This window comes from Muntiacus reevesi, chromosome 10 (assembly GCF_963930625.1).
Source record: "Muntiacus reevesi chromosome 10, mMunRee1.1, whole genome shotgun sequence".
Classification (NCBI taxonomy): Eukaryota; Metazoa; Chordata; class Mammalia; order Artiodactyla; family Cervidae; genus Muntiacus; species Muntiacus reevesi.
The window spans coordinates 20,767,388-21,055,745 of NC_089258.1; the positions used below are offsets into that span (position 1 = coordinate 20,767,388).

The window sequence follows — 288,358 nt, forward strand, 5'->3', positions numbered from 1 at the left end:
CTGGCAGGCAGATTCCTATCCACTGGCCCACCAGGGAAGTCCTATGGTAGTCCAGTTTTCATATTCTGAGGAACCTCCATAGTACTTTTTATAGGGGCTGAACCAATTTACATTCCAACCAACAGTGGACAGCTGTTCCTTTTCTCCACATCCTCACCAACACTTGTTGTTAGTTTTCTTTTTTCTGATAACAGCCATCCTAAAAAGTCTGAGGTAATATCTCATCATGAACATGATTTGCATTTCCCTGATGGTTTGTGTTAGAAGTACAATGTTTTTCATGTATCTGTTGGTCATCCAGTCATATTCATTAAGCCCATTGGGAGGATTTAACTTTTTCCTGAGATTGTTAATGAGACAGGATGGATTAAGGGTTAAAAGCATTAGGTTTGGAGTTGGACCCGTATGCATTAGAATCAATCCAGTCACCCACTAGAGCTGTGTGGCCTTAGGTACATTTTCAACCTTTTCTGAGTTTATTTCTTCATCTGTAAAATGGGGTAACAGTTCCTACAGCACTGCTCTGAGAATTCCAGGAGAACTTTGTAAACCTTTAGCTCAACCTGATAAGCTAGTAATACGTTTTTGAATGAATTTACTCAGAGCAAACAGCTATCAACTTTACCTGCCCCCAAAAGGAATCATTATTGAGTCATCCTACTCTGTTAGCCTTTGCTAACCTGGATTTCCAGCAATTAGATATTTAGGAAAATACTAAATGATGTTTTTACTTTATTATCTTCTATATCTTCCACCTGAGGCACCTGGAGTAAGAGCTGCCTGCATGGTTTTTTCAAAGGGAGTCCTTTCCTCAGACAGTGCATTAAAGTTTTGTAGAGGAGGGTTGAGTTGGCAGACTCCAGAGGATGAGGAGCTAGAGGTGGTGGTTTTAGAAGAGCAACCTAGAGCTTGACCCTCAGTGGGGTTGGTGTCCAGGGAGGAGAGACCCCTAGAGGAAGAGGTAGTAGTCATAGTTTAGTTGCTAAGTCATTCCCGACCCTTGTGACCCCATAGACTGCAGCCCACCAGGCTCCTCTGTCCATGGGATTCTCCAGCAAGAATACTGGAGGGGGTTGCCATTTCCTTCTCCAAGAGTAAGAGGAGGCATAAGCTTTGGGGTTTAGTGAGAGTGAGTGAGTGTGTGTGTGTACTATGTGTGTGGTGTCTGGGAGTGAGAGTGTTGGAGAAGACTGTGAATGTGTCTGTGTGTGTAGACATCGACAGGCCCTCTGCCCCTTGGGGGCTCAGTGTGGACTGCTGATGGAAGGACCCCTGGAGACACTGGTAGTAATGCTCAGCGGCTTCAAGAGTCTGAGGAGACGACAGCAATCTCCAAGGGGCTGCTCCAAGTCTGCCTGGAGCCAAGCCTGCAGCCACCCAGGGCAGCCAGGAATGCGAGCAAGGATGCAGATGAGGAGTGCCAAAGGCCCACTTCACCGCATCACCAGTTACCTGGTACTCACAGGTGACAAGGAGGGCTCTTCCTACTGACTCAGGTAGCCAGGAGCTCAGTAAGAGGTTAAGAGGAATAGAGAAATGTGTCATTTAAAAAATAGAAATGGAAATATACAAAAATTAAGTGGAATGAGTTCAAGAAACATTGCAGATGTGTCAGGTGGCGCTAGTGGCAGAGAACCCACCTGCCAATGCAGGAGACATAAGAGACTCGGGTTCGATCCTTGGGTCGGGAAGCTCCCCTGGAGGAGGCATGGTAACCCACTCCAGTACTCCTGCCTAGAGAATCCCATGGACAGAGGAGCCTGACGGGCTACAATCCCTAGGGTTGTGAAGAGTCGGACTGAAGTGACTTAGACGACACACAGCCTCAGCCCAGCTCAGCATCTGCCTGAGAGTGGGAAAGATTCTGAATCAGGATCTGGGTAAAGCGCTTCAGGTGAGCACCTGGTCCTCAGCCAGACACGCAAGTGCTGCAGGAGTCCCATGTGGCTCTGGGTGCTGCCTCAGTCACAGGCCAACGCCAGAGAAATTCAGGGAATTGTTCAAGCCCATGAAGGTCATGAGATAACAGTGCTTTTGGGGAGGCTTCTGATCCTGGGTTGAAGTCTGTTGGGATTTGCACAACATCACTGTGATGACAGAGTGATGTTGCAGCTGTCAACATTCACAGAGGTTGCTGAGGATGGGGTTATCTGCCTTGCCAGGCTCTCTAGGGATGCATTTCTTGTTCTGGAAAATAAGAGGGTAGTTCATGGTTAAGAAATGAGAACAAGAACTTAACACTTTTGAGGGACCACTCCCTTTGGTGGAAATAATCTGATTGGGAGCAACTCTGCACTTGTGAACAAGTAGAGATCTTACCTCTTGAGAGCAACATGGGGACGGTCACATGGGGCAAATTTGGTAGCTTGGTGGCCGTGGATCCCACTTCACAGAGTGGATTCAGGCTTGCCCCACCACTCTGGCCTTAAGGTCAGAGGATCTAGTTCTACTTAGTGACTTCTAGTGGGCGCTCAGCTCATGTCCCAGGAAAGAACCCGGGAAATGGAAAGAGGGCTTTAGACTCTCCTGTGCTTTTTTATGTGTCTTCCCTGGTGGCTCAGACTGTAAAGAATCCACCTATAATGCAGGAGATCTGGGTTCAATCCCTGGGCCTGGAAGAACATAGCTTGCCCTGAATTTTTTCGTGAAAGAATGGGCACAAATTTGACAATCTTCAATTTAAATTTAAAACCAAGGGTATGAACACTAAAGAGAGAGAAAGAAAGGAAGGAAGGAAATTGAAATGAAATTTCTGGCACCACAAGGCATGGGAAGGCAGGGATATTCTTGCATATATTAAGGACTAGGGTGTGAGGGCATAAAGAATACAGATATTTGTCCATTGTCATGTAATTTCTTTTGTGCCTGCTTAGTCGTGTCTGACTCTTTTGCAACCCCATGGACTGTAGCCCACCAGGCTCCTCTATCCATGGGATTCCTTGGGCAAGAATACTGGAATGGGTTGCCATTCCCTTCTCCAAGAGGTCTTCCTGACCCAGGCATTGAACCCAGGTGTCAGGGATTGAACCCAGGTGTCCTGCATGGCAGGTGGATTTTTTACCATCTGAGCCAACAGGGAAGCCACTTTCTCATTCATTGTTCTCACTTAGAAAAAATGACTTTTTGGGTATGGATTATGATTCCTATTTTGTGAATAGAGGACAAATAATATTTGGAATGGTGAAGAAACTGACAAACCCACCTGGGAAGTAGCAGATGGGCATCAGGATGGGGCTCAATGTTTAACAATCAGCTTTCTGGAACACAACAAACAAATCTTGATCAATGTTTGTCGATTTCTATGGTGTCAGTGCTCCACCACGGTAAATTTTATGTTACTAAAGATTTCACATCAGGCTCACAAAATCAGGCCCTGGTGGTCAGATGGCAAAGAATCTGCCTGCAATGCAGGAGACCTGGGTTCGATCCCTGGGTTGGAAAGATCCCCTGGAGATGGAAATGGCAACTCACTCCAGTATTCTTGCCTAGAAAATCCAAGGGACAGAGGAGCCTGGCAGGCTACAGTCCCTGGGGTCACAAAGAGTCCGACATGACTGAGTGACTAACCCTTTCTTTCTAACAAGCTCTTGTGAGCTGGTACCAGCTGGCTCTAGCACAGCACTGCTTGGTAAAGAAACTGAGTGCATTTTTTTTTTTAACTGATCCTGAGTACTTCCTTGCTGCCAGGGGATATTTAGGAATAATAATTTGCCTCTGCAGGAAGCAATAGAACAGGAAATTTTGTATTCAACATAATACTACATGGATGAGTATGTCTTGAGGCTAGACACACTAGACCCTACTTCTTACTGACATCCTTAAAAGGTCATTTCCTTGAGTTGTGTTTTTCCTCCCAATAATACTTCTACTAGCTTTTGTGGTAGACACTGGCAGTCTAACTAGCTGTCTCAAATTTCTGTAAGTCCCCCTGCAGTCCTGGGAGTTGAAGGAAAATGGCTGGACCTCTTAGAGGAGCCTTCGGGCACTGAGCTGAGCTGCCGTCTGTCCCTGTTTGTGGTTTGTGGGCTGAGTGGGGAGCATGTTACTAGGGAGACAGGGCCAACCTGAGGGGAGGCAGTGGGAGGCCTTTTGCAGAGCCTTGGAGCTGGAGTTGATTGCCCTTCCTCTGACTGGAAGGTCTTCTGCCCACAGTGTTGCATTGGGAGCTGCCAGGCCACCTGACGGATGAGTGACTGCCATGATTTTGTCAACCCTGCTGCGCTGATGACATAAGACTTGCCCTGAATGCTCTGTCAGGGCACCAGTGTGGGAAATACAGTGTGGCATCTCTCAGGATTTGGCCTCCATCACTTACTTTAAAGCCATTTTCAACCCTGCCTCTGCCATCTTTATTTTACTTTTCGCTATAGCACCTGGCTTGTGGGGATCTTAGTTCCTTGATCAGAGATGAAACCTGAGGCCCCTGCAGTGGAAGCCTGGAGTCTTTACAGCTGGATCGTCAGTGAAGTCCCCCATCTCTTCCATTTTAGGAAGAACATACAGGGGCTTCGTTGCTGTGCATCATTGACATTTCCAGTTAACCTGCATGTAGAATTTGGCTTCCTGACTCATTACACATCAGCAGAGTTTCTTTAGAAAAAAGAAAGTGTTGTCTCAGGCTTTCTCTCTGACACCACAGAACAGGACTGAGCCCCAGAGTCAGCACTGCAGGAATGCAGTGGTCCTGAGTTTCCTCGCCCCCCTCAGCTCCCCATTCCATCATTGCTTCCGGCTTGCCTAATTTCTCTCTTTTCGTTTCTGCATTTCCCAGGTGGCACTAGCGATAAAGAACCCGTTTGCCAATTCAGACTTAAGAGACATGGGTCTGATCCCTGGGTTGGGAAGATCCCCTAGAGAAGGGCATACAAAGAGAAAAGTGCAGACAATACTTCTAATCTTGTAGCGCTTTGGTGTAAAAATTAATGAATTACTCCAAAGAAAATGTTTCTCATGGTTCCTGTCTTCTAGAAGCATTGTGTAAATGCTGGTGCAGCCTCCCAACCAAATTGCCAGTAGCTGTCAGCTTGTGTAGATGCACTGTTAAGGATCCAGTCCCCATACACTCATCCTCATCTTTTGTCAAATTGATCCATCCCACATATGTCTGTCTCTCCTGCCTCTCTACCCTAGGGATTCCAGCCCAACCTTTCTGCAATGTTTCAATTGATAAAATCCATTGTTCGTCTACATGATGATGCATTTTAAAAAACTGAAGTGAAAACTTCCAGTTATAAAATAAATAAGTCGTGGGAATGCAATGTTCATCATGATGATTATAGTTAACAAAACTATATTGTATATTTCAAAGCTGCTAAGACAGTAGATCTTCAAAGTTCTCATTCAAGAAAAAAGAATTGTGACTGTATGTGGTGATGGATGTTAACAAGACTTATTGTGATGATTATTTCACAATGCAGACATATGTCAAATCACTACATTGTACACCTGAAACTAATGTGCTATATGTCAATCATACCTCAAAAATTAAAAAAACTCAAGTTATTTAAATTGATTTCATTTGAGAATTTGACAATTTTTGAAGCATCGTTGGAAAAACTTAGAGGCATGTCAAACTATGCAAATACAATTGTCAGTGCAACTTGAAGAACAGTGTTACCTCGGACAAAACATAGACTAACTATATCAGAGCAATTGCTAATGCACAACTGTACTGTCATCTGAGGAAGAGAAAGATGAGGGGCCCATCTCTGGGACATGAAGAACCTCTCGTTGGCCTTTGGATTGAGTCTGGAAGACAATGTTTTAAGGACCAGTTGCCAGTGCAGTGGCACTGTTTTGATAAATTCACGTGGCAAGCTAGTATTCTAGGTCACCAAGAATATTGTCGCTTGGAAGAGATGGTATTTCTAGGACAAAATTTGCTCTACTTGGCAGTATCCTGCAGGTTTGCCCAAGTAATCATCAATTATTAGAGGTATAAAACAAGTTTCAAGTGTGTCTCTGTTCTTGGCCTGGGACACAGAGAGGGGTCAGTTCATGCTGGCATATGAGCGGGGTGTGGAGACTGCCAACTGCATGGGTGTAGGGAGGCATGCTTTTGCTCTTTATCTGCTCACAAAAGTGGGCCTGAGGCAGGAGGTAGATGGGTTCCCCCCCATCTACCAGGGTAAAGCAATTGCAGATTCATTTCCTGTGAACCAAAACTGCAAATTATCAATTGAAAGGACAATCAATTGAGCAGGACAATTGAGAGAGGAGGCTGGGCCCTGTCCAGAAAGAAGATAAGAGATCACATGTTCTCCTTCTTGAAGTCAGGAGACCTCCAGACTGCACATGTGCACAAAGGTTCCATGGAGGTCAAAGGGGAGTGATGCTAACTGACACTAAATACCCATAAGCCTTTGCAGTAGAATTCATCTAGGCTAAGAGATCCTAAGGAGAACCTCTTGGGAGATCACACACTTGGGAGGATCCTGAGGTATACTAAGTATGGACTCTGAACCAGACAGATCAAAATGATTGGCCAAAAGAAAGCCAGAAGAAATGTCCCATGAAAGTAATTCAAGCTACCACAAGTCGCAACTCAGCAGTTCCCTTCCTGAGTTTGCTTGTGTATCTATCCACATGTACTGTACTTGTTTTTCCTCCTAATAAATGCTTGTTTCACTGCTTTTTATCTTTGTGGCAGTTCTTTTTCTGCAAAACCAAAGGGCCAACGCCTTGTCACTGACCACTGGTCTACTGGCTAGGATTTCATGCTCTCACTGCCGTGACCTGGCCTTAATCTGGGCAGGGAACACTGGCCCTGCTTCAAACCACTGCAGGCTGAAGCTACCCGAGATCAGGCCCCACAGAGGGGCCCAAAGACAAGCTGAGCATCCATATGGGAAAGCACAGAACTCAGGGCAGGTTCGAGGGTGTCACAGCAGGTTTTTGTGACGTTCATTCTGAGCTCTTTATTTAGCTGGCTGGTTTCCTGACTCAGCCACTCTCCTTGGTTCAGATTTTTGAGAGAGCATCTGATTGGCGATAGGGCATTGGGTTGCCTGTGGATTGGTTCCCTCTGGCCTAGTCATCTGTTGCCGGGTGGGATGGTAGTGTGGGGAATGAGGAATGAACATCTTGCTGGTATGGCTCTGTCCTCCCAGAACTGCTCATTGCAGATACCTCAGCTGCTCTGGTTTCCCTTGAGATGAGGTCAAGCTCTTTCACCTGCTTTGCAAGGTCTTTCTAGACCTATTCACTCCCCACTCACTGGTTTCATCACACACATTCTCCCTCCAGGGTTGGCTGCAAAATGTGTGAATCCAGATCACAGTGAAAATATGGGATCCCTTGTTAAGGAAGCAGGGAAAAATATGTTTTAAAGATATTTTAAAAGCCTTTATTTTCCTCGTGCAAGTTCCTTCTTCACGTCTAATGGTGTTTTTTTCTTTTATATTTAATGATCTAAGGAAAAAGAATTAAGTTATCATGAAGTCTATTGTTCATCTTTATACTGTGCACTGTCAATTTTAAGTGCAAACAGTAGAGCATTTGACTTGCATGCGGTCACTGAAATGACACAGTTCATGTTTCCTGACTGGTCCCGAGAGGCTTCTTCAAGTTGGCTGGCAGAGTCAGGCTCAGAGTCTTACTCAAGAAGGGAAGGAGGGGGACAGGACCCCAGGCACAAACCTGGCTCGGGGAGTGCTCCTAGCCGAGGACTGTCAGGACTGTCCAGGACTGTTCAGGACCTGGGGGTCCTGACTGTGACCTGGGGTACCCTGGCTTCGGCTCGACCATGGTGCTGCTGGGTTCCCCCTTGCCAGTGTCAGAGCAGACATGCTGTGCTCCAGGTTAGGGAAGATTCAGGGAAGCAGAGCCTCCCCCATTCTCATGGGACCATTCTGTGTGGGCTGACACCCCGTTGCCTGGATCAGGAATGGGCCAGAGGCTCGCTCCCAGTTAAGAGGGGACCTTCCACTGGCTATCTCCAGGTGTGCACTGGTGCAGCCAGCCTGAAGCTGGGGAGTTGGATGGGTCCAGGTCATCCCACCTTAGATGCTTCAGGCATGCCCCCCGGAGCCTGGGCCTCTGATGGGGAAGGAGGACAGTAGAGGTCACAGCATGGGGACAGGGAGACATGAGTCAGACCCTGGCAAACGGAAGTCAGAAGCAAGCAGCTGATAACTCCTTCTGGGAGAAGGATGAGAGAAGGAAATGGGACCACATGAGCCAGCCTCCTGGGACATGCTCCACCATTCCACTATCTCTGCTTACAAAATGCAAATCAAAGATAAAATCACAGTATTAAGAATTTTGAGATGATGATGGTGGACCACAGCTTTGGTCTCTATCAGAAGGTGGGCCCTGCCTCCTTCCTTTTGAAAAATTTTTATTGAAATATTAAGTACATATAACTTATATCTTAAAAAAATTATTTTTTTATTTGGCTGCTCTGAGTCTTAGTTGCTGCACAAAGGATCTTCGCTCTTTGTTATAGCATGTGAAATCTTTTAATTGCAACATATGGGATCCAGTTCTCTGACCAGGGATTGAACCTGGGCCTCCTGCATTGAAATCATGGAGTCTTAGCCGCTGCACCACAAAGGAAGTCCCCCCACCTCCTTGTTGCGCCTTCTGTGGACAGGCCTCACCTCAGCTCCCAGCTGTCACACATGCCTACACTCTACTTGGGGAAAACCTCCTGCAGCCCCTTTGCCACCTTCTGGACCTTGCTAAAATGTCACTTTGTGCAGGAGTCTCTCCCTGCCCCACCCAGGCTGAAGCAGGGGCTCCTCAGACCCCTAGGTCCCTGAGACATGGATGATGTAATTGCTCGTTTCCCAAGCTGTGTACAGGGTCTGTTTCTGGCTTTCTGATTACTGTGTGCCAGTAAGTCACAGGCACACACAGACACCCAAAAGATACTGGGTGAATGAATAAATGAGTGAATGAATGAAGGAACTATCAGAGGATGAAATATGCCCTCTATGTCTGCATTTCTTTTTTATTTTTTAAAAAAGTATTTTTTTTTGACTGCAATGGGTCTTAGTTGCTTGTTTATGGACTTAGTAATTGCGGTATGTGGGCTTAATTGCCTGGTGGCCTGTGGGATCTTACTTCCTGAACCAGGGATAGAACCCACATCCCCTGCATTGGAAGGCAGAGTCTTAACCACTGGACTACCAGGGAAATCCCCTGCCCCTATAGCTGGAATGGTCTGAAAGTGGATATAGGAAAGTGAATCTTAAGAAATGGTTCACTGTCCTTGACATTCCAGGAATGTGGGGTCCATGCCCCTCTGATTGACCCTTATATAACCCATTGGAACAAATTATCAAAAGATTTTCTTTTCTGCATGGGGTGATGAAGTCCTCTATGGTATTAATGAATAAGGATATTGTATCTTTATCTTTGGGAAACCACTGATATCTAAACACTTTAAATTATTAGGAAACATCAAGAGCTTGGACAGACTGTATTTATGTCAAAACAGTAACAAAAAGTCCATGAAGTTGGATTCTGTGGTGTTGTTTTGTTGTTGTTCTGTACATCCTTTAAATCTTTACTTATTAACTTTTTATTATGGAAAATTTCAAACCACAAAAACACAGAAAGAATCATATAATGACCCCTTTGCCTTCTCATGGCACATTCCTGCTTATCAGCATTTGGCCAGTCTTGTTTCCTGTATCCCTCAGCTTTTTTTTTTCTTGGAGCATTTTAAAGTAAATCTCAGATATATCTGCAAGACCATCGTTCTCTGCCCCTGCACCTGGAATATTGAGTGCCATTCTGGTGATGGCACTTTAGGGATGTCACAGAAGCACAGATGAAGCCATAAGGAGGAGGGGAGGCTGGGTTGCTAGCAGCAGCATTGAAAAGCCTCTGTTTAGTCTGAAAGAGACAAAGGCAGGAGAGAAGGGCTCTTGCTCCAGGAAACAGTGAATGGCATGAAAAGGAACACCACCAGCTGCTGCCACGCCTAGGACTGGAAAAACTGCTTAAAACTTGGGGGGTGAGAGATAACTGGGTAGCTAGCTGGCAGAGAGAATTTCAACTTGCATGTCCTCCAGTGTGGAGCTCCCTGACCCAACAACTCCTCTTCTTGTAGGAAAGCAGCACAGTCATCCACATGGTGAGAAGAACATGATGGGTGAACTGGGCAGTGAGGCGAGCCACGTGGCCCATGGCAGAGGCTCTGGAAACAGACATCCCCAGGAAGACAGCTCAGGGTCCTGGGTCTAGGGTTTCCAGATAAAATACAGGACACCAAGGTAAACTTGAGTCTCAGATAAACAACAAATGATTTGGGGGTGTAATTGTGACTCTAATATTACATGGGATAAACTTATGCTAAAAAATTTAAAAAATGACTTATACAAGGTTCAGGTTTAAGCGGGTGTCCTGAATTTTTTTTCTTTTTCTCCTGAATATGGTCCCTCTACTTTGCTGGTGTTTAGTTGCTAAGTCATGTCTGACTGTTTGGGACCCCATGAACTGTAGCCCACCAGGCTCCTCTATCTATGGTACTTCCCAGGCAAGAAACTGGAAATGGGTGGCCATTTCCTTCTCCAGGGGATCTTCCGCTCCCAGGGATCAAACTGGCGTCTCCTGCATGGGCAGGAGGATTCTTTACCACTGAGCCACCTGGGCCACTTTACACCTAACTCCTTTTTCTGTTCTTCTATAAAGGCTCCTTGTTTTAGTGGGCATATAATTTAAAAAAATTTTTTTTTAATTTTTAAAAGTTTATTTTTGGAGCAGGTTTAGGTTTATAGCAAAAAACTGAAAGAAAAGTACAGAGATTTCCCATATGCCCCTTGCCCTCACATACACATAGCCTCTCCTATTATCAATATGCCCCCTCACAGTTGTGAATTTGTAGCAACTGAGGTCATATAGCTTTTTTCTTTTAATATTTATTTGTTAAACACGGTGATAAAATACACATAACATAAAATTTACCCTTTTAATAATTTTTTAGTGTACAGTTCGGTAATGTTAGTTATATTCAAATTGTTGGACACTCACTCTCCAGAGTTTCTTTCATCTTATAAGGTCAAAACTTAATACCCATTAAGCAAAAATGCCCCATTTCTCCCTCCCCTGGCCCCTGGCAACCTCCAATCTCTTTTCTGTCTCTATGAATCTAACTACTCTAGCTACTTCACATGAGCAAAATCACACAGTGCTTATCCTCTTGTTACTGGTTTATTTCACTTAGTAGAATGGCCTCAAGATTCATGCTGTTTTAGAACATGTTAGAATTTATTTCCTTTAATGGGGGGACGGGAGAATTAGGGAGTTTGCGATGGATATGTACACACTGTTATATTTTAATTGGATAACTAACAAGGACCTACTATATAGCACATGGAACTTCACTTGCTGCTATGTGGCAGCCTGGATGGGAAAGTTGTTCACTACTCATTTCTCCACTCTCTCCAGGAAGACTGAATGGCATCACACGTACAACTCAGGCATGGCCACGTGACTTGCCCTGGCCAGTGAAATGTAAGCAGAGTTACGGTGTCACTTCCTGAGAGAAACTTGAAATGTGATCATTGCCGCAGTGTTCTGTCTGCACAGGACCGTGGGCACAAGAGGCTGCTCTGCTGGTGAAGTCCCCAAGAGAAGACAACAGGGAGAAAAGAACAGCTGACCCAGGGTTGATGTGGAGATAAAGTAATAAATGTGCCACAAGATGCTGGGTCTTTTGTTACCACAGTATAGTCGAATCTATCCTGACAGTACCGCACCAATCATGCAGATCTATATAACAGAGGCAAATCTAGTAACAGATCTAGTAACAGAGGCAAAATCTCCGAGTCTTCTGGAACTAAAAATTTCATTTATTTTCTTGTTCTTGACCTGACTTTCTGATGGAACTGGCCTGAGGTGCCTAAATACACAAACTCCTTTTATTAAGGTATAACTATCATTCAGATGTCTAATTCAAAACATTATAGTGTTTTGAATTTTATATATTCTATGCTCCAGTTGGTTAACATTACTGTTATAGGAGGTGTGAATGCTTAGCATCAAATAATGGTTACTCTAAACTCTTATTTGGAAAATTTAAATTTGAAAAGCTATTTCCTCTTGACCACACCTCTAAGTAAGTAATTCAATAGAGAAATACAGGGAAAAGCTAACCTATAATCACAACTAAATAGTACTGAATGGCACCTGGTAGACTCAGGGTAAGGAAATATTCACATATAGTATTATAAATTATTATACATTATTCACATGTTATTATTCATTTATAGTGGTATAGATTATATAACATTAAAGATTATTATCAGCCAGCCCTCCATTATTCTCTATCCTTGAAAGGGAGGTCTTAGGCCAGGCTAGAGGTAGTCACATTCCTTCTAAGTCCATGCTAACTTAAAGAGTTATTAGTTATTAGTATGCTTTGATGGTTTGATAAAAACTGCACATTTTACTGTATACATTTGTGAGTATCATTTCCGATTTACATCAACATTATCTCTAGATGGGACTCAGTATCGTCACCCTTGTGGTGGTGGTAGTTTAGTCATTCAGTCGTGTCAACTCTTGCGACCCCATGGACTATAGCCCACCAGGCTCCTCTGTCCATGGGATTTCCCAGGCAAGAATACTGGAGTGGGTTGCCAGTTCCTTCTCCAGAGGATCTTCCTGACCCAGGAGTTAAGGCTGGATCTTCTGCATTGCAGGCAGATTCTTTACCAACTGAGCCAGCATTTAATGTTGAAAAGTGTCCTAAGAGAAGATCATCTACTTCAAAATGTAATGTCATAGGCATATAACTCCTCAGAGAAAATTCAAATATAGTACACCCCCATTTTAAAAGCTGAAAAATATTCCCTCACTTCCACTATAACTGAAGATCCTTTCTTTGGCTAGATATGTCTTTCTTCATCTTACCCCATCCTGCCCCAAGCATCTTTGCTGTTGGTGAGGTGCAGAGCAGTTGACTTCATGTAACATTGTGTATGAGAAATACAGGATCTGAAGGAAGGCTTAACCCATAATATCACTGGGAGAATCAGAATGGAAATGGTTTTACACAAAATACTTAGTTTCCATTTTTTAAAATAAAGAAGTATTTCCAAACATTTTTCTTAAACAAAAATTTTTTTTCATACCATAAAATCCACCCATTCAAAAATTAATTTTTAGTATATTATCTTTATGATTTAGTAATTTTTAGTAAATTTACAGGATTTTATAAGCATCACTTCGATAAGGAAATGGCAACCCACTCTAGTATTCATGCCTGGAGAATCCCATGGACTGAGGAGCCTGGTAGGCTACAGTCCACGGGGTCGCAAAGAGTCGGACAAAACTGAGTGACTTCACTTTCACTTTCACTATAAGCATCACTACAGTGTAGTTCTAAAATGTTTCTAGCACCTTAGAAAACTTCAAACTTCCTTGTGAGACTTCCTTGGTGAGCCAGTGGCTAAGACTCCAAGCTCCCAAACTAGGGGGTCCAGATTTGATCCCTGGTCAGGGAACTGGATCCCACATGCTGCAACTAACATTTTGCATGCTGCAATTAAAGATCTTGCATGCCACAGTGAAGGTTGGAGATCCCACGTGCCACAACTAAGAATCATCACAGTCCAACAAATAAATAAATGTTTTAAAAAATCATTAAAAGACAAATAAAAATATTCCTTGTGCCTGTTTGTAGTTAATTCCCAGTCCTTGTTGCTCTCCACCTCATCTTCCCCACAGCATCAACTGATCTGCTTTCTGTCTCAATAGATTTGCTTTGTCTGAATATTTCATATAAATAGGACCATGCCACCAGAGAAGACCCAAAATAGAATCGTACTGGTGGTCTACTGTATCTGGCTTCTTTCTCACAGCATAACAATTTAGGGTTCATCTATGCTGTAGTGTGTATCAATAATTTGTTCCTTCAGAGTAGTCTTTCATTCACCAGTTGATGGACATCTCTGTTGTTTTCACTCTCTGGCTATGATGAATAATGATGTTATGGACATTTATGTATAAGTCTTTTGTGGATGTATATTTTCCTTTCTCTTGGGTAGATTCTAAGGAGTAGAATTGCTGGGTGGATGAGTAAGTCTATGTCTAAACTTTTAAGAATCTGTTTTCCAAAGTGGTGGCACCGTTTTGCATCCCCAATAGATTAGATTTTTATATGAGTTCACTTCATGCCCTCTTAGCAAATGGTGACACCTTGCCCAGAGGATAGATGAACCTTTGAGGCCACCAGCAGGAGTGGCCCAAAGATCAGCCAAACTGTAGGTCACGTGACTGGGAGAACCACTTAGTATGAATTTCTATAAAACAAGCCATCAGTCTTGGCAGTCTCTCACCATGCAGCCTGACAACCATAAGAACCTTCCCCCAGTGCATCAATTCACTTAGACATGTGGAAATACATTTTACAGCCAGTTCCTCCTGGCAAGACCACTAAGACACAAAACTGCCAAAATCAGAGGCTTAAGGGAGAACACTTTTTTTTCCTGGTTGGGTAACGGATCATAGTACTTGATCTACAAACCTTCGGTCTAAAGTTGTGTATGCACGTCATCTGCATGGTCCATCTGCTGCGTAAGACATGTCGGGAGAAATGGCAGCCCTCATCCATTCTTTTCCCAGCAGTAATGAGTTTCCATTATTTCTTGGAATCAATTGGTTCTTCAAAATTTATAAAACATTCACACCATAATTGCACTTCCCAGACCCCATTTCTCCCTGTACAAATACAGTGCATTTGACTGGATTAACATTCAGTGTTTACATTATTTTAATCCTGCAAATATTGCTGAGAACTGAGCCATGTATTACATGGCAATTATTTTTCCTTTTCTGCACCAATTTCTTACATTCCTTGGAGTTGAAAGGTTGTCTTTTTAATTTGTTTCAGATTCTTTGTACTTATCATGAGTAGTACCCCAAGTCCCACCAGGAGTCTGAACTGTCTCTTTCTTTGCTCAGTTTTGCATTCATGACCCATGTTCTGTCACCTTCTGTCTGCTCTTGCAGGGCCATCTTGGAAGTCTCCTCATTATCACCCCAGAATTTCCCTTCCCCTCTGTCTGGGATTGGGTCCCATTTCCTGCAGCTTATGGCTTCCTTTTTAAAATATTTGCCCTGAGGGGTGAGGGGAAGTATATCTCATAGTAGCTGCCTGAGGAAAAATGCAGAATTTTTTTTTTTAATACATAGTGAAAACTTTTATATTTGGAATTAGCCAGCTGGACTCAGTTTAGATAATCCCAGTTTTGTTGGTAATGTCCGAAGCATCATAGTCAGGAGCCAGTCGTACATATGTCTTCTTCTCTCCATTAAGCCTGATCAAGGTATTCACCTTAGCCATATCAGAGGCATAGAGCTTCTTCACAGCCTGTTTAATTTGGTGCTTTCTGGCCTTGACACCAACAATGAATAACAGTGTGTTCTTGTCTTCTATTTTCTTCATGGCTGACTCGGTGGTGAGGGGGAATTTCATGATGGCGTTACTGGTCAAGCTTGTTTCTCCTTGGAGTGCTCTTCTGAGGATATTTGGGCCACCAGAAAGTGGGTGACGTCCAGATCTTTTTTTTTTTTGTGGGTGTGGGTACCTTTCAACACTACTTTCTTGGCCTTCAAAGCCTTTGCTTTGACTTTGGCTTCAGGTGGGTCAGGGGCTTCCTTCTTCATCTTCAGTGCCATGTTCATGAAAAGGCTTTTTTGAGACTTTGAATATCTAAAACTGTCTTTGTTCTACCTTCACCTTTGTTGATTATTTGGCTGGGTATAAAAGTCTAATCAGAAATAATTACCCCACACTATTTTGAGGGCATGGCTCTAGGGAAGTCTACTTTCTGGTGTTTCTGATCCTGATTCTTTATATGTGACCTGCTTCTCTTTCTCTGACTCTCTCTGTGTGTCTCCCGCTGAGGCTTTTCAATATAGAAAGGTCTCATTGTATCCCAATCTTGGTCATATCTCAGTATCTGTGTTCAAGGAAATTTTGCTATTACTTTATTATTTCCTCCTCTCATTGTCCCTCCCTTCCATGTCTCCTTTCCTTTCTCCCTCCTTCCCCTCTATCTCTACCTCTTTCTTTTTTCTTCCTGCAACTCCTATAATTTGCTGATGCATCTTCTGATGTGGTGGTCTAATTTCTTATCTTTTCTTCTTTCCATCTTTTTGTAATTTTGTTCAGCTTTCTAGATGTCCTCAAAAATTTCTGTTTGGTTTTAATTATCATAAAGGAAGAACAGGGGCCCTTTGTAGTGGACATACTGTGGGAACATTTGCCAGCCCAGCCTCTCCCTGGCTGTCCTTACTCTTGTCTGCATGGGGTGTGTTGGGACAGATGCCTCCATCCCACCTTCTCAAAAGCAAAAATAACTTATCTTCAGCAGAGATCTTATCTATAGCCTGGATGTGGATGGTTGGGGAAAGACCTTGGAAACTACCTCTAAACAGACTTTCAAGTAAGCCTGCTTACTTCAGCTCATACTCTTTACAGGCTAGTCTCCAGGTACCTGGTGTTGCTAACTCCTAAGGCTATAGGTCAGTCAACAGGACCAGAGCTGCCAAAGTCAAGGCCTGGCTCTAGCCTGTGACTGTGAACCATTACTTAAGCTCTCCCTGCCTCGGTTTCTCCATCTATAAAACAAAGACAATGACAGTGTATATGTAATTTGGGAATTTGCAAAAATGAAAGATCATTTGAAGTACTTAGAAAAGTATTTGGCACATCTTTTTCACTATTATTATTTTGGAGGTTCTTGGTTTAAATTTATGGTTTCTTTGATAAGGAAGTTCTCAAAATTTCCAATGTGCAGCCAACACTGGGAACTCTGTTGCAGAGGAATTTCACATTGTGAAGTTCTCCAAGAGTTCTACCGAACTCCCTGAAGATGCTGTGTCAGGAATTTGCCAAGATTTTGTCTCATCAGACTTCTCAAGGTTGACCACCTTGATGTCCTGAGATGTTGGCAAGTGGAGCCATTTCAGTCTGTTGGGCACTGTGGCTGGAACATATCCAGGGGGTTGGCTTTCAGTTTGGGATCACTGACCTGATGTGCACAGTTACTGTGTGGTCAGTGGACATTGTTCATGTGGGAAGTAATTGGGTGGCATACCTGGGAACCATCAGCATCTACTAAATCAGGAATGCCAGGTGGGGCCAGCCATCCTCATGGTGACACATCCACCAGGGAATCCTTGTCTGAGAGCCATGACAACACAGAGGGGCTGCTGGTGGCTGCAGTTGGGAAACATACAGAATTTTTATTCTCAGTCTTACTAAGTGCATCAAAGACAGTGAAGTCCTTTCTAGGGTACCAGTGTCAGCATACTGACGCCTCAGCATTGTTGCTTCTGACTCCACACACGAAGAATAAATAATATGTATAATTAATACATATAAATATTATGTTGACAAAGATTGTATAAGTAGGTTAGTATGTATGCATGCATGCTTAGTCACTCAGTTGTGTCCAACTCTTTGTGAACCCATGGATTGCAGCTTGCTAGGTACCTCCGTCCATGGAATTTTCCAGGCAAGAATATTGGAGGGGGTTTTCATTTCCTTCTCCAGGGGATCTTCCTGACCCAGGAATTGAACCTGTGACTTCTCTATTGGCAGGTGGATTCTTTATCACTGAGCTACCTGGGAAGCTCCTACATTAGTATGTATAATTATGTGTAAATCATAAGACATAATACATCCATATGAAAGAGCAATAATACATATAATTAATATACATAAACATGTATAAATATAAGCTATATAAGTATATTAATATATATGGCTGTGTATTATATAAATCATAGCACATATTCATATGAAAGAGAAATAGTACTTTAATATTAATATATATCAAATTTTACCAATATAGCTTATATATGTATATTAGTATACAAAATTATGTGTAAATAATAATGCATAATATATAATATGTAAACAATTATATAACAATGTAACTATACTGTACATAATTATATATATAATAAAATATTTTTTGAAAAAGCTAAAAGTGATAAACATTTGACTATAGTGAGAACCCACACAGAGCCTAGAAGAAATAATCTAAATTAGAAACAGCCAAAACAATGCTGTGAATTCAGAAAGATAAATGTGAGATTCAAAACAGACCCCCTGTTTGATGGAAAGATGTAGGTGAGGGTCTGTATGAGTTCAAATCCACAGGTAGACTGGTTCCCCCCATCCCACTTCCCTATCCAAATCTGGGCAAATCTTGTCACTTTTGGTTTGGAGCCAACCAATCTCTATGAAGGCAGAGTTATGGCATCCCCTCCACCAGTCAAGAGCCCGGACTCTTGAATAACCATCCTGAAAACTATTAAATAAGAAAAATCATTTGTTACTATGAAAACCACAAAAACAACGAAAACCCAAAACTGGTGAGGTTGCAGAAACACAGGTCTACTGATTGCTGTGAAAAGTGAAAACATAAAGAATTTCAGGAAAGGCACTTAGCAATGGTAATCGAGAGGTATGAAAGTTTGCGTTTCCCTGTGATTTATACTGAGAGATCATCCAATGATACAAGGCAAGCTGGGTATGCAAAGTTTCTCATTATGTCAATGTTTATGGCATTGATAAATTAGAGACAACCAGTGTCCAGTGATGGGAAAGTCTAAAGGAATATGCTTTCTCAATTCCATGAAACATGAAATGTATTTGTGGAGATTATATTACAAACTAAAACATCCCTGAAAATAGATTCTTTAGAGGAGAATGAGGAAGATGAAATTGTTTCTACATAAAACTAAACATGCGTATGATCAAGGAATTGATGGGAATACAGAATTCACTAAATTTTTTCTAAATAAATTAATTCTTCAGTAAAAGCTATAATTTATTTTACAAAGGAATATAAGGAAAATTATGACACTGATGAAAGAAACTGAAGATGACACAACAGATGGGAAGATACACAGTCTTTACAGATTGGCAGAATTTATATTGTGAAAATGGCCACACTACCCAAGACAATCTAGACCCAGTGCAATCCCTATCAAAACACCAGTGGCATTTTTCACAGAACTAGAACAAATAATTCTAAAATTTGTATAGAAATATTAATACAAAAGGCCCCAAATAGCCAAACAATTTTGAGAAAGAAGAAAGCTGGAGGTATGAGGCTACCTGATTTCAAACTATATTGCAAAGCTACAATGGTCAAAATAATACGGTACGGCACAAAAACGGACACATAGATTAAATGCACAGAATAGAGGGCCCAGAAATTAACCCACATATAGATGAACAATTAATACATATATATCTGTGTGTGTTTGTGTGTGTGTGTGTATAGGAATATTACTCAGCCATGAAAACAAATAAAATTTTGCCATTTGCAACAACATGGATAGATCTGGAGGGTATTATGTTAAGTGACATAAGAAAGAGAGAAAGACAAATACTGTATGTTATCACTTATATGTAGAATCTAAAAAGTAAAACAAACCAGCAAACATAACAAAAATGAAACAGACTCACAGATATGCAGAACAAACTTGTGGTTCCAAGCTGGGAGAGGAAAGGGAGTGGTGGAGGAAGATAAGAACAGGGGATTAAGAGAATCAAACTCCTATGTATAAAATAAATAAGATACAAAGAGATATTGTATAGCACAGGGAACATAAGCCAAGATTTTATAATAACTATACATGGAGTATAATTCTAAAAATTGTGGATCACTTGTTTGTACACCTGAAACTTTTATAATACTAATGGATGAAACTGGAGCCCATTATACAGAGTGAAGTAAGCCAGAAAGATAAAGAACATTACAGTATACCTCAATTTTAAAAACATAAATTAAAAATTAAAAAAAACAAAACACAAAACTGTTGGGGCTTTCCTGGTGCTCTAGTGCTGAAGAATCTGCCTGTCAGTGCAGGGGGCACAGGTTCAATCCCTGGTCTGGGAAGATTCCACATGCCACAGGGCAACTAAGCCCCAAGCACTGAAACTCCTGAGCTTGCACTCTAGAGCCTGTGCTTTGCAACAAGAGAAGCCACTGCAATGAGAAGTCCCCACACCTCAACGGAGAGTAGTGCTGGCTCAGTATGACTAGGGAAAGTCCTGGTGTGGCCATGAAGACCCAGGGTAGCTAAAAATGAGTAAATCTTAAAAAAAAATAGAAAAGATAAAAAGGATGTCCTTGATGCTGAACCGTTGGGCACACCCAGTTTTCAGCATCCAAGTTTCTCGCACTCAGGCGACTTGTTACAGAGGATTCCTATACCACAGACATTCCTACCTCCAGGCACCTGAGGGGTCCCTGCGGAGAAGACATCTGCCCACCTCAGTCTGGGAACCTTTCTCCATGGTCAGATCTAGGTTTGACTCACATTTCTTCCTGTTTAAACATCCTGTATTTTCATTCTGTCTTCCCTGGTGTCCATCCCTTCCCACCTTGTTTTGGGAAATGAGTTTTCTTTCATTCCCCAGCCTGCCCCCAGGATGACTCCAACCTCTGGTTTTAGTGAAACTGAGTCACCCCTGACCCCTGCGTTGCGCTCCTGTGAGGCAGCTCCTATGTCTCAGGGGCACAATGAGGGACTTTCTGCTCCCTCCTACTTCCCTTGGATGTGCATCCCAAAGGATCCAAGCAGCCACCTCCCCAGTGCTTCTCCTGAATACCACTGCACTTTCCACTGCTTCCGTAGCCACTTCCACCTCTGTGCTTCTTCTCTCCACTGCCCATCTCCCACTCCTGCTAGCCTGCCTTCTCCTCTCCTCCCCGCTCCTACCTGCATCCTCGAATGAACCTTCAACCTAATGATGTGCTACCTTCCAGCGCATATGTCAGCAGATGAACCTTTAGAAAATCACACCTCTGCCCTCATATAGTCATGGTGGATTCATAACGCAGAACAGAGACACCTTTGCTTTTCCTGTTTGTCAGCAGCATCATCTCTTTTCCTCAGCAGGCACTGTAAGTGCTCATCCTCAGCTTAGCTTTCTTACTTAAATGGGCTACTTCAACTTTTTAAGAACAGTCTTGCTTTTTGTGTTACAGAGGTCAGGTATAACTCCACATTAGGCATCAAAATCTTTTGGCTTCTTACCATGAGCCCAGATAGATTTATCTGCAGACACACTCACGGTGACAGCTGTGGTCCACCTCCCTTTATTCTGCCTTGCCTGCTACGTTCCTGGGAGGCTGGCCCCTCACTCCCCACCACCAAGTTCCCTGGACCTCTGGCTTCTTGTGAGTTTGGCTAATGGAAGGCGCTAACAAGAGGTCAGAGACTGGGAAGAGAGAAGCTGGGGTATTTATTCTGTTTGCTCCCCATCATTGGTTCTACTTCTCCATCAGTAACTTTATTCCTTCAAAACTACAGCTCCTCCCGGTGGCCCTACCTCTAAAATTCCCTCTGAAATTCCACTGGTTCTAGAAATTCAGTTGTCTTCCCATTCCTTCAGCCCTAAGGGTGGGAATGACTTTTGGCGCTTAGGAATCCCTGGTGTGTCATATAGACTGCAGAAAAATGTACAACCTAAATTTGCAAGTTAAGATTTATTTGGGAATCTTTTTGAGGACTATACTGGGCTTAGCAGGAGATGCTAACAGTAAAGAACCTGCCTGCCAATGCAGGAGACATAAGACACACAAGTTTGATCTCTGGGTTGGGAAGATCCCCTGGAGAAGGGTATGGCAACCCACTCCAGTATTCTTGCCTGGAAAATCTCCACGGATAGAGGAGCCTGGTGGGCTACAGTCCATAGGGCACATAAAGTTGGACATGACTGAAGCAACTTAGTATGCATGCACTGAGGACTATATTCAGGAGACAGCCTCTCAGGTTGCTCTGAACAAACTATTCTGAAGAAGTAAGGGAGGAGCCAGGATATATACGAGTTTCTTTTGCTGGGGGAAAAAAAAAATATGTAGTTGAACGTCATAAGATTATTGCTAATCACAAAAATCCAGACATCTCAATTTAATGATTTCAGTGCTTTTCTATGTATAAGAAGATGCAAGAATCTGAGTCCATTGAAATTGTTCCTTGATATATGTGTCTTACGGGCTTCCCTGGTAACTCAGTTGGTAAAGAATCTGCCTGCAATGCAGGAGACCCTGGTTTGATTCCTAGGTCGGTAAGTTCCCCTACCCACTCCAGTATTCTTGAGCTTCCCGGGTGACTCAGATGGTAAAGAATCCACCTGCAATGCAAGAGACCTTGTTTGATCCCTGGGTGGAGAAGATTCCCCTAGGGGAGGGTGTGGCAATCCATTCCAGTTCTTGCCTGAAAAATCCGCATGGACAGAGGAGCCTGGTGGGCTATGGCCCATGGGGTCGCAAAGAGTGGGACATGACTGAGCAACTAAGCATACATATGTCTTACCTATTTAGGGCCAATATCTAAAGCACAGAATATTTTCTGTTTTTTCTCCATCCCTTCAGGGTGCATTGTTGGGCAGTTACGGTGGCTAATGGCTTGATGCTAGTAGAACTGGTACATTCCTTGTTTATAGTCACCATCCTTTGGAATTTCTTAACCTCTTCCCTGAAAACGGGTCTCCTCCTTGGAACCACCTATTTCCTACTCAACCCCAAATGATCTGCTCCCCAGTTCCTCCATCTCTCCCACTGTCCTTTCTAGGGTGATAGCTCCACCTGTCCTCTTGACCCCCACCTCTTTCCTGGATCTCCATTTCTTCCATTCTGTTCTAATCTAAAGCCCTCACCTGTATTCTTTTTGTTGTTGTTGCCCAAGGTAGGATGTAGGATCTTAGTTCCCTGACCAGGGATCAAAACCCCAACCCCATGCACTGGAAGGCAGAGTCTTAACCACTGAACTGTCAGGGAAGTCCTGCCCTCACCTTTCTTCTAAACATACCCCCAACTCTTCTATCATCTGTTCTATACTCCCTGCTGTACCTCCAGCCATGGCCCTATATCCTTCCTTTCATGGCAATTAATCTTCTGGAAAGTATGACTGCTTTCATCCATTTCATCATCTCTCATTCAGCTGGCATCACCCCGTGACCTCAGTGGCAGCCCCTCTGTTACACTGCAAGGGTGTTGTCTTGGGGAACCACCACCTCCACAGTTGATTCTCAGCAGGTCCTTACTCAAGCTCCCTGAAGCTGTGGTCATGAACATGGATTTGGAGTCAGATAGAACGGCCAGTTCCTAACCCTGTGTCTCCTGGGCACATCTCATAACCCCTCTGATCCTCTGTTTCTTTCTGTGCAGAATGGAGCCTCTGCTGTTTGGCTGGAGGCCATCACTCCTGGGGCAGGTGAGGGAGTGAGGAGCAAAGGACAAAGAAAGGCCCACCAGGCCCCAGCGGGACCCTCAGTGGGGTATGTGTGGCTTCACAAAGCCCCGCTTCTCACTCTGCCCATTCCTCTAGCCTCCTCCTGCCTCCCATGGAGTTTGGTCCTTAACAAGCGTCTTGCACCCCAAGCCCCATCTCAGCTTTGCCTCCAGACAAGCCAGCCTGGCCCACTTTTTCTCACCCATCGTTGTCATCCAGGTCATTTTATTTTCTCTTGTTCAGCCCACTGCTTTGGTCTTCCTTCAAGACTCCATCATTTTTCGTTTGTTCTGTCAACAACTCTGCAAGGCCACCCTCCCTCACTGTTAAGGTGCCCACATAAAATGTAGATCTGACTGTGTCACCTCTCTCAAGCCACTGCAAACCTGCTCAAGCATCTCAAGGAAGTTATTGGTTATTCCTAGATCCTCCAGGTCAGGCCATCTTAGTGGCTTGGCTTCCCAATACTATGCATCAGCCCAACCAATCTACATGGGATTCTGGAAATGATGAGCTCCCTCAAGACTTGATCTGTTCTCTAGCCAGCATCTCCTCTCGAGGTACCTTCTTTTCTCAGCCTACCTGGAAGATCCCAGTAGTGCCTCAGATCTTTTCTTGGGGGTCATCTCCCTGCTGAAGTCAACCCTGAAATCCTTAGGCCACGCTCAGTATGGTACCCTATGGTTAAGCTTTGTATATCACATATATTACAACATTCACATAGCATACTGCATTGTAATATTAATTTTCAATTTTCTGCCTCTTTAGTTGGAATGAAATCTTCTATGGGCAAAGCCATGCTCCCCAGGGTCCAGCTTATGGCCCATTCTCAGGAATGCAGGTTCGGACAGCCTCTGGAAGCAGGAGAAGGCACAGAGAAGGCAATTCTTCTCTAGAAACCCCAGAGGAATGAGCCCTGCTCACATCTTCACTTTATCCGCTTGTGAGCCATTTTGGACTTCTGATCTACAGCACTGGGAGATAAATTTGCATTGCTTTAAACCACTGATTTTGTGGTTACGGTAGCAGTAGAAAATCAATACACATTTAAATTAACAGATTTAAAAAGAAAAACAAATATTCTGGAAAGGCCCTAGGCTGCCTGGCTTTCTTGAGGCTGACTTAATAATGGTTTCATTTTCTTTCTGTTTGTTGTTGTTGTTGTCTGTGTTACCAGACTGAAAATTTCATCCATCATCCATCTTTATATTGTCATAGGCTGATAAATCTGATACTTGGGCTTCTGGGATAATGTTTAAAATAAGCAATAGCAGCCCCCCGTGAGGGTCCTCAGGGCTGCCCGGGGGCTTCTTGACTGGGTTGCAGCTTCTATTTTGGTGCTGAGAAACCTTTGGGATCCTCTTTTTGCTTTTCTCCTAAGTCCCAAAATGCTGATACCATCTCCCTGATAAGTGAGGTTTTACTGTCCTATTGTATTCTTAAAATATTAATCTCTCTCTTAGATTATGTATCTTCTTTACATGTGGTACATTTATATTGCTATTTACTTTTTAAAGTGGTCAATTTCCCTTTACTTGCCTCATCATAACAAAAGGAACGAAAGTCTCCTGTTGGCTAAAGGGTTAACGGTGTGGCTTCGGGTTTTTTTCCCCTCTCCTTGGGGACTCAGAACGTGCATGCCTGTTTTATATTCCTTTCACAAAAAGGATCAAGGGCGAGGAGCCTGGGTATTGAATGTGCATTCACTGTACATTCATAATAAATGCTGAACAGAATGGCACATTCATGATTGCTCTTGATGTAAATGAATGGCTGAATGAAAGTTTTAGGGCACAGCTCACCTCCAAGAGGGCAGTCCTGTTCGCACTCATACCTGTCCAATGGATCTTGAATTTCCTTGGAAAAACTAGTTTTTCCTCTCATCATAACAGCCGTCTGCTTCCTCCCTACATCTTTGTAATCAGGCTGGCTTTTTTTTTTTTTTCCCACACTGCCGTTGGATGAAAGATCCCGCCTTTGATTGAAATGGAATCTTCCACTATTGAGCAAGCTTTTGTTGAATGAGTCATCGGGGCGGCTGCTCATTGGCTGAGGCCGCTGGAACCAGGGGATTGCCTGGCGCCGGCTGCAAGGCCCGGCTTCATTCACAGAAACGCTGGCTCGCTCGCTAGCCCTTTCATTCACACAAACAGCATTTCATTCACATTTTGCTGTTTTTGTCTGCTTCTAATGAAGATTACGGTTTGGGAATGATAGGGAAGTTTTGCTTTAGATTTGGGGGGACTTGGATAACCATCACCACCATCTCTGGGGTGTGCATTTGCTGTTGCTATGCCAGCAAGGGGAAGAAAAAAAATGAGTGCCACGCGGCTGCTCGGCTAGGCCTGCGGCCCTGGGAGGGGAGCTGCCGCTCCTCCACGCTCCTGTGTGCCCGCAGCGGGCCTCACCTGGCCCACCTTGAGTGGCACTCGTCACTCCCTGTTCCATAAAGCTTTTCAAGGCTGGTGCCTCAAGTGTCACATGTCTAGCCGTGGGTGTGAGAAGACTAAGGCTAATCTGATAACGTGCTAGAGGTAAATTCATTTTTTGCATAGAAGTAGACGGGAAACTTGGACAGGGAGCGAAAGCGTTTCACTGTGAAGGGCGGCTTCTCTCAATAGACGGATGAAGACCGATGAAGACCGTCAAGAGCCCATGGTGACAGGGGTCAGTGGGTTTGCAGACCTTCTGGGGTGGGGTGGAGGGGCTCAATGCTCTGTTCCGCGGACAGCGAGGAGGCCTGTGCATTTCACTTGCAGCCGGTGTCTGACTCCTGAAAACAAGGCATCTTTCGGCGGGCTTGATGTGTACTGACAGCTGCTGCATTTTTCCCCTTTCTTTCTGCAGGGTTGCAAGCAGCAACCAAAGGGATATTGAAATGTATTTGTAGCGTTTCTTAGGCATTTCTCCAGAGCTTGAGCACATTCAGTTGGAATAAAGCTTCAAGCACAGCCCCCCTTTTGGAATGGATTTCTGGAGCTTGTTGCCATTCATCAAAGAAACACTCTTCTTTTTCAGAAGTAGGTTTTCAGCTTAACCCTGGCTGAGAAAGACTGCTGTAAATGATGAGGGAAGAGACCCTCAGTGGCTCTGGGCAGAAGTTCATACGCAGATTTTTTTTTCTTTTTTGGGAGGAGGAGGAACTGCATTGCCACAAAGACTTGTCATGGCTGCTCTGTTGACTTGAAAAAAAACCTTGGAGATTGATATTTTATGTTCACCTGGGAATGAATATTTTCTTTTTGGCTATTTAAGAATTCCTGCTGCTTTCCAAATCAAAATTCATGAAGATCCGCTGAAGATCTTATTCTTAAAAATCCTTCGTCACATTTTAACGCTGCACCGTCAGACACTTTTCCAGGCTCACAGATGGGCTGAACAGGGAAGAAAAAAACCCTAGCATAGAATAATGGGTTTCAGAAAGTTCATTTGAAAGAACAGAATTTACCTCTGGCATAGATGTTGAGGGGGGCAGGGGAAGGGGAGGTGAAAAACCAAAGGTTGGAAGGAAATGTCTGGGAAGGTAGAGAAAGGAAATTTGAGAATTGATTGGCTCTAGAGTGCTGTCAGTGGGTGTATGTGGTTTTTTTTCTTCTTCTTCTTTTTTTTTTTTTTTTGCTACAGGAAGTGATTTGCAGTGCTCACCGAGCCTTTGTTGAGAAGGGTCTCCTCTCGGAGTGAGTCATGCTTTTGCTGTGAGCAGCCCCAAGCAGCTGGGCGCGCAGCAGAGGAAACTATGACTTTTGCAAAGCGAACGTACCGCCCTCAGCAGCCGAGTCCGGGGCCGGGGCTGCGCGGCCGCGGCCGTGCGGGGTGTTAGCGGTGGGAGGCCGGCGCCGCTGCTCGCGCCCCCCAGCCTGCTGTCCCGGCCGCTCCGTCCCGCCCCGGGGACCGCGGCTCGCCTGCTATGCGCGGCAGCCTGCGCCGGGGCCGGCACCTGCAGCGCCCGGGCGGATGCGGCGAGCCCACGGAGGGGCATGCTTCCACGCACCAAGTACAACCGCTTCAGGAATGACTCGGTGACATCGGTCGATGACCTTCTGCACAACCTGTCGGTGAGCGGCGGTGGCAAGGTGTCGGCGGCGCGCGCGGCCCCGGCGGCGGCCCCCTACCTGGTGTCCGGAGAAGCGCTGCGCAGGGCGCCCGACGATGGGCCGGGCAGCCTGGGCCATCTGCTCCACAAGGTGTCCCACCTGAAACTCTCCAGCTCGGGCCTCCGCGGCCTGTCGGCGGCCAGGGAGCGGGCGGGCGCGCGGCTCTCGGGCAGCTGCAGCGCGCCCAGCCTGGCCGCCCCGGACGGCAGCGCGCCCCCCGGCCCCCGCGCCCCGGCCATGCGCGCCGCCAGGAAGGGCCGACCCGGCGACGAGCCGCCGCCCCGCGCCCCGCACGCCAGCGACCAGGTGCTGGGGGCCGGAGTCACCTACGTCGTCAAGGTGGGTGCGGGCGCGGGCCGCCGGGTGGGAAAGCCCGGGCGCAGAGGCGTCCGGCACAGTGGGTCGCCGTGGAGGCCAGGGGGTGCGCACTTTTTCGCAGCCAGCTCGTTTGGCAGCGGGGACCCAGCTCAGCAAACGCGCCCATTGCGCATCCAGTGGGAGAAGGTTTGAAATCGGTGACCTCACTGCCCTGGTTTCCCCTGGCTGCGCTCCTTTGGCATGCCTTTGCCACCGAGCTTTGCCCTGTGTCTGGCCAGTACCCCTCTCGGCACGGACCACTCTCCCTGGGAACTGTGCATCACGTCTGCCTGGGGTTCACACTTGGAAGAACTGGGCAGCCCCTGCGATGAAAAAGGCAGGTGGTGTCACTACTTCTCCTGTGTTTGCCCCCGGCGGCGGAGTAGGTGGTTTTATTTCTCCCTCAGCAAGAATTTCCAGCTCCTTGCAGTGCAGCCCAAGTACTGTCCTGTATACCAAATAGATAGCAGTTTCTTAGCCAGTAAGGTTTTCTTTGGTTTCTGCCTTTCCTTCCATACCTGCTTTGGTTTACAGCAGCAGAAGGAAATTTGGGACTGTTTTTCCCCGGGGACTCGGGCCTTCCCTTTAAATAGGCTAAAGGAAGCTGAGCCACAGGCTGGAAAGTAGATTTTTTTTTTTCCTCCAACACAGAGAATTATACAATCATGCCTGATGTAGTCCACAAAATTCTTCTCTTATGCAAGTATTCTATGATATTTAAAGAACAAATACTTAGCAGTCTTCCACTGGCCTGCCACATGCTTATCACATCCTTCTGGTCGTTGGGCAGCAGAGAATCACCACAGCGCTCTTCCAGCTGGGCAGACAGCCTCCAGACAGTGGAAAGGGGCCAAAATGACATTATTTCAGACTGGTCACTCCAAGGCATGACTTTTCATTTTAAGAGAAATGAGATGCACACTCTCTCTACAGTGTTGTCAATTGCACTGAGAAATCTGCAGGCTCTTAGTGGATATTAACACTTACTGCCTACAGATCCAGTTTCAAAATTCTACAGACCACATCCCCTGGCAAAATATATCTTGATAATTTTGAACCAAATATTAAAGGAAACAGTTGACTTTGTGGATTATCTTTAACTATCTCAAAAGTACCAACAGAGGAATGCGATCATCAGTATTAAAAATGGACCTGTTCTCCTTTTGGGTCTCCTTTTTAATTTAATCTTCATTCTTAGCTTCTGAGAGTGAATTAATCATATATTTTACAAAAGGGAGGAAGACCAACATAAAGTATGCACAGCTGGTTGAGTTTATTGTGAAAGAAAAAGGATATTCCTCTTGTATGCCTTCTTTAAGTTACATAACCAGGAGCCGAAAACAAAAGGGAAAAAGAAGAAACAAAACCAAACAACAAAACCCCTGACAACGTTGAGGTTAAGAAGTGATGCCAGAGTATATTACTTGTGGCATGTGTAATATAGTATAATTGCTATCTGAAGAAAAAAAAGAACCATGTTAGACAGATGTTGGCAAAGGTTTTTATACCTGTCATGTTGAACATAGAGGGTAGTTTCCAAATGGAGGGAGAATTTTCAAACTTATGTCTTTAAAGTTTTCTTTAAAAAAACAACTTGCTTTGCTTAAGGCTTTACTCTTGCTTTTTGAAGGATGAAGGCTGACATCCAGTTCTAAATGTCAGTTGTGGCTGAAGCAATCTAGTCTACTGTGCTGGAGTATTAGGTTGTGACACCCTCTTCCCCCAACCCCGAAGCAAGAACAGCACTCAGATAACTGAAAGGCTGGGTCTGCTTAGAGCCTTCTGGATTTGGGGTCATTTTTCTGTGCCAGAGGATCGTAGTGACCGGGGGGATCATAGCATGACCTGTTAGTGCTCCTTGCTGTCGCCTGGTCCATCTTCAGTGGGGAATGGTGGCGTCACAGGAATATAAGCTCAGGCTTCCCTGGAGAAGTTTGAAATCACCCAGCAAAGGAGTCCAGACACTAAAGGACAATTTCTTCTGCGCACATTTGATTCACAGTATCACGTGGCCTTCTGTCAGTGCACATTTCTGAATTGCCCTTGTTGAGTTTAGAACCATGAGTTTATTTTCTTGAAAGATCACAAAACTAAAAAAAAAAAAAAAGAAAGAAGAAAGAAACCTGGTATTATTGGCTGACTTGCAAATAGTTTCATTGGTGTCCTTACTTTGAAAGATCTCTGGTAGATAGAAAAGGGGCAGTCTTTATAACTTGCTTGTACATCAACAGCAAAATCTAAAGGCTTAGAGTTTGGGAGAGAACTTGTTATTATTCTCTTTGATTTAAATGTATGTCTAAATTAAGGAAAACCCCAAATGTTTTCTAGTTTCCTGGAAGACTCATCTGCTGTATAATTATAGATTTCCTGTCTCACAGATATATCTACCTACAGACAATATTAAGATATTGCACACAGATTTATTCTTTAAAAATATTTCAATGTAATCTACTTACATGAAAATGGACATTGTAAAATATAGAAGTCTGGTGTATCAATTAGGAAACACCAAATTGTTTGAATAGCAGGTTGTAATATTAATTGATGAAGGATTTGAAAATTTAAAAATAGTAATACCTGAGCCGCAGTAGAATTCCAAGCTCAGAGCATGTTTAATTTGTCCTTCGTGCCTTCTCTTGAATCTGATGTTAGTAACAGCATGAGATTATGCGAATGAGCAAGGGTCCAGGTTTGTGTTTGTTTACGTCGGGACACCCATTGGTGGCACCTTTGTACCTGCCTCAGTATGCCTGACACTGGATTTTTTTGTGTTTTTTTCTTCTTTTTTGGTGACACAAAAGGAACAGAACAAGAAAGTCTGTCCTTGAGATAAAGGAAAATCGTAACAACAAAGAGCAATGGATATTTTCATTATAATTCTATTTTAAAACTATTTACATTTGGGCTTGAAAGACCTAGAGACACACAGACAAGTATTGATGACACTGCTGCGCATTTTCAAATTCTGTTGCCTAGAAATCCAAGCTGGTGGGGAGCCTGAGTGCCCATGGGGGCTGCTACTGATTTTTAGCAGGTCCCAAAGGCAATACTGGGATGCTCTACCCACAGATCTGCAGGGCGAACAGTTTAGGAAGGAAAGATAGCCAAGAACAGTTGGGGGTCAGTTCTTTAAAATAGCCACTAGCTGTTGCGGAAGAGTCATTTGAAGCAAGCTTATCTTGAGGTTCAGCCTTGACCACCCCTGATGGAAGGCAGTACTGTGTGGGCTACACCTGAGTTAGCTGTGGCCTCGGTGGGAGGGTTCTCTAGAAGAAGAGTTCGCTTTACAGCACACGACACCACAGGCTCAAAACAGGATCAGGATAAGAAGTGACCACATTCAGAGCTGACCCGAGTGCCCACAGCAAGAATCAGGAGGTCCAGATGCTTGCTGATCACCAGGAACCCAGGGAGAATGTAGGTTGTACTTCCCCGCTCAGTCGTGTCTGACTCTTTGCAACCCCATGGACTGTAGCCCACCAGGCTGTTTTGTCCATGGGATTCTCCAGGCAAGAATACTGGAGTGGGTTGCTATGCCCTCCACCAAGGGATCTTCCCAACCCAGGGATCGAACCCAAGTCTCCTGTATTGCAAGCAGATTCTTTACCGACTGAGCCAATAGGAAAGCCACCAGAGAAAGTAAGTTATTCATCCTTAAATCCTGTTGACAGCCCCCTCAGACAGCCAAGGTTTTGGTCTGCAAAGAGTGGTGCTATGTCTTTACTGACAATAGCTTCACATTATGAGCTGTTTATAGGAGATTTTAGTAATCAGAGAACTACTGAATTATTTCTTGAAGTGCTGGATTGTTTTTCTTTTGGGATGAAGCCTTGTTTTTACAAGAGCTCTTTAAAAATTATTTTGTTTCTCCCATTTGTGACTCTGATGATATTTAGGGTGTATGAATTATTCATTTTATTCATAAATGTTCTATTGCTTTTTATAGGTGGTCTTTATTAACTGCTCTTACTCTAAAATTTATTCTTAATTGGTATTTTTTTTCACTTGCCTCACTGTCTTTAAAAGTATTTTAAATTTATTCTTAGAAAAAATATCTAAAATCTTTTTTCTTTTCTTAGCACTGTATTCTTTTGATAACTGTGAGCTAAGTAAGGCCATATTAAACAGTCACCAACAAAGTTATTTCATGTATAGTCATGATATATTATTGTGGTGGGATTGATTGAATTTTATTTTAATTCTAGATTAGTAAGTTGTTCCTTGATGTACAACACAATTTTAAAAGTTGATTTTTTTCTTAAAATTGTTGAAGAATCTCATAAATGCATGGCTTATATGTAAGCTGTCGAAATGATTTGAAAAACAGTTTAAGAAATTCTTGTAAGATTAGTAGACAAAATTATTTATTTGATCTGGAAAGCATGACAGCTTTTTTTTTTTTTTAATGTGACAAGTATAGCAGATGTGTGAAAAGTGTGTATGCACACACACACCACATCACACACACACACACACACATATCCCACACCACACACACACACGTACACACACACAGAGTGGGCGACTTGTAATGACTTTGGACAGGGTCATTAGAAAATAGTAAATGCTGTATTTCCAGAAATGCCTGATTATTTCATTCATTACTTTTGCATTCACATTTAAGAGAAAATAATTCTGAAAGACAAGCTTTTGATGAAACTTAAATCTTGCAAAGAGTGGACTTCTTGCTCCTTTACGTTCCCACTTGGGTTTATCTTGGAATATATGTCATATTTTCATATTTGTCATATATGATGAATATCATTTGTGCAAAGTTGTGATAATGGGACACTTGGGCAACAGACATGTAAAACGTGTAAGAGGCTGGCTTTCCAGCCAACTGGCTTGTTCTGAAGGGTGTGTGAAGCCTGCTGCCTCTTGCTTGGCTGTGGTATCTCCAAGCAGGAACATGGCCTGGGTGTGTAGAATCTGCAGGGCTCCTGGACCCCAGGACCCCAGATCCATTTGGCCACCTCAGAGTGCGGGCTCAAGAGGTCAGCCTGTCACGGCTGGGGCAGGTCTTTGCTCCTGAACCTTGTGCATCTGGAAGAAAGGGGCCTCCGGCTTGCACCATGGTGTCAAGGTGTGCTTCCCTGGGTCACGTGCCTGCTGGGTGGCTGCGGCCAAGACCAGACCCCATGGTGCTACTGCCCAGAAAGTTGCATAGGGTTCGGAGGAAAGCACAGTGAGGATTCAACACTTCAAATGAAAATACCCAAGGACAAATGAAGTTACATGGAATTAATTCAGAGAACGATAGTTTCAGATGAAATGCAAAAAATGATCAATTTCCTGGATAAAAGACAAGAAAAAAATTGAATTTTAGCATAAAAAATTTACAATATGTAGTGGATGAAGAATGTTTTTATGGTGGGAGGAATTAAGTGTAAGAATGTCCTGCTGAGTGGGTGGATGTTGACTCTGTGTGTGTGTGTGTGTGTGTGTGTGTGTGTGTGCACGCACGCGTGCACCCATGCAACTGCACAATAATCTTACAAGTTGCTTTTGGTCCTGCAAATTCATAAGCATTGATTTTCAGTTGAGGTTAAAAAAAAAACCACAAAAAAACCAACAAATCATTCTGTCCCCATGTGGTTTAGCTTTTTCCCTCCCCACCACCAGAGTGGAGACAATAACCTGCTGATGTGTGTCAGTCTGGGCTTCCCACAGGGCTTAGCAGTAAAGGCTCAGCAATAAAGAATCTGCCTGCCAATGCAGGAGACGCAGGAGACACGGGTTCAATCCCTGGATTGGGAAGATCCCTTGGAGGAGGAAATGGCAACCCAATCCATTATTCTTGCCGGGAAAATCCCATGGACAGAGGAGTCTGGTGGGCTCTGGTCCATGGAGTTGCAAAGAGTCAGACATGACTGAGCAACTAATCACACACACACAGAGACACAGACACAGACACACACACACACACACAGAGACACAGACACACATACAGACACACGCATCAGTCTGTGCCTCCCAGTGCTGGGAGTGGTGCTGCTTTCCTAAAATAAACAGAAAGACACTAGTTAAACTTGGAGGGCGAGGGTCAGGAATCTCCACGAGAACCACTGAATTCCAACAAGATGCCGGGTCAAAGGCTGAGTTTCCATGGTTCACGAAGTGCTGTTCTCTTCACCTTGGTGGGGAGACGGTGCTATGGGTACCTGTGATGCACCTGGGAGGAGAGGACCAGTTGCTGCTCTCCTTGGGGAACTGGTTTCCTCTAGCATCTTTTTGACTCTGCAGTGACTCAGGCTGGGATCAGTCTCTGCCCTTGCTCTGGTAGATGATAGCAGCTCAGGACATCCTTGGTCTTTGGCTCTCAGTTTCCGGGCTCAGACTTGCCTTGCTTCTTGACAAGAGAGGTCTGGCAAGTTCCACCACCTTCCAGCTGAGATCTCCATTCCTAGCCATGGTCTCATCTCCTGCAGGGGCTGTAGGGAAACCCAGGTGCCGGAGGAGAAGCTACAGAAATGGGAGAGTCAAGGGGCAGGAGCCTCACCTTATCACTGGTGTTTGTGATGCTCAACAGCTTCAGAGCTACCTGAAACCCCTCTAAGCCGAGACTTTCTGAGGAAGAATGTTCAAAGAGCTTGTTGTTATGATGCTCCTTGCTTTCTATATTTATTTATTTATTGGCCACACCACCTGGCATGAGGGATCTTACTTCCCTGACCAGGGATTGAAGCATTGTCCCCAGCAGTGGAAGTGTAGAATCTTACTCAGGGAGGTCCCAGCTGCTTACTTGCAAGCTGACTTGAAGCCATCCTCGTTTTTCTGAAGCGTGTTGTTTTTCTAAAGCAAAGGCCCCTTTCCTCACTTCTGTCTATTGAATGGGCAGAAAAAAGCAGCAAAGATTTCATTCCAAATTTTAAGAAATTTAAATTTGTACCAACTCCACACTCAGTGGGACTTGGCCTTCACCCAGCCTCTCTGCTGGGACCCTTCTGACAAACTTTATTTTATCAAATTCCATTAAACATAATTGTTTGGCAGTCTAAAGGGACTCACAGACCAGGTTCAATCCTATTGCTTTTGCAAATATTCAGCATTTCTAATGCCACTTGCCCATATAAAAATCTTCTGTTTAAAAATTTTTTGAAAATCCACAGCACAGCTCTAGCTCTGTTGAGGGAAAACTAGCCCCTAACCTGGTTTTCAGCAGAAACACTATAAAATCAGGGTCTCTTATGCTTACCCCCAAAGAGGGAGAAACAATATTTTCATCTCTGGTGATGAAACCATGAAAATGTGTCTGTTTTTTGAGTGTTCTTCATGGTGAAGAACCAGCCCTTTCATTGGCCCTCCTGGAGGTAGATTCAGTGTGTGTGCGCTGTTCGGTTCTGCTGGGACCGCTGTGCTGCCCGGGTCAGATCCTGAAGACCCCTTTCCCTCCTAGGACTTGGCACATGCTTCTTACTTCCTTTCCATCTGGTCCTCGGTTTGGACGCTGATTACGGAGCAGAGGCCTGTTTAAGCAGAAGTCCCCACAGCCTGCTCAGCAGAGAGGACCCTTGCCCTCCCCCAACCCCGGGGAGGAGGGTGTTTGGGGGAACAGACGGTTGTCCCCTAATGCTGAATGGTTTCTATAAGGCAGGAATGATAAGGAAGGCAGTCTCTGGGGCCTGGGACCCATTATGCGATGGGTCCCAGGGCCCGCAGAGAAACACGGTCATGGACTCTAAGCCCAGACATTGACGGGCCACCTTCTGTTGCTGGCAGTCCTGCCGCTTTGTGATGTCTCTCACCTGATTCTTTTGTACACCTTTCTTTTTTTTTTTTTCTAAATGTATGCATTACTGTTTGGCTGCTCCCAGGTCTTATTTGCAGCATGCAGGATCTTTAGCTGTGGCATTCGGACTTTTAGTTGTCATAGTGGAACCTAATTTCCTGACCAGGGACTGAACCCAGCCCCCCTGCGTTGGGAGGGTACAGTCTTAGAAGTCCCATAAACCGTTTGTTATAAAACTTAAACATGTACTATGGAGATTTTCAAAGACACACAGAGCATACAAAGAATCAACATAAAAAAAGAGAGGATGGTCTGATGAGCCCTTAGGTACCCAAGAGTCAGCTTCTCCAGCTGCAAGCTCATGGCCTCCCCCACTTCCTGAATCGTGCAGGGCTGGGGCGCTCAGACAGAACTCGAGGTTCTGATGAAGAAGTTGCAGGATTGGGTTTCATAGTGCTTCCACATCTGGCAGAGCATGTTCGGGGTCACAGGCACTGGGACACCCTTGCACTAGATGCTGTGGTCCTCAGCGCAGAGACGGTAGGGCAGCCCTTGTGGTTTTTTCTTTGAAGGTGATGATGTTGGGCTCCAGGAGGCACCGCTGGTGGGCATCCCCAGGGGATGGGGTGGGAGCTATACCCCACCACCCACCTTGCTCAGGCTCCTCTGGACCACCCCACCTCTGACACTCTAGCAACCAGATGACTCTTTGAGGAACAGGTTTTCTCCCAAACTGTTTTTATAGCAGTGTATTAGTCCAGGGTCTCCAGAGATAGAGAACCAATAGGATGTACGTATAGGAGGAGATTCGTGACAAGGCATTGGCACATGTGATTACTGAGAAGTCCGCAGAATGAGTCAGCAGGCTTAAGACCCAGGAAGAGACAACATTTCAGTGTGAGTCCAAAGGCAGGAGAAAGCCATTATCCCAGCTTGAAGGCCGTCAGGTAGGAGGAATTCCCTCTTATCCCAGGGGAGTCTCAGTCTTTTGTTCTATTCAGGCCTTCAGTTGATTGGTTGAGACCTGCCCACATTAGGAAAGGCAGTCTGCTTTACTCTGTCTATCCATTTAAATGTTGAAGTCATCAATAAACACCTTCACAGAAACATCCAAAATCACTGTTTGTCTGGGCACCGGGTGGCCTAGCCAAGTTAACACATAAATTTTCCATCAGAGGCATAGCCACAAACTTTTGGAGTCTCATCTAGGATGGCCGCCAGTTCTCCCCAACAGTTAGGGAGATTCATGTACCCTGAAAGAATGGAGATGGAAGATAAGAAACGACGAAGTCAATCTCCTGGAAGTATCTCAGGTTTTCTTACCATTTCTCTGGGCACCAAATGGAGACACCTTTAAAAATTCCTCAAGCAGGATCTCAAACCAAAGCCCTGGAGTTTGAGACAGATGAGCTCTGACCCCTGCACAGCAGGAGAGCTGTGGAACAGGTCTTTATGGGACCAGTGGCAAGAGCGTGTCTGTGGTTTGACACTTGCTCAGAGTGGAGGCCTGATACATGAGGTGTCACACCTCACATTATCACCGAGGCCAGAACAAGTTCACTGGTGGAAATACAGCCCCTTAAGTGTCTGTGTACAGGCTGTCAACCAGGGACAGAGGCTCTAGGAGGGAAACAGATGTTTCTAGATCCATGTGTTATTGTTGTTGTATAGTCACTAAGTCATGTCCACTTCCTTTTCTGACCCCATGGTCTGTAGTCTGCCAGGCTCCTCTGTCCATTGGATTCTCCAGGCAAGACTACTGGAGTGGGTTGCCGTTTCCTTCTGCAGGGCATCTTTCTGACTCAGGGATCAAACTCATGTCTCCTGTGTCTCCCACCTTGGCAGGTGGATTCTTCACTGGGGAGCCACTTGGGAAGCCACACTGGGAGTCATTACTAACATGGAAAACCGTGTATTTTTTTTTTTCTGACTTGCAAATAATAATAATAATTTATAGGCCTAGTTTTATCAATTTAAGAGTTGCTCTCATAGATTTTTTTTTCCTCATAGATTTTTAAAAAGTGGTTTTATGTGAGCTTCTGTTTGTGACCTTGAGCAAATTACAGAATGAAGAGTATATATTGCCAGAGCGTGGAAGTAGCTAGGGCTGGTCCCTTTCAGAAACTGGGCTTTGTGTGAAAGGCTGATCATCACGTGGGCAAGCTGGCCTGAGTCCTGGGCCAGAGGAAGCACTGTTAGACACTCGAGACTTTCCTGAGCTCACATTCTGAGAAGCTTCTATCTTTTGTCCATGTTCTGTAACTGATGGAAGCTGGGGCCAGTCTAGAAATCCTGATTCTCGCATGTGTCAGCCTTGGTTGTCCCTGTCTGGTTCTGCTGGCTTCACTCCTTCAGGAGCCCCCCTTCCGACTCTCCTCCTGGTCTCTGGGCTAGAGACATTGCTTTTAAAATTTTAAATTATTATTTTGGGGACCTCACAGTGTGGCATGCAGGATCTTTCCTGACCACGGATAGAACCTGTGTCCCAGCACTGGAAGTCTGGAGTCTTAACCACTGGATCACCAGGGGAGTCCAAACACTGCTTTTAAAAAAATTATCTTATTTATTTATTTGGCTGCACCCAGTCATAGTTGCAGCACTCAGCATCTTGAATTTTTTTTTTTTTTTTTTAATATTTCTTTATTTATTTGGCTGTGTCAAGTCTTAGGTGAGGCATGCAGGATCTTCACTTATGGCATATGGGATCTAGTTCCCTGACCAGGGGTTGAACCCAGGCCCCCTGTCTTGGGAGCTCGGAGCCTTAGCCATTGGGCCACCAGGGAAGCCCAACATCTTGAATCTTCATACAGCATGAGAACTCTTATTTGCAACATGTGAGATCTAGTTCCCTGACCAGGGATTGAACCAGGACCCCCTGCATTGGGAACATGGAGTCTTAGGCGCTGGACCACAGGGAAGTCCCCAAACACTGCTTTCTTTTTTTTTTTTTTTTAAGGATGGTTATTTGTGAGGTGATGGTGGCTGCTCTCTCTAAAGGACTGAGCTGTGAATTTGTTCACTGGAAGTAGCAACTCTTGTAATAGATAATAACCTTGTTTGCAGAGTGACTTAGTACTTATCACTAACATGGGAGAAGAAAATAAAAATCATCACATGATGGCTAGGAGGAGGGGAGGTCCTGATGTTCCTGTGTGATCCACAAACTCCTGTCCTTTAATTGCATTCCCCACTTCTGTCGCGCCCTACCCCCGCCCCACCCTCTCTCACTCATGCACTATCTGTTGGTTAAGACTCCCAGGGCTGAGAAAAGTTTTTTTGCTGAGAAAAGTTAACACCTGGCTTTCTGGGCAAAAACATGACTTATGTGCTGTGTATGTGCGTGTGTGCTCTGTTGTGTCAAACTTTTTGAGATCCCATGAACTGTATCCCACTAGGCTCCTCTGTCAATGAAGTTTTCAGTTAAGAATACTGGAGTGGCTTGCCATTTCCTGCTCCGGGGGATCTTCCCGGGGTCTGCCAATTCTTGTGGTGTAAATAGTTTTGGGAGGTGGGAAAAGATGTGTAGTAACACAGCTTTGCAGAGTCTTAACTTCAAGGGTGTGGATGATACTGCCATGTCACACAATACTTAGAAGTGCTGAGTTTTGAGTATTACTTTTTATAAAATATAACTGATGGTTTGGACTTCCTCCTTAGGCTGTGCCACGCTCAGTCGCTCAGTCGTATCTAACTCTTTGCGACTCCAGGGACTGTAGCTCTCGGGGCTCCTCTGTCCATGGGATTCTCCAGGCAAGAATATTGAAGTGGGTCACCATGCCCTTCTCCCTCCTTACGCTGCTTGCACCTGAAACAAATCCCCCTCCAAATATCTCTTCTTCCCTCTCTTCTCCACCTTCCTCATTTCACTTTCTTTCACGTAAGTCATGCCAACATGAGTCAGTTGACTTCTGACCTGTGGACAGAGTCTGGAAAAGGTTCCTCGGTGACCCCCTATTTATAAAATCGAAAACCCACTTCATCTGGTGCTGTCACCTCACAGCCTTTCTCCCAGACTCCTGGCATCTGCCATGAAGGTTCTTCTTTGCTTTTTCTCCTCATTTCTATTCCTGGATTATTTATGAACAGTCTTACCCTCTCTGTTCCTCTTCTTTCATTAACTCCTCCGTCAATCTACTAACCAATTATTTTATTCAATTAGTGTTTATTGAGCTCCCATCCTGGGGTTATGTGTTGGGGATAAAGAGGTGATTAAATAAGCATAATTCCTTCTCTTTTGGAGCCAGTGGTGGAGACAGAGGAGAGAAAGTACCAGGAGATCACATTGGTGGTGAGGATGTGGAAATCAAGGATGGCTTTTCAGAGGAGGTGATATGGAAGTGGAGCCCTAGATATCCAGGAAGATGGATGGAATTGGTATGCAGATGTGTTTGAGCATGAGTGAGTGTGTGTGTGTGCGTGTGTGTGTGTGTGTGTGTGCATGCATGTCCCATTCTAGGAGGAGATGGAAACTGACAGTAGCCAATGTAATTAGTGTATTGAGTCAGGGGAGGGTCCCCAGGGGCTGGCCAGCACCAGGCAAGTACAGTAGGAAACCACTGAAGATTTTCTGAAAGATTATTCTATCTTCTGTGTGGAGAACAGATTGGAAGGGCAGGAATAAAAATAGAGACAGTTGGGAGGAAATAAGAAGGACTGATGGTGGCTTGGACCAGTGCCATAGGTCAAAGGCCAGTGGCGTATGTTGGGCGCAGGACTGTATTGCTCACTGTCCATGTAACTTGCCCACTCTCTCTTTCAGGGCCCCTTAAATGAAACAAATCTCAAACTGAATTCATGACCTTTCCCACCTCAGTTAATGGTGTCATTGCTCACCTACTTCTCAAATTCAAGACCTCAAAGCCATCCTTGAATGCCTCCTTTTCCTAAACTCATTGTATCTGTTCAATCACTGAGCTATCATTTCTACTCCACAGGGTTTCAAATCTTCTTTTGCTTTTCCTTTTGCCCTAATTCATACCTTCACCATCTCTTGCTGTGATTATTACAGTGAACTAACCAGTCTTCGATGATTGCTTTGGGAAAGACTCTTCTTTTATAAATTAAATAAAAAAGATGATATAGTCTTACTTAGATATTTCAGAGTGTCCCCTCAACTGCCTTCCCTTCAAATTTTCTTCCTTTCATAGATAATCACCATCACCTGTTTGCTATTTGTATTTCCAGACACACATATGCACACTTTTCCCCCTTCTTTTCTTTTATCTTTTCTTTTCCCTTTTTGTTTCACAAAGCAAAGTATTCTACATACATTGTTCTGTGACTTGCTTTTTTTTAAAATTTACTATGCCTTGGAAATCTTTCAGTATTACTATTTATAATTCTGCTCCATTCTTTTTGGCATTTGCTTAATATTCATGCACAATGTTACATGCACAATATACATGCATGTACATATATGTGCATGTGTGTGTGCTAAGTCGCTTCATTTGTTTCTGACTCTTCGAGACCCCATGGACTGTAGCCCACCAGGCTTCTCTGTCCATGGGATACTCCAAGCAAGAGTACTGGAGTAGGTTGCCATATTCTCCTCCAGGGGATTTTCTCTACCCAGGGATTGAACCCATGTTTCTTATGTCTCATGCATTAGCAGGCAGTTCTTTACCACCAAGCCACCTGGGAAGCCCAATATTCATGTATCTGGAAGTGCTAATACTTATTTAGTCAGTTCTCTATTGTTAGACATGTAGATAGTTTCCAATTTATCACAGTAAAATAATGAATATTCTTCTACACACATATTTCCATTTGGGCAAATACTTTTGCCTGTGCATACAGTAAGTTTTAGCTAATATTAATCTTTTCCTATGATACTTGTGGGATATAGAGAACAGTGATCAATTCTATTGATGAAGGTGACTTTTTCACTCCTGGCTACAAAGTGAATCCTCTTACTTAACTATAAAGGAGGACATTTACTGTCATATACCCTTTTACAAGTTAAGAAACATTTCCTATAACCTTAGTTTTCAAAAACTTTCAAATTAGTTTCCAGCATCTAGTGAGTAAATATGTTTTTTTGCATTCTTCTGTTAATGTGGTGAATCATTTATCTTTGTAAAATGCATATCTCATCTTCTTAATTAAAATCTCTCTGTTGCTTGCTTTTGCTTATGGAATTCAATCCAAATGAATTTCATATGACACCCAGATGTTCACGATTTGGCTTCAGTTTAGCTCTTGAACTTCAACTCTTGCCCCGCCAGTATTCCAGCCTCATAAAACAACTTGTTTTCCCCAAACCAGTTGCAATTCTGGCCTTAGTTCAAAGCCCATTTTTCCTCTCTGGGCCTCTTCTGTCCACTCCATCTTGGCCGGGAATAACGCTGTTGTGGTTTTTCTGTAGCTCAGTTGTGCCTGACTCTTTGTGACTCCATGGACTGCAACACGCCAGGCTCCTCTGTCCTTCACTGTCTCCTAGAGTTTTCTCAAAATCCTGTCCCTTGAGATGGAGAGTCTATTAACTGTTAGCTTTCAAGAACTTGGGGCCGCTGTTCCCTCCTGTCTCTCTGGTGAGGTAGAGTTCATGTTACTGCTCAGGGTCTCCACAGCCCTGTAGGCCTGTTTTTGTGTTCACCAGTTCAATCCATGCTGAGTGAGAGCCTGCCAGATGCATGTTGCTGGAGTTCCTGCAAACCTAACATGAATTCAGTGGTCCCTGCTTTCAAGAAATCGTTCTCCAGAGAAGGGTTACTTGGCCATACATTGTGGAAAAGGAGGTCAGCTGGCTCTCCCCAGAACGTCCCTGGGTAAAGAGCCTGTGACAAACATTTACTACGTGAAAATGGAGGCGTCGAGGTGGCTGGAGGACACTGGGGTGTATGACAGAGCGAAAGAGACTGTTTAGGAGGGTGACCTGTGGGCCTGTCATATCTGGTTGGTGATTAAGAATGTGACTTCAGAGAGGCACATTTTGACCTCTGTTCTGTTTACAAATCCCTTGATGATTGCTCTTTCTGTGAACTGGCATGTATGACATAGCCCACCCAAAGTCTTCACAGGCTGTTCCCTAGATCAGAGGCCTTATTAGCGGACCCATGAATTCTGTTTTATATTGCCTTTTCTCTAACGCTAATTGCAGAAGGATTTCAATAAGAGAATCAACTTAATGAGAGCCATGAATAATCATTATTAAGTTAAAATGTTGTATGACCAAATGTCACCAGGACATTTCCAAACAGAAAGCTAAACTGAACACTTCCACATGCTCCCACCTCTAATTAAAGCACGTGGATTTATGAAAAAGAATGAGGGAAAATGGAATGTATCAACAAGTATTTTCTGAGGACTCAATTACTTGCCTTGTCCTGTGGAAGGTATTGTGGATTGTGAAAAAGGTACAGGGTGATTTTACAAAAGGAATTTGTGATCCAGTTGAGAAGGAAAAGCTGCTCCATTTTAAAAAGAAAGAAAAAAAATTCATGTTCAATAAGGCACTAATGGCATAGTGAGAGATTGGTGGTGGCTGGAGTTATCAAGAAAGGCTTCACAGAAGGTGTGGAATTTTTTTCTGGGTCCTGAAAGACTGTCCAGATCTGGGTAGGTGGAAGGGTGGAGGGTGTTCAAAGCAAGAGAGCCAGAGTGAGAAACACTGTGGAGGTGGGAGTGGGCATGGCATTTGACTAGGGCTTGGCCACAGTCAGAGGGATGGTGAGAGGTCAGCTGCCATTTCCAGCCTCTTAGAGTCGGGATGCTATTTAATGGAGGGACCAGTCTAATGCTGGTCCTTGTTGGATTACACTTGATGGCTGGAGGAATGTTTCCCTTGCTTTCTTCTCTCCAAGTTAAACATTTCTCACTCAATCAACAGTCCCAATCTCATGATATCCTGGATTCTATTTGTTTATGTCTTAGTTCGTTAATTACTTTTAAGAGACATTGCTCATGTGAAAAATTTGGTGGGATTGCTTGGATTAGTGTATATTTTATTTTTAGAGTTTTGTCCTGTCCTAAGGATAATTTAGAACTGGACATTTAGAACTGGATAAGTTAGAACTAGAGATGGAACAACAGACTGGTTCCAAATCAGGAAAGGAGTACATCAAAGCTGTATATTGTCACCCTGCTTATTTAACTTATATGCAGAGTACATCATGATAAATGCTGGACTGGATGAAGCACAAGCTGGAATCAAGATTGCCGGGAGAAATATCAATAACCTCAGATATGCAGATGACACCACCCTTATGGCAGAAAGTGAAGAACTAAAGAGCCTCTTGATGAAAGTGAAAGAGAAGAGTGAAAAAGTAGGCTTAAAACTCAACATTCAGAAAACTAATATCATGGCATCCAGTCCCATGGCTTCATGGCAAATAGATGAGGAAACCATGGAAACAGTGTCAGACTTTATTTTTCTGGGCTCCAAAATCACTGCAGATGGTGACTGCAGCCATGAAATTAAAAGACGTTTGCTCCTTGGAAGAAAAGTTATGACCAACCTAGATAGCATATTAAAAAGCAGAGACATTACTTTGTCATCAAAGGTCTGTCTAGTCAAGGCTATGGTTTTTCCAGTAGTCATGTATGGATGTGAGAGGTGGACTATAAAGAAAGCTGATCGCCAAAGAATGGATGCTTTTGAACTGTGGTGTTGGAGAAGACTCTTGAGAGTCCCTTGGACTGCAAGGAGATCCAACCGGTCCATCCTAAAAGAGATCAGTCCCAAATATTCATTGGAAGGACTGATGCTGAAGCTGAAAGTCGAATACTTTGGCCACCTGATGTGAAGAACTTACTTGTTGGAAAAGACCCTGATGCTGGGAAAGATTGAAGGTGGGAGGATAAGGGCACGACAGAGGATGAGATGGTTGGATGGCATCACCAACTCGATGGACATGAGTTTGAGTAAACTCTGGGAGTTGGTGATGGACAGGGAGGCCTAGTATGCTGCAGTCCATGGGGTCGCAAAGAGTTGGACATGACTGAGTGACTGAACTGAACTGAAGGATAATTTGTTCATGTGCCTCCATGACAGAGGTAAATTCACATTTATCTAAGATACAGGTGCTCTGTTCTCCAAGAAAGGATGATAGGGCTTACTTTGTGGATTATTCACTATAATCTAGAAACAGATGATTTTCAGCATCACAATTCCTTTTATCAAAAGACTCAGTGCAGACTCATCTCTGCCCTCCTACCCTCGTACTATAGGCCATACAACTATTGTGAACTTCCAACCATCAACCTTGATCATCAAAACTCAGAATCACAATTAAGAAGGACAGTGGAATCGTCACCCATAAAATAAAGCGAATGCCCCCCCAGTAGAATGATGGAATTAGTTGTGGTGTATTAACACCACACAGTAACGTGCAGACATTTAAAACAGTGAGTTAGAGTTTTATCATAGTTGACTGGATTTCACAAGGCATTGTTGGATGAGAAGAGCATAGTGTAACTACATGTGTATTATGAACTAATTCTTGTCATAGAAACAAGTCAGAAATGCTTGTATATACCCACAGTTATAGATGGAGACTTCTACAGCCCACTCCAAGCAATGAATAGGTTACTGTGCTGAAAATCAGATGCTGCTGCTAAGTCGCTTCGTTTGTGTCCGACTCTGCGAGACCCCATAGATGGCAGCCCACCAGGCTCCGCCGTCCCTGAGATTCTCCAGGCAAGAACACTGGAGTGGGTTGCCATTTCCTTCTCCAATGCATGAAAGTGAAAAGTGAAAGTGAAGTCGCTCAGTCATGTCCGACTCTTAGCGACCCCATGGACTGCAGTCTACCAGGCTCCTCCATCCATGGGATTTACCAACCAAGAGTACTGGAGTGGGTTGCCATTTCCTTCTCCAGAAAATCATCAAGGATATACAAAACTGAGCAACATAATCAACCTTAGAGTCTGATAGACGTCTGTAGAGTCCTCTATGAAACCACAACAGAATAAACATTCTTATCAAGTACTCATGGAATATCTACTAAGATAGACCACAGCTCAAGCCATAAAGCAAACAAACCTAACCAAGTTTAAAATAATTGAAATCATACAAAGTATGTTCTCTGATGACAATGAATTCAAATTAGAAATCGATAAGGAAAGACAACAGGAAAATATACAAACACTTGAAAATTAAGCAAAATGCCTATAAATAATCCCTGGGACAAAGGACAGATTGCAAAGGAAATTCAAAAATACGTAGAATTGAATGCAAATGAAACTACGTCATATCAAAATATGTGAGACACAGCTAGAATAGTACCAAGAGGGAAATTTATAGCAACAAATGCTTACTTTGGAAAAGAGAAAATTTCTCCAACCAGTGACCCAAGTATCTAGCTCAAGACACTAAAAAAGAACAGAAATAAAGCCAAATCAAGTAGCAGGAAGGAGATAACAAAGATAAAAAAGCAGAAACTGATGTAATGAAAAACAAAATCAATAGGAAAAAAAAAATCATGAAACAAAAATCTGATTCTGTGGAAAAAATAATCAGTAAGATGGATAAGCCTAACAAGACTGACAAGTATCAAAAGGAAGAAGATACAAGTCACCATCCCTAGGAATGTGAAGGGGCTGTTTCAAGAGATCCGGTTGCCGTGACAAGCCTTCTAAGATAGCTTGGCCAGGTTCTCGGTTGTCAGCATCCAGATGCTGGGCTGGCAGCTGCTAACAGCCAGGACAGTGAGGCAGGCTCTAGGCAAAAGGGAGAGTGGTAAGGAGTGGAAGACACAGCCAGGCATCCAGATGCAGTCTGATTCAGTAATACAGAGGCCCAGTGCTGAGATTAGAGCTCAAGGCCCAGTGGGTCCACAGAAGAAGCCTGGCTGGGCTGAGGATGTGGCTGTTGGCACTGGGCCTATAAATGTTCAACTACTCAGAAAGGAGCTAAGGAGACTTCAGGGGCCATCTTGTCCAATAATCTTTTTATTTATTTTTTTCAGGTAGGGCTGGGAAGTAAAGAAAACCAGTGCTCCAGGCAAGAGAATGTATCTTCTGAGACCAAACAGCTAGTTCAGTGTCAGAGTGAATGGAGCCTTTGTAGGCTAAAGAGAGCCGGTCAGCTTCGCCTCCTTCATACATTAGCTATAACGTGGCTTTAGCTGTCATACCCATAGGTATTTTGGGAATATTTCTTCCCTCTTTTCCTTTGGCTTTGAATAGCAGATGTGGCCTCTTGCGTTGCTGTGATTTTCAGATGAAATGAAGCACAGTGGTTTACTTTTAACCAAACCCCAGTCATACTTCCTCTGTCTGACTCAGCTTCCTCGTCGTAAATGAGATGGATGACACACGCCACCAGCTAACATTTACAAAGACATCCTGGCTTTTTTTTTTTTGATGAAAGCCTATACGGCATTTGTATTAATATAATTTTCTCTGTTAGATGAAAGATTAAACGAGAATTGTCACACTAGTTAAGGAAACATAGACGCAGGATGCCTATGGAACCAAATGGCTAATTTCTTCCCTGTGTGGGAGCTGAAAAAAATCTAATAAAGGAAACAGGGAAACTGAAAGTGGGTCGTCACCTCTCTCAACACTCAACCCTTTTATTCCCACCAGACCGTCCTGCCGCATGCTCCTCTTCATGTGCGTTTCTTTTTTCTTTCTTTTTTTTTTTTTTAACTGCACCAGAAACATATTTCTGGCTTTATTCTTAACAACAGATACCCTGAGTTCCCTGGACTTAACAACAGGTACCCCTGTTGGCTCAGATGGTGAAGAATCTGCCTGCAATGCAGGAGACCTGGGTTTAATCCCTGGGTTGGAAAGATCCCCTAAAGAAGGGAATGGCAACCCGTTCCAGTATTCTTGCCTAGAGAATTCCATAGACAGAGAAGCCTGGTGGGCTACAGTTCATGGGGTCGCAAAGAGTCAGACACGACTGAGTGACTAAACTAACATTTTCACTTCCACTTTATTACTCCAAGTTCTCTGAACAGGTGACAACTTTACTTAACTCCAAATCATCCATTCCCCAGGGTGATGCCCACCAGGAGGAGGTGCATCGGAGCCTTAAGTCCCTTGTCTGAAGTGGGGGTGACTACAGCACTGTCTCATCGGGCTGGTCAGGAGTGCAGTCAATGAACATTAGTAGGGCAATTGGCTCAGCGCCTAGCAGGTGACAGATGCTTCCTGAAAGTTTGCTATTTGAGCCATCCATGTCCCTATTATTGAATCCGGAGCTCACCTCTCCAAAGTTTCATGAGTCAGGGACGACCTCTGTCTTCAGTCAAAGAGATTGATTATTCATTTGCTTTATTCAAGAAAGAGTATTGTCATATCACAAGACTGTGACTCCAGCTCTGTGTCAGCTCAGCTTCCTAACTCATGTCGATCTGTTCCAGGAGGCAGGTATGATGGTGCAGTGCTGTTCTAGATGCCCCTGAGGGGAGGTGAGGTTGAGATTTGATGGGATGAGAACTGGGGAGCAATCACTTGCTCTTCCAGGTCCCCATTTTGGGTACTCAGCTTCACAACTTCTGCAGATTTTCTTTGGGGTTACAGTATGAATGGCATGGGTTTGTCATGGAGGGTGAGTAACAAGGTAGTTGCCAGCACCTGGTTTTGAAAACCAGCCAACTGGTTTTTGCTGCTGGGAAGAAGCAGTGTGGATACTGGAAACAGGTTTCATTGTGGGTGGGTGATGTCTAGGCGGCCGTAGTGCCCAGCGCCAGTGTTGAAGTTGACGGGTGTTGGTACAGAGCTTGCTAACTGCCCTATAAGCCAGTGCACGGAAGCTGAGCTGTCATAGGGCTTCAGATAACATGTATCATAATGCCAAGTTATTTTGGTGGGTGGATTAGAAATGATTTTCATTTTTTGATGCTTGTCTGTATTTTCCAAGTTTTGCTACAAGGAACATACATTGTCAGAAAAACTTGAGCATTAAAAATAAAGTGATTTGAGGATTTTTTATTTTTATTTTTGAGGATTTTTTAAAAAAAGCAATGATCTTTCATTCTTTTTATTGACCACATAGTAGACTATGTGACCTTGAGTGTTTAGCTAAGTGAACATCATATATATATATATATATATAATATATATATATAGAAACACATTACACCTACAGAGCACCTGACAAAGATCTGAAGGACATTCCCAGGCTTCCTGTGTCCCAGCCAGTCAGGACCCTCCCAAATGTACCCACTCTTCTGACTTCTGCCACCATTGATTAGTTTGTGTCCATGACCTTTTTCCCCAACCTTTAAACTTCTTATTTTGTATTGGGGTACAGCCGATTAACAATGTTGTGGTAGTTTCAGGTGAATAACAAAGGGTCTTAGCCATAAAAATATATGTATCCTTTCTCCCCCCAAAGTCCCCTCCCATCCAGGCTGGTACATAATATAGAACAGAGTTCCAACAGGTCTTTGTTATCCATTTAAAATATAGCAGTGTGTACATGATCTTCCCAAAGTTCCTAGCAATCCCTTCTTCCCCAGCAGCTATAAGTTCATTTTCTAAGTCTATGTGTCTCTTTCTGTTTTGTAAGTTCATGTATATCATTTCTTTTTAGATTCGGCATATAAGGGATGTCATATGATATTCCTCCTTCTCTGTCTGAGTTCACTCAGTATAACACTCTCTAGGTCCATCCATGTTGCTGCAAATGGCATTATTTCATTCCTTTAAGGAGAAGGCAATGGTCGCCCACTCCAGTACTCTTGCCTGGAGAATCCCATGGACAGAGGAGCCTGGTAGCTTGCAATCCATGGGGTCGCTAAGAGTCAGACACGACTGAGCGACTTCACTTTCACGTTTCACTTTCAGGCACTGGAGAAGGAAATGGCAACCCACTCCAGTGCTCTTGCCTGGAGAATCCCAGGGATGGTGGAGCCTGGTGGGCTGCCGTCTATGGGGTTGCACAGAGTTGGACACAACTGAAATGACTTAGCAGCAGCAGAGCAGCAGCATTCTTTTTAATGGCAGAGTAATATTCCATTGTGTATATGTACCACACCTTTATCCATTCTTCTGTTGATGGACATTCAGGTTGCTTCCCTGTCTTGACTATTGTCAACAGTGCTGCAGTGAACATTAGGGTGCATGTCTCCTTTCAGATCATGTTTTTCTCTGGTTGTATGCCCAGCAGTGAGATTGTTGGCTCTTATGTAGCTCTAGTTTTAGCTTTTGAAGGAACCTCAAGACTCTTTTCCACAGTGGCTGTATCAATTTACATTCCCATCAACAGTGTAGGAGGGTCCCCTTTTCTTCACACTGTCTCCAGATTTGTTCTTTGTAGAGAACTTACTCTTGAACACAAATGTTTGTGGTTGACTCGCTGAGATGGTTGGGCCACAGCTAACTTCAGCAATTCTAAAGAATTTTTCAAACCTAAACTTTCTGGAACAGAATTTTGCTTGAATTTAAAGTTGTCACACATTCTGTAAGTCAATGACAGTTGAATTCTAATTGATTGTAGGTGTGTAGTGAAGTCACGTTCTCGACTCTTTGCAGCCCCATGGACTATAGCCCTGCAGGCTCCTCCATCCACGGAGTTCTTCAGGCAAGAATACTGGAATGGGTTCCCATGCCCTTCTCCAGGGGATCTTCCTCACCCAGGGATTGAACCTGGGTCTCCTGCATTGCAGGCAGTTTCTTTACCATTTGAGCCACCAAGGAAGCCAGTGGGTTAGTCCTTGTCTATGCTCAAGTGCAGTGGTCACCACTGGGGATTTGGATGAAAGAGAAGAAAGTTCACAGTCTGCTCTGTGCCTTTGGGTTCCCACAGGTTATCGAGTGATGATTGACTCTCACAGATGAGAGTCAGGCAGGAGCTCGTTTATAGTATATCTTATATGCCTGACATCTTTAACTCGAATTTCCCAGAGAACACATCACAAGTGCCAGTTTCCCTATAGAACCTGAAACCCTTCAAGTCACTAGCGATCAGTACCACTAACAGCTAAAATCTTAAAAACAGAACCATTGACTATTTTGCAAATCTGAAAGTCTATACACAACCTTACCAAATAGGAATACTTTTAGTTAATAATGTTATCTTTCTCTTATGAAGGCAATGAAAGCAAATTGCAGAAAAAGTAGAAACTAGAGAAAAGTATGAAGAAGAAAATTAAAATTACCTGTAATCACAATTTTTCATGGTAATTTCTATTAAGATTTTCATGATGGTTTTAGCCCTTATTTTCACTTATACAGAGTTGAGATAAAGTTCAATGATTCTCCAAATTATTAAATATTCTTAGAAGGCATGTTTTTTGTTTGTTTGTTTTGGCCATGCCACACAGTTTGCAGGATCTTATTTCCCTGATCAGGGATTGAACCCAGGACTTTGGCACTGGAAGGAAGCCTTAACCACTGGACTGCCAGGGAATTCCCTAGAAAACATGTTTTTCTTTTGGGTGTGCTGTGGGGCTTGTGGGATCTTAGTTGCCTGCTCAGGGATAGAATCTGGGGCCCTGCCAGTGAGAGCACCAAGTCCCAACCCCTGGGCCACCAGGGAATTCCTGAAGATATGGTTTTTAATGATTGCATAATATTCTATCTCATTAATGCATTATAACTTAAACACTTTCTTATTTTTTTAATATTTAAGCTATTTCCAATTTTCTTTTGCTATAAAAACTTGGATATTCAATCATTCATTCATTTACTCAATAAATCACACTGAGTTTACACTCAAGCCCTGTACAGGTACAGTGGGTAGAAACTGGGAATTAAAACTAGAAAGAAAACTAGATGTGGTCTCCTACCTCATAGAGCTTACATTCCAGTGAGGTATCAGAAACTAATAAAATAAACAAGCTAATCAAATAGAGAATTTAAAAATTAATTAAGTAATTTAAAAATGCAGTCATGCTCAGAAGAGCCAAAACGATCTTGATAGGAAAAATTTAGAAGACTCAAAGTTTTTGATTTCAAGACAGTATGATACTGGCCTAAGTGTAGACATATACATCAATGAATATAGATCATTTAGAACTGAGAGTCCATACATTTATGGCCAATTTATTTTTGATAAAGATTTAATGGGGAATTGTCTTTTCAGCAGATGGTGCTCAGACAACTGGATATCCACAGGCAAAGAATGAAGTTGGGCCCCTTCCCATATCATATATCAAAATAAACTCACAGTGAATCAAAGACTTAAATTTAAGGGCTAAAACCATGAAGTTCATAGAAAACACACCACAGTAAATTTTTGTGACCCTGCATTAGGCAATGGTCTCTTAGTTATATTACCAAAAGCACAAACAACAAAAGAAAAGTGGATAAATTTAGCTTCATTAAAATGAAAAAAATTGTGCTTCAAAGGACACTGTCAAAAAAGTGAAAAGACAACCACAGAATGGGAGAAAATATTTGTGAATCATGTCTGATAAGGGACTGACATCTAGAATACATAAAGAATTATAATAATTCAATAATAGAGATGAAAATAACTCAATTTAAAAAAAAGAGCAAAGGATTTGAACGGACATTTCTCCAAAAAAGAAATACAGATGGTCAGTAATCACATGAAGAGATGCTCAACATCTTTAGTCATTCAGTTCAGTCACTCAGTCGTGTCTGATTCCCTGTGACCCCACGAACTGCAGCACGACAGGCCTCCCTGTCCATCACCAACTCCCGGAATTTACTCAAACTCATGTCCATGGAGTCGGTGATGCCATCCAGCCATCTCATCCTCTGTCGTCCCCTTCTCCTGCCCCCAATCCCTCCCAGCATCAGGGTCTTTTCCAATGAGTCAACTCTTCTCATGAGGTGGCCAAAGTATTGGAGTTTCAGCTTCAACATCAGTCCTTCCAATGAACACCCAGGACAGATCTCCTTTAGGATGGACTGGTTGGATCTCCTTGCAGTCCAAGGGACTCTCAAGATTCTTCTCCAACACCACAGTTCAAAAGCATCAATTCTTCGGCACTCAGCTTTCTTCAGAGTCCAACTCTCACATGCATACATGACCACTGGAAAAACCATAGCCTTGACTAGATGGACCTTTGTTGGCAAAGTAATGTCTCTGCTTTTTAATATGCTATCTAGGTTGGTCATAACTTTCCTTCCAAGGAGTAAGCGTCTTTTAATTTCATGGCTGCAGTCACCATCTGCAGTGATTTTGGAGCCCAGAAAAATAAAGTCTGACACTGTTTCCACTGTTTCCCCATCTATTTGCCATGAAGTGATGGGACCAGATGCCATGATCTTAGTTTTCTGAATGTTGAGCTTTAAGCCAACTTTTTCACTCTCCTCCTTCACTTTCATCAAGAGGCTCTTTAGTTCTTCTTCACTTTCTGCCATAAGGGTGGTGTCATCTGCATGTCTGAGGCTATTGATATTTCTCCCGGCAATCTTGATTCTAGCTTGTGCTTCCTCCAGCCCAGCGTTTCTCATGATGTGCTCTGCATATAAGTTAAATAAGCAGGGTGATAATATACAGCCTTGACGTCATTAGGGAAATGCAAATCAAAAACCACAAGAAGATAACACTTTATGCCCACTAGAATAGCTGAAATGAAAAAGACAGACAATAACAAGTGTTGTTGGTGAGGATGTGGAGGAATTGAAACTCATGTTGCTGATGGGAATGTAAAATGCTGTACCTGCTTTGGGAAAAGTTTTGGTGGTTCTTCAAAATGTTAAATATAGAGTTACCATGTGGCCCAGCAATTCCACTCCTAGGTATGTGCCCAGGAGAACTGAAATCATATGTTCACGTGAAAACTTGCACATGAATGTTTGTGGCAGCTTTCTTCCTAGTAGCCCCAAAGTGGAAATAACCCAAATGCCCATCAACTGCTAAGTGGATGGATTCAACTATAAAAAGGAATGAAATATTGATGCATGCTACAACTTGGAAGAGCCTTGAAAACATGCTAAGTGAAAGAAATGAAAGTGAAGTCGCTCAGTCGCGTCCGACTCTTTGCGACCCCATGGACTGTAGCCTACCAGGATCCTCAGTCCTTGGGATTTTCTAGGCAAGAATACTGGAGTGGGTTGCCATTTGCTTCTCCAGGGGATCTTCCCGACCGAGGGATCGAACCCGGGTCTCCCGCATTGCAGGCAGACGCTTTACCGTCTGAGCTACCAGGCACAAAAGGACACATATTGTATGATTCCATTTATATGGAATGTCCAGAATTGGTATTCTATAGAAATAAAAAGTAGATTAGTGGTTGCCAGGAGGTGTGGTGGGAAGAGGGTAGAGACTGCTAATGAGTCCCTTACCCAGATTTATTTTGGGGATGATGAAAGTGTTCTGGAATTAAATAGTGGGAATGGTTGTACAATATTGTGCATATACTAAAAATGACTGAATTGTAAATATTGACAGGATGGATGACTTCATAGCAGGTGAATTTTTTTTTTTTAGATAAGGCTTCAACTTCTTTCTTTTAACAAGTATGTATTTATTTATTTGGTTGTGCTGGGTCTTCTTTGTTGCACGAGGGCTTTCTCTAGTTGCAGTGAGTGGGGGGCTACTCTTCCTTGCAGTGCACAGGCTTCTGATTGTGGTGGCATCCCTTGTTGGGAAGCACAAGCTCTAAGCCCTTGGGCTTCTGGAGTTGTGGCCCTTGGGTTCAGTAGTTGCAGCTTTCTGGCTCCAGAAAGTAGACTGACACATGGACATAGTTGCCTCACAGCATGTGGGGTCTTCCCGGAGCAGGGATTGAACCCGCATCCCCTGAACAGGCAGCCAGATTCTTCACCACTGGACCACCAAGGAAGCCTAGATCTCACTTCTGAAGCAATAAAATTCATTGTAAAAATTATTCTTCAGGTAAATAACAAAATGAAGATAAATCACAGCCTGCAGATGTGGCAAAGAGGAAGGGGAAAGGTGCTCTCACATACCATGAATGGATGTATAAATTGGTAGAAGTTTTATAAAAAGCCGATTGAAATCCTTATCACAGGAGCCTGATGTGGAGGAATAGTATTTTGAGTATAGTACATGTAGCTTTCACTCATTATGCACAGCTTAATTAATGCCACTCTTTTACAACCTGTGCTGTCTGGTGTATTTCTCACAGTAATTCCATTTTACAGATGAGAAAAAATAAACTCAAAAAGGCCTGCAGCAAAAAAGTGCTGCAGTTCACACATCCACGAGGTGGGTCTGTAACCTAGGGTTGTGTGAGTCCAAAGTCTGCTCTTGTTTGACTATCAAGATGAATGAAGAAATATATGCAGGTTTTGCAAGGCTTTGTCATTTGCCATCCAGCAAAAGTGATATGTTGGCAAAGGTCCATATAGTCAAAGCTATGGTTTTTCCAGTAGTTGTGCATGGATGTGAGAGTTGGACTACAGAGAAAGTTGAGCGCTGAAGAATTGATACTTTTGAACTGTGATGTTTGAGAAGACTTTTGAGAGTCCTTAGACTGCAAGGAGATCAAACCAGTCCATCCTAAAGGAAATCAATCCTGAATATTCATTGGAAGGACTGATGCTGAAGCTGAAGCTCCAATGCTCTGGCTATTTGATGCAAAGAACTGACATTAGAGAAGACCCTGATGCTGGGAAAAATTGAAGGCAGGAGGAGATGGGGATGACAGAAGATAAGATGGTTGGATGGCATCCCTGACTCGATGGGCATAAGTTCTGAACTAGCTCTGGAGTTGGTGATGGACAGGGGAGCCTGGGATGCTGCAGTTCATGGGGTCTCAAGAGTTGGATACGACTGAATGACTGAAGTGACAGGTGGCGCTAGTGGTAAAGAACCTGTCTGCAATGCAGGAGACATAGAGATGTGGTTTGGTCCCTGGGTCGGGAAGATCCCCTGGAGAAGGCAATGGCAACCCACTCTGGTATTCTTGCCTGGAGAGTCCCATGGTCAGAGGAGCCTGGTGGGCTATAGTCCATGGGGTTGCAAGGAGTCAGATAGGACTGAAGCGACTTAGAACAATGGATAAAAGTGATATGTGCCTTTTGTAGAATAGTCTTCTTATGCTTTTAAAAGAACAGAAGACAGAGGAGTGAAATTTCAAATCAATGATTTTTCTTGTTCATTTTTAAATTGTAGTGGTTGGCATAAAGAAACATTAAATACTTGTTGAATTGTGTAAGCACGCATGCCAGTTAACATAGAGAGAAGGTAGCTGACTCATAGAATATGTACTCATTTAAAAATCATAATTAGTCATTGGGAAACTCTAAGCATGTAATTCATTTGGAAAACTATCAACTACTCACCTTTTAGAAAATGCACCTGTTATACCAATTGAATGTGACCTGTATCAATTTCCAGGATACTGCTCCACATGGGGAAAAACTGGCATGGAGGTAAACTGAGAGAAAATGTTGAAATTTATAGCAATAGTGTTATAGTCTGCTTTTTTCTATTCCTGAATTTTTAAGCATCTTTTTATTTTGAAATAATTATAGAATATTGTTGCAAATATTTGTTGTGCTTTTTACTCCTCTCCTCCTTAGCTAGGGTCGGCATTCCTATCTCCTACAGTGTTTTCGTTATTGTTCTTTAACTTAAAATACACACTCTTAGACACTCACGTGGATTAATATAGCTAAGTGAAAAGGCTTGTTTAACAGTTAAATATGTAAATTCCGGAATAATTTCAGGGAAACGCAGTCAGAGAATGTTCTTGTATGTTACATATCACAAACCAGTGTAAATTGGTGCTAATAAGTGAAATAAAAAGTTAATGAAAAAATTATGATTCATGAGATTCCCACATTATCAAATGAAGTGTTACAAGCTTTCTGGTTCTGATTGCTGGAGAGATGCTGAAAGCATCTTTAACTTCATTAGCCTTTAGTGAATACATTCCCCAAATGTTTACTTTGTATCTGTTTCATTGAGGCATTAGGAATGCAAAGAGGAATAAAGACAGAGGCTTGTGAATTTCTCCCAGTGACAAAATGTGTGAGTGGGTGCTGGAGTCTGCACTGGGTTTGGGGATGAGGGTGCAGGGCAATAACTGGATATTTTGAAGGCAAACTGAGATATTGGGGAATTGAGAGGGAGGGAGGGCATGGAAATGTCAGAGAGACTTAAAGGTTTAAATTTTCTTCATTTTGAATTTTGGCAGCGTCACTTTGTTACATTCTCTGTGTAGAGTGTCATGCCATGATAAAATGGTGAAAAAGGATCTGCAAACAGGCAGATGCCATGGCTGCAGAACACAAGGAGTGTTCTTACAAGATAAGGGATATTACCACTTGAGGGGGGAGGGGCACTTTCTGGGTGTCTGGTATTTGATGCAGATCATGAAGGATTGGAAGTCATCTGAGAAGGGAAAGTGGGGAGAGAGGAAAGGAAAGGAGTTGCAGGGAGGAGGGTATTGCCTCTGTGGGCACAAGAGGTGTGACAAGATGGGATGCACGAAGTAGTGATGAAAGATTTGGTTTGGTAGGAGTATGGGAGTGGAGGTGGTGTGTGAAGCCCAAATGGCAGGTGAAGGATAAAATCATGCCTTATTTATATTTATTACCTACTTCCCTGACCAGCATGGACCCTCAGTCTGAGCATGCTCTCGTCTATACTGTTTGCTGGGTCCTGTCATCTATCTAGACCAGTTCTGGCACAGAGTGGGGGCTCCATCAACATTTACAGAATGAATGATGTGTTGGAAGGATCTCCTTTTTCAATTACACAGAGAAGTTATTACATGTAGTTCCAATTTTCATTGCTATACCATCACCTTGTTTTGTGACTGTATTGCTATGTATTTATTAGTTACCCCATTGATGGATATTTGGTTTTCCTTCAGTTTGGGACTACTTTAAGTGGTGCTACTATGAATATTTTCATACATTTATTTTGGTGGGCAGATGGATTTATTTCTCTTGGAGTGGAATTGCTATATCACAGGGTATGAACATATTCAGTTTCAGAAGAAAATGCCAGTTTTCCCAAGTGTTTTCTGCAATTTATATACCTACCAGCAGTGCAAGAATTCCCGTTGCTCCACCACCCACCCCCTACTCTTGATACTGTCTTTTCCACTTTACCAACCAGGTGGGTGTGTAGTGTGTGCCTTGCGGTTCAATGAGCAGTTACCTGATGACTAATGAAACTGATCACCTTTCATTCATGTATTTGCCACTTCAAGTTACCTTAAAATGTAATGCACAACTTAAACTGGTATATTTCTAGTACCAGCTTTACTATCTGATGTCAGTCAGTATTCTAGTCCAAAGGAGACAAGAGCCTCACTATCTTATCTTTCATTTCCCTTCATTTCCCGTCTTTCCTCTGCTATGCTCCTTCTGCCTTCCATGTCCTTGTAGAACCTTAGCTCCAGATTATTGTTAAGACACACCACAAGACATTTAATTAGACTTAACAGTTAATTTCATTGATTGTTAAATATTGTGTCTTATTTCCCATTTCCTTTTCTAGGATTTACTTTAATTCTCACTGAATACAACATCAAGTAATTCTTCCAGAGAGTTTTTGTGCAGTAAACTTTCTGAATCTATGTGTATCTGCAAATGTTTTCTACCTGTTCCCTTCCACAGTATAGTTTAGCTGGGTGTTGAAATGTATGTTCAAAAATTATCTTCCTTCAGAATTTTGAAGATGTTGCTCCATTATCTTTTTTGTATCTGAAGTTGCTGGTGAGAGGTTGCTATTCATATGCTTATTCTTTTATCTATGTATTTATATATGTATGTATATTACATTGTGCTAAAATATATACAAACATAAATTCCCCATTTCAACCATTTTAAGTATACAGTTCAGAAGGCATCAAGTACATCCACATTTTTTTGTCTAACTCTTTTTTTTTAAAGTAACTGAATACTCTTCTCCAACACCCAGACTTTTGAGGATTTCCTCTATCATTGGTCTGACAGTGTATCAAGACATGGGAGCTTTTGTTCATTTGTTCTTTTAATCTTTTTTTTTTTTTTTTTTTTGACTACAGTATGCAACTTGTGAGATCTTAATTTGCGGACCCAGGATTGAACCCATGCCCCCTGCAGTGGAAATGAGGAATCTTAACCACTGGACCACCAGAGAATTCCCTGTTCTTTTAATCTTGCTTTGCTTCTGGTGGAACATTTCAAAGGAGAAATTGGATCTTCTCTACTACCTTTTCTTTATATTCTTATGCCTGCATCTTATATTTGATGGGTACTGAAATATCTGAATCTATCTTCAATGTCTTTTACATTTTCTTTTACTCATCCCAATTCTTTGTACTTTCATGCTGTTGGTGTTTGTATGGTTGATCCCACAGTCTCCTTTTGCTCTTTTCATGTATATAGCAGCAGTGGGTTTTAGGAATTGTGTCCATCTCTAGGTGTGGTCTTGAATACGCTGTCAATCATTGTAATCGCATCCTCCTGTAAGCGGTTAGTTCAGGAGCCAGGATGAAGCCTCAGCAAGGCATTCTCTTGGCAACATTCTCTTGATGCTGTCTCTGTTCATCAGTGCCCCAGTGTCCGCCCCATGCTTCATGCATGATGTTTGTGACTTCCTTCTTCAGTCCTACTCTGATTGGCTTTCCTCTTTCAGGGATGCCTTAATGTGGCTGGTCCACTGATACACCCCTTCTTCTGCTTCCCATTGTAACTAGGGATTCACCTATTCTTTCTAACTCTTCTGGGGATTTAAGTGGAAGCAAGAGGCTGCAGTTTGCATGCAAACAGCCAACATCATCCAAAACCTTTATCAGTTTTTAAACAGAAAGGTTTTTCCTCATTCATAGTATGAATGCATTTCCTTTTTAGTTTCCCTAGTTTCATTAAGCCTAGTTGTATTTTGGGGTGATGCCCACTGTTAGGGAAAGGAGATGTGTTGCCAGCTCTGCATGTCCATCATAAATGGAATGAGAGCTTGCCTGCCACCCTGGAGAGCTGAGTCCTGCTTGGAGCTCAGCTCAGGTTCACACCAGGAAGTCCCTGCCTCCGGCAGATGCTTTACTGAGCAAAGGGTATGTTGTGTTATTACATAACAAAGTTATGTAATTTTAAAAAATTTACCAAAGCAATGAATGCTTACCAACTTTGGAAAATGCAGAAAATACGGTTTAAGAATTTTCAGGATGAGTTGATGTTATACTTAAAAGCCCAATAAGTATGTTTAAAATATATATTTAAAAAATAGTCAAAAACCAAATCCCCTTTAATCCCACCACTCAAAGAAGATAACTGGGCAGCAGGTGGTTGAGGTCAAGAGTCAGGGTCTGATTCATGAGGTGGCCTGGGTTCAAATCTTGCCTCCTCCTGTGATCCTGTTAGCTCAGCATTTCACCTTTCTAAGGACTGAGTGTGGCTTCTTCCAAGTGTGACTTCTGACCAGATACCCGCAACAGATACCTTACCGACCACTGAGTCAGAACCTCTGGGGTGGAGAGGACCTAGCACCCTGAGCTCAACAAGGCCTTCGGGTGCTTCTGATGTGTGCTCAAGTTTAAGAACCATTACTCTAAGCATGGTTTCCTTCATGTGACCTTTAAAGTGAAAGTGAAGTCGCCCAGTTGTGTCAGATTCTTTGTGACCCCATGGACTGTAGCCTACCATGCTCCTCTGTCCATGGGATTTTCCAGACAAGAGTACTGGAGTGGGGTGCCATTTCCTTCTCCAGAGTATCTTCCCAACCCAGGGATTGAACCTGAGTCTCCCACATTGTAGGTAGACGCTTTACCTTCCGAGCCCCACCAGGGAAGTCCTCATGTGCCCTTTAGCTATTAATTATTTGTAATTGCATAAGTAATATGTGGGTACATTTTTGTTGAAAAACATAATGTCACATAGAATGAAAAAGCAGGAGTCCCTCTTCATTACCATCAGGTATCGAATTCCTTTCCAGTGGTCACTGCGGCAACCAGTTTGCTGCCTGTTCTTGTAGATTCTTTTTTTTCCCTGTGGATATACTTGCATCTTTGCAGACACATAAGTCAATAAGAATAAGTAGTTTTGTGGATTTTCTTTTTTTTTTTCTTTTAACTTAAATGGTATCATAGTATTCATACTTTCCCAAAGTTAGCTTTATTATTATTATTTATTTGCTTGCCTTGAAAAAAATTTCAAAAACAGAGCCATGTTTTTTTTTTTTTTTTAATTACTGCTTGATCAACCATGATTAAATTTCTTTTTGATATAATCACACAGTAAAAATCTTTGCATGTACCCCCTCTTAAAATGTGTAAGAATCTCCACAAGTACTTTCTCACAGGAGAGATTTTGGGTAAAAAGGGAAAAGTACATATATAAATTTTTGAGCCATTCTCTGAAATGCTTGTATCAGCTGTGGTTCCACCAACAGTAAATACTGTTTCATCTCATCTCCACCAACACTGATGTGGCTGAATTGTTCAGTTCTTTTTTTTTTCCAGTTTTCAGTTTCTCATTGTGCTTTAACTACATAGGTTTGAGTGCTAATGAAGTTACGTAGGTTTGGTCACTGCTCATAATGGTCAGCACCATGTCACATAGTGATTGCTTAATAAATGTTAGCTTTTAATGATTAACATTTTGGTATAATCCTGCCTATTTTTTTATATGTAGCTTTTGAAAGACCTAGTTGTTATCATACTATAGATACAGTTTGAAAAAATTGACTGCACTGCATTCCTTTTTATTAACTTATTTATTTTTTAAAATATTTGAATATTTAGTTATTTGGCTATGTCGGGTCTTGTTTGCAGCACATGGGCTTCTCTTCAGCTGTGGCTTGCACAGCACAGGGCTAGTTGCCCCACAGCATGTGGGAGCTCAGTTCTCTGACCAGTGGTTGAAGCCATGTCCCCTGCAGATTCTAAGAAGGCAGGTTCTTAACCACTAGACCACCAGGGAAGTCCCTATGGCATCCTTTCCTCAGTATTTATACAGTCTTCATAAACATGTGATGATGACATAGCTCCTCTGACAGCGTCATCACACTGACCCTCATCTCCTGAGGAGCACTTTGTGTCTTTGTTGGTTTTGTAACAATTAATAGTTGACAGGGCTTCTTCCCAGGGGGCTCAGTGGGAAAGAATCCACTCGCCAATGCAGGAGACGCAGTTTCATTTTTTTTTTAATTTTTAGAAAGCTTTTTCATTTATTTTTATTAGTTGGAGGCTAATTACTTTACAATATTGTAATGGTTTTGTCATACATTGACATGAATCAGCCATGAATTTACATGTGTTCCCCATCCCGATCTCCCCTCCCACCTCCCTCTCCACCCGATCCCTCTGGGTCTTCCCAGTGCACCAGCCCTGAGCACTTGTCTCATGCATCCAACCTGGGCTGGTGATCTGTTTCACCCTTAATAGTATACTTGTTTCAATTGTGTTCTCTCAGAACATCCCACCCTCGCCTTCTCCCACAGAGTCTAAAAGTCCGTTCTGTACATCTGTGTCTCTTTTTCTGTTTTGCATATAGGGTTATCGTTACCATCTTTTTAAATTCCATATATATGCATTAGTATACTGTATTGGTTTTTATCTTTCTGGCTTACTTCACTCTGTATAATGGGCTCCAGTTTCATCCATCTCATTAGAACTGATTCAAATGAATTCTTTTTAATGGCTAAGTAATATTCCATTGTGTATATGTACCACAGCTTCCTTATCCATTCGTCTGCTGATGGGCATCTAGGTTGCTTCCATGTCCTGGCTATTATAAACAGTGCTGCGATGAACATTGGGGTACATGTGTCTCTTTCAGATCTGGTTTCCTCGGTATGTATGCCCAGAAGTGGGATTGCTGGGTCATATGGCAGTTCTATTTTCAGTTTTTTAAGGAATCTCCACACTGTTCTCCATAGTGGCTGTACTAGTCTGCATTCCCACCAACAGTGTGAGAGGGTTCCCTTTTCTCCACACCCTCTCCAGCATTTATTGCTTGTAGACTTTTGGATAGCAGCCATTCTGACTGGCGTGTAATGGTACCTCATTGAGGTTTTGATTTGCATTTCTCTGATAATGAGTGATGTTGAGCATCTTTTCATGTGTTTGTTAGCCATCTGTATGTCTTCTTTGGAGAAATGTCTGTTTAGTTCTTTGGCCCATTTTTTGATGAGATGCAGTTTCAATCCCTGCATCGGGAAGATCTCCTGGAGGAGGAAATGGCAACCCACTCCAGTATTCTTGCCTGGAGAATCCCATGGACAGAGGAGCCTGATGGGCTACAGTCCATGGGGTTGAAAAGTGTTGGACACAACTGAACAAGAAAACAACACAACTAAACAACAAGAGGATCTTTATGCATAATGGTTTTCTGGGAGTGGGGCTCATTAAGATCCATTCCTTATATTAAAATTTCAGAAATGGAATTTCTGGAACAAAAGAACAGTTTTGAGCCTCTTTATATGTGTAGAAAAAATATTTTCTGTGTGGTTATGTAAATTAAAAATATTCTTATTACGAGTAATGCATTTAGTCTTATTGCACGTATTACACACATACGTGAATATCCAACAGTCCTAATGGTGTGAAATCAAAATATGAGGGCACTTCTCTCCCTCAGCATACTCCTGGTGACATACCAAGTATATATCTTGTTAGATATCCTTTATCTGTATAAATACACACACACAGAAATGTGGATATGTGTTTGATTAGGCAGAGAAAACTTGAGAAAAAAGAATGCCTTTTTTCAGATTATAATTATTATTTTAAATAAAAGACAATACTGCCCCCCCCCTTTTTTTTTAGCATTTGCTGATGTCTTTTATTGTGATTTACGTTGGGAAGATCCCTTGGAGAAGGCAAAGGTTACCCACTCCAGTATTCTGGCCTGGAGAATTCCATTGACTGTATAGTCAGTCTATGGGGTTGCGAAAAGTCGAACACGGCTGAGCGATTTTCACATTTCACTTTCATGTTTCTATTTCTTAGGTTCATGGAATTTCAAGCTAAACTTTATCTTTCTTTAAATATGATCCATTGCAGATGGATCCTCAAGGTGAAAACTCAGATCTGGTCTGAAGAACAAGCACTAAGTGCTCAGGATACAACCTAGAGCCTGTTGAAGGCCCAAGAAGGGCCTTTGAAAGTCTGGATGTTTCTCCATGCCCTGAGAGTGGGCACATAATTATTTTCCTCTCCCTGAAGAGAGAGATTGGAAGGAAAGTCATGACCAACCTAGACAGCATATTAAAAAGCAGAGACATTACTTTGCCAGCAAAGGTCCGTCTAATCAAGGCTATGGTTTTTCCGGTAGTCATGTATGGATGTGAGAGCTGGACCATAAAGAAAGATGAGCACTGAAGAATTGATGCTTTTGAACTGTGGTGTTGGAGAAGACTCTTAAGAGTCCCTTGGAGAGCAAAGAGATCCAACCAGTCCATCCTAAATGAAATCGGTCCTGAATATTCATTGGAAGGACTGATGGTGAAGCTGAAACTCCAATACTTTGGCCATCTGATGTGAAGAACAGACTCATTTGAAAAGACCCTGGTGCTGGGAATAATTGAAGGTGGGAGGAGAAGGGGACAACAGAAGATGAGATGATTAAATGGCATCACCAACTCAATGGACATGAGTTTGAGTAAGCTCTGGGAGTTGGTGCTGGACAGGGAAGCCTCGTGTACCGCAGTCCATGGAGTCGCAGAGTTGGACATGACTGTGCCACTGAACTGAACTGAAATGCAGAGTGAGGGGTGTGTTTGTAGCTCAAGTTTTGCTTGCCAGTTTGTGAAGCCCACTGACACTAACTAACCATGCAAGAGGCCCTATCCCTCAGGTTCTGGAGGGTCCAAGCCGCTGGCAAGAGTGAAATGAATTCGGGGGCCTGGGAGTTATTGGTTCAAGGTGGCAGGTTTAAGTGAGCACTGTAAACCTTCCCTGGCATCCCGGCCCTCCTGTGAGTCCTGAGCTCCTGGCAGTTTTTGGTTGTTCTAGGACCTGAGTCTCTCTGTCCGTAAATTCCTGCATTCTATGGGGAACTTTTAAGGGCTTCCCTGATGGCTCAGATGGTAAAGAATCCACCTGCAATGCAGGAGACCTGGGTTCAGTCCCTGGGTCGGGAAGATCCCCTGGAGAATGGAATGGCTATCCACTCCAGTATTCTTGCCTGGCGAATTCCATGGATGGAGGGGCCTGGTGGGCTACAGTCCATGGGGTTGCAAAGAGTTGGGCACGACTTAGCAACTAACACACACACATTAGGGGAACTTTTACAATTCTGGCTCCAGCCACATGTCCCTGACCCCTAGTCTCCTTCACTTCCTAAAGCACCTGGTGGGGCAGAGAAAAACCCACCTACTAAGATAGTTCTGATGTCACCCTCATCCTCAGGCACTCATGGCCGGGGCTGTGTCTCCAGATAGATTTCTGAGATAGCAGTCCCAGTTCTTGGGGTGAGGCGAGAGCCATCAGAGTCGGTGGAGGGTGACAAATCTGTGGCTAATCTTTTCCCAACTTTTCTTTTTTTTTTTTTGGCATCCTGCCCTTTCTGTTCATCTGTAGCTGGTTCATGCACACAGTTGCTGAGAAATTTCTTATTTCAAGACCCTCTTTTACAAAATGATGACTTTTGTCTTAGTGCTATTGGCGGTTATTGCTCTTTTCTTCTGTATTGAAGGAACATTTCCCCTTATTTTCCTCCTGCTCTGGATGAATTGAGTTTTCTTTCAGACTCTTTGTAAGTTGCAGTTGTTTTTCTGATGGCTCCGGATTCTTGCCTACACACCCCATTATTTCTTTGAATTCTTTAGAAAATTTTTCTTTGAATTCTTGAACAAGTTGGCTCAGTTTATTCTATCAGTGACACTCACTTCTGTTACAGGAACTCTGTCTCCAACCCCAGATGTTTTTGCTTTTAACGCTTCTCATCCAGAAAGCTGATTTTATTCTGTGCCCTTGAATTATTATTTTTAATAATAATGTTGTTTGCCTGTATTCCTCTATTTCCTGAAGAAAGTCTTCAAACATGATTGGAAGTTCTTTATTTTAATATCATGAACTTGGGTTTTCACAGAGTTCGGTTACCAGTGTTATGCCATCCATTTCCCAAGATTTGGGATGTTTGGATGCCCTACCTGGGGGCTATTACCAGGCTTACTGCAGAAAGCAGGAGAAGTCAAAAGCCACAAAGTTCTTCTGAGACCCTCAAGGTTAGCTTGAGTATGAAAAAAAAATAAAACACAGTGAAACATATGCCATTTTTAACTAAATATAAACTGTAGTTGGACCTCAGCCACATTTATGAAGATACCCTTAGGAACCTGGCCTGAAGTGTACAGATGATAATATTACTGGTATTTTAAGCCATGCATATGCCAGGAGTTATGTGAAATATTTTACAGGTGAGTTTTATACTCACAGCAAATTCAGGAGACATGTTGTCACCACTGTTCTCATTTAAGGAAAGTAAGGCTCTGGGTGTGCACTTCCGTGCCCGCTCAGTCACTCAGTTGTGTCTGACTCTTTGCGACCCCATGATTGGTAGCACTCCAGGCTCCTCTGTCCATGGGATTTTCCATGCAAGGATACTGGAGTGGGTTGCCATGCCCTCCTCCAGGGAATCTTCCTGATCCAGGGATCAAACCTGTGACTCTTATGCCTCCTGCATTGGCAGGCAGATTCTTTACTACTGTGCCACCTAGGAAGCCCACGGCTCTGGGAGAATAACTAAAAAGCAAACAAGCTAAGGTTGCAAGTATTACATGGAAAAACCAAGATTTGAACTTACTTAGCCGTTGTACAATGTTGATCAGATAAAGAAAGGTTGGAAGGTTAAATCAGTATTTATACAGACAAATCTCAGGCTTGAGTGGACATCAGAATTCCTGGAGAGCTTGCAGGAATTTCTAACAGGTTCCCAGATGCTGCTGCTGCCCAGGGGACCACACTTTGAGATTCACTGCCTCATACCCACAGTACATTTGTACATCGCTTCATGGGCTCTTCTTCGATTTCCCAACAATTTGTCTTTCATCCTGGTTCTGACACATTTCTTTTGCTGCCCCATGATGTAGCTGTCAAAGAATGACCAGTAAACTGTGAGGTCTTCAAAGGCATGATGCCTGTTCAAGTTCTTTCTATGTGAGCCTCCTAACAGGTGCAGATAAGGGTTCATTAACACTTATGTGAATGGTGTAGGGTCTTTTTACACATAGTTAATGAACAATGGGCTTCCCAGATGGTGTTAGTGGTAAAGAGCCTGCCTGCCAATGCAGGAGATGTAAGAGATGCAGGTTTGATCCCTGGGTCAGGAAGATCACCTGGAGAAGGGCATAGCAATTCACTTCGGTATTCTTGCCTAGAGAGTCCCATGGACAGAGGAGCCCAGCAAGCTACAGTGCATAGGGTTGCACAGAGTCGGACATGACTGAAGTGACTTAGCACACATGCAGTAAACAAATGCTTATACTCAGTTCAGTTCAGTTTAGTTCAGTTTAGTCGCTCAGTTGTGTCCGACTCTTTGTGACCCCATGAGCTGCAGCACGCCAGGCCTCCCTGTCCAACACCAACTCCCGGAGCCTACCCAAACTCATGTCCATTGAGTCGGTGATGCCATCCAACCATCTCATCCTCTGTCGTCCCCTTCTCCTCCTGCCCTCAATCTTTCTCAGCATCAGGGTCTTTTCGAATGAGTCAGTTGTTTACATCAGGTGGCCAAAGTATTGGCGTTTCAGCTTCAACACTAGACCTTCCAATGAACACCCAGGACTGATCTCCTTTAGGATGGACTGATTGGATCTCCTTGCAGTCCAGGGGACTCTCAAGAGTCTTCTCCAATACCACAGTTCAAAAGCATCAATTCCTCAGCACTCAGCCTTCTTTATAGTCCAACTCTCACATTCATACATGACTACTGGAAAAACCGTAGCCTTGACTAGACGGACCTTTGTTGGCAAAGTAATATCTCTGCTTTTTAATATGCTGTCTAGGTTGGTCATAACTTTCCTTCCAAGGAGTTAGTGTCTTTTAATTTCATGGCTGCAGTCGCCATCTGCAATGATTTTGGAGCCCCCAAAAATAAAGTTTCTCACTGTTTCCACTGTTTCCCCATCTATTTCCCAGGAAGTGATGGGACCAGATGTCATGATCTTAGTTTTCTGAATGTTGAGCTTTAAGCCAACTTTTTCACTCTCCTCTTTCACTTTCATCAAGAGGCTCTTTAGGTCTTCTTCACTTTCTGCCATAAGGGTGGTGTCATCTGCATATCTGAAGTTACTGACATTTCTCCCGGCAATCTTGATTCCAGCTTGTGCTTCATCCAGCCCAGCGTTTCTCATGACGTACTCTGCACATAAGTTAGATAAGCAGGGTGACAATATACAGCCTTGATGTATGCCTTTTCCTATTTGGAAACCAGTCTGTTGTTCCATGTCCAGTTCTAACTGTTACTTCTTGACCTGTATACAGGTTTCTCAAGAGGCAGGTCAGGTGGTCTGGTTTTCCCATCTCTTGAAGAATTTAAATTCTCTTTAAGAATTTTCCACAGTCTGTTGTGATCCACACAGTCAAAGGCTTTGGTGCAGTCAATGAAACAGAGGTAGATGTTTTTCTGGAAGTCTCTTGCTTTTTTGATGATCCAACAGATGTTGGCAGTTTGATCTCTGGTTCCTCTGCCTTTTCTAAATCCAGCTTGAACATCTGGAAGTTCATGGTTCACATATTGTTGAAGCCTGGCTTGGAGAATTTTGAGCATTACTTTACTAGCATGTGAGGTGAGTGCAATTGTGTAGTAGTTAGAGCATTCTTTGGCATTGCCTTTCTTAGGGATTGGAGTGAAAACTGACCTTTTCCAGTCCTATGGCCATAGCTGACTTTTCCAAATTTGCCGGCATATTGAGTGCAGCACTTTCACAGCATCATCTTTTAGGATTTGAAATAGCTTAACTGGAATTCCATCACCTCCACTTGCTTTGTTTGTAGTGATGCTTCCTAAGGCCCACTTGACTTCACACTCCAGGGTGTCTGGCTCTAGGTGAGTGATCACACCATAGTGATTATCTGGATCATTATGATCTTTTTTGTATAGTTCTTCTGTGTGTTCTTGCCACTTCTTAATATCTTCTGCTTCTGTTAGGTTCATACCGTTTCTATCCTTTATTGTGCACATCTTTGCATGAAATGTTCCCATGGTATCTCAAATTTTCTTGAGATCTCTAGTCTTTTCCACTCTACTGTTTTCCTCTATTTCTTTGCATTGATTACTGAGAAAGGCTTTTTTAAATCTCTCCTTGCTATTTAGAACTCTTCATTCAAATGGGTACACATTTCCTTTTCTCCTTTGCTTTTTACTTCTCTTCTTTTCTCAGCTATTTGTAAGGCCTTCTCAGACAACCATTTTGCCTTTTTGCATTTCTTTTTCTTGGGAATCATCTTGATCACTGCCTCCTGTACAATGTCACGAACCTTCGTCCATAGTTCTTCAGACACTCTATCAGATCTAATCCCTTGAATCTATTTGTCGCTTCCACTGTATAATCAACAGGGATTTGATTTAGGTCATACCTGAATGGTCTAGTGGTTTTCCACACTTTCTTCGGTTTAAGTCTGAATTTTGCAGTAAGGAGTTCATGCAACATGGATGACATTCCCCTTTAGGGGCCATGCTTGAAAATAATAAGCCTGGGCTTACCATCATTCCAAATGAAATTGGAACGAGTCCTCTAATAGGCACTGAAGCTAGAAGTCAGCAGGGTGAGTTATTCATAAATTCTTCTAACCTCTGGAAGTAAAGGTATGGGGACTGAGGAACAGTTACTATTAACTGGACAAAAGAGCCTGGTGGGCTACAGTCCATGGGGTCGCAAGAGTTGTACATGACTTAGTGACTAAACCACCACCACCACAGCTCTCAGAAGCTGCTCTGGTCCAGACCGTTGCGCCAAAACCCCCAGGACTGTGACTTGTTGGCCTGACTGGGATCACACACACATCCTTGACCATCTCTGAGGCTGGAGTTCAAAGACACCCGTCGTAGAAGTAGCCTACCTGAGAGGTGTGGCTGGTTTCATGGATCGCTTCACTCACTATTGCATCATCAGAACAAGGTAGCTCTCTAAAGGATCTGGGAGGGCTGCTTAAGATCCTTTGTCATCTGAGACACCAGATGACCTTAATAATTTTTTGGTCTATCTGCATCATGGCTTGAAGATCCAGTTTTATTAAGCATGGTCTGTTTCTTTTGGTGGAAAATATTTTAAATTTTCCCTCATTTTGTAACTGTCTGAGTAATAAACGAACATGTTCTTGCTATGTAAAATGTCTATAAACAACATAGAAGGATTCAGAGCTAATACTCCTGAACCATTCCTCCTTCCCACTGCCCTTCGCAGCAGTCACCTGCACCATCTTTGTCTCCTCTCTGTGCCCGAGGTCTCTGAAGGTGGGCCCAGTGAACCAACCATCTTCATGTTCATACGCTTATGTGGTCCAGTCTCCTTTAGCAAGTTTCCCTTATCCTCCTCAACCACTTTTTCCCTCTGTCCCCTACCAGCCATATTGAGATCATCTGAGATTTTAGTTTCCCGTCAGTATAAAAGAAAAATTAGAGTTATGCATCAATAATTGGTTAGGCATAAAGTGTACCTGTATATTTTGTTGATTCTTTTCTTATCATTGTTTCTTGCAGCCCACATCCTTCTCTTTTTTGTAGTCCTTGTTTTCCTGAAATAATTCTTTCAGAGAACGTCTGTGGGTGGTTAACTTTCTGAGTCTTTGCTTTGCCCTCCTATTTGAATGCTAGTTTGGGTGGATATAAGATTCTTGGCTTAGTACTCTTCTTCATCCTTTTCATGTTATTTGTTTTCATATATTTGGTGTTGAAAGAGAACTTTCCCTCTACTTTTTTCTTTTATTTTCCTGGAATTCCTATGAGACTAATGTGGAAACTTCTGCATCTAAATTTCATGACTTTACACTGTATTTTATGTTTCAGTCTCTTTGTTGGTAGGAGGTTGTCTTCAGTTCTGGGAGGTTTTCTGGGCTCCATTGTCCAGGCTTGCACAATTCTTCAGTTTTGTACATCTCTGGAGCCCATTGATTGAATTTTCTATGTAGTAAAAACCAGGTAGACACATGATGGAAAAAATCAAACTTTCATACCCTGTGGTTACCAAAATTTATACAAAAATGCCTTCAGTTCAGTTCAGTCACTCAGTCGTGTCCGACTCTTTGTGACCCCATGAACTGCAGCATGCCAGGCCTCCCTGTCCATCACCAACTCCCGGAGTTTACCCAAACTCATGTCCATTGAGTCGGTGATGCCATCCTAACATCTCATCCTCTGTCGTCCCCTTCTCCTCCTGCCCTCAATCTTTCTCAGCATCAGGGTCTTTTCCAATGAGTCAGCTCTTTGCATCAGGTGGCCAGAGTATTGGAATTTCAGCTTCACCATCAGTCCTTCCAATGAACACCCAGGACTGATCTCCTTTAGGATGGACTGGTTGGATCTCCTTGCAGTTCAAGGGACCCTCCAACACCACAGTTCAAAAGCATCAATTCTTCTGTGCTCAGCTTTCTTTATAGTCCAACTCTCACATCCATACATGACTACTGGAAAAACCATAGCCTTGACTAGATGGACCTTTGTTGGCAATGTAATGTCTCTGCTTTTTAATATGCTGTCTAGGTTGATCATAACTTTCTTTCCAAGGGGTAAGTGTCTTTTAATTTCATGACTGCAATTACCATCTGCAGTGATTTTGGAGCCCAAAAATGCCTTGAAATGTACCAAAGAAAAGTATGAGATTTATATAATAAAGACTACAAAGTCTTATTAAAGGCAATAAATAATATCTGAATTTGAGACAACTCTCATGTTTGTGGATAAAAAACTTAATAATAAATGTAAATTCTTTTCAAGGTAGCACATGAAATTTCAATGGAATTCAAATGGTTTTTGAGGTGTGGGAGAACTTCACTAAATGATCTTAATGTTCTGAAGGAAAAATATGCACCAGAGACTCAGAAATTGACCAGTGACATATAAGAGAGAGTTCAGATAAAGGCCCATACAGAAATAGGACTTTAATATACCACAAAGTTGACACATTAATCCAACAAGACATGAATGAATGATTAAATCAGTGATATTCATATAAGTTCTTACTTAAGTACTTGTATAAGCCTTACAAATATCTGAGAAGAGAAGAAAAAGGCTAAGAAGAAAGGGAAAGATATACCCAACTGAATGCAGAGTTCCAGAGAATAGCAAGGAGGGATAAGAACACTTTCTTAGGTGAATAATGCAAAGAAATAGAGGGAAAAAAATAGAATGGGAAAGACTAGAGATCTCTTCAAGAAATTTGAGATACCAAAGGAACATTTCATGCAAAGATGGGCACAATAAAGGACAGAAATGGCATGGACCTAACAGAAGCAGAAGATATTAAGAAGTGGCAAGAATACACAGAAGAACTGTATGCAAAAGGTCTTAATGACCTGAGTAATCATAATGGTGTGGTCACTAACCTAGAGTCAGACATCCTGGAGTGTGAAGTCAAGTGGACCTTAGGAAACTTTACTACAGAAAAGCTAGTGGAGGTGATGGAATTCCTGTGGAGCTATTTTAAATTCTGAAAGATGATGCTGTTAGGATCAAGTGCTACACTCAATATGCCAGCAAATTTGGAAAACTCAGTAATGGCCACAGGACTGGAAAAGGCTTTCATTCTAATTCCCAAGAAAGGCAGTGCTGAAGAATATTCAAACTGGACAATTGACAACTGTCAAACTGGACAAACTGGACAATATTCAAACTGCATAATTTCACTCATTTCACATTCTAGCAAGGTAATGCTCAAAATCCTTCAAGCTAGACTTTTACAGTAAATGAACCAAGAACTTCCAGATGTACAAGCTGGATTTAGAAGAGGCAGGGGAGCTAGAGATCAAATTGTCAACATCTGTTGGGTCATAGAGAAAGCAAAGGAATTCCAGAAAATCCTCTACTTCTGTCTGCTTCACTGACTATGCTAAAGCCTGTGACTGTGTGAAGTGAGTGAAAGTGGAAGTGGTTCAGTCATGTCCAACTCTTTGAGACCCCGTGGACTGTAGTCCATGGAATTCTCCAGGCCAGAATACTGGAGTAGTCAGCCTTTCCCTTCTCCAGGGAATCTTCCCAACCCAGGGATTGAACCCAGGTCTCCTGCATTGCAGGCGGATTCTTTACCAGCTGAGCCACCAGGGAAGCCCAAGAATACTGGAGTGAGTGGCCTGTCCCTTCTCCTGTGGGTCTTTCCAACCCAGGAATCGAACTGGGGTCTCCTGCTTTGCAGGCAGATTCTTTACCAGCTGAGCTATCCTGTGTGGATCACAACAAACTGTGGAAAATTCTTAAAGAGATGGGAATATTAGAGCACCTTACCTGTCCCCTGAGAAACTTGTATGCAGGTCAAGAAGCAGACTTAGAACTGGACAAGGATCAACTGGCTGGTTCAAAATCGGGAAAGGTGTACATCAAGGCTGTATATTGTCACCCTGCTTATTTAACTTATATGTAGGGTGAAAAGTGAAATTTAGTCCCTCAGTTGTGTCCCAGTCTTTGCAACCCCATGGACTATAACCTGCCAGGCTCCTCTGTCCACGGAATGCTCCAGGCAAGAATCCCAGAGTGTGTAGCCATTCCCTTCTCTGAGGGATCTTTCTCACCCAGGAATTGAACCTGGGCCTCCTGCATTGCAGGTGGATTCTTTATGATCTGAGTTACCAGGGAAGCCCCAGAGTCAGTATGTGAAGTACTGGACTGGATGGCTCACAAACTGAAATCAAGATTGCCGGGAGAAATATCAACAATCTCAGATATGCAGATGATGCCACTCTAATGGCAAAAAGCAAAGAAGAAAAAGAGCCTCTTGATGAGGGTGAAAGAGGAGAGTGAAAAAGCTGGCTTGAAACTCAATTTTCTAAAAACTAAGATCATGGCATCTAGTCCCATCACTTCATGGCAAACAGATAGGGAAAAAGTGGAAACTGTGGAAGATTTATTCTCTTGGGCTCCAAAATCACTGTGGATGGTGACTGCAGAGATGAAATTAAAAGATGCTTTCTCCTTGGAAGAAAAACTATGACAAACCTAGACAGCATATTCCAAAACAGAGACATCACTTTTCCAATCAAGGTTTGTATAGTCAAAGCTATTGTTTTTCTGGTAATCATTTATTATGGATGTGACTGTTGAACCATAAAGCAGGCTGATGGCTGAAGAATTGATGCTTTCAAACTGTGGTGCTGGAGAAGACTCTTGAGAGCCCTTTGGACAGAAAGGAGATCAAACCAGTCAATCCCAAAGGAAATCAACTGTGGATATTCATTGGGAGGACTGCTGCTAAAGCTGAAGCTCCAATACTTTGGTTACCTGATGCAAAGAGCCGACTCATTGAAAAAGACCTGATGCTGGGAAAGACTGAGGGCAGGAGGAGAACGCGACAACAGAGGATGAGATGACTGGATGCCATCACTGACTCAATGGACATGTGTTTGAGGAAAACTCTCAGAGATAGTGAAAGACAGGGAAGCCTGGCATGCTGTAGTCCATGGGGTTGCAAAGATTTGGACATGACTTAGCAACTGAACAACAATAACTCATATAAGTAGTAGTCTATTGGAGGCTTGCATTATAATTCATGCCATAGCCTATATAGACAAATAAATTCCAAATAGATTAAAAAAGTAAATGAAAACTATTAAATAAAGTGAAAGCAAACATAACTAATAAATAAATATTCTTAAAATTTGGAAGAGTATTATGAGAATCTGTGGACACAAGACCTTCTCATGCAAGATAGGACATTCCAAAGCCACACCAGAAAGGATAGATGTGTAATCACAGTAATGATTACCATATTACTATGGTAACAAGTTCTTTTAGGTAAAATGTAGAAACTGACCATTAAAAGAAAAATGATTGAATGGGAGATTAACATCACATTAATCTAGAAGAAAAAGATGAAGAACCTAATAGAAAACTGGACCAAAGATATGAATAGTCAGTTAACAGAAAAAGAAGTGCAAATAGAAGAAAAAAAAGAAGTGCAAACAGCCAATAAACAAATGAGAAAACTACACAATCTGATTAGATGACAGGGAGATTCACATGAAAACAACAACAAAAAAGAAATACTTTTGCCCACGAGAGGCAAAGTTTCAAAAGATTGATGTTGTCCAGTGTTACAAAGGGTAGAGAAGTAAACTTGCTTAGACATTGGTGGGGACAGGACAAACTGCTACAGGCCCTCGGGAGGGTAATTCAACTTGTCAGTGTTGATGGTGATGTTCACGCAGGGCTGCGAATGCGGCAGTCTTGGTCATCCTATATAATTCCCTGAAGTCGGACATGGTCTTCATGTAACTGTGAGAGCAGTGGAGGTACTGGCAATACCTGTGAAGGTTGTGGTGGTGGTGATAACATAACTCTGAGAAGTTAGTCTACACGTTACTCTGCACATTTGCGAAAGAATTCACATAGCTCTGCGTTAGTGTTGGTGGTGGTATTCAGAAGAGTCTGTGATGTTGGTTGTGGTCATATTCATATAACTCTGCAGAGTTGGTGGCTGTGGTATTCATGTGACTCTGCAAGGATCTAAGTGGTAGTGTTCATCTTACCTCTGCCGTGTTGAGCATGTTATCAATTATTCTGTGGAGTGGGTGCAGATGGTCTTCATTTAATTCTGCTGTGGTGGATACGATATTTACATATCTGCAGTGATGCTGGCAGCATTGAAATGATGTTGGATACTGACTGTTTATGGTGGTAACACAACCTGTGGTGTTGGTTGTGGTAATCACGTAACTCAGTGGTTGTGTTAGCGATAGTCTCACCACTGGCTGTCTATTCTCATAGCTACCACAGCTCCCATAGCTGTGATGCTGGTCATGGTATCCACACCGCCCTATCATGGTGGTGGTATTTGCATACACGTAATGTGCCACGTGATAGGTGCATTCACATGACTTTATGATGTTGCGGATGTTATTCCCATGGCCCTTTGAGGTTGGCCAGGTGTTGGCATTTCACCTATCATCATTGTCGGGGCAGAGGTAGTAGATGATCCGGCCATCCAAGATGGCTGTTTTCTTGCTTTCTGTACATCCTCTGCTTGACCAGTGCCAGCTATACCTACACCCTACTTACGTGACTGACCTTCCCACATCCTTGCCCCCAGCCCCAGCCAGTGATCATTCTAAGCTTTGGTTTAGAGCATCTCCACCATGATACCTTATCAAATGGGCCATTGTGGACATGTTCCCTTGCTGGTTTTCCCTGGTAACTGACAGCCAACCTGATGTCAGTTCCCCCTATAACTGGTAACCTCCCTCTCCTCCTAGGAGCGAAGACTACTGCCCTGTTCTGCCCGCTGTCTGCTGCATATGGTGGGTTGTTGCTCCAGGACCTTGCTTCAGACATGTGAGATTCCCCCATCCATTAAGCCATCGATGTCTCTGTTGCTGACACCAGCTCTTTCTTGGGTCTTGAAGCGGGGCAAGTGCAGGGCTTGCAGGCCTGTAGGGTTCAGCCCAATAGGTGATATTCAAATAAAAGTGTGGCAGAGGTCTTGTATTCACATGACCCCGAATCACTGGGGAAGGTTGTGTTCATAGACACTGCAATCATCACAGTATTCATAATCCTAAGATGTTATTTTGTCATGGTGTTGGCATAAGTATGTGGCATTGATATTGTTATTCACAGATCTTGTGAAGACGGTGATGGTATAATTCAGATAACACCAGGACTTGGGCATGGAATTGACACAGCTCTACAGTGATGGTCATGCTGGCATTAACACGGCACTGTGAGGCAGTGATATTCCCATAACTGAGACAGCATTCACAGAATTCACATTTTGCTATGGTGGTGTTGATGGTATCATATAATTCTGCAGTGTTATAAAATGGTCTTCAATAGCTCTGTGATGGTGGGCATAGTAACTAGCTGACCTGCAGTGGTCATGTCATATTCACACATCTGCAGGGGTGGGCATGGAGGTTTCCATAACTGCAGTGGTGGTGGTGATGGTCATCACACATCTCAGAGTTATTGACACAACTTTGCCACTTTGGTTGAAGTAATTACTTCACTTTGTAATGTTGCTGGTGATGGTGTTCACATACCTCTGGGATGTGGTTGTGATGTTTACATAACTGTGACAGTGCTGGTCTTGACAATCCTGTAACTCAGCAAAGTGGGTCGTTGTCTCCACATATCTTAGTGACAGTGGTCATCATATAACCCTGCTGTGGTGATGATGGCATCCACACAAATCTATAATTGCGATAGTGATAGTCATATTGTTTTCCTGTGACTTGTGACCTCGTTGTAGTATACATAACTCTGCAATGTTGGTCATGGTACTCATGTACATCTGTGGTGATGGATGTGGTATTTGCCTAAGTCTTCGACTTTGATGGTGGTGGTGGTAGTTATATAACCCTGTGATGCTGGTCTTCGTATTCACGTGATTCTGTGATATTGTCCCTTTAATCACATGAGTCTGCAAGGTTGGTGGTCATCTTATTCATATGTCTCTGTGACTGTTCATGGTACCCACTTAACTGATGGAGGTGGTGGTATTTAAATAACTCTGACTGTGCAGTGGTTGGAGTAACAGTCACATTTGAGAGAAGTTTAAAGTTTTGCTTGAGGTTATGTAAGAAGATATGACAGAGCCAGGCTCAAATTCAGGTTTTCTGTATAATTTAAATGCAGTCTTTTCTGTACTACACCATGAGGTCCCTTCCTGCTATGTCTAAATTTAAAGTCATTAGTATAAAACATCTGTACCTTCAAACTCCCCCAAGGGCTTTGGAACACGAATATTCTATCTCTTCCATTCTAGTTGTTTGCCTGTAGCTTTAACTGTGGCCATATAGTCACATACACACATACATTCTCATGTATAAAACTGATAAACAAAGTTAGCTACAAATTTAGATGTTAAGTTGAAATTCTGAAAATTTATGCTAACTAATTCAGAAGAGATCTCTCTGGTAAACCAAAATAAAACACCTTTGGGGGTAATCTATAGTTTATTCAAAACCCAAATGTATTTATTAAATAATGAAGTGTGAGGTTGACCAAAATGTTGGTATTATAGTGTTTTCATTCTTTCTTTAAATATTATAAACTGGAAATTTAGTAAAGGACTAGAAATGGGATATTGGGATGTTGGGTGGTGGTTACATGACAGGTACATGTTTAAATGATCATTGAGTTGTACATTTATGATTTCTGCATTTTATGACATACAAGTTATACCTCAACAAAAGTTTCTGAAGATGTATTGCTAAAGAAAGTGAACATGCTAATGGGTTTCATGAAAGTTAAGTATAGTGCCAAATGTAAGCACTCAGGATGTTTTCTGATGGGTGAGAGTTATTACTTCTATAGAAACAGAATGAAGTGTCACCATGAATAAAAAGTTATAATGTGGTTGAAAAAATGCATATGGCTCCCCAAATGACTTTGTTTTAGTTAGGAATCATCTCTTCATCTCAGTTCTCTGACTCATGACTTACGTTTTCTCTTCTTGCAGTATCTGGGGTGCATTGAAGTTCTTCGCTCAATGAGGTCACTTGATTTCAGTACAAGGACCCAAATTACCAGGTAAGCCCTCTTGAAAATGGACTCCTGTGGTTTTACTTGAGAAAGGAATGATAATTCTGAGGTAAACCACTAGAAATTTCCAGAGGGAAAGTCTGCCCCTTGAGTGCTGGTGACCAGTGACAGGGAGTCAGGAGCCACTGTCTCAAGTCTCCGGAGTGTTCATCTATGTTTGTGACATGTATGTCTTGACACAAGTCTTCTGAAGAATACTCCTCATTTCCAAACTCTTTTTATAATTAAGTTGCAGACAAACGGAGTGTTTATGTTTGTTTCTTTAATAAATGAAACTCTAAGACCAAACTGATATTTTAAAATCTGTTATTTCTTTTTTTGTTTTCTAAATCAAGATGTCAAGAGAGAATTTCCAATGGTATACACAGAGAATAAAATTACACAGAGTTGGAAGTAGAAATGTTAATGGGAATAATAATTTAGAAAGCAGACTGACTCTTTTAATGTATCAGTGATTTTGAGCAGGTTTATGTATTTTAAACCAGATTTTAAACTTCTTGAGGGCCAATTCTGTTTTTAAGCATGTTTTTATAAAATTCATAGCCTAGTAGAGCTTGTACCTTTAGAAAAATGCCAATTTCAAGTCATCTTGAAGAAGAGAACCAGAAAGCCAAGACTGGGTCTGTGAAATAGCTACATTTCAGAAAGCAATGAGCTTATATTGCTTTGGCAGTAGTGGCATTGTTTAATTTAAACAGTGACCTCAGAAAATGCCTCAGTTTTATTTCGTTCAAATTTGTCTATTGGATATCTTTGCATTAGCAAGCCAAAAACTAAAGATTGAGCTTTAGAAAGCAATTATTTGTGGTAATTATCTGCTCAGTAATTTACATACCTCAGTTCTACGTTTTAAGCATCACAATGAAACCTCTTCTTGCTCACTGAAGAAATTCATGTTCAAAAAAGTTGATGTTCTCCTTCTCTCCCAAGCAACTCAAGACACACTTATTGTGAACACGGTAGTAATCTACACTAAGGGGAGAATCCATCGCCACATATTTGTAGAAAATGGTTTATGGATATTGCCAAGGCAAAAGAATGGTATTTTGAAGTGAGAACAGTTAGAATAAAAGTTTGAATGTTTAGTCAATCACTCATTCATCCCAGCTGTGAGAAGGCAGTGCTGTTGGGGGTGTGGGCAGAATGCTTAACCACGGACCTAGGGACACTGGAACCCCTGACCGTGGCCACCTTCTCATGGGGGGTGGCGGTTGTTTTGTTTTTTTAACTTAAAAAAAACTGAAGGATATTTGATTTACAATGTTGAGTATGGTGCCGTCATTTTTTAAAAAGAATTGTCGACCATTTCTACTGAATTTTCTTTACAGGTCCTAGAACTTCTGAGATAATTTTATGTCATTTTAATTTTTCTGATGTATTTATTGAGTCTGTACCATGGCTGTGCGCATGTGCACTGGTCAACATGAGCTGTCCTGCTTTGCCAGACCTCCTGTTTTGGGGGGGAAAGATGCTCATGCAAATAGCCAAGTCCTGCTTTTCAGGAATGGAGGTGGACAGGGGGGCCAGTAGCAATCCCAGTGTGCCTTTGGATCAAGGTCTGGGCACTCTTTGGGTGCCAAGTGGGCAGATAAAACAATAGTAGTGGTAGAAAAAAGCTGTGGAGCAGACATCCAATTCCATTCCATTTATAGATTCTAGCAGAGGGGCAGCAATGTAATGGGCCAAGTGAAGTGCCATTCCTTGACTCAGGAAACTTGGTGTTTGTACTCTGATTATATCAGAATTGCCTTGGGTTTATTAAACTTAAAAAAAATCAATGTATTTATTTTAATGGAAATATAGTTTATTTATGATATCATGTTAATTTCTGCTATACTGCAAAGTGATTCAGTTATACATATATGTATATATATGTATCATTCTTTTGGATTTATTAGACTTTTTGAAAACTATGTTTGCTTTTCTCTGTGATGCTTTCTGCCTTTTGCCTCATTTTTATCATGTGACCTGTTTCATATTTAGTTAAGAGCCAGACAGCACTTGTAGGAAACGGTTTGACAAACCAACATCAGAAAGAAGCCTTCACACCCAGGACAAGAATGCTCAATGGTGTCCTGTGGATGTGGCACCGTTTAAAGCCTGTGTGGCAGCTGAGTGTTAAACACACCTATGATTGAATTCTACCACCTTGGTGTGCTTTATATACTAAAGGCATTCTTGAAAGATTGTAGGGAAACCTAATGTTGTAGTTAAGCTCTATTGTTGTTATCCCTAAGTCATGTCCAACTCTCGCAACCTTATGGATTGTAGCCCACCAGGCTCCTCTGTCCATGTGAATCTCTAGGCAAGAAGACGGTAGTGCCTTGCCATTTCCTTCTCCAGGGGATCTTCCTGGCCCAGGGTTTGAACCTGTGTCTCCTGTATTGGCAGGCAGATTCTTTACCACTGAGCCACCTAGGAAGCCCAGCTATATAGTACTATACTGTAAAAGATTTAAAATACTTTTCACACAAATAATATATAAAAAAACAAGCAAAAATAAATAAAGCATTTTTAATCTTACAGTACAGTACCTTGAAAAGTACAATAGTACCCGCTACATCACTGCTACTGTAATGCTTGTGTCCAGGCATCCTGAACTTGAAATAAAAATACTGTACCTCTATACTCTAGACAATACTGTCGTAAAGTACACAAAAGGACAGCTGCTGGTAGAGGATGCACCCATGTGACAGTGTATGCCACGTGTGTGAACTAATTTGTGTGATTTGGACATGTGAACCATCTTCACATCTTAGCAAGTTTGCAACTTGAAAGTTTGGGCTTCCCTCATGGCTCAGCAGTAGAGAATCTGCCTGCATTGAAGGAGATGCAGGAGACCTGAGTTTGATCCCTGGGTTGGAAAGATCCCCTGGAGAAGGGCATGGCAACCCACTCCAGTATTCTTGCTGGAGAATCCCATGGACAGAGGAGCCTGGCGGACTACAGTCCATAGGGTCACAAAGAGTTGGACATGACTGAAGCGACTGAGCGCACACACACGCACACAACTCGAAGGATCATCTGTGGGGACTTACTGTATTTATGAAAGTCTGCTCAGGGGACAGAGACGCTTGACAGATGAAGAAAAAGCTTTTGCAGAAGAACTAGCTGGCGATGGACAGGGAAGCCTGTTGTGCTGAAGTCCATGGGGTCGCCAAGAGTCGGACACTACTGAGCGACTGAACTGAACCAAACTGAGAAGAACTAGCTTCCCAACGGGCCCCGGTCCCTGCAGCTGCATGGCCTTGGAGAGGGTGACTCCCTTGAGTTCCGGCCCCACAATGTGACCCCTGTCAGCACGCCTCCCCACACCCTTATGACTCGGCACTATTAAGGCCATACAGGAGCCCGCGGCCGAAGCTGGGCCACTCAAGAGCTTGAGGAAGCCGCCCTCTGTTGCTTCCCCCGTCGCCAGCGCCGCCTCATGGTCTGTGAAGCCGGACACCCGCGTGGGGAGCCACCTTCCTCCCTGCGTGGATTCCACTGTCTGTGCAGCCCTCGAGGGCCTCGGGGGAGGGTCTCGGCTTGGTGTCCCCCTGGGGAAGGCGGGGGGCCTGAAGCAGGGGGGACCCAGCTCCCCAGCTGGAAGTCGATCAGAGACCTGCGCTTGCATCTGCGTGAAGCCACTGGGTCTTCACATGGGGAGACTGTGGCAGGACGCTGAGGGCCACAGCTGTGGCAACCGGCCACTCTGCCCCTGGGGACCACACCCGGCGCCTGGTTAGATGGGGTGGGGTGGCCAGGGTGCTTTTGGTCTGCGAGCAGCCTGCCAGGCCACCCCGCAGGGTGACAGGAAGCGCCCACGTGCCATGGTCACAGGAAAAGCCAGGCCTTACTTTCTCTCCCCTTCCCATCTGCTAATTTGATTTGCCATGTTAAATTTGATTTATTATTGAATATCACCTTAAGCTGTTTTTAGGGCATGGAAGGCTATAAATATATATGCAGTTAGACCCAGAGGACTCAGCAAGCTGGTCCTTTGCCAACAGTAAGTGTGATGGTCTGACGTGTATTTTTGGTTCTAAACAACCCCAGCTGACCTCCTAAAGTGCTTGGATTCACCCAGTAACCATCAAGTTTGCTTTCCACTCAGCCTCGCATAGACGCATGAACTCTGTGCATGGCTTTGCTCCACTTTCTGGGTGAGTTCCTGTAAATCTACAAAATGTTGAGCAGAGGACACCACCACACTTGCTTTTTTCAAACTGTAGAGAGAAAACAGTTGAATCTAGTTTAGGTTTTTCCTCTGCCTTATTTTATTAGCACCATGCTCTTAACCAACTGAGCTAACCGGCCACGTTCCCTTTTTTTAAAGCTGTCATAGTTTCAGTGGGGCCTGAAGATGCAGGTTTAGCCCAGACCTTGACCAGCACGGCCCTTGGACGAGATTGCTCCCTAGCACTCCACTTAACATCCACATGCTGGAGGGTTCTGCTTCAGAGTCCAGGTGTTTTGAAAATTCCCCAGGAACATGTATCAAATCTTTTTGGTTTGAAACCAAACTCAAAATTTGTGTTAAGGACAACACCCTTTTTGAGGAAGGCAATTCATTTTGTTCTTTTAAAAAAATATTTATTTTATGTATTTGGCTGCACCAGGTTATAGTTGTGTACACCAACCAGCAGCTCTTAGTCGTGGCATGTGGGTGGGATCTAGTTCCCTGACCAGGGATCGAACCCAGTCCCCCTGCATTGGGAACACAGAGTCTTAGCTACTGGACCACGAAGGAGGCCCCTCATTTTGTCCTGATTCAACCTATCGATGGGGGTCTCTGAAGACTTTTATCACGGATGCTAGCATGAGTTGAAGTTCAGAGTCACCTGGCCACAGCTTTCTCACACTACAGCCTGAGGGGGCAGAGTTTAATGGACACAGACTCAGCCATGAGCTGGTGAGTCAGACTGAACGTTGTGATGCTGGGATCTTTTATGTCCGATGTTTCCCTCAGGGAGTTTGGTTAGATGGCAGATGTGTGACTGTGTGGAACTGGTCTGACAGTGCTGGGCACTGTGATGGCTACAGGGCCATGATTTTGAACAAAATAACCAGCACACCCTGGTGGCCAGAGGGAGAAGGGAACCTGCAGACAAGGTGTTGAAAGATGGATCGTGGATGCTCCTGCTACCGTGAGAACGGCGGCCTGGCTTGTGGGGGTCTCTTGCCAGTTAGGTGCATGGAGGGATCCATCCTCAGCCTGAAAGAGGGCTCACTGGACGGCCTCAGTCTGGCTTTTTCTCTCCGTCCACCCTCTCTTCCCCGAGTCGACCTGGCAGTCTTGGTAACGCTCGCTTGTCCAGTCACTTCTGGCTTCCAACATTCTCTCAAGGCTCTCAAAAAAAAAAAAAAAAAGAAAAAGGCCAAGGTAAAAGCTTTCACCACACAATCCTTCAGCTCCATGGACTCCCCCCAGCATCCTCATCTCTGTGCATCCATCCCAGCTGTGGTGTCTCTCCTCGTGTGCATGAAGGCCTCCGGCCACCGCGTGCCCTCGTTGGACTTCCCGCAAGAGAGGGACCGACCAGGCTGCGGGGCTAGGCACCCCGGCCTCCGCCACCCCCATGACGTCCACCGCAGCCCTCTGCCATCCCACATCAAACTTCTCTGTCACGTGGCCATCTCATCACCAGCTCATGGGGGGGTGGATCAGTGCGCAGGCTGAGGTTTGCAGAAAGGTCATATTTACTAATGAGCTATTTGTGTTGTTTGTAGAAGATTTGCCGTCCTCAGGGTGGCGTTCGGCCTGCGAGGAGCCATGGGGAGAGGAGATGGACGCAGAGGAAGAAGGGCAGGTAAGGTGCTGGGCAACTCTGGCTCTGGGAGAACTGCACACGGTCTGGGGATGACCTGGGGTCTGATCACACTACCCTGACCAGGAGGAAGCTGGAAACACCCAGGCGAGGCGGTCTGAACATCTTCTGTTCAGCTTTGAGGTGATCCCTTCCTCTTGGACCATGGCATGGATCCCACATGCTTCAGGAAACGGGCAGGACTTTGGTTCTGCAGCTCCCTCACCTTGCAGATCCAGAGGATGAATTTGGAAGGGCCCTGGCTTCCCTGGTAGCTCAGCTGGTAAAGAATCCGCCTGCAATGCAGGAGACCCTGGTTGGATTCCTGGGTCGGGAAGTTCCCCTGGAGAAGGGATAGGCTACCCACTCCAGTTTTCTTGGGTTTCCCTGGTGGCTCAGACGGTAAAGAATCTGCTGCAATGTGGGAGACCTGGGTTCAATCACTGGGTTGGGAAGTTCCCCTGGAGAAGGGATAGGCTACCCACTCCAGTATTCTGGCCTGGAGAATTCCATGGACTGAGCGAGGAGCCTGGCAGGCTACAGTCCATGAGGTTGTAAAGAGTGGGACACGACTGAGTGACTTGCACTCTTATTCATCTGCAAACCCATTGTATCGAAGGTGTTAAAATGTTTGCTTGATACCTGGCAGGTGACATGAAAAACAAGGCTGACTTTCGCTCAGGTGCCCTCAGGCTCCAGGATCTTATCTCGCCAGTTAGACTCCTCCCCTATGATATCGGAGAATTCCTTTTTCACTACAAAAGAAACACGTCTAATGTCGATTTAAGTTCAACATGCCAGGAAAAGGAAGAAATCTGTAAAAATCTTTCCTGAGGTTGGCTGACTCTCAGAATTAGAAAGGGGAGCAGTGGGTGTGAACAGCCTGCCCGCCCATCCCTGTATACATCCTGCCGGCACAGGATGGCTAACTTATGATTTCAGCCTTACGGCTCGCTCTAAATTTATTTGTTCTGAACACGTTTCTCAGGCTGAGCCTTTCGAAGACTTCCACCCCCAGAGGGGCGAGGCCTGGCAGGGAGGGAGTTAGTGTTTTCTCAGTTTAGAATTCTTTTTCAAAACACCAGCTTGCCTGCGTGCAAACGCATCCGGGCTTCGGGTGCAGCGGGCTGAGTCCTTCCGCTTTTCTTCTACGTCCTTACTCAGGGCTTACCACCAACCGGTAAGCTTTGGGCTTTGCGCCTCATTCGTCACTATTTGCGTGCGAGAATGTGATAGACGGGGATGTGTGCATCACAGGTGCCCAAAAAGCCACGACTAGGGAAAGAGGGCCAGAGTCACGAGGCAGTGGGTCAGGTGACAGCAAGTGTATAAAAATTACCACGGGAATACGGAGGAGGCTTGGACGAATCTGGGAGGACTTCCTGGGGGAGGAAGCGTTTAACACCGGGGTGAATTTCCCTGACCACATGGCAGACCGGAAGAAGGCATGACATTGAGGCACCTGCTTCCACTAGGGCCCCTCAAGGTTTCTACCTGCCTGCCTCTGGGCAGTAATGTAATACCCGCCAGGGGGTGGGGCCTGAGTCGGATGCAGTGAAGGAACTCAGGCGCACGCTGCATCTATCTGAGGCCTGGGCCCAAGCCCGGCTGCCTTTAGGGCAGAAAGAGAGTTCTGGGGCCGAGGGACATAGGCGTTTGCTTTCTGATAGGCCGCGGTTTGGTGTTCCGTCTCTGCTTGCTGATAAAAGTGGATGCATTCATCCCCTTTGTGAAGAATAAATGAGAGATTACGACATCTGGCACACGCTGTGTACAGATAAAGTCTCAAGGCCATTGGACCAGACCCACACATGTGCCTTCATCTGTCCCCTTGCAGACCCTTAGACTTAGTGTGAGGGGCCTACTGGGGAGGGTGCTGCAGGGATCAGAGGGTGGGAATGGGCCGCAGGTGCTGGAGAAGCCCCTATCAGAGCTGAGGAGTCAGACTCTGGCCCTGGAGGGAGCATAGCCGTGTTTATGGGGATGTCCATGGAGCCCAGACTGGACTGGGGACTGCAAAATGACAGCTCTAGCTGAAGGTTCACAGCATCACTTGGTCTCCAGGCTTGTCTCTCTGAATCCTTTCCAAATCAAAATTTTCTCTTGGGGCTCTTTGAGCAGCCGTCCTGGCCTGATCTTTGGACAGCAGTCTCCTGACCCAAGCAGCATAGCCTTATTTACAGGTGGGGTTCCTAACCTAGCAGGCAAGTAAAGGGATCCATAGGTCCCAGCTCATAATTACCTCTCACCAGAGAGGAGCATCCTGGGTTCTCATTACTTCTCAGGGTTGGCTCCTCACCTGTGGAATAGGGTGGAATCCCTACAAGCAGGCTTGTTTAGAGTCTTAGACCTACAAAGTGCAGGGGCTGCACCGGGTTTGCCAGGTTACACATAGTAGGTGTTCAGCAAATCTGGATAGAGTCTTTATCATGGATTTAATTTTGCAGTTCACTCACTCTTTCCAAATTTCAGTATATGATAATATTGACTATTGATTGACATTATTCTAATTATCAGTATCAATCAGTTCCATTCAGGGCAGGTTTTCTAGCTGAAAAGAAACACTGGTTTGATGCAACAAACTAAAGTTACTGAAAAGGGTGAAATTTTGGTAACATAGCACTGATTTTCACTTACACCAATATTATCTGGTATTTCGTTCTATCTTCTTACTTTGCTGATTGCTGCTGTTGCTGATAATGATAATGATGATAATAATAATACCAACACTATATTGAATACTTGCTATATTGCTCTAAACTTTTCATTCATTTATTCAACAAATTTTTATTGATCACATATCGTGTTCAGTCACTGTTTAGATATTCAGAACAGGACACTAAATAAAAGCTAAACTTCTACTGCAGGGAGAGAGAATAAGCACATGGAGATATCAAAAGAAGGATGAACTTATAGTTTTCTTAGTTGAAAATTAGTCAAATGTCAGCAGTTTCACGTTGTTTGGCATAATAATTTCAGATAGCGATGAGAGCATATGAAATCTTTTCTCAGGATCCCGGGATGTGGACTGTGTGCATTTTGGAGATGAGGAAATTGCGGATCAGAATGTTTATAAAAGCTGTCAAAGATCACGTGCCAGGAAGTGGCAAAGTCGAGGCTGGAACCAGAGCAAGTCTGAATCTAGAGTCAGGAGTCACCCACTGCTACTTGAACAAGAGGGCTGCATCCTTAGGGAAGCTACAAATGCTGGCAAACTCCAGACAAACACTGGGCAGGGGGCACCATTGGCAGATGGAAATTCCTTGTTAATTAAAAACTCCTTTCCCAACCACAGTGACATGATGGCCTTGAGCAGGCCATGGAGAAAATGAGGCACTTGCAGTCTGTTTGGGATGAATGGGGCAAATACATGTAAGGAAAAGGGTCAGCTGTTGGTCAGAGTGTGCTCTTCAAAGACTGTGCTGCTTCCCTTCTACTTCTTTTATTCATCCTGTGCTTCAGCAACTCTTCATTGAATTTCACTAAATTATAGAAGTAAATATAATACAAGTGTTTTAAAAAAAAAGTTTTTTGGATGAATAGTTTGTAGAAAGGATGAGAGCCTTGCCACCTTAACTAGCCCAAAGTGAGTAGGGTAGATTAGAATGGGTAGAGGTGGGGCGGAAAGCGGGTGATTGAGAGGTGAGAGGATAGATGAGATGAAGGAGGGTGGCTAGGTGGGGGTTGTGGAATGGGAAAGGCTGCGGGGTGGGGAGAGATGAGGTGGGCTGGGTAAGGTGGAGGGGCCTGGGTGGAAAGGATGAGATGCCATCTTTCTCTCCAAGAACTTTTAGGTGAGTCATGTTTTCTCACCTTGACCATTGGGATAAACTAGAATCAAGATTGCTGGGAGAAATATCAATAACCTCCGATATGCAGATGACACCACCCTTATGGCAGAAAGTGAAGAAGAACTAAAGAGCCTCTTGATGAAAGTGAAAGAGGAGAGTGAAAAAGTTGGCTTAAAGCTCAACATTCAGAAATCTAAGATCATGGCATCTGGTCTCATCACTTCATGGCAAATAGATGGAGAAACAGTGGAAACAGTGGCAGACTTTATTTTGGGGACTCCAAAATCACTGTAGATGGTGACTGCAGCCATGAAATTAAAAGATGCTCACTCCTTGGAAGAAAAGTTATGACCAACCTAAATAGCATATTAAAAAGCTTTGTCAACAAAGGTCCATCTAGTCAAAGCTATGGTTTTTCCAGTAGTCATGTATGGATGTGAGAGTTGAACCATAAAGAAAGCTGAGCGCCGAAGAATGGATGCTTTTGAACTGTGGTGTTGGAGAAGACTCTTGAGAGTCTCTTGGACTGCAAGGAGACCCAACCAGTCCATCCTAAAGAAAATCAGTCCTGAATGTTCATTGGAAAGATTGATTTTGAAGCTGAAACTCCAATACTTTGTCCACCTGATGCGAAGAACTGACTCATTTGAAAAGACCCTGATGCTGGGAAAGATTGAAGGCGAGAGAAGAAGGGGATGACAGAGGATGAAATGGTTGGATGGCATCACCAACTCAATGGACATGAGTTTGAGTAAACTTCGGGAATTGGTGATGGACAGGGAAGCCTGGCGTGTTGCAGCGAATGGGGTCGCAAAGACTAAGACACGACTGAGCTACTGACCTGAACTGAGCTCAGTCTGATTCTTGTTTTTTTTTTTTTCCCCCAACTGGAAAATGCGACATTATTCTACTTCCTCATTTCTACTTTCATTTCAGACACTAGTTAACACTTTGTCAGGATGACCCTATCACCGTAATTTTCTGACAAGCTGCTTAGATCAGCTTCAAGTTAAGTAACTGTTTCTCCCAGTGAGGGCATAGTGCCCAAGGGCATGAAAACCTCCAACGATGGGACCTGTTCCTGGGAACCTGGGTGGAGAGATCTTTCTACTGAGAGTCTGCTGGGTGGGAGTGTCATTGTCAACTGGACTTGCATGGCATGGGCTTGGACAGCCAGTTGGCTGCATACATGAGTCAGGATCTCATGGGATGTAGGGCTAGGAAGGGTGAGTGACTAGAAGAACTTCAGATGTCATTGAAACACAGAGAAAGGGGTTAGGCAGAGTGTCTAAGAGTTTAACGCTGAACTAGTCGAGGGCTTGGCAGAGCCTCAGGTGCAAAGCCTCAAGTTATAGGGGTTTTTTTGGTTTGTTTTATTTTTTGGTTACTTATTTACTTCTTTAGCAACTAGCTCTGTCTCCTGGTGAAACGTTTGTTTAGTAAAGACATATCACTCTTTGAAGGGAAGACAGAGAAAACAGGAAAATTGTCAATTACCATAATCTCCTCCCATGAGAGAATTCTGCTGCAGTGGTTTGGGGCGAGGCCTGGGTGATCCCCAGGGTGGCCTGGTAATATTTCTGGATGACAGCAATAGGAATGGAAGATCTTTTTCTCTCCTTTACCGTTATTACACCACTTGGGAAGGACTCTTCACCTAACCCAGTCTCCACTGTACTCTGGATTTCTTGAAGAATCTAGCAAGCTGGAATAAAGGGGCCACACAGATATGTTCTGACCTGGGACAGGGTCCCCAGAGATTTAACGACACATACACATATTATCTCACTTTCTAGAGTAGTGGTTCTCAAACTTGAACATACATCAAAATTACCTGGAAAGTTTGTTACAACAGATGGTGGGACCTCACCCTCAGAGTTTCTGATGTAGTAGGTCTGGGATGGGGGCTGAAAATGTGTATTTCTACCAAGTTTTCAGAGGCGGATGCTGATGCTGCCAGCTCAGGTATCACATTTTGAGAAGCAGCATTCCAGAGTTCTATGTTTCATTTCTGAACCATTTGCAACTACCATCTATGAAACCACAGCTTTGAAAATAGGTCTATTTATTTTTTTTCCAGTGTTTCCACTCATCCAAAAATTTTAAAAATGGAGAGCATTCTTGAGTTCATGGTTTAGAATGGTTTAAATAGACTCCATAAGATGAATATGTGGCATTCATTCCATACTCTCCTTAAGGACCATCTGGTATAGTGTATATATATAATCCTCATGCCAGAAGCACATTTGTGTAAGAATGATGTACCCCCCCTGATTGCTCCTTTTCTGTCTCTTTCTCTGAGTTCACTTACCCCCAAATATATCATTCCATAAGGAACTTTTTGCTCTTGCAGAGAGAAGCTAGTGTTGCAGGTTCTGGAGTCAGATTGTCTGGGCTTCTGTTAGGTTGAACAACTTTCCAGCTTGTGATCTTGTGCAAATAACTTATGTTCTCTGTGTCTCAGTTTCTCTGTCTTTAAAATGGGAATCATCATGGTGCCTCTTTCATAGAACTGAGAAGAAATTGTGTTGTTATCTGGAAGGCACTTAACATGCTGTCTTGTACCTGGAAGGCCTTAAGGCATGTGAATATCATACTGATATTTTCATTTTTATTATATCCCCTCTTTGTTGGTGATCTCATTGCTTTAAATAACACTTCTAGGTATGTAAGCCACAAATCTGTATCTGTACCTCTGGATCTTCTCTTTGGTACAGCCCTATATTTTTAGCAACTGACGGACATGTGTCTTCTTGCTCAGTAAGTTGCCAAGTCCTAAGCAACCTATCTCTGACTCTCTGTTCTTTTTATGTCTCTCCATTCTCACCTCTATTACCATAGTTGGGTCCAGCTCACAACTCCCTGAATTCACAGCTACAATCCATGCATTCTCTCAAAGTAGGAACCAGGGAGTCAGTCTAATATCATCTCTCTTCTAATATCATCTCATCATCTCTGTAACATTGGTACAGTTACCAATGCTATGGATTCTCCTTTGGAAGCCCCCTTAGTAATTTCTCTCCTTTTTTCTAGTCTCTCTCTTCTTCAGTTTTATTTGTATTTGCTGATCCATTAATGTGCCTAAAACATATTACTTCCTGTTAAGTTTCATTGTCTTACCCACTACCTGCAGAATACAATGAAAAAAATTTTAACTTAATATTCAATGTTCTATTTGAGCTGCCCCAGCATACCTTTCCAAATATATTTCTTCTACTCCCCATTATGCTTCCTTTGCACAACCACACCAACTTACATACGGCTCCATTCTCCTGGTCCACTGTGACACCTCAGAGTCAAATATCCAGCTATAAGTATTCACTTTTACCCTGAGCTACAAGACCACTTTGTCTGAATTGCTTTGTAGGCTTTTACCTTATGCACATTGTATTAGACTTTTAAAGACACAGCCCATATTTCATCTACTCAAATATCATCTCCTGTATATAAAGCACTTCCTTTTTAAATAACCACTAAAAAATCACTGTCAATTAAAATATGACACAATGCTTTCACATCACTTAGATTCAATTTACATATATTGAAAAAGCTATTTTGGATATTTTGCAGACACAGATTCATAACCTTGTAATACTTGTACATTTGTTAGAAGGAAAATATAAGTAATATGAGAAATATGTTCCTAGAAGTTTCTTCTAATTCAGAGTCTGAATAAAATGAATCGTTTTTTTGACTCCAAGTCTTGCTGTGTATGTTTTTCTAAATGTTATTGTCCTTTAGGTTATTTCAAGAGCATTATAAGGCAATAAAATTAGAATCAGGAAAAGAATAGAAAACAAGTTTGAAATGGAAAAGGTAGTTTTTAAAAGGCACTAAAATTGATAAGCTGCTACTTAGATTGGTCAAGGAAAGAGAAAGAAAATTCAAGTTACTAATAACAGGAAGGAAGGAGGGAACATTACTACAGATTACTATGGACACAGCCATGATAGGAAGGGGATATTATGAACAATTTTATATCGACAAATTGAATAACTTAGATAAAATGGTACAACTACCAAAGTGGCTTAAGGGAAAAATAGATAAACATAATAGGTCTGAATCTATTAAAGAAATTAAATACATGATAAAAGCAATAAGCAAATCTTTCCATGGAGAAAACTCCAGGGACACATGATTCCATTGGTAAATTCTACCAAGCATTTATGTTTAAACAATAAATATAGTTTATTGTTATCTTTTTGATACATTGTACATATATGATACATTGTACACTGGAGGGGTTATCTAAGACTTGTAAGGTTGGTTTAACAATAAAAAACATCAGTGTAATTACACATTTCAGCAGACTGAAAAGAAAAAAGAAATATGAAAATCTCAATAGATGCAGAAAAGCCTTTGATGAAATTTAAGACACATTCATGATAAAAACTCTCAGCACACTACCAATAGAAGGAAACTTCCTTAGTCTGATAAGACATCCACAAAAACCCTATAGCCCATACCACAATTAGTGATGAAAAATTAAATATTTTCCCTCTAATATCAGGAACAAGACAGGAATGTCTACTTTCACAACTCTTTTTTATGGCATAATATTTTTATTTATTTTTTTCATTTATTTGTATTAGTTGGAGGCTAATTACTTTACAATATTGTAGTGGTTTTTGCCATACATTGACATGAATCAGCCATGGATTTACATGTGATCCCCATCCTGATCCCCCTTCCTGCCTCCCTCCCCATCCAATCCCTCTGGGTCTTCCCAGTGCACCAGCCCTGAACACTTGTCTCATGCATCCAAGCTGGGCTGGTGATCTATTTCACCCTTGATAGTATGCTTGTTTCAATGCTATTCTCTCAGAACATCCCACTCTCACCTTCTCTCACAACTCTTATATAACATTGTACTAGAGATTTTAGTAAGATAATAAAAAAGGAAAAGGAAAAGCCATACAAATTAGACAGGAAGAAATAAAGCTGCTTTTATTTGCAGATGATATAATCATTCATAGAAATTCCTGAAGACTCTATGCATAAAAACTACTAGAACTAATAAGTGAGTTTAGCAAATTTGCAGAATACAATTGATATAAGTATCAGTTATATCCTGTATTTTTACATACTAACAAGAATTAGTTGAAAAATGAAATTTAAAAAGAACCATTTACAATAGCACAAGACATGAAATAGTGTTAAATTAACAAAATATATGTTAGATTTATACGCAAAAACTCCTAAACATTGATGAGAGAAATTTTAAAAGATCTAAATAAGTGAAGAAATGTACTGTGTTCATGGCTTGGAAGACAGAATGGTTAAAATACCAGATCTTTATATGTAGTCCCTCGATATGTTTTAATACAATTCTAATCAAAATCTCAGTGAACTTTTTATAGAGAGCGACAAGCTGATTCTTCAGTATATATAGGATAATCAAAGACTTGGAATAGTCAAAACAATTTTGAAAAAGTCATACAAAGAGAACTTGCACAAATTTGCAGTAACCAATACAGCGCAATGTTAGCATAAGTATACAAGGACAGATGTGTAGAGTTCAGAAATGTATGCACACATACGGTCAATTTGTTTTTGACAAAGGTGTCACGGTAACTCGATGGAGAAAGGATAAAGGATAGTCTTTTCAATAATGCTGCTGAGACAACTGCATATCTACATGCAAAAACCAAGAACAACAAAAGCAAAAATGACCTTCTATCACCATTTACAACAAACTTCTTGACACGGATACAAAAGTTAACTTGGAAAAACAAAAGTTGAAATGCCTTGTAGTCCTAAATCCAAAGGCTAAAACCTCATAACTTCTGGAATAAAACATTTGAGATAGTCTTTGTAATCTCAGATTAGGGAAAGACTTCTTAGAACATGAGAAACACAAATCACAAAAGAAAAAAAAAGGATAAATTTGCTTCATCAAATTAAAAACTTTCTCTTTGAAAACCATTGTTAAAAGAATGAAAGACAAATGACTGACTGGGCAAAAATATTTACAAAACACGTATCTGGTAAAGATGTGTATCTGCAGCACAGGAAGAAGTTTTGCAACAGACCATTTTTTTAAAATGAGCAGGTGACGTGACTAGCACGTCATCAGAGAAGAAATATGGAAGATAAATAAACACATGGGAAGATGTTAGACATTGTTAGTCATTGGTGGTGGTGGTTTAGTCGCTAAGTTGTGTCCGACTCCTGAGACCTGACGGACTATGACTTGTCAGACTTCTTTTTCCATGGGATTCTCCAGGCAAGAATACCAGAGTAGATAGTTATTTTCTTCTCCAGGGGATCTCCACCCAGGAATTGAACCCAGGTCTCCTGCATTGCAGGCTGCTTGTTTACCCACTGAGCTATGAGGGAATTAGGTAAATGCAACTTGGGGCTTCCCCAGTGGCTCAGCACTAAAGAATCCGCCTGCAGTGCAGGATCTGCCGGAGACGCGGGTTCGATGCCTGGGTCAGGAAGATCCCCTGGAGGAGGGCATGGCAGCCCACTCCAGAATTCTTGCCTGGAGAATCCTGTGGACAGAGGAACCTGGCGGGCTATAGTCCATAGGGTCGCAAAGAGTTGGACACAACTGAAGTGACTTAACACACACACAAATGCAAATTAAAACTGTGTTGAGCTACCACTACACACCTACTGGAATACCAAACAACTCAAAACAAAACACCTTGAGAATACCAAGGGCTGGCTATGATATGGAGGAGCAGTTGTAACTTTCAAACAGGGCTGCTGGGCATGCAAAGTACTGTTACTTTGGGAAAAAGTATGGCAACTTCTTATACAGTTAGTCACTTACCATGTGACCCAGCAATCCCACTTCTTTTTATTTTAAAGAGAAGTGAAAGCATAGCCATACAACATACAAAACCCTGTATGAAGATTTATAATAATTTTATTCACAATTGTCTCAAGTTGGGAAAAACTCAAATATCGATCTACTGGATAATGGGCAGACCAAATTGTATGTCAAATAATGGAATGAAAGTGAAAGTCGCTCAGTCATGTCCGACTCTTTGTGACCCCATGGACTATATAGTCCACGGAATTCTCTAGGCCAGAATACTGGAGTGGGTAGCTCTTTGCTTCTCCAGGGGATCTTCCCAACCCCAGGGTCGAACCCAGGTATCCCACATAGTGGAATACTACTCAGCAATAAAGAGGAACAAAATCTTTAAAAATTTTTATAGTCAGCATGCTGTATATTGTATCCCCAGAACTTAGTTACAGCTAGAAGTTTGTATCGCTTGACTGCCTTCACCTATTTCTCCCAACCTCTTCCTTCACTTCTGGCCACCACCAATCTGTTCTCTGTTTTTATGAGTTTGATTTTTTTAGATATTACTTATAAGTAATATTATAGAATATTTGTCTTTCTCTGTCTGACTTATTCAGTTAGCATGATGCCCTCAAGGTCCATCTGTATTGTCATAAATGGCAGGATTTCCTTTTTTTTTAATGGCTGAATAATGTTTGATTGGATATATGTACCATTTTTTTTTTAAATCCATTCAATTACTGATGGGCATTTAGGTTGTTTCCAAGTCTTGACTGTTGCAAATAATGCTACAGTGAATAAGGGGGTACAGATATCTCTTTGAGATACTTATTTCATTGTCTTTGGATATATACTCAAAAGTGGAATTACTGAATCACATGGTAGTTCTCATAGTCATGTCCATTGAGTCAATGATGCCATCCAATCATCTCATCACACTCTGGCAGATGGTGAAGGACAGGTAAGCCTGATATGCTGCAGTCCACGTGGTCTCAGAGTCAGACACGACTGAGCAACTGAACAATAACACCATGGTAGTTCTATTTTTAATTTTTTGAGGAATCTCCACACTGGTTTCCATAGTGACTGAACTAATTTACATTTCCAGCAACAGTGCATGAGGATTCCCTTTCTCCACATCCTCAAAAACTCTTACCTTTTCTGTTTCTGATAAGAGCCACTCTAACAGGTTGGCATCTGATATTATGGTTTTGATTTGCACTGTTCTTTTACTTTGCCAACAAGGGTTCACCTGCCTGGTCAAGGCTCTGGTTTTTCCAGTGGTCATATGTGGATGTGAGAGTTGGACTGTAAAGAAAGCTGAGTGCCGAAAAATTGATGCGTCTGAACTATGGTGTTGGAGAAGACTCTTGAGAGTCCCTTGGACTGCAAGGAGATCCAACCAGTCCATCCTAAAGGAGATCAGTCCTGGGTGTTCATTGGAAGGACTGATGCTGAAGCTGAAACTCCAATACTTTGGCCACCTCATGCGAAGAGTTGACTCATTGGAAAAGACCCTGATGCTGGGAGGGATTGGGGGCAGGAGAAGAAGGGGACAACAGAGGATGAGATGACTGGATGGCATCACTGACTCGATGGGCATGAGTTTGAGTGAACTCCAGGAGTTGGTGATGAACAGGGAGGCCTGGCATGCTGCAATTCATGGGATCGTAAAGACTCGGACACGACTGAGCGACTGGACTGAACTGAATGATTAGTACTGTTGATCACCTTTTTATGTCCCTATTGACCATTTGTATGTCTTCTTTGAAAAATGTCCATTCAATTCCTCTGTCCATTTTTTAATTGCATTGAGTTCTTTCGGCTATTGAGTTGTGTGAGTGCTTTATATATTTTAGATATTTTATCAGATGGATGATTTGCAAATATTTTCTCCCATTCTACCTTCTGCCTTTCCATTTTGTTGATGGTTTCTTTTGCTGTGCAGAAGCTTGTTAGTTTGAGGTAGTCCCACTTGTTTACTTTTGCTTTTGTTACCTTTTATTTTGGTGTCAAACCCAAAAAATCATCGACAAGACCTATGTCAAGGAGCTTATCCTTCCAATTCATTTCATCTTTCTTCCCCCTTTGGTGTGTTGGGAAGTTTTAAATTACTGATTCTGTATTACTAATGGTCTGCTCAACAAAATCTTCTTACATGCAATAATATAGATAAATCTAAGAAGCACCCGTTGCTGAGAGAAAGAAATCAGACACAAAAGGCTGCATACTGTATAATTCATTTATATGACAGTCTGAAAAAGGTGAAGTTAAAGGCACAGTTCAGCTCACTAGATGCCAAGGTCTGGAGGAGGTAGAAAAGCAATGACCACAGAAGGTGCATATGGACCCCTTTCAAGGATAGTTAAAATAGTCTATCTCTTGATTTTATTGTGGTTACGTAAGTGTACATACTTTTCAAAAATTAATAGAACTGAACATCTAAAGGAATGAATTTTACATTATGTAAATTTTATTTCAAGAGACCTATCTTTCCACTATCGTCTTAAAATTTTTTTGTCTTGAAATTGTTTTTTTCAAACTAATGATACTCATTCTGCAAACTGTGATGCATATATGCAGGAAATGGTAACTACATCATAAATGCTGCCTGACCACAGAAGTTTTGGAAACATTAAAATATGAAAAAATGTGCTTCTTAGAATCAATGCCTTGGGATTCCTTCTCTTCCCTAGGGAAGGGAACCCTTTAAGCTTCTAAGACCCTTCATGGCATCATTGGAGACTGGCTTTTCCTTACATTTCACAATCTTTGGTTAATAATTATTGAGTCATTTAATGCTTTTTACCTCAGAGAGCTTTCTTAAACCTGAACTAATAGGTAGGGAATTTTGTGCCTTGGGAGACAAAGGGAATGCACCAATAATAATCAGGCAAAAGATTTTCATGAAATAACTCTATTCTGTGGACCAAAATGTATCATTTTTTTCTGAGTATAAAAATAATACCAAAAATTAATGTATGTCTATTGGTACAGCATTGAAGTTCATAGAAGCAGTATAACCTCCTACCCATAAACCCAAAACCGTTAAATATTTTAGAACACCACATTTCAACTCTCAGATGCACTCTTTTCACATATTAACGTCTCGGAAATCTGGATACATTTATACTGAGTCATATCTTAACCTCTTTCAGTTCAGTGGACTGAAGTTGTATCAGTTCAGGTCAGTCGCTCAGTTGTGTCCGACTCTTTGCAATCCCACGGACCCCAGCATGCGAAGCCTCCCTGTCCATCAGCAACTCCCGGAGTTTACTCGAATTCATGTCCATTGAATGATGATGCCATCCAATCATCTCATCCTCTGTCGTCCCCTTCTCCTACCTTCAATCTTTCCCAGTATCAGGGTCTTTTCTAATGAGTCTGTTCTTTGCATCAGTTGGTCAAAATATTGGAGTTTCAGCTTCAGCATCAGTCCTTCCAATGAATATTTGGGACTGATTTCCTTTAGGATGGACTGGTTGGATCTCCTTGCTGTCCAAGGGACTCTCAAGAGTCTTCTCCAACACCATAGTTCAAAAGCATCAATTCTTCAACACTTAGCTTTCCTTATAGTCCAACTCTCACATCCATACATGACTACTGGAAAAACCATAGCCCTGACTAGATGGACCTTTGTTGGCAAAGTAATGTCTCTGCTTTTTAATATGCTGTCTAGGTTGGTCATAATTTTTCTTCCAAGGAGTGGCTTTTAATTTCGTGGCTGCAGTCACCATGTGCAGTAATTTTGGAGCCCAGAAAAATAAAATCTGTCACTGTTTCCACTGTTTCCCCATCTATTTGCCATGAAGTGATGGGACCAGATGCCATGATCTTAGTTTTCTGAATGCTGAGTTTTAAGCCAACTTTTTCACTCTTCTCTTTCAGTTTCATCAAGAGACTCTTTAGTTCTTTTTCACTTTCTGCCATAAGGGTGGTGTCATCTGCATATCTGAGGTTATTGATATTTCTCCTGGCAATCTTGATTCCAGCTTGTGCTTCATCCAGCCCAACGTTTCTCATGATGTACTCTGCATATAAGTTAAATAAGCAGAGTGGCAATGTACAGCCTTGACGTACTCCTTTTGCTATTTGGAACCAGTCAGTTGTTCCATGTCCAGTTCTAATTGTTGCCTCCTGACCTGCATACAGATTTTTCAGGAAGCGGGTCAGGTGGTTTGGTATTCCCATCTCCTGAAGAATTTTCCAAAGTTTGTTGTGTTCCACACAAAGGGTTTGGCATAGTCAATGAAGCAGAAATAAATGTTTTTCTGGACCTCTCTTGCTTTATGATCTAGCAAATGTTGGCAATTTGATCTCTGGTTCCTTTGCCTTTTCTAAATCCAGCTTGAACATCTGGAAGTTCATGGTTCACATATTGTTGAAGCCTGGCTTGGAGAATTTTGAGTATTACTTTACTAGCGTGTGAGATGAGAGCAGTTGTGTGGTAGATAGAACATTCTTTGGGATTGCCTTTCTTTGGGGTTGGAATGAAAACTGACCTTTTCCAGTCCTGTGGCCACTGCTGAGTTTTCCAGTTTTCTGGCATATTGAGTGCAGCACTTTCACAGCATCATCTTTTAGGATTTGAAATAGCTCAACTGGAATTCCATCACCTCCATTAGCTTTGTTCATAGTGATGTTTCCTAAGGCCCATTTGACTTCACATTCCAGGATGTCTGGCTCTAGGTGAGTGATACACCATTGTGGTTATTTGGGTCATGAAGATCTTTTTTGTACAGTTCTTCTGTGTATTCTTGCCACCTCTTCTTGATATCTTCTGCTTCTGTTAGGTCCATACCATTTCTGTCCTTTATTGTGCCCATCTTTGCATAAAATATTCCCTTGGTATCTCTGATTTTCTTGAAGAGATCTCTAGTCTTTCCCATTCTATTACTTTCCTCTATTTCTTTGCACTGATCACTGAGGAAGGCTTTTTTTATCTCTCAGTGCTATTCTTTGGAACTCTGCATTCAAATGGGTATATCTTTCCTTTTCTGGTTTGCCTTTCACTTCTCTTCTTTTCACAGCTATTTGTAAGGCCTCCTCAGACAGCCATTTTGCTTTTTTTCATTTCTTTTTCTTTGGGATGGTCTTGATCCCTGTTTCCGGTACAATGTCACAAACCTCTGTCCATAGTTCTTCAGGCACTCTGTCTATCAGATCTAATTCCTTGAATCTATTTGTCACTTCCACTGTATAATCATAAAGGATTCAATTTAGGTTATACCTGAATGATCTAGTGGTTTTCCCTACTTTCTTCAATTTAAGTCTGAATTTGGCAATAAGGAGTTCATTATCTGAGCCACAGTCAGCTCCCCATCTTGTTTTTGCTGATTGTGTAGAGCTTCTTCATCTTTGGCTGCAAAGAATATAATCAATCTGGTTTCGGTATTGACCATCTGGTGATGTCCATGTGTAGAGTCTTCCCTTGTGTTGTTGGAAGGTGTTTGCTATGACCAGTGCGTTCTCTTGGCAAAACTCTATTAGCCTTTGTCCTGCTTCATTTTGTACTCCAAGGCCAAATTTGCCTGTTACTCCAGGTATGTCTTGACTTCCTACTTTTGCATTCCAGTCCCTATAATGAGAAGAACACTTTTTGGGTGTTATTTCTAGAAGGTCTTGTAGGTCTTCATAGAACCATTCAACTTCAGCTTCTTTAGCATTACTGATTGAGGCATAGACTTGGATTACTTTGATATTGAATGATTTGCCTTGGAAACCAACAGTGATCATTCTGTTGTTTTTGAGACTGCATCCAAGTACTGCATCTCGGACTCTTGTTGACTATGATGGCTACTCCATTTCTTCTAAGGGATTCTTGCCCACAGTAGTAGATATAATGGTCATCTGAGTTAAATTCATCCATTCCAGTCCATTTTAGTTCACTGATTCCTAAAATGTTGATATTCACTCTTGCAGTCCTGTTTGACCGCTTCCCATTTGCCTTGATTCATGGACCTAACATTCCAGGTTTCTATGCAGTATTGCTCTTACAGCATCGGACTTTGCTCCTATCACCAGTCACATCCACAACTGGGTGTTGTTTTTGCTTTGGCTCTGTCTTTTCATTCTTTCTGGAGCTATTTCTCCATTGATCTCCAGTAGCATATTGGGCAGCTACCAACCTGGGGAGTTCATCTTTCAGTGTCTTATCTTTTTGCCTTTTCATACTATTCATGAGGTTCTCAAGGTAAGAATACTGAAGTGGTTTGCCATTCCCTTCTCCAGTAGGTCACATTTTGTCAGAACTTTCCACCATGACCCGTCGGTCTTGGGTGGCCCTACACGGCATGGCCCATAGTTTCATTGATTTAGACAAGGCTGTGGTCCATGTGATCAGTTTGGTTAGTTTTCCTTGACTGTGGTTTTCAGTCTGTCTGCCCTCTGATGGAGAAGGATAAAAAAGGCTTATAGAAGCTTCTTGATGAGAGAGACTGACTGAGGGGGAAACTGGGTCTTGTTCTGATAGGTGGGACCATGCTCAGTAAATCTTTAACCCAGTTTTCCGTTGATGGGTGGAGCTGTGTTCCCCTCCCCATTATTTCCCTGGGGCCAAACTCAGTGGAGGTAATGAAAATAATGGTGACCTCCTTCAAAAGGTCCCATGCATACACTGCTACACTCAGTGTCCCCAGCCCTGCAGCAGGCCAACACCGACCCACGCCTCCACTGGAGACTCCTGGACACTCCCGGGCAAATCTGGCTCAGTGTCTTATGGGGCCACTGCTCCTTTCTCCTGGTCCTGTGCACGCAAGGTTTGTTTGAGCCCTCTGAGCATCTCTGGTGGGAATGGGATTTGATTCTAAATGCGAATTCGCCCCTCCTACCGTCTTGCAGGGGCTTCTTCTTTGCCCTTGCTGTCCTTGCTGAGCATGTGAACATCTGCTGATTGTTCACGTCAGCTCAATTAGACAACTTTTACCCTCAATGGTCAGTTCACCAACCATTCAAGGGAATGTGAGTCTTCAAAATGGGTCAAAATCCTTCCCTCAAGACCTTTTGGAAAGGCTAAGCATTAACTCTTGCATAATAGGCCTCAGTGGCTTGGAAGAAAATACCAAAATAGTAACAGAGCATTCATTTAAAAACTGCTGTCTCACCTACATTCTGGATGGCTCAGAGGATGATGTTGCATAGAAATGCACAGATACCAACAACTGAATCATAACGTGATTCAGAAGTGTTGAAACCACAATGCCAAGAGGTTGCAGAAATATTGTAGTCCATTTATTTCACTTACCTATTTCTTTTTGCATATATAGGAGTGATATATATAAATAAAACTCTATGCATCAATAAGTCTAAAAGAGTTCTCTGAAAGTATAAAAGAAAAATTCTAAGGGGTGAAGTATTGTGTCACAGTTTTTTCTTTAGTTGTGGGACATACAATGAGCATTTTTTATTTCTGGGACATACCACATGATCTCTTTTGTAGTTGTGTTCATCTTCAATTTGACTGAAGATAACATTTCCTTCATCTTTTCTGTGCATTATAAAACATTTTTGTTTGTGATTTTAAGCAGAAAAGGTGTAAGAATAGGACAAAAGAGCCCTGCCAATCTCTAATTTTTTTTTTTTTTTTCTGAACCATTCAACGCTACACAAGAGTGTCTTTCCTCAGAACGATGACATTTCCTTACATATCTGGAGTACAGTGATCAAATCTGGAACTGTAACAGAGATAAAACACTATTACCTAATCTACAGCCCATCGCCACATTTCATCAGTTGTCCCAGTAAGTCTTCCACAGCTGTTTTTGCCCAGCCTAGGATTCCATCCAGGATCTCACACTATATTTAGTCATCATGTTTCTTTGGACTCCTTTAATTTGGAACAGTTACCTAGCCTTTCTTTGTCTTTCTTGACACCAACATTTATTAAGAGTACATGCCAGTTATTTTGTAGAATTTACCACACTTTTAATTTTCCTGTTGCTTTCCCATGATTCATTTTGGGTTATATTTGGCAGTGAGCAATAGAAATTATTGTTTCCTTCTCAGTGCATGACCTTAGGAGATCCATGATGTAACTTTTTCCATATCGGTGACATCAACTTTGATGAATTAGTTTGATACAACTATGATGGTTTGCTTTTCTTATACCTTGTTGATACAGTAGTGTTCAGACTGTATATGAAAGGTATATTCTTCTTTCCTCCGTTAGGATCATAAACATATGTCATTATTAAAAACTCTCAGTATTTGTTATTATGCAAAAAGAACAAAGTCTAAAATGTCTGAATGCAGTCTGGGTTGAGCCAAGTTATCTTGAAAGTTGGGTTTGAGCTTAGGCCCTGAGCCAGCACATAGTAGGTGCCCAATCAATGTCTGTTGAAATCTTGTTTTCATGAAGTTATTTCATGGTAAATAACTAAAAATGAAGCATTAGGAAAAAAAGCAAATTGCAGATAGTGGCAGCCCAGCTGAAGATGTGATTAATAAGACAAACTCTGCGTAGAAAGACTGATTTAAATTTTTTCCTTTCTTTTACCCCCAGAACCTTTTCTGTGAAAATGAGTAGAGCTGCATCTGCTGAACAGAGTGGAAGTCACTTATTTTTAGAAGACCAGGCTTCCTTTGTTTGAATATAATATTGTGGGATACTGTCCTTTCTCTTCACATTTTCATTTTCTACTTATGACCTGGAAAAATGAAGACTTGTTGGATAATTTCCAGATTAGCAGCTTATAGCTCCGTTTGAAGTAAAGCCTTTAAGCACTGGAAAGTGAATTCAATTAGCTAATCTGCTATTTCCTGTAATTTAGTTTAATGCACTTTAATACCTAAAATATCTATCAGAGGTGGACATATTGTTGAGCGGTGAGTCTGATCTTCTCTGGGGGACACGACAGGGTCTGTGGTTGGTTGTTCTTTTAAGCAAATGAGCTCCTCATACTGCTTGCTGGAACCTGGCCTGGCTGGCATCCTTACTCCGGTGCATTCCGCTCAGCATCCAGGATCTCTACAGCGCCCCCTCTGGTGGAACTTCTAACTCCGCTTGTCGCCTGATCTGGGGGCACCTGCCCTAGAGGGCTCCCCCTGCAGGGCCGGGGCGGCTGGACCCTGCTACCTTATGGAATTTCCTCCACTCTCTTCCTGGACCCTGGTCACTCCTTGTCATGCTGTCTTTTGTTTCAACAAAGCAATCTTCACTTCCTCAGGCCCCGAGTTTCGCAGGACCAGCCTCACACAGATGGCTGCTGAACTTCTTGTCTACTCCACTCTGTCCAGAGCCCAAGACCCCTCACCCTGGGGAAGGCAGCTGGCAGGCAGACCCTGGGCGTCTGGTTTTCAGACCCTTCAAGGAGCATCTGAAGCACTAGCAAACTCTGCCTGCTGCCTGTGAGCATCAGAGGCCCTGGTTGTCCTCACCTTTGTTCCCTCTTGACCTGCAGGGACCTGCAGGACAGCCAAGTGATGATGAAGATGAAGGTGCCGCCGCCTGCACACTGGGTGACCCCTGAGTGTGCACCGGGAGGGTGGGGGCGGCCCCTTCTGTGACTTTCGTACTGAGTTTACCTTCCTTGGACATCTTTCTCTCCTGTAAAAGGGGCATCCATGAACTCCTCCTGGGAGAACACACACAAACACACACAAGCTCAGATGGTACTGCTGGTGGCCTGGGGAGTGGGGTCTGGGGCACTGTGGTCCCTTATGGGAAACAAAAATTAGGCTCCACCGCAGGGTTTCTCAGCCTTGGCATCCTTTACTTTGGGAGTCAGATCATGCTTTGTTGGGGGGACTGTTGTGTGCATTTTAGGACATTTAAAAGCCTCTCTGAGCTCTACCTACTAGACAACCCCTCTGGCAACATCCAAAGTCTTCAGACTCTGCCCAATGTCCCCTGGATTAAAACTGCTGCTTTGCACTAACCTGCATGCATGCTAAGTAGCTTCAGTCGTGTCTGACTCTGTGCGACCCTATGGACTGTAGCCCTTAGGCTCCTCTGTCACGGGATTCTCCAGGCAGGAATATGGAGTGGGTTGCTGTGCCCTCCTCCAGGGAATCTTCCTGACCCAGGGATTGAACTCACATCTCTTAAGTCTCCTGCATTGGCAGGCGGATTCTTTACCACTAGCGCCACCTGCCTACCTTAAAACTAAATTTGATTTCATCATAAAAGTCACATATACATGCCCACCAGAAAAATTTTAGAAAACAAAGAAATGCACCCCAAAAAAGAAGGGGAAGTTTTCCCTTAATCTTTCACATTTGTTCAATCACACTATGCAAAGTTTTGTGCCCTTCAGTTTTTGTCCAATATAACATTAAGTAACATCAGCTTCAGATTATTAATTTAATTTTATGTTATGTACATATATTATCTCCAGCTCACTCCCTCCAGTCTATTCACTTAGTCTAGTTGGAAATTAACTCAGCCCTTCACACCTGGTGGGAGGCGAGTCTGAGCGCAAACCTGACTAGGGCGTGGATGGGATCAGGTCTGCCTCACAGTCTCCATCCAGCTTCTCGAAACCAGGACACAAGCAAATACTGATGTCCTGGTTCTCGGGGGATCAAGGATCATTTCATGCCCATTTATTAGCCAGTATCATTTTATGTGTTTGACAGAATTCTTATTTTCATATGACTATGACTCTCTTATCCATCCATATTCAGCATTAGTGTGTATAGTAGAATAGACCTTGATCCTTCGAAATGTATGTGCCTAAATACATGTTATTTATTATTTTTTAGCTGTGGTTTGTTTGTGTCTGAGGCAGTGCTTTCTGACATGTGGCCAGACGCCCACAAAGCCTTTTAATAGCTTCAGAGCACAGGCTGTGCCGAAGGATGTCCCACGAGAAGCATATTATCATTTAAGTTTGAAAAGGCCTTACTTAGTTCAATTATTTATAGCCTCAGGCAGGAATTCTATCATTATGGGCATAAAAATATATTGAAGAATGGTGATGCATTTGACAGGAAATGCTGAAGGTTTAATTATATCCCCAGTGAAGGACAAGGTTAAAATCGATGAATATCGGTCAGTGACCTGTGACCCAGTGGCTTAGCCTGTAGGTGTGAGACACACTATACTTTTATGCCAGGCTGCTGCCATAGCCCTCACGGGGGTGCACACAGCCCTTGGTGTCTGGCTCTGACAGCAGTGGCTGTTTTTTATTTTTATTAAACATAAGATTCACCATTTTAACCATTAGCCATTTTTAACTGATTAAGTGATATTAAGTACTTTCACCTTGTAGTGTGGCCATCACCACCATCCATCTGTAGGATGATTGTATCTTACCAAATGGAATTCTGTTCCCATTAAATAATCACTTCCCATTCCTTACTCCCCTTCAGTTCAGTTCAGTCGCTCAGTCGTGTCCTACTGTTTGCAACCCCATGAATCGCAGCATGCCAGGCCTCCCTGTCCATCACCAACTCCCGGAGTCCACCCAAACTTATGTCCATCGAGTCGGTGATGCCATCCAGCCATCTCGTCCTCTGTCGTCCCCTCCTCCTCCTGCCCCAAATCCCTCCCAGCATCAGGGTCTTTTCCAGTGAGTCAGCTCTTTGCATCAGGTGGCCAAAGTATTGGAGTTTCAGCTTCAACGTCAGTCCCTCCAATGAACACCCAGGACTGATCTCCTCTAGGATGGACTGGTTGGATCTCCTTGCAGTCCAAGGGACTCTCAAGAGTCTTCTCCAACACCATAGTTCAAAAGCATCAATTCTTCAGTGCTCAGCTTTCTTCACAGTCCAACTATCACATCCATACATGACCACTGGAGAATCCATAGCCTTGACTAGACAGACCTTTGTTGACAAAGTAATGTCTCTGCTTTTTAATATGCTATCTAGGTTGGTCATAACTTTCCTTCCAAGGAGTTAACGTCTTTTAATTTCATGGCTGCAGTCACCATCTGTAGTGGTTTTGGAGCCCAGAAAAATAAAGTCTGACACTGTTTCCACTGTTTCCTGTGTTTCCCCATCTATTTCCCATGAAGTGATGGGACCAGATGCCATGATATTAGTTTTCTGAATGTTGAGCTTTAAGCCAACTTTTTCACTCTCCTCTTGCACTTTCATCAAGAGGCTCTTTAGTTCTTCTTCACTTTCTGCCATAAGGGTGGTGTCATCTGCATATCTGAGGTTATTGATATTTCTCCCAGCAATCTTGATTACAGCTTGTGCTTCCTCCAGCCCAGCGTTTCTCATGATGTACTCTGCATGTAAGTTAAATAAGCAGGGTGACAATATACAGCCTTGACGTACTCCTTTTCCTGTTTGGAACTAGTCTGTTGTTCCATGTCCAGTTCTAACTGTTGCTTCCTGACCTGCATATAGGTTTCTCAAGAGGCAGGTCAGGTGGTCTGGTATTCCCATCTCTTTCAGAATTTCCCACAGTTTATTGTGATCCAGATAGTCAAAGGCTTTGGCATAGTCAATAAAGCAGAAATAGACATTTTTTCTGGAACTCTCTTGCTTTTTTGATGATCCAGCGGATGTTGGCAATTTGATCTCTGGTTCCTCTACCTTTTCTAAAACCAGCTTGAACATCCTTAGCCCCTGGCAACTTCCATCCTACTTTCTGTCTCTGTGAGTTTTACTTCTCTTCCATAAAAGAGACATCATTTGTTTGTCTTTTTATAACTTGTTGATATCACTTAGCAGAATGCCCTCCAAGTTCATCCATGTTGTAGCATGTGTCAAATTCCTGTTTTTTAAAGGCCAAGCAGTATTCCACTTAAATATATTTCACATTGGTGTAGCCGTTTGCCTGGTCAGTGGATACTTGAGTCGTTACCACCTTTTGGCTATTATGAATAATGCTGCTATGAATATGGTTGTACAAATATGTGGATCCCTACATATGATATATATATATATATACACATATACTTGTACACCCATATATATATACACCCATATATATATAATTTGCACATATAAATTATATATAATTTATACATGTATATAATGTACAAATTATATATATAGTGTGCATATATATGCACATATATATGTACAATTATATATATAATGTACAAATTATATATAATTTGTGTGTTTTAATATATATATAATTTTTTGTATATATACCCAAAAATGGAATTGCTGGATCATATGGTCAGTTTTAGGCTTCCTTGGTAGCTCAGATGGTAAAGAATCTTCCTGCAATGTAGGAGACCCAGGAAAATCCCCTGGAGAAGGAAATGGCAGCCCACTCCAGCATTCTTGCCTGGAAAATCCCATGGACAGAGAAACCTGATGGGCTAGAGTCCATGGGGTCGCAAAGAGTCAGACATGATTGAGCAATTAATATTTCACAACACTTTTGTGGTCAGTCTATGCTTAATTTTTTGAGGAACTTTCATACCAATTCCCACAGCAGCAGCACCATTTTACTTTCCTACCAGCAATGAATAAGTGTTCCAGTTTCTCCACATCTTTGCCAACACTTACTATTTTCAGTTTACTTAAAGTTTTTTATTTTAATAATAGTCATCTTGATAGGTATGACTTGGCATCTCATTATAACTTCTTTATTTCTTTTTTTATTGGAGGATAATTGCTTTACAATTTGTGTTGCCCTCCGCCATACATTAACATCACTGTGGCTTTAACAGAAACGATTATTTACAGTGTTTTGCTTCTTTATCTCAAAGTCCTTTCACATGTGAGTTCACCTTTGATCCCTTCATAGGTAATGGATGTTTTTTGTGACTCTTAATGCTAGGTGCCCCAGTCTGAACTTGTCAAATTTCTTCCCACATCCAGGGCTTATGATGCAAGCTAGATCCATTACCCACTGCCACCTCCCAGTTGTGTGACCTCAGATAGGCCCCATAACCTCTCTGGTCTTAGGTTCTCACCTATAGAAGGGGAATCATAATATTAAAATATTAATATGCTAAAAATCAATAGAACAGGGCCAGTCACTGAACAAACATTCCCGTAATGTTTGTTGTATTAGTTGTGGATATTGTTATTACTTGTCCAATCTTCCTACCTTCATAATAACATTACCCTGTCATCAGACTCAGAGTCGGTGTCTTCAGCCTGTGTGTGCTCTTCTTGAAAATGACTCTTATGTTCTCACTTTCCTTTCATCCCACCTCAGCTCTCTCCCGGATTCTTTAGCCACAGAAACTCACTTTCACATTTGACCCCTAAATATTCGCCCAGCAACACTTCCTCCTCCAGTTTCTCCTTTAAAAAGATCACATCCCTGTTCCAAAATTTTCATCACTTTTTTCTCTAGCTTCAGAAGCTACTGTGGGTCCTAATGACAGTGGGTTCTATTGTAGCAAAATACATTCCAGTCCTGCTGACTGGTTTTGTTGTTTGAAGCTTCATTTTTGTTGGTGTTTAGCAATGAATTCCTTGAAGTATTAATATAACATACCTCCAGTAGAGTGTCCAAATATTCAGTGTATAACTCACTGGAATTTTACATATGCATACACTGAATAGCTGACACCCAGATCAAGACTTAGAACATTCCCAAACCCCAGAACTCTCTCTGTGGCTTCCCAAGCCAGTAAACCCCCACTTTGTTCTTGAACTTCTCATAAATGGAAGGATATACCCCGTCCTTGTGCCAGTCTTTTTCCTTTCCCTCATCATTTCCCCTTCAACTTTCATTCATGCTGTTGTCTGTTCTCTTCTGCTGATGAATGGTACCCAGGGATACCTGTGAATGAATGGTACCCTGTGATACCACAGGCTGCTATGAGTGATTTTGTGCATCTCTTCCAGGGAGTGTATGCATGCATTTTCTCTTGGATGTATACCTTAGTGTGCACCAAGGGTAGGCCATGTTTCTTATTTCATTAAAAATTTTTGTTGCTATAAATGTTCCCCTCAGTTCATTGAGGTCCGACTTACACAGATAAAATCCACCTGTTTTAAGTGTACAGTTTGAGGAGTGTTGGCAATTGTATACAATCATTTAATTACTGCCACAAAGAAGATACAGAACATTTTTGTTCCCTCTTCCAAATTCCCTATGCTTTTTGGAGTTGATAGCCATCCCCAAGTCTGCCGCAGGCAACTACAGTACTTTCTGGTCCTATAATGTTGCCTGTTCTAGAATTTCACATGAATGGAGTCATGCCGAATGAGGTTTTCTGTGTCTGCCTTCTTTCATTGCCCACAATGCTTTGTGGTTGCATTGCCCACAATGCAATGAGATTATGTATCTTTGCTCTTAAGGATGCAGAATGGCACAACATTTTGGAAAGCAGCTGAAAAGTTTTTTTTCTAAAAAGTTATTTAATGTGTTTATTTATTTATTTGGCTACACCAAGTCTTAGTTGCAGCACACAAGATCTTTAGTTGCAGCATGTGGGATCTAATTTCCTGACCAGGGATCAAAACTGACCAGAGGCCCCCTGCATTGGGAGTGTGGAATCTTAGCCATGGACTCCTAAGGAAGTTCTTGGACAGTTTTTTAAATAAAATTGATATAAATTTACCAGATAAGCCAGCAAAATATATATGCACAGTAGGTGGATGTTCACAGCATTATAATTCGTAATAGACCGAAGCTAGAAACAGCCCAACCCATTGATCAGTCAGTAAATAAACAAATTCTGGTATGTACCTGCTATAAATACCACTTAGCAATAAAAAAGAAGAATTACTGATGTATGTGACCACATAGACTGATTTCTTGTTCTATGAAACACATTTTTCTTTAAAAATTTCATTAATACAATAGGTGCTTATTATACTGAGTTAAACAGTATAGAAATACAGAAAGAAAAGGTAGTTTCTCTGTTCCAATCTTAGCTACTTGAGGTGAGGTAACAGATAATCACATTTTCTTTTTTTTGCATTCACACACTGCACACACATGCATGCACCACACATCACACACCACATATATATAGCACACATACACACACACATAGTAACTCCCCACTCTTTTTGTTAAAAACAAATTGATACCACACTGATTTCTACAGTTTGCCTTCTCCATGAACAAGTCAGTAGATTTGGGTCTGACTCCTTCATTTTTTAACGGCTGCAAGTCATTATGGCTGCGTGCCAATTTAGTTAGCTCCTCCCATTTCTGTCGTTTTCTGGACAAAGCCCCCCTGCAAGGTCACAGAGAACTCTGTCCTTGGTGCTGGAGCTCGGATTTTCATAGGATTCCTCGACATGGGGCTGTTGCAGGGTCACCTCTCAAGTTCACACCATTTTGAGCAATTTATAAATACAGCCTCCCCACCCACATTTTTTTTTAACACGTTGAGCACTAAGTCTTAATGTTAATTTTACCAGTTTTATGGTCAAAACAATGGTGCTGTTGTTTTCCTTTGAGGTTTTTGTGTCCCAGAAAAGTGGCACCTTCTCACACATATTTGCTGGTTGATTTCCTTTCCTTTTTAAAGAATCACTTTTATGTCACCTGCCTATTTTTCTGTTGGGTTCTTTTTCATTTTCTTGTCAATTTGGGGGAACTTTTTGCACACACAATTGTATTTTGCAGCACAATATTTCCCTCACTGTAAGATCACACTAATGATTATTAATATTTTCCTTTATTTTTTGCATCTGGATTTTTTATTTCACCTCATAAGGTACAAGTGCCCAAACGGCATCTCCAGTTGAGTTTATTTCCACCGTGTGTGTGTGAGCTTAGTCGCTTAGTTGTGTCCAACTCTTTTGAACTGTGGTGTTGGAGAAGACTCTTGAGAGTCCCTTGGACTGCAAGGAGATCCAACCAGTCCATCCTAAAGGAGACCAGTCCTGAGTGTTCTTTGGAAGGACTGATGTTGAAGCTGAAATGCCAGTACTTTGGCCACCTGATGCGAAGGGTTGGCTCATTTGAAAAGACCCTGATGCTGGGAAAGATTGAAGGCAGGAGGAGAAGGGGACAACAGAGGATGAGATGGTTGGATGGCATCACCAACTCAATGGAGATGAGTTTGAGTAAACTCCGGGAGCTGGTGATGGACAGGGAGGCCTGGAGTGCTGTGGTCCATGGGGTCACAAAGAGTTGGACACAACTGATCGACTGAATTGAACTGAACTGTGTCCAGCTCTTTGAGACACCATAGACAGTAACCCGCCAGGTTCCTCTGTCCATGGGATACTCCAGGCAAAAATACTGGAGTGCGTTGCCATTCCGTTCTACAGGGGATCTTCCTGACCCAGGGATCAAACCCACATCTCCTGCACTGGCAGGCAGATTCTTTACCACTGAACCACGAGGGAAGCCCAAATTCCACTTTATCATCTACTAAATTCCCTTATACCCTTGGTTCTGTTTCTGCATCCTATATCAATCCACTTAGGGATTTGTCTTCTGTGTACCAATAACCTACCGTTCCTGATCTTGGTGGTGGCATAGCCATGTTTCTGATCTTGTAGGGGGCATTGCCCCTCATTAGTCTTTCTTATTGTTTAAAGCTTTTTTTTTTCTCAAGTTTTGAACTTTCTTATGCATTCTAACATCATACTGTTGAGTGCAAAAAGATCTCATTAGGATTACAATTATAATCAAATTAACTTATTTCATTGGAGAGAATTTGCATTTAATACTATTATGTGTTTGTATCTGGGGACATTCATTCAGACCTCGTTATGTCCTGTGATGACATTTTATGCTTGTCTTCATGCAGGCACTGCCCATGTTACACTCCATCCTGTCTTGTCATCCGTGTGCGTGGGGCTCCCCATCCTTCACCCCATCCCACCATCACCCTTTCTATGTGCTCACTGCTATCTGAAGGAAAAGAGTCTTTCTTGTTTGTCTCTACATTACCAGACCTTCATCTTACTTCCCAGGAGTTTTTCCTTATGCCTCTTCAACAACATCATTTGTCCCGTGATGTTCCTAACACCAACCTTGTGGGTTACTTGCCTGTTTCTTTGGTTCCTGTCCAAGGTCCTGCTCCAGACCATCCCTCTGTGCTCAGTAGCTGCCTTCCAGGTTCCTCCTGGTCCACTTGGGCCCACCCGCCCTTCTCTCCATTTCTACGTCTTTGCTTGTCGTCCCCTTTCCTGCATGGCGCTTGGCACCCTTCTGAATAGAGAGCCCACCAAAACCCCTGGAGGGTCAGCCTGTGCCCAGTGGCCAAGGACTTGCCCACTCTGACCCTGCACTTGAAGGCCCGTGGCCTTTCCTTTCTGCAAGGCCTTTGTCCTGTCACACGGTGTGAGGTTGGATGTGGTCCTTCCTCCCCCACACTCCACGCATTTGGCCTCCCTTCTTGTATCAGCTCTGAACCCATGCCATGCAGGCTCTTCTCTGGGTCCATCCCCACTGCCCACTGGGTCTGGTTATTCTGCACACACTCAACCCTCAAGAGGGAAGGGCTGGCCCAGGTCCACTCCAGGGCCAGTGCTGGCCTTGTGGTCTCAGATGACCTGCTTGGTCTCCCCACACCCCAAGAGGAGAGCAAAGTGAACAGGAGTTTGAACATCTGCCCCCCTGCCTCTTGTGATCTAAGTGAGATGCTGGGTCTAAAGGTTCTCTTCTTACCTGACCTGGCTCATCAGTGCTGAGTGCTCACCCATTGTGTGTGTTCCTGGAATTGTGTGTGGACCTGATGATATGCTTGAGTAGCTTTTGAAGTGCAGAGATCAACTCTGGAATGCTGAGCATCCTCGCAAGAGATGAAAGCTTGGAACTCTGGGGCCATGCCCGGCATCACCCAGCAGTGCCACATAGCCAGTGGTGTTGCCTCTGGTCACTGTGGGCTGTGGCGACGGGGCAGGATCTCACACCCGAGGCTGGGGTCCCTTCTTCCTGTATGACTGTGGAAGTGCCTGCTTCCTTGCTCACAGCGGCAGATGGCAGGCAGTCCCTGGGTCACTGAGTGCATCGGGTGAGTTAAGGTGGCCAGGGCCTCCCCACCATCGCCTCTAAGGAGACTCAGGGCTGTGGACCCCCAAGGATCTAATTCAGATTTTGACTCTTCTAATATAAAGTGATTCTGGGAAGAATTAAGTACCTTCTCTGAACTGAATTCATTTTGAAAGTGAAAATGAATGTCACTCAGTCGTGTCTGACTCTTTGAGACCCCATGAACTGTAGCCTGCCAGGCTCCTCTGTCCATGGAATTCTTCAGGTAGGAATACTGGAATGGGTAGCTATTCCCTTCTCCAGGGGATCTTCCCAACCTAGGGATCGAACCCAGGTCTCCTGAATAGCATTCAGATTCTTTACCGTCTGAGCCACAGGGAAGCCCAAGAAAACTGGAGTGGGTAGCCCATCCCTTCTCCAGTGGGTCTTCTAGACCCAGGGATCGAACTGGAGTCTCCTGCTTTGCAGGTGGATTATTTACCAGCTAAGCTCCCAGGGAATTCATTGTATCTTAGTTCATTTTTCCCAAAGGGGAAAGATGGTGGCTACATCTCAGGGGTGGTATCTCAGAGAGATGAGGGGTGTGAAGATACACCGCAGAGGCCAGTTTCCTTACTCTTGGGGTGCTGGCTCCCCATGGAATGAGCATATGTGTGTGTGTGTTTGTGTGTGTGTGTGTGTGTGTGTGTTCGTGTAAGCTTCTCTCCTACAGCTTAGAGTCCTTGTTTGCAGGGAGCCTGAAGATCCACCCTCTGGGCCCCAGGCCCCCGTCCCCTCTTGCTCTGCCCCTTAAATTGAGAATTACCTCCACACACAGGCAGCTGCCCAAGCATATTTTTTCGAAAGTTTATTCATTGTTTCCTAATGTTTCCCTCAAGCCCCATCTCCTTCCCTCTTCCTTTCTTTTCTGCAAAATCAATCAGAGGGACTTGTCTTCACACAACATAGAGACAGCCAAATACAGACAGAAAGTCAGACGAGAGGGCTAAGAAGGGAACTCTGTCCAAGTAGAACAGCCTGTGATGCACAGAGTTTGTTGAATGATCAGAGAAGGGAAATGTCGCTTGTTTAAATAAACACCCACATGATGGGTGCCTCCCATAGGAAGGGGTGAGATTAACACCATTTGTACATGAGGAAGAATCAAACCAGATTTTCTCTCTTGCTTTCCAGATGTACTGTCTCTCTGAAAGGCACTTTCTGAGGACTTGCGGAGGGGGACCTTCACACCCCTGGAGTGCTCCGGCCACCTTGGTCTAGCCAGGTGCTGTGTGCTGAGCCCCGAATTCTGTTCTCCACAGCGAGGCTCCTGCCCTGCCCCCCTCCCCTAATCCTGCACTTCCCCACCTCCCTGGAGGTCTCTGCTTCCTTATCCACAGGGCGCTGCGATCACCCTTTTGATTGACCACCTTGTAGTTCTTGTCTGATATTAAACATCTTTTTGAGAAAAACAACCCATTGTGTCTATGTGGTCTTTATTTCTAGGAATTTGTACTTTGGCTTCCTATATTCCATGCTGCTCGTCTTCTGGAGTTTGTTTATATAAGAATCTGTTGTTCTATTAATAAAATGGTGACAGAAAGGATGCTTGGGGACCAAGGAAGTAGGTCCCCGAAAGAGGCGGGAGCGTGGGGAGTCGCCTGCCTCTTCCTCCCCTCCCCTTCTCTGACCCTTGGGCTTCCCAGGGCTCCTCCTCACTGCCCCTTCGACCCCCAGTGGGGAGCTCACTGAGATGGCCCCCACCGGAGTAGAGAGGAGGAGGTGTCAGACTGAGACAGCCCCTGAGTTTCTGTGAGGCTGGCATGAGCTCCCCCCACCCTGATGTCAGGAGGCACAGGAGGAAGCAGGAGACAGAGGACAGAAGGGAAAAGGTTGAGGCCAGCTTAGCCAGCTTAGCTAGCTCGAATAACTGCTGTGGGCTCTGAGCTATAGCAGTCGCCTGGCACTCAGTCTGGTGATGAGAGAGGCAGGGGAATGTTGCCTCTGAGGTGCAGGGGCCTGAGAGAGGAGGCCTGGCTCTGAATTTGTTCATCGGCGTGTCATCGGTCTCTCCACTGGACCTTTTGCTCTCTCTAAAGAATCAGCTAATCCCAGAGGAGTGGTCTGTCCCCAGCTAGAAAGTGTCTTCAAGATGTCAAACTGTCATGATATACAGAAAATAATGACAGAGGACGTGTCTGTGTGAGGCTCAGGACTGTTAAATAGGGCTGCATTGGAGATCCTCCTGTTGGCTAAACCTATTTTTAGCTGCTGCCTCCGAGACCTGCATCCATCCACCCACAGGATGCTAAAGGGGAAGATCTCACTGGGGAATGGCTTCTGAGTCTGCAGTGCAGTAGAGAGCACAGCCAGCCCAGCCTAGTGTCTGGCCAAAGGGACACCCACTACGCTGTAGCTGCCATTTTACAGAGGAAAGCGATTGCAGAGGATGGAGGGAAGGAAGAGCAGTGTCTGGTCCAGGTTTAGGCAGCGCAGCCAAGACTAGAGCCACATAGAGGCTTGATGATGAAAGCCTGTCCTGACTTTACCAGACGTGGTTGGGAATGTTGGACCCAGGCTTCTCCCAGGGAGTATGGGAACAGGCTCGTTCCTCCTCCTGTGGTCTCCCAGTCACACATAGAGCACCATCACGTATAGATTGGCGTGCATTTCCTGGAATTTTTATATATGTGGAGTCAGGCGGCACTTACTCTCTTTTGTCTGACCTCCCTCATGCATATAACTTTGTTCACACTCATTCATGTTCTGTGTGGATCCCTAGTCTGCTCTTTTTCACTCCCAGCACAGTTTTACTCAGAATATGGTGTGTTTACCCATTCCATAGGTTTTGGATATTATGGCACCTGGTTTTTTTATTCACGGCCCCCATCTTGCTCACCACTCAAGGTCCCCAGTGGATTAGAAATGGTGTTGAGGACTTCCAAGGCCTTATGTAGTTCTGAGATGGTGAAGATGCTAAGATTCTGATTCAGTTGCTGGTGACCTTGCTGAGGAACATGTGGGTGGACTCTCCTGAGGTCCAGAGAGAGATGGGTTCAAAAAATGCACGATCTCTGTGGACCTCCCATGTGATCTGGTCTTGGAGCTGAGGGTTCAGTCCTGGGATTCCAAGCAGGCTCAGGAGCTTGCTGGCTGTGTGATCTCAGACACTTTGCTTAAATACTCTGTGTCTTCATCTCCTCAACTATAAAATCAGCATCAGTGGCCCTATCTGCCAAGGATGTGTGAGGATTAAATGAGGCCACACCTTGAAAGAGATGCAGGTTCAATCCCTGGGTCAGGAAGATCCCCTGGAGAAGGAAATGGCAACCCGCTCCAGTATTCTTGCCTGGAGAATCCCTATGGACAGAGAAGCCTGGCAGGCTACGGTCCATAGGGTTGCAAAGAGTCAGACATGACTGAAGTGACTGAGCATGCACACATTCCTTGAAACATGTAGAACAAAGCCTGGAAAATGTCAGGTCCCCTTTTGCTTTTGGTGGTTGTTCAGTTGCTCAGTCTTGTCTGATTCTTTGTGACCCTGTGGACTGCAGCACACCAGGGCTCCCTGTCCTTCACTCTTTCCCAGAGTCTGCCCAAGTTCATGTCCATTGAATCAGTGATGCCTTCCAACCATCTCATCCTCTGTCACCCTCTTCTCCTTTTGCCTTCAATCTTTCCCAGCATCAGGGTCTTCTCTGATGAGTTAGCTATTCATATCAGGTGGCCAAAGTACCAGAGTTTCAACTTTGGCAATAGTACTTCCAATGAATGTGCAGGGTTGATTTCCTTTAGAATTGACTGGTTTGCTTTTGGTATGTGTATCCAAAGGGTCAGGGACTTTGAGGTCAGGTTTGCTTGCTTCTCCTATATTTCTGCTGTGCTATAAGGAAGCAGGTTTCAGTGGCATTGGGTTCTTTAGAGCCTGTGGTATTTGATCTCAGAAGATGAATCTCTCTTAAAAGCTGGCATTAATGATAGATATAGGCAGAGTTTCCAAGCTCTGTGGAGACCACACTCTTTTGGGCAGCCCCATTTAACCTCTTGGTGGCTGGCATTCAGAGGGAAGTGGGACCACCTTGCCTACAGCACAGTGTGGGTCGTGGACTCATCCTGGTTACCTGAGAACTTGGCTTTTTATAAACTTGCACCTGTCCAAAAAGAGCAATTATGAGGTGTGTCTTTCTCTTTGATTGGCTTATCAGCATCTTGAAGCAGTTGTATTGGGAGCACTTTTTCTAACCCACCAGTTAGAATGTTAAAGGGGAAAAGAAAATTCAGTGGAAGTAAGAGTAAATAAGTAATAATAAGTAATAAGTAATAAAAAGAGTAATAAGTAATAATAAGAATAAATAAAGCAAGTCTCTGAACTCTCACCGAGAGATGTCTGTGACCACCACCAGTGATCTTGAGCAGAATTTAGTTATTTAAACCATTAGGAATATTAGGTTTAATATTGTCTCAGGGAGCTTTCTTCTTTGGTTCAGACATTTTTAGCAATCTCAAGGGTTTATGTTTCATTTTGGAGATATCAAGGTGCTTAAGGAATGTCTTTTCAACTTTTCTGTTGGGCTTTTATTTTAAATGAGAAATTATAGGATACTAGTTTTTGTATCTGTTTAGTAATCAGCAACCAGAACTTATTGACACATACTGTGTACGTGTGTCTGGGGCAAATCACAAACATTGGGTATGTTGGGATAACGATGGAGGGTTGACTCTGTAAAACTGAGACAGTTGGGGAACTCGCTTTGGTATCTCACTGATTCTTCAAGTGGTACAGAGATTTCAAAACCCATGGCTCTGTTTCTCCTTGCAATATACCTATTGTTGGAAAACTTAAGTGCTTTTGACCTGTTGTGGTGAAATTCCTCTCGACAAATTAAGTTGGAGGTTATTTTTGATGCCTAATATTGTGTTTAATCCTGTGTGATGCTTTAGATTGCAGGTGTTGGGATATTTCCATCCATCTGCATGGATGAAGCTAGGAAGAAACCATCTGCTCTAAGCCCTCCTCCTGGCACTTTGAGCACCCATGTGCCCACTAACCCTGACTGGCAGCCTCCTGGCCCCATCCTTGCTGGGTGTTGGCTCTCATAGCTTGCCTGCCTGTCTCATGGCTTCACGATGGAGATAATGGGCCGCTTTCAAGCATCTTTGGGGGAAGTGAAGGTCCATGCTAACTGTGAGAGTGAGATGTCTGTGGCCCCACCCTTAGCTCCACTCACCACTATCAGGCAGGCCTGTTGAGTTTTGTTCTCCAAATGCGCCTCTTTTTCTTGTCATTTCACCGCAGAAGTCTGGACTGGTCTCCCTGCCTGCTGTTTCTCAGTCCCCTCTGTCTGCTGCTAGGTTAATGTCCATTCAGTTTTATTTCTATCATATCAGCCCTGTTTCTTTCTTTCTTAAATAATTTTTTTTTTTTTTTTTGGCGTACAGTTGGTTTTCAATGTCGAGTTAGTTTCTATTGTACAAGAAAATGAATCAGCTCCACACATACATATATCTCCTCTTTTGGATTTTCTTGCCATTTAGGTCACCACAGAGCATGGAGTAGAGTTACCTAAGCTGTACAATAGGCGCTCATTAGTTATCTATTTTATACGTAGTATCGATAGTACATGTACGTCCGTTCCGATCTCCCAATTTATCCCACCCCTTCCTTCCTGCTTTGGTGTCCATATGTTTGTTCTTTACGTCTGTGTCTTTATTTCTGTTTTTCAGTAAGATCATCTATACCATTTTTCTAGATTCCACATATACTTGTGAAGACGCAATATTTGTTTTTCTCTTTCTGACTTATTCCACTCTGTCCGACAGCCTCAAGGTCCATCCATGTTTCTACAAATGACCTACTTTCATTCCTATTTTATGGCTAATATTCCATTGTATATGTACCACATTTTCTTTATCCATTTCTCTGCTGATGAACTCTTAGTTTGCTTCCATGTACCCACTGTTGTAAATAGTGCAATGAACATTGAGGTGCATGTATCTTTCTGAATTTTGGTTTCTCTGGTTATATGCCCAGTAGTGGGATTTCTGGGTCATATGGGAGCTCTCCATACTGTTCTCCATAGTGGCTATATCAGTTTGCATTCCCACCAAAAGTGCAAGAGGGTTCCCTTTCCTCCACACCCTCTCCAGCATTTACTGTTTGTAGACTTTTCGATAATGGCCAATATCAGCCCTATTTAAAAGGCCTCTGTTTATCACTCCTCAGAGCACCTCTGAATATTTCTTGGGCCTGGACCTGAATTTTAAACCCATCTGTTTGTTTCTCTCAGCCCTCTGCAAATCTGACCCAGTCTGCTATTTCCCAGACCATCCATTGCTCCATAAGGCTGCTCCTTCTATTTCCATCATGTCACGCTTCTCTGATCCCATTTCCAATCTGTATTTTCTCCTGAGATCTTCTACCACCCCTGGCCTCCAGCTCCTTCAGCATGGAGGCCTCTCTGTGGGCAAAGTGTACCTGCTTTTTTGCTTCTCTGAAAGACAGAATTGCCTTCTGGTAGTTGACAGTGCACGTGCTCTGGCTACTGCTTTCTCTAGAGTATTCCATGAGTCACTGGTCCCCTCCTCTGCTCTGTAGGTTTCTTGAGAATGTAGACCGTCTTGCTTCTCCACGGTGGTCAGAGCTCTGATCGATTTGGTGTGGCATGGGAGGATCAAGGACAGCTCCTGGGTGTGGGGTGGGGGTAGCTCTCTGGACCATGGTCCTGTTTTCTACCGTGGGAAGACCAGGGAAGGAATGCTTTTAGTAGGGACAATCAAGGCTTTGTTTGAAAACAAGTCTGAGAAAACTTTAGACAATGAACTGAGATAGCAACTGGCTGTGGTAATTGTCTATAAAATCCTGGTACCAACGTCCTGGGAAAGGTTGAAGCTGGAGATGAAGACAAATGAGGCCTTTGGAGCTAGAGATAATAAGATACCTGAGGACAGAAATAGGTAGAGGTAACCACAGAGTAAAATTGGACTCTGCCTCTGTTTAGCAGAGGCCCAGGCAGGGCATGGCTCCAGCATTGCTGGAGGGCTAAGGTGTGGGATCACCACAGATGGGTGTGGAACCTTCTTTGCTGTTGTTTTCCCAATACTCACCCAGAAGGCAGAATGAATGAATGATGCTGGGAATTATGGAGAGGACTTCTCTGGCTAGAGTCCTGTGTCTTATGGTCTCTACCCTGCTAATGTGGAAGGGGCAGATGGTTTCCTCTTGCTTCAGACACAGTGATGGTCTTTGAGAAGATGACACAGACTTTGGCATGTGTCACAGGGAGCTCGGGCAGCCCAGTGGATCCACGGAATTGCAATGTTGAGACCTTAAGCAGGAGGGAATGTGTTTGGAGAGAAACTACCTATACCTGATAGAAGGTGCTGTGTGCAGGAGGCACCCTAATGGGTCATGAGCCTTCTGAATCCATGCTAGAAAGCATTCAGCTAAAGAATGGGGCTGTGTCAGCAGTAACAGGCTGGAGCTACTCCACGGATGTGATGCTAAGAGGGGCAGGTGTGTGCTATTTCATAGCACAGGCAACTAACTATTCCTGGGAGAGGGGGACGGAGGTGTCAAAGAAGCAAGTTCAGTTCAGTTCAGACCCTCAGTCATGTCCAACTCTTTGTGATCCCATGGACTGCAGCACGCCAGGCCTCCCTGTCTGTCACCCTCTCTGTGAGTTTACTCAAACTCATGTCCATTGAGTCAGTGATGCCATCCAACCATCTCATCCTCTGTCGTCCCCTCTCCTCCCACCTTCAACATTTCCCAGCATTGCGTTCTTTTCAAATAAGTCAGGTCTTCGCATCAGATGGCCAAAGTATTGGAGTTTCAGTTTCAGCATCAGTCCTTCCAATGAATATTCAGGACTGATTTCCTTTAGGATGGACTGGTTGGATCTCCTTGCAGTGCAAGGGGCCCGCAAGAGACTTCTCCAACACCACAGTTCAAAAGCACTAGTTCTTTGGTGCTCAGCCTGCTTTATGGTTCAAATTTCACATCCATACATGACTACTGAAAAAACAATGTCTTTGAGTAGATGGACCTTTGTTGGCAAAGTAATGTCTCTACTTTTTAATATGCTGTCTAGGTTGGTCATAGCTTTACTTTCAAGGAGCAAGTATCTTTTAATTTCATGGCAACAGTCACTATCTGCAGTGATTTTGGAGCCCCCAAAATAAAGCCTGTCACTGTTTCCACTGTTTCCCCATCTATTTGCCATGAAGTGATGGGACCAGATGCCATGATCTTAGTTTTCTGAATGTTGAATTTTAAGTCAACTTTTTCACTCTCCTCTTTCACTTTCATCAAGAGGCTCTTTAGTTCTTCTTTACTTTCTGCCATAAGGGTGGTGTCATCTGCATATCTGAGATTATTGATATTTCTCCTGGCAATCTTGATTCCAGCTTGTGCTTCATCCAGTCCAGTGTTTGTCATGAGGTACACTGCATAAGAAGCAATGAGTGTGCCTATTAGAGGAGTCTGCTGAAACCCTCAGTCCTAGCCTGAGGGCCCAGACCTGGGGCTAACAGTGACCCTCAGTGGTCCCTGACTTCTTTGTATGATCCCCAGACCCCCATCCCAGCCAAGAAATCAGAAGCTGTGGCCAGAGGATAAGAGGCACCTTCTTCCTTGGCCACCAGAAGGTTTTGGGCTCCAGGCAGTGCTAACAGAGGGAGAAGAGCTCTAACTTTAAATGATGTTCCAGGCTTTCACTATTACACTGGGACTAAACATTTTAAATTACTGGAAATAGGAAAACGGAGTCAGTTGTAAGTGATTGAGGACATTTTCTTGTCTGGAAGTGAGTTGACCAGATGTGGGGTGTGTCCAAGGGCTTCATCAGGAGCCAGGGTGGAGCTGGCTGCCTGAGTGGATTTAGACAGAAGATGTTTGGGCAGTAAATTTGTTCTCAGATTGCACCATCTACTTGTCCAGATTATACAGAGGACAGAGAGGAGCTGGGCTGAATAGATTGCTAGGGCTCTCTACGATTTAGAGGTAGAGTCATGGAGAAGGCGAGAAAATGACCAGAAACATTCAAGAGAGCGGAGCATGTCAGAAGAGTGTGGAAGCAAGAAGTCAAGAAAAGGAAGTATGTCAAGGAAGTGAGGACAGGCGATCACCTGTCTTTTTGGTGCCAGGGAGGTTGTTGGTGACTGTGCAGGGGCAGTTAGTGTGAACAAGAGTGACTTGGAGAAAGCTGAGGAGGAAAAGGGAGGTGAGAGTGGAGAGGGCACCGTCAACAATGCTATTGATAGTTCATTTAATGGCGGTACCATAATTTGTTGAACTGGTCCCATGATAGACATTCTTTCCCATCAGCATGTTAAAGACTTTGCTGCAATCAGTGGTGCTGTATATAAGTCTTCTGTCCTGTTTCTGAGTGTATTTAGAGGATGCATTCCTGAAGGTAGAACTGCTGGATGAAAGGGTCTCTGCGTCTTTTGTTTTGTCAGGGATATGGCCAGTCTGCTCCCACAGAGGCTATACCAACTTACAGATTCTCACTAATGCAGGTACTTTACCTACAAAGTCTTACCAAGCTTAAATCTTTGGCTGTGAAAGTTGATTTTTAGTATAGTCTTTAATTTGTATTCTTACTATGGTAAAGCTGAGAATCTTGTCATATTTTCAAGAACCATTTATTTCCTGTGTGAACTCTTCATATCTTTTATCCATTTTCCATTGGGTTTTTGATGTTTTCTTCATTGACTTATGTTAAAACAGTTATCTCTTTGATTGTGAAATATTGCCATTTTTTTCTTGTGCATGAAGTTTTATGATATTGTGTCAATATTTTCTTTTATGGCTTCTGTATCATTCTAAGAGATTTAAAAAAAATCTTCCTGGTTTTGTTTTAGTACTCTTATGGTTTCATCACAAACAAATTAAATTTGTGATCCATCTAGGATCTATTTGCATACTTATATAAATATAAGATAGGAACTCAACTTACTTTTCTTAGATGGTTACCCAGGCACTTAAATGCTCCCCACTGGGTAACTTTTCCCCTCAACTGATAAACATTACCACATTTATTCTGTAGGGGAGGAAAAACCTTTTGTGCTCTACCCTCCTGTGTTATTGGCCTGGGACCCTAAAATTAGACTAAGAGAAGACAGATTAATGAGAGAAAGATGAACTGTTGATTAAAGCATGCAGTGCATATCCACACAGTGAAACTCAGCGTTGAGTAACTCAAAGAAGTGGTTAGAACTTGGGCTTATACTTTAATTGAAGAATAGAGCTGTTCAGAATTGACAAGGCACAAGGAAAAAGAGTGAGTTTCTAAGGGTGACAGATTGTGGAAAGATAAAATGCATGAGGAAACTGATGGAAGATAAGAGCTAGTAGCAAGTTTTTGCTATGCAGATTCCTCTGGTGCATTTCTTAGTTGATCTAGGTCTAGCATTTTCTCCAGCTTCCCTGGTGGCTCAGAGGGTAAAGAATCTGCCTGCAATGCAGGAGACCCAGGTTTGATCCCTGAGTCAGGAAGACCCCTGGAGGAGGAAATGGCAACCCACTCCAATATTCTTGCTTGGAGAATTCCATGGACAGGCCATCAGTTACAGTCCATTGGGTCACAAAGGGTCAGACATGACTGAATGACTAACACACATAGCATTGTCTCCAGTTGTCCTTCCTGGTAGAGAGGAGAAAGAAATGCCTTTGAAAATTCATGTCCTAATTTTACGCAAATAGGGGAGGTGCAGGTAGCTTTTCTTGTATCTGCTTCTTCTCAATTGCCTTCAAAATGATCCTTACATCAGAGAGGTGTATTTGAGGATAGCAGGTTCTACTTATCTACACATTCTACATACCTCTACTTTTTGTTTTTTCATGAAATTGATCACAATTTGTGATTATATCTGTGTGTTTGTTGCATACCCAACCCACTAGAATATGAGTGATAAGTGTAGAAATAACCCAGATGTCCTATTTTTCTTCTTTTTATTGTTTTAGTCTATAAAATGTGTGTGTGTGTGTGTGTGTGTGTGTGTGTGTGTGTGTGTGTTTGGGGAGATTGGGTGGGCAGCAATGAGATTGTGAGTGGGGAATAAGGTGATGCTGCATGATTTCAAAGGATATAGTACTATATTCCAATGAAAAAGCTATCAAATCTCAAGGATACAGACTCTAATGATGAAAATTTTAGACTGAAAAAGGGACGATGGTGAAATCATGAGAAAGTAAGGAGTAGCATCCGGGGCTGGCTATTGAAGCCAGTAATTGTACTCTCAGATGACTCTGGAGGTGCCAAACATTCCATTTTCATATTAACTGAACTCCAAGGTCATGGTTGACTTACCAAAATGGGATCTCACTGGACAGAATGCTAGGATGCAATTTCCATTATTAAAAACAGGGCGAAAGCATAACTGGAGGCTCAAACTAGGATTAAATGGATTTATACAAAGGCTAAATAATGATTGCTAAATGAGCCAATTGAAATAGTATTGATCACCAAGAGGCACTCTGCTAGGGAGTAAGGAGGGACATAAAAATTGTTACATTTAAATTAGACTTTGAAGTTCAAGCTAATTTCAGTCATCTAACTATTGCACTTATTAATAGTTATGTCACATTTCTATTTCAAACAGAAATGGATACCATCAACTGATTGAAATGAGAATTCACATTCATGAGGAATATGGTCATTAGAAACAAGTTTCTGCCAATGATGAAAGGAGAGCATTTTCCTGAAAAGCAGCTTGGTTTGCAAAGCTCCTTGGGGATTCTAAAGGCTGGCCCACAAGGGGGATCCCTAGGACTTCTCTGAGTTCGTGATCTCTGAGACATTTCTAGAATGTCTTACATTTGCAAAGTTCAAGGCCAAAAGGTTGCGTCTCTGAACATGCCCTGAGATGGTTGCTTCTCTCTCTATGGGAGGGATAGAGATATGGGATTTGTTTGATAGACCATGTTTATTATTTGCAACATTTTCAACACAATCCCATTCTTAATGCTCACTGGTCATTTCCACCTCCCAACGTGGTACATAGGTAGCAAGGCCTGTTGCCCAAGCTTCATGGCTTGACTACATAGGACATTTGACGATGTGTAAGCTACATACTAAAGTAGACATTTGACATTTCTTTTTTGAAGCCTTTCATCCAAGACCAGTTTTTTTCCTCTTGCATGTTGGCAGAAGGGAAAAGAAATCTGATGCTTACTAGGGGTATTTAAAAAATGACTAACTGGAAACTTTTCACCAAATAATGTCTTTCTAGCCTGCTGGGACTATCAGAGGCTGAACTGCTTTGCTCAGCTAAATATATCATTTAATACAACACACACAGTGCAGACAGGCATCAAACTTTAAAAAAATTAAACATAATATATAGTAACTTAAAAAAAAAAGCATGTTTCTCTAGAGAAATGACTCAACTCTATTCAATAAGGAGTTTACCTTTAGAAAATACTTTGGATGATCATTTTGATAGAACCACTTTTAGAATAATAGTGTTTTAAAATAAATGACTAAGGATAAACATCAAAAAATTTGTTTCTTTCAAATAAACTTTTTCTGTATCGTGATGGTTCATTGTCTACAGTTTCTATGGCATCTGAACTTTTAGAATAGTATTTCTGCTTTCTCTACGATGAGTTGAATAGCAAATATAAAGCTTATCTTAATAGTCTCTTGCTTAATTTGACAAGGTCATATTTCTCTTAAAAGCATTCTATGGTGACAGTAATAATTTTTCTAGATGATAGAAATAATTGCAAGAAGTGTTCAGCTGAAAAAGTTTGTGACATGTCACTGAGGGCCCATTATTTTCTTTATTATTCAATGTGTCTCCAAATTCCTATTTATTATTATTTTTTTATGTTCTTTTACTATTTTGTCCTTTTCCATGTGGGAGTTAGAAGTTAACCCAGCTCTTTTTGGGGCTCCTGACTTTGAGGCCTCACTTGGCATATCACTCATCATTTCTCACTGAGGCTGAGTCACAAAATTGTGCTATGCATGCTTTCAAGCACCCGCCAGAGCCATGCTCTCCCCAGCTTCCAGCATCTGAACTATAGCAGCCTCCACCTGGTCTTACTTTTGCACCCACCCACTGCTCCTGTGGGTGCCCTGGGTGGCTCAGTGGTAAAGAATCTGGCTGCAATGCAGGAGACGCAAGTTTGATCCTGGGTCAGGAAGATTCCCTGGTGGAAGGCATGGCAATCCACTCCAGTATTCCTGCCTGGAAAATCCTATGGACAGAGGAATGTGGCGGGCTACAGTCCACAGGGTTGCAAAGAATTGGACATGACTGAGCATGCATGCACTGCTTCACGCCTCCTGCCCTGGACCGGCCTGTGGGTCAGACGCTGTGCAGCTGGTCCTCCTGTCAGTCCCCGTGGTACCTAGGTTCCTTGTCTCCTTCCTCAGGACTGTTCCCAACACACTGTAGTTCTAGAAATGTCTGCACAGAGCCTCATTTCTGGCTCATTTGTATACCCCCGGAGTTCCTCTCCTCTTTCAAAACTCTCTTGATTTTATGATATTTAGTAACTGCAGAAGCTGGGAATAACACTCAGAGGACTGAATTTCTTTTAATTACATTCTGACTCACTTCAGAAGGATCTTGATCAATAGCAGTGCTTGATTAGGATTGGGCCTTGTGCCATGACCACAGCCATGGAGAGAACATCCAGAAAAGTACACTTCAGCGCTTCATGGCAGCGATTTTCTAAAACGGAATCTTAACCAAATGTTGAAAAAGAAAAAAGCAAGTGTGGCGTTGATACATATCACAGCCTTAGGAAATGGCCACTGCAACAGATAGAACTATGCTACTGGCAGTCAGAAGTTCTAAGATGCAGTGCGTGTGGATTTTTGGTTTTGTTTTTTGTACATGTAGGCAATCTGGGTTATGTAATCCTGATGGATGTGATAAAATGGATCTCTCTTCCTGTCCTCTTAGGGAAGCCATCAGCCGGGTTTGTGAAGCTGTCCCTGGATCCAAGGGAGCCTTCAGGAAGAGAAAGGTACCATCCTCCCAGCTCTTTGTCTACCTGTGTCTCCTTTATTTTTTCCCACTTCTGTCACCATGCAGTATCTTTAATCACACACAATTGTTCAGTTTCTCTTTCCCATGGCCTGGCTCTTGTCACCATTTTTTTCTTTTTTATTGGCTGAGCAGTGGGGAACCAAGAGGCATCTGTTGGTTTCAAGGGGGTAACTTACAGTAACAATGACTCTTGTCACTTTTGAAAACAAAAAGAGCTTAGATTCCCTCTTTGCCATATGGTTGATGAGGACAGTTAGCCACCAAGGCTAACTGATAGTGTTGCCAAAGTAAACACCCCAGGTCTACACCTAAAGCCCTGTAAACCAGGGCCAGATGCTCTTCTCAGCTTTTCTGTACATTAATTAATTTCATTTGAGTAACTCTTTGTGGTTGATGCCCTCAGGGGTGTGCTGGTAAAAGTTGAGCAACAGGCTCTTGGGGTGGAGACTGAGAAGCCCTAAATTGGCCATGTTTGCCAGTTTCTATGGGGTAAATGCTCCACTATGGCCAATTTCAAGCTCTAACCTGATATCTCTAAAGGGCAGTTGGGAAGGAGTGTGTTTTAGGTCACTGTTACACAGCATCCCTGCCACATGTAATGAACGTAATGAACAACATGGGCATGCATAATCAGTATCTTGGTCATGTCTGACTAGTCGTGATCCCATACGCTGTAGCCTGCCAGGCTCCTCTGTCCGTGGAATTTTCCAGGCAAGAATACTGCAGTGGGGTGCCATTTCCTCCTCTAAGGGATCTTCCTGACTCAGGGATTGAACCTGAGTCTCCTGCATCTCCTGCACTGGGAGGTGGATGCTTTCCCACCAAGTCACCAACCTGAACAGCATAGGTAATAGCTAATGTAGCAACAGTTAGGAAGTGATGAGTTTTGAGTGTTCATTGCTTGTTTTATAAATGTAATTGATTTAATTGGAAGTCTATGTAAATTAATTTCAAGTAGCAGCTCCTTTTAATGACCAGCTCATTGTTGTTGGTCAGTCACTCCGTCATGTCTGACTCTTTGTGACCAGCTCATAAAACTCTTGAAAAATCAATAATTGGCTTTCGTTAGCTAGAACAAGCCAGCTCTGGAATACCACTGGATATTCCCATTTTACAGATGATAGAAACTGAGGTTCAGGGATGGGAACTTACAATGCAAGATGGTGGTGGAGCTGAGCTCAAGCTCAGGCCGCCTGGCTTCAGGGGTTGCACTTTTAATCCCTTGAATTTTTCATCCCGGAGGTGATTGGACCAGAAGGAAAAAAAAAAAACAAACAAAACCTTGATTAAGAGAAAACATAGAAAAACTCTTTCCTTAAGTGTCTAGTATATACACAATTAAATACCCACCATCTGGACTTTTTGAAGCCTGGACTGAATGGTGGGGAGTGCGTGCATCCCTGTCTTCGAGTCTGTCCCAAGGCTGAGCTTCTGGGACAGGTTGTGTCATTGCCTCCGCTGCTTCCAGGGCTGTGGGTCAGCTCTGCTTTCATAGCTTGCAGACATTGGTGAATCCGCAGTGTAAATGGATTTCAGGCAGATAAGTTTGGATGAAGGTTCAACTTGATGTGCTAGCCTGTGTTTCAATCAGTCCACGGGAGGCATAGAGGACCAGGCAGGCTCCAGAATTTTGAAAACAGGAATGCTTTTATAGTCATATGGTACTTGACCAGCAGTTCTCAGGGTTCTCTTGACAAAAGTGGGGGAAGCAATTTCCATTTTGAGGCTTCACTCTGGTATACTTAATCAGAATCTCTTGGGTGGGCCTCAGATCTCTCTTTTTAAATAGCTCTGGCAGGGGATTCAAAAATAGTGCCTGCCTGGTTAAGAACTAATGTGCATTGGCATCTTAGAAGAGGACATGTTCTAATCTGAAAAGGAAGTATGGGGGTGGGGGGGCAGCTGGTCCCTGTGCCAAGGACAGTTCTGGAGGACTGTTTTATGCACCAGTTGGAGCAGAACTGGGCCTGTCCATCCTTGTGCTGGCCCCAGACCCAACAGTTTTAACTGGACCTTTTGATTGTTCATCAGCCCCATGAGCTGGTCCATTTAGTCTAGTCCTGAGTAGTTTCCTGGTGGGATGAAGCCAGTTTCTGAGGCTGCAAAACTTGCGGCCTTTGATGCTTTCCTGAGGCTTATGAGTGACTGCCGTGAGACGCATCCCAACACGAGTTGCCTGGTGTAGTGACATCTCTGACTTTCCTGCAAGGTCCTCATCTCAGTGTGTGCGTGTTACATGTTTTAGTTTGCATACTGCATACTCTAGAATTGATGTGTTAGGGTCAGATGCCACCCTCCCAGCTCATTTTTGGGACATTGCCTTTGCGGGCCTGATAAGAGGGGATGGTGGAAGTTGGAGGTGTGGCAGAGGGAACAGCATGGGGGCCCTGACAGTGTGGCTTCAAGATAATGGAAAGCTAAAAGAGTGTTTCTTCATTTCACAGCCTCCGAGCAAAATGTTGTCCAGCATCTTGGGCAAGAGCAACCTCCAGTTTGCAGGCATGAGCATTTCCCTGACCATTTCTACCGCCAGCCTGAACCTGCGGACGCCAGACTCCAAACAGGTCTGTGGGCGCCCAGGCCCTGCCCTTCCCAGAACCCCCAAACCGTGGTTGTTTGAAAGGGCTTCCCGTTTCCAGCTTTATCGGGTCCCTGTGAAACACATTTGTATAAAGTCTTCACCAGTCTCAAATTCTGGCCACTTTTAAAGTTCATCAAGTGAGTGATAGCTGGAATTGAGTCTTTTGAATTCTGCTATAAATTACCTTTTTTTTGTTGTTGAGGGAAGGAAGGAAAATGCATGAAATCACTGAATTACTTAAAGTTAAAAAGAGGTGTATTTGTGTATGCAAAACTTTCCTATCAATGTCCCTTTGCCCCATTTTGTTTTCTCTTGCATTGTATTTTGTTGGTTCTACAGCCCACATTTAATTTTCACATTTATTATCTTTGAAATGGTCACATGCTGTGGTTTAATTGGTAGTATTTTTAATTTCTTAGTGGGTCATTATTTTGGAGCCTCTCACAGTTGAGACTGTCATGGAGTTGATGTGACGAGGTGCATCTGTGGCACATCCAGTGTGGCGGGGTCCTGGCTGACAGAGGTGGGGGTGATGAAGCTTACTGAGGCAGACTCTGTTAAGGTAGTTGGGTTTTTCCACACTGCCTGTCACTTAAGTTTCTTTGACTGTTAGTTCCTTCAGCTGGGAAAGTGGGTGTATGAGTAGCTGTCCTGGAACCAAGAGAACTTTGGTTCTGAAGGCCAGAGAAAACAAAGGAAGTGAACATGCTCAGCTCAGTCTGGGGTTCTGCTGGCGGCAGTGTAAGCTGGGACTCAGCTGTGTCTCCATGGAGGAGGCTGGGCAATCCACAGACCTCTGAGTGATGCACTTCCCCACTCCGCAGTGTGTTACCGGGGATGCCCAGGGTTACCTTCATCTTGCTAAACATAGTCATATTTATTGATTTCCACACCCTCAGGTGAGCAAGCAGCCTGCCCAGCTTCATTTAGGATGAACAGGACTCCACCTCCAACCCCAGATGCTGAAGTAAATTCTAGATCTGGCATAGAAACGAGAGGCAATGCCTAGGCTGTGCTTTGGCGTACTGGGTGCCACTTCTCACTCCATTCCTCTGTCCTCACTCAACTGATGGATAGTTCCTTGTCTTTTCTCATCGGCCCTTCTGAGGGATGGGTAACCAGTCATCTCGTGGTAGATTAGAAAGATGCCATGGGCTCAGGCTCTTTCTGGAGCTGCCTCTAGCTGTGGGGGCTTGGGATGCAGCATGACTGAGCGTGAAAGTTAATGAGATAGGTTTCCTCAGGGTTCCCCTCACATGCCCACTTTCATTCTTTTTTTTTTTAAACATTGAAGTATAGTTGATTTACAATGTTTTGTAAATTTCTACTGTACAGCAAAGTGATTCAGTTATATATGTATTTATATGTATATATTCTTTCAAAAATTCTTTTCCATTATGATTTATCACATGATCTGAACATAGTTCCCCGTGCCATAGTGTAGGACCTTGTTGCTTATCCATTCTCTATATAAAGGTTTGCATTTGCTAATCCCCGACTCCCAGTGTTTCCCTCCTGCCTTCTCCCAGCTTGGCAACCACAGTCTATTCTCTCCCATTTTTATTGCATGTGACTGTTGCATCTTTTTTCTCTAGGAATCCTCAGGCCATGGTCCTCAATTTTGTGAGATCGTTGTAATTCCACCTTATACTTCGTGTCCCACCTCAAAAAATAAAAAGAGAGAGAGAGGCAGGCTCTCAGAGCAGAAAGGATGAGGTCACAATGGTTGGCCTTCCCCATCCTGCGGTTGGGGGCTGGTTGTGTATGTCCTGGTCTCATGGTCCTGCCCTGGGGAGGGAGTGCTAGGCTCAAGAGTCCTGGGAGATGCCAGTGCAGATACATGAGCACAGTCTGAGGAAGGTTTGGCAGGAGCCGGAGCTCACATCCATCAGCCTCTCCCGAGTTTAGGCCTGGCTGTAGCAAATTGAGAAGGAGCTTGAGTGGGCATGCACTTCCCGATCCAGAGAGACAACAGAAATGCAGTGCTAGCTGTCCTCTGCAGAGCTTGCAAGGAGGAGAAGCAAGATGAAACACCCTCAGAGCAAAACACGTCTTTTAGTTAATTAGCTCTCATTTTCTTACTCTCCTTTTCAATTTCTACTCTACCCAAAGGGACAGCATAAAATCACACAGTAATGGTCAAGTTGACCAAATATGATATCCATTTTATTCTGAAATCTTTGATTTCCAAATCTCAGCTTTCGGGCTGCTTTAGAATAAAAAAATTTAAAAAATTAACAAGCAGAAACGAACAACTTTAGAAGTCAGTTTGTCATCATTTGGGGACTGCTACGTCCTCACTGCTCTCCTGGGAGCCCTCTACCCCTAGACTAGAGGCAGGAAATGGAAAGCTGCAAAAGGCAACTTTGGTTTGATCCAGCTGGGTTTGAGTACAGGCTACAGAGCTAGACTCACTGTTTTTATTCATGTGTATGCTCAGGATTCTTCTAGATTCTGAGTAGTTTCGTGAGTGCCAACAACTGAAGTAGGCATTTAAAAATATCTCATTTTATCTTATAATTCAGTTATAGCTTTGCTTTGAGTTTTACTGGCGCACGATTGGAAAAATCCCTTGGATGGGAGGATTACGGCTCTGTGAATTCTGCCTGCCTGCCTGCTGGCGAGGGCCTGAGGGGGCTGTGCAGAAACAAACTTGGTTATGCTGGGCTGGAGGCAAGAGTGCTGTTCCCACCCCCGGAAATTTACTTCAGTGTCATTGCATTGTCTTTAAAAAGATAAAAATAGCAGGGAAGACTTATGTAGCTTTTTAAATTTAGGGCAGCTTCTAATTTGCTCAGTGTCTACTAAATTCCTCTGTATGCTGCAGTTGATAATGCTAATGGAAATTTCCCATTTTAAAATTAACTTGGAACATCCTTGCTGGTTTTTAAAGTGATCAATGACAAGAGTGCTGGAGAGGGCATTGATTTGGATCTTGGATGTAGGCTAATTCGTGTGCTCATGCTACAAACCGGATGAAGTAGGGGACAGCCACATTCCCCTCCCCTCCAGCTATGGGGTCTTTAGACCCCATGTGTCTTTGGAAACAAACTGCACAGTTGAAGTGTTTTGGTGTGTGGGTGAGACATTTTCCTTTTCAAAGAGGCATGGTTATTAAGACCCTCTGTGTTCAGGTCTCAACTCTGCCTTTTATTAGCTATAGAGCTTTGAGCCAACTGCTTGCTTAGCCCCTGGGAGCCTCAGGCTCTTCATCTGTAAAATGGGATTGCAGTAGTTTTTACCTCACAGGGCTGCTGTGAGATGTAAATGGGATAATTCTGGCAAAGTAGTTAGATGCGCAGTTAGATGCTGTGAAATTTCACTGGAGGTTATCTATTGTTACCACTTTTATAATTGTTCTTTTCATTGGGTACCAATTTTACCAGTTTTCAGGAAACCTTATTGATTTGTATTGTCTGCCAACAAACAGTTTGTTTTCCAAGACATGGGAAGGCTAATAACAGTACATCTTTGTTTCTTGTTTTCGGCCTGGCAGATTATAGCGAATCATCACATGCAGTCCATCTCCTTTGCCTCCGGGGGAGACCCGGTAAGTACCCCTGGAGTTGTTTTCGCTTGTTTTTGTCAGAGTTGCTGAGAAGGGACCCTGCTTCAAAAGCATGCCTCTTAGAACCCTGTAAGGAAATTTAACTGTGCTACCAGCTACCTCAGCTTCCATTCCATAAGCTTTTCCTATCATTTTTTTTTTAGGGTTGACACATGGCAACGACCTACTATTAAATTTCATTTCATTAGTCAAAAGCTGTCGAAAGTCTCTGAAGCAGTGGCTTTCTTAAGGGGCAGTGACATAGCTCCCTAGTTTCCAAAGTGGCCGGCGTGTGCGCCTGACTCTGCCAGCCCCGCTTGTTTCTGTTTTTCTCTTGGCTCTTCCCCGGAGTTCTCCATTTTGGGATTTTAAGTTTATTCAAAGACTGTGAATTTACTTACTCTGACTTATTCATAAATATTTGAAATTGGTATTTTTCTCTCCAAATTTAACACTGTCGTCTTTTAACGATTTGTTTTGCCAACAGGGAAGGAGTTGTGGAGAGAGAGGATAGAGAATAGGAGAATGTTCCAGTTTTCGTTGCTTCTTTTATTAAGCAGGTGGCCTAACTAGGGAATTTGCTCCCCACATATGGTCAGGAAATCTACGATATAAGGCTAGCATTCAACTTCAGTGTCAGGAAAACCACTCCCTCCTCAGGCAGGACAGTATTTTTGTTATCCTTATTACTGTTTGTATTATTTTATCAAATTGTTGGTAGTCAGTGTTCAGATTTTATGTAATGCTTACTGGTCCAAGATAGCATGAGTAATCAGTGCATTATATTAATTACTTCTAATCCCAAGGCCAGGAACCTTGTCTATTTCTAGCTGGGAAAGGGGATTTTTCCCAGACTCCGTGTTTAACTCATATACCTTTCTTCCACACTCCTACCTGGGTAGCCTGATTGTAAAACTGCTGTTGGCACATTGAAAGCCAAATCAAGGGAGTGATTTCTTCAGCTGGTTCCAGTCTCACATTTCCAAAGGACGGTGTAACCATGACATTGAGTGTATTTGCTACAGGAAAGCCTATACTTGCCCTTCTCTCCCCCACCTGCTGCAGCCTCTGGGGAGGTATCACCCCCATCTCCCCAGCATCACTCAGGTGCTCCTGCTGGGGAGATACAGGCTGTATCTCAAGGGTCTGAGATAGGGAGAGGCCTGAACCAAGAGCACTGGCAGGAGAGGGACTTGGCCACCCTGTAGATGGCTCTTTGCCCTTAAACCTCTGCTAAAGTTTCACCCTTATGGCAGAAAGCGAAGAGGAACTAAAGAGCCTCTTGATGAAAGTGAAAGAGCAGAGTGAAAAAGTTGGCTTAAAGCTCAACATTCAGAAAACTAAGATCATGGCATCTGGTCCCATCACTTCATGGCAAATAGATGGGGAAACAGTGGAAACAGTGGCAGATTTTATTTTGGGGGGTTCCAAAATCACTGCAGATGGTGACTGCAGCCATGAAATTAAAAGATGCTTACTCCTTGGGAGAAAAGTTATGGCCAACCTAGATAGCATATTAAAAAGCAGAGTCATTACTTTGCCAACAAAGTTCCCTCTAGTCAAAGCTATGGTTTTTCCAGTAGTCATGTATGGATGTGAGAGTTGGACTATAAAGAAACCTGAGCACCGAAGAATTGATGCATTTGAACTGTGGTGTTGAAGAAGGCTCTTGAGAGTCCCTTGGACTGCAAGGAGATCCAATCAGTCCATCCTAAAGGAAATCAGTCCTGAATATTCATTGGAAGGACTGATGCTGAAGCTGAAACTCCAATACTTTGGCCACTTGATGTGAAGAGCTGACTCATTTGAAAAGACCCTGATACTGGGAAAGATTGAAGGTGGGAAGAGAAGGGGATGACAGAGGATGAGATGGTTGGATGTCATCATCGCCTCAATTGACCTGAGTTTGAGTAAACTCCAGTAGTTGGTGATAGACAGGGAGGCCTGGCGTGCTACGGTCCACGGGGTTGCAAAGAGTCGGACACGAATGAGTGACTGAACTGAACTGAAAGTGTCACAGAGTGACCAAAGCATTATTTAAACATCTTATTCAGTGGATTTCACTGGCTTTAGCCCTATTTCATACTTAGGGTCTAATTTTCAGAAGTCTTCCAGGATGCTTTCCTCTTCTTTTTTTCTTTCCTTCCCTTGTTTTATTTTCTTTTCAATCCTTTGATTTCTTACGATCCACTGCAAAATGAAATACCTCATTGAGATGTATGTTTCGAAAGTGGAAGTCTTCCATAATCAAGCCCATCCAAGGAGCACTTCTGAAGATTACATCAAGACATGATTATACACTTACTCTCTACCTGTGCCACACATATACTAGACATATACACATGTCTATACTTACATCTATAACCAAGTCTAATTATTTTGCATTGGTTTTTTACTTCTTGCCTAATGTAATGCTTGGAACCAGTTTCTTAAATTTGGAAGTTGACCCAGTTTGAAAAATAAGACGCAGAAACGCTGAACACCTGCTCAACATCTCCTTTCAAGAACTTGTCTCAAAAAAAAAAAAAAAGAACTTGTCTCAAATCTCATCTTCATGATGATGTTATGAGAGGAGGTGCAAAGTTATGGGAACTGGAAAGTCAAATACATTGTCCTGTGTTGAAACTATTTTTTCTTATCCAGATGCACTAAGATCTGTAAACTATTTTCAGTTTTCATCATCACCTTTTCTTAATAAAGGAAACATTTCAGTGACCCCCAAAGTAATTCATAACTATTAATGTTTTTTTCTGATACAAAAATGTTATGATTCTAGGGCATAGGAAACCTAGTTACTTTTTAATTTTAAGCAATTCAAATGCATATCACCTTGTGCCTGATTTCCCATACCAAATTTATTTGTAACCATTTCAATTGGTAGATGTTTTAAATAAAACTAACAATTCTTATTTCTCTTCCTTGTTCTGACACTAAGTATCTTGTTCATTATAAGAATAAGACAAATAAGACAGACTGTTAATCCTTACAATAAATAGGCATACTACAATTATTATCTACTATTATCTAAATATTATCTACTATTGTTAGCAGTTCTAAAAGATCACTAAAAGAATGCCAGAATAATGGTTGGGCTCAGAAAAGCTTGGGAGTGAGAAGACACATGTATAAATACAGAATAAGCCCTTGGCAGCCCCATCTTTGGAACTTAGAGTGCTCACTGTGTGACTGGGTGATGTCAATAGCATTGTTTTGAATAGCAATACATTTCCCTACTGTGCCAGAAGTGCATCATTTTTGGCATCAGAAGGGCTGTGTCCTTGGCTTAACCACTGATCAGCTGAATGACAGGGGCACATCATGTCTCTTGTCTAGTCTTCCTTCCCTAGCTTGGAGTCAGCAGAGCATTTCTCAGAATGGAGTAAGGACTGAAAAAGAAGCATTTCCTTGTATATGCCAGAAATGTGGACTCTAATTTTGTTATCAAAATATATGCAAAAATAAATTATGTAGACTTCTTTTGTTTACATCTTTTATTGAACTGTAAATCCCAATCAAACTTGGAAGCAAATAAACACAGTAAGACTCGACAACATCCAAAGTAAAATTAATTTACTGTGATGCATAAAGTTTTGCTGAAACTAAATCTCTGCTCCCAATGTGACTCTAAAACTGGCCACCATGGTGCTTTTGAGAGCAGCAGCTCTACCATCACAGGCGTCGGATGACTCACTCCTTCCACTAATTTCTTCTATTCAAGTAAACACTTCGGTCATACATCATTGCGTACAAAAGTGACATTAAATTGCTTCAGGTGAGGCAAAGCCATCTAGTCTGCTTGTTCTTTTCTCTCCAATTCTTTAAAAAATTTGGCACCCAGAATGTTGGAAACCCCACTGAAAATCTTGGCACTGAAATTGCAGGCAGAACTTGATGACACAGTTGTTCGAATGATCCTGCATTTTCTTGTATTAACTTTTAAGATTTTCATGGAAGGGAAACCATAAAAGAGATTCTGGTGATATCTCAAAAGCTGGAGACTATACCTGCCCAAACCCAGCGTCCCATCGATCTCAGATCGAGAAACACTAATGTTCTCTAGGGTCACTTCTGACATTCACATCTCTTGCATCCAGAAAGGGTGTCTATGATGACAAGCTACAATCCTTATTTTTGCAAAATAGCTTCAGATTCTGAGCAGATCTTCCCTGATGAAACAATCGGAAGCTGTGTTGACTGTTGGTCTCCCACTCCAATTCCCAGGTTAGTCTGTGAATATACCAAAGGAGAGTGGTCTGGGCAGGAAGAGGAAACAGCTTAGCCAGGCTGCATGCTGGAGAATGACCCCAGGTTAGCAGTCCAATATATCAAGAGTTGCTCGAAGAGCTCTCCTTTTTTAGTGAGTGATGCTGAGTTCTGGGGAGTGATGTTTGGAAAAACACCTTGAACCATGAACTCCCTGCCATGGATGATCATCCATGGCAGTCTCCCACCCCCATCCTCACTCTCCCCCTTTCCCTCACATTGGAGGATTTTCTGGAATGCTGTAGGGAGAGAAAGGGTTGTCTTCTCTGCCCACAGAGAATCACAATGAAGGAACTCATGACAGTCTTGCAAACGCTGGAAAAAGAAAAGCAAAAACAAATAACCTTGGAGTCTTCTGAAACCATCACATTGGGGAAATAACAGCAGCCATGGGGAGAACTTTACCAGTTGCCCCCATGCCTTGAGAATTTTTTGAATGTTGAAAATATCAACTTTGCAGCAAAGTCTTTCTTTTGCTTTCAAGAATTCAGAGATGGGACTTCCCTGGTGGTCCAGTTCAGTTCAGTCATTCAGGTGTGTCCAATTCTTTGCAACCCCATCGACTGCAGCACGCCAGGCCTCCCCATCCATCACCAACTTCCAGAGTTTACTCAAATTCATGTCCATTGAGTCAGTGATGCCATCCAACCATCTCATCCTCTGTCATCCCCTTCTCCTCCCATGTTCAATCTTTCCCAGCATCAGGGTCTTTTCAAATAAGTCAGCTCTTTGCATCAGGTAGCCAAAGTATTGAAGTTTCAGCTTCAGCATCAGTCCTTCCAATGAATATTCAGGACTGATTTCCTTTAGGATGGACTGATTGGATCTCCTTGCAGTCCAAGGGACTCACAACAGTCTTCTCCAACACCATAGTTCAAAAGCATCAATTCTTCGGCACTCAGCTTTCTTTATAGTCCAACTCTCACATCCATACATGGCTACTGGAAAAACCATAGCCTTGACTAGACGAACCTTTGTTGACAAAGTAACATCTCTGCTTTTTAATATGCAGCCTAGGTTGGTCATAACTTTTCTCCCAAGGAATAAGTGTCTTTCTTTTAATTTCATGGCTGCAGTCACCATCTGCAGTGATTTTGGAACCCCCCAAAATAAAGTCAGCCACTGTTTTCACTGTTTCTCCATCTTGCCATGAAGTGATGGGACCAGATGCCATGATCTTAGTTTTCTGAATGTTGAGCTTTAAGCCAACTTTTTCACTTTACTCTTTCATGTTCCTCAAGAGGCTTTTTAGTTCTTCTTTGCTTTCTGCCATAAGGGTGGTGTCATCTGCATATCTGAGATTATTGATATTTCTCCCAGCAAACTTTATTCCAGCTTGTGCTTCATCCAGCCCAGTGTTTCTCATGATGTACCCTGCATATAAGTTAAATAAGCACAGTGACAATATACAGCCTTGACGTACTCCTTTTCCTATTTGGAACCAGTCTGTGGAAAGTTCCATGTCCAGTTCTAACTGTGGCTTCCTGATCTGCATACAGGTTTCTCAAGAGGCAGGTCAAATGGTCTGGTATTCCCATCTCTTTCAGAATTTTCCACAGCTTATTGTGATCCACACAGTCAAAGGCTTTGGTACAGTCAATAAAGCAGAAATAGATGTTTTTCTGGAACTCTCTTGCTTTTTCGATGATCCAGCGGATGTTGGCAATTTGATCTCTGGTTCCTCTGCCTTTTCTAAATACAACTAGAACATCTGGAAGTTCACGGTTCACATATTGTTGAAGCCTGACTTGGAGAATTTTGAGCATTACTTTACTAGAGTGTGAGATGAGTGTAATTGTGTGGTAGTTTAAGCATTCTTTGGCATTGCCTTTCTTAGGGATTGGAATGAAAACTGACCTTTTCCAGTCCTGTGGCCACTGCTGTTGGTCCAGTGGTTGAGAATTGGCCTGCCAATGCCGGGGACACAGGTTTGATCCCTGGTGTGGGAATTGAGCTCGCAGGCTGCAGGGCAACTAAGCCCACGTGCCCTAGAGCCTATGCTCCACAACAAGAGAAGCTACCTTAATGAGAAGCCTGGCACAACTAGCGAGTAGCCCTTGCTTGCAGCAACTAGAGAAAGCCCACGTGCAGCAATGAAGACCCAGCACAACCAAAAAAAAAACAAAACAAGAATTCAGAGAATTGTTGGTTCCTCTGTTTAGAAACTAAAACCCACGTGGCTGCCTAGGCCCACTTCTGAGATCATCAATTCCTCTGTGTGCCAAGTAGGTGAATCAGCAAGGGGACTTATATTTCATGTGTAAGGGGGAGACTTCTCAATAGAATTCAAAGTTTGGAAACATCTCAAAAGGATTAAAATCAGTCATTAAGTCATCATATCTCACCCACCCATTAGGGGTATTTGTAACCAGTCTTTGAACATCCACTTCTGATTTTCTCAGTGTGGCCCCCAGATGAGCAGCAGCAGCAGCAGCTGCTGCCTGGACGCTTGTCAGAAATGTACATTTTGGGCCCTCAGCTCGGACCTGCCCAGTTGGAGACCACGGGGTGGGGCCCAGCAAGCTGCACTGTAACAAGCCTTGCGGGGGACTGTTGACACCAGCTCAGATTTGAGCACCGTTGTTGGAGAGCTGATGGCAGTATTTCTCAGCCTTCGTCCATAATAGAATTATCTGTGGAGCTTTTAAAAATTCTGATGCCCAGGGCCCACATCCACTCTGGCTAAATCAGATTATCTGGGAGCTGGGACTCAGTGATCAGTGTTTTTACAACTCCTTGGGTGATCCAACATGTTGAGTACCTGGGCCTTCTAGGTCCTTGCTGCTCACAGTGTGAGTATGCGAGAGCTGTCTGCCGATCTCTGGTGATCTCTGCCCTTCGTTACAGTTCGAGACATGTCCTTTAGCTGGTCTGTCGTTTGGGCTGGTCTTGGTGTCTGAGCTGCTGTGTACACGATGCATCTGCTTCACCCGTGGTTAGTGATGTGACATCTCCTTTTTCTTTCACAGGACACAACAGACTACGTTGCGTACGTTGCTAAGGACCCTGTTAATCGCAGAGGTAAGCCATGTGTGACCTCTGTCATTTCTTATTCACGTGCAGCTGGGCTTAACACTGGATACAAGTTGGTCTTCATGATCTCAGCCCTCTTCACCTGCACGAACAAGTGCTCTCTTGTATTGTCAGTGATAATTGAGCTTTACAGGCAGTGAAGTGTGGCGGCACGCCTGGATGGGTTAGGAGACGCTGGGTATCTGAGAGTCTGAACCACACACCTGTATAGGAGATGCTGGGTAATATCTGAGAGCCTGAACCACACACCTGTATAGGAGACGCTGGGTATCTGAGAGCCTGAACTACACGCCTGTATAGGAGACGCTGGGTATCTGAGAGTCTGAACCACACCTGTATCCAGACGGCCAGCACTTGGTACACCTGACCTGTGCAAGGCAGCTCCCACTTGGACTCTGAAGGTGGACTCAGTTACACCTGAAGCCTTTACAAACCGCTAGCCTCCTGCCCGACACCATCTCCTCATTTGTCCACTGCCAACTGTCCTACACTGCTCTGCACAGCCCCGGAGGCCAGTGTCCAAGCTCGGGGCTCTCCTCTTAAACCCCGCTAAAAATGCTAGACACAGGCCTCAGACACAGGCTAGGTAGGGGATTTGAAGGATCAAGTACTTCCCATCCTCATGGACCGTTTATTCCTAGACCTTCCCCTCGTACCCACCACCCCATCAGTTACAACAGTGCCCCCACCCCGCCAGTGTGAACAGGCTTGGGCCGGTGGGCTGAGTAGGGAGGGTGCTACTCTTGAATTCCAGGCAGCCACCAGGTGGCGCAGGGCTCCAGTTGAGAACTCATCGATGACGCTCACCAGCGGGGCTTGTAGCAACACAAAATGGCCCTTCCCTTCACCACCATTGGTTCCCCTCCTCCACCACCCTCTACCCCAGAAACCAATTAAAATTTCCTAGTTGGCTTTGCAGAACTTTTGTCTGTACACACACACACACACACACACACACACACACACACACACACACACACACACACTCACACTCTTCTTTTAAAATTTCAACACAGATGTGATTTTGGAATTCTGCTTTCCAACTAACCTTTGGGGAGGGGGAGGTGGCAGACTGCACCACATTCCAGAGTTATACTGGTTGAAGTTCTTCTTTTATTTTTGTTTGTTCCAAGTTAACCTGCAGTAATCCTAGACTTTCTTTTGATACCTTTAAGGGTTCCTAGGTCAGCGGTTCTCAAAATGAGCTATATTTTAAATCTCTTAGGGAATTTTAAAAATCCCAGTGCTCAGGCTTCAGAGCAGTGATGCCCATGTTCAGCCAAGGCTGAGAAATCAGGCTGTAGGGACAGACCCTGAAGGAATATAACCCCATGCAATTTGCTTTAGGGTCATAGAAGCATACAAGCTATTGTCTTATTTCACAGGCAGAAACCAGCAGTGCCTTCTGCCCGCAGCGCCTTTTCAAAGTCAAGGAAATCAGGATATATTTCACATGTGTGTTGGTTTCTAGACCAGCTGCCCCCTGGGACCCGTGTGCAGTGCTAGTGTGAAGACAGATGCCAGAGCCCTGTGCTATGCTGCTGGTGCTTTGATGGTACCATCAGCAAAGGGGTCCTTTGAGATGCTGTGTGGGAGATGTTCACTCCTTCCTTCCAGTTATCTGTTGCCTGTAGCACAGCTTTGTCGCTTAATGACCATCATTTGTAAAGTATTTTTTGATATATTGTGTCATGAGGTCAGGCAGGGCTCAGTTGGCCAATTTTTCTGCTCTATGTGGCATCAGTGAGGTCTTGGGTGGTCTTTGGCTGGTAGCTGGCCTGGTCTAGAAGGGCCAGATTGATTTCACTTCCATGCCTCATACCTTGGCAGGAAGGACTAGAAGTCTAAGCCAGCAGGGTCCTTCTCCCTCTGCCTGGAGTCTCAGGGTCCCTCCAGGTGGTTCCTCCATCAAAGAAGTAGGACGTCCCACGTAGCAGCTCCATGATGCCAATGCGGACACATTCATTGGAAGGCCAGGCATGGCTCCACCTCTGTCATAGTTTACCAATCAAAGCAGCCCTAACCATCTCAGATTCAGGGGACGAGGGAACCAGACCTGCCCTCCGACAGGAATTTGTAGCCTTCTTTATCCATCATATTTCTCTCCCCACCCCTGCCGCCCCTGCAAACACACACATACAGGGAGCTCCAGCTTCCGTGAAGCAGTAGGTGAAGGAAGGCGGGTTGCATGAGTCCAACTATGAACAGTATCTCAGAGTCTGCTTTGCCTTCATCCCCTATATGTCCACCCCTCCCCTACCTCCTTCCATAAGATGATGGTGGAGGGCTCCCCTGGTTGCTCTGTTCTTCTTCCTCCTCCTGGAATTAAACTTCCAGGCAGAGAGTTTAATTTAGTAAGAATGGCCTCAGACATGCAGGAGTCATATTAGCAAGATATTCTGGGAGTAAGTGTTCTTATTTGGACTTTTAGATAGCCAACTCCCCACACAGTGGCCCCAGTCAGTACGCTGGGGTAAGCCTTATAGCACTGTGGTTCCCTGGCTGCCAGCAGAGCTCCTCAGACTGGACAGATATCTGGTTCCATATCTGGAACCCAGAAAGTCTTCTGTCAAAATCCTACAGAGATGCATCAGAGTCCCTCACCATTATCATTCGTCTTTTCTACATTGATTCCTGCTTATACATTCCTGTGTGTGTTTTGGTTAATCTAGAAGTATTTACAGCAAGCATCTATATATTTCTCTCAAATATCAAGAATTCATGGTTTATCTAATTAATCTGGTGGAAGAGCAAAGAACCTCTGACCCAAGTCATTAAGTTCTTTGGTAACCACCACCACTATCTCGAGGAGATAAGTGTTGCAAATAAGCAAGTTTCATGAAGTCAGCAACTTGTCACTAAAAGGCAGTCAACCAGGAAGGAGGCCTGGAAGGTAACTCCTGATATATATAGGATAAAACTCTCAACAAAGCAGGCTTTGCAGGATTGTAATATACCATTTTCTTTTCACAATGAAATTTGGATTATGACCCAATGATTCTCCTGCAACCAAATGTCTGTTGGTTCAGGATGGACTGTTCGGGTCACAAAAGTAGCTAAAAGATATTGTTCTGCTTAGACATGTGGCTCCCTGCAGGTGGCTTGTATTCCTATAACCTATAAGCACAGTAGCATCCCTGTTCTGCACCCACTGGAACTCCTGAACTTGCTGTAGAAAATCATGTCCTGTGGTGATGACCTGATGGCAGAGAGCCCTCTGTTCAGCTTGTATAGCTTCTAACCCTAGGGTTAGAAGCTGCTTTCCCCCCAGGTGTCAGGGAATGTTTGATGGGGGGATTCCTACGTGCTGTCTCTCATGAGTCCTTTGTCCCTCTTCAAGCGGAACAGCGCGCTGCTCCCAGGGACTGAGGTCACTGTGTGAGGCAGGCTTGGGTCTCCTTTAGTAAACATTCTCTTTAGGACAAAACTGCTTAGCCTCGTTCCCCTCTCTTGAGATATGGATTGTCTCCTGACCTTGTGACTAACATTACCCCTTGTTCCCTTGGTAACGGTTGCTGTACGTTTGGTTTTCTGATCTCTATCATTCCCGAAAGAAGTTTCTTGTACCACAGCCTATATATACTCATAGAAAAATCATTAAAGCACCTTTGCTCCATCAGAGCTTAGGTCCCCGGGTCTTTTTCTGTCTCTCTCTCTCTTTCTCTCTTTTACTTTCTTATCGTCGACTCCGTACCACCAGGTTCCGGTCCATTAAAGGACCCCAACACCAGGGTTTCCTGAATAAGGGGAAATGTGGTGAATGGGCTTGAGAGGGAAGTCCCTGTGGCCTGCTGCTCACACGACCACACTTCCTTCTTCAGGCTGCTCTACTGGCTCATGGTCATTTCAACCCTGAATCTAGGGTTCCTCTGGTTTTGGACCAGAGGCCCCAGAAGGTAACTTTGTAGGTTACCTTAACTTTGTAGGTCCCAGAAGGTAACTTTCTGCTAGAACCTTACAGAGCATGAACTCCTTAAATAATAGAGCACTTACTTCAACTTTTCCTTTCCCTAGAAGCAAAACCTCATCACCTTATTATAGGTGAAAGCAACGATTTGTTTTTTCAAGCCAGGAGGTTAAACTTCATCAAATAACTCTGTGGTGGGAGGTTACTTTTCCTGTGGGCGAATGATTAGGTTGTTCTTTCCCTTATCTGGCTATTGTCAACAGTGTTTTTTTTTTTTAAACAAACAAGCCAACCTCTGGGTTTTAAACATGTTATGCAGAAGACCCTGAATATTTCTGCCTAGCCGGGAAAGTCAAACTCTCAGACTCTGGCTGAAAGTCAGGCTTGTACCAGCCTGTTGCACATCTCTGCTCACAAGTCTCCTAGGCCCCTCACTGTGATAAGCCATGAGCTAAATCTTTCCTCCCCCCACAGAGCTTGTCTCACTCATCATGATGTGAGCTGATTCCTGGTCTATCTGCTGTCTTGTTTCCTATGATTTTCTCCCACCTCCACTCCAGCTCCACTACTTCCTGGCTCATCCTTGAACATGTCACGCAAGCACCTGCCTCAGGGCCTTTGCACCTGTTTAACCCCATGCCTGTGGCATTCTTACACCAGACTTCCCCATGGTTCACTCCCTGACTTCCTCCAGGCTGCTTCTGTGACATCACCTCCTAGGTCACCTTCCCTGGTCATCCTGTATTTTATCCTATACCGTTGTCCTTAATTTACATTTACATTGTTGTCTTTATGGTTGTATTGGTTTTCTGTGACTCTGCTGTGTTTAGTTGCTCGGTCGTGTCCCACTCTTTGTGGCCCTATGGATTGTAGCCCACCGCATGGATTGTAGCCTGCCAGGCTCCTCCGTCCATGGGATTCTCCAGGCAAGAATACTGGAGTGGATTGCCATTTCCTTCTCCAGAGGATCTTCCCAACCCAGGGATCAAACCCAGGTATCCTGCATTGTGGATAGATTCTTTACCATCTGTGCCACCAGGGAAGCCCAGAAATACTGGAGTGGGTAGCCTGTCCCTTCTCCAGGGGATCTTCCTGACCCAGGAATTGAACTGGGTCTCCTGCGTTGCAGGTGGATTCTTTACCAGCTGAGCTACCAGGGGAGCCTTGTGACCACTGGAACAAATAACCGTAAACTTTATGACTTAAGACAACAAAACTTGCCCTCTCATAGTTCTGGAGGCTCAGGGTCTAAAATCAGGATGTGGGCAGAGCTGTGCTTCCTCCAAAGGTTCCGGGGAGGAGCCTTCCTGCCTTTTCCAGTGTCTGGTGGCTCCAGGAGCCCTTGACTTGTGGTTGCATCACTAATCTTAGCATCTGTCTTCACATCATCTCCTCCTCCTCTGTGTCTGTGTCGTCTCCTCTTCTGTCCCTTATAATAAGAAACTTGCCATTGGATTTAGGGCCCATCCTGATCCAGAATGATCTCATCTTGAGGTCCTTAAAGACCTCTGCAAAGACCCTTTTACACAGGTTCAAGAGGTCAGGATGCAGACAGGGCTTTGTGCAAGGACATCATTCAATCCATGCAAATGGTGTATTTTTCCTTTCTTATTTTCAGTGTCTACCCTCTAGACCATCAGCTTCGTGAGAGTAGGACTCTGTTTTGTTTCTTGCTGTATCTGTAGATTATAGGATAGGGCATGGTACATAGTTTATGCTCAACAAGTGTCTACTGAGTGAAGTCACCAGTAGATATTTTGTACATTTGCCTTGTGCTCATGTGCAAGAATGTTCTTAGGGTTTAATACCTCTGGGACAAATCACTGTGTTTTGGGACATCCTCAACTTTTAAGAAAATGGTTATTTCACCTTGCAATTCCACAGGTGGCACAGGAGGGCTCCTTGGCTTCTTCAACACTTGGCATTTTCAGGTTTTTAGATTCCTGCCAGTCTGATGGGTGGAAAATTGTCTCCTTATAATTTTAGTTCGCCGCTCTAGGGCTAGAACACATATTAAACTCAATTTTAAAATTTTTATTATTTTTTATTGGAATACAGTTGCCTTAGAATGTTACATTTGTTTCTGTTGTACAGCAGTGGATGAGCTGAGCATATACATATATCCCCTCTTTTTTGGATTTCCACCCCATTTAGGTCATCACAGAGCATTGAGTAGAGTTTCCTGTGCTATATGTTAGGGTCTCATTAGTTATCTATTTTGTACACAGTAGCATACATATGCTACTTCTGTTGATGGACATTTAGGCTGCTTCCATGTCCTGACTATTGTAAATAGTGCTGCAGTGAGCATTAGGGTGCATGTATCTTTTTGTTTTATTTGTTTATTTATTATTGGGGTGTAGTTGCTTTATGATAGCATGTTAGTGTCTGTTGCACAATGAAGTGAATCAGCTATATGTTCACATATAGCCCCTCCCTCTTGAGTTTCTCTCCCATCCCCCACATCATTGCAGAGCATTGAGCTGGGCTATATAGCAGCTTCCCACCAGCTTTCTATTTTACACAAGGTCGTGCAGATGCATCAGTCCTAGTCTCCCATTTCATTTCACCCTCCTTTTCCACCCTCTGTCCACATGTCTGTTCTCTATGTTTCAGTCTCTATTCCTGTCCTGGAAATGGGTTCATTGGTACCATTTTTCTAGATTCCACCTATATGTGTTAATATGAATTATGGTCTTCTCAGAGTATACGCCCACGAGTGGGATTTCTGGGTCATATGGTAGTTCTATTTTAGTATTTTTAAGGAAACTCTGTACTGTTCTTCACAGTGGCTGTATCAATTTACATTTCCACCAATAATGTAAAAGAATTCCCCTTTCTCCACATCCTCTCCGGCATTTATTGTTTGTAGATTTTTTGATGATGGCTAGTCTGACTGGTATGAGGTGATACCTCATTGTGGTTTTAGTTTGCATTTCTCTAATAATTAGTGATGTTGAAAACAACTCTTAATTAAGAGCATGGGGGATGGATCTTGAAGTTCTTACCTGTCTTGGATTAAGAAATCTGAAACAATGAGGAGCATGTGGATATATTAAGTGAACAAACTATAGAGTTGACTGAAAACTACGCTTGAGTTTGTAGCCTCCAGCTCTCTGCTAAGAACTAATTGGTGTTCAGTGTTCCTTTTAAGGGGTGAGAGTTATCAGCCCACTAGGAGAAAGAGAGAGCAGTCATTGCTTGGTAGGGTCTTTTTCTGATTGGGCAGTGATTCCAGGTGTCTCTGAGATTGCCTGTGTCAGTCACCAGTTGGTAGAGAATGTGGCTCTGAACTTGAACTCTTGGAGTCTGTGAGTCTAGATATGAGGACAGTAAGAGAGTCCAAGACGGGACCACTGCAAGCGCTGGACAGCCTTGGGGAGGCTGGATGGCTGTGAAGTGTGAGTTGGGAGTGGTGTGGGTGTGGGTGTGGGTGGAAGGGGTCATGACTTCCCGAAAGGGCAGCACAGACCCTGAGAGGTTTTCTGCCTGTACTTGCAGAGCTCCCCCCATGGAACTAGTGCCCACCAAGGTGGAGTGGCCCATACCACAGCGTGTGGAAGCGGCCACTATGGTGGGAGACGCATACTGGAGCCTCTGTTTATAGTCGCCGTTGATCTGAGATAGAGGGGTTATTACCTTGTAATCATTCATAAAAGGTGCAGTGAACCAGTGAAATCCTTTCTGTGTATCAGTGGCTCCAGGACCACAGAGGGGGTAGGGGAAGTGGGGTCTTACTTTCACAAAATTTAAAAAAAAAACACCACACAATAATCAGATAAGGAATCAACCCCTCCAAACTCTGAATGATTAAGAAAAGTATTCCAGAGATGGAAAGATAAATTCTTATCCATTATTGTTAGTGATGAACCTCACTCAAAATATTTATCTTGCTTTGAGATAATAACTGACAATGTGATGCTTTCAAGGTCAACCGACATCTTGAACTTTTGTTTATCTTTGTTGTGTCATTTTTGAAAGGTAAAAAGAAAGTGTCAGTCATGTCCGACTCTTTGCGACCCCATGGCCTGTGGCCTGCAAGGCTCCTCTGTCCATGGGATTCTCCAGGCAAGAATACTGGAGTGGGTTGTCATTCCCTTCTCCAGGGGCTCTTCCTCACCCAATGGTTAAACCAGCGTCTCCTGCATTGCAGATGGATTCTTTACTGTCTCAGCCACCAGGGAAGCCCTACATGTTTTAAAAGATATTTTTATAATATACATACCATTATATTGGACTTCCCAAGAGGCACTAGTGGTAAAGAATTCGCCTGTCCATGCAGCAGACACAAGAGATGAAGGTTTGATTCCTGGATCTAGAAGAATCCTGGAGTAGGAAATGGCAACTCGTTCCAGTATTCTTGCCTGGAAAATTCCATTGACAGAGGAGCCTGGAAGGCTACAGTCCATGGGGTCGCAAAGAGTCGGACTCAACTGAGCACAAGGAAAGAAGGAACTATTATATGATGTTCATAATTTGTAAATAAGTTAACGTCCATTGGGGACATAGCTCAGTATAGTGAAGAGTTCTTCACTGGTAAGGGTGAACACACCTTGACAACTTCTGTAAATAAGCCATCTGGGTGTTTGGTGCACGTGATAAGCATTGCTCGTGTTCACTTATGTCCTGACCTCCTTCCTCCCCAGCTCCCAGGGGCCTGTAGCGCAGCCTCTCCCGGGTGGAGGAAGAGCCACGTGACCGTTCTGCGTGAGAGCAGAACGCATGAGTGCTGGTGCAAGGCCTGCTGTCTCTTTCTTCCCTGGCTCGTGGAGGAGGCCTTGTACTGAAATTCAGGATTGAGAGATGCAAGCAGCCTGGCTCGTGATGGCACCACCTGGCTGAGGAGAGTTGAGGTGATTGAGGAGGGCTGCCCAGGAATGAGCAGACAAGAATGGAGCTGACTTGTCACTGAGATGCTGGGGCTGTTTCTTACTGTGGCATCCCTTGTTTGTGCAGACTGACAGAGCAGCTGTCCCAAGCAGGGTTCAGAGAGCACGCTCAGATGAATGGAGGCCCCAGGGGGCCTGCAGTCTGTTCATCAGTTAGATGGCCAGGGTGGCCTTGAACACCAATGGAGAGGTGCCGCCCCTGGCCTCTGGACTTATTTGCAACCATAGGGAAACTGAACAGGCCTCTTACATAGTCACTTCTGCCTTGCCAGGGTCTACTATGCATGGAAGACGTGTGGTTGCCATGTAGGTAAAGACGCCATATCTTAGTTCTATCTGATGTGATTACAAGGACCTCAGCACGTGGTGCTCTCAAGTGGCTCATCCCAGGTTGGGAGAGGCCTTTGTGGCGAAGCCCGATGAGGCCCCTTGCTAGTGTCAGGGCGGAGGTGGCTGCTGTGTGCTCTGAGTGAGCTCCTGGAGAGTGATGTCAGCCTTGCTTTTGGTCAAGAAGAGAGAGCAGCTGGGCCAACAAGCACCTCTGGTCATCACCCCCCCATCTGTATACTACTGTTGACCCCCCAGTGGTACACTCCTGTACCGCTATGAAAGAGTCAGCTTCCTCCAAGAGGGACAGATTGAGGAATGACCTCATTTTGCTGCTCTTGTGTTTGTTTGGGGGCCACATTTTAGGTTTTATTTTCATTTTGAGTTCTTGACTCTGGGTCCCACCACTCTGTATGTACTTTTTATCTAGTGCGTCTCTGGCTCACTCATGAATGACAGACACCTCCAGCTCCCTGTTTTCATTGTGGGATGTAAAACAAGCAGCTCCGGTGGAGACCCTTGTAATCCTCCCACAAATGAGGCTAGATGATAGTGGTTTTTAAGCTAAAAACCATTGCAACACCGAGAGAAAATCCCAGGCCCAGAGAGACTGTCAGCCCAGGTTGGTTTCAGATTTGGAGTGAGTTTCTGGAGCACGGAGAAGTCATTCTACAGAAGGATCCTCAGACCCAACTACTAGATATTACTTACTCAGTCCATTGAGGACTGAGCCCGGCCCCAGAGCCTGGAGTCATGATTTAATTCTGCATCTGCAGGTTCTGTCACCCTCTTGTATCCAAATACTAGGGTTCCACTGTCACCAAGCGAGGGTGCTTCCACCCAGAGCCCTGCATCCTCCAAAGGTCCCAGGAACTGACTTAAAGAAGACCTATTTCAGGCCTGGACTTCTCTGGTGTGTAGAAGGTGAGAGGGCTGTGTGGACCTCTGCAGAAACCTTATTCTTCATTCACTGTGTTAAAGCCTAGGGTGCTGCTTTTCTCCTTAGAAGAAAAACAAGCTTCACTTTCTTGACTGATCCCCAGTTGTCATTCTGGTTCTCCAAAGTACCAGCCAGCTGGTTCCCTCGGCTGGTGCTGACGCTGGGTGGAGGGGACAGGTGTGGCTGGAAACGGGGCAGACGGGGGAGCCAGGTGTCTTTCCCTCAATCCATCCTAGGCTCCTATTTCCTTCCTGGCTGGAAAGACACCTCCAATCCTGTCCATAAATGAACAACCACGCGACTACAACAGCTGCTTAATATGGGCTTGCTTTATGCTTACCTGGGTTAATAATAAATACCAATACCAACATAAAACACCATTATTGGATAACAGAAATACAGCTGGGGCATCTATCTCCTGGGACAAATCCCTTGGCCATATCTGTGCTCGGGCTAGGGTATCCAAGGGATGGGGCTTCCCTGGTAGCTCAGTGGTAAAGTATCCACCCGCCAGTGTAGGAGATGAGGAGACATGGGTTTGATTCCTGGGTTGGGAAGACCCCCTGGAGAAGGAAATGGCAGCTCACTCCAGTATACTTGCCTGGGAAAACCTATGGACAGAGGAGCCTGGAGGGCTACAGTCCATGGGGTCACAAGAGTTGGACATGACTAAGCAGCTGAGTGTGGGCATGAGACCCAAGGGGACTGCATTGCAGCCTGAAGCAGCGATCCAGTTATACTTGGTCTTTCCAGAAAATTCTTGCTTCTGTGTTCTCAGAGGCATGCTTCTTCCTTGAGCCTGTGAGGAGAAGAAACCGCAGGCTCCCCAGCCCAGCAGCCGCCATCAGGGTGGGCTGTGCGGTGCCTGGCTGGCGTTGTGCATGGAGAAGGCGGCATCGTGATGGAAGAGCAGCCAAACTGTGGAGGTGGTGATGTCTCTGCTCCTTCCCTCACAGTTTCCCATCTTAATGAGTCCTCTCTTTGCTGACTTCTCCTGCAGTGGCAATGCTTCTGCATCCCCCTAATCACTGCCCCAGGGAACAGCTCACTGCTGCAGCAATGCCTCTCCTCACTGCTGGGCATCCACTGCGCTCCTGGAGGAACCTCCTTGAAACACAGCTGTGTCCTAACTGGTGGCAAGAGAAAGACGGAGTGTGACACACACATCTGTCATTTTCTCCAGGGAGAATGCCTTTATCTCATTAGTAGCAGAACATGTTCCACTGGTCAGGGTGCCACGTGGAGGGGCTGAGATGCTTCTGTGGGATGCCATGGGCATGTGTCTGGGGAGGAGACAGTTCTACTTATAGAGCAGAGGGGACCTTCTCTGGCACCTTCCTCCATTTGACTCTTTTTTCTCTGAAGGCTCTGCATGGATTATGCCACAGCCTGGCCACCAGGAAGGCAAGCACCCCAATGGGTTAAGGGTTTCCAGGTCCCTGAGGGGCCCTCATCTGACTGCCAACACCCCTTTTATGAGAACCAGCATGAATATCCAGCCTTGTCTGGTGTACATGCAGATGGCATGTGATGGGTTGGTCATACTGGTTAATTAGTATCTCTTTAAATGCATCTTATAAGTTAAGATGCTTTGAGTTGAGTCTTACTGCTCTGAGTTGCCACATTTGGTGATGACACTCTACTCCCCCTAGAAAATAAACAAACAACTTGCTCCAAGGCCACAGGATACCTCAGGACTCATTCAGTAAGAGTCTGTTCAACTACAATGAGGTATCACCTCACACTGTAAAGAATGGCCATCATCAAACAAATCTACAAACAGTAAATACTGGAGGAAAGGGAACTTTCTTGCATAATTGGTGGGAATGTAAATTGATACATTCCTCTATGGAGAACAGATTTCTTGAAAAAATCTAGGAATAAAACTACAATATGAGCCAGCAATCCCACTATTAGGCATATACCCTGAGAAAAACCATGATTCTAAAAGACACATGTACCCCAGTGTTCATTGCAGCACTATTTACAATAGCTGGGACATGGAAACAGCCTAGATGTCCTTCGACAGATGAATGGATAAAGAAGTTGTTGTACAAATATACAATGGAATATTACTCTGTCATAAAAGGAATGAATTTGAGTCAGTTCTGGTGAGATGGATGAAACTAGAACCTGTTATACAGAGTGAAGTAAGTCAGAAAGAAAAAACAAATACCGTATATTAATGCATATACATGAAATCTAGAAAAAGGGGACTGATGAACCTATTTGCAGGGCAGCAGTAGAGACGCAGACATAGAGAACAGACTTGTGGACCCAGCAAGGGAGGGGACAGGATGGGGTGGATTGAGAGAGAAGCATTGAAACCTATACATTACCACGTGTAAAACAGATAGCCGGTGGGACTATGACGCAGGCAGCTCAACTCACAGCTCTCTGACAACCTAGATGGGGTGGGAGGGAGTGAGAGGCGGGGAGGGAGGTTCAGGAGGGAGGGGGCATATGTATACCTAAGGCTGATTCATGCTGGTGTATGTCAGAAGCCAACACAACATTGTGAAGCAGTTATCCTCCAATTAAAAATACATTTTAAAAAGAGTCAGTTTAAGTTCATTTTTAAGGCTCATGGGGTCTTAGAGGGATTCCTTCATCACGTTAAGATTTCCCTCCAAACTCTGTTTCCCAGTTGAGTTCAAAGTTGATATTTTCTAGACTCTCAAGCATTTGAAAAGCCATCAAGTTGAATATTAAAAATTCAAAATGGACTTGCAAATAGAACCTTTACTTTTTTTTTTTAGAACCTTTACTTTTGCAGAGATTAAGCTATTAAGAAATGGATCCCTGTGGTGAAGCTGTGTGTCTGGGGGCTCCTGGGAATTAAGTTGCAGGCAGAGCTGCCAGGATATGTTATGAAAGCCACCTCCTTGGCCCCCTCTTCTTCCCTGGGCTGCGGGGGCTTCACCCTCAGGAAGAATGGGCCTGGGCAGCTCCAGTGTCTGCCTCTAATGGGCCTGTGTCCCTTGCTCCCACAGCTTGTCACATTCTGGAGTGTTGTGATGGGCTGGCCCAGGATGTCATTGGCTCCATCGGACAAGCCTTTGAGCTCCGGTTTAAGCAGTATTTGCAATGTCCTTCCAAGATCGCTGCTCTTCATGACCGGTGAGTAGTGCTCTTACACCATTTGCAGTGGCCTCTCTACATTTTCTGACCTTTCCTCTTAAAATCACTTAAAAGGAGAAAAACCACAAAACCAGCTCCCTGAGAGGTGCTCTGAACGGACAGTTAATCACAGCATCCTGTGCCTGGAGACACCTGGCCGGTGCTGGGCTGGGGCTCAGAAAACCGACAGATGGAAGCTGACATATGGGTGATGCTCCCAATGTTTAGAAAAACATTTTTTTGAAACTATAGTGACAGTAGCTAAGGTTACAAAAAAAAAAAAAAAACAACAACACTGTAATATGTTTTTATTCTGTCTCCTCTGCAAGCATGTGATGTTTCCATATGTTGTTTTCTTGGATCCACGTCTCCCCAGGTTCTACCTGTTCTGTTGTCCTCATCATCAGGGTTAACCAGAGTCCTGATTCAGAAGCTCCTGTCATGAGGCGTTATGCTTGAGATGACCAGCACTGGTTCTGCTTTATTGGACTTTGTAGCTTTCAGGCTCAATGGCTGTAGGGCCCTGATCTTTGTCTCACCAGTTTTTTTCTGTAGGGAGAAGACTCTTGAGAGTCCCTAGGACTGCAAGGAGATCAAACCAGTCAATACTAAAGGAAATCAACCCTGAATATTCATTGGAAGGATTGATGCTGAAGCTGGAGCTCCAATCCTTTGGCCATACGATGCTAAGAGCTGACTCATTGGAAAAGACCCTGAAGCTTGGAAAGATTGAGAGCAAGAGGAAAAGAAGTGGGTGACAGAGGATGAGATGGTGGCATGGCATCACCAGCTCAATGGACATGAGTTTGAGTCAACTCTAGGAGACAGTGAAGGACAGGGAAGCATTGCGAGCTGCAGTGCATGGGCATCGCAAAGAGTTGGACACAACTTACTGACTGAACAACAAGTTTTCTCTGTAAAATAGGAATAATAGTAGCTTGCAGTATTTTAAACATTAAGGTCAGTTCAGTTCAGTTCAGTTGCTCAGTCATATCTGACCCTTTGTGACCCTACGGACTGCAGCATGCCAGGCTTCCCCGTCCATCACCAACTCCTGGAGCTTGCTCAAACCTAGGTCCATCGAGTCAGTGATGCCATCCAACCATCTCATCCTCTGTCATCCCCTTCTCCTCCCACCTTCAATCTTTCCCAGCATCAGGGTGTTTTCCAATGAGTCATTTCTGCACATCAGGTGGTCAAAGTATTGGAGTTTCAGCTTCAGCATCAGTCCCTTCCAATGAATATTCAGGACTGATTTCCTTTAGGATGGACTGGTTGAATCTTGCAGTCCAAAGGACTCTCAAGAGTCTTCTTGAACACCACAGTTCAAAAGCATCAATTCTTTGGTGCTCAGCTTTCTTTATAGTCCAACTCTCACATCCATACATGACTACTAAAAAAAACATAGCTTTGACTATATGAACCTTTTTGGCAAAGTAATATCTCTGCTTTTTAGTATGCTGCCTAGGTTGGTCATAGCTTTTCTTCCAAGGAGCAAGTTTCTTTTAATTTCATGGCTGCAGTCACCATCTGCAGTGATTTTGAAGCCCAAGAAAATAGAGTCTGTCACTGTTTCCATTGTTTCCCCATCTATTTGCCATGAAGTGATGGGACTGGATGCCATGATCTTAGTGTTTTGAATGTTGAGTTTTAACCCAGCTTTTTCACTCTCCTCTTTCACTTTCATCAAGTGAGGCTTTTAGTTCTTCTTCACTTTCTGCCATAAGGATGGTGTCCTCTGCATATCTGAGGTTATTGATATTTCTCCAGGCAATCTTGATTCCAACTTGTGCTTCATCCAGCCTGGCATTTTGCATGATATACTCTACATATAAGATAAATTAGCAAGGTGACAATATACAGCCTTGACGTACTCTTTTTCCTATTTGGAACCAGTCTGTTGTTCCATGTCCAGTTCTAACTGTTACTTCCTGACCTGCATACAGATTTCTCAGGAGACAGGTAAGGTCGTCTGGAATTCCCATCTCTTTAAGAATTTTCCAGTTTGTTATGATTCAGACAGTGAAAGGCTTTAGCATAGTCAATGAAATAGAAGTAGATGTTTTTCTGGAACTCTCTTGCTTTTTTGATGATCCAGTGGATGTTCGCAATTTGATCTCAGGTTCCTCTGCCTTTTCTAAATCCAGCTTGAACATCTGGAGGTTCTCAGTTCACGTGCTGTTAAAGCCTAGCTTGGAGAATTTTGAGTATTACTTTGCTAGCCTGTGAGATGAGTGCAATTGTGCAGTAGTTTGAGCATTCTTTGGCATTGCCTTTCTTGGATTGGGATTTGGAATTGGGATTGGAATGAAAACTGACCTTTTCCAGTCCTGTGGCTACTACTGAGTTTTCCAAATTTGTTGGCATTTTGAGTGCAGCACTTTCACAGCATCATCTTTTAGGATTTGAAATCACTCAGCTGGATTTCCATCACCTTCACTCGTTTTGTTCATAGTGATGCTTCCTAAGGCCCACTTGACTTCTCACTCCAGGATGTCTGGCTCTAGGTGAGTGATCACACCATCATGGTTATCTGGGTCATGAAGATATTTTTTGTACAGTTCTTCTGTGTGTTCTTGCCACCTCTTCTTAATATCTTCTTCTTCTGTTAGGTCCGTACCATTTCTGTCCTTTATTGTACTCATCTTTGCATGGAATGTTACCTTGGTATCTCTAATTTTCTTGAAGAGATCTCTAGTCTTTCCCATTCTATTGTTTTCCTCCATTTCTTTGCATTGATCACTTAGGAAGGCTTTCTTAGTTCTGCTGGCTATTCTTTAGAACTCTGCATTCAGATGGATATATCTTTTCTTTTCTCATTTGCCTTTTGCTTCTCCTCTATCCTCAGCTATTTGTAAGGCCTCCTCAGCCAACCATTTTGCCTTTTTGCATTTCTTCTTCTTGGGGATGGTTTTGATCATTGCCTCCTGTACAATATTACAAACTTCCAACCATAGTTCTTCAGGCACTCTATCTATCAGATCTAATCCCTTGAATCTATTTGTCACTTTCACTGTATAATTGTAAGGGGTTTATTTGATTTAGGTCATACCTGAATGGTCTAGTGTTTTTTCCCTACTTTCTTAAATTTAAGTCTGCATTTGGCAATAAGGAGTTCATGATCTGAGCCACAGTCAACTCCTGGTTTTGTTTTTGCTGACTGTATAGACCTTCTCCATCTTCGGCTGCAAAGAATATAATCAATCTGGTTTTGGATTGAACACCTGGTGATGTCCATGTGTAGAATTGTCTCTTGTGTTGTTGGAAGATGGTGTTTGCTATGACCAGTATGTTCTCTTGGCAAAACTCTCTTAGCCTTTTCTCTGCTTCATTTTGTACTCCAAGGCCAAACTTGCCTGTTACTCCAGGTATCTCTTGACTTCCTACTTTTGCATTCCAGTCCCCTATGATGAAAAGAAACTCTTTTTTTGGTGTTAGTTCTAGAAGGTCTAGAACTGAGTTTAAATGTTTCATTTAGACACTAAATGAAATAGTAAATGTAAACAGGAATTGTGAGATGTTTAGTTTATTATAAAAAATGTTCAGCGTCTACTCGAGTTTTCTTGGGAGATAAGAATATTCCATGCAGCACTAAGAAGAAAGTAATGAGGCATATTGGTCATTCAGTCACTTTTCCTACTGAAGGCTTATTGCAGTGGTGTGTTCACTGTCAATAAAAGTTAATTTCTCCTGAATTTACTTTTCCTCCAACTTCTATGGCCATATTCTGGACTTAGTTGTGAAGGCATTATACTCCTCTGTCTTCATTATCTCTCTGAAGTCTTCATCTTTCTTGAAAGAGATTTTTAATCTTTTTTTCATCCACTGGAAAATTTTTTTAAGGTATTCATTCTGGGGGTGCCTATGAACGCCCCATTTTTCCTAGTTGACAAAGACTTCTGCAAACTTATTAAAGCTGAGTGAAAAAAGAGAAAGTAGTGGGGACCATATAGCCCTTGGCAGGACAGTGGGTGAACAAAGTTCTAAATTTTATATTATAATGGAATATAGTCATTAAACAGAATTCATCAGTTTATGTGTATTATCAAAATGAATCTCAAACATTTTAAATGATGTAAAAAAGGATATGAACCATTTATGGAAAGTTTAAAAACACATAAATGATTGCACATGTAGCTTATGAATAAATGCATGTGTATAAAGAGTATAAAAACATGCAAGAATATTACATACCAACCCTAGGACATTTGAGGATGGCAGGGACATGTATGCATGCATGTTCAGTCATGTCCAATTCTGCAACCCCATGGGCTGTAGCCCGCCAGGCTCCTCTGTCCATGGAGTTTCCCAGGGAAGAATATTGGAGTGATTTGCCATTTCCTACTCCAGGTGATATTTCTGACTCACAGATTGAACCCATGTCTCTTGCATCTCCTGCATTGGCAGGCAGGTTATTTACCACTGTGTCACCTGGGAAGCCCAAATTTTTGTACGCAGAAGCTAGGTGCATGCATGCATGCTAAGTCGTGTCCGATTCTTTGTGATCCCATAGACTGTAGACAGCCAGGTTGCTCTGTCCATGGGATTCTCCAGGCCAGAAGACTGAAGTGGGTTGCCATTTCCTCCTTCAGGGGATCTTCCCAACTCAGGGACTGAACTCGCGTCACCTATGTATCCTATATTGACAGGCAGACCATTTACTACTGAACCACCTGAGAAACCGACAGGGGCTTGGGGTGGGCTATAACTGGTTTTGTTAAGTGTATCTCTTTCCTAACATTTTATAAGGACAGTGTTACAGTATGTAAAAAGAATTTTGCAGTGAACACCTGTATAACCAACCATCTAGATTCTACTATTAACATTTTACTGTTAACATCACATATTTATTCATCCAGTGTGAGTCTGACAAATTTTATTTCTTTAAAAAGAAAGGAATCAAATATAGCAAACTGTTCACACTTGTTTAATCTCAGTGGTGGATGTGTAGGTGTCTTTTATATTAATTTAGCTTTTTTGTACTTTTAAAATGTTTCATAAAAGTCAAATAAATACTATTAAATTAGTATGTACAAAAATGAGTGGGGAGAGTTAATTGAACTACATGCTTCTCCGGGCATATACTTAAGGTGTGAAGTCCTTACATGTTTCTATATAATAAAGTTTGAAGAAGTTTGGGGGAAAGAAAATGAAATAGAGAGATCTTATCTATTGAGAAAACGTTGAATCCAATATGCAAGTAATGGTAAAAAATTTCTAAAGCAGAGTATCAGCCAGGGGTCCTGTGTTCCCTGACATTATTCCCATCTGGCCTGACAAACTGCTTGTGTCCATCCACTGAGCAGGTCTGAGACCCATCAGGTGGGAATGTGCCACCTTCTGGCCCTGCTGGGGCCACGAGAGAGAACATCTTGCCTCCAGCTGCCACACTCTTTTCCCCTCCCCACCCTTTTCCAGAGACCCTGGACTGCTGAAGTCACTGGCCCATTTTCCTTCTAGATTTCCCAGAGGCCAGCAAGACAGGAGGTTCTGTTTGTGAGCAGTTCTCCTTGGGTTTGCTTCTCGCTTGCTCAGGCCATTTCTCTTCAAATTGGGAATGAGCTGGAAGTGTGAGAATTTGGTATAATCAGCTTTTTTGTTCACATTCCTCAGAGTAGAGTTGGGGACAGATGAGTGTGGAGTGAGTGTGGTGGTGTTAGGGCCGAGGAAGATGCCCCAGCATCTCAAAGTTTCAGGCTGGTGCACATGGCTTCCTCTCTCTTCTCTTGCTGCTGGTGGTTGGATGACTTATTATTTGTGAATTATTTTTTGCTTATTGTATTAATTATTGGGGGACAGATTCTGTATCTGGAATCATCACCCATATCCAACTGGAAATCAAAAATAGTACTTTTAAATGAATGGAAGTTTTGGTATGGTCTGATTTTCCTTAGAAGATTTTTCCTCGCCAAAATCCAGGGTCATTTTCAACACAAAATCAGAGAAGACAATGAAAAAGAATTCAAATGTAGTCAAATCTCTTTTGATTATTAAAAACATTTTTGATATATAATTTATGATGAAAATACCCTTTTGGAATATATAGTTCTATAGTATTTAGTACTGTCAGAGACTATATAACTATCATTCCTATATAATTCCAGAACATTTTCATCACCCCAGCAAGAAACTCCATACTTATTAACAGTTAATTCCCCAACTTGCAATCTTCTCTCCTGAGATAATCATTGTTCTACTTTCTGTCTTCATTGATTTGCCAGTTCTGGATATTTTATATGCATGGAATCATAGAATATGTGCTTGACTACTTTCACTTATTGGATTGTTTTCAAGGTTAAGCTATGTTGTAGCATGTATCAGTATGGCATCTTTAGGATTGAATAATATGCTTCTGCATACATTTGTTACCTTTTGTTTATTCTTTCCTTGGTTTGTGGATATTAGGGTTGTTTTCACCTTTTAGTTCTCATGAATTATGCTGCTTTGAAGATGTGTACAAGTTCTTGTGTGGACAGATGTTTCAATACTCTTGGGTCTATAACTAGGAATAGAATTGCCTAGTCATAGGGTAACTCTGTGCTAAAGTTTTAGAAACTGCCAAACTGATTTCCAAAGTGGTTGTACCATTTTATATTTTCACCAGAATGTATGAGTTTCAATTTCACGGATATTTGTTATTCTCCATCATTTTGATTTTAGCTATCCTCATGAGTACAAAGTGGTCTCTAATTGTGATTTTGATTTGCATTTTCTTGATAACTATTGATGTCAAGCATCTTTTCATGTGCTTATTGGCTATCTGTATATCTTATTTGGAGAGATGTCTGCTCAAATCCGTGGCCCATTTTAAAAATTATAGTTGATTTACAGTGCTGTGTTACTTTCTGCTATACAACAATGTGAGTCAGTTACATATATATATACACATATATAAATATGTATGTATCTCCACTTCTTTTTAGATTTTTTTCCCATATAGATCATTACAGAGTACTGAATAGAGTTCCCTTAGCTATGCAGTAGGTTCTTGTTATCTATTTCATATACAGTAGTGTGTATATGTCAGTTCCAATCTTGCAGTTTATCCCTCCCTCCCTTCTCCCCCATTCTGGTAACCATAAGTGCATTTTCTGCATCTGTGACAATTTCTGTTTCATAAATAGGTTCATGGGTACCATTTATTTGTTAGATTCCATGTATGAATGACATCATGTGATATCTATCTTCTGTGTCTGACTTGCTTTACTCCGTGCTGAGTAATATTCCATACCATCTATGTGCCGCATCTTACTTATCCATTCCTCTGTTGATGGACATTCAGGTTGATTCCATGTCCTGGCTATTGTAAATAGTGCTATAATGAACATTGGGGTGTGTGTATTATTTCAAATTATGATTTTCTCTGGATGTCTTCTTTGGAGAAATGTCTTTCTAGATCTTCCACCCATTTTTGATTGGGCTGTTTGTTCTTTATAATGAGCTGCATGAGCTGTTTATATATTTTAGATTAATCTCTTGTTGGTTGCTGTGTTTGAAAATGTTTTCTCCCATTCTGTGGGTTTTCTTTTCATTTTGCTGATGATTTCCTTTGCTGTGCAAAAACTTCTAAGTTTATTTAGGTCCCATTTGTTTATTTTTATTTTTGTTAATCTCAGAGATTAACCAAAAAAGATCCTGCTGTGATTTATGTCAGAAAGTGTTCTGCCAATGTTTTGCTGTAAGCATTTTATAGTGTCTGGTCTTTCATGTAGGCCTTTAATCCATTTTGAGTTTATATTTGTGTATGATGTTAGAGAATGTTCTAATTTCATTCTTTTAGATGTAGTTGTCCAGTTTTCCTAGTTCACTTATTGAGGATGCTGTCTTTTCTTCATTGCATATTCTTCCCTCCTTCGTCATAGATTAGGTGACTATAGGTGAGTAAGTTTATCTCTGGACTTTCTTTCCTGTTACACTGATTTATACTTCTGTTTTTGTGCCAGTACCACATTGTTTTGATTACTGTAGCTTGGTAGTATAGCCTGAAGTCAGAGAGACTCATTTTTCTTTCTCAAGATTGTCTTGGCTCTTCAGTGTCTTTTGTGTTTCCATACAAATTGTGAAGTTTTTCTTGCTGTAATTCCATGAAAAAATGTTATTGGTAATTTGATAGAAGTTTCATTGAATCTGCTGATTGCTTTGGATAGTATAGTCATTTTGACAATGCTGATTCTTCCAATCTAAGCATGTGGTATATTTCTCCATCTGTTTATGTTATCTTTGATTTCTTTCATCAGTATCTTATAATTTTCTGAGTATAGGTCTTTTGCCCCCTTGAAGCAAGGTTTATTCCTAGGTATTTTATTCTTTCTGATGCAGTGATAAATAGGATTGTTTCCTTAGTTTCTCTTAGTTTCTCTGATCTTTTGTTGTTAGCGTATTGGAATGCAAGAGATTTTCGTATATTAATTTTGTATCCTGCAACTTTACCAAATTCTGCTCTGGTAGTTTTCTGGTAACATCTTTAGGACTTTCTGTGTATAGTATCATGTCATTCGCAAACAGTGACAAATTTACTTCTTGTTTTCCAATTTGAATTCCTTTAATTTCTCTTTTTTCTCTGATTGCTGTGGCTAGGACTTACAAAACTATCTTAAATAAAAGTGGCAAGACTGCACATCCTTGTCTTATTCCTGATCTTAGAGGAAATCCTTTCAAATTTTTCACTGTTGAGAATGATATTTGCTGTGGGTTTGTCATATATGGCCTTTATTTTGTTATATTATCTCTATGCTTACTTTCTGGGGAGTTTTTCTCATAAATGGTGTTGAATTTTGTCAAAAGCGTTCTCTGCCTCTGTTAAGGTGATCATATAGTTGTTATTCTTCAGTTCATTAGTATTATATTGTGTATTATATTGATTGATTGACATATGTTGAAGAATCCTTGCATCCCCAGGATAAATACCACTTAATCATGTTTATGATCCTTTTAATGTATTGTCAGATTCAGTTTGTAAATATTTTGTTGAGGATTTTTGTGTCTTTGTTCATCGATGATATTGGCCTGTAATTTTCTTTTTTGTGTGATATCTTTGTTGAGTTTTGGTATCAGGGAGATAGTGGTCTTGTAGAATGAGCTTGAGAGTATTCCTTCATTTATAATTTTTTGGACTAGTTTGAGAAGGATAGGTTTTAACTTTCTTCTAGATGTTTGATAGAATTCACCTGTGAAGCCATCTGGTTCTGGACTTTTGTTTGTTGGAAGTTTTTAAATCACAGTTTCAATTTCAGTGACTCATGTGTTCATATTCTCTATTTCTACCTGTTTCAGTCTTTGAAGATTGTACCTTTCTAAGAATTTGTCCATTTCTCTCGGATTGTCCATTTTACTGACACGTGGTTGCTTGCCGTAGTCTCTTATGGCCCTTTGTGTTTCTGTGGTGTCTGTTGTAACTTCTCCTTTTTTCGTTTCTAATTTTATTGATTTGGGTCCTCTCCCTTTTTTTCTTGATAGGTCTAGCTAAAGGCTTACCAACATTATCTTCTCAAAGAACCAGCTTTTAGTTTCACTGATCTTTGCTATTGTTTTCTTTTGTCTCTATATCATTTATCCCTGCTCTGATCTTTATGACTTCTCTCCTTCTGGAAGATTGTTGAGATTTTGTTTGATCTTCTCTCTAGTTGCTTTATGTGTAAGTTTAGGTTGTTTGCTTGAGATTTTTCTCATTTCTTTAGGTAAGATTGTATTGCTATAAAGGTCCCTCTTAGAACTGCTTTTGCTGCATCTCACAGATTTTGGATTGCCATGTTTTTGGTGCCATTTGTCTGTAGATATTTTTTGATTTCCTCTTTGATTTCTTCAGTGATCCATTGATTGTTTAGTAACATATTGTTTAATCTCCATGTGGTGTGTTTTTTTGATAATTTTTTTTTTTTTACTGTAGTTGATTTCTAATGTCATAACATTGTGGCCAGCAAAGGTGATTAATATGATTCAAATTTTCTTGACTAGTTATAGCTTTATAGTTAGTTTGAAGTGAGGTAGTGTGTGTCCTCCAACTACATTCTTCTTTATTAATGTTTGACCCTGATCACTATTGTTGGCCTCTTGCAATTTCAAATGAATTTTAGCATAGCTTGTTTATTTTTACAGAAGAAGACAATTGTGATTTTGATAGAAATTATCTTGAAGCTGTAGACCTATTTGGGGAGTATGTCCATCTTAACAGTATTACATCTTTCAATTCATGAATGCAGGATGTCTTTCCACTTGTTTAGAATTCCTTAATTTCTTTCAACAATGTTTTATAATTTTCAGTTATGAGTCTTGCACTTGCTTTGGTAGTTATTACTACCAAAAGAATAAATCTTTTATTCTTTTTGATACTATAAGTGAAATTGCTTGTTAATTTGGGTTTTATTGTTAATATATAAAAATACAATTGATTTTATACCCTGATTATGTATTGTGGAAGCTTGCTGAATTCATTTATTTTTTATTATTCACTTAGCTGTAATCATTTGTGTGTGTATGTGTATTCCTTAGTATTTTTTATGTACAAGATGTGTCCTGTGCAAGTAAATATAGTTTTATTCTGACTTACTAATCTGAATGCCTTTTATTTCTTTTTATTATATAATTGTCCTGGCTAGAATCTCTAGTACAATGATTAGAGGTGGAAAGATGGGACAAATTTATTATGTTCCTGATCTTAGGAGGGAAATATCCAGAATTTTCCCATTAATTGTATTCTTAGCTGTGAACTTTTCATAGATTATCTTTTTGGGGTTGAGAAAAAGGCCTTTCTATTCCAAGATTTTTGATGGTTTTTTTTATCATGGAAAACTGTCAGATTTTGTCAAATGATTTTTCTGTGTCTAGATATGAGTATTTGGCATTTGTTTTTATTCTATTGGTATGACATATTACATTAGTTGATTTTGAATGTTTAAACAACGTTGCATTACCAGGGAAATATCACTTAGTCATGGTGTATGATTTTTTTTGTATTTTGCTGGAGGATTTTTGGCTTGCTAGTATTTTGTTGAGGATTTTTCCATTCGTGTTCATAAAAGATAATGGTCTGCAATTTTTTTTTTCCTTGCAGTGTCTTCGGTTTTGGCATCTGGATAATACTGGCATCATAGAGTTAGTTTGAAAACTTCCATCCTCTTCTGTTTTTTGGAGGAATTATGAAGAATTGCTACTAATTTGCCTTTAGATATTAGATAGAATTCACCAGGAAGCCATATGATTCTGGGCTTTTCTTGGGAAGCAAGATTTTGATTACTAATTTAGTCTCATTGTTACAGTTACCTTCAGGTTTTCTATTTCTTCTTGAGTTATTTTTGATTGATTGAGTCTTCATAGGAATTTTTCCATTTCATCTAGATTATCTAATTTGTTGGTATATAATTTTTAATAGTTTCTCTTATAATCCTTTTAATTCATATATGATTGGTAGCAATTTTTCTTCTTTTCTTCCTAATTTTGGTAATTTGAGTCTTCTCTGTTCTTTCTCGGTCAGTCTAGCTATAGATTTGTTAATACTGTTGATCTTTCTAATAACCAACTTGGTTTCATTGCTTTTCTATATTGATTTTCTACTATTTCTATTTCTACCTTAATATTTATTGTTTTTCCTTCTGCTTGCTTTGGGTTTAACTCTTATTTTCTAGTTTATTAAGGTAGAAATTCAGGTTGTTGATTTGATATTGTCTATTATCATACAGGCATTTATAGCTCATAAAGTTCTGTGTAAACACAGACTTTCCCTGTTAGTCTTAAACCCCTCAAAGTCATCCACGAGAGTTGAAACTAACTTCTTCCAAACTCCTATTAATGTTGAAGATTTTACCTCTTTCCATGAATCATGAGTGTTTTTGATAGCATCTAGAATGATCAATCCTTTCTAGAAGGCTTTCAATTGACTTTGCTCAGGTCGATCAGAGGAATCACTACTTATGGCAGCTATTGCCTTATGAAATGTATTTCTTAAGTAATAAGACTTGAAAATTGAAATTATTCCTTGATTCAGGGGCTGCAGGATGAATGTTGTATTAGAAAGCTTAAAAACAACATCAATCTCAATTCGAACTCTTGGGTGACCAAGTGCATTGCCAATAAGTAGTAATATTTTGAAAGGAATTATTTCTTTCCAAGCAATAGGTCTCAACAGTGGGCTAAAAATATTCAGTAAACCATGCTATAAACAGATATGCTGTTGTCCAGACTTTGCTGATCCATTTATAGAGAATAGGCAGAGTAGATTTAGCATAATTCCTAAGGGCCCTAAAGTTTTCAGAATGGTAAATGAGCACTGGCTTCAACTTAAAGTCACCGACTGCATTAGCCCCTAGCAAGAGTCAGTTTGTCCTTTGAAGCTTTGAAGCCAGGCATTGACCTCTCTAGCTCTGAAATTCCTAGATGGTGTCTTCTTCCAATATGAAGCTATTTTGTTTACACCGAAAATCTGTTGTTTAGTGTAGCCACCTCCATTATCTTAGTGAGATACTCCAAATAACTTGCAATTGTTTCTATCAATACAGCAGCATTGCTGCTTTGCCTTGCACTTTGATGTTATGGAAATGTCTTCTTTCCTTAAATCTCATGAACCAACCTCTGCTAGATTCAAGCTTTTCTTCAGCAGCTTCCTCATCTCTTATAAATTGAAAAGAATTGGGATTCACTTGCTCTGGATTAGACTTTGGCTTAAAGTAACGTTGAGGCTGGTTTTATCCTCTATCCAGATCTTTCATGCATTGGAGAAGGAAATGGCAACCCACTCCAGTGTTCTTGCCTGGAGAATCCCAGAGGCGGGGGAGCCTGGTGGGCTGCCGTCTATGGGGTTGCACAGGGTCGGACACGACTGAAGTGACTTAGCAGCGGCAGCAGCAGATCTCTCAAAAGGTCTCCATATAAACAATAGGACTGTTTTACTTTCTTATTATTCATGTGTTCACTGAAGTAGCTGTTGTTGTTTGTTGTGGTTGTTTGTTTTAATGACTTTCCTAACCCAACTTAGTAAAGTCTATATTTTGTTACATATGACCACTGACAACTCTGCCCAGGTCACTTATTAGACAGCTAATGATCAAAGAGAGATTTAAATGTCTGAAATCACTAAGACCCCCAGCTTTTGCTGAGTTACTCTGTGTGAATCTTGGGGAACTCCTTCAACACTTAGCTGGGCAGTTGGCAACTCTGCTTTAGCTTTCACTTTCTGCTTGTGCAAAACTTCAAGGTCAGTGCAGATGAGAACTAATGCCTTCTTACATCTTTTCTGAGCAGGCACACAACCCGGATGTGAAAACAGTTCTATGCATACATGTAGATGCCTAGATTCCTAGAAATATGTTAAAGTTTATCATTTCCCAGCTTTTTTTTTTTTTAAGCTTTTTGACTAGCTTACTCTTTAGCACAAATGTTATCTATTGTTTCAGGGAGTCATAGTGTTAAATAATTGCCTCTAATTGTTTTTGACAAATGACCTTATGGAAGAAGCTCTGACAAGCTTCTGAATCAGGCCAAATAAAGACAGTTTTGGGAGTGGAGTCTTATAGAGGATGATCAGAATAGACAAGCTCTGAATCAGGCCAAATAAAGACAGTTTTGGGAGTGGAGTCTTATAGAGAATGATCAGAAAGGTCATAATGACTGTTTTCTGGGAATAGGGCTTTACAGGAACCTAAATGCTCTTTTGCCTCCTCCCTTGTCTAGCTATTTAGGCTGCTGGTTTTCACTGTGACTATTGGATTTTGGCTTTTAAGGCTACCCTGGAGATGGCAACAGAGCAAGTTAAAATGCAACAAAACTCTTGTCCTACCAGCTATTTATGTCTTTTTTTGTTTGTTTAATAAACACTCTCTAGATTGGTACAAACTTTTGATTAATTTCCAGAGTTCTAAAAATGTTGATCATGAAAACATTTTTTGCTAGCTTTCTTGTTGTCATTACAGAGGAGAGAATAATTCAGAGGTCCTTACTCTGCCATTTTCCTTGATGTCACTAAATCTCCATTAAAGTTAATTTTGTTTTGGGTAAATTTCATGATATACAAAAATGTATGTCTATAACTCAAGAAGCTGATTATCATTACATATAAATTATGTCTTTCCTTATTAAAATGTAGTTTTAATAAAGGAGTTCTTTTATGTTTCAAATAAGACTGGAATTTTCTAAAGGGTAGCACTGTGAATAAGGCAGGGATATTTGGCTGAACCACTCATCTGCTTTTTACATGTGCCTGAGACCTAGATCGTTGACAGGGGAGTGACTAAACTCTGCTATCTTGGACTATCGTTACTAACATTAGATTTTTTTTGTTTTGACAGTAAGTTCAACTTTTGGCTAAAGTTCTTGAAAATCCTCTTTTAACAGAATGCAGAGTCTAGATGAGCCATGGACTGAAGAGGAGAGTGATGGCTCAGATCACCCGTATTACAACAGCGTTCCAAGCAAGACACCTCCTCCAGGGGGGTTTGCGGATGCTCGCCTGAAAGCCAGACCCCACGGTCCTGACACAGTCCAGGTGAGTCTTATATCTATCCTTGAATGGGAGCTAACTGAACTTCATTTCCTATTGCTTTCTTCAACTCTATTTTCAGACTGATGTTCTATCCAAACAGAAAAATTCACAAACTTCCTCCCCTTGAACTTCATAAAGCAGACAGTAGGGGAAGCTTATGCTTTAACATCACAAGGTTCCAAACGCCTTGGAATGCCATTGTGATTCCTGAGATATACAAGTCTGCAAGCTCCCTCTTCATCCCAGGACAAATCCCATTGTATTGTTAACTTAATGAGGAAAAGAGAGAGTTCAAGTCTTTTAAAAGCCTGGGGTACTTTGAGTTCTCTGGAAAGAGAAAGAATGTAAGCCTTTAACATAGGATTTTTTTTTTTGTTTTGAGGTTTTCTATTTTACTTATCTCCCTGATTTTCCCTCTAATTCAAAATTCTAGTAAGACATTCTCTTTCTAGAGTTTTGGTAGCTCTATGATATCTCATTGTTATAGGGAATTTTTTGATGTCACTTATCTTATGTGGATGACAATAAAAGTGGTAAATAACACTGAAGCCAAGGGTCAAAGCTCTATAAGAAGGAATCGACAAGGTGGATTTGCCCAGGAATGAATGGTTATAGGTGTATATGCTGGGTGGAAACTGTGTTCTGACACATAAATAGTCTCTAACTGAAATCCATTTTAAGGTGTGTTCTGTGATGTGGCTATATATAGAGAGTTCAGTTTATGGTCACACTTAGGGAAGGGAGGTGGGGGGGAGTGGGTTATGAAAACAGGGAGCATCTGTAGTTTTGATGAGATGTTGCCTCTTTTTTCACACCCACACAGACTTACTTCCCAAACCTTCATGTCAACTGTGAGGCATGAAGGGAAAGCTGAGTGCAACAGGAATGCAATCCACTGGCCACTGAAGTCCCTTCTACTGTACTATGGTCTTTAAAGGTGGAGATGCAAGAAGAAGAGGACTTTTTCTTGTTTTGTATTTACATATGTCTATAGTTTGCAGGAAAAGAGCAAACTTACTACCAGGGGAGACACTTAGGAGACCCGTTTGGTGAAGACTGGCAGCCTACACCTGTCAGGCAAGGTGAGAGGCAAGGTAAGGTGGACAAGAAACATAAAAAATACTTTTCAAAAGTGATGTGCTCCCTAGTGGCTGGTTCCTGTCCTGTGGAGTGGCAGAGTGGCTGACTGGAAATAACTGCTGTGGGTGGAGATGCAGTTTCCCAACCGGATCACAGAAACAGAAATAATGGCTGTCAGGGATACCAAATCAAAGAAATAGAAATAATGGCTGTCAGGGATGTCGGAGGGCACGCATCAGATAATCCCTCCCTGGGCACCAGGACCAGCTCACTCTTCATCCTCCCAGTTCTCCCTGTTCTCCTGCATGCTGAGACTATGCCCCTAAGGCCCTTCTGCGGCAGGAGGGCTTGCCCACCCAGGGGCTGAGGAATTCACCTCCCCAGGGCCAGCTCCACACCCAGTTCAAATGAGGCTAAGGTGGGAGATTCTGGAGTCAACACTGAATCCTGGTAGCTTCTAATAGCGGCTTGTAGTTTTCCCTTCCTTTCCTCTGCCCCGCCTCCCTCTTCTACGGTCACCTTTAGGAAGAACGGAGTGACACCAGCCCTGGCAGAGATGGCACCTGGAACACAAGTCTGTCACAGGGCCTGGGTCCTTCTAGAGGACATTTCACTTCTTATCAAACCTATAAGCATGCACCTACATCCTGCATTAAAAATAGTATGACTAATTAAGTACTACTTAGTTTAATTGCTAACATCAGTCTCTATTCTCTAGACAGTTATTTTTAGATAAGCATACACATGTATATATCTATGAGTACGTTTTAAAGGTTTCTTTTAATTTTAAGTTCTCCTCAAACATTTCGAGAACTTTTGACAGTTCCAGGGTCCTGGCTACAGGCTCTGAAGGAGATGGATTGATAAATGAATTAAGATCTGATGTATGCTTCTATGTATATATTTTAACTGTTTGTTGGTTTAACATTAAAGTTTTCACCTTCATTATTGCCATTTGTGCTAGTGGGTAAATGACAATATATTTTTAAAATGTTCCTCTTGTGAAATAATTTTATGTCATGCCTGCCCCAGCTGAAAGATGACCTATTTGTGCTTCCCAGTTAATAATCCATAAAAGAGCCAACAAACTACATGACTCTACCTTAGAATTGAATAGAAAAAACAAAGTTATAACTTTGCCAGAGGCACTTTTTTACATTTTCAACTTTGTTCTGTATACATTTAAAAAAATTGAGACAACAATCATGTACTTAGACATAGAATAACTATTAGAGACTAAGGGAGACACATTACTTACATTAGATATTGACTCTATTGAAAAATTTGTTAGATTTATTTGAAAATGAGGTCCTTTTTTATATCCAAGTTATTCCAGCCAGATCAGGAACAGACAGTGTAAGAAATTCACCAGAGAAAAAATGAGCCTTATATAAGTTCTTGGCCTGGAACTTGAGACTCATAACTCTTAATGAATTTCAAGTTCTTATTGGAAAGCAATAAATACCTTGTCCATAGAACAAATAAACCTCTATTAATCTGCTAGCAGCCATTTCCCATAAATGAAACTGAACTCTGGGTACCACCATCAGGGAGTGTATATCTCCCTGGCCTGCACTCAACACTCGCAAACATCTGAAGCTGATGACTTTCTCAGGACACTTGCGTTCTCAGGCTTACAGGCCAGAGACAGCGGTGCTGCCAAAAGTCCTTCAGTGGGCTCTTGGGAGAGCTTCTTAAAGAGTCCTGAACTCACTCTTGCCGGTTGGATTCAGCCAACTTTCATGCCCCACCACCTGGAGAGGTGACCTCTCTCTAGGCCCAAGGTGATCTTGAGAGTGTCTGCAGAAGTTTGTTAGAAACAGTGATCCTGTACAAAGAATCAGATGGTGACCCGGGCAGGGCCACACCCTTCGTTCACCTTGGGTGACAATAGCAGTGACCCCCCCCCCCCAAGTCCACCCTCAACAGTCTTGGTTCAGTTGGGAAGTCCCATGATGGCACAAGCCTGATTCTGTTTTACAAGGAAAGAATCTCAGTTCATTAGCAAATGGGGTAAATATTGCTTTATTTCTAAAAATGGGGCCAGAGCATTGGAAATGCATTGCATTTCTAGCGGAGTTAATATATGACGCATTTACCTACACTTAAAAAAAGAGCAGTGAAAACAAGGCTCGTTGTTCTTCTGCTCAGTTATTTTGATCTCAGTCCTTCGCAGAGGGATTGAGGAGGCTGTGGGAGCTTCTGTGGTCGGTGTGGTTCCCCTGCTCCTCCCACCCCGCCTGGCCTGAGTCAGATGGGCTTAGGGTCTTGACAAGGCTCCTAACCTTCCTGTTGTCCACCATCCTGGGCTGGCAGGGCCCGTTTTGACAGGAAGGAGTGGAGAGTATCCTAGCGGAAGCACAGCAGGATAAGAGGGTCAGAGAAGAGATTTAATAGATGGGCATCTGAAAGAAGGATTTTCTCAAGAATGGACTAAAGGAACTTCTCTGTGAAACATTGGGTGGCTTAACATAAATAGCATTACGATCAGAAGAGAAAAGAGGTCTGTTTTCTTGTTGCAGGATCCTTGGACATCTACAGCATGCCTGAAGGGAAATCACACGTGGCTCCTACGGGAGAAGCCCCCACTTATGTCAATACCCAGCGTATCCCCCAGCAGATGGGGCTGGCCACGGGCAGCAGTGCAGAGAGCAGCCCGCGGAAAGACCTCTTTGACATGAGTGCGTTTCCATTGCTATTGTTTTTTCTCTTTTAAGGCTGGTTTTTTTTTTTTTTAAACTTTGTATTTTTTTTGAAATCTGTGCAATTACTGTTTTTTCTTCCAGTGTGGTTTTGATTAGGAATGCTGATTAGCTTTTTTTTTTTTTTTCTGGGTTATCATTGAGTTTTCCAAGGTTTTGAACTTTTTTGCTTTCGTATTACAACCTTCTCTGCAGTTCTCTGCAGGAGACAAAGCAACTTCCCCCTCTTTTTATAATTAACTTTGTCCTTGACAATCATACTGAGACAAATGATATACATAAATGAATGCATTCATTTATTTCTTCACTTAGGTATTAATTGGATATTGTGTGCCTAAAATACTTTATCAGTTTTAAGGATGCCAAGCTGAAATGGCTTGGCCCCTCTTAATCTGCTGAATAAAACTAACATGTAAGCAAGAAATTGTAATACACCCACGTGTCTGCCTACACACACCCACTTTCCCTCTCCCCTTCTTCCTCTCCACTGAACACCTACCAGGTGTCAAATACTGTTCTATTTACTGGGGATACACAGGAAAACAATAGACAGAGTCCCTACTCTCATGGAGTTTAAATAACCACCATGTGTTACAGGTAGTGACAAATGCTCTGATGAAAATAAAATGGGATGAGAAGAGTGACCCCAAATTACCGTTGCTTGCACTCTAGTGTGATAGGTGTCAGGGACCTCTGCTTGTAATATAGATTGGGAAAAATAAGTCATCTGTGAACTGGTTAATGAAAGTGTAAATTGTTGTTAAAGAATTTTGAAAGAGCTTTCTAAGCTCACAGATAGCTTTACATCCCCAGATTTATTTTTCAACTTCATTGAGAACTTTACAGGCTGAAAAGGGAGGGAGAGGAGACTAGTATTTAGCCAGTTTCTATCACGTGGCAAGGTGCATATTATTTAATTTTTCCAGTAGTCTTATGGGTAGATATTATTATTATCATTATTATTACTCTCTTGCAGAGGAGGAAATAGAGACTCCCAGAAGTTTGGTAAATTCACTGCTGGTTCAATACTTGGTATTGTATGTGGGTGAGGATAGGATTGAGTGCTTTTATGAATAGGCTTCACCATGACAACAATAGTCTATTTCTCCCAGGATGACAGACAAAAATTCACCAGAGCCAGAAGAACTGCAGAATCATCTAATCCAATCTAATCCAATCTCTTCATAAAAAAAAAAAAAAAATGTGGAAATAGCCTAGGAGGTATGAAGCGACTTTACAAAATTTGGCACCAACTACTAGCTCCTTGACCCTCTGCTCCAGTTTTAACAATGTCTCCCAACTTCATTTTAGTAGTTGAATTTATGGCAGACTATTTTCACTGCTTAATTTAATCAAGTTGCCAGTGAATTCTGGCCCCAGAGCCCGAGGAGAGTTAGATTCGGCTGGGGTTTGAGACGGGAAAAATGAAAGCCCAAGCCACCCTTTTCTCATCCCTCAATTTCCACTCTTACTCCCAAAACTAGAGAAGGGGCGAGAGAAAGTAGACAGAGCCCTGGAGAAGCTAATGTCTGCTGAAAAGTGTTGGAGAAGGAGACCTAGTGTCCTGTTTATCTTGAACCCCAAGGCCAAGTGTTCGTCACTCAGTTGTGTCCAACTCTTTGTGACCCCATGGACTGTAGTCAGCCAGGCTCCTCTGTCCATGGGGTTTCCCAGGCAAGAATACTGGAGAGGGTTGCCATTCCCTTCTCCAGGGGATCTTCCTGACCCAGGGATTGAACCCAGGTCTCCCACATTGCAGGCAGATTCTTTACCGTCTGAGCCACCAGGGAAGCAGTTTCTTGAACCACTATAGCTAAATAGCAATGGTGATAGGGGTGCTGATTCTTCTGGTAACGTTACCGATGGTGGTGGTGATGATAATGATGGTAGTGAAGGTGACGATGATGATGTTGACGGTGATGCTGGTGCTAGTGGGTCTGAGATGATGATGATGATGATGGTGTAGAAACAGAATACAGATTTTCATCTACTCCGGGTAATCAGGGAAAAAAGTAGAATGAAGAAAGAAAATACACAAACAATTTTAGCCCATAGTTTTAACCTCTTCTTTTTTTGGGGAGGGGGGGCAAATCTGTAAATAATTTAACAAGCTGTCAAAATGTCTTAGTTTTGGTTTCATTTATTCACTTCACTTCTGCCCATTCTCTGCTAACATTTAATAAACTGGTCTGATTTTACAGCACTCCCTGAATGTTTATAGGGTACAAAGTATGACCCAGGAGCAGTGTTGGCCTCTGGGGATGTAGCTATGCCCAGGAGAGAAATTTTCCTGGTCTTGTGGTGTTTGCACTGTACCATGTCGGCAGTGTGGTCCTCAATGAACATCACAATACCTTACTCTTGTGTAGCACTGTGTGCATTTTTCAGAGTTATACATATTGCTCTGATTGAAAATCGAACATTGAGATTTAATTAGGTGTGCCTGTCGACTTCTCTCTCTGCTGATATCTGTTGCTGTTTAACAGCAATGGCCCGCAGTGAGAAGTGTGTTCTGAAGGGCATAGAGTCAAGCTCAGTCTCAAACATTAATACAAGAGCTTTTTTCCGCAGGGAAACAAGTGAATGTCCAAGGGAGGTAGAGCTCCTAGCCTGGGGCAAGTCACACAAAGGGCCGCTAATAAATGTTGGTTTTCTTCTCTTTTAAAAATGCACCTAATACAAAGATTTTGAAAGAAACATTTGTTGGGCTGGGTTTCGGTTTTGCACAAAACCTTGCAATTTGTCTTTTCCTCCGTGTATTTTCTTTGATATTGACAGATTTTTATTCAGAAGAGAGCACATTTGTTGAAGAGGCTAGCCAATGTTCCAGAGAAAGTAGATGGCATGTAGTATGCCTGGCCTCTTGCAGCATGCAAAAATGAAGTCATTCTAACTAGTGAGACAAAGGGTGTGCTTGAATCTTTGTCTTGGGAAAGCGGACTCATCAGAAAGAGTCATGCCAAGTTTTGGGCTGTGTTTTCAAATGCCATGACGATGAATCTTGTTATCTTACCAGCCAGTCAGTTTTCTCTACTTTTTTTTTTTTCTGGTTGAAGTTGCCTTTGCATTGCCAACCCTCACATTGTGTTGTTTATCTTCTGCTCTCCTTGGAATTGACGTGTTGCTGGCACATGTTGTTGGCAGAGCCTTTTGAAGATGCCCTCAAGATTCAGTCCTTGGGGCCTGTGTTGAGCAAGGCAGCCTCCATGGAGTGCATCAGCCCCGTCTCACCCAGAGCGCCAGATGCCAAGATGCTGGAAGAACTGAAAGCAGAGCCTTGGTACCAAGGGGAGATGAGCAGGAAGGAGGCAGAGGGGCTGCTAAAGAGAGATGGAGACTTCTTGGTCAGGAAGAGTACCACCAACCCGGGCTCCTTCGTCCTCACTGGCATGCACAACGGCCAGGCCAAACACTTGCTGCTCGTGGACCCAGAAGGCACGGTGAGGCCACCCTCCCTCCAAGTCTCCCCTCGGTCACTGCACTGGGGACCACTTTCCCTTCTCTACCCACATATGCCTGCTGAGTCCTGACAGTCACTCCTCTGGGACCCTGGAGACCAGGCCCAGAGGACTTACTTTCAGGCCAGAGTCAGATTACTGGAGCCCATGGTTAGAGCCCCATGCAACTTATAAGACTTGGAAACTCACCAGAGCCCAGGTGGAAAGCCTTAATTCTCATGTTCTTTAAAGTGAATATAAAAACTGCAGGAGTTTCCCTTCCAGACACATTCATAGTGAATCTTTGTTCGCAAGTTCCTGGACTTTTGATACTCACCTCAAATTTCTCTACAAGTTGAACCACAAGATTTTATTTGCAGATTGTAAAATGTGACGGAGCAATAGGTAAGCCTCCTATGAATTGTCTCTTGCTTTCCCACCCAGAGAAGTAATGGCTCATGACAGTGAGTTTGGCTTTTTGGCTCTTCCTAGCAGAACAATTGTGTCTGAATAATTCTGTAGGGTTGACTGAATACCCCATCTTCCAGTAAGTAAACAAATTTTACTTCACCCTGGCATAATCTGAGAATTATTAAGTTTAATAAATGTAGTTGCACTCACCTAACTATTGAGTAAATTCCAGGATTGTTGTTTAAAATCTTTTATCCAGTGAGAACAAAAAAGCAGGTAGAGTTATCTCTATAGTAAAGGATGTTGTTTTAAAAGTTTTATTGAAGTATAGTTGATTTATAATGTGTTAATTTTTGCTGTATAGAAAAGTGACTCAGTTATACTGACAGACATATATATGTGTGTGTGTGTGTGTACATATATATATATTCTTTTCCATTGTGGTTAATCACAGGACATTGGATATAGTTCCCTGTGCTATATAGTAGAACCTTGTTGTTTATCCTACCTCTGTACAATAGTTTGCATCTGCTAATCCCAAACTCCCAGTCCTTCCCTCTCCCATCCCCTCCCTCCCCTGGCAACCACAAGTCTGTTCTGTATGACAGATATTGCATTTTTTGATTGACAGGTAGGGATGAAGACAGTCCTCAGTTGAATTTGGACATAACTGAACTGTGTGTGTTAGAGAGGATGTTTTGCCTCAGGTGTCTGGACTTAGCTGCCTGCCCACCTTGGCTCCCTAGACCTCTGCATCACCTCTTTCCCTTCCACCTGGGCAACCACACCCCATAAGTGTAATTTATAGCCTTCCAATCCACTTTCCCTAGTTGTGTGGACTTTTTCTCACATATATATACATACCAAGGAAAATACATATCTTGTGCTTCTGTGTTTTAGAAATTCACGAACATGATATTGTTCTACAAATCATTTCTTTCTTTTCCCCTTCGATACATGCTTTTGAGATCTGCCAGTGGTGTCTCTGCATGATGAAGTGTTACTTGGGTGGGCCATCTGGGGCTCACTGGATACACAGTTACACATCACTTCCTGAGCTCTTTTGGGAAGGATTAAAAACCTGATGCTGCAAACCTTATTCTTGCTCCCCCCTGCACCTGGTACAGTCTCTCTTGGGCATATCCCAAGAGTGGACTTTTTGATCACAGAATGTATATACATTTAATGTCACTGTGGGGTTGCATTTACTTCCAGAATGGCTAGGGTTACCGACATGCACAGTGGCAGAGGATGAAGGGCCTTCATCGGCCTCTTCTCTCTCCAATTATGCTAATATGACAGGGGTGGGGAGTGAAGAGATGTCTTATTGTTTGCCATGCAATTCTTTGATTGCACTTTAACAGATTTCTTCATAAATTTTATATTCCTATCTTTCCCCCATATTTCCCTTTTAATTTTCTTAATGGGCTTTCTTGAGTTTTCTCCAGTCATAGAATGTCCATATGTACTCTCCCATGTCTTCACCTCTCAGATAATTTTGTCTGTGACCTTCTTCATCAAATAAAAGTCTTTTTTTTCCCTGGGAATATAGCTAAATCCATTAATTTTCCCCTTTATGGTTTATAGTTCTAAAAGATTTCTCACCCACCAATCACAGGTATACTGCATCTTCCTTTGGTATTTTCTCCCTATTAGCTTCATGGTTTTATCTTTCACCTTTACCCTTTCAAGCCCAACTGAAGTTACTTTAGAAGATGATGTAAGAGAAGGGCCCGACGTTTAAAAAATCGCCATGTAGTGAGTCCATTTTCCCATCACTATTTAGCGAAGAATTCATCTTTTCTCCGTGGTGGTGATGCTCCTTCTAACACACACTAAGTTCTCTGTGTCATGGGTCTATTTCTGGGCTCTCAGTTCTGTTCTGTTGGTTTGACGCTCCCTTCCTTGTGCATGTTCCATACTGCTTTAGTCATCACGCTTTAAACTATCCTAACATCTAGTGGCATGAGTCCTTCCTCTTGAGTCTCCTTTTCATAAGTTGTCTTAGCTATTCTCAGACCTTTGTTCTTTGTTCTGAGTTTAGATTCAGTTTACCAAGTCACCAAAAATACATGCTGTGGTTTTGAGAGGACTTGTGCTGAATTTGCAGATTAATTTGAGGAGAGCTGACATTTTTTAGTAGTAAATCATCACCTCCATGAGCGTGGCATGGCTCCACTTATTTAGTTTTAAGATACCTTTTGTTAGAATTTTAAAATTCTCTCCAGAAAGTTCTTCCGTTTCCTTAATTAGGTTACTTCCTTGGGTGACTGGTTTTAGTGCCTGTTTTAAGTTATATGTTATTTTTGATTACTTTTTCTCAATAGCTATTGCTGCAGGGAGAGGAAAATAGTGTGATCTTGATTCTGGAAATTTTTCTGACTGTCGTAGTTTTACTGGACCAGCGGTCATGCCATTGCAAACACGGACTGTTTCTCTTGTCTTCCAAATCCCAGACCTCACAGGGTACTGCTGAGCTGACCAGGGCATCTTTGAGCATTGGCCAGGAGAGGGCGCCCTTGTGCAGTTTCCAACCTGAAAAGGATGGCCTCTAAATTTTCATGCGGGCTTTTGTGGTGGCTCAGACAGTAAAGAATCTGCCTGCAAAGCAGAAGACCCAGGTTTAATCCCTGGGTTGGGAATATCCCCTGGAGAAGGGAACGGCTTCCTACTCCAGTGTTCTTGCCTGGAGAATTTCATGGACAGAGGAGCCTGGTGGACTACAGTCCATGGGGTGGCAAAGAATCAGGCACGACTGAGTGACTTTCACTTTCTCCCTTAAGGATGATGAAAGCTTTTGTAGATGTTCTAATCAGCCTAAAGGACTTCATTCATTCACTCATTCATTCTTCACTCAACAGATGTGTACTGAAGGACTACTAATCCAGACACTGATTTTGGCACCTGGTATATATCCATGACCAGTGGGAAGGATAATCTCTGCTTTCATTAACATATATATTAATTACCCAATTACTTTTATCATGTATAGGTATTGAACTTTATCAAATGTTTCTTCAACAGCTTTTGTGATAATACCATGATTTGTTTCCCCTAAAGTCCATTTGTCTGGGGAATTAGGTAGATTTTTCTGATGTTTCATCCTGGCATAAACTCTGCTTGGCCTATGACATAGTAAATCATGGATTTGGATTTGGAGTCTGAATATTTCCTTTAGAATTTTTTCAGGTGCTGTTCATAAGAGAAATCTGTCTTCATCGTCTTTGCTTCCTTTGGTTGTGTGTTCATCAAGGGAATGTCAAGATTATGGCGTTATACTCACCTCTTACAATGATCTAGGTTTACTCCAAATCAGAGAAGCCACCTCCCCCCACCATTTTATCTCACAGAGAATACTTTGTATAACTGCTACTTCTTTACCCTGATTTATTCTTACCCTTAAGTACTTATCACAAACAAGCACTCTTTTGTTTGCTAATTTATTATTTAGCTCCCCCAACCAGACAATAGGGCTTCCCCAATGGCTCAGCAGTAAAGAATCTGCCTGCGGTTCAGTCCCTGGGTTGGGAAGAGCCCCTGGAGAAGGAAATGGCAACCCCCTCCAGTATTCTTGCCTTGGAAATCCCATGAGCAGAGGAGCCTGGCTGGCTACAGTTCCCAGGGTCACAAAATAGTCGGACACAATTTACAGACTAAACAACAACAACAGCTAGACTATAATCCCCATGAGGGTAGCAGTCTTGTTCAGTGTAGTTATTTCCCACCATCTAGAATAGAGCCTGGCACATAAGTGGTGTTCAGTAATCATTGGATAACTGAATACATAAATCAACCTCAGACTTTTGCAGGTTAGGGACTGAGGACCCAAGAAGGCAACCTGGGTTCGAAAATAAGTTTTCTGCACAGACTCAGTCCAGAGTTCTTTCCGTCTGCATTGACTGCCTATGAAATTTGTTGTAGTTATCTCTAAGTAAATAGAAGAGAAAATATCTAAGCAATTCTATGAGAATATACATATTTTGGTTGAAAATTCTAGGTACTTTTTTTAAAATTAAAATTTAGCTAAATTATACCCTCTTGTAGATCAAAGACAATTAGTATTTTTTTTTTGGTCACTCAGTCCTTATAGACAAAAGGATGATTTATGAAAAGATATGTACTACTAATATATTATACATTCACAAGACAGTATAGAGATAATGTAGAAGGTAAGAAGGAGATGAAGTTAGACCAGATGTCTGAGCAAGCCCTGAACACCCCACACTGTGTTGTCTCTACAACTTTAATTTTGGAGCAGAAATTTGCAGTATGGTTGGGAAAATGTGTGAATCACACCTACTAATAACTGTTCTTTTGGGGGGTTTTTCATTGGATCTGATTATCTAGCTTAATTGATCCTATGGAGGACAGCTTTAGCTGAAAGGGAAAATGGAAATGAAAGACTTAATTAAAAATATAATGTTGCTTGCTTGCTGTGAGGACACGAAAATAGACGATGAACACATTCTCTTCAATATTTATTCATCTGATTTTCATGGTAATTGGTTGGTCCCAGACTATAAAGGGGGAAGCTTGGCAGAACAGATTACTCAGAAAAATAAGGATGCAAAACAGTTCTGCATCTAAATTTACCCCCGAGTATATCAACCTATGTGCCTTCCCACTGTGCACTGATTGTTCAAGACGCCTGGGGGCGCTGATAACTGGGGTGATGGGCATGGTTGTGGCTGGGCTTCTGAGCTCCTGGGGAGTTGCTGAAGCTACCGACCCTTGAAAATACCAGCTGGAAATAGGCCCGTGAGTTGGTCTGTAGGAACAACCTCAGAGATGGCATCTGGTGCACATTTTTTTTAATCTTTTCAACATCTTTCAGAAACATTTAGTCAGCCCTCTGTGTCTAAAATTATTCCCTGAGTCATTTATCACTGATTCATCACTTTGGCCTTGAAGGGCCAGAAAAGTGTGGTGGGCAGCATGCTTGCATTTGAACAAGCTGCTGTCACACATGGCTGGGTGTTCCATGGGTTTCATTAATGTGGTCTCAGGTTGTTTATTAACGTGGTCTCAGGTTGTGGCAGGTATGAGAGCACGTCCAATCACCAAACCACAACACCATCCAACATTCACATTTATTAGGTTGTTACTTTCTTCTTAGTGTAATTAAGAAAGCCTTCCCCCAATCCCTCCACTTAATAGAGTCATGTTATTATCTTTAAATTCCTTTTTTTACCGGTCAGTCTAGACTGTGCTGCCTCAACAAATAAAAGGTGAATTCTGCTTAAAAGTGATTTAATCCAGCATAGCTTCTGTTCCCACTCACTCCAAGCTGGTGTCTGTGGCTCCCTCGTCTCTCTGGTCCTTGCTTGGGTGGCTCAGGGATGCAGGCTTGTTCATCTTCTGGGTCTGCCTTGTCACCATGGAGAAGAGAGGAATGGAGGTAGATCAGTGGCCTCACTGGGGAAGCGACACATGTCACTCACCTCAGGTCCATTAGTCCCCACCTGACCCCCAAGAGAGGCGGAGAAATGTAAGGAAGCATGAAAAGTGCTTGACTGACAAGGTCATCTCAGCAATTTGTCTTTTAAGTTTCTGTCGATGTTGTGGCCCCAGATATAAACAAAAAAGACAGAAAGGATTTAATGAAGACTAACAGGCCCCCTCCCTCCTCCTTACCCTATTTCCGATTCCGAGAGAGACAGGCTTTGCCAATGTATTCTCTTTAAAGTTCTCTGAAAAGTGCTTGATTCGTTAATTTAAAATTTCAAGACATTGTTTCTTGATGTTCCCTGTGAACACTCTTTAGTTTACCTCATTTTTGCTACCTCTTTAATTTCTTGACAAGTATTTTAGTTTTTCTAGTGCTTAATTTTGTGCCTTCACCAAGGCTGTCTCCGATTCCATCAGTGTGAGGACCAGTGTTTCACAACTTCATCCCCTGCCCCAGGCAGAGTGGGTACCCTGCGGGTCCTTTCTTTCCTCCCCCTTCTTCCTCCATCTGTCTTCTGTCAACACTGGCTTTATATGTTTCTTTAATGCACCAGAGCAAAGAAAGTGGTCTAATGAATTCCCAAGTACTGATCATTGGCTGCCGCAATGACCAATATTGTTCTAATCTCATTTCACCTGTATCTCACCCCATTAATTTTTTTTAGAGTATTGTTTGGAAGCACAGTATACAAAAACTTTCTTCTCTGGAATCATGTGAGAGTCAATTGCTCAGATATTCCATCACCCCTGAGAGTACTCGTGTGTGACTTCCTGCTAACAATTCTCCTGCCTAACCATGGTGCAGACACCCGCGTGAATCAGACCTTTATCCTGCTGCATCACCACCACGTCATCCTCCAGAGCCTTTTGTTGTCTTAAGAATGTCCTTTGTCCTGAAAGGATCCAGTTCAGAATCATGTGCTGCATTCAGTGGTGATGTCTATTTAGCCTGCTTCAACCTAGAACAGTTCTCAGTTCGGGTTCCTCTGATGTTTCCTCATTACTGGAGTCAGCGTATGCATCTTGGCTGAACTATCGTAGGAACACTGCTCGCTGCATCCCTGCGTCCTGCTGGGGAGATGCTGACTGCCCGTGAGTGTTCACCTGGACGGCTTCACCGAGGAGGTGTCGGCATGCCTCCCCATAGCAGGACCCTCTCCTTTCCCTTGAGTTAACATTTGGGGGAGGTACTGTGAAAACTACATAACTACCCTCTTCACGATCAAACTTTCAATATAATCACTTATTTATTTTTGCTGTTGTAGATTCTAGTTTCCTGTTTTATTCAGTGGGCTATTTCTTGTTGCTCAGTTGCTCAGTCGTGTGGGATTCCTTGCAACCCCAGGGACTGCAGCACGCCAGGCCTCCCTGTCCTTACCATCTCCTGGAGCTTGCTCAGACTCGTGTCCATTGACTTGGTGATGCCATCCAACGGGCTATACTTAGTTATTGTATTCATTTTGATGCTCCTTCAAGCTGGCTTCTATGTCCTTTTGACATGTCTTTATCTTTCAGCATCTCCTGTCTCCTGATGCAAAATGATAAAACAGCAAAATGATAAAACTCGGCCATCTGGCCGAGTCCTGCAGTTACCCACTTCTCCAAATGAACTCTGGTCTGGTTCCTTCGGAGACCAAGATCTGGGCACTGCATGTGCTCATTGCTGGTGGGGTGTTGCTGCTACCAGACCCTCTAAATGGACAGACACTGTACACACACACACACACACACACACACACACACACACTTATTTCCATATCTATTTCTCTATCTATCTATGAAAGTGAAGCGTTAGTCAGTCAATTGTGTCTGACTCTTTGCGACCATGTGGACTCTAGCCACCTGGCTCCTCTGTCCCCGGGATTCTCCAGGCGAGAATACTTGAGTGGGTTGCCATTCCCTTCTCCAGGGGATCTTCTCCACCCCGGGACTGAACCCAGGTCTCCTGCGTTGCAGGCAGATTCTTTACCATCTGAACCACCAGACAATTGGAAACCAGGCGTTCACAAAAATTCTTCTAATTTCAAGCTACAGTCACAGGGTTCATTTTTACTTTTTTCCTTTTCTCTGTCTACGACTCCCTTCTTCAACAATAAGGAACCTGACTCCCATTATTCTTAACAATTTAACCGATCTGATGAACTCCTTTGTATGTGATACATCACCCATCACGGCTGCTGTCCCTACTGTGTGTGGAAACCTTCCTCACCCAGCCCTGACTTGGGCTTCCCAGCCCAACCGTTCTGCACATGATTCCCTCCTCACCTTGTTCACGCTCCGATGCCTGTGCCGCTCTAGCCTCCTACACACACACCCTCCCCCTCCTGGGCTCTGACCACCAGACTGCACTGCCCAACCTTCTCCCTGGTTCCCTGCGCCAGTCCATCCCTCCATCCCATGGGCATTTCCACTCTGCTCGCGCTCCAGGATGCCCTGTGGAGCCACTGTGGCTACATGACCCTCATGGCACCGAGACCTATCCTCTTGGCTTTTGGACTGATTGTTCTTTTAGGAAGGAAAAGGAGAAGAAAGGAAGGGGAAGGAGGACATTTTCAAAGCCTTTCCTAGCGGATTCTGGGCCTCCTATCATCTCTCCTGTAACTTCTGCAGGAATCTCTACCAATAAGGACATTGCAACAATAACATATCATCGTTATACCAACAAAACCAAAAATAATTATGGAACATATTGAAATTTTTCTGATTATCTTAAAGATATTTTTTTTATAGTAAGTTTGTTGGAATCAGAATTGATAGATGATCTGCATCATGCATTTCATTTTGTTTCTTATGTCACTCTGTTGCAACTTTCTTTCTGCCTCCCTCTACACCTTGATTTATTTGAGGAATTAGACATTTGTCTGTAGAATATCCCTCATTATGATTTGGGTCCATGTCCTTGTGGCATTATTTAACTTGTTTCTTGCCTCCTGTATTTTCTATGAACTGGTAGACATAGAGATCTTTAAAAATAGCTTTATTGGCATATAATTTACATAATATCCATTTAAAGTGTATGATTCAGCAGTTTTTAGTATAATCACAGATATGTGCATCCATCATCACAGTCCATTTTGTAATTTCGTGCTGTACCATTTAGCTATCACCCTTCTCGTCTCCCATTCTCCAGCATTAGGTACCCCTCAGCAGTTTTCTGTCCCTGTAGATTATCCCATTCTGGACTTTCATATGAACAGAATCATATAACATGTGCACTGTCCTGACTAATTTTTTTCACTTAGCATAATGTTTTAAAGGCTTATCTATGCTATAACATGTGTTAGCACTTCCTTTTTATGGATAAATAATACTCCATTTATGGACATACCACATTTTATTTATGATTAATCTGTTGATGCTGCTAAGTCACTTCAGTCATGTCCGACTCTGTGAGACCCCATAGACGGCAGCCTACCAGGCTCCCCCGTCCCTGGGATTCTCCAGGCAAGAACACTGGAGTGGGTTGCCATTTCCTTCTCCAATGCATGAAAGTGAAAAGTGAAAGTGAAGTCGCTCAGTCAAGTCTGACTCTTCGCGACCCCATGGACTGCAGCCTACCAGGCTCCTCCGTCCATGGGATTCTCCAGGCAAGAACACTGGAGTGGGTTGCCATTTCCTTCTCCAATGCATGAGAGTGAGAAGTGAAAGTGAAGTCGCTCAGTCGTGTCTGACTCTTAGCGACCCCATGGACTGCAGCCTACCAGGCTCCTCTGTCCATGGGATTTTCCAGGCAAGAGTACTGGAGTGGGGTGCCATTGCCTTCTCCGAATCTTTTGATGGGCAGTTGGCAATTGTGAATAATGCCACTGTAAACGTTATATAAAAGTGTCTGAATGGACATATATTTCATTTACCTTGGATATATACCTAGGAGTTGAATCAGTATGTCAAATGGTAACTTTATAATTAGTCACTTGAAATGCCAATTTTCCAAAGCAACTGCATCATTAAGCAGTGTATAAGGGTTCTAATTTCTCTGTGTCATCACCAACGCTTGTTATTATCTGACTTTTAAATTCTAGAATACTAGGGGATGTAAAGTGGTATACCATTGTGGTTTTGATTTGCATTTTCCTTGATGACTCTTCATGTTCAGCACCCTTCATGTGCTCATTGGTCATTTGGGTATCTTTGGAGAAATGTCTGTTCAGGTCTTTTGCTCATTTTTTTCCTTCTTTTTTTTTTCTCTTCATTTTTTTTAATTGTGGTAAAATATATATATAGTATAAAATTTACCATTTTAACCATTTTTGAGTGTACAGAGATACTAAGTATGTTCATGTAGATATGCAACCATCACCACCATCAATCTCCAGAACTCTTTTTGTCTTGCAACACTGAAACTTTATACTTGTTAAGCAATAACTCCTGCCTGCAATGCAGGAGAGCTGTGTTTGATCCCTGGGTTGGGAAGATCCCCTGGAGAAGGGAGAGGCTACTCACTCCAGTACTCTGGCCTGGAGAATTCCATGGACTGTATAGTCCATGGGGTTGCAAAGAGTCAGACACGACTGAGTGACTTTCACTCACTCACTTATTCCCATCTCACAGCCCCTGGCCTTCACCAGTTTACTTTCTTTGTCTATGATTTTAACTACTCCAAGTACCTAATGAGCTTCTCCAGTGACTCAGTGGTAAAGAATTCATCTGCAATGCAGGAGATGTGGCAGGAACTTTGGGTTTAATTCCTGGGTCAGGAAGATCCCCTGGAGAAGGAATGGTAAACCAATCCAGTATTCTTGTCTGGAAAATCCCATGGACAGTCCATGGGGTTTTGAAAGAGTTGGGTATGACTTAGCAACTAAACAACGAGTAGCTCATATACGTGGATTCATACAGTATTTGTCTTTATTTATTTATTTAGTATTTGTCTTTAAATATTTGGTTTCTTTGATTTAATATAATGCTCTCAAGTTTTATTCACACTGTAGCATGTGTACTAATTCCCTTACTTTTTAAAGCTAGCTAATATTCCACTGTATGTAAGAGTTCCAGTTTCTACACATCTTTGCCAACGTTTCTTATTTTCTGTGTTTTTTTTTTTTTAATAATAGCCTTCACAATGGCTATGAGATGTATTTCATTATACTTTGGTCTTAGATCCATTTTCACTTAGTTTTTGTATGTTGTGTTGTCTAAAGGTACAGCTTTATTTTTTTGCATGTGGATATCCAGTTTTCCCAGAGACATTTGTTGAAAAAACTGTCCTTTCTCTAGTGAAAGGCCTTGGCTTCCCAGTCAAAAAAGTTTGCCCACATATGTGGGAGTTTTGTTTTCTGGGCTTTCTATTATATTCCCTTGGTCTATATGCTTATCTTTTAACCAATATCTTATTATTTTGATTACTGTAACTTTGTAGTGAGTTTTGAAATCAGGAAGTGTGAGTCTTCTAACTTAGTTCTTTTTTTTTTCCTCAAGATTGCTTTGGTTATTCACGTCCCTTGATGTTCTATATGAATTTTAGAATGGATTTTTCCATTTCTGAGGGAAAAAAGTCATTGGACCTTTGATATGGATTACATTCTCCCCAGGTGGCACTAGTGGTAAAGAACATGCTTGCCAATGCAGGCAATGTAAGAGATGCAGGTTCGATCCCTAGGTTGGGAAGATCCCCTGGAGGAGGGCATGGCAGCCCACTCTAATTTTCTTGCCTGGAGAACCCTATGGACAAAGGAGCCTCGCAGGCTGCAGTTCACAGGGCTGCAAAGAGCAGGACACGACCGAAGTGACTTAGTGTGCACGCGCGCGCGCGCACACACACACACACACACACACACACACACACACATTTAACCTGAAGTTTGCTTTCTGTCAGTTCAGTTCAGTCGCTCAGTCATGTCTGACTCTTTGTGACCCCATGGACTGCAGCACACCGGGCCATCACCAACTCCCGGAGTTTACTCACATTCATCTCCATTGAGTCGGTGATGCCATCCAACCATCTCATCCTCTGTCGTCCCCTTCTCCTCCTGCCCTCAATCTTTCCCAGCAACAGGGTCTTTTCAAATGAGTCAGCTCTTCGCATCATGTGGCCAAAGGACTGGAGTTTCAGCTTCAACATCAGTCCTTCCAATGAAAACTCAGGACTGATCTCCTTTAGGATAGGCTGCTTTATGTAGTATTGACATATTAATAATATTAAATCTTCCAGTTCATGAGCATGAATGTCTTTCCATTTTTTAAAAATATTTTCTTTAATTTCTTTCAAAATGTTTTGTAGATTTCCTTGTACAAGCCTTTTTCCTCTTTGGCTAAGTTAATTTCTAAGTATCTCATTCTATTTTTTGGTGTAGTTATATATGGAATTGCATTCTTATTTTCATTTTAAAATTGTTTATTGTTAGTATATAAATGCTACTGATTTTTGTGTGTTGACTTTATATCTTGTTACTTTGTTGAATTCATTTATTGGCTCTAACACATTTTTTTCATGTGTATAGAGTCTTTAGGTTTCTCCCTGTAAGATCATATCACTTGCAAACAGAGAATTTTACTTTTTGTTTCAAATTAGTGGCTTTTATTTTTCTTTTTGACTGATTACCCTGGCTAGAACTCCTATGTTGAACACAACTGCTGTATTGAAGAAGAGGTCAAAGCAGGCATCCTTGCCTTTTTCCTGATCTTAGAGGCAAAGCTTTCAGTTTTTTACCATTGGATATGATATTGGCTATGGGTTTTTCATGTATTATTTGTGTTATTTTGAAGTAGTTTCCTTCTATGGAAGGGTGTTAAATTTTGTCAAAGGTTTTATGTATCAGTTGAGATTATCGTGCTTTTTTTTTTTTATTTTTTTTTTTTTATTTTTTTTTTTATTTTTTTTTTAAATATTATTTTATTAGTTGGAGGCCAATCACTTTACAACATTTCAGTGGGTTTTGTCTTTTTTATCCCCTTGATTCTGTTAATGTGACGTGTTTTCAAACATTGAGCCATTCTTGCATTTCTGGAATAAGTCTCACTTGGTCATTAATCATTTTAATATTCTGTTGAATTTGATTTTCTGATATTTTGTTGAGGACTTTTTACATTGATGTTCATGAGGGATGTTGTTCTGTAGTTTTTGTTTTTTTCTTGTAGCATCCTTGTCTGGCTTTGGTATCAGGATAATGCTGGTCTCACAGAATGAGTTAAGAAGTTTCCCCTTCTTTTTGGGAGAAATTTGAGGACTGGTATGAACTCTTTTAAATGTTTGGTAAAAGTCACCAATGAAGTCATCAAGTCAGGCTTTTCTTTGTCAGGAGATTTTTGATTACTGATTCAATCTCCATACTAGTTATCTCTATTCGTGTTTTCTATTTCTTTGTGATTTAGCCTAACTGATAAGGCTATTTGTCTGTTTCATCTGGGCTATCCAGTTTGCATACTGTTATTCATGGTATGCTTATAATCCTTTTTTATTTCTGTAGAATCAGTAATACTGTTGCCATTTCATTTCTGCTTTTAGTAATTTAGACACTTTTTTCTCCTTAGCTAACTAAATGTTTGTCAATTTTGCTGATCTTTTTTTGAAGAAACAACTTTTGGTTTCAGTGATTTTTTTCTCTTGTTTTTCTATTCTCAGCCTCACTTAGATCTGCTCTAATCTTTATTATTTTCTTCCTCCTGCTTGCTTTGAGTGTAGTTTTTTCCTTGTTTCTTAAGTTGTAAATCTAAGTTGTTTGATCTTTCTTGTTTTATAATCTAAATGCTTAAATCTATATATTGTCTCATTGATACCTAGCTTCATCCTGTTGTGGTCAGAGAAGATACTTTATATGACCCAGCACAGACATAAATAAATAAAATTATTTTTAAAATTTAAAAAATCTATTGAAACAATTTGTAGCCTAACATATGGTCTATCTTGGAAAGTATCCTGTGTACATGTGAGAAGAATGTATGTTCTATTGTTAGAGAGTTATGTATAGTGTTGAGTCTTGTGTTGTTCAAGTCCTCTATTTCTTTACTTATCATTATTGAAGGTGGGGTATTGAAGTCTTCAAATACTGTTGGAAAGCAGTCCATTTCTCGCTTCCATTCTGTCAATTTTTGCTTCATATAATTTGATGGTCTGTTATTAGATGTGTAAATATGTATAAGTGTTATATCTTCTTGCTGTATTGAAACTTTTATTGGTATATAATGTCTTTCTTTGTCCCTTCATTTAAAGTCTATTTTGTCTGATATTGGTATTGCTACTGTCACTAACTTTTGTTTACTATTTGTATAGAACAAATATTTCCATCCTTTGGATCTAAAATGAGTGTCTTATAGACAGCAATTAGTTGGATTTAAAAAAAAATTATCTATATTTTACCATCTGTCTTTTGGCTAGAGAGTTCAGGCCATTTACACTGAATGTAATTACTGAGCAAAGTAATGCTCAAAATTCTCCAAGCCAGGCTTCAACAGTATGTGAACCATGAACTTCTAGTTGTTCAAGCTGGACTTAGAAAAGGCAGAGGAACCAGAGATCAAATTGCTAACATCCACTGGATCATCAAAAAAGCAAGAGAGTTCCAGAAAAACATCTACTTTTGCTTTATTGACTACGCCAAAGCCTTTGACTGTGTGGATCACATCAAACTGGAAAATTCTTAAAGAGATGGGAATACCAGACACCTGACCTGCCTCCTGAGAAATCTGTATGCAGGTCAAGAAGCAACAGTTAGAAATTTACATAGAACAACAGACTGATTGCAAATTGGGAAAGGAGAATGTCAAGGCTGTATATTGTCACCCTGCTTATTTAACTTATGTGCAGAGTAGATCATGCGAAATGCCAGGCTGGATGAAGCACAAGCTGGAATCAAGATTGCCGGGAGAACTAGCAATAACCTCAGATACGCAGATGACACCACCCTTATGACAGAAAGCGAAGAAGAACTAAAGAGCCTCTTGATGAAAGTGAAAGAGGAGAGTGAAAAAGTTGGCTTAAAACTCAACATTCAGAAAACTAAGATCATGGCATCTGGTTCCATTACTTCATGGCAAGTAGATGGAGAAACAATGGAAACAGTGTCAGACTTTATTTTGAGGGGCTCCAAAATCACTGCAAATGGTGGCTGCACCCATGAAAATAAAAGACACTTGCTCCTTGGAACAAAAGCTATGACAAACCTAGACAGCACATTAAAAAGGAGAGACATTACTTTACCAACAAAGTCCATCTAGTCAAAGCTGTGGTTTTTTTAGTAGTCATGTATGGATGTGAGATTTGGACTATAAAGAAAGCTGAGCACTGAAGAATTGATGCTTTTGAACTGTGGTGTTGGAGAAGACTCTTGAGGGTCCCTTGGACTTCAAGGAGATCTAACCAGTCAATCTTAAAGGAAATCAGTCCTGAATATTCATTGGAAGGACTGATGCTGAAGCTGAAAGTCTGGTACTTTGGCCACCTGATGGGAAGAACTGAATCATTGGAAAAGACCTGGATGCTGGAAAGATTGAAGGTGGGAGAAGAAGGGCATGACAGAGGATGAGATGGTTGGATGGCATCACTGACTCGATGGACATGAGTTTGAGTAGGCTCCAGGAGTTGGTGAGGGACAGGGAAGCCTGACGTACTGCAGCCCGTAGGGTCGTAAAGAGTCAGACACTACTGAGTGACTGAACTGAACTGGTAAGAAAGGACTCATTTCCATAATTTTGCTATTTCTGTTCTAATACCCTATAACTTTTTTGTCTGTCATTTCTTACATTACTGTCTTTGTGTTTAGTTGATTTTTTATCTATGTGTAAAATAACTTAATTCCCTTCTTATTTCCTTTAGTATTTATTCTATCTCTACTTTCTTAGTAGTTATTGTGAGGCTTATATTTAACATCTTAAAGTTATAACATTCTAATTTGAATTTGTAGCATCTTAACTTCACTAGCATACAGCATACAAAATCTCTGCTACTTTATAGCTCTGTACTGATTCCATGACTGAGTGACTGAACTGAACTGAACCCACTCCTTTCATTTGTTGATATTCCAAAATTATATGTTTATACATTGTGTGTCCAAAAACATAAACTAACATTTTTAATGCAATAGTCTCAAATTATGTAGAAAACAAAATGTGAAGTTACAAACCAAAGTTACAAAAATGCTACCTTTTATAATTGCCCATGGGCTTTACCTCTACTGTGATCTTTGTTTCTTCATATAGCTTTGAGTTATTATCTAGTATCTTTCATTTCAACCTGCAGGATTCCTTTTAGCATTTCTTCCTGGGCCGGCCTAGTGGAAATGAACTCTCTCAGCTTTATTTTATCTGTGAATGTCTTAATTTCTCCTTCACTTTTGAAGGACAGTTTTGTTGGAAATAAGATTCTTAACTGATAGTTTTTTTTTTCTTTTAGCTTTTAAATACATCAACCCACTGTCTTCTGGTCTTCAACATTTAAGATGAGAAATTTTATTGAAGATCTCTTGTATGTGACAAGGCACTTCTTTCTTGCTGCCTTCAAGACTCTCCCTTTGACTTTGGCTTTGACAGGTTGATGATAATGTGTCTTTGTGTAGGTCTCTGTTTTCGTCCTTCTTTGAGTTTATTGAGCTTCTTGGATGTTTCAGTCAGTTAAGTTCAGGTGCTCTGTTGTGTCCAACTCTTTGCAACCCCATGGACTGCAGCACGCCAGACTTCCCTGTCCCTCACTAACTCCCAGAGCTTGCTCAAACTCATGTCCCTTGAGTTGGTGATGACAGCCAACCATCTCATCCTCTGTTGTCCTCTTCTCCTCCTGCCTTCAATCTTTCCCAGCATCAGGGTCTTTTCAAGTGAGTCAATTCTTCACATCAGGTGGCCAAAGTATTGAAGCTTCAGCTTTAGCATCAGTGAATGAATATTCAGAATTGATTTCCTTTACGATTGACTGGTTGGATCTCCTTGCAGTCCAAGGGACTCTCAAGAGTCTTTCTCAACACCACAGTTCAAAAGCATCACTTCTTCAGTGCTCAGCTTTCTTTATGGTCCGCCTTTCACATCCATACATGACTATTAGAAAAACCATTGCTTTGACTAAATGGACCTTAGTTGGCAAAGTAATGTCTCTGCTTTTAAATATGATGTCTAGGTTTGTCATAGCTTTTGTTCCAAGGAGCAAGTGTCTTTTAATTTCATGGCTGCAGTCATGAAATCACAATCTGCAGTGATTCTGGAGCCCAAGAAAGTAAAGTCTGTCACTGTTTCCATTGTTTCTGCATCTATTTGCCATGAAGTGACGGGACTGGATGCCATGATCTTAGTTTTTTGAATGTTGAATTTTAAGCCAGCTTTTCACTCTCTTCTTTTACTTTCATCAGAAGGCTCTTTAGTTCCTCTTCCCTTTCTTTTCTGGTCCACAACATATCTGTGCTTCTCTGGCATAACTCTGAAGAAATCGTGACTGAATTTCCCTTTTGGTCACTGTGGTTAGCCTTCCACCTTTTTTCTTTTCTACTATCGAAAACAGACTTTGCTAACTTTTGGGCAAACTTTGGGGATGATTGAGGCTCCTTAGTATCTTGGAATTGGAAAAAGAAGGGAAGTTAGACCAGGAACCAGAGGCAGAGAGTCCAAATTGTCCCGCTCACCCTGGAAGTGGCTGGTCAGGAAAACCACATCCCTGGAGGGGGAGACTGGGAGGTGTCCAGGACTCCAGCTATGCAGGGATTCACAGTCAGGCTTACAGTTTGCATAGAAAATGGGTGTTCATGTGAATCACGGCGTCTATTGGGAAATGGAAGCAATTGGTGTGCAAAATTGCAGGTGTAACCCTAGGAAATACAGTCCCAGGGCCTCATGTGGAGCTGGCACTGTGGCCATTGGATTTAGGAAGGGCCCAGACTGAACCTTAATTTCAAATCTGGAAGAGGCCAGACAACACGGCCAGGGTGGATCCACATCCCACCTGGGTTAGGTTGCATTCAGGCATGAACCTTTGGGGGTGGGAGGGTCTCCCAGTGGACCCAACCAAGGCTGAGACAGTAGACAGAGGGCTACAGGTCTGTGTGTGCACCTTTTCCTGTGGAACCAGAATTTCCATAGGAGAGATCTTCAACTGACACCTTTGCCCGCTCTAGCGCCACCATATGGACTGGGCTGAATATAATCATTTTGCCATCAATTGAGTGTACTTGTTACGGCACAATTTTTTTAAATGGTTGCTCCCCCGCCCGGCCTCACTGCCAGTAGGGGGCTCCACAAATATCATTCCCTGCTCTATTAATACATCTCTTCAGGATGCCTGTTGCCTTCAGGGTAGGTTTAAACTGCTCCCTATGGTATGAAAAATAGGAACAGTGAACATTGACCAAGCACATCCTAGGGGCCCTGTACTGTCTGAAATTCTTCATGCACATGAATCATTTGCTTCTGATGAGAATCCTATGAAGTAGGAGTATTACAATAACCATTTTACATAGAAATGAAGGCTCAGAAATGTCAGTAACTTGCCCTAAATGGCACCATTAGGAGGTGGCAGGTGGGGATTTGAACCCAGGTGCTCAGAACTGTTTTCTTGCTACTACACCTGACGATCCTCACATGGGTCAGGGGCAGGTGCATGGTGCTTGGCAAAGCACACAGGATCTGCTTGGCACCCAGCTAGGTGAGGAGGGAACGGGCCGGGGTCTGGCTCGGGAACCCCAGGCCAGTTTATATGTCAGTGGAGCATATTTAGGAGGCCCCCATAACTTCTGTTTTGATACTGAGGGGTGAATGAACATGGCAGGTACTGTCACCTTCCTGTCAACGATGCAATTAGACCATCAGCTTCCAGCTCTACCTTCGCACTTGGTGATTCTCAGCACGGGGTCCCCTGTCTGGCAGCTGCAGCATTACCTGGAACCTGCTAGAAATGCAAATTCTAAGGTTCTACCTGCTGAGTCAGAGCAGGTGAAGGGGAGGGGTCAGGCAGTCTGTGCTTCCAGAAGACCCCCAAAGCAGGGCTTTTGATGCTGCTCAAGTTGACAACCACAGCCTCGTGACAACCACGCATCCTCCCCGGCCTGAACATGTTGAGGCCTGCCTGTTAGCAGGCCTCTCCCTGCTCTACCCAGGCATAGGGTCATAGGGTTGCTCCATGGCTAAGGAGACAATGTCTGGGGAGGGCCGCACCAGGTAATAATGAAGGAACCTTCCAGCTCTCAGTTCAGTTTCTTCGCCATTGTGATCTGCCGGCCACTAGAGGGAGCAGAAGGCACATTGCTTCCAGCCTGGGAAGGGATGGCTGAGCCTCACCTGGAGAGGATGCAGGTGAGTGTCCATCCTCAGCCCAGCAGCCCAGTCAGCCTTGCAGGAGAGCCTGCTCTGCATGCTAGCCCATGCCTCTTCTCTTTCTAGTTCGCGCTGTGTTCAGTTTTTTTTTTTTTTTTACAAGTTATCAGGTTAGCTTTGTGCGATGGCTTTGCCATCCCTGGGTTCTCAACCTGGGACCAGGGTCTTCCCCTGCTGTAAGTGCATTTGGCATGGCTTCTGATGGCAGAATGATTGAAGGCAAAAGGAGAAGAGGGCGGCAGAGGACGAGATGGTTGGATGGCATCACTGATTCAATGGACATGAACTTGGGCAAACCCCAGGAGACAGTGAGGGATAGGAAAGCCTGGCGTGAGGTTGCAAAGAGTTGGACACGACTGAGCAACTGAACAGCAACAACGACTGGTGGTGGAGGGTGCTACTGGGTCAGACAGCTTGAGGGGTGTGTTGGGGATCCCAGATTTCCTCCTTTAAGCCGGACTTAGGACTTTTTTGATGCTGTCTTGAACAGTGCCTTATCAGCTGGTGTCTCGGCGGGTTCATAGAGGTGAGCACTTAGAGCTCATAGGGCTCTTGGGGATCTCCCAGGGATGAAATTGCTGCATTTGGAGAGACTACAATTCTATCCATCTATGGAGATCGTAAAAGATCATCTTAAAGGGAGAATTAGCAGTGCCAGTTGATACTAATAGCAAGGGATTATGACATTTTCTGAACAGTTTGAACAAAACTGCACAAACCCAATAAGTGCTGGAGAGTTCTAAAGGGCCGATCCAGCAGCCCCATACCATCGAGGGCATGGAGGCTCACCTGTGATGTAATCGGCACTCACGTCCACCACTGCCGTCTTCCACTGCTCATCAAGGCGAAGAGCCCAGGCTGCAGAGCAAAACTTAGGCACAGGATGTCGTTTCCAACAGATGTCACACCTGGCTTAGTCAAGCTCGGTGGAGGACAGGTTTAGGATCAGTGATGGGGGTGAGCAAAGATCTCAGTCTTCACTCAGCTGAGTTCCCAGACTTGGGTATTTTACTCCAAAAATTAACTTCCTGAGGTTGATCCGCCACCTTCACCCTCACCATTGTACATACTGCTAGGACAGTGGCGTGGAATTGCTGGATCATATGGTAATTCTATCTTTCATCTTCTGAGGAATCTCCATATTGTTTTTTTCCACAGAGGCTGCATCAGTCTATGTTCGCACCAACAGTGTAGGAGGATTCCATTTTCTCCACATCTTGGCCAGCACTTGTCATTTCTTGTTTTGATAATAGCCGTTCTGGCAGGTGTGGTTTTCATTGTGGTTTTGACTTGTATTCCTTTGATGACTAGTGATGCTGAGCATTTTTCCATATGCTTGTTGGCCACGTGTATGTCTTCTTCGGAAAAATGTCTCTTAAAGTCCTGTGCCCACTTTTAATTGGGTTATATTTAAGTTTTTTTTTAATGTTGAGTTGTGTGACTTCTTTGTATATTTTGGATATTAACCCCTTATTGGGTATATTATTTGCAAATATCTTTTCTAGTTCTGTAGGTGGCCTTTTCATTTTGCCGATAGTTGCCTTCACTGTACAAAAGCTTTTTCATTTGAAATAGTCCCATTTGCTTATTTTTTGCCTTTGTTTCCCTTGCCTGAGGAGACATATCCAAAATAATATTGCCAAAACAGATATCAAAGACTGTACTGCCTATGTCTTCTAGAAGTTTTCTGATTTCAGCTTTACACTTGAGTCTTTAATCCATTTTGAGTTTATTTCTGTATATGGTGTGAGAAAGTATTCCAGTTTTATTTTTTCATAGGTACCTGTTCAGTTTTCCCAACACTATTTATTGAAGAAGCTGTTTTTTTCCATTATATATTCTTTCTTGGCCCATTTGAAAATCTGACTGTTTGTTTTCTTACTGTTGGTTTGACAAGTTCTTTGCCTATTTTAGATAATTGTCCAAAGTTTTTTTTTTTAATTTATTACATGTATCTCTTGCAAATATTTTCTTTCCATCTGTGGCATACCTTCTCATACCTCCTCATTCTATTGATAGTGTCATTTGAAGAGCAGGGTTTTTAAGTTTAATAAAGTCCAACTTCTTATTTCCTTCTTTCATGGATCATGATTTTGGTGTCATAAATAAAGAGTGATCAACAAATTCACAGTCATCTAGGTTTTCTCCTATGTTATCTTGCACGAGTTTTATAGTTTTGAGTTTTATCATCCATTTTGAGTCAACTTTTATGGAGGGTGTAAGGTTTGTGTCCTGTTTAATTTTTTGTATGTGAATGTCCAGTTGTTCCAGCACCATGTGTTGAAAAAAAAATCTTTACTTCATTGTACTGCTTTTGCTTCTTTGTCAAACATCAATTGTTTATATTTGTTTGGTTCAGTGTCTGGGCTCTCTTATTCTGTTCCATTGCTCTATTTGTCTATTCTTTCATCAATACCACACTTTCTTTATTACTGTAGCTTTATAGTAAATTTTGAATATTGTCAGTCTTCCATCTTTATTCTTTTCCTTTGATATTGTGTTGGCTATATTTTATCTTTTGCCTTTCCATATAGACTTTAGAATAAGTTTGTCAATATACGCCAAATATCCTACTGGCATTTTGATTGGGATGGCATTGAATCTGTAGATCAAGGTGGAAAGAACTTACATCTTGACAATATTGAGTCTTCTTACCCATGAATATGGAATATATTCCACTTTTTAGTTTTAAAAAATTTCTTTCATTATACTTTTGTAGTTTTCCTCCTAGAATTGTGCATATGTTTTGTTAGATATATATCTAAGTCTTTCATTTTGGGAATGCTAATATAAAAAGTGTTATTTTAAATTTCAAATTCAGCTTGTTCATTGCTTACATATAGAAAAGCAGTTGACTTTTGTATATTAACCTCTTATCCTGAAACCTTGATGTAATCACTTATTCATTCCAGGAAAGTTTTTTTTTTTTGGTTGTTGTTGCTGTTGATTTTTTTGAGTTTTATTCATAGATAATCATATCATCTGTGAGCAAACAGTTTTATTTTTTCCTTCTCAAGTATTTCCTTTCTTGACTTATTGTATTAGCTAGGACTTCCATTTTGGTGTTGAGAAAGAGTAATGTAATGGGACATCCTTGCCTTGTTCCTAGTTCTAGTGGGAAAGAATCATTACTTATAATATTCCTTTATTATCCTTTTATGTTCATGAGATCTGTAGTGATGACCCTTCTTTCACTTCTGATATGAGTAATTTGTGTCTTCTTTCTTTTTCTCTTAGGTAGCCTGGTTAGAGGCTTACTGATTTTATCTTTTAAGAGAACTAACTTTTGGACTCATTGATTTTCTGTACTGATTTCCTATTTCAATTTCATTGATTTCTGCTCTAATTTTTATTATTTCTCTCTCTTACTTGGAACTTAAATTGCTCTTGCTTTTCTAGTTTCCTATGGTGGAAGTTTAGATGATTGACTTCAGATGTTTCTTCTTTTACAGTACATGCATATTTTAGTCTATCCTCCCTGTTGTTCAGTCACTAAGTCATGTCCAACTCTTTGCCACCCCATCAACTGCAGCATGCCATGCTTCCCTGCCCTTCATTATCTCCTGGAGTTTGCTCAAACTCATGCTCATGGTTATACTGTCCAATTGTCTTATCCTCTGCCACACATAGTTTTCTAGGGCTAACATTCCTTGTGTCATTTTTGTAGCAAAATCCTTTATGCATCTGGAGGAGTTTGTCCTAAGTTTATCTGGGTTGCTTGGTTTTTAAAATCATCCTTTGACATTTCCAACACATGGCAGGTGAGCCTCACAGATAGCTTCGTGGGCTGCAGGTTCTCTGGGCAGAATCCAGATGGGCTTTCAGCATGTATTTATGGGAGTGAAGTAGACTATTTCTTTGTATTTCTTACTCCTTCTGTGTGCCTTTGTTTCCATGTGTGCATGTTTATACTGCCCATCCTATGCACTACAAAAACATTGACGAGTGGTCCTCAGCTTGGGCAGCATGTTGCGGTCATGGAGGGAATATGAAACAGGCTAGTGGCCAGGCCTCACCCCGAGCTCCTGGTGGAGCTGGCCTGGGCATGGAGTTCTGAGAAGCAACTCAGGTGATGCCAACATAAGCCCAGGTTTAGACCACTGTCCCAGACACTTCCCCATCATAAATCCTGCATCTGCCCTATTGCCTTAGAACAGAAATGAATGTTAATCATTAAGAAGTGGGAATAAGGAATCAATGTAAAGGCAACACCCTGACAGTACTAGGCTCAAGCTGACCTCCTGGATGCCTTCATCCTCCTAAAAGGGGCCTGTTATGTTACTCAGGGGTCTTTCTGGGTGGGAAATTCTATGGAGCTCCAGGAGGATTAAACAACCTTGATGCAAAATGCCAGAAAGTCTTGGTAAGGTGTTTTTTTCCTGAATGTGCCCATCAGATTACATCCTTACTGAGGCTTAATGCCCAAGAGTCAGGGGACCTGACTGGGAAGTTTTTTCTCCTTCAATACTTACAGAGGTGGGTGGAGAGGGGCCTCATAGCAGAGTTGGATCCCAGGAGAGGAAAACATCCTCCTTTAGAAAAGTTTATTTTATTTTATTTTATTTTTTCTTTTCTTTTTTTTTTTCCATAGAGTTACACGAATTCCCCATCCCGGTCTCCCATCCCACCTCCCTCTCCACCCGATTCCTCTGGATCTTCCCAGCCCAACAGGCCCGAGCACTTGACTCATGCCTCCCGAAGCAGATGGCTTCTGATATCCACATCTGGAGCATAGAGTTAGCAGGAGAGTGGAATATGGGACTGAAGGCCCAGAGATACAGGACTAAAAGACATTCCATGTCTTTGAGGCTGATGGAGAGGAGAGATGAGTGACCACATTATGGCAGTGGAGTGAGATTAAAAACCTGGGGAAAGATGAATGGACCTAGAGACTGTCACATTGAGTGAAGTATCAGACAAAGAAAGAGAAATATCATATGATATCACTTATATGTGCTTATTTAAATGGTTCAAATGAACTTATTTACAAAAGAGAAATCAAATCACAGGTGTAGAAAACCAACTTGTGGTTGGTTACCAGGGGGGAAGGTGGGGAGGGATAAATTGGGAGATTGAAGTTGACATATACACACTACTATATATAAAATAGATAATGAAGAAGAACATACTGAATAGCACAGTGAACTCTACTCCATACTCTATAATGACCTACATGGGGAAACAATCTAAAAAAGAGTGGATATATGTATATGTTGGACAAGGAAATGGTAACGCACTTCAGTATCCTTGTCTGGACAATCCCAAGGACAGAGGAGCCTGGCAGGCTACAGTCCATGGGGTCACAAAGAGTTGGACATGACTGAGTGACTAATACACACACACATGTATATGTACGGGATTCTAGGTGGCACTAGTGGTAAAGAACCCGCCTGCCAGTTCAGGAGACATAAGAGACGAGACACAGCCTTGATCTTTGGATAGGGAAGATCCCCTGGAGTAGGGCATGACAACCCACTCCAGTGTTCTTGCCTGGAGTATTCTTGTACTTGCCTCCAGTATTCTTGCCTCCATGGACAGAGAAGCCTGGAAGACAACATGGAGGCAAGATATCTTTTTCTCCTTTGCCTTTAGCAAAGATAAACTTATTTGAATGCAGAGTTCAGTTCAGTTCAGTCGCTCAGTTGTGGCTGACTCTTTGTGACCCCATAGACTGCAGCACACCAGGCCTCCCTGTCCATCGTCAACTCTGGCAGTTTACTCAAACTCTTGTCCATTGGGTTGATGATGCCATCCAACCATCTCATCCTCTGTCATCCTCGTCTCCTCCCACCTTCAATCTTTCCAAGCATCAGGGTCTTTTTAAATGAGTCACCTCTTCGCATCAGGTGGCCAAAGTATTGGAGTTTCAGCTTCAGCATTAGTCCTTCCAGTGAATATTCAGAACTGATTGCATGAGGGACTGGTTTGATCTCCTTGCTGCCCAAGGGACTCTCAAGAGTCTCCTCCAAGACCACAGTTCAAAAGCATCAATTCTTCGGTGCTCAGATTTCTTTATAGTCCAACTCTCACATCCATATATGACTACTAAAAAAACCATAGCTTTGATTAGACAGACCTTTGTTGACAAAGTAATGTCTCTGCTTTTTAATATCCTGTCTAGGTTGGCCATAACTTTTCTTTCGAGAAGCAAGCATCTTTTAATTTCATGGCTGCAATCACCATCTGCAGTGATTTTGGAGCCCAGAAAAATAAAGTCTGTCACTGTTTCCACTGTTTCCCCATCTATTTGCCATGGAGTGATGGGACCAGATGCCATGATCTTAATTTTCTGAATGTTGAGTTTTAAGCCAACTTTTTCACTCTCTTCTTTCACTTTCATCAAGAGGCTCTTTAGTTCTTCGCTTTCTGCCATAAAGATGGTTCATCTGCATATCTGAGGTTATTGATATTTCTCCCGGCAATCTTGAGTCCAGATTGTGCTTCATCCAGCCCAGCATTTTTCATGATGTACTTGGCATATAAGTTAAATAAGCAGAGTGACAATGTACAGCCTTGACATACTCTTTTCCCGATTTGGAACCAGTCTGTTGTTCCAAGTCCAGTTCCAAATGTTGATTTCTGACCTGCATACAGGTCTCTCAGGAGGCAGGTCAGGTGTCTAGTATTCCCATCTCTTTCAGAATTTTTCACAGTTTGTTGTGATCCACACAGTCAAAGGCTTTGGCATAGTCAATAAAGCAGAAGTAGATGTCTTTCTGGAACTCTCTTGCTTTTCCAATGATCCAACAGATGTTGGCAATTTGATCTCTGGTTCCTCTGCCTTTTCTAAATAAATCTAGCTTGAACATCTGGAAGTTCACAGTTCGTGTACTGTTGAAGCCTGGCTTGGAGAATTTTCAGCATAACTTTACTAGCATAAAATGAGTGCAATTGTGCAGTAGTTTGAACATTCTTTGGCATTGCCTTTCTTTGGGATTACAATGAAAACTGACCTTTTCCAATCCTGTGGCCACTGCTGAGTTTTCCAAATTTGCTGGCATATTGAGTGCAGAACTTTCAAAGCATCATCTTTTAGGATTTGAAATAGCTCAACTGGAATTCCATCACCTCCACTAGCTTTGTTCGTAGTGATGCTTCCTAAGGCCCACTTGACTCCGCATTCCAGGATGTCTGGCTCTAGGTGAGTTATCACACCATCATAATTATCTGGGTCATGATCCTTTTTGCACAGTTCTTCTGTGTATTCTTGCCACCTCTTCTTAATGTCTTCTGCTTCTGTTAGGTGCATACCATTTCTGTCCTTTATTGTGCCCATCTTTGCATGAAATGTTCCCTTGGTATCTCCAATTTTCTTGAAGAGATCTTTAATCTTTCCCATTCTACTGTTTTCCTTATTTCTTTGCACCGATCACTGAGGAAGGCTTTCTTATCTCTCCTTGCTATTCTCTGGAACTCTACATTCAAATAGGTATATCTTTCCTTTTCTCCTTTGCCTTTAGCTTCTCTTCTTTTCACAGCTATTTGTAAGGCCTCCTCAGACAACCATTTGCCTTTCTTTTTCTTGGGAATGGTCTTGATCCCTGCCTCCTGTACAATGTCATGAACCTCCATCCATAGTTCTTCAGGTACTCTGTCTATCATATCTAATCCCTTAAATATATTTCTCACTTCCACTGTATAATCCTAAGGGATTTGATGTAGGTAGGTCGTACCTGAATGGTCTAGTGGTTTTTCCTACTTTCTTCAATTTAAGTCTGAATTTGGCCATAAGGAGTTCATGATCTGAGCCACAGCCAGCTGCTGGTATTGTTTTTGCTGACTGTATAGAGCTTCTCCATCTTTGGCTGCAAAGACTATAATCAATCTGGTTTCCGTATTGAACACCTGGCAATGTCCATGTGCAGAGTTGTCTCTTGTGTTGTTGCAAGAAGGTGTTTGCTATGACTAGTGTGTTTTGACAAAACTCTCTTAGCCTTTGCCCTGCTTCATTCTGTACTCCAAGGCCAAATTTGCCTGTTACTCCAGGTGTTTCTCTACTTCTTACTTATGCATTCCAGTCCCCTATAATGAAATAGACATCTTTTTAGGGTGTTAGTTCTAGAAGATCTTGTAGGTCTTCATAGAACCATTCAACTTCAGCTTCTTCAGCATAACTGGTCGGGACATAGACTTGGATTACTGTGATATTGAATGGTGTGCCTTGGAAATGAACAGAGATCATTCTGTCGTTTTTGAAATTGGAGCCAAGTACTGCATCTCGGACTCTTTTGTTGACTATGATGGCTACTCCATTTCTTAAGGGATTCTTGCCCATAGTAGTAGATATAATGGTCATCTAAGTTAAATTCACCCATTCCAGTCCATTTTAATTCTCTGATTCCTAAAATGTTGATGTTCACTCTTGCCATCTCCTGTTTGACGACTTCCAATTTGCCTTGATTCATGGACCTAACATTCCAGGTTCCTATGCAATATTGCTCTTTACAGCATTGGACCTTGCTTCCATCACCAGTCTAGGTGTTGTTTTTGCTTTGGCTCTGTCACTTCATTCTTTCTGGAGTTATTTCTCCACTGATCTCCAGTAGCATATTAATAGGGCACCTACTGACCTGGGGAGTTCATCTTTCAGTGTCCTGTCGTTTTGCCTTTTCATACTGTTCATGGGGTTCTCAAGGCAGGAATACTGAAGTGGTTTGCCATTCCCTTCTCCAGTGGACCACGTTTTGTCAGAACTCTCCACCATGACCTGTCCATTTTGGGTGGCCCTACATGGCATGGCTCATAGTTTCATTGAGTTAGATAAGACTACAATCTATATAGGCTTGCAAAGCGTCCAACATAACTGAAGTGACTTAGCACATGATGCATGAATGTATATGTGTAACTGACACACTTTGCTGTAGCAGAAACTAATGCAACACTTTAAATCAACTGTTTATATTGGAATATATTTTAATCCAATAAAATAAAAGAAAAAAGAACTTGGGGAAAGAATATTGGGACAATTAAGGAGAATGGATGTGTCTTCAGGTCCCTAAGGTGGGAATGGGAGAGATCTGGTTGCTCTGGGAGGGATAGATTCTGAGCAGTGAGGCTGGAGAGAGAGAGTGGAGTACCCAGGCATCCCAGATCCATTGCGAGGGCCAACTACAGGCTTGGAGCATCCGTGGATGTAGCGAGGTGCCTGCTCCCTGCCCCATCTCCCCTCCCTCCAATTAGCAGGCCCCCAGGGCTGCATCCAAAGCAAGAGAGACTGCTCCTGGCCAGACCTCACACTGCCTCTTTCAAGTGTGGCCTCTACTATAAGTGTACTGACTCCAGGTGGTGGTGGGGACTGGTGGCCTCCAGGGACCAGAGCACAGGCCCAGTGAGCAGAGCAAAGAGACAGAGCTCCTCTCGGCACCCTCACCCCATCTCAGGCCCTCATCTGTTCAGGAGGAGTTCATGGACAGGCACCCCACCTGGCTCCAGAACTGAGTGACCAGGAATTGCAGCACTGCCCCTCCATCGCAGCTAGGGTCACCCTCCAGTAGAAATTTGAAGCCCCTCCTCACAGCCATGGACTCCTTCCTGGCAGGCAGGCAGGATGCTGGTGGGTGGCCTGGGGAGAGTTGGTGAAGAAGGAAGGAACCTGAGAGTGCTGAGCGGGAGGTTGAGTTAGGTTTCCAGGTGGAAGGAGCACAGGCTCGGCCAGGGACCACTGTCCAAAGCCCCAAAGGTGGCAGGGGCTCTGGAGCCTGTAGACACCGCTGGGTGGTGTGGGACAGAGGTTTATGGGTCCCAGGAGGGCAGGAGGGGAGCAGGAGAGAGGAGGCTGGCACCAGGTGAGCAAGCTCACCAGTCCCTGGTTGCTAAAGGTGGAGGAGGGCATGGTTCAGTCACAGAGGGGTGGACAAATGAGCTAACTGAATTGACTGGCTGGTGACAGTGCCCAGGGACTTGGCAGACACCATCTCTGGAAGGGTGATCCCGGGTGCCTAAGGAGCCTGCCCTTCCAGTTCCGACTCCCGGTGAGAAGGGATGTTCTCTGTCCTCTGACTGTGGGTCGTGCTAACCTTCCTTGTGCATCCCTCCCAGATCCGGACAAAGGACAGGATCTTTGACAGTATCAGCCACCTCATCAACCACCACCTGGAAAACAGCCTGCCCATCGTCTCCGCCGGGAGCGAGCTCTGCCTGCAGCAGCCAGTGGAGAGGAACCCGTGACCTGCCAGCTGCCCTGTCTGACACCGCACCTGTGGTCAGGAGGGCTTGGTTCTTCCCAGTAGATGGGTATCGGGCCCCGGGAATGTGGGCAGCTGTCCTTTGGCTCAGAGCTTTGTGCAGAAGCCCCAGGAGGAAGGCTTCCCTAAGATGCAAGTTTCATAAACTTGTTCAGAATTCTCATTAGCATATTAAAGGTGTATATACCTATACATCCTGTACAAATTATCCCTCTATATTTATATTTTTTAAGACTAAGAAAGATGTACGACTAATGTTCTGTGCTGTATGTTTTTAATGAAAACTAAGTTTGACTGTAGTTGTCCAGGCAAAATGTTAATTCAGCTGACCCATTCCACTGGGAAATTCCACTGGGAAAGTGTTACCTATTAAGCACAACACAGGGAATAGAAGCAGCAGGAGGGTCGGTACTAAACACTTGGATGTAACAGAGTAAGACAAGATGCTGCCTGTGCTCTGCATGCAAAGCGCTGTGAAGTGCTGGTCCTTAGGGCCGTCGCTTCTCATGGGCGACGCCTCCCAGGCTGCCTGCACCACACCCATGTTCATGGGGTTTCCAGCACCAGAGTTGGGGGAGCTGTGCTAAAAGCATACGTCACTCCAGCTGTTTCAGGTAGTGCTGAGCACAGGCATGCTTCTCCCATGACCCTGGTTGCCCAGGGGTTCTTGGGGTTTCACTTCACTGCCAAATAGGGCACAAAATAAGCCTCACGGATCAAGATCTTGACAGGTAAATGCTTCCTTTGTTTTCATCAGTATAATGGCAAAATGAGGGTGTGTGCAGGGATATTGGGTAGCCGGGGATGTGTACATCCTCTCAGCCAACAGGCTGCCTCTGTACCTGCTAGTGAAATCCTGTCCCCTTTATGTTCAGTAGAGGAGGAAGCATGTGTTCGACCTGTGCAGAATATGGGTGCAAACACGTGTGCTCAGAGACGTCCCTTCGGTCGTGGATGATTAAGGTTTGCCTAAACCTAGGGACCAGGCTCAGGAGCTTTGGGAATCAGTTTGAAGTCCTGCTTCTGGAGAGATGGGTGGGTCTAGTGTCTGGTTTGTTTCCACAACAGGTTTCCCAAGTGCTCAGTGAAGAAGGTACCTGCCCCAGACAGCACTTTGTCCCAGTTTCAGGATCAAACGCTCTGATCTCCTACTGGGTCTTCTGTTTTAGGAAATTGACAATGTTTCTAGATGTCTGGCTTGAGATTTCCATGGGATTTAACAGGTGTTGACTTTTAAAAGAGAAAGATTCATTCATTCACTGGCACCTTCCCACTGGTGCCACAACACTGGCTCTTGTCCAGTTGAAATCCCCTTTTGGGCAGCACCCCTTCATCAGTGCAACAGAAAGACCCTCCACACACACTTAGCCTTTAATAGTAATAAATTTGATGCTTCCAGAATGAAGAGCAAAAAGTAGATTTTTGAAAACGCTGATGAGCGCTAATTCCACAAAGTTCTAATGCTCAGTGTGTGAACCCCATTTCTACTTCGAGGGGGTGTGCTTGGCCAGGATGGGAGAATGGGGCAGAGCTGACAGTTGAGGATGGGTTGGGGAAGGGCCAAAGCTTCGTATTAGCATTCTGTGGAATTTTACCTCATGAATCCAAGCTGACAGTGGTTTCAATCTTCTAGAATGTTCTGCCATGAATGGGAACTCTGTGGGGAGTCTGACACTAATCTAGAATCCCCACCCCCCCACCCCTGCTTCTTCCTGGACTGGTTTTGCTTTCAGGTGCAGTTGGGATACCTGTTCCAGCTTATCCAGAGGCAGTAGGGGCTTAGTGGAGATGGGCTGAGCAGCTGGGTTGGGCTCCTCCCCTGTGACAATGTAGATTTGGGGTGGCTGTGAGAACTGCCCCGCATTCTTTATGTATATCTGCATCCTGGAGATGTCCATAAAGGTCTGACCTCTGTGGGGAGGCACGATCCTTCTAGGTATGTGAATGTACACACATATTCATGGACCAAACGACTTCTTTCAACAGTCTTGCACTCCCCGCTGTGTAAGGCCAAAATATTTCATGTTTAGGGCAAAGCAGAGAAGGAAACAAGAGCAAACACCTGAGAGCCCCCGAACACTTGATCTGTGTCTTTTTTTCTCTCCGGTGTGCAAGAAATGCTAATCTGCAGTTTTAGTAGCTCTCTGCTCTGAAGTTAGTGTTTATCTCAGTGGTGATAAGCAATATATGGTTGTTTTTTTTTTTTTTTTTTTTTTTGCATGAGAATCAATTTAGAAAATTTAAAGTATGGGGGGTATCGAATATCAGTTCAGTGTTAATTAAAATATGTATTTTTAAGTTCAGATTATACCTTGCCTCCCATGGGGCAGTGGGACAAACCGGCACTCTTGTAGCCACTGGAGCAGATTTGAGAAACAGCAAATGGCAGTGATGTTCTAGTCTTTGCTGTCTCCTGTTTGTAAAGCATGTAGGAGCTCACTAGACCATCTCATCTCTTCCTTCAAGCGCCATGTGCTGGGTATCATGAAGCCTCACACACGGCTGGCGAAACTGAGGCTCAGCTGGTGCCCGCTTGCTCAAGTCCACGCGGTCAGTGGCAACCGAGCTGTTTCCCGCTCCTCTAGGCTCTTCCTGAGCTCCGCTGCGCTGGGAGCTCCGGTTTCCGTTTCTGAGTCTAACTCCTCCATGCGCTCCAGGGCCTCTGACTCCCAGGGCGTGCTCACTGCACGCTGTGTGGGCTTCCTGGGCTCCCGGATTGTCCTAGGACCCCCTGCCACTTTACCCAGGCCCCTGTGTCTGCTGGGAGGGCCTGGCGAGTCCTAAAACGGCCCCTCTTGCTAAGTGGCCCTGGAGACGGCTCCTCCCTCCCCCATCATCTTGTAGGAATTGGCGGTGCCTTCTAGCGATTCCCACCTGTTGAGCGTCTGCAGGGCTTCCTGTGGGGCTGCTGGCCCCTGGTTTCAGCCAGCTTTGAGGCCTGACTATTAAGGATACTCTGAGAGGCTCACAGTAGAAGCAGGGGGAGAATTCCCTGGGGGGTCCATGTGTGACGGAAGAGGCCTAGTTTCAGGCAGGGAGAGTGGATGGAGCGGCACTTTGTGAGGCCCCGTCCCCACAAAGAGCCTTGCGTTCCAGCACAGCGTCAGCCCCGGCTCCATGTCCAGCCCCGTGTCTTGAAGCGCCCCATTCCTGTAGTGGAGTTCTCTTTTCCGATAGCACTGAAGCATTACCTAAGTAATACTTACATAAGGAAACGAACGTCCTGGTCCTTAATTCCGTGAATCGCTCACCCCGTGAAGGCCAGTCACAGGATCCCGGGCTCCCCCGCAGCCCGCCTCAGCTCCTGCATGCAGAGCCACGTGGCTTTGAGCCGGCTGCTGGGTTCCTCTGAGCCTGAGAGGGTGTGGGGGTTGATGATTGTGTGTGAGCACCAAGGACTGTTGTTTTCTGGGGTGTTTCACTCTCAAAGTGTACATCTCTGCTCTACTGCTGTCCAAGGACATATGGACGGCCGCCAAAAATACTTTTCTGTGAATGGTGGTGTGCATGCATGCTCAGTAGCTTCGGTCGTGTCTGACTCTGTGGGACCCCATGGACTATATAGCCTGCCAGGTTCCTCTGTCCATGGAATCCCATGGACAAGAATACTGGAATGGGTTGCCATGCCCTCCTCTGGGGGATCTTCCTGACCCAAGGATTGGACTTGCATTTCTTACGTCTTCTGCATTGGCAGGCAGATTCTTTACCACTAGCACCACCCGTGAATGGTGGAAGCCTAGTGGAAAATGGGAAGGAGACTGTGGAAAGATTACCTATAGGTAACCATAGGACACAGACAAATCTTGACCTTGGTGTGTGTAAGTCATTCAGTCGTGTCCTACTCTTTGCGACCCCATGGATGTAGCCTGCCTGGCTCCTCTGTCCGTGGGATTTTCCAGGCAAGAATACTGGAGTGGGTTGCCATGCCCTCCTCCATGGGATCTTCCCAACCCAGGTGCTGAACCCACGTCTCTTATGTCTCCTGCACTGGCAGGCGGGTTCTTTACCACTCGTGCCACCTGGGAACTGCAGTACACAGACAAATCTTGACCTTGGGTTTCAGAAAAATACTCTCGGGTTCTGTACCGAAACTTTAAGTTGGTCTTAATAAAGAGAAATGGCAAAATGACTTTACTGGCACATGTCATAAACCTGGAACTGGCCCTGCTCCTCAGAGGACAGCAAACGAGGAAGCGCCTTCAGATAGCATAGATGGAAGGATCCATTTTTCAGTGAGGAAATTAGAGCTGATTGACTTTCTAGAAGTTAGTGATAGTCAGTGGCTGAATCTAGGACAGAATGCAGAACTTATTGGGGTCCTTCAGGGCTTCTACATAAAGTTCAGCCCCTGATGGAAAATGTCAAGTGGTACTTCCCTCCTTGACTTTATCTTTATGCTCTTTTTTCCCCCCAAATACTTAAAAGCATGAGCCATTCACATGGTCAAGGAAGTGTTTCTATTCCTTTGTTTAGTTTGTGTGTCCTCCTCTTTGTGATCCTATGGACTGTAGCTGGGCCCCTCTGTCCTTGTGATTCTTCAGGCAAGAATACTGGAGTGGGTTGCCATTTCTTTCTCCAGGGGATCTTCCTGACCCAGGAATTGAACCCATGTCTCCTGCAGTGGCAGGAAGGTTCTTTACCACTAGCACCAACTGGGAAGCCCCAAATTTTCATTTTTTATATGGGAGTATAGTTGATTTCCCAATATTTTTGCCTGGGAAATCCCATGGACAGAGGATCCTGGTGGGCTACAGTTCATAGGGTCACAAAAAGTCAGACATGACTTAGCAACTAAACAGTAACATAGTTGATTAACAATGATGTGTCAGTTGTAGATGTATGGCAAAGTGATTCAGTTATGCCCATAGCATGAATATTAGAGTGGGTTGCCATGCCCTTCTCCAGGGGATCTTCCTGATCCAGGTGTCAAACCTGCCTCTCTTATGTGTCCTTCTTTGGCAGGCAGGTTCTTTACCACTCGTGCCACCTGGGAAGCCCCAGGTTAGTTTGGGGTCCCATAGAAGCAGACCCTGAGAAAGGCTCTGGGTGTATGTAGACTCAGGGTTGGGGAAGGAAGCTGATGAGGAAGGCATGATCAAACAAGTCACCAAGATGTAGATAACTAATTGCACTGAGGACTGAGAGAGGCAGGGCTGCACAGACCTAAGAGCTACCCCACCAGGGCAGGGATCGAGCCAGACATTTACCCAAACAGCCCAGCACTGGTGGAAGGCTGCTTCTGGCCACAGTGTCCTGGCTGGTCCTTCACACACCAAACTGAGGAGTAGTTGGGTGGAGAGACAGCCCTTCATAAGCAGGCTTGGGGTGAAAGGCAAGTGTCAGAGCCATCGGGGACCATCCCCAGAGTTTCTGACTCTGCAGTTCTGGATGGGGCCAGAGAATTTGCATTTTTAGTAAATTGCAGTTGATGCTGGTAGGCAGTCTTGACCTTCGGAACCATCATCAGGTATGAATTGCTAGCCCTTACCTGTCTCACTGACTGTTTTTCCCCTCTAACGTATGGTGAGGTTTTCATGCCACTTCATGTTATAGATCCCAGAGTCCAAGCTGTGAGTTCAAAAGTGGAGGATTAATAAGCATTTATAACTCCATGCAATCACTGCTGGCAGATAAAATGCCATCTGCCAGACACAATTTATTTATAATGGGGTTTATACATATTTATAAGTTTGCAAGCAACAAATGCACAGTTTTAAAACTGGCATATTTTATAGCAGCCAGAAAAATTGCAACTTTATACCAGGACTTGTGAATATCAACTGCATATGTGTATATATCTATATATATCTATATATATATAAACACACACACATACGTATACCTACTAATTACGACAGATGTTTGTCCCCGTCTGTCTGTACATACGTATATACACATGCATATACCTACATTGATTATGACGGACACACATCTCTGTCTGTGTGCACATACAGGTTGGTACCTTGGGACTCCTCCCTGGATTTTGGTATTTTAATGAACATGGACAACTAGAAAGTTACACACATGTTGAGAGTCTGGGGACTGGTACGTCCTGGCATCTGCACATGGTCCTGGAGGCTGGTCTTGGGAGGATGGTCTTGGATGCTGCAGGAACAAGATAAGACGGCCATGTGGGGGCCACTGTGGGAAGTGACAAAGGGACATAGGGAAGAGAAGCCAGTGGGGGAAGACAGGAAAGGAGAGGCTGGGAGAACAGAGGAGGAAAAAGAAAAAAGGCAGGGGGCAGCCAGTCCAGACCTACATCCTGTGATCGTCCAGCAGTGTGTAAAGATAAGCAGGGGCGGGTGTCGAGGAGGCTGCCCAGTGTGTGCCTAGGGGCTGAGCGTTGCCTTCCTGTGCAGCTACACTGCTTGTTGACTTTTTAACCAGCCTCCTCTTGGCCTTGTCTTATGTTAGTTCACGTGAGGCAAGCACTGTGTTGCGCTTCTATGATCATGCGAAGGTTCTGCCTGTCTGCAGTCACAATTCGGTAGAAAATACACACACAGAGAGTATGGGGGCGTGACAAGCCTGATGGGAGGCCCACTTCACTAGGACCCTGGAGGGTGGGGCTCCTGGGTAGGTCTGGGGAGTCTGAAGGCTTTGCAGACGGGCTGCAGGCAGGATGGGGAAGGTTAGAACAGGCAGACACAGTGTGGATGGCCCAGGAGGAGGCAGAGACACCCTCATGCATGAACAGTGGTCAGGGTTGGGAGGGATGTTGGAGGCATCCCTGGGGTGCTCCTGCCTCGTTCTTGCCTCCTTCTCACGACCACAGATGGCCAGAATAATGACCCCCTTAGGCCCAAACACATAGGGCTCCCTCCTGAGGGCTAAGGTATGGAAGAGGCATTCTCATTGAAGAAGGCACAAGAAATGAAATCCCATACAATTTCCAGTTTCTATTTTGTTGTTTCACCTTGAAATGCTGTAAGCAGAAATACACACACATGGGGACATGTGCTGTGGCCCTGGGTGACTGAAGTCATGAATTCACACTCATCTGGGATGTTTTTACCACAACCAAAGTTTCTAACCACTGAATCAAGGGATGATTAAAGCAGAAATCAATAGACAAATCCATTTTTGAACACTGAATAAACGTTTTTTTGTAACAATTATATGTTGGTTGCAAGTGGAATGTTCTCTGTTCCTTTGACTTTTGAATATAACTTGTTCCAGAGTAAATCTTGTAAAATTAAGGACATGAATGTTTCTTTGTATCCAGAACTAAATAAGAATTAAAATTTGATGCTTAAATCCAAGGATTAGGAGAGAACTCCGTCCCGTGTACATCTAACGTGTAATAATGAGATATTTACTACTTTTAAAAAAGCATTTGGATGGGAAATTATACCTATTGGTAAATATTTGAAAATTTCATGTTTATTTTCCATTAACTTTTGTGAAACAAAAAAGAATTCCTGTGAAGATCTCTGGTTTATTGCCAATTTACCACTTTCTATGTTGCTACTGGATAGGAATTGGTGTTGGAGATCTCTGAGGAGTGGAAACACAGGATCAACTTCAACATTTCTAATCTCTGTTCTTTGAAAGATAATGTAATGAAACTGAAATTATTTGGCCAACCTCTGGGAGATTTGACAACACAGTGGGTGAAGAGAATTGGCTTAAATTCCCTCCTCACGTTCAGTGATTCCACGTCGCTCCTTCAGCAGATGATGTGGTTTCCTGTTGTGAGCTCTGTCGCCAGGCCGGGCACATCCCGGAGCTTCCAGGGCAGCCAGCTGGAGGTGCCACGTGGCATTTCTGTGCATCACCACCATGGCCCAGGAGCAGAGGTTGTCACTCCCACTTAGGCGTGACTTCACTCCTTGTCACTGGTTATTGGAAAATGTGCCTTCATTTTCAGAATAGTGGTGTGTGCGTTTCTGATTATGTAGCAAACCCTTTGATATTTGACTTAGATACTAAAAACATTTGAGTGTGGAGGTTTTGCACTCGTAGATACATTTAAAAGCATGGACTTGGTAATTTAACTACAAGTTTTCTATAATGTACACCTCGTTAATAATACATTTCTGTGAAAGGCTCTTTTCCAGTGTAGAAGAACCATGGGTCAAGGGTGGAGAGAAACAACTGTTCTCTAAATAGTCTGATGTTAACTGACTGTCAATGTGAGTCTGTGGGCAATAAAGAATATTGTGAAAAGTCTCTCATTTGGATGGTGGATCTTGTATTGCCTCATGAAGGAGAGGAGGGGAGTTGGAAACATTTCCATAGAAAGCAGATATTCTCAGCTATTCCCTAGGAGACCTCTTAAAATACAATCACAGCTGTTGGGGACACCAAAGGTGTGGGATGAAAATGGCAGTTTGATAGAAGCATTCCTGATGGGATTGAGGTAAACTTCTGCCCACTTGGCCTTGGGCAGTATCAAAGGTGGCAGTAGGTTGCGGTCTTTGTTACATAATGGTACCACACACTGCAGCTTGTGCATGTATCAACGGCAGACATTTCAAGTCCAAGTGCTCTGTAACACAGAAATGATGAATATACACCCACAGGCACTTTGGGGGGCAGATTTCTTCAGGAATGTCACTACCAACTAGTGATGCCAAACACTGGCTTCTTTCTATGTAAGAATGCAGGGTGGAGAGGTGAAAACTTACCATCTGTGATGGAAAAAGCTAGAGAAAGGGCTCGTTTATCAAGTCTCCTGTTGCCTGCATTGCACCAAATGGAGCAGAACCCACCGTCCTATCTCTTTTGGCTGTACTTTGGCTGCCAGGACTCTTACAATTTTCTCCCTATTGAAAGGGTAGTCTGTTGATCTCCTTCCCTATTGACCTACCAAAATTGGTGGAAAGTGAACTTGCAAGCTGCTCAGTCATATCTGACTCTTTGCAACCCCATGGACTGTAACCCGCCAGGCTCCCCATTCACGGAATTCTTCAGCAAGGCTCCTAGAGCGGGTTGCCATTCTCTTCTCCAGGGAATCTTCCTGACCCAGGGATTGAACCTGGGTTTCCCGCATTGCAGGTGGATTCTTTACCATCTGAGCCACTTCCCACGAGCAGAGCTGGTATTTTAGGAAACTTGGGTGTATTGGGTGCTATTCCACCAAAACACCAGTTCTGCTATTGGGAAGTACACGGAAAATGCTACTAGAGTTCTCAGAGTGATTTAACTCCTGGAGAGACAACTAGCAGCAGGTGGGAGTTCCTGCTGTCACTCTGCATCTCGCCAGGGGCGGCCTTAGTGTACACAGCTCCCCACGTGGACTCCCGACAACCAGTTTATACAAAGGCTTTCATTTTATTTTATTTTTTTTAACAACCATACATGGGGTTCGATGAAGGTTACTAACTGAATGAGCGCTAACACACAGGTTCTCGGTGACTTTGACACACCCAACTTCTAAATGATCAGCTAGCTAGTTAGGATTGTACAGTTGGTACTTTTTGTTGTTCGGTCCCTCGGTCGTGTAAGCTCTTTGCCACTTCATGGACTGTAGCCCACAAGGCTCTTCTGTCCATGGGATTTCCTAGGCAGGATTACGCGAGTGGGTTGCCATCTCTTTCTCCGACACTTGGTACTAAATTTGATTATTATTATCTTTTTTGCATATATCAAACAGACACAATGACTGTTTTGGAGTATTTTTCATTCAGATTGATTGAAAGTGTTATGCTACCTCAAGAAAAAGTTGAGGTTATGGTGCAGTGTTATATTACTTTTAGTGCCAGAGAGCTGGAGCCTCCAAGCAACTCAGAACTAATATATAAAGTTCTTAAGTCATTTCACCACTGAAGACAAAATGCAATACTCAATATTTTGGCTCTCTGAGTCAATTTTGTTGTTATTTTCTTAACCCAGGATCTTAATGCTTAACTTTTCTATAAATGCTCTGGGTTTTCTCAGGCTATTTGACAAGAGAATAAGCTCCTTTTCAGTGATGTAATGAAAACAATTAAAATGCCACTGATGAGCACGTCCTTGCAAACAGGATTTATCTCCATCAGCAACAAAAATTAAGAAAGATTTTGGGTGGTACATGGTCACCCAGGACCCACGAAAATGTTCCTTAATTAAGAGGAACTGGCATGAGATTACAAAGAGGAGTCACTTTTTCTCTGAAAAGTTATTCATGTGTTAAGACTACTTTTTTAGTCTTTACTAAAGCAAAATTCCTACTGAACCTAAAAACTTCAGGGGTTCTGAAGTGAGGCTTACCTTTTGAAGGTAATCCTTTTGAAGGTTCTTTTTCATCTTTTAAAAAACAAAAGACTCAGTACATCAACTATATACTTATGACAGTTCTGCAAATTTGTATATTTTTCATCTATTTGTACTTCATGAAGAATCCCTGGGGATGACTGTGTACAAAAATGCCTTCTAAGTAATTCCTTCTAAAGGTAAAGAGTGATACAGGGTCAACCTGTGTTAAAATGAAAGATTACAGTATTGCTACATCTCTTTGAAGGAAACACAAACTGCCAGATCACAATTAAACTGCTCTAATGGTCATGGTCAGGGTCAGCTTTCAGGAATCCATGAGGACGGCCCCAGTTGCTCAGCTGTAAGAGCACAGGGGGGTTAACTAACTTGGTACTTTTCTAATACAGACTCAAACTCAACACAGGATCACAGTACTGTCCTGTAAGCATCTTCAAATTCAACAGAAACTCCCCATTACGTTGGAAAGGTGAAATGGGCCAGGGGTCTGTCCACTGCTTCTCCCTCTTGGATTCTTTTCTTGATTGGTGTGGGGCACAGGCTCCTGTAATACCTTGGCTGGCTTTTCTAGGATTTGCAGAAACCCCAAACAGTTGGGTAATTTGGCTAATTTGACTTTTGGATGAGCTTAAGACTCCTCAGGGAGAAATGACGGAAGACAAGCAGGGGTCCCCTTGGGGGACGTACGTCCACAAAACTCACTCACTCCCTCCTGGATCCTCCAGACGCTGTCAAGGGCATCTCAGGACAGTTGGAGGTCAGATGCTCACATCTGAGACCAGCCTCGGACGAGCTGTTTTAGAGGGGCTGCGCTTTCAAGACCTGCTTAACTTGACACTTTGTGTCAGTCTGAAGAGACTGCGACTGGCCTGTCCAACTAGTTCCCGGTCACATCCTCATACTTGGTGGTTCAGCCAGAACTTGTACTCCCTGTTACATAAGGACACCATGTACCTCAGCTTACACATGTGCCAGGGGCAGACATCTGAAATGCAAGTGCTCTGTAACACAGGAACGATGACTATACAGCATCCATCTGTGCACAGTCAATGTAGTGTACAGTCACCGAACATCATCCTGGGATGATGATGTTCCTGGGAAACACACTGAACAGTGTGTGTGGTCCAACACCTTCCCTCTCCAGACAGAGGCCGGGGGGAGGGAGGATTCAGGGGAAGGCGGCTGATGACATCAGCAGCTTGGTACATTTGGAAGACCCTAGAGCCTAAATGGACAAGGCACGATGTCTGCAATGAAATGCACCAGCAAATCCTTGGATGCCCTCCTTAAGAGACATCCACACCAGCCAGGCCAGCTGTTGGCAGAACAGCTTTCTCGAGTCCCAGCTCTGGAAATACCCCCATGGGTGAGGCATGCAATCCAGAAGAACGTGGCTGCAGGGTTGGTTGCCGCTGTTCCTGTGGCGATGCAAGGACCCCAGGTTCCTTGAGGCCCACACCCTCACTTGTAGATGACTCCGTTCTGCAGGGTTTTGTTTCTGTCGGTGATGCAGGGCGAGGCAGTCGTTTGGGGGAGGTTTTCCTTGCTTTTGGGGGAGGGGCTGCTGTTGTTGCTGCCGCTGGATTTGCTTCTGCTTGGGTCGAGAGCGGGCTGGATGGGTGAGGAGTGGGCGCCCCGGCCCCTGACCAGGCAGGTGCAGACAAGTCGGAAGAAGGCCCGCCGCATCTCCTTGCTGGCCAGCGTGTAGATGACGGGGTTCATGGCGGAGTTGAGCACGGCCAGCATGATGAACCACTGGGCCTTGAATAGGACAGCGCATTCCTTCACTTTGCAGGCCACGTCCACGAGGAAGAGGATGAAGAGTGGGGACCAGCAGGCGATGAACACGCTCACCACGATCACCACGGTCCGCAGCAGGGCCATGGACCGCTCTGAGTTGTGCGGGCTGGCCACCCTGCGGCTGCTGGACTTCACCAGGAAGTAGATGCGTGCATACAGGATCACGATGGTCACCAGGATGGCCATGAAGATGCTGATGCAGAATGCGATGTACTTCTTAGAGTAGAGGGGCAGGATGGTGGAGCAGTCGGGGAGGTTGTGCAGGCAGTTCCAGCCCAGGATGGGTAAGGCGCCCAGCGAGAAGGCGATGAGCCAGCACATTCCGATCAGAAGAAAGACACGGTGCTTCTTGTTGGCATCGTACGGCCTCATTTTGATCATGGTCAAGTGTCTCTCAATAGCAATGGCCAGCAGGCTACAGGTGGACGCCCCAAGGGCCACAAACATGCTGCCTTCCCGTAGGAACCAGACCGTCAGGGAGAGGCTCAGCGTCCTCTTGCCCGACATCAGAATGTTGACCTTGTAGGCTATGCCGGCCAGCAGGTCACAGAGGGCCAGGTTACCAATGAAAAAGTACATGCGGTTGTGGAATTTATTGTTTTTCCAGATGGCAATTAAGACCATCAGGTTCTCCAAGACAATGAAGCTGCAGATGATCAAGAACAGCGCGGTGGTGAGCGTGCCGCCCTCGGAAGCGCCCTTCAGCCTCTCCTCCAGCTTGCCCACGTAGCTGTAATGTTCGCGCAGGGTCTCGTTGGAGGGGTAAGGTCTGGGGCCTGGCGTAAGAATCATCGCCATCACTTGGAACTCACAATCAGTTAGCTCCTGAATCCACCAGAGGGCGCGCTGAGAACGTCCATTTCCAGGGAAAACAAAGCTTTGCGCTTAGGCTGCAACAGGGATCCAGGCCAGACACCGGCTAGGGTGTTGAGAATAGGCTCCTAGGAAAAGATAAAAGGAGAGAGAGCCCAGTGATAAAGTAACAGCACCTAAAAACAGCAGCAGCAACAGAGTTGGAGAAAGGCTCTAAAAATGCTGAAGCATTTGGATGGCTGGTTCATAAGGGCCCAAAGAAGGCCTTTAACCCAGGCCAACTTCCTATGTGACTATGGAGACCAGAAGAAGCAATTCTGTTGTCTGCAGTCGCCAAGGAGGGAAATCCTGTGATTGAGCACTGTCATCATTCAATCATGTAATCCAAACACAGGGATTTAAACCCAAAGAACACTTCCACCTGGAGATCTCAAGGCACTTAGGCACGCTAACCAGTTCATACTCATCTACTGTGCATGCATGCATGCTAAGTTGCTTCAGTCATGTCCAACTCTGTGCGGACTATAGCCTATGGACTGTAGCCTGCCAGGCCCCTCTGTCCATGGGATTCTCCAGGCAAGAATACTGGAGTGGGTTGCCCTCCTCCAGGGAATCCTCCCAACCCAGGAATCAAACCCACATCTCTAGTGTCTCCTGCACGGGTGAGTGGATTCTTTACCACTAGCACCACCTGGGGAGCCCCATCTCCTGCACAGGAGCTGGTAAAGCCTCATTCCCAGTTACTGAGAAACAGAGATTATGTCAGGTCCAAAAAATAGGATGGAATTCAGAATAAGGCCCACTGATTCGTGACACCTCCTTGGTGGGTTTTGAAACAATGTTGTAGGAAGTAGTCACACTTCCCTGGAATCCCTGGGACCAGGGCCAAGACCAGAAATCAAATCTAGATGGCCCCCAGGTCTGCCCCACAGAGAGCTCAGAGACAAACCATCTGGTCCAGCACAGCCCACGCAGGGCCCACAGGGCCACTCCCTGAGGGAGCAGCTAATCGTGGAGCCAGGGGGAGAAAGAATATAAACCTGTAAGAGTAGAATCAACCGCTACGGAGACTAAAGGAAGAAGATCAAGGACAAACAAGTGGATTTTTGAGTTTGGCTTAAAATTCAGAGTTTAGATACAACTGTCGAAACTGCCAAAACTAAATCGGTGTGTGTGAATGGAAAGAAACAATCAATCTGGAGCACCAGTGACAGCGGAGCAGAGAGCCCAAGAGCCAGGCTTCCGATGGCCCTTCCCTCTCTGGACCTCTACGCACCCCCCACCCACATGTGGCTTTACCAAAGGCTTCTTGTGATGTCCAAGGCAGAGCAGACCCAACTACCAAGGTAGAAACGGTTTTTGCTAAATGCACTGATTCTAAATTAAAATTATTTGAATATTTAAATATATAACTAAACTCAAACAAGATCAGTTTACATCAGCCTACTGTGTGGATCTGGTGAATTTTTTTTTAACTTTTATAAGTTTAAGTCACAGCCCTCAGTTTGGCTTGGTGGCACATGGACCACTCTCCATAGAAATGGGGCTGTGCATTTTGGGGTGCAGTGGAATCTGAAAGCCTGGTACCACTGCTGAGCTCATTCCAGAGGAGGGCAGGAGGACCCTGGGCTCAGCCTGGGTAGCTGCTCTGTGAGTGAGAAGCAGAGGTGTCTCCGGACAGAGCTCCCTGACCATCGGCCTTCCAGATGGATGCCTTCCTGTCACTCGGGCGCTGGCTCCAGGGCCCTGAGGATGTTGTCAAACCTTCACTCCCTTAATTTGGGGGAGCCTGGTTTTCTGACATGGGGCAAAGACGGCCCCACTGCTTCTTTGCAGAGATGTCTTCTAATGTCCTGGAGGTTTTGTGTGTGGCTTATTGTGGAAACCACATGAGCCCCTGGTGTCTCAGTGCAGTTTGAGGTCACGGAGGGCTGGGAGTCAGCTTTACCACCAAATCTTGGGGCCTGCCAAGATCTCCCACATCGCTGATGAGCCTTGGAGGCAGCACCCGACCCTGGGGCTGCCTCCCCTCACCCAGGGGCACTGTGAGGCCTCATGAAGGAGGCAGGCTCCCCACCCAGCCCTAGTCCCCCCTGCTTGGTCTGTGATAAGGGGCCTGGTCTCCCAAAGACAGAAGCACTGGTGGTGGGGGGTCAGCTAATAGGCCACTATCCCCCAATAGCTTACCTCTTTTCCATTTTTATTTAAATTGTGCCCATCCTTAAGGCTCCAGATCAACTTCTACCAGCTCTATAGCATTTTCTGGAATCATCCTGCCCCAGCACACCCCTTTTTAAAACAAACTGATTTTTAAGGATAGAGATAGGAGCAGCGGCTGACACTCTCAGAGCACTTTCCTGGAGCCCCTTATTTCACCCCCTCCATCTCTCCTCTCAGAACCACGTACATTAATGGTGCCCAGTAAACGCGTGTGCCCTTCATTACTGCTCATCTAAGTGCTCTCATCTGTGGGCACCGAATGCAGTCTCTGTGCTCCCACTTTGCTGACCCTTCCTGGCTGTCATAGGAGACCAGGCGCAGGAGAACCTAGTTGCCTGGTTATCTTTCCACCACCTCCCACCCCGGAGCACAACCTGGAGAGAGCGCTTGGCATTCCGGCATGGATGCCCTGTCGTGGCACCACGAATGTCCTTGTTCACAGAAGAGGCATGACCCAAAGGAAGGGAAGAGGAACACACGTGCTGCCCCAATGAGAGTCACAGAGCCGTGGCATCCTGAGAGGGGCGGATTTTCTCTGATGGCAGTGGGGTCATGTAGCTGGCCCTCCAACACCCCCTCTCCCCACCCCCGCCCCTGACCCCGCCACTCCAGGCCACTGGCTGCCATGTCCAGGTGGCCGGCCCTCTATCCCAGGACCTGATACTGGTGAGCATAACACGAGGAGTTATGATGGTGACTTAGCACCAGAACAGCCTGAGTGATGAAAATATACAAACATTACATAAAAGGAGAGCAATGTGAATTGTACCGTAATTCCCACTCACACTGGGGCGAAACAGCTCCAGGAAACTGCATCTGAAAGCCTTTTGAAAACAAGGTATGTCCGAAGTTTCTCTCCTGTGCCTTAGTTTCCCTGTGATGGCCTTAAATACCTCATGGCCCCCTCTAGACAGTCTCTGCCCCTCCCACTGGGCTATACAGTACAGAGAGCAGGGCTGCGAGTCCCTTTAAAATTGCTGGATGTGGACTTCTCTTGGGAACAAAGGGCAGAGGAAGTACACCGCAGGCTCCACAGACTCGCATTCATTTTTTTCCCCTTCCATATGTAGAGTTTTGATAAACTTGAGTAGAAGGTACGAAAGGAAACAATAAAAACTAATACCCAGCAAGAAAATAACCAAAATGACAATAGTTTAAGATGTGCCAGAAACCCATCAAAACCATGAATCCTGAGGGTGAACACATTTTCCCATTAATGCTCGATTTACAATTTCCCTTAAATATGTATCACTCAAGGAGCATATTTTCTCAGAACTTCTTTTGTTATAAAATACCAGTCTCCACACTGTGCGTAACTGGAAGATACCCATCTCTCTTTGGAATCCAAAAGCATATTTTCTTTGGGTTATCAACATTAAAAAGCTGATCCCATGTGAGAGTTTTGTACCGGACCAAAGATCAGATTGATTTTGGACAGATCTGAATGCCACTATGCGTGGTCAAAACCGTCTTACGGGCGAGTTCCTGCCTCCATCCGGAGGGACGGAACACAGCCCCTGAGTCTGCGGGGAGAACGCTCTGCCCTCTCTCTGGTCCCCGAATCCTTGAGAGTCAGCTGGCTCTGCTCATGGAGAGGTGGGCATCGGCCCTCTGTGACTCACCCATCCTGCTGCTCCCAGCCACTGCAGGAGTGCTGGGCATTTGTGGGCACCAGGGCTCCTGGGAGACCCAACTTTTCCTATCCCTCATGGCCTCTACTAGTCACTAACCACCAGAATGGTACCACTCTCTGGACTTCTTATCCCTTACAGTAATTTAGCCTGTGCCTGACCCTCACATAAATGGAGTCATGAAGCTGTGCCTGGCATCTTCTTCTCAATGTGATGTTCCTTTGAGCTTCCTGCTCAATGTGAGTCATGCGGAGAGATGCGGGTAACTCCTTCCCATTGCTCCCGCTGTGTGGACGGATACATTCTGGGTTGTGGATGTGGAGTGGTTTCCCTGTGCTGTTGTCCTCAGCAGCACTGCTAGGACAAATTGAGGATGTCCCCCACGGTGAGCATGTGCCTGTGTGCCGAGGGGTACCATGGACTTCCTACTGCTGATGTCTAGGCTGGGTTTTGATGGAGGGTCCCCACAGAGGCTTACGGGTCTCAGCCAGTGGTCCTGAGAACTGTCTTTGTGGGTAGCTGGAGAAGTCCCCATAGAGGGTGACAGTTACACGTTACAAATGCTCACATTTTGTTTTAAAAGATAAGTGTCTGGGGCTGGTAGTGACCAGACCCGTATCTGCCTTTCCATTGTAACAACTGGATTACTGCTTAATTTCCACCTGAATACTGAAAACTACAGCCTGATGCTGAAAAGTGTGGCTGGGCGCCAGCTAGTCATGTACACATTCAGAAAACCTGGCCAGTTATAGAAGACACGTGGGTGCTCCTGCTCACGTGCAGAGGTCTTCCAACAAACCCAGATTCCGACAGAGCTGTGCCTGGGAGCAGGCCTTACTTATATCCATAAGAAGAGCTCTCCCTCCCAAAATGTGCTCAGGTCATCCAGACCCCCACAGACTTCTCCCCTCACCCACTCTGAGTGAGGATTTGACTGCCTGCATCTCACTGTGAAGGTAAAGGTAGTATACTGCCCACTCCTGGGCTTCCCTTCCATCTATTCAACAGAGATCTTCTACCTAAGAGTTTTCACTCCATCCTCATTCGGGTGGGGTCTTTGAGTCTACCTCAAGGCATTCCAACACCAAGGCTTTTCTTTCTGCAGAGAAGGAATATGATGCCTTCTAGAAGGTGGTTCATAGGCGTGTCACCCCATCCCTCTCCCTCCATTCGTGGGGGGGAGGGGGAGGGGGCCAGGGAGGGCCTGATGGATTCCAGATGTGTTTTCCATGCTGGAGAGTCACTTTCTCTACTCATGTCACTTTGAAAAATAAACAAACTATAAAAAGAAGGAAAAGGGGGAAAAAAAACAAAGGGAAATGTTTCACCAGTATGGGGTCTGTCTCTTTCTCTTTGTAATGGCCAAAAAAAAAAAAAAAAAAAAAAAAAGCACAATAAGATACTGAGACATTGATTTCTCCCGGTAAGATGCAAGGCGTTATATTTTTAAAGCGCTATATTCTCCCAGTTCATCCCACAAACTGAATTAAAACACAAAGCATTTGTCTACAAGTAAAATTTCTTGGAAAGCAAGATTTTTTGGTTTTTTTTCCCCCACTTAAAAGAATTTAGAAAGGAAATAATGAGTTGGCCGTTTCATGGCCCCAACAAAATTCCTTTGCTAATGAGTATTTCCCTTCACTCAGGGGTTTCTTAGGTGACCTCACTCTGCTTTCAGAGATGGTTCATGACAAGAGGTGTCACATACTCAGCCTTGCATGCCTGAATGTTGCTCTGGACCCATTAGAGGAGCTCCTGGTGAGAAAGGCTATTATAGATGAACCACATCAGGGTTCCACATCTTCCCCTTTCTTCTCCAGATTGCGGAAGTGAGTTTGTCCCTGGTCAGGTTTCCTGCTTTTCTGTAGCTTCTCCAAAGGTTATTCTCTGAGCAAACAAGGCTCAGATGCCAACACAGATCTGACGGCAGTCCAGGGAGCCTCAGTATGCAGGTTGTGCCCGTAACCAAGTCCAGCTCGAACATCTGCCTCTCTGCATGTTCTCCTGGGCATCCAGGCTCATCAATCTGAGGGCAAATGCTTTTGATGCAAGAGGTCTTGCTTTTTTTTCTCAAACTTTCTCTTCTCTGCTTGTTCTAAGGGAGGGTATAGGACTGAATACCTACCAAGACTGTCACAGCACGAATCAAAGTGGGTGGAAATGAGTTCCTCCAGGCATATGAAAATGAGAGGTGTTCTGCCCAGGAAGTGGTGGCTGTGGGGCTCCTTTCATCCCTTCCCACGGCGGCACTCTTACTTGGTGACACGGCACGTGCTCTGCGCACTGCATCTGGCAGGTACCACGTCTGAGCCCACCACAGCATCTGCTTCCAAATGGACACAGGAGGAAACCGAGCCTGTGGCACCGCTTGGAAGAGGTTGCGCTGGGCTGGATGCCCATGGCATCGGATTCCAGGGCACCACATTAGGGATAAGCTCTTCCAGATGCTGTCACCTTTCCATGTGTTCCTCACCTATCTAGCGACACGGGTGTCACCAGCATTCTTGGAAACGAACTACTATGCTAGCAAAATGCTGGAATGCTGAATCTGGGGGCTTGACTGAAATATATGGAAAACTCTGACCCCAAGGAAATGGAGCAGCATCTTCAAGGCCAAAGAGCCTAGTCAAATGACTCAGGATTCTCACTCCAGCTCACGGTTCCAACCAGAGGTTAGAACCTCCCGATGGGCTCCACACCCTCCTCTGAACAACCTTATCACTGATTTCCCTGACTGGCTTATTCCCTGGCCTCTCACAGATGCTGCTGTGATTCCTTAAAAACAGAATAAAAATAAGACAAAAGAAACTTTATGCCTAGTAACTGTAACAGTAACTTAAAAAGTATGATTAACTAAAAGTAGACAGGATTCCACTAAGTCTAGCATATCATCTCCAAAAGTTCATGGAATCTCTCTTTTTCATTTATCTATTTTTCAATTGGAGGATAATTGCTTTATAGTATTGCGCTGGTTTCTGCCACACATCAACACGAATCAGCCGGAGGTGTACAAATGTTCCCTTCCTCTTGAAGCTCCCTCCCACCTCCCACCCCATTCCACCCCTCTAGGTTGTCACAGAACAGCTGATTTGAGTTCCCTGCTTCAAACAGCAAATCTTCACTGGTTATTTCATTTTCCATATGGTAATGTGTATATTTCAATGTTCTTAAGGTAATTAACCAATTTTACAGAAAACATATGGCAAGGGAATAATACCAAATGGCTCCAAAACTGATAAGAAAGGAACCATGAAACCAAATGTGAGGGAGGAAACAGAAAGCCTTGTATAGCCCGGGGCCGCTCAGTCTTGGCTAACTGGCCAACATAGTAGATTGCCCAAGGCTGCCACGCCAGCTAGATCAGCCCAGAGTCACAGTCCCAAGTCCTAGCAGAGAAAAGGGTTTCTCCAGTTGGGCAACAACAAATGTTTCAAGATTATTTTATGCTCAAATTCCCATGTCTTTGTAACAAAAATATATGCATACATAGTAGGTCTTGAAACATTTTTAGGGGGTCAAAGAGATACCGTGGAATCAAATTAGTGTCATAATTTCCAGGTAAAGGAAAATCAGTCCCTAAATTTTGAGACATAAAGTCATTAGGTCAATTTGTACCTACCTATACAAAGTAGGTAGGCCTTCTATAGGAAATGGTAGCTTCACTATCCACATATGGTAGAAAATTAGGAGAGTCATGCATTTAATGGAATTCACAAATATAAAGAGGAAAGCAGCATTTTCAGAGATGAATACTGGTTGAGGAATCATTGCATCTGTATCTTAAGGGCTGATTTTGTGTTTCGGATCCCTGGTGTTAGGAGACTAGAGCGGCTGGACTAGCAGGCCCAAAGTGAAAGTTTGCTGACTGAGAAAACCCAATGTGTGGTTCACCTATGGTAACAAAAGTATTCAAACTGGCACCGGGCTCTGCATCAGTGAGTCCACAACTCTTTGAGTACCACACACACACACACCCCAGAACCACCGCCTACACCAGCAACAAGCTTGACCATCTTCATTAGTCATATACCCACAGATCATAATCCTGCCCTTGTACTTTCTAGGAATTAAGTTTTTCTTAACCCTGTCTGTAAGATTTTCATCAATGAAGAAAGGAATGTTGTAGAGATAAATCATGAATACATAATTCTTTGGGGCTTCCCTGATGGCTCAGATGGAAAAGAATCTGCCTGCAATGGGGGTTTGGACCCCGGAGAAGGGGATGGCTACCCACTCCAGTAGTTTTGCCTGGAGGATTCTAAGGACAGAGAAGCCTGGTGGGCTACAGCCCATGGGGTTGTGAAGAATCAGACAGGACTGAGCGACTAACACTTTACTATCAGGATTCTGTACAATGTCTGCAACTTTTAACTCCAGACTTTAAAAAGATGCCTAATTCTGGAAGTACCCAGAGCTCTGGAAGAGCCAGACTTGATTCAGGCTCTTCATCTTCAAAGTAAAGCATGTTCCCTTTAAAAATCCAACATGAAGTCCCTCTCTTACATCTAAATATAAATACACCACAGAGAAATATGTCCTTTGCAGTGTCCAACGTCAGGAAGAGAGAAAGTAAGGAGAAGAAGAACAATTTGGCGACTATGGTGGGGGCAGGGGGTTAAAACTGGCAAAGTTAGCACTTTCCTCCCATCGGGTCGAAGAAGGACCAGTCCTGTCGCTTTCCCGGATTTATCTTAGTTATGAGTATAACTTACTGATCTTCCCTGGGAACCTCATTACCGCATCACAGGAACTTTTGTCTTCCAGACTCCTCTTCCCGCTCCCCCAACCCCGCCCCACGCCGGGTTCCGACAGCCCCGACGGCCTTGTTTGAGAAATAGAAGGAAACCTGGAACTTTGTGGGGAAGAAAATAAAACAGAACGATGTTCCCAAGAGAACAAGAGCACATACTTCCAGAGCCCCCAGGTCCGCATTCTACGCGGTATAAACGGAATTATCCCAGGAAAATGACCCATGGCGCGTCTCTGTGAAGAATCGCTTCTCTTTCATTCGGCGTTTAAATGCTCTAACTGTAGTTTAAAAAGGAACCGTCCCCGCTTCCCCTCCCCGGGTTCAGTCACCAGAATGGATGAGCTGGTGGGAGTGGGCGATCCTGATGTGGCGTGCTCGCCCGCCCGGGCCCACGTCGCGATGGGCTGGATGGCCTGGAAGACGGGCTGGAAATCCGTGAGAAAAGCGGACCCGGCTGCCCCCACCCAGCCCGGGGGCCCCGGGCCTTAGGTCCCGCCGGCTCACCTCCATCCGAGAAGGGCGCTCGGACCCCCGGCATCTTGGCACCCCTTCCTCCCCTCCCGCTGCCGGGGCGCCGGGATGGACTTGGCGCTCGGGGCTGGGGGCACCGCTCGGGTCGCTGAGTCTCGCTCGGCTTCCTGCGGCCACCGCGCTGGGCGCCGGGTTCCTGTCGCGTGTCTCCCAGACCGGCTTCCTCAGCCTCTGCCCCCGCCGGCCCGGGCGCAAACTTTTCCAGCTAACCCCGGGGGCCGGGCCCGCGCCCCGCCTCCCCGCCCGGCCGTCCCGCCCTCACCTCCCCGCTTCCCAGCCCCTTACTCCCGCCCCCGCAAGAGCCCTCCTACCCGGACCTCCTCCCCCACCTCCCGGCGCCCCGCCCCATCTCCCGGCCCGCCGCATCTCCCCGGCTCCCTGCGGCGCTCCCACCCGCATCTTCCCCCCTCCCCGGCCCCTTAAGTCCCCACCTTCCCGCTTCCCACGCCCACACCGTCCTCGGCCCCGCCGCCGTCTCCCCGCCCTCCGCCCTCACCTCCTCACTCCTCGGTCCCCACCACCTTTGTACTTCTTCCCTCAGCGTTGAGCCCCTATATCCCCATCCCTCCTCCCCTCCCCCCAGCCCCTGCACCCCACTTTCTCTCCCGGCTCCCGCCCTCGCCCCCCAAGCCCTTTATCCTTCTCCCCTACTGCCACCCCAGGAGTGTCCCCGCCTTTCGTGTCTGCCCCCGCAGTCTAGCCTCTGGCGGGCCCCGGACATTCTCCTGTCGCCCCCGCCTCCCTCGACAGTCCCCCTGAGTTTGGCTCGCCCCTCCGCCTCTGTCCCAGAACTGCCCTTCAGATCCTCCGCCCCTCCAGGGACCTCAAGGCTGCAGACCCCTGCCCAGCACCCAGCGGGGAAGGTCCAACCCGGATCGGGGACTAGGCGTGGACCGGGTGCCTTGAGGGCGAGGGTCTGGCCGATTATTGCTGTTAGTTTCATCATCATCATCTTTGTCGCGATCACGATCGTTTTTGGTCGAAATTGACTGACCGCCAACTTGAGGGGAGACATCCGGCCACATTTTTATTTGAACCCCGCGTCTACCACCTCCCTTCTGCTCTGAGCCTCCAGCGCCGGGGCTGTTCCCCGGAGGGTACACACGCTCTGAATCCCCGGATCCACCCCGGGCACAAGAGCTCGTGGGCCTGCGGGGGCAGATCTCAGCGATTCGCCCCTCCTGTGTGTATGCATGAGACAGTCTATGCGAAAGCTTCCTAAAGAAGAATCCCCAGGGAGGGGACGGCCAACTCTATTGGAGAGGGAAAGTGAAGGTCATGAGTAAGTGATCACAGAACCAACCCTCCAAGCTTCTAGGGGGAGGGAGAAAGAGAGAGGTGGGCAGTTGGGGGCGGGGGCGGGGGAAGGGTTAGGAGGAAAAGGAGAGGGGCAGGAAGAAGGAACCAGAAGGTCTGCTATCATAGCAAGACTGTGCATTCCTGCGAGGTGGGGACTGGGACCACAGGGGTCCCAGCGAGTTGGGGAGTTGCTCAGTTACCTGTCTGTGATTTGCTCTCTTGCTTCTAGAGGAGGAGCCCTAAGCATCCTTCCCCTTGAGCTGGGAGCAAATACCCATTAGAGGTGGGACTGAGCAAGTTTCCAGCACTTCTGCCTGCCTTTTGAGTTGGTCCCTGTTGAGAAACCCCAGCCCTGGAGAAAAAGGGGTGTTGGTATGGGTTTGCGGATCGCTGTTGGCCTTTGGGCTCAGTGGAGGGCTGGTGCTGCCCGCTCCTTGTTCCCACATAATTTACTCTGAGTTCCCTCTGGTTGCCTTCCAAACTGGCTCAGAGTATCCTGTGCAAGCTCTGAGAATCCATTTCTGCTCCAAATTACAAGGGGAACCAAGTGTGCTTTCATCTTTCTACTTCTACAACAGCAAGTCAGGAAAAAGAGAGGAGAGATCATGCATTTTCAGCCAATCACCATGACCAGGCTAAAAAGACAGAGTACTGGCCATGGTGCCTACAGCTGACCAAAACAATCAGTTGGTTCATCAACAAGTCTGTTCAATTAGTTGCTTCGTGTTGTGAAAAATGCACTACGAGTTTTGTTTTGATTGGTGTCCATGTCTTCATTCATTGGACAATGTCTGAAATCTTGACATCACCAAGGGCAACCTTGAGGCCTAGTGATGCCTCCAAAACCAGCGTCAGGACCTGGACTCCAGAAGCCTGAAAACTTGTAGGATTCAACTGCAGGTGTCCAAGGGAGATGAGCGGATTTGACATATAGGCATATCTGAAACTCCTTTTCCGCAAAGATTTCCCATCCTGAGCAGCCCTATCCATACATGATCCTCTCACTGGCCCAGTGCCCAACCCTGCTTGCTCCTCCTTCCCTTAAAGCTCAGACAATAGACCTTGACTGAGGGGGGCCCTCTGTACCCCCACACAACTCTTAAGAGACCACATTCTCTCATGACTTTCTGGAGAGAACCAGTTCTCCCTAGGAGACTGTGGGATGAAAGTCTTCCCCTTTGCACGGACAGCTGTTTCCAGAGGAATGATGTTTCATAAATGCAGAAGTAATGGAAGAACTGGGCTTCCTGGGTGGCTCAGTGATATAGAATCTACCTGCAGTGCAGAAGATGTGGGTTTTGCCACAGCGTCGGGAAGATCCCCTGGAGAAGGAAATGGCAACCCACTTTGATATTCTTGCCTGGGAAATCCCATGGACAGAGGAGCCTGGCGGGCTATGGTCCATGGGGTGGCAAAGGAGTTGGACACAACTTAGTGACTACACAACAACAGTGGGATAGTTAGGGAGTTCCCAGTGTGCAGTGGTCAATGAAATAATTAAGTTAGAGAAGGCGATTTTATGCAGGGCCCTATGAAGGTGTGGAGAATTGGTGAAGCACAGAGATAACTGGAAAAGGAAGAACATTCTCCATTTTCAGTCGACACATCTGGCTGTCAGCGCCTTCAGGAGGGATCAAACTTAGTGTCTCTCATGCTGAATCAACCTGATGTTATAGGATGCAGAATCCAGCGCACAGCATCACCAATGCTGTGTTCTTGGTAAAAACACTTAAGTTAAATCAAAATTCAAGCCTGCAGCCTTTCTGGTTTATAAGAAGGGTTTGAACAGCAAAGTAAATGATTCCAGGGAGAAAAGATCAGATAGGTGCAGAGACCAGCGCATTCTGTATCAATTTTTCTGGTCTCTTGAAAAATGTCAGTGTCAGAAAAAGAGTGGGAATGTTCTAGTACAAAATCATCTAAAAAGGAGCAATATGCATAACAAACATGGATCCTGATCCACTCCTAAGTCAACTAACCAGTGTGAAACAGCTTGGAGGAAGTTTCAACATGATGATGTATTGAATGATATTGTAGAATTATGGCTCACATTGTTAGGTGTAATAATAGCACACTGCTTGCTAGAATGACTTTATTTTTAGGAGATGCCTGCCTAATTATTGAAGGGTCTTGATACCTGAAACTTGATTTTAAATGATTCAGCAAAAACAGTGAAGTGAAGGGAAGACGCTCAGTCGTGTCCGACTCTTTGCAACCCCATGGACTGTAGCCTACCAGGCTCCTCCTTCCTTGAAATTTTCCAGGCAGAAATACTGGAGTGGGTTGCCATTTCCTTCTCCAGGGGATCTTCCCAACCCAGGGATCAAACCTAGGTCTCCTGCATTGCAGGCAGATGCTTTCCCATCTGAGCCACCACAGTATGTACAGGTAAAGCTGATATAACAAAATGTTGGCAGTAATTGGATCTCCAGGGTGGGTGGGGAGACTTGTGTTATGTGCTCCCCTTCTCTAAGAGCTTGAAATTTTTCCATGATAAAAATTTAGAGAAAAATAAAATGTCAGGTACTAAGTAATTAAAAGAAAATTCTCCATCTCTGCGCTCAAACTATCAAATCAAATCTAGGATTATGGGAATAAAATTAAAAGATACAATCATTTATGTCTGTATACTTTTGAAAACCACATGATCCCAGACATGAATATAATTTGAGCAAATATGTTTTAACATGTGGACTTCCCAGGTGGCACTAGTGGTAAAGAACCCGCCTGCCAGTGCAGGTAGACCGAAGAGACTTGGATTTGATCCCTCGGTTGGGAGGATCCCCTGGAGGAGGGCATGAGAACCCACTCCAGTATTCTTGCCTGGAAAATGCCATGGATAGAGCAGCCTGGTGGGCTACGGTCCATTGGGTCACAAAGAATAGGACTCAACTGAACATACACACACACACTTTATATTCTTATGTGTACTCTCTAGAAAGGAAATACACTATTTTTACAGCACATTACTGCCTGAAACTGCCAGCAGGTGCCACATGGTGAAAAGACATCCAGTTTTGACTCCAACCCACAGGGAAACCTTCCCCAGCAGAACTGAGATGCTGTAGAAGTAGTTGTAGGAACAGAGGAGCTGGGAAAGCTAGACACTTGTGCCTATAAATGCACCTTCTTTCCTCCCCCCTTGCCTCTGCCTCTTGGATCTCTGTCTTCCTCTTATCCTGAGTGAATGAGTGTACATGCTACTTTTTTGGGGTTTCAGGGGTCGATCCTTAAAGATGCAATGTGGTGTGAGTTCACACGGGTGGACCAGTGGTGGGAGTTCTGGGCAGGGGGTGGGGTAGGGTAGGTTGGCCACAGGGAAGGGTACCCAGTAGAAAAGAGCCCCTGGGGTGCTCTGGTCTTGTGGTTTCCAGCAGGTCACCACAATGGAAGTTATTTACATAGTGTTGGAGAGAAATGAAGTGAAAGTGACTCAGTCATGTCTGACTCTTTGCCACCCCGTGGACTATACAGTCCATGGAATTCTCCAGGCCAGAATACTGGAGTGGGTAGCCTTTCGCTTCTCCAGGGGATCTTCCTAACCCAGGGATTGAACCCAGGTCTCCTGCATTGCAGGCAGATTCTTTGCCAGCTGAGCCACAAGGGAAGCCCAAGATCCTGGAGTGGGTAGCCGATCCCTTCTCCAGTGAATCTTTCTGGTCCAGGAATTGAACCGGGGTCTCCTACATTGCAGGTGGATTCTTTACCAACTGAGCTATCAGGGAGAGAAATAGCTCTACAACATTGATATGGATTGGATCTGGAACATAGAACTTGGCCTTTTGTACCTAATAACCCCGGCTGGGGCCAAGGGAAGCCTCTGCCTCACTGTCAGAACTCTTTCCCAGTGAGTTTTTTTTCTTTGACAGAGATTCCTACCAAAGCTGGCCCTCACAACTTTGTGACTTTCATAGTTATTGCATTGCCTGTCTGTCCCCATCTTTATGCCTCATGCATCCTTTTCTCCACTCTTGCTCAGTAGAGAACCAACAGATTCCAGAAATTGTTCTTTTCACATTTCATAGTTTGTAAGGCTGTTTCTAATATTCGGACACCTAATTAATGGATGTGTTCATATAAGTGTGTAACTGTGTATATGTGTATGCATTGTGTGTGGGTGTATGAGTATATGTGTGTATGTATGTGTATACATGTATGCGTGTGCCTGCATGCATAAGTGTGTGCACGGGTGTGTGTGCGTGTGTGTGCATGTGTGTGCTGCAGAGGTAACTCCTGTGAGGGAGGTAATAGGTTTGACCCTCCCTGGAAGATAAGCCCATGGACCCTGTAGTATAGTACAAAATAAATATTTGGTCTTTGCTCCTGATGCTTGAGGCTTCCCTGATGTCTCAGACAGTAAAGAATCTGCCTGCCAATGCAGGAGATGAGAGAGATGCAAGAAATGCAGCTTCAGTCTCTGGGTGAGGAAGATCCCCTGGAGGAGGAAATGGCAGCCCACTCCAGTATTCTTGCCTGGGAAATACCATGGACAGAGGAGCCTGGCAAGCTATAATCCAGGGGGTCGCAAAGAGTTGGATGCCACTGACAGAGCTCCTAAAATCCTCAAATCTATTGTCTTTTGCCGGCTGATGAGATGGCTGGTGGTTGGGGCCCTGAACAGCTTCAGGATGGGGGCTGCTTGAGAGGAACCAGTCATGTGATTACAGAGTTGGAACTTTCAGCCCCATTCTGGGGAGGAGGGTGGCTGGAAATAATCACCAAAGGCCAGTGATTTAATCAATGAAGTCAACATAGTGAAACCTCCATGGAAGCCCCTACACAACTGAGCTTCTAGGTTGGTGAACATATCTATATGCTGGGAACATGATAGACCCAGAGAAGGCATGGACTTTCCAAGGTCTTTCCCCATACCTTGCTCTGTGCATTTCTTCCATTTGGCTATTCCTGAGCTGTATCACTTATAATAAACCCTTAACATAAGTAAATTCGTAATCTGCTGGGCAGAAGTTTCAGTGGGAGCAGATAAGCAGAGAAATGTAAGTTCAGCCTGGGCTGGTGGTGAAGGTCTAGTCTGTTGGTGTATTTGCCCTTGTGGCGTGTTTTCAGTTAGAATCCTGTGTGCTCTGAAAGCAGGACGAGACAGGGTAGGCTGGAAGGCGCTCGGAAGGGTGGAGGCACTCCTGAGTCTCTCCATTGTGTTGTTGAGGAGACCTGTCTGAGGCTTGCGGCGATGCCTGCCCTGAACCCCACAAACCGGGTAGCTCAGCCTTCGGCAGCCTGAAACTTTGAGTCAGGTTTGTCCCTAAAAGTGCTTTTCTTGCTGGATATTGCTTCTGGGAAATTGTGGTGGGGGCTGACTTGCTGGAGAAGAGCTTTCCATTTATGGAGGACTGTTGATATATATAGTCTGGGCTGTAATTCAGCAAAAATGCCTGGGTTGTGTTTATCCTATCATTCACATAACCCTCAGTGAATGGGGTGGTTTTGCGCAAACCTGTCTGCACTCTGCTTAGACCGGTTCCATGTATTCCTCCCCTGCCCCTGGCTTTTTGAACAAGTGTCTGCAACGTTACCGAATGACTTGGCTTTTCCTTGACTGTGGAAGGGTTGTTTGGAGATGAAGTTGGAGAGAGAGGGTGATGAGATGAACGCAGAAGTAATTGCCAAGTTCCTCACTCCTGTACCATCAGAGACTGAATCTTAAGTGGAAAGGGCTGAAGGAATTTGGATGGGGGCTGTCAGAGAAAATATCAGTGCTAATTTGGTGCCTACTTCTGCCAGACCTTGTTCAAAGAACTTCACACAAAGTAACTCCTTAATCCTCAGAACAAACCTAGGAGATGGACACCAATATCATTCCATTTCTCAGAAGAGGAGAGTGAATTGCAGAGCTGACCAAACATTTACCCAAAGTCACACAGTTGGCAAGTAGTAGAGTTGGCATGCCCTGTCTATTTGGAGTTTGTTGATTTATTTTAGCACTTGGGAAGTTGCAACCCTCCTGAAAGACCTAGGCTGGCCTTTGTACATGGATGTTCAATATCCAGGTACCTGCAAAGAGGCCCAGGGCCTGGCTCCTTTGACCTGACTTGACTGGAGCCTGAGCGCAAGAAGAGGAAGGTAGATGCCATCCACTGACCCTTACTTTTGCCAGTCCCCACCTCTACTCTGGGCTGTAGACTGTACATGGCTGGTTTTGGGGAGACTGGGTGGAACCTTCCCATAGCCCTTATGGATAGCCTCTGCTCCAGCTGGTGAGAATGGCTAGCACAGGAGTAATGCTGTAGTGGGGAGAAGGGTGGGCAGTGTTGTTTCTACCATCGTTGTTAATTAATAAAGAAACTGCCAAACATTTGAGTGTCAGGGTCCACGTCTAGAAAATGGCACATTGTATCCCATTTAATGGGTACAGTGTTAACTATCTGGACATTTAAATGGATCATAGAAATTCTACAACTTTTCATAAAAAGAAAAAGGTTTTCCTTCTATATTCATTGAATCGAAACCATGGACAAACTCTTCTTGATTAAAACATTTTTTTTCGTGCACAGTTCTTGTTTTTTCCAACCATCTTTTCCATCAAAATCAGCAGTTACCTTTTTTGGTGATATATTGATTTTAATTCATTTTATTTTTTAATTTATTTTTTTTAAATCGGAGGATAATGGCCTTACAATGCTGTGTCTATTTCTGCCACACAACAACGTGAATCAGTCATAACTAATATGTATATATCCCTTTCTCATGAACCTCCCTCCCCTCATCGCAACTCCTACAGAACTCCTACGGAACAATGGCAGAAGACCTCAGACTTCATGAGATTAGAAAATAAAATGGAACTGAAATCAATAGTCTAAGCTCTCATCTCAGGAAACAGGAAAAAGAAGGCAAAGCAAATCTAAAGCAAGCAGAAAGAAGGAAGCAAGAGAGATAAGAGCAGAAATTAGTTAAATGAAAACAGAAAAATAATCAATGAAATAAATGGTGGTTGTTTTGAAGGTCAATAAATAGACAAATCTCTAGCAGGGTTAACAAAAAATATGGGAAGACAGACATCAGCAGTATTAGAATGAAACGGGTAATGACTACACTCCCTGAAGACATCAGAAACATATAAAAGGAAAACTAGAAACAGTTCTACACACATACATTTGACAACTTAGATGGAAAGAACCAATTCTTTGAAAAGCACAGTATACCACAATTCTCCCAGTATGAAATAAGACATTTCAAATTCGAATTGCCCTATAGCTATCAAAGAAAAGGAATTCATAATTTTTAAATTCTCAAAAAATAAATCTTGAGGCCAGATGGTTTTGCTGAGAATTCTACCAAAGTGTGAGAAGAAGAATTAACTAATGCCAATTTTGCACAATTCTTTCAGAAAATAAAAGTGAGAACATCAACTCATTTTGTAAAGCAAGTATTATCCTGAAAGCAAAAGCAAACCAAGAAAGTACAAAAATAGACTACAGGCCAATATTCATCAATATAGACACCTACATTCTTAAGAAAATGTTAACAAATCGAGTTCAGTGATATATAAAATAATTATCATGAGCAAGTTGGGTTTATTCTAAGGATGAAATGCTGGTTTAATATTCACGAATCAAGCAATATAATCCATAATATTTACAAGCTAAAGAAGAAAAATCATATGATCCTATCAGGTGATGCAGAAAAATCATTTGACAAAATTCAACATTATTTATGATAAAACTCTCAGATAGCTAGGTTTAGAGTGAACCTTCCTCAACTTGGTAAAGAGCATCTGCAAAATCCCTACTGCCAACATTGTATGTGATGATGAAAGATTTGAATGTTTTCCCCTAAGATCAGGCACAAGGCAAGGATACTGAACCACTTCTCTTCAGCATGATACTGTAAGTCCTAGACAGCAAAATAGAAAAAAGAAAGGAATAAAAGGTATACAGCTCAGAAAGAAAGAAATAAAACTGCCCCCATTTGCAGATGGCATGAGGGTCTTCATAAAAACCCTAGGGAAACTACAGAAGACAAACAAGCAAAAAACAAACATAAAAACACCTGGAACTAAGAAACAAATTTTCAGGCTACAAGATCAATGTGCAAACATTAATTGTATTTCTACATACTGGTGATAAATATATGAAAACTGAAATTTAAAATATAATATGACTTATAATCGCTAAGCAAAAACAAATTCTGAGGTGTAAATCTAACAAAATATGCACAGGTATGCTAAAAACCACAGAGTGCTGAAGAGAGAAGTAAAAGATATAGATAAATGAAGAAATATACTGTGTTCATAAATTGGAAAACTTAAAGGAGTCAATTCTCCAAAACTGATATAAAGTGAAAGTGAAAGTGAAGTCGTGTCCGACTCTTTGCGACCCGTCCATGGGATTTTCCAGGCAAGGATACTGGAGTGGGTTGCCATTTCCTTCTCCAGGAGATCCTCCCCTATCCAGGGATTGAACCCAGGTCTCCCACATTGTAGGCAGACGCTTTACCATCTGAGCCAGCAGGGAAGTCACCAAAATTGATATAAGGTTTAACACAATTCCTAAAAACTTCCAGAGAAAGGGAAGATAAACCAGGCCACATGCCAGAAAATGGTCATCATAACAAGCACCAGATTTCTCAACAGTAGCTTTGACAGACAGTGGAGCCTGGAATCCTACACTCAGCCAACTTATCAGCCAAGTCTGAAGGCGTTAGAAAGATATTTTCAGACAAAGCAAGGATTGAAACAGTTCTCCTTCTATGTCCCTTTCTTAGGAAGTTACTTGAGGATGAGGTTCAACAAAATAAGAGTAAGCTAAGAAGGAGAACTGTTTGCGGCCTGAACATAAGAAACCTAAACTAGAAAGAGAAAGCAGATCTCCTGATGCCTGAGAAGGAAAGTTTCTAGATGATGGCTCAACAGGAAATTCATCCGTGATTATCTCTACCCTTCTCCCCACTACTCTCATACCAATGGGCAGTTTGAAAGGGTCAGACCTGGAGAGTAATCTTCCTTCAGTTTTCTTTGTGGCTATTTCTACTTTGTCTTTAATGCCTCTGTTTATGAACCACATTAAACATTGCTGTCCCTGGGGAATGGGAAATCTTGCAATTAGTTAAGATGGGAGCACTTGGGATAAGCAGAGGTTTACTGGGTAAGCATGACCAGATAAAGAAAGAGAGAAAAGACGTCACTGTATTTTTGGTAGAAGGAAGAGGCTGGCTACCAAAGAAATGTTTTAGAATGAACCACGTGAAATTACCACACTTGACCACTGGTAACCACTAATATGGTAATTTTATACAGTGCACGCTAATAAGAGTAATGCTAAGAAACACAGAGGTGTTCTCTATAAATGCTCTCAGACTTCTATAAACCAAGTATACAAACACACCCTGTCCTCCTTCAACGACTCTCTTGCTCCCTTCTCTATTCGAAACAACAGGGAAGAAATAAAGTGATCTCTTTAGTCCCTCAGAACAGAAATCTGTGAAGTCCCTTGCTTCAGGGCTGCAATCTCTAACTAGCAAAGCTAGCCAAAGGACCCCAGACTCATAGTTCTATGGGCTGTAGGATCTTGCAAAGTCAGATAAAAGCAGAGGCAAATCATAAACCAGAAATAAATCCTGCCTGCAAGGCTGACCTGCTGCCTGAAGCCTCCAAGTAATTGAAAGTCCTCACCAATCATCTGAAAACAGATTCCATTACACTGGAAGGAACTGATTTTGATTCATAAAGAGTAGAGTGAATTCCATTCAATAAAAGCCATAGGGACTGTTCCAGGACTACACTGGCTACAATGCTCACACAGGCACTTAAAGATAAATAAAGAGGACAAGAAGGAGAAAAAAACAACCACCACCTTTGGAGCATTATGCTTTTAAATGCAGAGGCTCGGAGAGAGCCAGTGGAGAGTGGTGGGTAAGCCCAGAAGAAACAAAGGCCCCAACAGGGGACTGTGTGGTTATCGAAAGAGGCAATGAGTCAGAGGCAATGAACCACGTGAGAACCCAGAGGAGGCAGCACTAGGTTTTGTGCCTGGAAGGAGGAAATGGCCAGAAGCCCTGACTCTGAGCGCTTCTCCAGGTTCCCAGAGAGAACACAGTGCCGCGGCCTTCCTCCAGCTTCCCCAGTCACTGTGAGATCCCAGGACTTGCTGGCTCAAGGGTTTTCTGTTCCATGCACTCCATTGCACTGTCCAGAAAGGAGGCACCTCAGAAAAAAAAGCCCACTCCACATTGAGACCACCGGCACCTGAGAGCAGCAGGTCCATGGGATATCTACATGTCTTCCTGTCCCCCTCCCATTCTTCCTAGCAGAGAAGTATTCAGTTCTGTCCCACTGGGGGTCTTCACCCTGGTTGTTGTACATATCATGAGAACATACCCTTCAGTTTTCCCACTGGAACAAGGACATCGTGTGTTAAATCTTCCACAAGAAAATATAAGGACTTTTGATTTTTTACTTATTTAAAATTTTAACTTTTTGAAAGTGAAAGTGTTAGTCGTTCAGTCAGGTCTGACCCTTTGTGACCCCATGGCCCACCAGGAATTCTCCAGGCAAGAATACTGGGGTGGGTAGCTATTTCCTTCTCTAGGGCATCTTCCTGACCCAGGAATCGACCCCAGGTCTCTTGCTTTGCAGGCAGATTCTTTACTGCCTGAGCCACCAGGAAAGTCAAAATGTTAACTTTTTATTCTAAAATAATTATAGATGCATAGGATTCTACAAGTTACCCTGCCATGGAGAGTGTGTGTATGTGGTTCAGTGCCATTTAATCACCTGTGTAGGTTCTTATAACCACCTCCTGGGTGTGCCCTGAGAGCAGATGGGATGCGGACATGGGCTCCCAGTTGGATTCTCTTGTTTCTCCAGACCGAAGGCTTCCTGGAGTTCTTGCTAGCACCCCTCCCAACTAGCCTTCCTAAGGCAATTCCCACCCTTCATCCAGGTGTTCTCTTCCCAAATTTCCGTGAGTGTCTCTTTCCCTGATGTCCCTATCCCATTTCTCTTTATCCCTTGTGTATTTATTGCAATTCTGGTGGGGTTTCAGGAAGGAGAGGAGGTTAAGTGTTTGGTTAATGTAATATGGGCTTCCCAGGTGGCCCTAGTGGTAAAGAACCCGCCTACCGAGGCAGGAATTGTGAGAGACACAGGTTCGATCCCTGGGTGGGGAAGATCCCCTGGAGAAGGGCAAGGCTACCCACTCTAGTCTTCTTGTCTGGAAAATTCCATGGGCAAAGGAGCCTGGAGGGCTACAGTCCATGGGGTGGCAAAGAGTCAGACACGACTGAAGTGACTTAGCATGCATGCACAATGTAATATATTCAGTCAGACAGCCTACGACAGGTTTTTAAACATTCTCATTCTAAACAATGCTAACAACAACAGAAGAAGTTCCTCCTTTGATGATTTCCCCTTCCCCACGGCTATCATCTTTCCTCTCCTTCCTAGAAAGTTTCTATTTTCTCGCTTTCTGCTTCTCTCTTCAATTCAGTCCCATTTAGCTTGTATCCGTTGCTCCAACCATAATATCTCTTGCTAAGGTCACAAGGATCCAAATGCTGCTCAGCGCAGTATGCTTTTTCTTACCCTGTGACCCCTCAGCAGACTGTCCTGTTGACACACTTTTTGGGCAGTCCTTCTTTTCTTGGCCGTTTATTTATCCTCCTCTCTGATGATCCCTTACTCTCCTTTGTGGATAACTCTGGCTTCACTCGAGATTAACCTTTGACTTACCTCAGGGCGGGATCTAGGCCCTCTCATCTTTAATTTCCACAGTGGTCATGCACAAACACAGCTGAACTCACCCTAATTCTCCCTTCCCACTGCCACCTAAAGGATCTTATAAAAATGCACAATGACTACCTCTGTCACCTCTAGCCCCTCCAGCTCCTAGGATAGAGTCCCCATTATTTCATGGCCTGATGTCCTGCATGTCCTTTCTGCAGCCCACCTCCTGCCTTGTTCTCCCGTCCACCTGTGGAAGCCTCTTCCTTGCCACACTGCTTCCCACCTCAGAAACTTTTGCACATGTTGCTTCACACCCTCCTCATCTCAGCAGATCCTAGTCACAGTCTGGCTTTCAGATGAAGAGGCTCTTCCTGCAGGAAGTCCTGCTTGATGCACTGATTGTCTCTCTGTTCCCTCCTGGCCACTAAAGAGATAAATGCTCCTCTAATTCTTCCTTCCCTCACCTTTCATCTGTATTCCACATCTGCCTCCAGACCCTAAAGTCTATTATCAGGAGAGCTGGGGTCTCTATTATCTCTGGAAAGGAACACTTTCCAGAGGGTTTTGCATTTCAGCCAGTCTCAATGCAGAGTGGTGGGCATTCTGTTTTCCCATGTTGCAGAAACACAGTTTACATTTACTCTGCTGGTTTGCTTAAAAGTATGCACAGTTCCTCATCCTTTTTTAATGTGAAGTGAAATTTTTATTTTTTGAATTCACGTAATTAAAATATGCATGTAACATAGGTTGACCCTGCAGGATGTGGGGAGTATTTCTGTTCTCACACTGACATGCCGCAGCCGCCCCATGCTGGGACCTGGCTCGCTGCAGCCCCAGGAAGCACCTGGGGATCCTGACCCCCCTGCAGCCAGGTGGCTGCTTACCTGGGGGTAAAACCCCCGAGGTGGCCAGGTGTGCAGAGGAGGTTTCATTTAATTTACGGCCTTCCAGGGTCAAGGGGTTTTCATTCACTAAATTAAAATGTTTGACAGTTGATTGCTTAATATAAGTGGGCAGGAGGGAAATCTACACTTGGGACCAGGGCTCGGGAAAACAGACGGCCCCTTTGGACGTATTCCAAACCCAGAGACTAGAGAAATGTTGGCTCAGCAACTCTGTGGTCTAGAGCCCAGTGTGACTCTGGGAAAAGTGTGGAGTGTACGTGTGTATACGTGAGTGTCTGCATGTATGTACGTGTATGTCTGCATGTGTGTACGTGTGCGTCTGGACACTTGTGGAGCAGAAATCTCAGGCCCACACGGCACTTCTCTTCTGGCTGACTTTGGAGTGGCCACCCTATCGTCCCACTAGCTCCTTGCTTAGCAGTTGTCTTGCAGGGCTGGTGGCTCTAACAATGACTTCTGAATTTCATGTCAATTACCACTTTGGTGTGTAATATTCTTACCCTGTCTTCTATTGACTACATTGAAAGACAAAATTATTCTTATTTCTCTGTTATTTTCTTCCCCACACTCAACCTTATTTGATTTGGATTACAATGAGGCAAAGCATTACCTGTGTTCACCTTGAATTTTAAATATTCATTCTGGTCCTTATAGCACGTTCACCTGAATGTGCAGGATAGTAACCATGCTATGAGTTTCCACCCAGTTGAAGATTAGATCCACTCATTACTTAATCAGTGACTATTTACACTCAGGTCACCTTGAATTGACTCTTCTAAAGATAGCGCACCAGCTACATTCACTGGGCACTCTTGATCATGCACAGTACCACCCATGGAGTGTAAGTTCCCAGGCCTTAAAAAGAAATAGGAAACAGGGTTTGGAGAACTAAATGCTTTCCTCCTTCCTGCCTTCTCTCCTTCCCTCTCATCTTTCATTCATTTGTTAAAAATTTATCAACTAACAGGACTTGCCAGGTGGCTCAGATGATAAAGAATCTGCCTGCAATGTAGGAGACCTAGGTTCGATCCCTGGGTTGGGAAGATCCCCTGGAAAAAGGGAATGGCTACCAAACAACTAACACTTGTGAAGCCAGGCCCAGAGGGGGCATTGGCTGTCCTTAAACCCACTCTAATCCAGTAGAGTGGGAAAGACCAGAAAGTGGAGGCGATGATAGAGCTGCTTTTAAGGAGGGTGGGGGCCCCAGCCCAGCCTAGGGAGGTGGATAAGGCTTCCTGCAGGAGGGGCTTGCCCTCCATCTTACATCTTACAGATACAAAGCCTGCAGGGTCCAGCAGTGAAGGGTTGGGTGGCAGATGCCAAGCCTGGAGATCGTGTGCCTCCTGGGCCTTACATCATGTTAGATGTGACTTAAGATCTGTGTGTATTGGGGTGGGAGTGGGAAGTCATGGCAAGTAAGGTCATGGGAAGGGTCTGACCTCTCAGTCATCACACCAAGGATTTCCAACTGTCTTTTCAGACTCAGGGCCTTTGCTGGCTTTGAAGCAATGGTGTCCTGATCCAATGGTCCTGTGAAGACACACCTCAGCCTCACTTTCTACCCTCACACCTTGGTGTACACACGGTGAGGAAGTCCTCCCTGTGTAGCCTTGAAGGAGAGGGAAGGCAGAAGCCTGGGGAGGCCTGGCTGGGCAGACTGCTGGGGGCCGCAAGAGCCTTCATGCTCTGAATCACTAGAGGCTAGAGTTCCGGGGCAGGCAAGAGCTTGGTGGGTATGGACGATACTGTCATCACTTACTGAGAATGTCTTAGGTGACATGTGCTCCTGGTTAGTTGTTCTGTGAATGCATATGCTATTTGTTAACATCCAGGGCACTGCAAACCTGTCGATCCTAGAGGAAATCAACCCTGAATATTCATTAGAAGGACTGAGGCTGAAGCTGAAGCTCCAGTACTTTGGCTACCTGATGCAAAGAGCCGACTCATTTGAAAAGACCCTGATGCTGGGAAAGATTGAAGGCAGGAGGAGAATGGGACAGACAGAAGATGAGAGAGTGGAATGACATCGCTGACTCAATGAACATGAGTTTGAGCAAGCTCCTGGAGATTGTGAGGGACAGGGAAGCATGGTGTGCTGCAGTCTGTGTGGTCAGAAAGAGTCAGACACGACTTAACACCTCAACATCGAGGGCACTTTGAGATGAGTTCTTGCTTGCTGGTGTAAGCAACTGGACAGAAGAAAACCTTGTTAAAGGGCCCACTCTCTTTGTGGAAGCGTGATGTTGGGTTTGGTGTTGCCCGGGAGCTCATCAGAAATGCAGGCACTGAGGTCCACTGTTCATTCTGCACCAGAATATGCATTTTAACAGAACTGCAGGCGTTTTCTGAGGAACTGAGGTGGGAGGAGCTCTGAGCAACAGCAGCAATTCCGTCTGCCTGTGACAGAGGAGTCTGGGGAACTAAAGTCCAGGGGGTCGCAAAGAGTTGGACGTGACTGAGTCACACACACACACACACACGCACATTAGCATCACTGGAGATCTCACACTCCCCAGATCCAGCCACACGCCAGGCCAGCGGAGCCAGCTGCTGGTGTGCAGATGGTGCCCTGCACAGCCAGGGCTGAGAAGCTGCTCCACCTGCTGGATCTGGCTCACCTGAGCCCGCATCTCAATCTCCCCGATGTAGAGCTGATCCTTGTTCCTTTCCTGGCTTGGTGTCATGGCTTGGTCTTAGTCTGGGACCTTCTAGTCAGGCCTCTACAGTGCTATATTCCTGGTATTCTCACCGTCTCTCCAAGGGCTCCCCTCACTCTCCTGCACACCCTCCTCAGCTCCCTTCCTATGGGATTGCTGCATTCATCTCCCACATGTCTTTACCCTTCTTCCCCCAGGTAGGAGTTCATTGTCCATTACTACCATTGCTCCTCGGTCAAGTCCCCAACAACTCCCACACTTGCCACTACCAGTTGAGTCCCTGCCGAAACTTTATTTACTCAAAGCTGCATCTGAATCACAGCAAGATGACAGGGCGAGCCGAAGGCAAACATGACAGATAGACATTTGAGAATTGTCTTTTACTCTAAGAAATAAAGTGTGAGCAGTAGATGAAAAGACAGGCTTTGAGAGTGACCACAGGGCAAGGACTGGTGGTCGTTAACAATGCAGTGGGAAGAGAGGAGCTGTGGCTTTGGGCACACCTGGCATTGCAGTTGGGGGAGCCTGGGTGTGCCATCAGGGAGATGGGGCACCCAATAGCCCACCATGCCCTGGACTCCTGAGAGTCTTAGCTGAATATGGCCAAGGCCAGGGCCTAATCAGTGCTCCTGTGACATGGAGGCAAGTTATTTGTATAGCTTCTTCTTTAATTAAATATCCAAGGAAGTTTTCACTCTAACAATAGCTCCAAAATGATAGCTGGTGGCAAGAAGCCCATGGACTGTGACAAAGCCCCCATACAGGTTTCTGAGCAACTGAAGGCCTTGGGATCCAGACAGGGCAAAGGACAAGCATGGAGCACTGCAGAGTGTGGCAGGAACAGGGACTGGGGTGATTGGCAGAGGTCAGCTTGCTGTGGGATGTGGGCTGGGTGCCTAGAACAGGACTGTGAGTGCCTCCAGGGCCCCCACCAGCCTGGCAGCAATGTGATGAGCCAGAGCTCAGATGGCCTCATTGGGGTAAAAGCTCTGGCTCTGAGATGGCTTATAGGCAAGTACATCACAGGGAACCGTAGGTCCCAAGTGAAGAGGAAGGGCTTGGCCAGGTGACAAGTGGAGAAACCCACCACAGATCAGGCTCAGGTATGCAGAATCTGGTGACAGGACCCTGGTGGCTCCCAGGAAGGGGCATGGGGTCTCCAGGTCCTCATCACTGGACCCCCTTGGGGCAGAGAAAAGGAGACTGTCTCCCTACTCAGATTCAGCTGGCTGCCAGGAACTGAGATCAAAGCTTCCTAGAATGGCCTGAGTCAGGGCAGGATGTGGCCAGCTGTGGGGAGCAGGGTGTGTGGGAGTCAGGGCCACCGCCTCCTGCATGTCAGTCTTGCAGTGGCTCACAGACCCATCAGGAGTTTCCGAAACAGGCCTGTGGGAGGGAGGTGGGTGAACCTCTAGGTTGGTGATCTGGGGGAAATCCATTCTTCATAATAATGATTTTTGCTTTTGTTTTTGTTACTTTGGTAACAAGAGTGGACTCTTTATTTGACATGCTGTTTTGAGATTCATTTTATGTTGTTCCACACATCAGTAGCTTGTCCTTTTTTAAAAAATTGAACTATAGTTGCAGTTGTGTTAGTTTCAGGTGTAGAGCAAACTGCTTCAGTTATGTATGCATCTTTTTTTTTTTCAGATGTTTTCCATTAAACATAATGATGATTTGAACATGGATTCCTTTACTGACCATGACTTTTTTCTTCCTTGTATCCCTTCTTTCCCTCCTTCCTGCCTTTCTTCCTCCCTCCCATTATATCAGTTTCAGGTACACAGACTTATAATATGCCACCTGTGTACACTATAGGGTTGTCATAGCCACAAGTCTAGTTGCCATCCATCACCATAAGGTGGACTCCCTTCAACAATTTCACCCTCCCCTCAACTCCCTTCCCCTCTGATAACCACTCATCTTTTCTCTGGACCTATGAGTTTGTTTCGTTTAATTTTTTTTTATAGCTTTTATATATGAGTGATGTTTTTCTCCATCTGATTGATTTCACTTAGCATAATACACTCTAGGTCAATCCATGTTGTTGGAAATGACAAAATTTCGTTTCATATTTTATGGCTGAGTAGTACTACACACACACACAGGCTTTCCAAGTGACTCAATGATAAAGAATCTACCTACCAATGCAGGAGATGCAGGAGATGTGGGTTCTATCCTTGGGTCGGGAAGCTCTTAGAGGAGAACATGGCAACCCACTCCAGTACTCTTGCCTGGAAATTCCCACAGACAGAGGAGCCTGATAGACTATAGTCCACGGGGTCAGAAAGAGTTGGACATGACTGAGTGAGCACACGCAACATGCACACGTATATATGCCACAGCTTCTTTATCAGTTCATCCACTGATGAGTACTTGGGTTGCTTCCATGGTTCCATCTCTTGGCAGTTGTAAATAATGATGCAATGAACATAGATTTCTTTTCAAATTAGTGTTCTCATATTCTTTGGGTAAATACCCAATAGTGGACTAGCTGGATAATACGGTAGTTGCAGTCTTAATTTTTTGAGGAACCTCCATTCTGTTCTCCATTGTGGCCGTATCAATTTATATCCCCACCACCTGTGTGCAAGAGTCCTTTTTTCTCCACATCCTCTTCAACATTTGTTGTTTCTTGTCTTTTCCATAATAGTCATTTTAACAAGTATGAGGTAGTATCTCATTGTGTTTTGATTCACATTTCTCCAATTATTGGTGATGTTGCAAATCTTTTCATGTGCCTGCTGGCCATCTGTATGTGTTCTTTGGAAAAATGCCTATTCAAAAATGCCTATTCCTTTTTAAGTGGGTTGTTTATTTTTTGTTGTTGAGTAGTATGAGGTTTATAAATATATTTTAGATATCAGACATATGATTTGCAAGTATCTTACCAGATACATGATGTGCAAGCATCTCCTCCCATTGGAGGGGTTGCCTTTTCAGTTTGATGATTATTTCCTTCACTGAACAGAAGCTTTGTAGTTTGATATAGTCCAATTTGCTTATTTTTGCTTTTGTTTCCCTTGTTTGGAATCAGACTACAAAAAAAAAAAATCACTAAGACCAATGACAGTGAAGTTACTGCCTATGTTTTCTTTTAGGAATTTTATGTTTTCAGATCTAACATTGTAAGATAGTGATCTAGTTTTGTTTTTTGGGTTTTTTTGCCTGTGACGGTCCAGTTTCCTCAACACTGTTTATTGAAGAATGGTGTTGAGAATCCTTTTTTCATTGTATGTTCTCTCCTTTGTCATAATTTTTCCATTTATGTGTGAGTTTATTTCTAGGCTTTCAATCTGTTCTGCTATTCTGTATGGTTTTTCTTTTTTTTTTTTGCCAGTATCATACTGTTCTGGAGGAGGAAATGGCAACCCACTCCAATTCTTGCCTGGAAAGTCCCATGGACAGAGGGGCCTGGCAGGCTACAGTCCATGGGGTCACAAAAGAGTCAAACATAACTGTGACTGAACACATCATACTGTTCAGATTACCATAGTTACTCTATGTACTATTGATATATGTTAGCATACTCTGAACTCAGGATGTATGGTACCTCCAACTCTGTTCTTCCTTAAAACTGTCTTGGATATTTATGATCTTTTGTGGTTCCATAAAATTTTTAGAGTATTTGTTCTAGTTTTGTGAAATATGCCATTGGGATTTTGATAAGGATTACATTGAATCTTCAAATCGTTGTAGGTATTATGGACATTTAAACAGTACTAATACTTCTAATCCATGAACATTGAATCTTTCCATTTATTTATGTCTTCATCAGTTTCTTTCATAAGTGTCTAAGTTTTCAGTTGCATAGGCTTTTCACCTTCTTGGTTAAATTTATTCCCAAGTAATTTATTCTTTTTGATGCTATTGCAAATGGGATTTTTAAAATTTCTTTTTCTGATAATTTATTATTAGTCTGTACAAATGCCACAGATTTCTGTTTATTGATTTTATATTTTGAAATTTTACTGAATTCATTTATTCTAAGTTTTTTAATGGAATCTTTAGAGTTTTCTATATATTACATCTAAAAATAGTGACATTTTATTTCTTCCTTTTAAGTTTGGTTGCCTTTTATTTATTTTTGCTGTTTATTTCTGTGTATTAGCTACATGGGAAAAATCAATGGCAGGAGGAGAAGAGGGCATCAGAGGATGAGAATGCTGGATGGCATCACTGATGCAATGAACATGAACTCAGACAAACTCCAGGAGATGGTGAGGGACAGGGAGGCCTAGCATGCTGCTGTCCATGGGATGGCAGAGTCGCACATGACTAGACAACTGAAACAGCAGCAGCAGCAGAAACATTAGGCATATTATCTGTCTCTCACGGTCTTGGAGGAGTGACTCAGCCCCTACGAAGTCTTGGAACTTATTCCTTCCTCTCCAGCAGATGCTTCAAGATTAGTAAGTGGGTCTCCTTCACCTATGGCACATGTGCTTTTAAATCTGGTGTGTCTGAGCTAGTTTTGGGATTGAGTGAGTTTTGCACATGATCCTTTTAAGAGTGGGTTCTCCGTTACCTATAGTTTTGTAGTTTTCCTGGGCGTGTTCCTTGTTGGTTTTCAAAGCCAAGTGTTTTAGGGGCTCATCTCTCCTGCACAGGATCTAGAAGTTGGAGTATCAGATGTGAAGCTCAGATCCCTCAGTCTTCAGGGAAAAGATTCATACCTTTGTGATCTCTCCCAATTGTGAATCACTGTAGCTGGGATCTGGGTTCTTCCTTGGCAAGCCTGTATCTCTGCCTCTTTCACCCATTTAGATGCTGTCCTTTTACCCTTTACTGTGGAGGCTCTGGATTTTAGGTCTCTTTCTGAGGGAATTATTTCTTATGTATTTGTAGGTTTTTGTGGCCATAGTAGGAAGTGAGATCAGGATCTTCTTACACTCGCCAGCTTGAAGCCTCTCTGGCTGTGACTGCAGTGCAGGAGGACTGGCTAAAGACGGTAATTGGGAGAAATGCTTTGACAATGTTAAAAATGATAACTATGGAATGCCTAAGACTGTTTTCTGACACTATGAATACAGCTACTTTTCTTTACTTTTTCTTCAAGTTTTCAGGCACTTTGAAATGGTGGATAAGAACAAGGCCATCAGCAGAAATGAAGAACAGGAACATAAATTACAACAGGAGGTCAGGATTTCCCATTCTGGATACTTTTCAAGGATGATCTTTAAAGCAAGGACATTTTCAATGCTTGGGTTTGTCAAATAAAAAGCTAATGTTCGACTTAACCTGTGTGTTTGTTCATGTGGTTATTCTCCTTCCTCGAGGCAGCTTTCTCTGTCTCTGAAAAATGCAAACATGTCCTGCATCAGGAGAATTTCTGAGTAGTCTTTTCTTTCTAACTCCTTTGCAAAAGGTGGACTACAAAGGATGCTTGTCTTTTCCTGAAAAGACAGTTCCTAGTGACAGGCTGTATAGATCCGAGCTCGGAGCGCAAGAACAGAGACCTGGAAATAGAATGAAAGGAGAGACTGTGATATGTCAGGAGGCCTTCAGGAGATGTTTGACCTTTGAGAACAAGGGGGTCACCTGGATGCAGACTGCCTGTTCCACTCAATACTCCAAGGGAGAGTGGGCCCAGATGCCTCAGAGGGCCTGAGTCTGAACTCACAGGGGGCCCATCTGATGGATTCAGACAGAAGAAAATAACATCCCGAGTCACCTTGCAGGATATCTGTATTTCCTCTGAGAGATGTGGTCCTTAATTCCACCTGCAACCTTTGCCATGTCAGGTAACATATTTATAGGTTCCAGGGATTAAGACATGATTAGGCTGCCTCTGAGGGGCCAGTCATTACCAACCAGGCAAGGAATTTGCATTTTTATCCTGTGTGTGGCAGGAGCCTTTGGAGGAATTCACATAGGGAAGTATTCTGATTAAGAGCCGCTCCCCCAACAGGGTGTCACAGGGTTACAGAGCCCCTCAGGGCATACAGGGCTTCCCTTGTAGCTCAAGTGGTAAAGAATCTTCCTACAATGCAGGAGACCCAGGTTCGATCCCTGTGATGGGAAGATACCCTGGTGAAGGGCATGGATACCCACTCTAGTATTCTTGCCTGGAGAACTCCATGGACAGAGGAGCCTGACGGGCTACAGTCCATGGGAATAGCCAGAGTTGGACATGACTGAGTGTCTCACACACACAAGGTATTTCTGGGCTTCCCAGGTGGTGCTAGTGGTAAAGAGCCCGCCTGCCAGTGTAGGAGACATAAGAGACGTGGGTTCCATTTCTGAGTCGGGAAGATCCTCTGGAGGAGGGCATGGCAACCCACTCCAGTATTCTTACCAGGACAATCCCATGGACAGAGGAGCCTGGCAGGTTATGGTCCATGGTGTCTCAAAGAGCTGGACGTGAATAAAGTGACCTAGCATGCACGTAGGATGTTTCCAGTACCTATCATAGCCCCATTCTCAGAGAAACAGTCTGCTGGGTGCCAGGCCCTCCCTGGGGCCCACGGAAGCCTAGCTGCCCACTGTGTGTGTCCAGTGCAGAGGGGAAAGGGAGCTGGAGAGGAATCCGGTCCACCATCTGGCGTCTTCCGGCCAGAGCCTCTTCCTTGATTCATCCTTCACTGCATTCCAGAGTTCTCCAAGCTATGTGTTCAAGAAGAGATTGAAATGGTGAAATGTCCACTGATCAGTGTCTTTTAAAGAAGAAGAGAACCCCAAATACCTTTGAATCTATTATTATTGAATTATTATTGAATCCTGGCCCTCTTCATATTGAGAGTCCCATTTTTATTTTTGATAACTCTGTGTCACTTCTACTTTTCCATTCAACTGAAGAGGCATCTTTAAGGCAATCCCTAAATTATTTAATCGTCCATGCTAAGTACTGGGTTGGTCAAAAAGTTCCTTCAGTTTTAAGTATTGTAATGTACTTACTGTGATCAATATTCTTGTATAATGAATGAGGCTTGTCCTATTTAAGCGTCTATATAAGCTAGTTACATGAAGTGCCAGGTAATGACTATTATCATAGTAAGTTGTCTTTTAAATTTGCACAAGATTTTGAAACTCATTGGTAAAACAGAATAATTTTGGTTTAAGGATAATCTTCACCGAAGCCTGGAAATTCACTCTAACAGCTTGCACCTGGGTTACATTTACTCTGTCCTATTCTGTAGAAGTTGTTATAATATTTGATGACCATCTAGTAGAATGAGAGGAAGACAGTCCCTAGAGAAGGTTCTTTCCAAGAAGGCCAGGTGCAGGGGATGGAGATGTGACCTGAGTTAATATCTCTTCACTCTTTGGGGAGTGGAATATACGCATGATGGGTTTTAGTGCACCTGGAAGCATTAACTGTGTATTTCTTGAGCGTTGCAGTATATTTGTCTCCAGGGAGGCTGATAAGAGCAAATTTGTGCTGACCGTATGTGAAGCAATGGGGCAAATGTGGACTTGGGCTTGGCTTCCTCTGATACCAGTAGCGGTGGAAGTCAAGGAGATGTTCACATGCTCAAGATAGGAAAGCGAACTTTTCAGGTTGTGATTCTGGATTCTCACCTCTTCCTGCAGCAGTCATCATCATTAGCCATCCTTAAGTCTTTGTTTTGTGTCATCGCAACCAAAACAATCACAAATTAGTCTGTTAAACTCCGAGCTGCTGTAATAATGAATAACAAAACATGTTCAGCCTTGTGCCTGGTTCTTGCTATGCATGCAGTGCTTATAGTTAACATGTGATTTCTGTGTTCTGCTTTTTCATTTTTTTGATAGTTTGTTGCTTTCATTTTTCTGGTTTTTAATCAGTTTCTCTCAATTTATATTTATTTATTTCTCTGTCTACATTTATTACTTTCAAAATAGTTTTATTTTCAAACGACTGTTTTCAAATAGTCTTGTGGCCATTTGTTCTTTCCTATTTCCTTTTCTGCTTAATATTTCTTCTTCTGTTGTGTCTCAGTCATTTCTTTCCATTCTCAAACCTTTGTTTATGTCAACAATTGCTAACAATTCATAAACTTCCTTAAGTGACTAAGGGCTCAGAACTGCCTGTAACTATGATGTAATCTTATTCATCCTATTGAGTTCCACGATATATGCTGAATAATACCTATGGAAACGGAAAGTTAAATTTCCAAAATATTAAGCAATAAGTTTCTGGCAACTAAAGCCCACACTCATAATTTTCAGCATGATTTTCTTGGGCACCATCTCCTAATGGTCAGAACCACAGACAGCAGGCTCTGCTGAGGAGACCATTGCACAAAAAGACCCATCAACCTGCACAGGTCTAGCCCTTTCTTTTAAGTCCCAAAACAACGTTCTGCTATGACTAAATTACCTACGATGTACTCACTGGTGTTACCAAGTCCCAGGATGTTGAAGGTAGAAGTGAGAATTGTGGCTTGGCCCCAGTTGTAAACAATCTATAACTTTAAATCTCTTACCATCTGGCTACAGGGAAGCCTTCTCATAAATGATTTGCTTTCTTCAGTCTGAACTCTTTTTGCATATTTGTTTTGCTTGTTACGTCTATACTCTTGTCTTCCCTGAATAAATGCAACATGAAGCTACAACCTGTTATCTTGGTCGTGGAGCTGAAAGGTAGAAGGTAGGGATGGATGGGTGGCTGGAGGGTGGACAGGTGGAGAGATGGATGGATGTGTGATAAAGCTGCTGCTGCTGCTGCTAAGTCACTTCAGTCGTATCCGACTCTGTGCGACCCCATAGATGGCAGCCCACCAGGCTCCCCCGTCCCTGGGATTCTCCAGGCAAAAATACTGGAGTGGGTTGCCATTTCCTTCTCCAGTGCATGAAAGTGAAAAGTGAAAGTGAAGTCGCGTCTGACTCTTTGCGACCCCATGGACTGCAGTTTACCAGGCTCCTCTGTCCATGAAATTTTCCAGGCAAGAGTACTGGAGTGGGGTACCATTGCCTTCTCCAGTGTGACAGCGCAAATAGAGTTAAATGGGCATGGTAGGATCTAGATGGCATGCATATTGGCTTTGACTGCAATATTCTTTTTGTTTTTCAGTTTATTTGAAACATTTCACAACAAAATGTTGGAGGAAAAAGGTGGAGATGGTGGGATGATGGTTCAAAATCTTATAAATCCCTATGACTTTGATTTTCTCCTCTAGTTAGTTATGCGCAGCTTACCTCTGGCCAAGTCCAGGCAGGTGCACCTACAGAACGAATTCACCAGAGCCCCTACTATTCAGTCCAGTAGTTGCGGGCATGAGTCTTCTCAATTAGATACTGATCTCCTTTGGCAGCGATCAAGTTATACTCATTTTCTCTTTCTGTCTGTGGATCAATACTGAGCACAGACTGAATTTTCAAATACTACAATTTTACCAAGGTGGATCGGAAAGTTGGCTCTTGCAGTGTATTTCTTATTATGTTAACAAACCAGACAGGGTCAGTGGAAACGAAGTCACTGATCCCTTCATCAGCCACTTGGTATTCAGTTCCTTCCTTCTTGTATCAGTTATCTCTTGAGGGTACCAGGCCTCCAGTTCTGGTAACACAAACCTGGAAGACAGGATCACTGCTGCTCAGGAGTTAATGGGGAAATGGAGATGGTTACGGTGTGATGTTCATGTTTGCTGGGGGAGGTCAGCAGGGTTAGCAGAAGTGAGAGCCTTGCCCTTGGCCCTTGCCCACTCCAGAGGCCGCCTGCCCCGCTCGCAGACCACCCCCAAGCAGGACCAGGCTCCAATGTCAGGAAAGGCTGGGGAACCAAGGTCACCCAAGGTCACCCCTCACCAAAGAGGAGCCCGGACTGAGGATCTCTGTCTTTCTTGCTTCATGGGGCAATTGCACATCTCTGGAGTGCCCAGCAGGACTGAGCTTCAGGTGCCCACAGAACCTCCATGGCACACACTTCATCAATCCTCCTCCCCTCTCCCTAAGTGCTTCCTGCAGCTGTCTCCAAATGAACTAATGTAACAAAACTTTGTCTTGCTTTGGGAAAGACTCAAACTAGGACACGGAAACACAAGCAACCTGCAGCCAGGTGGGATCAGCACAGGTCTAGGGCTCCATCCATCAGCCAAGATAGGGTGGGATGAGGAGGTGGGTGGGATGAGGAACACACACAACTCTTGAAGACATAAGGCTATAAGTAGGAGATCCATTTAACTGAATCACTAAAAAACAAATTAAGGTTTTAAAAAAGCATATAGAGCAGGATTTCTTGCTTTCTGTATTAATTTTTAAAACCTTTTTTTATTTTATATTGCGGTATAGCCAATTAATAGATGCTGTGAGAGCTTCAGGTGGACAGCATAGAGACTCAGCCATACATTACACGGATCCATTCTCTCCCAAACTCGCCTCCTATCCAGGCTGCCACATAGCCACCTTTGGCACTTAGGGCCAGAAAATTCTTTCCTGTGGAGACTGTTCCGTGCACTGCAGGAAGTTGGGCCTCTACCCATTAGATGCCAATAGCACTTCTTCCTCCCTGTTGTGACAATGAAAAATATCTTCCAGGCACAGCCAGATGTTCCCTGGGGTGGGGGTGGGGTGGTGCAAAATCACATTCAGTTGAGAACCACTGACGGAGTTTCTGGAGTTTCAAAGTGGCATCCTGATTCCAGAACATCCCTAAACATACAGGCGCTCCTGTGATGCTGATGCCAGGGCCATCATGGGGGTGGTCCAGAAGCCCACCTCACTGATGGGGCAGCTCTGTGCTCTGCACGAAAGCCTCCTGCCCCCTGGCTGCACGCTGACCTGGGGGCACAGTGCTGTGAATTTGTGGGGGTTCCTTGGAAGAGTAGGGGAGAGCTGAGCTGAGCTGCCTGATGCCAGTCCTAAAGCAGCCCCATCCCCTCCTCTCCCACCTCTGCGACCAGTTTTAGGAGTCCCAGGCTTGGCCTTTCCTTGGCTGCAGAACTTTGGGCAGCCTTGAAGTCACGCTAGTGAGTTTTCCCCTGAGGACTGGGCTGGGATGTGCCAGGCACATGCGGAGGGAGATACTACGTGGGACCCGATGGGTTTAGGCTGCCTCCCAGGAGAGCCCCTGGACAGGCCCAGAGAGGTTCTTAATCAAAACGTGCTACAGAGCCTCCTGCTCTAGTTCCCAAACCAGCTCAGAGTCCCAGGACCCAGCCCACCCTGGAAGCCCCGGGGGAGTTAAGTGTTCTCTCATACAGGGTGGCAATCCTTGCTTAGCAGGCCTCCCCAGAGTCTCCCCTGTAGCTCAGTCTGGAACGAATCTGCCTGCAATGCAGGAGACCCGGGTTAGATTCCCGGGTCAGGAAGATCCCCTGGAGAAGGAAATGGCAACCCACTCCAGTATTCTTGCCTGGAGAATTCCATGGACAGAGGAACCTGGCGAGCCCCAGCCCATGGGGTCATAGGAGACAGACGTAACCTAGGACTAGATCACCACCGCTACCAAGGGGTCTGTCGGTGTTCACGGAGGGCTCGTGCATACACACAGGTGAGAAGTCTTGCAGAGAACTCTGTTCCCTCTGGGAGTTTTCAAATTCAGTCTGGAGGATGAGGCAGGCACGTCACAGTGGAGAAAATTATCAGTGCCCTGCAGGACCACGCGTTCTATGGGAAGAGGATCACTTCTGACCCCCGAGAGGCTAAGGCTATAGCATCACTTGGGCGCACACGCCGCTGTCCCAACTGCCTGGGGGGCTGGCTCTTCTTAGTGGCCCCGCTACTTGGTCTCTGGTTGAGATCGCATGGGAGCTTTTCTGCCTCCCCACTCCCCACCTTCTCTGCGATGGTCTCAGAAACCCACTCTTGGAGTAGCAGTGAATGTGTTGGCTGAAGGGTGAAGACAGCCTAGTACAGAGTGGTGGGCAAGGCAGAGAGGATGCCTCCCTGCTCTGAAGCCTGTCCGGTCCCTAAAGACAAGGCAATCTCTTCAACTTCAGCTTGCCTAAGGGACCAGAGTTTCTCTTAAATGCAGGTGATGAGGCTCTGGCCCCCAAAATTTGGATTTGATGGCCTCAGGAAGCAGATTTTCAGTTTCATTTTATTTATTTATTTTTAAAATGTTTTATTTTATATTGGAGTAGAGCCAGTTAACAAAGTTGTGTGTTTCAGGTGGACAGCAAAGGGACTCAGCCATGCATATACATATATCCATTCTCCCCCAAACTCCCCTCTCCTCCAGGCAGCCTCATGACACTGAACAAAGTTCCCTATTCTGTACAGTAGGTCCTTGTTGGTTATCCATTTTAAATAGAGCAGTGTGTACCTGTCCATCCCAAACTCCTAACTATCCTTTCCCCCTGTCCTTCCCTCTGGTAATCGTAAGTTTGTTCTCTAAGTCTGTGAATCTATTTCTGTTTTGTAAATAATTTCATTTATGTCATTTGTTTTTAGTTTCTGCAAAGAAGGGATGTCACATGATATTTCTCCTTTGCTTGACTTATTTCACTCAGTATGACAATCTCTAGGTCTATCCATGTTACTGCAAATGGCATTATTTCATTCTTTTAAATGAGTAATAATCCATTGTATGTTTGTGAGCGCTTAGTTGCTTCAATCGCGTCTGACTCTCTGCAACTCTATGGACCATAACCCTCCAGGCTCCTCTGTCCATGAGATTTTCCAAGCAAGAATACTGGAGTGGATTGCCTCGCTCTCCTCCAGGGGATCTTCTGACCCAGTGATCAAACCCTCATCTCCTGCATTGCAGGCAGATTCTTTACCACTGAGCCACTGGGAAAACCTAACCCACCATATACATGTACCCATTTTGATTTTAAATAATTGTCCCCAGTAGTCAACGGACAATGCTCTGCTCTGAGAAGCAAGGGCGTCTTGCATTTTTCCATGGGAACAGGGAAATGGTGTTTAATAGCGGGATTTCACCCACAAGCTGGAGGGAAGGCAAGCTGGTTGATGGATAGCCCACCACCACTCTGGTCTGGGAGAACATGAGGTCATAACAGAGGTCCGATTTAGGCAGCCAGAGACAGAGGGACCCTTATGTTGACACTGAGACAGACTGAACAGAGCTGGTCTCTCAGCATGCCATCTCCCCACTGCAACAGCTTCCAGAAAAAGCCAGATCCAGTTACAAGGTAACAGAAAGGTGGTCATGACTGAGATGAGAACCATTCATCCTTCATTCCTCAGCATCCTGCTGGCCACACCTACAGGAACAGAACTTTCCAGGGACTGTTGGATTGAAAAAGTTGAACATAATCCTGAGAGAAGAGCAGAAATCGAGTTTGAGTCCACTTTCCAGCCCAGATTCCTTTCCTGAGTAACCCAGAAATCTGGGTGGGTGAGGTTGTAAAGAAGGTGGGGGAGAAGGGGCTCACCTGTGACCTCCTGCTCCTCCAGTGAAAGGCTGGCACTAAAGCACCTCACTGGGGGAGAATGGATACATGTGTATGTGTGGCTGAGTCCCTTTGTGAAATTATCACAACATTGTCAATTTGCAATGGTGGTTTAGTCACTAAATTGTGTCTGACTCTTGTGACCCCATGGAGAGAAGCCTACCAGGCTCTTCTGTCCATGGGATTTTCCAGGCAAGAATACTGGAGTGGGTTGCCATTTCCTTCTCCAGGGGATCTTTTTGACTCAGGGACTGAGCCTTCATCCCCTGCATTGCAGGCAGACTCTTTACCAACTGAGCCACCTAATTGGCTATACCTCAATATAGAATAAAAAGTTTTTTAAAAGTACCTCATCTTTCCTTGAGTGATTTTCTTTTAATCTGGGCAAAGTTGATGGTTAACTGATCCTATATGTCAGCATAGGCGATGGTTCACCCAACCCTCAGTCTAGAAGTGAGGGATCCTTACTTCTTATCTCAGTAAGATGAATTCTCAGTGTAGCCCAAGGGCCATTAGCATCAACATCACCTGAGAAATGCAATTATTATGCCTCTTTCAGATTCACTGAGAAACTCTGGGGTAGGATCCAGAACTCTGCATTTTAAAGTCCTGCAGGGGCTTCTGATGCAAGGAACCATGGCAATACAGAAATAATAAGCTCACACCAGTGCAGATCAGCTGAGGCAGAATTCAGCCCATGTTCCCAAGCACCAAGACTAGCGGCCCTTTCCACAATCATTCTGATACCCATTTTCCCGAAAGAACCAGAAGGCATTTCATCTCTCTAGCAATCTCTTTCCAAGCTGATCTTCTCCCACCAGAAACATTCTCTGACCACCTCATTGAACCATGGGTTTTGTCTGCCTCCTCTTAGCTTCCCAGTATCTTGGTTTGATAGTTCCTTTTCTGACTGGGGGCTCCCGGAGAGCAAGGATTGTGTCTCACTGCATGGGTCTGGGGTTGAGAAGATACACCATGATATTCACAAGAACATCACTGATGGTGGTATTGCTTGGATTCCACCCACAAGAAAGGTGCCATGAGCTCATTATCTGGAGCTTTAGTCTGGGTTCTCCTGAGAAACAGAACCAAGAGAGATAGACAAACAGATAAGGGACTTATTTTAAAGAATTGACTAATGTGGTTTGTGGAGGCTTTCAAGTCCCACTCTACAGGGCAAGTTAGCAGGCTGGAAACCCAGAGAAGAGCTGATGTTTTAGCTTGAGTCCAAAGTTCATGTAGAGTCAAAAACCCCTTTTTCTTCCGGATTTCAAGGTTCTTTTGTCTTTGGTTTTTGACTGATTGGATGAGGCCTACCCACCTTATGGAGACTTATCAGCTTTTCTCAAAGGCTACTGATCTAAATGCTAATTACATCTTAAACTACCTTCACAGCAGACATTGGGTCAAACATCTATATGCCATGGCCTCGCCAAGTTGATAGTTAAAATTAAACATCAGACAGGGAATTCCCTAGTGGTCCAGTAGTTAAGATTCAACGCTTTCACTGCCATGGCCTGGGTTCAGGCCCTGGTTCAGGAACTAAGGTTCTACAAGCCATGTAGTGTGGCAAAAAAAAATCACACTAGTGACACTGTGGAAGCAATGCACTTTGTGAAACTACGTAGACAAGAGTCAGGGGCAGCCACTGTTAAGCTGACTTAGACACATGTGCATCTGATCAGGGACACACTCATGCACAAACACACACATACACGCATGGGTGACAGAACATGGCAGTGACTACCCAAGGGTGTCTGTGAGAGGAAATCGTCACTCTGGGGTTTTCCCTTGCACGGTCTCCTAAATATACATTTCTATTTGTAACACAAAAGCAGGTCAAAAGCCACTCTGCCTTTACCAAAAGCCCAGAGAACACCCCTGAGAACAGTAGGCAAGTCTAGCAATGGAAAACCCACGGAATTTTGCTGGTTTCTGCTTTGACTTTCCTAATCAGCTGAGGACTAGCTAAGAAGATTACCCTTCATTTCAGCTCAGTTCAGTCGCTCAGTCGTATCCGACTCTTTGCAACCCCATGAATTGAAGCACGCCAGGCCTCCCTGTCCATCACCAACTCCCGGAGTTTACTCAAACTCATGTCCATTGAGTCGGTGATGCCATCCAGTCATCTCATCCTCTGTCGTCCCCTTCTCCTCCTGCCCCCAATCCCTCCCAGCATCAGGGTCTTTTCCAATGAGTCAACTCTTTGCATGGGGTGGCCAAAGGATTGGAGTTTCAGCTTCATTATCAGCCCTAACCCTAACCCTTCATTTAGGAGGAATTAGTTTTTCAATATCTACAGCTATTTCATGTCATGTTTGCCACCCTTAACCAACATGACTCATTCCTTTCCCCCATGGTGTTTACCTCACAAAAAAACACTTCTCTGTGATTGATGACTCTCTGAAGAGTTCAAATTCAGGGTTTTGACCTTTAGTGAACCCTGATTTCCTTTTTGCTTTGGCTCTTTTTTTTTTTTTAACCACCCTCAATTTTTCTCTTTATTCTTAAAAACAATGGGAATAAAAATAAAAATGATCAAAGAGCTCCATCATTGAATCCTCTAAGTCTTAAACTGGACTTATCTCACTGATGTATACATTCTTGTGGGCAAATAATAGAGGAGCATACATTTTCACAAGCTTTACATTCATGAAATTTTGATCCTTTTAAACTGATGACAGTGAGTGCATTTCAGTAAGAAATTTTAAGTTTTTGTCTCGTTAGTCTCTGTCTGTGATGTGTTTGTATAAATATTTCATAAAAGTGTTATTGTGAAAGACACAAATAATGCAATAGGATAAACAAGCTCCAAACAAGTCCCAGGTGATTACAATTGTGCAGAGTGGTGACTGTAATGGGGAGCCAGCCCAGCTCTGGGGGAAGGGTCAGGAGCATGCAGGATGCCTGAGGACTTTAGCAGGAGCAGAAGCCTCTGGAAGAACCTGAGTAAAGGTAACTGACAGACGAGGAAGGGGAAGCAGCAGCTGCTGTGATTGGCTGGGAAGATGTCACAGGCAACTGTAGCACAGGAATGCAGAATGCTTGTATGAACAAGTGCCTTTGTCTGACCGGGCTGTCTTCAAAGTTTCAAACAGATCTCTGACCTGGGTTGAGGGTGGGGATAAACTTCACTCTGTAGGGAAAGTGGTGAGGCCGGTGATGCAGGAAGCGAAACTGCAGGGCCTCCAGGGTGGTGGGCAGAGCATGGAAACGGTGCCATAGGGTGCGGACGACACACAGTGGATGATGGATGCCAAGGTGCAGATTCTCGGCTTCCAGCTGGTGGCTGCAAGGGGCATCTTCAGAATTGGCAAGCCAGCCAAAGAAATAGCTTTACACAGCAAACCGGCTTAAGGAGCAGGTACTAATTTGGACAAGTCACTTTCCACTCAAGTCTGCATGTCTGTGAAATCAAGCCTGGATCTTCTCTTTGAAATACTATGAAAACAGATTAGATAAGTCCTAAAAGCTTTTTAGCTTTTTAGGCTGGTGTTTCAGGTCTTGGAATGTTATAGGGTTTAGTGACTTTTGGCTGGGAGGGGACAAAATGAACCTTTCAACAGTGATCATTAGAGCCTGTGAACACTTGTAAGCTTGACACTGCGGGAATGTTGGCCAGGGGTTTTTGGAATATGAACGGTCAAACTTGATTACTCTTGGGGAATTTCTATGTACATTATTAAAAATCATAAGAATTTTTATGTCTTTGTGTTACAAATAGGCTGTGCTAAGACTCCAGTTCTTCTGCTGTCATTGCAAGTTTTGGAGACCCCGGTTGCCTGAGCAAAGGATGAAAAACACCGGTCGATGGAGCAGGGAGCCGCGGGCAGGTGAAGGCAGCCCGGCGCCCACAGTTGGGCGCCCACAGCCGGGCTGAGTCCGCCCTTGTCGGTCAAACAGTGAGTGCTGCCGGAAGCAGCAGAGACGCTTCTATTCTGGGAACCGTCTAGGCCACCTTTGAACTTTGTCTATCAGTAAGGAGTGTGTGGGCATTGTTGAGTGGCTGGGTCTTAAAATAAACTGTGCTGAGTCTCCAAGGTCAGATTCCAGATGCCGGACAATGCGAGTGGGGCGGGGGTGGCGGAGGTGGGGAGGGACCCTCTCAGAGAAATGATGCTCTTTCTTGGTGGCTGAATGAGCCGCGAGCCCAGAAACGGAGTCTCCTGGCTGTGCAGAAACTCAGAGGTCTCTGACCAGTTCCAGAACGTTTCCCTGCTGTATGTGCACGCCCACAGAACATTAACCTGAAGGCATCTTTTCTTTAAAAAAAAAACACACACACATACAAACTTGCTTTCCTTTCTGTAAACTCAAGGGTGCTTCTCTGACAAGCTTTATTTATAGGGATGCTCATATTTTTTGTTTAATTATGGCCAGGTCCCCAGCATGGGGTTGGTGGCCACCTACAGGGCGTGATTCCAGGATGGAAAGAAACCACTCACTCCATAACACCTCCACCTTCACTCACTTCTGCTGACCGATGTCTCAGATGCACATTTTATTAGAAAACCAATATAATTTTTAGCTTTGATTAAAAACCCCCAAGTCTCTGAGCCTAATGGAGATTAGGTCATTATGAGTCACTGAACCTGTGACAACATCTATCCACTCCTGAGAGCACGTGGAAAAGAGGTAAGAGGGAAAATTCAGGAGAGTTTAGGAGCTTGGAATGTACCTGGCCTTCTTCTCAATCTGTAATAATTCAGGGAATTTTAAATATAAACAAACTGTAGCATCTGCAAGCAGTATCTACTCTGTAAACTCTACAACACAGCTAGTATCTTAGGGATGTGTCTTGTGATCAAGCAGGAGACAGGTACAAGGATATTCATAGCAGCAATTTTTATTTATTTATTAAAGTTTTTTTTTAATGTAGACCAACTTTTGAAAGTCTTTATTGAATTTGTTTCAGTGTTGCTTCTGTTTTATATTTTGGTTTTTCTGACCATGAGGCATGTGGGATCTTAGCTGCCTGACCAGGGATCAAACCTGTACTCCCAAGCATTGGAAGGCGAAACCTTCACTACTGGACTGCCAAGGAAGTTCCACTGCAATTTTTAAATGTCAAGAGTCAGAAACCAGCTTGATGTCCCTCAACAGGAGTAAATAATAGATAGTCACAAATGGCAAAAATGAATGTTTGACATGTACTTCTAATAAAAATGAGTAAATCTCATCAACTGCTCACATCCAAGCTCCACATGATGGGCCCTAGGGTGTAACAAATTTGACTGAGTGTGGAGTAGGACAGCTGGTTCATTGCCCAAGTCCTGCTGGGATTCCCTGGAGACAGCGCTTCTTCAGGGCTTCTCGCTGCTTCATTCCCCATTCTCAAGAACCACTCCCATGAGAGTCTATTCTGGGGTTCAAAATAGCTTATGGAACCTCCCAAGTTACTCTCAGGGACATGACTGTTCCTATAGTGCTCATGGTCCAGCCTCAGAAAAGGTAAAAGATAGAGATGAATAAATCACAGTCACTTTTGTTCCCACTACCCAGAACTGCGGACACTGTGGCATTTTCTTTTTTTTTTTTTTTTTTTTTTTTTTCATTTTCTTTTTTTTTAAATTTTATTTTATTTTATTTTATTTGGCATTTTCTTTCCAAACACTTTCTCGGTGCTCTGTGTGTTTGCCTATGTGTGCATGTATGTGTGTATTTTGTGTGTGTGTGTGTGTGCAAAAATGTACCAGTATATACTGGTACTCTTTTGCAAATTGTTTTTCCATATTTGGAAATATTTGGAATATTATTTGGAATAATATTTGGCTACATGTTTCCATGTGATTCCACATTCTTCAATACTTTTAAAAAATTGTCATGAAATATACATAAAATTCAATATTTTAGTCATTTTATAGTTTCTTTTTAAAATTAATCTATTTTTTAAAATTAATTTTTAATTGGAGGATAATTGCTTTACAATATTATGTTGGTTTCTGCCATATATCAACATACATCAGCCTTAGGTACACATGTCCCCTCCCTCTTAACTTCCTTCCCACTTCCCAACCCTGCAAGTTGTCACAGAGCACCAGATTTGAGCTCCCTGCACCATACAGCAAATTTCCACTGGCTATCTAATTTTCCATATGGTAATGTGTATGTTTCAATGCTAGTCTCTCAACCCATCCCACTCTCTCCTTCCTGCACTGTGTCCACAAGTCTTTTCTCTATGTCTGAATCTGTACTGCTGCCCTGCAGATAGATTCATCAGTACCATCCTTCTAGATTCCACATATATGTGTTAATATATGATATTTGTCTTTCTTTTTCTGACTTACTTCACTCTGTATAATAGGCTCTAGATTCATCCACCTCATTAGAACTGACTCAAGTGTATTCCTTTTTATGGATGAGTAACATTCCATTGTATATATGTACCATAGGTTCTTCGTCCATTTATCTATCAATGGACATTTAGATTGCTTCCACATCCTGGCTATTGTAAATAGTGCTGCAATGAACATTGGGGTACATGTGTCTTTCTCAGTTATGGTTTTCTCAGGGTATATGACCAATAGTGGGATTGCTGGGTCATACGGTAATTTTGGTCCTAGTTTTTTAAGGAATCCCCATACCGTCTTCCATAGTAGCTGTATCAATTTGCATTCCCACCAACAGTGCAAGAGAATTCCCTTTCTTCCACACCCTCTCCAGCATTTATAGTTTGTAGATTTTTTGATGATGGCCATTCTGACTGGAGTGAGGTGATACTTCATTGTAGTTTTGATTTGCATTTCTCTAATAATGAGCAATGTTGAGCATTTTTCATGTGTTTATTAGCCAACTGTATGTATTCTTTGGAGAAATATCTGTTTAGGTACTCTGCCCACTTTTTGATTCCAGTGTTTGTTTTTCTGGTATTGAGCTGAATGAGCTGCTTGTATGTTTTGGAGATTAAGCCTTTGTCAGTTGTTTCATTTTCTATTATTTACTCCCATTCTGAGGATTGTCTTTTCACCTTGTTTATAGTTTCCTTCACTGTGCAAAAGCATTTAAATTTAATTATGTCCTATTTGTTCACTTTAGTCGTTTTAAAATATACCTTTCTGTGACTTTAGGACTATCCTGATAGATAGTTCAGTTGGTAAAGAATCTGCCTGCAATGCAAAGACTCCAGTTTGGTTCCTGGGTCCGGAAGATACCTTGGAGAAGGGATAGGCTACCCACTCCAGTATTCTTGGGCTTCCTTTGTGGCTCAGCTGGTAAAGAATCCACCCACATTGCGGGAGACCTGGTTTCAATCTCTGGGTTGGGAAAATCCCCTGGAGAAGGGAAAGGCTACCCACTCTAGTATTCTGGCCTGGAGAATTCCATGGACTGTATAGTCCATGGGGTCCAAAGAGCTGGACATGACTGAGTGACTTTCACTTTTGTGACTTTAAGTACATTCACATTGTTGTGTAGCCATCCCCACCATCCATCTTGAGTTTTTCATCTTCCCAAACTGAGCTCCATCCCTGTTAAACACTGCATCCCTGTGTTTTCCTCCCCCATTACCACCCGAGCCCCTGGCAACTCGAATCCTGCTTTCTGTCTCTATGAATCTGACTCCTCTAGGGATGTCATATAGGTGGAATTGTATAGTATTTGTCCTTTTGTGACTAGTTTTTTCACTTAACATAATGTCCTCAGGTTTATCCATTTTGTAGCATGTGCAAAATTTCCTTCCTTTTAAAGACCGAATAATATTGCATTGTACTCTAACATCTTCTTAAATGACTACATAGTATTTCTTTTGCAAATGTACCATAGCTTATTTAAATAATTCTTTGTTCTCAGGTGTTTGATTTATTTCCACTTTTTAAAATTATTATAAGCAACACAACAGTGGATATCTTCCTAGCTAAATATTTGCACATATACCCGATTGTTTCCTTAGGATAAAATCCTAAATGGAAATGAAATTGCTGAGTAAAATGATGGAGGGCACATTCTAAGTAGCTACACAAGGTACTAACCTTTCACTTTGGTAAATGAAAGTGGCTCCCTGGCTGGTCTCTGTTGCCTGAAATTCTGTCTTTAAAAATTTATCCTATTCAAACAGCTCTCTGGTGATAGTTATAAGCTTTCTTAAGGAAAAATGAAGCTAATGGTTACCACTTTGAGCTGATTTAGGAGGCCTATTCTGTTTCTTTTACAAGAGGAAGGACTTCAGATGGGAAAAGAAGGGGACCAACATTTTTAACATTTATCTTATGGATCAGGCTTTTTGCTTGTTATTGCCTCAATAGTCTCTCATCCTCCATTTGATGACCCAACTTCTTGCTTTAAAACAATTAATTTTTTAATTTGAGATAATTTATATTTACAAAGAGTCAAAAAATAGTACAGAGAACTCTCATCTTCACCATTTCTCTGATGCCGAAATCTTATGTAACCATGGTACATTTGTCGAAACTAAGAATTTAGGATTGGTAATACACTGTTTGGGCTTCCCTGGTGGTTCAGACTGTAAAGAATCTGCTTGCAATCCCGGAGAACTGGGTTCAATCCCTGAGTCGGGAATACCCCCTGGAGAAGGGAATGGCTACCCACTCCAGTATCCTTGCCTGGGAAATCCCATGGACAGAGGAGCCTGGGGGCTATAGTCCATGGGGTCACAAAGAGTTGGATGTGATTGAGTGACTAACACTTGCACTTTCATTACGCTGTTTACTGAAATCCAGACCATTCAGATGTCATCCATGTCCTCACTAATGTCCTGTTTCTACCCGGGAATTCAATCCAGGATTCCATGTTGTGATTAGATGTAAAATCCTCCTGGGGCTTGGTACATGTTTCTTTGTTTTCATGACTTTGATGGTTTTGAAGAGCATGGCTCAGATATTTGTCAGAATGTCCCTTAGTGTGAATTTGTCTGATGCTTTCTTGTGATTATTCTGGGAAGAATATCACAGTGGTGAGTGTTTACTCATACACTCGTATCAGGAGGAACATGCCCAAAGCACTTCTCTGGTGCTAGCTGATGACTCATTGGATAAAGAATCTGCCTGCAATACAGGAAACGCGGGTTCAATCCCTGGGTTGGGAAGATGCCCTAGAGGAGGAAAATGGCACATCACTCCAGTATTCTTGCCTGCAAAAATCCCATGGACAGAAGAGTCTGGCAGGCTACAGTCCAAAGGATAGCGAAGAGTCAGGCATGACTGAGTGAGTAAGCACACAGGCACAAGCGTTGCTCGAGGTGGGGTCTCTTGTGAAGGCTCTGCTTCTCTCTTTCACTAAGTTGGAGACCAGGTACTCAGTCCAGCTCACACTCGAGGGGAGGGGAAGCAAGATCCTTCTCCTGGAGGTGGATCAAAGAATCTGTGGACTATGATAAAACCACCACAGTAATTAATAAACATTTTGCAGTAGGCACTGTGAAGTGATGCCAATATCCACTAATTTTAGCATCATCCGTGGACCTTGCTTGCGGCAATGATTACCTAGGTGTTTTCAGGGGGATTTTCTCTTTTCCTCAGTCCTTCTACACTTACTGTTTGGAATCTGTGAAGGCAGTTTTGTCCCGCTTCTTCATTTATTTATTTTTCAATCATTTATTTATATCAACATGTACTCATAGGTATTTATTTTCTTCTCTGAGTTGCAATCTAATATTCCCCTTATTTATTTTCTTGCTCCACTTGTTCCAGCTTGGCCACTGGGAATTTTTCCAGGTTGGCTCCTGTGCTCAGTTAAAATGTCCTAAAAGTTATCCTTTTGTTCTTTTCTTGAGTACTTAATTTCTGAAGCAACAAAATGTTCCGAGCTCAACTGGTGTTTTCTTTGCCCCTGTCCTAGAATCAGCCACTTCTCCAGGGAGTTGTGGTTCCATTTGTTGGAATTGGTATTTAGACACTAAGATCTGTGACCTGGATCTGCTTGTTGCTCCTGGAATATTACTGGTCCAAGACCCTTGAGGCTAGTTAGTGACTCTAATCTGTAATGCTTAGAGATCAGTGCAGGCTAGCCTTTAATGCACACTGCCACATTGATCGACATTTATTTTGGTATCAATCTGTCCTTATCTATGTGAAAACAAAAATGAATTCTTACCAATGTCTTCAGCTTTATTCCATCATCAGCCTATTGATTTTTTAGTTAGCTTTAGAGCAGGAAATTAAAAAAATTTTTTTTCATTTTAAAACTTTCTTTTAAATTTTATTTTTTAAATCGAAGCACAGTTGCTATATAAGTTACAAGCGTATAGTATAGTGATGTCACAATTTTGAAGGTTTACACTCCATTTATAGTTATTGTGAAATATCAGCTGTATTCCCTGTGCTGTATAATATATCCTTATATCGTGCTTTATACCTAATAATTTGTGCCTTTTAATCCCCTACGTTTATACTGCTGCTCCGCCCTCCCCACTGGTAACTACTAGTTTGTTCTCTATACCTGTAAGTATGCTTCTTTTTTGTTTTTTTCACTACTTGTATTTTTTAGATTCCACATGTAGGTGATATCATACTGTATTTGTCTTTCTGTTTGAATTATTTCATTTAGTTTAAGGCCTTCTAAGTCCATCCATGTTGCTGCAAATGGCAAAATTTCATTCTTTACAACTAAGTAATATTCTAATGTGTGTGTGTGTCTGTATATATAGGAGCCTGGCAGGCTACAGTCTGTGGGGTCACAAAGAGTCAGACATGACTGAGCATGCGTATGTGTGTTCGCACGCACGCACACACATGCACACACATCACATCTTCTGTATCCATTCATCAGTTGATGGACACCTAGTTTGCGTCCACATCTTGGCTATTGTAAATATTGCAACTATGAGCATTGGGGTGTTTGTATCTTTTTGAATTGGTGTCTTTTTTTTTTTTCAGATATATACCCCTGAGTAGAATTGCTGGATCATATGGTAGTTCTATTTTTAGCTTTTTTGGTTCACATGAATGAACTCTTTTGTTTCAGACTTGGTTTTCTGAAGAAAAGGCTAACTCACCGCAAAACCTTATGCATGTGTTGCATGTGTTAATAAGCAGCGATTCTGAGTTCAGATCTCTATCTCATGTCAGCAAAACACAGTTGCATCTTCATTTTCCTTGAAATCTGATTCAGAGTCGTTATGCTTCCGACTGGTAGAGAACTGAACCTCAGGCAGTCTTGGAATGTCCTTTGCTCCCAGATGGCACCTGCCCTGAGAGGATCATGTGATGCGATTGGCTGCCAAGGCGCGCTCCATCGTGGCAGCGGCCAGCGCCCAGCCCTCACTGGGTTGGGCATGGCCTGGGCAACTCGGGAGCTCTCTGTGCCCACATGTCAAGCAGGGAACAGGAACTTTAGCTCAGCTGAGAGTGCCTGGAGGCTGCCCCTCTCTGGCCTCCCTCCTCCTCTGGTTCCCTTATTTCTACTCCCAACCCTCACATCTATTATGTCTACCTGGTTGACCACAGAAGCTCTTAGAATAGTCTTTTTCATAAACTCAGGCCTTAGGAAAGCAAAGGCCAGTGAAGGGAGAGTCTTGCTGGCAACCTCTGCTTTGGGCTGTACATAAACTGGCCCCAGGAAAGAGCCTGGCTGCCTTCACAGGTTAGGACAGCGAGAAATACAGGTAGGGAAGAAAATGACAAATGATGTTGAACCGCTGGACTTCTGTAAGATCTCTGTTGCAGATTTTGCTCGTGTACCTAGATTTGTCTGGATTCATTCTTTGGCAGTCTCTCTTACATTACCAAAGGCTGACAGTGAATATCCATGTGTTTGCATTTTTCCCCCTGCAAGGCCAAACTTCCAGATGTTTTGGTGACCTGTAGATTTGGTATGGATAATCGAGAAAGTTTCATTTTCATGATTGTTGTTTTAATATTCATGTTCTGGCCTCCTATACATCTAAATTTTGTGGAAATGTTTTTAAGTTTATATTCTTATGTTGATACTTCACATTACCTTAGCATATCATCTTCATAAGTAAACTGCTGTTGCTTCACTAGTTTAAAATGCAGCTGATCTGCATGCATTCTTTGAAGAGCAATTCACTGTTAATTTCTGCCAGAAGAATTAATCTAGTTGAGTTAGTATAAGGGAAGGGAAAAATAATTGAAAATGAAGAAATAACTCTTACACAAACTGCATCTGTTGGGATGCTTTCAGCTGCAAATAACAGAGGACCCAAATCACATGCCTGAAACAATATGGGTGGGGTTCAACTAGGGACTGATCTAGAAGTTCTGTGATGACACCAAAAAATCTGAAAATAGGATGTGGGGTTTCTTTTAAATCTTATTCTTGATAATATTTTCTAAAGCTATGGGAATAAGTTACTAACAACAACAACAAAAGAACAACCAGATTGATGGTCTTCATCTTGTTTTTGTGTAGCTCTTTATGTAACTGAGAAGGACTCTACAGGACCTACCTAGAACAGACCCACCCACCATACCTTCTGCCAGCCTCTTGCCTGTAGAAGAACATTAGCCTCCTAGGCCTTCCCCTAGTTCCAAGGCGTAAAATTAATCAGAGCAGTGAGAAAGTGAAGAAAGAAAGGAAAACAGTCAAGTAAAACAAAGTAATAATAGCTTAGCCATTAAAAAAAGTTAAGGACCTTTCGTTCATCCTCAAGGGCTAAGATATTATTCTGAGACATATTCTTTGTACTGTTTTGCAGATACTGAAACCCCCACCAGGTGAGAGAAGGTAACCATATGTTTCCCACAATCTCATATAACAGACTGGTTGGAACCAGGAGGTTGATAATGTTGATTCCTGATTACCTCACCACAAACCGATCAAAAGAATGTTCACAAAATGACCACACACCCCACAACTCTCCTCCCTAATCCTGTACTTAAAAACCTTCCCGTGAAAGCCTTCAAGGAGTCTGGGTCTTTTAAGCAATAGCTACCTGGACTCCTTGCTTGGTGTCCTACAGTAAACATTGCACTTTCCTTTACCACACCCTGGTGTTAATAGATTGGTCTTACTGTATGCAGCCCAGCAGACCCCAGTGTGATTCAGTAACATTTAGGCAATAAACTCCATGGTAAACAAAATTCTCCCAGCAGTCAGGGACACTCCTGCCAGCAACTTGGATCACTACAGTGCCAGTGTTCCAACAATCTTTACATACCTCACTTTGCACCCATGCCTATAGCCATCTTGTGATTGTCTGAAGGCTTCCACTTCTAGCTTTCTGAGCTTAACCACAGCCCTCTCCTTTCTCTATCTGTGAGGGGTGCCCTGACTTTCTGGAGTTTTTGAGTCCTTTGACCCCCTGCCCAAGGTTTTACTGTCTTCCCTCACAACCCAGCTCTTTTTGCACATTATTTTACCTCTTATTATTATTTACCTTCTATCTCAAATTCTTTGCCTTCTTGTCCACCTGTTGTAGCTGTCCTGCTAGTGTCCCAGTTTGAGTCCTGCCAGCCACCTGCCTTCTCACTCCCCAAGCCTTCATCCTACAGATGGATATGAACACAGCTTTACAGACTCTCACTGCAGCCTGGCTTTCAGAGCTGATGGCTGTATGTCCCATCCCCTGTCTCAGTCCTCACCCATGCTGTTTGAGCATCACCTCTCCCCACACCAGGTGTCCCACCTGTGCCTCTCTCAGAAGGGGGAGATACCGCACTGCCTCTGTACTACCTGCATTGGCACATCCTTGTCTCCTTTCTCTGAATCCCTTACTCAAGGAATGCTGCACCCACGTTTGACTTTACATCCCCCTTTTCCTCCAGGCTCAAAGCCTGTTTCCATTTGATGTTTCAAATCAGTCATCCTTCATCTCATCTTCTCTCCTGACTCCTTGCTCCTGGATGTCTCATCTCATGTATAATTAGATGAATGAGAAGTCCTCCCTGACCCTGTGCTCACACCTCTGTCAAGATGCCCCAATTCCCTCCTGCCCTCCTGCTTCCATTTGGTTTTACATAAAGAAGAAAAAGTGAGAAGGGCCCATTCCTGCCTGCAGCCTTCTCTAAAAGGGTGTGTTTGTGCTCAGTCACTTCAGTCATGTCCAGCTCCTTGTGACCCCACAAACTGTAGCCCGCCAGGCTCCTCTGTCATGGGATTATCCAGACAAGAATACTGGAGTGGGTAGCCAGGCCCTCCTCCAGGGGATCTTCCAGATCCAGGGATCGAACCCACATCTCTTGCGTCTCCTGCATTGCAGATGAATTCTTTACCACTGAGCTATTGGGGAAGTCCAAAGGGGGTGCCCCCAGGCATTAAAAGCAGGAGAAGAAGGTTCATGACCCATCGCTTGCAGGACCAGTTAAGAAAAGATGTCTGACCCTTGAACCATTGAAGCAGACTTACAGTTATGGTGGGATTCTGGTTATATAACTCTCTGATTTGGAAAGGTGTTCCCCTTCAGCCAGTCATGCATTTTAGGGCTGGCATTCTTTTCCAATTTTCCTGTTTGGAGAATTTTAAGGATGGTGTCCTGCAGGTTGCCAGCCTTTCTGATGTCATTATTTTCCAGGGAAAACTCTACAGTAGTAAGTATTTGAAGATCACTGAATGCCCTGATCTGAAATAATATGTGTACAAAAGTAGGTGATAATAGCGTATTCAGTTTTATTTGACTCATGCTGGGATTATATTAACAATAGATATTCTATTTTCAACATTCATAATTACATCTTATTAATAACTGTAAAAACAATAAATAAGTTTCTCCTTATTTCATCTCCCTCCTCACTTCACCCTAAGGCCCACCCTCCAGAAAAGAATTTGGAACTTTTAGTTCTAGGTCATCAATCAGTTTTAAAATATCATATGTCTCTTTGTTTTAAGTCACCCACAATGCCTGCCTGCCCACACTCAGGCACATCACCACCTTCACTGTCCACGTGACTCAGATCCATCACACTATCCTTGCATGCCTGTTGGCCCTTCTATACACTCATCATGCTTCTCATGTCAGCATCCTTTGGTTGGAGGATTTCCTCCAGGAGTTTCCTTAGGAGTCCACATGGGTCAACACAAGGAATAAATGAGATAATGTTTCTCAAGCACTTAGTACTGTGAATGACAGGGCACACAGTAGGACCACTAAATATATATACACACACACATACATACACACAAATACCACATATATATGATGTGTGTATGTATGTGTGTGTGCTATGTACTGGAAGGTACTATATACTGTGTATTTGTATGTACATGTAACACCTGTGTATGAAATCTCTAGGGAGCTACCATGTATTATACACTACAAATTAATGTTGTGTGACATAAAGTCTCTATGCTACTTGTTAAAACAGCTGATATTTTTCCTAAACCACAAAGTATCAAAAACAGGGTTTTCAATAGCTGTTCTCTGTGACATGGTTGTATGATCATTTAAGTTACACTCATCTGCTGTCTGATGGCTAACATGCTCTGAATTGTCACAGGTACTGATACTCCTGTAATGAACTTCCTATGCAAAGCCTCACCCACCCTCACTTGTGGGTGCCTTTCTGCCCATGGCCCTCCCAAGAAGGGCAGAAGCAACTAATGTGATTCTGTGCCTTGTCTGGCCTCAAGTTTGCTTTATTTCCATCCTATGTGATGCCTGCTTCACATGAAGGTCTAGACTCACACCACTTCTCCAGATGTAGGTTAATGACTTTTCCCTAGTATGAGTGGCTACAACACATGCACCTCCCAACTGGCATATGATGGTTTCTGAAATGAGTCTGCATGAATCTTTCCTAATAGCTGGACAATTGAAAGAAGCCAAAGTGAATCTAACTTATATAAATGGAACCCCTTTCCCTAAAATAAGACACAGAAATTTAGTAAATATAATCATGGGCAATTCAGTTCAGTTCAGTCATTCAGTCATGTCTGATTCTTTGTGATCCTGTGGCATGGGCAGTTATAACTTACCAATACCTCAAGCAGGATGATTAAAAGAAAAACAAATCCTAGTTACTAAATACTCTTTAAATTTAACTGTTAAAGTCACATCTGCATTTAATCTCTCAAATTGAACACATACTGAATAGTTTTTCTTGGTCATAAGTTGGGGCTTGTTTGCTCTGAGTAGAGGTGCTTCAGACTCAGAAGTTAGGCTGTGGTGTTATCAACACCCCTGAGTTTCTGGGTGGAGGCAAACAGAGAGCCCTGAAGACAACCTACTTGAATGAGAGAAGATATTGGCAAATGACATATACACTAAGAGGTTAATATTAAAAATATATAAAGAACTCACATAACTCAATATCAAAAAACTAAACAATTCCATTTAAAAATAGGCAGAGGAACTGAACAGACCTTTTTCTAATGATGTAAATATAGCCAATAGAAAGATGAAAAGATAACACTACTAACCATGATGGAAATGCAAACTGAAACCACAAAGAGATGTCGTCTCACACGTGTCAGAATGGCTATTATCAAAAAGACAACAATTAACAAGTGTAATGTGCACAAAAGGGAACCCTCTTGTGCTACTGATAGGAATGTAAATTGGTGCAGCCACTATGGAAAAAAGTATGGAGGAAAAAGTAGAATTATCATATGAGCCAGCATTTCTACTTCTTGGAATTTATCTGAAGAACATGAAAACACTAATTCAAAAGGATATTTGCATCCCTCTGTTCATGCAGCATTATTTAAATGGCCATAATACAGAAGCAACCTAAGTGTCCATCAATGATGAACGGATAAAGAAGATGTGGTACACATATATGTCATCCTGCTTATTTAACTTATATGCAAAGTACATCATGCGAAATGCCAGCCTGGATGAAGCACAAGCTGGAATCAAGATTGCTAGGAGAAATATCAATAACCTTAGATATGCAAATGACACCACACTTATGGCAGAAAGCAAAGAGGAACTGAAGAGCCTCTTGATGAAAGTGAAAGAGGAAAATGAAAAACCTGGCTTAAAACTCAACATTCAAAAAACTAAGTTCATGGCATCTGATCCCATCACTTCACAGCAAATAGATGGGGAAACAGTGGAAACAGTGACAGACTTCATTTTCCTGGGCTCCAAAATCACTGCAGATGGTGACTGCAGCCATGAAATTAAAAGACACTTTCTTCTTGGAAGAAAAGGTATGACCAACCTAGATAGTATATTAAAAAACAGAGACAGGATTTCCCTGGTGGTCCAGTGGTTAAGAATTTGCCTTCCAATACAAGGGATGTGGGTTCAATCCCTATTCGGGGAACTAAGATCCTATACGCTGCAGGGCAACTGAGCCTTCGTGCTGCAACAAAGACCCAGTGCAGTCAAAAAGCAGAGACATTACTTTGCCAACCAAGGTCTGTCTAGTAAAAGCTATGGTTTTTCCAGTAGTCATCTATGATGTGAGAGTTGGACTACAAAGAAAGTTGAGCACCAAAGAACTGATGCTTTTGAACTGTGGTGTTGGAGAAGACTCTCGAGAGTCCCTTGGACTGCAAAGAGATCCAACCAGTCCATCCTAAAAGAGATCAGTCCCGAATATTCATTGGAAGGACTGATGCTGAAGCTGAAAGTCGAATACTTTGGCCACCTTATGCAAAGAACGGACTCATTTGAAAGACCCTGATGTTGGGAATGATTGAAGGCAGGAGGAGAAGGGGATGGCAGAGGATGAGATGGTTGGATGGCATCACTGACTCAATGGACATGAGTTTGAGCAAGCTCCAAGAGTTGGTGATGGACAGGAAAGCCTGGCATGCTGTAGGCTATGCAATTGCAAACACTCAGATATGACTGAGTGACTGAACTGAACTGAATGCAAAATTTGATGAAATAAAGGTACAAAATGATCATATTAACAGAGGCAGAAAAGTCAAATGACAAAATGCCAAACCCTTTCATAATGAAACCACCCAAAAAACAAAAGTAGAAAGAAACTTAAACCTCATAAAAGACATTTATGAAAAACTCATAACTAACATCATCTTAGTGATGATAAGTTGAAAGTTTTCCTTCAAAGATAAGATCAGTATGCAAAAGCAATTGTATTTCTATACACTGGTCATGAACATTTTGAAAACAGATTTAAAGGAAATAATTCACTTTTCAACAGGATCAAAAAGAAGATACCTGGGAATAAATTTAGCAAAATGCAAAACTTTTACATGGAAAAGTATAAAACATTGTTGAAATTAATTAAGGTAGAGCTAAATAAATGTAAAGACACTGCTTTCATGGTTATGAGCTGATACTATTAAGATTGCGATACCCCTCCAAATAATTTACACATTCAATGTGAATTAAAATCCCATCTGGTGTTTTAGCAGAAATTGACATGCTTTAATTCATATTGAAATGCAAGAGACCCAGAATAGCCAAAAGAATCTTGAAAATAAAGAATAAAGTTTGAAGACTCATACATCTCAACTTCAAAACTTAATGCGATGCTGCAGTAATATGAGTATAGAAAATGAAATCTCTCAGTCGTGTCCGACTCTTTGTGACCCCATGGACTGTAGCCTACCACGCTCCTTCATCCATGGGATTCTCCAGGCAAGAATACTGGAGTGGGTTGCCATTTCCTTCTCCAGGAAATATAAGTATAAGGTGAGTCATATAGGTCAATGGAATAGAGTTGAGACTTAAGAAATAAATCTTGACATTTATGGTCAACTGATTTTTGACAAGGGTGCTAAGACAACATTTCAATGGGGGAGAGAATAGCCTTTTCAACAAGTGGTGTTGGGACAACTGGATATCCATATGCTAGAAAAGGAAGTTGGCCTCATACCTCACATTATACACAAAAGTAAATTCAAAATGAATTATCAACCTAAAAGTGGAAATGAAATTCACGTCCAGCTCTTTGCAACCCCATGGACTATACAGTCCATGGAGTTCTCTAGGCCAGAATACTGGTGGGTAGCCTTTCCCTTCTTCAGGGGATCTTTCTGACCTAGGAATTGAACTGGGGTCTCCTGCATTGCAGGCAGATTCTTTACCAGCTGAGCTATGAGGGAAGCCCATCCACCTAAATGTAAGAGCTAAATCTAGAAAACTCTTGAAAGAAAACTCTTGAAAGAAAATAAAGGATTAAATCTTCATGATTTTGGCATAAGCAATAGTTTCTTACATAATGACACCAAAAACACAAATAACAAAAGGAAAGAAAAGGATATGGATTAGGCTCCAACAAAGTTCAAAACTTTTGTGCTGCAAAAGTTACATCAAAAAGGTGAGAAAGACAACCCTCAGAATGAGAGAAGTGATTTAAAAATCATATATGTGACAAAGGGCTTGTTTCTGGAACATATAAAAAACTCTTACAACTCAATAATAAAAAGAGAATCTAATTAAAAATAGACAAAAGATTTAAGCAGATACTTCTCTAAAGGAAACATACAAATGGCCCGTGTGTACATAAAAAGGCATCATTAATCAATCAGAGAAACGCAAATCAAAATATAGCTCACATACCCTTGTGCGTGCTAAGTCGCTTCAGTCGTGTCCAATTCTTTGTGATGCTATGGACTGTAACCTGCCAGGCTCCTCTGTTCATGGGATTCTCCAGGCAAGCATACTGGAGTGGGTTGCCATGCCCTTCTCCAGGATATCCTCCTTACCTGGGAATCAAACCTGAGTCTCTTATGTCTCCAACAGTGGCAGGCAGGTTCTTTACCACTAGCACCACCTGGGAAACCCCACATGCACTAGAATTGTGTTAACAGATACAACATTGCTGACTAGAATGTGGAGAAGCTGGAAAAATCATCCTTATTGTTGGGAACGTAAAATGGGGCAGTTGGAAAGCATCCTGGCAGTTCCTCAAATGGTAAATCTAGAATGACCATGGGATTCAAAAATTCCACCCCTAAATATGCAAAGAGTCAGACACGAGTGAGCAACTGAACTGAACTGAAATATGTGCCTAAAAGGATCAAAATATATATCCACACAAAAACATGTACACAACTACTTATAGAATATTCTTCATAATAACCAAAAAGTAGAGACAACCCAAATGTCCACCAACATATGAATGAGTAAATAAAATATGATATGTCTATACAATGTAATACTATTCAACCATATAAAAATGAATACAGTAATAATACATGTTAATTACATGGGTGAATCCTGTATACGATATATAAGTGAATGTATCCAGTCACTAAAGACCTCATATTATATGATTCCATTTATATGATACTGTCCAGAATCAACATATTCGTAGAGATAGAAACTAGATTAGTGGTTACATAGAGCTGAGCAGGAGTCGGGGAGGGTGCATGGAATGACAGCTAATGGGAGAGAGAGTGTGTCTTAGTTGCTCAGTCGTGTCTGACTCTTTGCACAACCACACGGACTGTAGCTCTCTAGGTTCCTCTGTCCATGGAATTCTCCCAGGCAAAGATACTGGCGTGGCTTGCCATTCCCTTCTTCAGAGGAATCTTCCCCAACCTAGGGATCAAACCCGAGTCTCCTGCATTGCAGGCATAGGCTTTACCATCTGAGCCCCCAGGGCAGTCCCATGATGGTTCTTTGGGGAGGGTTCAAAATGTGCTAGAATTAGCTAGTGTTGATGACTGCTTAATGCTGTGAATATATTACGATACACATTTATGGATGAACTGTACACCTTTATGGATGAATTGTATGTATGTGAAATGATTGCAATAAAGCGGTTTTGAAAGTCAAAAACCAACCTATTAGCTCACAGAACCCATGAGTCAGGAATCAGGGCATGGCTTGGCTGAGTTTTCTGCTTAGGGCTTACCTGGCTGCTATCAGGGAGCGCTCAGGCTGTCTTTTCCTCTGAAGCCTGGGGTCTCCTGCAGAGCTCCTGTGACTGTTGGCACATATTAGCTCTTCTTGGCTCAGTTTTTAGAGACCTTCTGAGTGTCTGACCTATCCTTAAACAGTTCACAAGACCATTTGCTTCTTCAAGGATAGTGAATCTCTCTCTTACATACGAAGCATGACAAAGACATGAAGTATTGTAACCTACTCTCAGCAGCGACATCCGTATCCTCTCTGCTTTGTTTTCCTGGCAAGAGCTGGGGCTCACGTGGGACAAATGGGGGTGGGGGGCTGGGGGTGTGGATCGTGGGGCTCTCTTCTCTTCTCTCACAGGTTCCATTGTCAAGTTATAATTCTTTTCCTGAGCCGAACAACTTATGTTTAAACTAGATTCTCTGCCAGGAAGTTTATAAAAGAGTTTCTCTCACCTCTCTCCCTGTCCTCCTTACATTTTCTTTCTACATTAACCCCTTCAAATTAAGGGAGACTGGTTTTTAAGAGCCACAGCACAACCCCTCCCTAAGAGCGAACCGAGGATTTATAGCATGTGAAGCATTTTGGAGTGAAGGTAACCTGCTGGGAGCCCAGTGCATTTAAGATTTTAATAGGTGTGAGGAAAATCAGATGCCCTCAAAGCATTTCTCATTGTGCTCCAGTAAAAATCTCCCCACTGCCTTTTAAAGGTTCCTTGTAATTAATTTGGAAAAGTTTTTATGTGAGTTGTTTGGTGTTTATGAAGATCTTAAATGATTGTGTTAGTTTCGGTAGAATCACTGAAAACATTTATTCTGTGTCTTTTCTCACACCAAATCCTAATCTGAAGTTTGCTTTAGTAGATTCTCCTTCATCCTAAACTATAGCTTGTAACACCCTCCACACACACCTTCTATATATACCCTCTATATACACCCTCTGCATAGCCCAAATCCACCCTCTACAATCAGTTTTCCTTCCAAAAATACACCTGATTCAAATACATTCCGAATCAGCAGTTTATGTCCTGGCCCACTTGATTTTTTTTTTTCTTCTGAGGATGAGTTTATGAAATTTGCAGTTTTAGTGGTCCACAGCTGCTATGGGCTTAACCTCTGCATATTGGATCATTATTTGTTGGGAATAAGAACAAAATGCGCCTCTGAAACTCTTGTTCCAGTGCCTCCTGCTTGACAGGAAGTAGACCCAGGGCCAGTGAAGGCTGTTCCCCTCTCGGGGGATGCTGGCACAGGCGGTTGTCTGGTTCCTGGAGTTTAGCCTACTTTTGCACTGTCCCCAGCAGGGTCTTTCCTCCTACATGAGAGAAGACTCTGGAAAAAGGCTTGGGATTGATTTCAGATGTCTCCAGGAATAATACTTTTGCTAGGAGGCCTTAGCACTTTGGCAGAGTGGCCCAGTGGGGTGCGGGGAGCAGCAGGTGGGGTTCGTGCTGCTGGTGAGTTTCTGCTGAAGGAGTACCTCCTTCTGCTCCTCAACACGATTCACCTGCCTCCTCAAGAAAGAGCTGATCTGCCAGGTGCAGTGGAAATGGGGAGGAAGTCAGCATGGGGTGGCCCATGTGCCCGGACATTTGTGTGGGACAGATAGGGAGTTATGAAAGGTGGAATTTGCTAAAGAAACTATCCGGCCTTCATAGAAATGACACGAGATGGGGATTGATCTAGTTATTTGGCTTACCTTTCTAACAAAAGAATGAGGATATTAGATTTGGGACACAGATGGAGAAAGGGCTAGAGTTCATTTAGCTTCTCAGAATGAATCCCTTACCTGAGTCACTGAAGCCACCTTTCTATTCCTGCCTCAAAGGATGCTCGAGGGACAGACTGCCCTCCCACAGAACACATGGCCCAACTGTCCTTGTCAAATCCCATTGAAAATGTTTCTAAACTGTATTTTGCCAAAGGCATCTTGAGGTTACCTAAGTGTTTTAAGAGATTCTATTAACCAAGATGCTATTGACCTTGACAAGAATTAGCTTAAACCTGAAATAAAAATAAAAACTGAGATGATGGAGCCCTGAATATGGTTTTCCTCCACTATTTGAAGGAGACTGCTGGTTATTTGGGTCAGGAAGGGGTGTGGAGGATGCTGCTGGAGCCATTTATCCAAGACTGCTGGACTTGGGCTCTCAGAGCCTGACCAGGGGCTCTTGTGGCTCTTGTTGACCCTTCTAGTTCTTGCTTCCTGAACCAAATGGAAGCCCACACATCCACCAATTAACCAATGTCAGCCTTTTAAATGGTTTTACCAGGCTATGGTTTTTCCAGTGGTCATGTAAGATGTGAGAATTTTGACATTTCATGTCATACAGATGTGAGAGTTGGACCATAAGGAAGGCTGAGCACTGAAGAATTGATGCTTTTGAACTTTGATGCTGGAGAGAACTCTTGAAAGTCCCTTGGAGAAAAAGGAAATCAGACCAGTCAATCCTAAAGGAAATCAACCCTGAATATTCGGTGGAAAAACTGATAACTGAAGCTGAAGCTCCAATATGCTGGCTACCTGATGCTGACTCATTGGAAAAGACCCTGATGCTGGGAAAGATTGAAGGCAGGAGAAGGAGATGACAGAAGATGAGATGGCTGGATGGCATCATTTATTCAATAGACATGAGTGTGAGCAAACTCTGGGAGATACTAAAGGACAGGGAAGTGTGGTGTGCTACAGGCCATGGGGTCCTAAAGAGTCAGACACAACCGAATGACTGAACAACAATACCAGGCTATCAATGTATGTGACACAACTTTGAGGGATCTGTGCAAAAAAAAAAAAAAAAAAAACTATGGGTGGTAGTGACTGCCAGCTCAGAGCGCAGGCTCTGGCTCACCCCTTGTCTCTGGGGCTCCTGTAGCCTGTCCTTGGCAAGTGCCATTACTGTTCTCTCCAGAGAAAGCATGTGATATGCCGATTCCTAGGCTTTTTGATAGTTGTTCCTTTCATGGTGAATGAGCCAAGTGGCTTCTGGTCATGGCTTGCTTTCTGTGCAGCCTATTGGCAGAACAATGTGAGTGGCCCATGTGGACAGTCATTGTGGGGGCTCCCAGTGGGTGCTTCAGTCTCTGTAGCATTTTGCAAGTAGGTGGTGGCCTGACTGAATCTGGATCCTACAAGAGGTCCCTACTCTTCAAACACCCTGTGATCACAGTACTCCCCAGTTTGATTGGTCTGATTGTCACATGGACCTGTGACATTGTGCACTTGGAGGGTGGCTTTATTGACCACCCACCAGCTTCTCCCCACACTGTAAGCACAGGGAGGCCACGGCGCTGGAGTCAGCATCCCACCAGGTGATAAATGAGGGCACACGTGGCTCGGTAACCAGAGCAGCAAGGAAAACACGTGGAGAGGTGCAGCCTGGCCTTTGTTCATGATTAATGGGAAATGTCCAGCTTCAGTGATGCAGGATTATGCTGACATCCCTGAGGGTGAAGAAATCTGTTCTCTGCAAACAGTTGAAGAGGGAATATTAGAAAGGAGTGAACTGTATCAATGCAAGGCAGAGTATAAAAATGCATGCCTGCTCAGAAACTCTGTGTGAGGGTTGAAGCCGTAGTGAAGTTTAAAAGCACCTGGATACAGGCAGAGGAAAGCTGGCTGAATCGATCAGAATCCTGTCAATGAAATGGCCTTTCTCCTCCTTTGTGCTTTGAAGCTGGTGTGACTCCGGTGAGGGTGAAAGCCACCATGCAGACAAAGGAATGCAAGTCCAAACTGCTCCAGTCCCCACATGTGGCAGCCCTGGTCACCAGTGAGTGATGCTGTGTGGATGGCCCCTCCAGACTGTGGGCCCCACACTTCCTAACAGCCTGAAATCTTGTCACCATGCCAGAGTATATCAGTGTTTATAATCCAATGAGGAGGAACATACAGAGTCAAATGAGCTGTGTCAAACCATGTTCACTTAAAATCAAATGTTAGTTTTCAGCTCTTCTATTGAGACAAATAAAGTTGGAGATTCTCAGAGAGCTTTACTTTATGATGTTAGGTAAAAGGATGAAAAAAACCTATATTATTAGTTTTGTAGATGGGGTTCAAGTGAGACAACTGGTCTGAAGACTGAGATTTTAATGTTCAGTTTTCCCATGTGAAAGGTGGTGAAACAGATCAGAGACTGATGAAAAGGAGTGAAGACGGTGCAGTCAATGAACTCCAGCGTCTCTGAAGATGAAAACAAGCTTTTTGCTTTTTCATGTGTGATGAACCAGCAGAGCTCGTGCCCAGGAAATTGCAAGTAAACCTCAAAGATCAAGGCTCAGGTCTTGTGTTTGCCACAACATTAAAGTTTCACACTCGTGGTTCATTTGTTCCACTGCAACACTGAAGAAAGGAGGAGTCTGGTTGTACCCAAGGGGCAGATCCGATCCAAAGGTTTCTAGTCTTTCTATCGCGCAGTGTCAATGGGCTGCCCCTGACCCCACCTTTCTGAGTCTTGTGGGCTGAATTGTGTCCCCCCCGCTCAAAAATTCATACACTACTGATTCCATGTATAAAATAGATAACTGATGTGAACTTTCCTGGTAGCTCAGATGGTAAAGAATCTGCTTGCAATGCAAGAGACCTGAGTTCGATCCCTGGGTCAGGAAGATCTCCTAGAGAAGAAAATGGTGATCCACTCCAGTATTCTTACCTGGAAAATCCCATGGATAGAGGAGCCTGGTGAGCTACAGTCCATGGGCTTGCAAAGAGTCAAACATGACTGAGCTACTAACATTGTAATATGAACCTACTGCATAGCACAGAGAACTCTACTTAATGCAGTGTGATGAGCTGAATAGGAAGGAAGTTCAAAAGGGAGAGGATATATGTATATCCTTTTCTGCTGTACACTAGGAACTAACTCAACATTGTAAAGCAACTATACTCCAATAAAAATTAATTTTAAAAAATCATATGCTAAAGTTCTAACTTCCAGTACTTCAGAATGTGACATTATCCGGAGATAGGATCTTCGCAGAAGTAATCAAGTTAAAATGAAGTCACTGGGGAGGCTCTAAGTCAGTATGACCAGCGTCCTTGTGGGTGTGTGTCTATGTGTCTATTCAGTCACTCAGTCATGTCCAACTCTTTGCAACTTTATGTGCTAAGTCACTTCAGTTGTGTCTGACTCTGGGCGACCCGGTGGACTGCAGCCTGCCAGGTTTCTCTGTCCTTAGGATTCTCTAGGAAAGAATGCTAGAGTGGGTTGCCATGCCTTCCTCTGGGGATCTTCCTGATCCAGGGACTGAATCCACATCTCTTCTGTCTTCCGCACAGGCAGGTGGGTTATTTACCATGAGTGCTGCTTGGGAAGTCCTTGCAACCTTATAGAAAAGAGTAATTTGGACACAGAGACATGCACACAGGGGACACATGTGAAGTAAGGAAAGTCACCTTCAAGCCAAGGAGAGAGGCCTGGGACAAATTCTCTCCCACAGCCTCAGAAGGAATCATTCCTACAGACACCTTCATCCTGGACTTTCCAGCCTTCAGAACTGCGAGGTGATGATTTTCTGTTGTCTAAGCCACAGTCTGCGGTGCTCTGTTACAGCAGCCCTCGCAAACACATACACTGGGCCTATTTGGGGCAGAGAGGATCTGTGGCCATATACCTCTAGAACCCAGTGCTCTGTTTTCCTGCATCCCACATCCATCTTCCTTCTGCTTGTGTGTGACTCATTTCTGGAGATTGGTAAATGCATAGATTCCCAGAGCCTCCCCGTGGCCACTAATTTGGGATCTCTTGGGTGGTTCCCCCAAATCACTTGAGGATGCTGTTGCAACACCAACTCTGATCAGTACATCTGGGTGGACCTGGATGATCTGAGGCCACCTTTCATGGTCACGTTGGAGAATTAAACATCTTCAAGTTTGCTACTCAAAGCACAGTTTACAGACTGTCAGCATAGACATTGTCTGGGAGCTGTGCTGGTGCACAGAAACTCAGACTCTACCCCAAAGAGCTGAATGAGACTCTTGCTTGGGTGTTTCATGGGGGACTAAGTTTCTAAAAGCACCAAGCGCTATTAAGCCAGTATAAAAAGAACTTTTTGTTCTAATAAAATAACTAGGTTTCAGGGAATCCCTAGATTTTTCTTCTTTTAGATCATCATCGTCATCGTCTTCATCTTCTGATCCATACAAAGAAACAGTGCAGTAAAGTAAACGTTATAGTTGGAATGAGGACTCCAGAGCATTTCTGGTAAGAACATTCTGGGAATTTATACATTCCCATTGGGATTTCCTCTTTTGCTGATGGTAGAAGTTCTAAATCTTGTCTGTGTGTTTAAGATTAAAATAAAAACACTTTAAAAACATGATCAGTTTGAAACTTAGAAAAGACATTTCTCTACTGCCAAAGTAGTCAGATACCCTACCTTTGCCATCTCAGGGTCTGGGTACCAGTGACACTTGCAAAATTAATCCACTGGATCTCTCCCTCCACTAGATACCGTCAGTCAGTTTCCCATCTTGAGTCTTTGTTCTCCTGGGAGACAAAGGGATTTGGAAATCTCTGAAACTTTCCTCAAGCCAATATGTCATTATTAGAAGGTAGACTTAAAATCAGTGTAGATGTGAAGTAATTGGCCTCCAACTAATAAAATAAAAAAAAAAAAATAGAAAAAAAAATAAAAAGAGAGAAGAAAAGTAAACAGAAAATGGCAAAAAAAAAAAAAAAAAAAAAAAAAAAAAATCAGTGTAGAGCTTGTTATAGACCCTGGTGGAAATATTTGAGATTCCGTACAGCAGGGCAGGGTCTGCTAAAAGGGGAACCTCCAGCAGTGACTGAGGGTGTCAAATTCAGCCTCACCAAGTCCTTAACCTGTGCTGGAGGGGCTATTCCAAAACGTGGCTTCTCTTCTCCAATTCAGGGAGGAGCGGCCCTCATCTCAGTGACGCCTTCTGGTCAGAGCAGTCTGTTCATCAGTTTACGTCCAGAGTAAGATCAGGACACTCACCGGACCCTTCTTCCTTTCTTCACTCAGGATGTTGGCAAACCTTAACCCTCCCCAGACCACAGTTTCCTGGTCAATGACATACCAATCATCACACCTGTTATGCAGTGAATAGTCTGTGGAACAATTCAGATGAAAATGTCTGGATTTTACAAAGCACATCAAACCTTTATTCTAGAAGGGCCCTAGAATTTTTCAGGGATCCAAACAGCCTCCAGGAAGTCTTCTAGCTTTGGATGATCAGAACTATGTAGGCTGCTTAGTATCTTAAGAACAAAGACCAAGGTTGATGACAGGGAAATATGTGAGAAATAAAGTTCAGGATAAAAAATAATTTAAGCAACTATTTCTGAAAGACTGATGGCCTCAGGAGATGGTCTTCTCTGCATGCACACATGTCTATTTTAGTTGCTAATCTTGGCTCTGGGTACATTCTGTGAAATTCTTGGACATCAGTCTTCTCATTTCTGTAATGGAGAAGTGAATACCATTTGGATTTTACCAGTTGGTACCACCATTACCATTACCATCACCCCCATCCTCGCCCCCATCATATCAATGTCTGAGGAGGGGTTTTGGCGGGTGCACCCCAAAGCCAGCGTGGAGTCCTGGTCATACAGAGCAGTTTGTCAATCAATGTCTGTGCAGACAGCATGGTTCCGGCTGTTCACAAATACGGTAAATGACATCCATATAAGGTTGAAAACATGAAACCCACATTCAGCTCTTTGAGCAACTTTGAAAATGTTTAATTGTGGCAAAATATGAATAACATAAAATTGTGATCTTAACTATTTTAGAAATCACAGTTTAATAGGGTTAGGTACACTTACATAGTTTCTGCAACCATCACCACCATTTATCTAAGAACATTTTCTCTGTCCCCATTAAACAACAACTCCCAACTACACCCTACTCCCCAAACCTGGTATCATTCAACTTTCTGTCCCTATGAATTTGACTACTCGAGGAACCTCATATAAGTGGAACCATATAAGTTTTGTTCTTTTGTGACTGGCTTATTTCACTTACATAGTGCCCTCAAGGTTCATCCATGGTGTAGCATGTGTCAGAATTTCCTTCCTTTTTAAGGCTGAATAATACTCCATTGTATGTATATCATCTGGCCAGTGGACACCGTGTGGCTATTGTGAATAATGCTGCTATGAACATGGGTATACAAATATTTCTTCAAGACCTCGATTTCAATTTTAGGGGGTATATACTCACCATGTTTTAATAACAACACATTTCATTCTGCAGTTCTGTCAGAAACAGGGAAGACTAAGGGTTCTGAAGATGCTTCCAGCCATCTGGGCTCTCAGTGGCTGGTACCAGGTGACTAGCTGACAACCCTCAGAGTGAGTCAGGGGTCCTAGGCCCAATCCCAGCTCTGGGTTTTTTTCTGGATGAGCTGTTTTGTTTCATGGGAGGCTGCAGTTTTCTCTTGTGAAGTGAGATGATTGATTTGGTGATTGGTAAAGATCACTGAAATCATGAGAAAGGATTAATGCTACTCATCACCTGAACTTCTCAGAGGCAGGACTTGGGGACAAATGGCTGCCTAGAGTGTTGGTTCCTCTTCTCTTCTCTCCTGATCACCTGGCTGATTCCCTAGAACAGGTTCGGTTTGTATGTGGTTTGTGAATTGCTAAAGCTGGAGGGTCATTCCCAAGACTCAGGTGAAAGCTCAGAGTCCGCCTAGTTCCTGGTGGCCCTGCATTCTTTCTCCTAAGAGGTCCTCGAATGCCCTTCATCAGCTTACCTGCTCATGTCTGCTGCTTTTGAGGTGGTCATGAGCAGCTAGGAATGAGAACCCTTTCATTTACCTGCTTTTAGGTTCAATGTTTAGCCCCTGAAAGTCAACACCATTTTTCTTTTTTGCTTTTGAAGGAGGAGAAATGAGATATTTATTTTAAGAAGTGGGTTTTAGCACAGTTCGGCAGAACTCTTCAAAATCCCCTTCCCTGTGGTGATGTGGTGAGAAGCACAGTGGAAGTTGAAAGCTCAGGTTTGCTGGAAGTTTTGTTGGATGGACTGCTGCACACAAACACACGTGCCTTCAAAATAATGGTGGTGCAGTGGGAAAAAAAATCCTCCTGCCAAAGCAAGAGATGTAATAGACATGGGTTTAATCCCTGGGTTGGGAAGATTCCCTGGAGTAGGAAATGGCTACCCACTCCAATATTCTTGCCTGGGAAATCCCATGGACAGAGGAGCCTCGTGGGCTACAGTCCGTAGGGTCGCAAAGAGTTAGACACGTTTGAGCAACTGAGCACACACACACAGCACAGAGTATAACCCCCTGCAGCTGTGTAACTAACAGCTAGAAAACACACGACAATGGGCTTGTCTGTGGGGCTCTGGGACTTCGTCCTTCCCCATCTGCCAACAGGACCCTTTTTACAGGACTGGGCCAAAGTGATTCTGCTCCCACGTGGAACTGCAGGAAGACCTGAAGATGAAAAAATACAACAGGCACAAATAAAAGAACATTTTCGAAAATCAACACATCTAAATTTTAAGATTTGGGTGAGCAAACCTGTGGTTGCCTCTCGCTAGCCAAAAAGACTGACTCTAATTTTATCATCCTAAGTTGTAGGCACTGCATGATACTCTCAATTTTAATATAATACAGTCCTTGAGAGCCAGTCTCTTTATGTCAGTTCAAGTCACAAGTGGATTTGCGATTCTTTGGCAGAAATCACCAACTGTAAGCTCTCAGATTTTGATTTTAGGTGGAGAAACAGCGCTATGTCTGAACAGAAGCCTCAGGAGCACCCTGAGCAGGGCTGGCGGCCATGTGGTTTGCTGCAGCTTCTTGTTTTTCTCTTCTTTCTTCTTTTAATAAGCTATTTATTTTGTAACAGTTTTAGATTTATGGGAAAACTGCAAAGACAGTACAAAGTGTTGCTGTAAGTCCCTCCACCAGTTTCCCTCATTTAACACCACTAAAATGAAAGTGAAAGTGTTAGTCACTCAGCCGTGTCCCACTCTCTGGTACCCCATGGACTATAGCCTGCCAGCCTCCTCCATCCATGGGATTCCCCAGGCAAGAATACTGGAGTGGGTTGCTATTTCCTTCTCCAGGGGATCTTCCCGACCCAGGGATTGAATCTGGGTTTCCCACATTGCAGGCAGATTCTTTATAGTCTGAGCCACCAGGGAAGTCCCAGTCACAGGCCTTAAGCACATAGAAAGGACTGAAATCATACATTGTATGTATGCCTTCTGGCCACAGAGGAAGTAAGTTAGAAATTAATAGTAGAAAGGTAACCAGAAAAATCCCCAAATGGTCAGAAATAGGCAATATATTTTAATATAGCTATTGATCAAAAAATTTAATAAGTATTAGAAAATATTTTGTATAGACTGTTAATAAAAATATGTCATATCAAGACTTGTAGGATACAAGTACAGCTTGTCTTCTGATGGAAAAGAACACCACTCAGGAGAATGATGAGTTGCAGCTACATGCAGCAAAGAAGAGAATCTCACAGAGCAGAAGAAGCCCCATGAAGACCCAAATGGGTCCACATGGCGTGGTTACACTTCCAAAATTTAAACATTGGGCAAACAAATATGGGACTGTAAATCAGTGCAGAGGATTTCCCCTCTGTGAAGGGGTTGTGAAGGGGTTGCTAGGGGCCATTTGGAGAGCTGGGAATGCTTCATCTCATGATCAAGGTGCTGGTAACAGAAGGGTATTTGTTTTGTGAGCGTTTATTGAGCTGGAGGAGTGTTTGTGTGCAATTAGCATTCCCTGGCTTTATGGCCTCTTCCTCTGCTTCCCTGGTAGCTCAGATGGTAAAGTGTCTGCCTGCAATGCAGGAGACCCGGGTTGGATCCCTGGGTTGGGAAGATCCCCTGGAGAAGGAAATGGCAACCCACTCCAGTACTCTTGCCTGGAAAATTCCATGGACCGAGGAACCTGGTAGGCTACAGTCCATGGGGTTGCAAAGAGTCAGACATGACTGAGCGACTTCACTTTCACTTTTCTTTCTGGGAGTAGCCTGCCTCCTCCTGGGTAAGTGATCCCCGGAGGTCCCCAGTGTAGCTCATGAGAGGCTTTCCTCTTTACAGTTTTTACAGTCTCACGGCTCCCTTCTTGCATCTATCTCAAAGCATAGCAGAAGTTAAAAGAGTGTAATAACAGGGTTGTTCCTTGGCCCCACACTGGTTCCTGTCACCGCAGTGAATGACCTGTGTGACCCCGTATGGCTACTGTCTCCCCTGTGAGCTGGGTGCAAAGCAAGATCAACTTCTTAGTTTATCAGGAGGATTACATACTTCCTACCTAGCACAGAGGCTAGCAATGAGTAATAACCACAAGTCATTACTAATAGGTTTTATTTATCACTAAGGCAAATTTTAAACCACATTTTATTTTAAAAAGCAATGGTTATTACTTTCTTTTTGGCTGTTCAAACCTGTAACTCTCAACTCTTTTATTTTTTCATCATTAAGAAACAGTTTTAACAATAGTCAGGGTTGAATTATTTAAAAAACAAATACTTGTATCTCTACAGAACAAAACTTTT

At 43.3% G+C, this 288,358-nt stretch overlaps 2 protein-coding genes across 2 annotated transcripts; one reads left to right on the forward strand and one right to left on the reverse strand.

Annotated features, from left to right (window-relative positions):
• Positions 1 to 27,187: 27,187 nt before the first annotated feature.
• Positions 27,188 to 204,452, forward strand: SHC3 (SHC adaptor protein 3). The gene is made up of 12 exons (XM_065947329.1): positions 27,188 to 27,653; positions 77,726 to 77,796; positions 126,820 to 126,883; positions 129,351 to 129,470; positions 132,984 to 133,037; positions 140,267 to 140,318; positions 153,387 to 153,513; positions 167,836 to 167,986; positions 168,978 to 169,065; positions 171,586 to 171,744; positions 174,910 to 175,205; positions 204,324 to 204,452. The coding sequence occupies exons 1-12, from the start codon at positions 27,198 to 27,200 to the stop codon at positions 204,450 to 204,452; spliced, it is 1,767 nt and encodes a 588-aa protein (XP_065803401.1). The 5' UTR covers positions 27,188 to 27,197.
• A 5,723-nt stretch (positions 204,453 to 210,175) lies between these two features.
• Positions 210,176 to 226,582, reverse strand: S1PR3 (sphingosine-1-phosphate receptor 3). The gene is made up of 2 exons (XM_065947275.1): positions 226,388 to 226,582; positions 210,176 to 217,410 (listed from the first exon to the last, which is right to left on the reverse strand). The coding sequence occupies exon 2, from the start codon at positions 217,265 to 217,267 to the stop codon at positions 216,131 to 216,133; it is 1,137 nt and encodes a 378-aa protein (XP_065803347.1). The 5' UTR covers positions 217,268 to 217,410; positions 226,388 to 226,582; the 3' UTR covers positions 210,176 to 216,130.
• Positions 226,583 to 288,358: the final 61,776 nt, after the last annotated feature.

Bases quoted from the DNA above. Each gene is read 5' to 3' on its own strand.
- SHC3 (XM_065947329.1), top strand. From the start codon at position 27,198: ATGCTTCCACGCACCAAGTACAACCGCTTCAGGAATGACTCGGTGACA. The intron at 153,514-167,835 runs GTGAGTAGTGCT...CTCTTTTAACAG, and splicing joins ATCGCTGCTCTTCATGACCG to AATGCAGAGTCTAGATGAGC. The intron at 171,745-174,909 runs GTGCGTTTCCAT...TGTTGTTGGCAG, and splicing joins GAAAGACCTCTTTGACATGA to AGCCTTTTGAAGATGCCCTC.
- S1PR3 (XM_065947275.1), bottom strand. From the start codon at position 217,267: ATGGCGATGATTCTTACGCCAGGCCCCAGACCTTACCCCTCCAACGAG.